Source organism: Sphaeramia orbicularis, chromosome 3 (assembly GCF_902148855.1).
Source record: "Sphaeramia orbicularis chromosome 3, fSphaOr1.1, whole genome shotgun sequence".
NCBI classification, from domain to species: Eukaryota; Metazoa; Chordata; class Actinopteri; order Kurtiformes; family Apogonidae; genus Sphaeramia; species Sphaeramia orbicularis.
The window spans coordinates 13585602-13811751 of NC_043959.1; the positions used below are offsets into that span (position 1 = coordinate 13585602).

Here is a 226150-nt window from a genome sequence, read left to right on the forward strand (position 1 = left end):
GAGCACACTGAAAATATTTACATATTAGTAAAAAGTCCTGCAGTCTAATGTTTATTAATAAAAATGTTTTATTAGAAAAATGCACCTAAAGTATCACCTGGATTTTGGAGCTGGAGCTCAGCTTCAATTATTTACTTGTAAGAGCACAACAATATAGACTGATTGATTGATTGATTGATGGTTGATTGATGTATTTATTTCGAATATGAATGTCAAAACAGAAGAAAATGAATAAACAAAACACTTAAACATCAGACATATACATATCCAAAAAGGAGTGAGAAGAAGTATAACTTATAAAGTCCACCCCTTCTCCTTATATAATTAATAACAGTAATAACCTTCCTAGTCGGAGCAGATCTGTACTATCTACTATAATGACTGATACTTTTTATTAAATCATTTGGTTTATGGATTAACCTGAAACATTTCTTCATTAATTGATGGTTGGGCTTATTTTAATAAAAATATCAGGTGTGACCCGGTTTAAGCCCAAATCAAATAAATTACTTACTTTTATCAAAATGATTGAAATAGTTAAAGTAAAATGATCAAACCTACATTTTCAAAGCGTGAGATGTTCATACATGAAATCACATGATTATCACTGATTATGATTATATCATTATGTGAGAGCGACTGAATAATGGAGCCACTGTGCACTTTGAGTATGTGTTCATAGAAAAGCGCTGTATAAATCTAATCCATTATTATTATTATAGTAGTAGTAGTAGTATTAGTATTAGTATTAGTATTAGTATTAGTATTATTATTATCATTATCAGAATAGCTGTTTAACACTTTTTGTGATCAACTAATTGATTTATTTTAATAATTAACTACTAAACAGGTTAACTATGGTGCTCTATGTACTGGCAAGGATTTTTTTTTTTTTAAATCCTATAATGATAATAGATCTAAAGTGAACATGTACAGTTTTTATTCAAATGAAATCCAACCTCACAAGTCAAACTGAAAATACAGAAATAAACCTTTAAAATCCCAGAGGAATCCTTGCTCATCATATGTTTTTTGTAAAAAAAATTTCCATTTTCAAACAGCTAGTAACAAAGGCTGTCACACAAATGTGTGTGTGTGTATATATATATATATATATATATATATATATTATATATATATATATATATATATATATATATATATGTATATATACATACATACATACATGGTGGGGAAGCAAAATTTACAATGAACATTTAGTTGTTTTTCTCAGCAGGCACTACGTCAATTGTTTTGAAACCAAACTATATTGATGTCATAATCATACCTAACACTATTATCCATACCTTTTCAGAAACTTTTGCCCATATGAGTAATCAGGAAAGCAAACGTCGAAGAGTGTGTGATTTGCTGAATGCACTCGTCACACCAAAGGAGATTTCAAAATAGTTGGAGTGTCCATAAAGACTGTTTATAATGGAAAGAAGAGAATGACTATGAGCAAAACTATTATGAGAAAGTCTGGAAGATACTATTAAAGAAGAATGGGAGAAGTTGTCACCCGAATATTTGAGGAACACTTGCGCAAGTTTCAGGAAGTGTGTGAAGGCAGTTATTGAGAAAGAAGGAGGACACAGAATAAAAACATTTTCTATTATGTACATTTTTTGTGGCAATAAATTCTCATGACTTTCAATAAACTAATTGGTCATACACTGTCTTTCAATCCCTACCTCAAAATATTGTAAATTTTGTTTCCCCACCCTGTGTGTGTGAATATATATCTATATCTCTATCTATATCTATCTATCTATATATCATCTATCTATCTATATATATATATATTGTATAAAGTACAAGATTTGTATGGAGTGTAAAGATTAACACACAGAAAATGGACATTTTTCAGTTATTTTAAACCACGATAAAACACCAACAGATGTACTTTTGGTTTCGTATTCATTCGATGGAAAATGAATGCAATGTCATTTTTAGAATGCAAACTCCTCACCGATGGGAAGGTGAGGTCATGTGCAGATCTGAGGAAAACAGATTTGTCTGTGGGATTTACCAGTTAAGAGTGAAATACTGTAGAAGCCGATAACGTAATAACAACCTATAACGTAATAAATTTGCCATTTTAAAAATGTAATAGGCCAATAACGTAATAACTGACCAATAATGTAATAAAAGTCCTGAACCGATAATGTAATAACTTTTGGCCATAACATAATAACGTATTACATTATCAGTGGATTATTACGTTATTGGCCTGGTAAAAAAAAAATTCTTTGCAAATGTAATAACTGAGCCAATAACGTAATAATATTTTAATATCACTGTATTTAAGTTTCATTTATAAGATAAAACTGTGATAAAATCTCTTTAGCCTTTCAGACTATCTCCAAACTAAGTGGAAGCACACGTTTACAAACACAAACAATGGGATGAAATGAAATATGTCTGACATTTATGACATGGAACTCACTGTTTAAGAGTTATTTTTTTCACTGTTCAGGAGTTTTTAATTTCCATATTTGACCACTAGAGGGCACTGGTGTGACACAGACTTTCTTCAGTTGTCCAAACTTCATTTCTTCCTTTCTAGCACACGTGAAAGGTAATCAGTGATCACTTTTGAACAGTGAACAGTTCATTTTGTTGAAATTCTGCATATACCACGTACGATCTTATATATTTAGTACAAGAGGATAGAACATCATTAGTGTATTCACAGTGAACTGACTAGACCTAGCTAACCGTTGGCTAGTCATTAGCATTATTAACTCTTACAGTTTGATCATATCAGGGGTATAAACATTTTTAAAGAAAGTGTGTATTTATGTGTGTGTGTGTGTGTGTGTGTGCGTGTAAGCATCTAGTAACACTTTAACCATATTTGGTAATATGTCCAAAATGATCATTTTGGATCACATACTATAGCCTTACCACTCGGCAACCAAAGGGCCCTGAAGAATGTTGGAATAAAGGGTTGAAACACCTTGAAACATCTCAGGGAACATTTAAATGGATTTTAGAAAGCATCTAGAAAACTTTTTAACCAGATTAGGTAATATGTCCAAAATGATCATTTTTGGAGCACATACGCCGGCGTATGTTTGAATAAAGGCTCAAAACACCTTGAAGCACCTCTAGAAACACCTAGATGGGCATCTATAAAGATCTAAAGCAGTTTTAACCAGATTTGAACATGGTCTAAAATGACCCTTTTTGGAGCCTTACCATTTGAACACCAGGGGGCGCCAACGAACATTTAACCAAAGGCTCAAAACACCGTGAAACACCTCTAGAAACATGTTGATGGTCATATACACTGAACAAAAATATAAACGCACCACTTTTGTTTTTGCTCCCATTTTTCATGAGCTGAACTCAAAGATCTAAAACTTTTTCTATGTACACAAAAGGCCTATTTCTCTCAAACATTGTTCATAAATTTGTCTAAATCTGTGTTAGTGAGCACTTCTCCTTTGTCCTTTGCTGAGATAATCCATCCACCTCACAGGTGTGGCATATCAAGATGCTGATTAGACAGCAGGATTATTGCACAGGTGGACTTAGGATGGCCACAATAAAAGGCCACTCTAAAATGTGCAGTTTTATTGTATGGGTGGTCCAGGGGGGTCAGAAAACCAGTCAGTATTTGGTGTGACCACCATTTTCCTCACACAGTCTTCTTCATGAATTCTCTGAAACAGCTTTGGAGATGGCTTATGGTAGAGAAATGAACATTCAGTTCACAGGCAAAAGCTCTGGTGGAGATTCCTGAAGTCAGCATGCCAATTGCATATTCCCTCCAAACTTGTGACATCTGTGGTATTGCGCTGTGTGTAAAACTGCACATTTTGGAGTGGCCTTTTATTGTGGCCAGCCTAAGGCACACCTGTGCAAAAGTCCTGCTGTCTAATCAGCATCTTGATATGCCACACCTGTGAGGTGGATGGATTATCTCAGCAAAGAAGAATGTTCACTAACACAAATTTAGACAGATTTGTGAACAATATTGAGAGAAATAAACCTTGGTGTACACAGAAAAAGTTTTAGATCTTTGAGTTCAGCTCATGAAAAATTGGAGCAAAAAAAAAGTGGTGCGTTTATATTTTGTTCAGTGTATAATGATCTAGAGCAGTGTTTAAAAAGATTAGAACTGTTCCAAAATGACCCTTCTTGGAGCACATTCTATAGCTGTACCATTTGAACACCAGGGGGCGCTGACGAATGTTTGAATAAAGACTCAAAACACCCACTGATAAATGTTGGAATAAAGGGTTGAAACATCTCAGGAACATTTAGATGGACCTTAGTAAGCATCTAGAACACTTTTTCACCATATTGGAAATATGTCCAAAAGGATCATAAATGTTGACTTCGCAGATCCACGTGAGGATAAAAGGGGAAAATCACAGCAGCGAGAGTACATGTACACCAGAATATGTTTTATTGTGAAATTACAACTAAACCCTCACGGATGTGAACAAAGAACACAGACTGGAGGTCAGGCTGGTCCGTGGCAATGCAGCACTGATTGGACGTGTGAGAGAATGTGTGGTCGAAACCGACCTCAGTGCATCATCATCATATCATCATCATCATCATCAATATGTGGTGTGTATGTGTGCAGGGTGTGTATGTATACACAGTTTACAAAGGAAGTAGTTGGTCATTATAAGCACCATTACAAAGCCCCTCTATTCCAGGGGCGTCCTCTAGTTTACAAATGCTTCATAGATTAAAAGTGGCATTGATTATTACAGTATAAACACAATTTACATGTGGTAATAGAGGAGAGCAGAAAGGCTACGAAGCTAGCTGTTATGGTCGCACAGACTCCAACTCTTCAGAATGGCCGATGGGATTGGATTTGGTCGACTACCCAGTTGTGTGTAGTAGTACAGTGCATTCAGAAGTCTACGTGGTTTCACGCTAGCACCAGTAAATAGGAATTATTCTATTATTCTAGTCAGTAGGAAAGATGGAAAAGCGTAGTTTAAATATGCAGCAGGAGTCATTCAAGCTCAAACATGGCTACATCTCAATAGTCCATTGGAGGTTCCTTTCCTCTCCTAAACCATTCTGACCATTTTTTTTTCTGTTTACTCGCTTGAATTAAAACACAGGGAAGGAGGACGGTGTTTACTTTCATGTATCCAGGTTTTGTTCAGTCATTTAGGGAAGAAAATGAATTGATTAGACCAGGGGTGTCAAACTCATGTTAGTTCAGTTCCACATTCAGCTAAATTTGATCGGCAGTGGGACGAACTAGTAAAATAATAACGTAATAAAATATAAATAATGTCAACTCCAAAATCTTCTCTATGTTTGAGTAAAAAAAAAAGCAAAATTAAACAATGAAAATGTTTACATCTGCAAACTATCCTTTCAAACAATGTGAATAACATGAACAAACTGAAAAAATACCTGTAATTTAACACGATTCTGCCTCAGTTTATCATTTCCACATGTTCATTATAACTTACAGATAACAGTGGATCTACAAACACACAAAACATTTAATATCAGGCAGAATACTGTTAAAATTGTGCTTACTTCTCTTAAAACATTTCAGGGGGTCATATTTGTTCATGTTATTCACATTTTTTGTGGAATTATACTTTGTTTTAGTGTAAATACATGAAAATATTTACATTTACTAAGAAAAAAAATTTGGAGTTGGGAGTATTTATTGATTATGATAGTATTTTACTATTTGACCCACTTCAGATTGAATTGGTCTGAATGTAGAACCTGAACTAAAAGGATTGTTAATATCTTCAGTGTAATTTTTGCATTTCACAAATTCATCCCCAGAGCCGGACTCGACCCTTTGGCGGGCTGGGTTTGGTCCTGGGCCGCATGTTTGACGCCTCTGGGTTAGACTATTGGGGGTTCACCCTTGTCTTTCCACTGAAGCTGAAACCTCAGCCTTTAGGTCAGGGCTGTCAAACTCATGTTAGTTCAGTTCCACATTCAGCTAAATTGATTTGCAGTGGGTCGAACCAGTCAAAATAACAGCATAATAACCTATAAATACATTTTTTATATGGAAAAATAAGATTAAATTATGAAACTATCCAAACAAAAAAAGATGTGAATAACCTGAAAAAAACTGAAATTTCTGAAGAAAGATAAGAAGAAATAATAAGAAAAATATGATCAATATTCTGCCTCTACTTATGATTCATACATGTGCATTACAGATCAGATCTACCAAGACACAAAACAGGCAGAATATTGTTAAAATTGCACGTATTTTTCTTTAGACATTTCAGGTTGTTCATATTGTTATTGACGTTTTATTATTAAAGGATATCAGAGTTTGATGTTCTCTGCAATAAATCAAAGAGAAGAAATTGGAAGTTGACATTATTTATAGGCATAACGTCATTTTTTTTTTTCACATGAACCTCCTCAGACCCAGCTATGGGTTTTCTGTCCACATTTGTGGACAAGAGTTTCACAACTTCATACAAAAAGAAAAGAAAACTGTCCACCACAAAGGACATTCCATAAAAATGTTAAAAACTGCATCTGAAAAAACTGTTGCATCATGGTGTTTCCAATATAGGCAGTTATTTAATAAAAAACAAAAAAAATAACATTTCCTGGGTGTCAAGAGGTTAATTCAAGATTTTTTTTTTGCTTAATTCAACCAAAAAAATCTGCCAATGGAACAAGTGAAAATGATCTTGGTAAGATTTCTTGAAATCAGATTTTCCAGATCTATTGTCTATAAATCAGTTCTTAAATCTCACTGGAAAGTTCCTCTTTAAGTGATTCTGTTTGATTTTAAGTGTCATGAGATATAAATTCGAGATTTTTTTTTTTTTGCTTAATTCAAGATTTTATTTTGTGTAATTCAAGATTATTTATTTTTGCTTAATTCAGATTTTTTGCTTAATTCAAGATGTTTTTTTGCGTAATACAAGATATTTTTGCTTAACCTCCTCAGACCCAGCTGTGGGTTTTCTCTCCACATTTGTGGACAAGAGTTTCACAACTTTATACAAAAAAAAGAAAACTGTCCACCACAAAGGACATTCCATAAAAATTTTAAAAACTGCATCTGAAAAAACTGTTGCATCATGATGTTTCCAATATCGGCACTTATTTAATAAAAAACAAAACAAAAGCTGGTACTTTGCTGACATTTCCTGGGTCATAGGAGGCTAAAGGATATGAGAGTTTAATGTTCTTCGCAATAAATCAAAGAGAAGAAATTGGAGTTGACATTAGAGGCATACGTCATATATTTTTTTCACATTAAACCAGGAAGAACATTTGGAGTCATTATTTCTAGGTTATTTGCTGTTATTTTGGAGTTCAACACCCTGGACTGTTAATATCTTCTACACTTTGTGAAGTCATCCTGCAGGCCTGGACTGGAACCTTTGGTGGGCCGGTTTTGGCCCCCGGACCGCATGTTTGACACCTGTGCTTTAGAGCTTTCTGCAGTCCACATGCCCTTTTAAAGGGGGCACTTGATTCCATATTATACAACACTTAATCAAGCAAAAAAAACAAAAAAACAAACAAACAACAACACGATCAATAGGTGCTAGCACGGCTGAATGTGTTCATTCCGATCATGAAATTGGCTGTATTCAGCTCATGTTCCACAGAAGCCGCTGAATTGGATGTATGATATGTAATCATCTTTGGTAATGGAATGGTGCAGTCGGCCCTCCCCACCCCTACCCCTACCACCCCCCACCCATCCCCCGGTGTCTCTTTGGTGCTGAGCCCCTCCCTTCTCTCCCGTTGCCTTTCCAACCGCTGACCAGAGTCAGAGATGTTTGGCCTTTTTTTTTTTTGTTTTTTTTTGGGGTGGGGGTATTTGAGCCTGACACTGGGTTAGCAGCTGTTCTCTGTGCTGCTGCTGGTTAATGGAGGACGATCTGCACCCTCATCTTCAGTACGTCTCCCAGCTGTCCTGTGAGGTAGTCTTTATCGTGGCGCTCCTCCAGCTGCTCCAGCTCCTTCTTCCTGAACAGGGGGACGCTGCTGATCTGCAGGGAGTACGCCCCCGGGGACAGGCTCTTCTTTCTGCTCAGGTGCAGGTAGCTGACGCCCTCTCGCTGGTTGATCTTGAAGTGTCCGTCGTCGTTGCCATAGTCGATGCTGTAGCGCACGTGGTCACTGAGCGTGGACAGCGCCGGCGTGAACTCCAGGATGTGGTCGCGGTTACTGAGGTCGCTGATGTTCAGGTGGAACTGGGGGTGTCCTCAATGTCCACACTGGCCAGACTGATGGCATTATCAGACAGCTGCACAGAGAATAGAATAGAATAGAATAGAATAGAATAGAATAGAATAGAATAGAATAGGCTTTATTGTCATTACACAGGTTATTCAGTGAAATTGCAGGTGGTCTGTGCCAGCATCAGTGCAGTATACAACTAAGTACAACACAATAAAACACAGACATGTACAGACAAGGGTTTCAAACTCTGAACTCAGTTCAGTTCCACATTCAGCCAATATGATCTAAAGTGGGCGGTGACACACTGAACCTTCAGCCCAATAGAGGGAATGCACATACGTCACTTCCCCCCTGGGCCACGCCCTCTAAGTCAGACTGAGTGGCAAAAACAAACCGGCTCAACATGGCGGAGCATAGCAGTAACTAACGAGACTGGGAAAAATGTGGAATATAACATGAAATTAAAGACAACTGGACTGGACATGGATCCATACCTACCAAACAACAAGTGGTCTACGAACATTGATATGTGGACAGAAATCACGTATCCTTACATTTATATGAACCTGATTTCAACACCAGGAAAATCCCCAATGCAAAGGCTGAAGCACACAAAAGCCAAGAGTTGTTGACATCCTCGTCATCGTTAATTAGAGGATTACAGCTGGTGAGTGCTTTAATTCAACATACTATTGTTTTGGAGATTTTCTGTCAGTGCAGACGTATTTTCTTGATGGTGATTGCCAAGGTAAAGGCCCAGCAGTAGTGCTCACAGTTCACTACTGATTTACTGGAGTTGAACCCTTAGTATTGACCCAAGTGAGTGGATGATCTACTGGTACTGTGGAGATTTAAGAGAGTTACATCAAATACTTGATCCAACACAGATTCAACAGCTTTGTGCGAGTACCCCCTTATTTGGAAAACTAGGTTAGCCTCAGTTTAAGCTAGTTTACAAATTATGTAGAGCACAAGGTTCAGAATCACACAACGGAAGACAAAAACGTTTCAGGTATGAAATCTAGAACTAAATGACAGATGCTAACATTAAGAGCTTTACTAAGAAGTAACATTAGCCAAAACGATGTGTAATTTAAGGTATGATTTCACACAAGAATACAGTATAAATTAACGTTACTTGACACGAATCCAGGTTTCGTTGCCTGGATTCCAGTTATTTCTATGAATTGCAGCGATCCATCTGCTTCTTCTGTCTTTGGCTTTAGGTCACCACTAAAACGATAGCTCCGAGTGCTTTTTAAACCTATTTGTGCAATCAATGGCACAACAGCTTTTCCCCATTTTTCAGATTGTTCTAAAGTTTTCGCAGTATTCAAGCCAAAGCCGCTACTCATCTCCCTCTTTCTGCCACTCAGTGGACAGAACCGTGGTGACTTCCGCTAGCGGTGACGTCACGTGCAGACCCTCTATATCATCTAAAGCGGGCGGTGACACAAAGGTAAGGTGAGGTAAAAGTCCCAACACCATAATGTAAACCTTCCTACTTCAAGTGTTAACAGAAAAATGTAGTAAAAGTATTAGAGTAAAAGTGCTGGTTTGGTCCGTCTGACTGACTGATCTGTTATTATTTATGACTTCATTAAATTGTTATTAACGAAGCATCAGTGACTGATCAGCGTCTCACTGTTGTTTCTGTCGAAGATAGAACTGGTTTCAACTTTATATGGTTTTATTTACACCACATAAATCTCATCCATAATTAATGGGAAAGAAGAAGAAAAAAAACAAGTTCTGATACACAAGTCTGGTTTCAGTTTTTGGACTTTCTCTTAGTCTTTGATGTTCGGTGACATATTGGATGATTTTAACTTTTGAACATGTAAATGAAACCATGTGAGATAAATCAGTTTGGTGGAGCTGTTAACAACTCGTCGACATCTGAAAAGACTTTAGAGCTTTTCTAAGTTGTCAGGAGACGGAGAGGATGGAAACCACTAATTTTATCTGAAACAATGTACTGTATTTTACAGGGTGTAAGAAAATATCGGTTCTGCAATATTGCGATGTTTCATTTCACAATACTGTATCATATTAAAAAGTACTGTATGGATATTTTTAGGTATTTATTCAAATGCAGACATTGTGGAGGTTCACTTCGTTTTTGGTTTTCTGTCTTGTTTATATCTTATTATTATTTAACACTGTTTTATTAAATAATGGTCATTTGAATCATCCTAAAAGCACTTTTTACTGTCTGAGAGGCAGATGGTAGTTACTTTGGAAACTAGGAGACTTAGAAAAATGTTGTGATATAGCATTAGATCCTGTTCTGATCAAATAAAAATGTGTTTAGTATTTGTACATATTTCTGGTGTAATTTAATTCTTCTAGGAAATAATCTTAAAAAATAAATAAATAAATAGCCTTTTAACAGTATCATGATATATCGTGATATATCGTATCAGGATCCTGGTATTGAGATTTGTATCGTATCGCCAGATTCTCGCCAATACACAGCCTTACTATTTTAGAAGGTTGTTCTGTTCAAACCATCATGTGGAAAGATTTCAGATAAATGGAAGTCTGAGACGTAGTGGAATAAAACTAAATCCAATAGTTTTAGTGTGTGTTGTAAAGCATGTTGTGACGCAGTTTTCATTATTACTATTATTTAAATGGATACAGTTGAACTGCAGTTTGTCAAGTGAACACCTCTGTTTTCACCTTGAAAATGCAGATTTTTTTATGTATTTATAGTTGATTTTTACCTCCAAGTAGAACAGCGGAGGTTATGTTTTCATCGGGGATGTCTGCCTGTTAGCAAGGTAACTCAAAAAGTTATGGACAGATTTTCATGAAATTTTCAGGAAATGTTGATACTGGCACAAGGAACAAATGATAAAATGATTAAATTTTGGTGGTGACTGGGGGGCAGGGGGCTGATCTCCAAGTGCTTTTCTAGTTATGCATATATTATATGTTTACACATGATGAACTCATTTCATTTCATTTCCTAAACCATAAGCCATCAGAGCCAGAACCACCAGGCTCAGAAACAGCTGTTACCCAGACGCTAAAAGACTGTTCAGCTCAAACCACAACTGAACAATAACTCCCTCTGGTGCTGTTTATTTATGTGCAGTAGAATAACACAGTACAATATTCAGCCAGTTTTATTACAAATACAACGTGCAATAATATGTTTACATTTTCTACTCACCTTCTCCTCCATGCCCATCTACTTATTTATTATATTATTATTATTATTATTATTATTATTATTATTATTAGTATTATTATTATTATTATCATTACCTCCGTCAAGGAGGTTATGTTTCATCAGTGTTTGTCTTTTAGCAAGATAACTAAAAAATTATGGATGGATTTGATGAAATTTTTCAGGAAATCAAATCAAAATTTATTTATATAGCAAGTTACGACCAACATAAGAAGCCCAAAGTGCTTTACATCTAAAAACATGATTAACTTATAGATAGAAAACAGGTAAATGTTGATAGTGGCACAAGGAACAAATGAATAAAATTTTGGTGGTGACAGGGGGGGATCTGCCTCTGTCTGCACTCTCTGAGTGCTTTTCTAGTTATTATTATCTGAACTCTGCTTTTCTTTTTGTTTTATTTTAAACTACCAGTATTTAAATGCGTGTGGATTTGAAATATAGGATAGAATACTATTACAGGATCAAAAACAAATCAGTTTTAGCCCAAAAAAAAGTCTCTGTTTTGAATGTCTCGGGTTGACAGAAATTTGGTGACGTTGAAATGGAGTCAGGAGTAAAAAAAAGGTTGGAACCACTGGGTTATGTGTGACTTCAAGCACAGGTTACCTGAGTGTCTCCTCAGTGGAATTGGTGCTGCGGCGTTTTGCGTCCCTTCTTGGGGTAGCCATTGATCTTACATTCGTAACAGGCTTCAGGACTCCAGAGAATTATCGTCTTCTTCAGCTCCTTGGTCAGTGCTGGAGCCTCCACTGGTGAAGCCCAGACCAGAGACGCAGTGTCTGAAACAACACATCACTGTTTACTACAAATATCTACTGGGATCTTCTGCTGAACTAGGATGTAACGATTATGGTTGATAACGATAAACCGCGGTTAAATTGCAGACGGTGAGTATTACCGTTTCAATTCTAATTATCATGATAACCATGTTTGATTACCACATTTTTCCGGAGAAAAGGCTATGTAAAGATCTACTTTTATGTCAATATTTGAGTATAGTTTTAATTTATTACAATTAATTTTATATGCTAAAATTGGAACCATATTCACTTTCAAGTCTTTGAAAAGTTCATTAAGCATCTGTGTGTTATTATGTAATAAAGTATATACATTTTCAAATCACATTTTATATGTTTTGTGTGTTTTTTGTCTTTTTAGTTTTATAGTAGGTTAAAGTGAAAAAATAATAGACAGATGAGATAGATGAATTGTGCTGAAAAAACAGATCCCAAACATGGGTATAATAAACATTTGTTTATATAGTATATAAAGGCAAAATCAAAGGAATGAAAAATGGCCAAAATAGGCTCAGACCACTAAGAGTTAATATTTGAATGTTTCTGCAACAGAAGGTACATTGTGCCTATTATTTTACTTGTTTTTTTTGTTGCTGTTTTCTTTTTTTTTCAAAATACAACTTGGTTAAATTATTTCAGTGTGTTGTATAGTACTTTTTGAACATTTTGAGCACAATTTCAATAATACCGCGATAATAATGATAACTGTGATAATTTTGGTCACAATAACGTGATATGACATTTTCATACGTTACATCCTAGCCTGAACTTATCGACATCTCTAACATACCCTTGTCCGGCACGGAAGTATCCGGGGGAGGCATCCGCAGAGGTAGCCCCATCGGTGTTGGAGCAGCCGAACTTGCAGGGGTTCTGGGCGGTGGAAACACTCGTTGACGTCGCTGCAGCCTCCGTTATTCTGCTCGTAGTTTGAAGCCAGTGGACAAAGGCAGCGGTAAGCTTCCCAGGGTGTTGTGGCACGACGCCCCCCCCGCATATCTGAGTGTTCAGACACTCGTTCTCATCTGGGTCACGGAAGATGACAAGAAGCAAACAAAGCCAGGGTCATTCAGGTCAAAGGGCACAAACAACACTGAGGAAACTGTTGAGGTCACACCTGGAAGCATGTGACACATTCACAGGAAAAGGGTTTTTTTCTTTTTTTTTTTAATTCTCTTTTTATTAAAAGAATTTATATTTTTTCATACATTGAAAAAACAACAAATACACAAACTATACACATTCAGAGAGTGGGTGTAAAAAAAAAAAAAAAAAGAACAAAAACATTTACAGCAGCTCTTCATGCTCCTGGCATACAGGATCTCAAAGTAAAGAATCAATGTATAAATAAAGATAAATAAAAACACAACATATTTCCTTCAGAGGATTTTGGGTTCATATTCATGCATTCATCTCAGCAAAATCAGATCTCAAATGCTTCACATCCCATCCCTCACAGTGTCGCACAAAGAAGTAGAAGGGTTTTTAATTTAATGGTTGGATGGGAATGAATATTTTATACAGATAGAGTTATAAATATGCTTTTTTTTTTTTTTTTTTTTTTTTTTTTTTTACTGTTTTTTAATGTTTTAGTTTTCATTAATGTCTGTTTTTTCAATGATAACATCAGCCTGCCCAGGGACTACAGGTGGAAATTAGCACTAGTGCTAGAACCTGGCACACTACATCAAGGTTATTATTGTTAACGAAATGACAAAAACTAGAATTGAAAAAAACATTTTTGCTAACTGAAATAAATAAAAACTGTAATTAAAGAAAAAAAAAATAGGACCAATGGCCCTGTAGCTTATGGGCCAAATTAAAAGCTTTGGGAAATGTATCCAGATGCCATTTATTATCACCCAGTTCTGTGTATTTATTATATTACAGAAATAGCCCATGTTTTGGTCATATTCCAATCAGAGCTGTAAAAAATTCAAATTCCAACTTGATATCATGATACTGATTTATTGGATCAATCCACTTCCTATCTGTTATAATGGGAAAATTTTTCAAAGTTGCACCAAATCCAGAATCAGATCCAGATCAAAATAATTTCAATACCTTGTGTTGACATCATCATACAGAAGCTGTATACAAGTTTGAAGTCAATCAGAACTGGAGTTTCAGAGAAGAAGACGACTGAAATGTTTTCCCCATACGAGCCCATGTTAAATTTTCCGTCAGTTCCCGGATCCAGAAGAAGATCCTGATCAGCATGTGGACATTATGTTTTGGTCATCTCCCCATCAGGGCTGGACTGTAGAAATTTACACTGGATATCATTTATATTTACTGAGTTATTGCATCGATCCACTTCCTATTGCTTATAATGGGGACAATTTTTCAAAGTGGCACCAAATCCAGAATCAGATCCAGTATCCAAATAATTTCACTAACTTTGTTGACATCATCATAAAGAAGCTGTATACCAAGTTTGAAGTCAATCGGAATTGTAGTTTCGGAGAAGAAGACGATTGAAATTTTTTGTAACGGACAACAGACGACGACGACAGACGACCATAGTTTACAGCCTGTCGGCCGGTAAGCTAAAACTAACACACCAGCTCAAAAAATGAATTAAAACTGAATTACAGAAAAAAAAAAGTTAGAACTAAAAAATAACTAGAATGAAAAATCCATAACTATTGGAACCTTGCACTACATCAGTCCTTTTTAAGTTTAATGTATATGTTATGTATATTGTCCCTGTCTAAATAAATAAAATAAAATAATAAAATTCATATTATTTCTTAAACCCATGTCGAGTTTTGGACGGAATTAAAACTAAATACATGGGACTGAACATTCGACCCAACAGGATCCAGTCCAGGTCTGGGCCTATGTTTGACCCCTGTGTGTTCCCTCAGTGTGTGTGTTCTAACAGATTTCATTTTCAGTCCTTTCACTTCTACAGTTCCATCTGTTCAGTCACACATTCAGACCTTCTGTGGCTGAACGCTGGTTTTTCACACAGACCCAAATACTGTTGAATAGACAGGGTTCTGTTCAGGGTTCGACTGGAGTTTACACTGAACTGACTTTAACACATAGACTTAGCTAGAAATGGGCCAGTCGACACCCCCCCATTACAAGAGATAGGAGAGGTTTGAAGCACATGTGGATGAATAGCTCAGTAAATAATACTATGGTCTAATGCCACATTTCCTTTATCAACTCGACTCTGCCTTTATGCGTTTCCATTACATAAAAGTACCTGGAATCTGCTACCCGGTACTATTTTTTTAGTATCTGCTCGGCCGAGGTTCCAAATGGTCTGAGTCTGATGAAGGGCATCAGCCTGAAACGTCACTTGTGGTGAATAAATTCTTTGGGAGCTCACAGGTGAAACAAGGACCTTGTTTCATTTTTTCATCTATTTTTTTGGGATCCTGCACACCTTTCATTTTCTGGATGTGCGTGTCCATCACCTCTCTCCAAAATGGGGGAAGACATACTAAATGTGACATGTGAACACTGCAGACCACTGATTGGTCAGAGAGTTGTCTCTGCGTCATTGCGTCATCAATGTGTGGCCCAGCATTTTTAACAAACAGATTCAGAAGTTGACTGTAAATATACCAGTAGGTTAAATGCAGGATGACAGCACCGTGGTCAGTCGAGGAGGTTCAGACATTTCTGTCCTTGGTGGATGATGAAAAGATTCAGCAAGAGCTTGATGGGACAACACACAACAAGCGAGTTACTCAGCAACTCTCAGAGCAGCATCGCTGTGACGACCAGGTACTCTAAAGTTGGTACTATCCTGTAATGGAAACAGCCCTCAGGAATAGTACCTGGTACCCGAGTTGAGTCGAGCCGGTACCACATAGTGAAACACGGCTTAAGACGCAGGAGACTGGGGTTCGAATCCCAGCAGAAGTACTTATATCACAGGTGTCAAATATAATACCGTACTTTCCGGACTATAAGCCGCTACTTTTTTCTCGTTTTGAACCCTGCGGCTTATACTGTGATGCAGCTCCAGTATAGCTTTATACGGGCTAACGGCCACCAGGGGGCACTCTAGCACGAAGCGCAAAAGTGAGACAGGACAGGTGGAAGAGGTGATGAAGAGGAGAAGTTTTAATCTTAACTGAGCTGCAGCACGGAAGTGCCATTGAGCAACAACGGAGGAGAGACGTAGAAGGTGTGTGACGGAGCCTTTCTGAGGCTGTTAACTCCAACACTGAAGAAGAACGACTGCAGTGGTTTAATGAGCAGAAGGAAGATGAAGATACAGATCATTGACTTTTTTGGGTTTTTGAACCAGCCTGTTCCTGCCGTTTTACTGCTGTGTTACAGGCACTGTTTGGAAAAAAGCAGTTAAGGTATGGAAATAAATATTTTAATAATCTTTCTGTTTACCATCTTTCTGTGTAAAATATCTCATGTCACAACGTGGACACCTGTGGCTTATAGTCAGGTGCAATTTATATTCCGGTGCGCCTTATAGCCCGGAAAGTACGATAATAATAATAATGGATTAGATTTATATGGCGCTTTTCTATGAACACATACTCAAAGCGCACACAGTGGATCCATTATTCATTCACTCTCACATTCACCCTCTGGTGGTGTTAAACTACATCTGTATCCACAGCTGCCCTGGGGCAGACTGATGGAAGCATGGCTGCCAATGCCTACGGCCTCTCCGACCACCACCAAACATTCATACACATTCATACACCAGTGTGAATAGCAACACTGGAGGCAAGGAGGGTGAAGTGTCCTGCCCAAGGATACAACAGCACATGGACAGAGCAGGATTTGAACCGCCAGCCCTTCGTTATTGGACGACCTGCTCTACCATCTGAGCCATGGCCGCCTCATGCGGCCTGGGGGCCAAATCTGGCCCGCCAAAGGGTCCAATCCGGTCTGTGGGATGAATTTGTGAAATGCTAAAATTACACTAAAGACATTAGCAATCAATGATGTCAAAATCATTTTAATTCAGGTTCCACATACAGACACATACAGTCCAATTAGATCTGAAGTGGGTCAGAACCAGTAAAATATTATCATAATAACCTGTAAATAATGACAACCCCAAATTTTCTCTTGTTTTTTGGTGTAAAGTAAAATTACATGAAAATGTTTACATTACCAAACTATACTTTTACAAAAAATGTGAATAACCTGAACAAATATGAACAAAGGGAAATGGCTTATGAAAAGTAAATGTAATTTGACCAATATTCTGCCTGTTACTCAATGTTTTGTGCGATTGTAATGTACATGTGTAATAATAAACTGATAAAACGAGGCAGAATATTGTTAAAATTGCACTTGTTTTTCTTCAGACAATTCAAGTTTTTCATGTTATTCAGATTTGTAAGGAAACCTTTGTAGATGTAAACCCAATCAGAATAGAATATTCCTTTTCTCACTGTTATTATTTTACTGGTCCGACCCACTGGAGATCAAATTGGGCTGAATGTGGAACTGAACTAAAATGAGTTTGACAGCCCTGACTTATATTATTTTCAACGGGGGTGTGGTGTGTGTGGGGATGCAGCAGCAGTAGGTAAATCCACCATTGTTATTTCTTTTTCTAAAAATGTAGAAGTCTGTGGTGCACATGTGGATGAACAGGCCCGTTTGCTGATGACAGAACACGTGTGTGTACTCACCAACACACTGATTCCACTGGTAGTGCTGCAGGTAACCCTGTGGACAGCTGCACCGGTACCCGCCCACCAGGTTCTGACAGCCGTGCTGACACCTGTGGTTACCGTCGCACTCGTCCATATCTGTCAGGGTTACATTAAACCATAAAACTACCGTTAGACTAAATCAGGCCTTAAATCAGTGGCTGTTGTGGTCGTATCTGCTGATGTCACAACCTTCACAGCTCTGTCCACTGGGGTCCATGAGAACCCCCGTTGACAGTCGCAGTTGAAGCTGCCGGGGGTGTTCTGGCAGGCGCCGTTGGAACCACACAGGTTCGGGTCCGAGGCACATTCATTATTGTCTACGAAGAGAGGACAGAGGAGGTTCAGACAGGAGGAATAACAGCCAACACTAGCACTGGCCCGATTACATATATGAGACTTTATGTTAGTGGAAACTACAATAACGTTGGTAGTAAATATATAAATATAATAATAATATATAGTAGTATATAAAGTATATAAATATAATGTTGAACTAAATATCTATGTCTTTTTGGCTGGGGGGCGGGGTTTGCTGTTAGAATCTACAATGATTAAAAGGTCCTTTAAAAATGAAATCACTGTCATTAATTAGAATAAACATTAAAACATTCAAACATTCAAGTTTATTTTGTGTCATATTCTTATACAGTCTTTTGTTTTTGCACTAATTATTTTTTGTTGCAAAATGGATTTTCAGTGTTCCTGTGACAATAAAGATCTATTCTATTCTATTCTGTTTTATTGTATGTAATGTATTCTGTTCTGTTCTATTCTATCTATTCTATTCATTCTATTCTTTTCTATCTCGTTCTGTTCTATTCTATTCTATTCTATTCTATTCATTCTATTCTTTTCTATTTCATTCTATTCTATTCATTCTATTCTATTTCGTTCTGTTCTATTCTATTCTATTCTATTCTATTCTATTCTATTCTATTCTATTCTTAGCCTCCTTTGTCATCTCTACTCTGAACTACTTTGTCAAAACTTCACAGTTTATGTGACTCTCATTTCATGCTGTCACTAGAGCTGCTTTATGGTCTGGAAAAAACACTTGTGGTTGCCATGGTAACCTCCTGCAATGTTCCATAACAAAGCATCTGTAAGCGGCCCTGAGTCCAAGAATTAGTGTGGCCTAATAAGATCAGTGGGAGTCCATTAGCTCAGAGCGAGGGTCGGTGAAGGTTCGACAGGTGTGTGTTTTATGAGCCCGGCAAGTAGACAGAAAGAGGGGGGGGGGGGTGGGGGGGTTCTTTACCAATGCAGGCGGTGTGGTGCTGCGTGAAACCTGGAGGACATTTACAGGTGAATCCACCGATGGTGTTGACACACAAGAACTGACAGTTGTGCTGTTTAGTCGAAACACTCGTCCAAATCTGAAAGGAAAAACAAAAACACAAGGGACGTAAACGACCTGCAGAAATGTTCAACCCACACCCCTGTAGCACCGCTGACAGCCACTAGGATGAGCATGTACAGCAGGGGTCTCAAACATGTGGCCAGGGGGCCAAATGCAGCCCGCCAAAGGTTCCAATCTGGCCCCAGGGATGAATTTGCAAAGTACAAAATGAATAAATAAATAAATAAAAGATATTAGTTGTGGTTGAATGCTAAAATTTGGAAAAATGGGCACGTGGGATGAATTTGTAAAGTGCAAAAATTCCACAGTCAAGGCTGTGGAACTCATTTTAGTTCCGGTTCCACATACAGACCAATATGATCTACAGTCAAATAACAACAGCAGAATAACCGACAACAAAGAATGACTCCAGATTTTCTTCTCGGTTTGATGTGAAAAAAAAAATCTTACATTATGCCTATAAATAATGACAACTTCAAATTTTTGTCTTTGTTTTAGAGCAAAAAATCACATTAAATTCTGAAAATATTTACATTTACAAACTATCCTGTAACAATAATGTCAATAACCTGAAATGGGGGGTTTTAGTTTGTTTATTAGTCTGTTAACAAGCTAACTCAAGTGCTCAAATGCTTTTCTAGTTTTCCATTACCTTTCTGTTTTACACCAGGGGTACCACAGTGGTTTTCCCTAAAACTCTAACTTACTAGTTTTTCTGGAAAAAAACACTGAAGTCATGCTTCTGCTGCTGGTTGAATACAAGTTTATATGTTATTAATGTTGAAAAGATGTGAATATTTTCAGAACACAACTTTGGGGAAGGCCTGAACACTTATATTTAAAGATCGTATTTTTATATGTAGTATTTACCACACCAGGCAAGTAATGGAATATTGTTTTATTAAAGCTCTTACTCTGTCACTTTTATTATTATGAAATACATTCATGTCATTTACACATTGTTATATGTGAATAAAATGACAAAATATTTGACAGTGTTTGTATCTGAATGTCTGTGGTCGCAGCTTCACCAGGTTCTTGGACAGAACTGTCTAATTGATTGTAGTCATACAGTATTTGGTCTAAAATTATAAATAATTGAGTCAGCATACAAACAATTGGCTCAATTTAACATTGTTAAGGAACATTTTTCTTAGTAGATGAAAATGGTATTTTTTTAGGTGAACAAAAAAACATCGCAATATTATTGTTATCGCAATACTGTACACCCATATCACAAGTTTTGCCAATATTGTGCAGCCCTAGTTCAAATGTGTGAGGAGATTACAACCTTCCCTCCTTTATTCCTTCCTTCCTTCCTTCCTTCCCTCCTTTCTTCCTTCCCTCCTTCATTCCTTCCTTCTCTCCTTTATTCCTTCCTTCCCTCCTTCCTTTCCTTCCCTCCTTCTTTCCTTCCTTCCTTCCGTCCTTCCACATATCCAAATATTTAAAAACCAAACTAGAAGGACTCAATATAAAACCATAATTCCATCTGCTGCACTCTTAATATAACCGTATGTAGAAGTTCACTAAGATAATAATTTTAAAAAACTAAAGGCTTAATCCCAACCCAATCTACCCAGAGTTTCTGAACTCTACAAACTCCAGTCCTGTACGCAGACTGCTTTTGTCTGTGACTCAAATTCCAGTCCTTCTACAGTCACTGACCTTCAAATGAACTGCAAATGAACCAGACAGCGGAAACATGTAGGGGTACTGCGGGGGGGTGTTACTGCAGAGGGGGGAACTAAAGAACGAAAGCTGTGGTAAATAAAAATGAAAGAGAACTAACAAAGTCAACACCATCAGCGCATGTTTTAGATGCACTAACAAACCCCATTAACACAGACACAACCAGATGCGCAATGTCACACAGTCTGGGGGAGACGGTAACGAGTGTGTGTGTGTGTGTGTGAGTGTAGCTACACAGCAAGTATTATTTCAGTAAATATACATGTATGTGTGTAATTTTAATTGTGTTTTATTTATTTCAACAACTTCGAACGGTGAAAGACACCTACAAATAAAATGTATTATTATTATTATTATTATCTAAAAAGAATGCTTTCATTGAAATTTAGCCTGTTTACATCTTAAAAATCTAATTACTTGAAAATGACTTGAAAAACTATCATTATTTAATTAGCTATTATTAATCTCCATTTAACCTGATAATAGAATAATTATCTATCTATTACTCAAGAAGCAGGTGAGATGAGATCAAACGTTAACAAACATACAGCGTAATTCCTTTTAATTAAATGTGCTCTTATTTTGAAGGACAGAAGTTCTCCACAGGTAGTACATATGTCACTGTGTTCGTATCAGAAAGCTGTAAAAAAAAAAAAAAAAGCTAAAAACTCAAAGAAAAGTTACGAATTAATTACAAATTTTACAGAGAAAACTACACTTAAGTTAACCCTTTATCAGGCAAGTGACTATTTTTGGTCATTTCCACACACATTACAGGACAGTGACAGTAACAGTTCAAGTGAGGACAGTGAGTTCCCAGTCTGAGGTCTAATGTGGTCTCCAGGGTCTGTCAGGTCCAATGTGGTCTCCAGGGTCTGTCAGGTCCAATGTGGTCTCCAGGGTCTGTCAGGTCCAATGTGGTCTCCAGGGTCTGTCAGGTCCAATGTGGTCTCCAGGGTCTGTCAGGTCCAGTGTGGTCTCTAGGGTCTGTATGTTCCACCTGTACATGAAAACAGTGAGTGGACCTGCTTTGTTCGGTTCCATGAAGTACTGGAACTAATGTAAGGAATGACGTTCAAAGGGCTCATGTGGATGTGGACAGGGGTCTGGACCAGCACGCATGGGGGTCTAATGGGAACAAAGGAAGGTTCTAATGGGACCAAATACAGGTTCTAATTCAGTGGTTTCAACCTTTTTTTACTCCTGACTCCATTTTAACATCACAAATGTTAAAACAAAACAGACTTTTTTTTTTGTGTGTGTGGCTAAAATCAATGTTTTTGATCCTGTAATACTTTCTATCCTATATTTCAAATCCAGGTTAATCTTAGAGGACATTTAGTCTATATAATATATATTATGGACAGAGGCAGTAAAGCCAGGTGTAGATCACAGCACAAAGGGAGAATTGGATTTTCCTTTGTCAGGATATGTACAGTCAGTCCAGCTTGGATTTACAAGGCTGACAATTAATACTGAACAAACAAGAACTAAAACTATGAATTATGAAAGAGCTGCAGCATCTGAAACTGACCACAATGAACATTTGTCAGATAACAGAACCACAGTGCTGCAGTTTCACAACCAGTTTGTCTGATATGGATTGGGATTGGCTCTGTCAACTCAACACAGATTTTTTAGTAGTAAGTTTTTATTTTATTTTTATCAATTACTAGAAATTCCAGACGACCCCACAAGGTTGAAAAACACTGGTCTAATGGTATCAGAGTGATGTTCTAATGTTCTAAAATGCCTTTTCCTTTCCCCTTTCATGGGTTTTTCTTGTATTTATTTTTTTATACATACTTCCTGGATTTTTTTTTTCTTTTTTTGCCACTTATGGGCAAGGAACCAAATACGGTCACTTCATTAGCCTTGATTTTCTACATAACAATAACTTTTTTTTTTATTATTTCACAAAAGTAATAAAGTCTTGTTGTGTCCTCCACTAACACACCAAGGTTAAAATGTTGAATTCTAGGGTATTTCTATCGGCTAAAATTTGCTTAGAGGTCTTATTTCTGTCTTTGTGCATAAGAAATCAATACGAGTGAATCCCCAAAGGAATTTTGTGTTGGTAAATGCAAGTTATGCAAATTTACACGATTTCAGTTCTGTTGCAACATGCTGATGGTCATATGAACTATGTTTTCAGGTCAAAAATGTCCAATTTCATCACAATTAATGCTATATCAGGGATTAAAGCAAAAATTTTTCATCTGACTGAAAATTTTCTTCTGGTCAAAATCATTGGCCACTATTAAAAATGATGCAATACAATACTACTATAGCATACAAGTTTATATAGTCAAATTTGGCAATACTGTAAAACACACTGAATGGGAGAGTGTACAGGTGTAGAAGATTAGTAACATGGATAGAAAACATGTCATGAGTGGTATTGGTGGGGGGTCTGGGGGCCCTCCCCCAGAAAATTTTTAAAGCTTCAGGTCAATTTTGGTGCTCTCTGGTTAATTTTAAAGGGTATGAAAACTTTTGAAGCAAGTGAAAATAATAACTGGAAGAAAACCTTACTGCAAAAATGAGTGAGGCTGCTTCATTTTTTTGCACCATGATCTAAGTGGAGTTCCATCGTCTCCCTTCTCATCAAGCCACGCCCACCTCCATCTATTTTTCACGCCTCTCTCAATAGTTACCACTTCAGCACCTTCCTCTACAAACGTGTCCATGATGTCGTATATGCTAGCCAAAATAACATGTACGTCGTCAAACCTGCGTCCACAACCCCCCCCCCCCCTCCCTCCCGCCAATATCATGTTCTCTTTTGATTGGAAGAAATTACGTCAACTGAAACAGAAATTATATTCCGTTACAGATACTCTCTGAGGGTATTTAAAATACAGTGGCTTTGCAAATACCAATGGTGTTATTCATTCATTCAATTTTATCTTCGTACTGTACCACACAGATAGAAATAAGATGCTAAACCGGTCAAAATAAAGCACCTATGCAGTCGGGCACGTAACCGCGTAAGGCCGCGGCACGCACATCCGTACGCACGGGAAGGGCACATACACACAAACACACACACACACTAGTCATATACCGGCAAGAGGAGATAAGCTATGAACCCAAACATGAAGGTACATGTAGATCAGTTCTGTCTTCTTCCCTTTTCACTGTGGTTCTTTCATAATGAAAGCTACTTGTTAGCACTAAACTAAAGTTAGTGTCTGGAGGCTGAACTTCGGTAAAGCTGAACTTGTCCATGTGTTTCTGAGGCACAGAATGAGCAGCGTTTCCTTCCAAAGAGAAATAGTCATCAATCTCTCCTCCCGACATAAAATAAAGAAGTCATCTTATTATCATCACTGTTAAACCTGTCAGCCCCCTGTGCGTGGCGTGCCTGTGTTAAACACCTGCAGATTCAGGGCAGGATCGCGGTACTGACTGAACTCCGCGAAACACGTGGGGAAGTTACTTCAGTATGACTTTTTTCCCCCCTCAATTTTTCCATTTGACGGAAATCTGTCGTGGTGACGGAGAACTTTAATCCCTGTGCTATATTTTCATGTCACAAATGGCCAAGTTATATTTTAACTGAATTTACCTGAAAAACAAATATTCTATTATTTTAGATTCCCCAATTTTTCTTACCAGATTATATACTACATATCATGTTTTATTTTTACAGGTTGCAATATGGAGTATGGTGCTGATCCATCCTGCTTATGTTACGCCAATACATACATTAAGAATGTCACACGTCACTTTTTAAATCAACAGTTTTCTAATAATACACATTTTTATAAAGAAATAACAATTCTATATTGTTATTTACTCTTTAGTATGATGATAAACTATACAATAAATAATTCTAATCCTAGTTTTTGCACAGGGATCATTTGTGGAAACGGTGACATGGCTGCCGAGCATCAGTATGATGGGATCTGTAACAACCATGTCACATCTGCCCACTGACACATTTTGTGTTTTTAATAAACTGTTATTGTTTTAGATCCACAATACTAACATTTATGAATAAGAGGAGAATTAGCAATAATAAGTATATAAGTTTATTACTAATAAAGTACTGGTACTGACCAGATCATCATGGGTAATGTCACGTCCGTCCACCAATTATTATGCTCTTTCTACTGCTATTTTAAGAATTCTATTCTAATTTATTTTCTTCCATTCTGTGTTATTATTTTATATTCTGTGCTATATTCTGTTCTATACTGAATTTATTAATTTCAATGCCCCCCCCACCCCAGGTGTTAGGGTTATTATACCATATTAACCCTAACCCTATTATACCATATTCAAAATCCAATATTTCTGAAAATATAGCTTCCACTGTCAAATAATATCAGCAGTCTGTGCACAAATGTATTTCAACACAGTTGTATGCTTTTCTTAGAACTTTTTTTTTTTTTTTTTTTGACTAAAAATGGCCACTCATTTGACCCCCCTAAGTAAATTTTAGCTGCTATGAGTGAACTCTAAAGGGTTAAGTGCTGTTTTGTGTTGACAGGTTGTGGTTTTGCTGTGTGTGTGTGTGTGTGTGTGTGTGTGTGTGTCACCTCTGCAGCTCTTCCCATCCTCCTGCAGGATGTATCCTCTGGGGCAGGAGCACAGGTAGCCTCCCTCTGTGTTCTTACAGATGAAGTTACAGGGCTTTGGTGCTTGTATGCACTCGTCCACGTCTAAAGGGAGAGGAAAAAGAAAGAGGGAGAGACGTAAAAAAGGGTTTGAGCGCGCAGACAGAAATTCCATAAGCGGAGCTGATGAGATGGACAGATTCAGAGGAGTGTGTGGGCGGTCCACCCACGTAGCTCTGGCTTCTTTTACTAGACAGCAGGAATGAGAACAGGAGGTGGACGTGGTGGGACAGGAGTCCATAAAGACCCAGTAACTCTTACCCACACACTGAGTGCCGCTGATGTCAGTGGTGTAGCCCTGTTTGCAGGTGCAGCTGTAGGAACCTAAGGCGTTGATGCACTGGCCGTTTTTGCACAGGTTCCCCATCACACGACACTCATCAATATCTGAGAAAAAAAAAGACGAAAATTATTCCAGAATAACTGGTGGAAATATTAGGGATGCACAATAACTGTTTTTTTGTTTTTTTTTTGTTTGTTTTTTTTTACAATCAGTACCGATAACTTCCTGCTTCTTGTAACTGATACTGATAACAAACAACAGTAGTTCCCATTCTTCAAATTCTTTTATTATTTCAAGTCAGTTAGTGTGTGTCTTAAAAATCAAGTTTGGATTGTTTTATGGGCCACCACCCAAAAATAAATGCCGAAAAAGCATGTTTTATAAACTTTTATAGCAGTTCTATTTGTTTAAGTGGTGCCGCACAGCAAGCTTAGTTTACATAAAACAAAATGTGTTGACCTTATGATGTTTGACACTGTAAGAATCTGATTTGAACAAATATTTTAATGAAATAGTTTCATTACTTCTGCCAAGGAGGTTATGTTTTCATCGGGGTTGTTTGTCTGTTGGTAAGATAACTCAAAAAGTTATGGACAGATTTTGATGACATTTTCAGGAAGTGTTGATACTGGCACAAGGAACAAATGATTAAATGTTGGTGGTGATCTTGGAGGGAGGGGGCTGATCAGCCTTGGCGGAGGTCTGCGTTCTCCAAGTGCTTTTCTAGTTAAGTTGACAATTATTTTGTAGAACATAAATAGCGTCATCGAAACAGTTGTTTCTACTTGAAATTTGCAGTTGTTCTAAGAGTCTGATTTAAACCAGCTCTACATGTAAAGTATCATGAGATAACTTTTGTTATGATTTGGCGCTCTATAAATAAAATCTGATTGATTGATTCTCATTTTGAGGTTGTAACCACTTGTAATAATAATAACGGATTAGATTTATATAGCTTTTCTATGAACGCATACTCAAAGCGCGTACCATTATTCACTGACTCACACATTCACACTCAGGTGGTGTTAAACAACATCTGTATCCACAGCTGACCACACTGACGGAGGCGACCACCACCAAACATTCATACACCGGTGTGAGCAGATGTGTATATATATATATATATATATATATATATATATATATATATATATATATATATATGTATAGGCGTGTGCAATATTCATATCTCAAAGACGTGCAATCATTTCTTTTCTTTTTTTTTCATTACCTTTCTGTTTTACACACCATGGGGTACCACAGTGGTTTTCTCTACCACTGTAACATACTAGTTTTTGTGGCAGAAAACTGAAGTCATGCTACTGCTGCTGGCTGAACGTAAGTTTACATGTTATTAATGTTGAAAAGATGTGAATATTTACAGAACACAACTTTGGGCAAGGCCTGAATATGGAAGTAAATCTGTCTCATCAGATTTTGAATTATAAAAGCTATTGAATTTCTAGCACTGAATTTTTTTGCACTGAAATGAAGTATCTGAATTTTTTGTCTCTGAATTCAACTATGTTCATAAATTTAGAATAAAAAATTCAGATGCAAAAAATTCAGATCACACATCCGTGCTGACCGTCTTCCTGCATTGGTGTCACATGACCAACCTAATGTAACTTCATTGACTGGCTGTCGGTTCAACTTGAGACAGAATCAGTTGCTTATCCTTGGTGTTCTGGGTGTGTGAACTATTTTTTGCGTCTGAATTTTTTGCTTCAGAATTTTATGCATCTGAATGTTTTGCATCTGATTTTTTAAAATTCTAAATTTATAAACATAGTTGAATTCAGAGACAAAAAATTCAAATACTTAATTTCAGTGCAAAAAAATTCAGCGCAAGAAATTCAATGGCTTTTATAATTCAAAATCTGATGAGACAGATTTACTTCCATACCTCAACACTTATATTGTTGCTGTTCTTCCTGTTTATTGAGGACAGGGTTGAAATCCTGCATCATCTTCTCAGCACCTGGAGCAGATCTCCATCAGGTCCATATTTGGGGCTCCTGTGCTCCAGGACAGTACTGGATAATTCCTGCTACTGCTACATCTCCACAGATCTCACACAGATCTGCACCAGTGTTCTACACCGACACATACATTCATTTTGTACTCTAGATTAGATTGTAAGTGGACTTTATTATGGGCTGTATTTATCGGTGAAAACTTTAATTATTGGAATTATCTGAATGATATCATGTTTTTCAATATTGGACCAATAATTATCAGTGCGGATAGTTCTTGTGCATCCCTAAAATTATTTATTCCACAACTCCTAGAGAGGAATTTCCTAAAAGCAGAGACTTGATGATCAATACCAGTTCTGATGCATGACTGAACGGCCCAGAGTTATTAAAGGCTTTGGAACTTATTACCCCTGAGTGCCTCAGATTTCTTGAAAAACATGCAACTAATAAAATCCCCAAAGTGAAGAGCACCAGAGAGATTGTTCTTAAACTTTTACACCCAAACCCCACTCCACACAAACTGTTTCTTTTCCAGTAACTGTAATGTTTCAGAGATGAAAAACAAAACCAAGGTAAATACTGGGTTTTGTTTTTCACCCATAAAGAACTAAACTGTTTAATTCCTGTTGATCCATTAATCCTATCAATCCATGTCGATAATTGGTGTCAAATACAGTTCAAATTTTCATGGTCATCAGATATGATCATATTTGGACGTTCAGAGGCTCCGTAGTTACCGTGGAAACACTGTCATCTTCTACATTGATTCCCCAGTAAAACCCATGGAGTTGGATCAGTGACAGTGGATGGACACACTGGGTTTATGTTCAATTAAAGTTATACCTACCGATGTGGCATTTCTCACAGCACTTAGTAAAAATCTGAACATGAACAACCCTCCTCCCTCCAAAGCCCCGCCCGCTTCCCTCTGCCTGGGCTCTGACGCTCTCCTCCTCTCACCTGATGCATATGGTGGAAGCGGAGGTGGAGGCGGAGGTCCAGTCCAGTCCGGTCCGCTTCGGTTCTATTCTATTCTATTCTATTCTATTCTATTCTATTCTATTCTATTCTACAGCCTGTGCAGTATTTAAATAAAAGCAGTTCTGTATTAAAGCATCAGTTCAAAGTTCATCTGTAAGTGGATGAAGTGTGATAAACAGACTTGACTTAAAGCCCCGCCCCCTGAGCAGGACCCTTCCTCTGCCATAAACAGACCTGACTTAAAGCCCCGCCCCCTGAGCAGGACCCTACCTCTGCTGTAAACAGACCTGACTTAAAGCCCCGCCCCCTGAGCAGGACCCTACCTCTGCCGTAAACAGACCTGACTTAGAGCCCCGCCCCCTGATCAGGACCCTACCTCTGCTGTAAACAGACATGACTTAAAGCCCCGCCCCCTGATCAGGACCCTACCTCTGCTGTAAACAGACCTGACTTAAAGCCCCGCCCCCTGAGCAGGACCCTACCTCTGTCGTAAACAGACCTGACTTAGAGCCCCGCCCCCTGAGCCGGACCCTACCTCTGCCGCAAACAGACCTGACTTAAAGCCCCGCCCCATGAGCAGGACCCTACCTCTGCCGTAAACAGACCTGACTTAGAGCCCCGCCCCCTGAGCAGGACCCTACCTCTGCCGTAAACAGACCAGACTTAAAGCCCCGCCCCCTGAGCAGGACCCTACCTCTGCCGTCGGTGGTGTAGCCCGGTCCCAGAGGACACATCTTTTTGTAGTGGGTGGTTCCAGGCAGAGGACAGAGCTCACAGTTACTGCCCAGCCTCTGCCGCCGTCGCAGCAGCATTCCGACTTGGTCACCATGTTCCTGTTACTGGACGTCATCTGACACAGCGTGGTCAGGACCTCTGTGTAACAGAAGCCCTCCCGGTTATCTGCAAGGACGGACAGAGAGACAGATGAGACAAGACAGGACAGATGGGTCAGGACGGGTCAGGAGACGGGTCAGGTCCAGACAGGATGTATCCTGACAGCGGCAGACGTAAACAGACGTAAACAGATAACCCACACCGCTCTATCGCTGGGACTGGAACAGGAAACGAATGCACAGATTCCACAGTCTGGTGGGAGGGTTTACTCACCCTCTACTACATATCACATGTGTCCCGAGATAGAAGACATTTAGACTAACAGAGGACATTTAGACTAACAGAGGACATTTAGACTAACAGAGGACATTTAGACTAACAGAGGACATTTAGACTAGAGAAGACATTTAGACTAAGAGAAGACCTTAAAAGGATTTCTATGTCAGTATCTTAGAAGAAAAACACAAGAGCAACTACTGAGTAAAACTACTGAGTAAAAGTAAAGTAATAAAGTAATAATGAGGGACAGGGAAAGGATGTTTTGGCTGACTGTAACATCACAGCAATGGGACGCATACAAACATTATACATACTTTTCCATCTTTTTAGATCCAAAAATAAAAGGTAAATGTAGACTAGGGATGTAACAATTACCGGTATAACGATAAACTGCAAATTGCAGATGGTTAGTATTACCGTTTAAATTCTAATTATCATGATAACCTTGATTGATTACTGCACTTTTCCGGAGAAAACGCCTATGTAAAGATCTGCTTTTATGTCAAATATTTGAGTATAGGTTTAATTTATTAAAATTTTAATATTTGGAACCAATATTCACTTTTAAAGTCTTTGAAAAGGTTCGTTAAGCATCTGTGTGTTATTTATGCAATAAATTATATAAATTTTTCGAATCGGATTTTATATACAGTATTTTTTTGTGTTTTCTGGCCTTTTGTGTTTTCATAGTAGGTTAAAGTGAAAGACCCCAAACATGGGTATAGTAAACATTTGTTAATATAGTATATAAAGGCAAAATCAAAAGGACTGAAAAACGGCCAAAATAGGCTCAGACCACTAAGGGTTAATATTTGAATGTTTCTGCAACAGAAGGTACATTGTGCCAATTATTTCATTTGGTTTTTTGTTGTTTTTTATTTTTTTCAAAATACAACTTGGTTAAATTATTTCAGTGTGTATTAGTACTTTTTGAACATTTTGAGCACAATTTCAACAATACCGTGATAATAATGATAATCGTGATAATTTTGGTCACAATAACCATGATATGAAATTTTCATATCATTACATTACATTACAATGTAGACATATTTCCCCCCAGGATAGACCTAATGATGACCTCAGAGAAACGCAAAGAAAAAAAAAAGTTAGACTCTTCCTCTTATCCATCCCATAATTAATGAATTTATAATAAAATACTGGGTCCAAAAATAGGACCCAAATATGGACATTAAATCTCTCTAGGTGTCAGTGCATTAGATGTGTAAACGTGTGTAAATAGTCTTCTATAGACTCTAAATAAAGACACTGTGTTCAATGTGTTGTTTTTCTAATCCACACGTGGGTTTTTCATCAATCTCAGTCTCATTCCAGGTTTGGTGTAGAACCCATCGTGCCCACTGGTGTTACATACGGAACCTGAACATTTAAACACTAATAAATCACAAGTAGTTTTGCAATAGTGGTCATTTTTGTCAAATCGTCTGCCTTGAATATTTACTTCAATTCCCAAAATGCACCTGTGAGAGAATAAAAAGATATATATTAAAAAAAATAGTGTGTAATTTTTGTTTCCTTTTCACCATGTTACATGCAGATTTTTGTATTAAATATAATGTAAAATAATATAAAAATGTGTTTAATCTGAAAAATAGTTTGTCTTTTACCTCAGTAAATATTTATTTTTTAAAATAATCCCACAGTGCTTCCAAACCTGCTTCATAACATTAGGCTACATCTTATCTGAATTTTTAGCCCCCATGTCCTGCTTTAGGACCAGTTCATCTCAGTCTCATTCTAGGTTTGGTGTGGAACCCATTGTGTCCACTGGTGTTACATGCAGAACCTGAACATTTAAACGCAAATAAATCAACAGTGATTTTACAACAGCGGTCATTTTTGTGAAACACTCTGCCTTGAATATTTACTACGATTCCCAAAATACACCTGTGAGAGAATAAAGATATTAAAAAAAAGAGTACATAGTACATATACACATACATACAGTATATGTGTACACATACAGGGGTTGGACAAAATAATGGAAACACCTTAAAAAATCAACAAAATATAATTTAATATGGTGTAGGTCCGCCTTTTGCGGCAATTACAGCCTCAATTCTCTGAGGTACTGATTCATACAACTTGTGAATTGTTTCCAAAGGAATTTTAAGCCATTCTTCAGTTAGAATACCCTCCAACTCTTTTAGAGACGATGGCGGTGGAAATCGACGTCTTACTTGAATCTCTAAAACTGACCATAAATGCTCAATAATGTTGAGGTCTGGGGACTGTGCCGGCCATACGAGATGCTCAACTTCATTAGAATGTTCCTCATGCCATTCTTTAACAATTCTAGCTGTATGGATTGGGGCATTATCATCTTGAGGTAAAGGTGTTTCCATTATTTTGTCCAACCCCTGTACGTATACACATACATATACAGACACATACACACATACTTATGCACACGTATACACACATATACACATACTTATACACACACATATACACATATGTATACACATACTTACACACACGTATACACATACATATACACATATTTATACACACACATATATACACATACGCATACACACACATATACACACACATATACACATACATATACATACCGATACATTCCGTCTGTGTGGGGTTTGCGACAAACCCTTGGTCACATCTGCAGCGGTAACTTCCCACTGTGTTCTCACATCGGCCGTTCTTGCAGATGCCTGGTTTGGCTGCACACTCATTTAGATCTGACAGAAACACATTAACAAGAAAACTATTTTTACAACATACTGAAAATGACACACATACATATTCATTCATTACTTATTACAAATGTAATTCAAGATTCTATAAATAAGCACTAATTAAAACATGTTTAGTTTTCATACAGTAACTGACGTTCTAACCTGTTCATGTAATGGAATGGTTTCTGGATGTGAACGATCTTGTATCTTTTTCTTTTTCTTTTTTTTACCTTTTTACCTTTATTGAACCAGGACAGAAGCTCATTGAGATTAATAATCTCTTTTTCACCAGTGTCCTGGCCGAGACCGCAGCAGCAGAATTTACGCTAAATAGAAATCACGTCCATACATGCACACTCAAAGTATCCATAAAACACAGTAACAGTCCAGACATAAAACATTAAAACCCTGAACTAAGAGCAGACAAAGGTGCTGAAGGTTTACCAATGCATCCTTCTCCTCCAGGCTGTCGAGTGTATCCAGGGGAACAGATGCACATGTATGTACCGATGAGGTTTTTACAGGTCATGCCTCTGCTGGCACAGTCATCCACACCATCCTCACACTCATTCTGGTCTGGAAGACAGAAATATAACAAATATAACAGACATATATCAGAAATATAAAGAAATATAACAGACATATAACAGAAATATAAAAGAAATATAACAGACATATAACAGAAATATAAAAGAAATATAACAGACATATAACAGAAATATAACAGACATATCACAGAAATATAACAGACATATAACAGAATATAACAGACATATAACATAAACAGACATATAACAAAAATATAACAGACATATAACAGAAAATAACAAAAATATAAAAGACATATAACAGAATATAACAAAAATATAACAGACATATAACAAATATCACAGACATATAACAGAAATATAAAAGAAATATAAAAGACATATAACAGAAATATTAACAGACCTATAACAGAATATACAAAAATATAACCGAGCATATAACAGAAATATAAAGAAATATAACAGACATATAACAGAAATATAACAGACATATAACAGAAATATAACAAAAATATAACAGACATATCACAGAAATATAACATAAATATAACAAAAATATAACAGACATATAACAGAAATATAACAAAAATATAACCGACATATACACAAAATATAACAGACATATAACAAAAATATAACAGACATATAACAGAAATATAACAAAATATAACAGACATATAGCAGAAATATAACAAAAATATAACAGACATAGCAGAAATATAACAGACATATAACAGAAATATAACAAAATATAACAGACATATACAGAAATATAACAAACATATAATAAAAATATAACAGACATATGACAGTGAAAGTGAAACTCAAGACGCTTTACTAATTCCTCTATTGCCGCATTTCCGGTTCGACTCTGCCCATCTCCTGTTTTGTGCACCTCATTTCCTTTCCCCTGCTTTCGGAAACTTGTATTTGAGGGGGTATGACGTTAGTTGCCCGCACCGGAACCGGAACTGGGCCTGAATGACGGCCTGGTGTTCACTCTGCCGCTAGATTCACAAGCGCTGCTCAATCGTAAATCAAATATGTGACATTCCTGTAAATGAATCACATGCTGTGGACAAATGTTTGAGCAGATTGGAGGGATTCCACCCTTTAGAAGAAATGGAAGCTTTGACAGTGTTCCAGTGGACCTGGTGTCGTCTGTTTGGACCGTTTCTGCCTCAACGCCATGTTGGCTACGTTCTGACCAAAACAATGCAGCGTACGCGTGGCATCATCACGTATGCACAGCGAAGGCAGAATTGAGCTACTGGGATCCAGTCCTCAAAAAGAACCGGTTCTCAATTTTCATCCCTAGTGTTCAGTGTGTGTGTCTGCTGTTGGTCCTGTCTGTCTTGTTCTGTATCGTCTGAATGATGCTAACAGTTCAGAGTGTGTCCAGGGTGGGAACTGTCTTTAATAATGTTGTGCGCTTTTGTTTTGTGCATCTGTGTATGTGTATATGTGTGTGGCAGTGACGCCAGTGCTGTAACGAAGGTTATACTCGTTAACGAAAACTAACGAAATGTCAAAAACTAGAATTGAAAAAACCTTTTTTCCCTTTGCAAATGTAAACATTTTCATATCATTTTACTGTATTTACACTAAAACAAACTAACATTTCACAAATACACGAATAACCTCAACAAAAATGAACATTTTGAAATGCCTGAAGTGTAATTTTAACAATATTCTGCCTGTTATTAAATGTTTTGTGTGTTTGTTGATCCACTGTGATCTGTACGTTGTAATTTACATGTTTAAATGATAAACTGAGACATAATATTGTTAAAATTGCACTTATTTTTCTTAAGAAATTTCAACTTGATCATATTATTCACATAAAGGATAGTTGGCAGATGTAAAGATTTTCGTCGCATAATTTTACTTTTTTCGCTCTAAAACACAGAGGAAAGTTTGGAGTTGTCATTATTTATATATTATTATGTTATTATTTCACTGGTCCGGCCCACTGGAAGATCAAATTTGGCTTACTATGGCCCCTGAACTTAAATGAGTTTGACAGCCCTGTCTAACAAGAAGTAAATGCAATTTTACCAACATTCTGTTATTAAATGTTCTGTGTATTTGTAGATCCACCGTGATCTGTAAGTTGTAATGTACACGTGTAAATGATAAACAGAGGCAGAATATCTTTTAAATTGCACTTGTTTTTGTTAAGACATTTCAAAGTGTTCCTATTTTTCAGATTTTTAAGTAAACTTTGTAGATGTAAACATTATCATAATTTAATTTAGCTTTTGTCACTGTTATTATTGTACTGGTTCGGCCCAAGGTTATTATCGTTAACGAAAACTAATAAAATGACGAAAACTAAAATTGAAAAAACATTTTCGTTAACAGAAATAAATAAAAGCTATAATTAAAAGAAACAAAACAATAACTAACTGAAACTGTATTGCGTGTTTACAAAACTAACTACAGTACAACGTATAAAAATTATGGGTAAAATTCCCTTCGTTTTCGTCTTTGTCAATGTTGGATTGATACGAAATCGATTTATTTCGCTTTTCATTTTAGCTAGCAGCACCATACGGCACTTCACGGACCGTCACCTCTTGTAGTTTAGAGTCGTCTTCTCATCCCGTCTCTACCTGGAAACATATATACGACAGCGAGCAAGATGAAAGATATGAAAAAACAAACTAAACTAAAACTAAGCATTTAGAAAAATCAGAAACCTAATAAAAACTAGCAAACCTGCTCTAAAAATGAATTAAAATTAACTGAATTAGAAAAAAATACCCTCAAAACTAAATAAAACAAAACTACAATGAAAAATCCAAAACTATTAGAACCTTGGCTGTAACACACTCCCCAGTTGAGTTCATGCAGTCAGTCCAGTGGTGGTGGGTTGGGGGTGGGGGGGTACAGTGCAGTCAGAGGGCCGGTGGTCTGTTTGGAACTCGAACGTAAACACTGACCGTGTAGACACTGACAGGTTCCTCCTGTCTGGGCTGGTCCCTTCCAAACACAACCGTTGCTATGGCAACAGAGCTATCTAATAGAGCGGCGGTGTAAACAGTGACTCAATACAGAGAGTGTTTTAAGATGATCCGAGACAGAACCCTACAGTGTGTGTGTGTGTGTTATGTAACTTTATTGAAGGGCCGGCTTGTATATATGAAGTGGGAAGAGTTAATTTTCTACAAGTACTTTCCAGGAAACAGTATCAGTGAGTCATGCAGCAGAAATACCTTTACACATCCTCCTGTCCTCCCGCAGCACGTAGCCCGTCGGACATTTACATTCATACGAGCCCACCACGTTAACGCAGCGGAAGGCGCACAGCAGAGGGTTCTGGGCACACTCATTAATGTCTGCAGATGGAAACACAAGGCAAACACAGTAGTACAGCGGTGCACAGGCTGTGTAATGGACACCTGAGGATGCATATATTATGGGATATACCTTCACAGGTCATCATTGGACCAGGCTCAAATCCATCATCACAGGCACACTCGAATCCTCCAATCACATTGGTGCAGGTGCCGTTCCCACAGGGATTACCGATGTCACACTCATTTGTGTCTGTGTTGAAAGAAAACATTAAAACCATTAGTATTGTTGTATTTTTGTTGATGTAACAAGAGAAAAAGGATGTCAAAGACCTTAAAGCTGCGGGAGACTTTCAACACCAATTTTTCATCAAATCAGTCCATCCTCAGTCATATCCTCACTATCATGAATCTGTTCGTCTGTCTGTGATTACTCACCTGAATCTCTTCCCTCACAGTGAACAGTTTCTTAGTGCCATCCACCAGAAACAAACCATGTGTTTACAAACAGAGCCGGGAAGGAACCTGGGCATCTGAGGAATTTTGTCACGACGTGCACTGTGGGAAGTGAAGGCTCGTGCAGCCGCCTGTCAGCGGCAGCTGGAACAGACACGACGTGGAAACGGCAGGAGCTCCCTTCCCTCTATGCATATTCCTCCAGCCGTTTCCACATTTTAGCATCGTGTTTGTTTCATCCATATATCATATGGTTGTGCTGCCACGTGGCTACATGAACCTCCCTTTCCCACAATGCTCGTCGTGACAAAATTCCTCAGATGCCCGAGTTCCCTCCCGGCTCTGTTTGTAAACACATGGTTTGTTTCTGGTGGATGGCACTAAGAAACTCTTCACCGTGAGGAAAGAGATTCAGGTGAGTAATGACAGAAAGACTTACAGATTCATGATACTGAGGATATGACTGAGGTTTGACAGATTTGATGAAAAATTGGTCACAAAAGTCTCCTGCACCTTTAAGGACAAACACATCTTTTAGGAGAGAATGATGTAAATACAGTGTTGGTCAAACTGTGGGGTGGGCCCCCTAGGAGGGGTGTGAAGTCTTCCCAGGGGGGTCATGAGATCAGTCCTGGTTGTTTTTTTGTTCTCCAGGTTTGAACATGTATGAGGTGGAACTAATGTTTGATGGTTGGAGCACCCTGGACTCATTTTATGGACGGACACCAAACCAATCTACTGCCGTGGTGATCTGTCACTAGACTAGACAAAGAGTTTAGGTTTGGACAATTGACAAGGACTGGACTGGAAAAGACACATGGACACACAGGTTTGTGTTTTGGACCAGTTTGGACTTGAATGTTCTCAGACGTCTAATGGAAACGGACTCATGGACCCACTGATATTGGTCACATGTTCATCTGTGGAACCAACATGTGTTTGTTGGACTAAAACAAGGAACTGGACTGTCAGAGTTGTACAGTAATTGCACATTTCCTATTTTTATTTGGACAAATATTGTCTCGGAGCAGTCTGGTTGAGTTTATTTGTATGATTCAAGTAAAAATCTAAGTTATTTTTCATTTCAACAAAAAATGATTTAAGGAAAAGTAAAAAGTATTGAGGCTTCCTTCAATAAAAGTTAGAATTGCACCGCTGTTATAATGTTGTTGGGGTTGGGGGGGGGGCTGGAGATGTTTAGTCCTCCACTGGGGGGAACGACAGAAAAAGACTGAGAACCACTGGTCTAATTTAACTTCATCCTGTTTGAAGGTGATCTGAGGATGCACAGTGAGACAGACAGAGGAGGACTCAGTGAATGAACGGACCTATACATGTGACGCCACTGATGTCCAGCCGGTATCCCATTGGACATTCACAGCGGAAAGAGCCGTCTGTGTTGATGCACTGGCCATTCACGCAAGGGTCATTGAGGCACTCATCAATATCTACAAATAAACAAAGATGAATTAGATTCCACAGCTGTAGACAACATGGCATATAGAATATACAGAAATATAGAATAGAATAGAATAGAATAGAATAGAATAGAATAGAACATAATAGAACAGAACAGAATACAATACAATACAATAGAACATAACAGAGTAGAACAGAACAGAATAGAATAGAACAAAATAGAATAGAATAGAATAGAATAGAATAGAACAGAACATAACAGAATAGAACAGAACAAAATAGAATAGAATAGAACATAATAGAATAGAACAGATTAAAATAGAACAGAGTAGAACAGAACAAAATAGTAGAATTGAATAGAATAGAACAAAATAGAATAGAACAAAATAGAATAGAATAGAACAAAATAGAATAGAATAGATTAGAACAAAATAGAACAGACTAGAACATAATAGAATAGAACATAATAGAATAAAATAGAACAGAACAAAATAGAATAGAATAGCATAGAACAGAATAGAATAGAACAGAATAGAATAAAATAGAACAGAATAGAACAAAATAAAATAGAAAAGAACAAAATAGAATATAATAGAACAAAATAGAATAGAAAAGAACAAAACAGACCACAATAGAATAGAACAAAACAGAACATAAGAGAATAGAACAAAATAGAACATAACAGAATAGAACAAAATAGAATACAATAGAACAAAATAGACTAGAACAGAATAGAATAGAATAAAACAAAACAGGATAGAACAAAACAGAACAAAATTGAATAGAATAGAACAGACGTGCATGGTCCAGAGTTCCTACCTTTAGGGTGGTCATCATCGTCCCCACGCTGATATCCCTCATTGGGACACAGAAGAGTGTACCCCTCTGATGTGGAAGAACATGTGATCAGGCATTAGTACCATGGAACACTCTCATAGGTTAATGCAGTCATGTGACAGTAACAGGAAGTGTACACACCCTCTCCTTTACTGGGGCAGATCTCACAGGGGTCTCCCCAGCCTTGACCCGGCATCACGGTACAACAACATGCTTCTTTGGACGTGTTCTGAGGCTTTGGAGCCAGGCAGCGGCCGTTCTCAAACTTGGTGTAGCAGTAGTTCACACGGTTATCTGAGGTCCGGATGTGGGTGGGGACACAGAAACGGAGAGGGAAAACCAGCGTTATTACAATACTGAAATAATACATCATGTTTTAGGTTAGGCTCGGTTTATTCAGTCATCATCCAGAATACAGAAAATACAAACAATGAGCCTGATTTGAAGTCAACCCAATGAATTCTGTTGAGTCTGAACATGCTGAGGCAGAAGCTAAACACTTGTACATGCCTCCATTTGATTTTTATTTATTTATTTTTTTAATTTAACCTTTATTTACCCAGGCAAGCAATTAAGAACAGATTCTTATTTACAAATGCAGCCTGATCAAAGCGCAATGGCTCCTTGAGGGGTAGGGGGTGAGGGGGCTAAAAGTAAAAACAAGGTTAAACAATTACAGAAACAAACAGTTAATAAATAAATACATTAAAACAGTAACAGTGAGACACGTAAAAGACAAATACTCAACAGGTGCAACAGTCAACTACAGTTTGTTCCAGGTTTTGCTTAAAAACAGTGAGAGATGTGAGGACAGTGAGTTTGAGGGTGTTTTGTAGAGTGTTCCAGTCGTTAGCTGCAGCAAATCGGAAGGTGCTGTGATCGAAGACAGTGCAGGCTTTGGGAATAGTGAGTTTGATGAGATTACTGGACCTAAGATTGAGTGCAGAATGGGAGAGGTGCAGAAGGGAGGGGAGGTAAAGAGGGGTTTTTCTGAGTAAGGTCTTGCAAATGAGCTGGAACCAGTGGCGGAGCTGTCTGGTGTGGAGGGAGGTCCAGTCAAGTAGGTTAGACAGGTCACAATGGTGAGATGAGAAAGGAGCGCCTGTGGCCAAACAGAAGGCAGAATGGTGGAGAGGGTCAAGTTTGCTGAGGGTGGAATGAGAAGCCATCCTATAGATGGTGTCACCATAATCAAATATGGGCAGGACGGTCGTTTTAACAAGTGTGTGTTTGGCTGAACGGGTGAAGAAGGTCTTATTCCAGTACAGAAAGCTCAAGCAAGCTTTGACTTTGGACTGCAGGTGCTTAATGTGGGTGGTGAAGGAGAGGGACGAGTCCAACCAGAGACCCAGGTATTTATAACAGGTCACAAACTCCGATTCAGAGCCATCGGCACAGAGGATTTTAAAGGCAGTGGTGGAATCATGTTTCTGCTCAAAAATAATGCATTTGGTTTTCTTGGTGTTGAGGGAAAGATGAAGGCTATGAAAATACTGCTCGATAGAACTGAGACTGAGTTGTAGTGTGGATGCTGCCGAGTGGAGAGAGGGGCTCTCTGAGTATAAGGTGGTATCACCAGCATATACGTGGATCTTGGAATTACCGGCGTTCTTGGCTACATCGTTAATGTAGATGGAGAACAGCGTTGGACCCAGGATGGAGCCTTGGGGCACTCCTTTAGTGATCGTAAGAGGGTCAGACAAGATGTTTTCAGTCTTCACTTGCTGAACTCAGTCGTTTAGATAGCTGGCGAACCAGTTGTAGGAGTGTGATGACAGACCAATGCTGGTGAGCCTCTGCAGGAGGATGGAGTGAATGACAGAATCGAAGGCCTTAGATACATTGATGAAGGCAGCGATGCAGATCTGCTTGGAATCCAAGGAAGTAACAATATCATCCAAAACCTTCAGAGTAGCTGTGGTGCACCTGTGGCCTGGCCAGAACCCAGACTGCAGGTTGGACAGAATATTGTTTGAAGCCATGAAGTGGCTAAGCTGTCTATGAACCAGTTTTTCTAGGACCTTGGCCAGACATGGCAGAATGGAGAAAGGTCTGTAGCAGTTGGGGTCAGAGCCTGAGCCATTTTTAAAGAGTGGAAAGACCAGTGCGGAGTTCCAGTTTGTAGGAAAGACAGACAGCTCCAGACCAGCTCGCGACCCACCAGTTGAGCACCACTGCTTTAAGGAATATTAATTCACAGGAATTTCATGCAGTAACTGATGATTATGACGATGATTTGTACCTTATTAAAAAGTCTTACCTATACTTCAGGTTACAGTGAATAAAATAAATCTGTACAACTGGTTGTTTAAGCTGAAAGAACATTTAGTTTGGATCTGGAATGTTCATTTTGTGACTAAAGTGCTGGCGAATGATCTGAGGCTCAGTGGTCGGTGCTTGCCGTTTACTTTCTCTGCTTCTGAAGGTTCTTGTTCTTCTCATTTGTGTAATGAGAAGCATATGGTGGTTCTCTTCTGCTAGCACCGGCCTTCACTGGACTCAACACAAATAAGCAGTCACACACACACACACACACACACACCTGGCTCTAAGGCAACAATCACATCCATGAACACCTGGCGCTGTGCAGAGAATGTCAAAGAGTGTCATGTTACTTTCATCCATGAAACTGATTTGTCAGCCTTTCTGCAGCAGATTTACGGCGCTCTGTGCACAGCTGTTCGCCAACTGTGTCATGAGAGCAGATACATGTGTTTCTGCACATGTTTATGTGTGTTTGACGTTCTGTCACATCTATTAGACAGCAAACAGTTTGGAATTTGTGTGCATGTATTTGAAAGTGGTGACTGTTTTTATTTCAAATATCATTGCTGTGTAATGAGAGAACATATTAAAGGGGTTCTGCTGCTTTCAACGTTCCACTTTAAGATCAGTAAGTAAGTCATTTTAGATTTCTATCACCTTCATACTAGTTTAAATAAGGAGAAAAAGTGGGAGGATGCACCCAAACACCCAAAACTCTTGGGTGATGGCCAAGGTTCTAATAATTTTGGATTTTTCATTCTAGTTTAGTTTTATTTAGTTTTGACTTTTTTTTTCTCTAATTCAGTTAGTTTTAATTCGTTTTTAGAGCAGGTTTGCTAGTTTTTATTAGTTTTCATTTTTTCCTAAATGCTTCGTTTTAGTTTAGTTTTACTATTAATTTTAGTTTTGTTATATCTTTTCTCTTCTTCTCCGTCGTATTCAAATAAATCCCAGACAGGACTCTGCTGCTTTCTCCCAACTTTAGTCTCCATGTTTCCAGGTAGAGTGGGGACCAGAAGACGACTGGAAACCACAAGTGACAGACTGTGAAGTACTGTATGGTGCCGCTAGCTAAAATTGCTAGAGCGAAATAAATCGCTTTCGTATCAATCCGACATTGACAAAGACAAAAACTAAGGGAATTTTTATCCGTTTTAGTTAGTTTTGTAAGCACACAATACAGTTTCAGTTAGTTATCATTTTTTTTCTTTTAATTATAATTTTTATTTATTTCAGTTAAGGGAAATGTTTTTTCAATTCTAGTTTTCATCATTTTGTTAGTTTTTGTTAACGATAATAACCTTGGCGATGGCAGATGTTTGCTGTTGGATTTCTGATATTAAATGAAAGTAACATTAACAGAAATAAAACTGTATTTATTATTTCTGCTAGAAGGTTGTTGTTTTTTTTGTTTTTTTTTAAACAGATGCTGCGTTTCCCCACAGATACAATATACAATGCAATGGTAACTTCATAATCTGTATTTTATTCTTCTATTTTGGTTTTATTTATTCTTCTGTGCAGCACTTTGGTCCACTGCGGTTGTTTTAAAGTGCTTTACAAATAAAACTGAATTGGACTGAATAATCAATTCAGTTTTTATATTTCTCATATATGTGTGTATTTCTCAGTGTATTATGCTGTAATTAAAACACAATTATCCTATCTCACAGTGAAGTTTACTCTCTTCTCCTTTATTCTCAATCCCCCTAAAATCTGACAATACAAAATGTTCTAACACATGTTGAGTGTAAAACCACAACATGAAACCATTTAACAAATCATCCATTAAAATCTCAGCTGTGAAATACATCAATACTAAGGCAATAATTAGTCTCACAGTGGTGACAGAAAGAACAGAATAATAGTAATAAGAGCCTTATATTTTCAAACAGATCATTAATGAGCGTCTTCCTGGTCATTAGTACACATACCATGTACTGTTGTTGCAGTTGGATTCAGGTCAGAAACATCTGTTATGTGTCATCCCACTTGGTCTCCACATGTTTCCTATCTCTCCTATCGACTATCCATAAGGACTTTAATAGAAACACATCATTAAAATGATATTCTCTGTGTACTGGGGTTTTGTCTTCTTTTGTCTATGTTTGAAAGTCCTCACTAGAGTGTGTTAATGGTTCCTATATTATGACTGTATGTGTGAGGCAACGGTCCAGACCCAGTCTATGCATAATAAGCTGATGTTTGGGGGTTTTTGGAGTTTTTGTGTGTGAAAGCAGTGGTGTAGTCCAGGGTATACAGCAGTATACGAAGTATAACTACTTATTTTTCAGTCATATACCCTCTTCTAAATCCCCCTGATGCTCCATTCAGTCGTATCTGCAGCCAAACTGCCCATTTTTTACTCTCAGGTAGTGAAGCCATGACCCGCCCTCCTCTGCCTCTAGTTGGCTAGTACTCGCTGCCTCCGCTGATTAGATTGGTTTAAACTTTAGGCATGAGGACTGATGAGCCAATCAGAGGCAGGTCATGCCGAAGAAAATAATGCTAACTTAGTGCCAGAGCCACATCTCTGCTTAGCGATGACCACCTCTGGAACCTGATTGGACACCTCAGGTGTCAGTGCCACCCCAGTTGATTGACAGGTCACTAAACGTCTCGTTGAAAGATGCGCAATTATTGGAAATTCGAACATTAAAGGCCGAATAAATGTCTTTCAAGTGAGTGACACATATGGAGAGAACCTACTTTGATGGAATCCATAATTCTGAGGTCAGTTTTAAGGTGTTTTCAGAATGAGTCACTGTTTTAAATGACTGGTCACATGACTGCACATTTAGAGGAGAAGAGATGGTGTCGCCAATAGTTAAACTGTGTGAGTAGACTAACGTTATGAAAGTCTAACATTATGAAAAGCTAGCATTATGAAGGCTAACGTTATAAAGGGCTAATGTTATGAAAGGCTAATGTTATGAAAGGCTAACGGTATGAAAGGCTAACATTATGAAAGGCTAACGTTACAAAAGACTAACGTTATGAAAGGCTAACGTTATGAAAGGCAAACATTATGAAAGGCTAATGTTAAGAAAGGCTAACGTTATGAAAGGCTAACATTATTCTATGTTTTCCTCCTGTTGAATCCATTTCCATTCATACAGTATACTCGTGTGTCCAGTAAAACCTACAAACTGCTCCTGACCAAGTCATGATCATTTTATAATAGTGAAAAAACACTACTGATGGATTTTTGGGTAAACTAAATACAGTAGTCTGAAATGTCACTGTTTCTAAAACGGTATTTTTCTGGACTACTTAAAAAAAAATTAAAAAAGGGAAAAAATTGAGAGCATACCCACTTCTCCAGGGACCACTACACCACTGTGTGAAAGTATAATAGAGTGTGGATGAGAGTATAGTAGTGTAAGTGAGAGAGTATAATAGTGTGTGATAGAGTACAGTTGTGTATGAGAGTATGATGTAACTTGTGAAACTAAGTATGATTACTGCCTAAAGGACCTACCATACTATATTGCACATTCATTCCTTCATTTTCCGAAATCCTTTCAGGATGGTTGTGGGGGTGCTGGAGCCTATCCCAGATACCGATAGGTTCACCTGGACATGTCACCAGTTCATCACAGAGGATTACCACACATGTGTTTGTCTGGTCTGGACCGGCTCTGAATGCAAAGTGTCATGAGATCAGTTTTGTTATGATTTAAAATTTGATTTGATTTCCATAACACATTGAGTAATGACATTAAGTTCTTGTTTGTTAGTGGTTAGGTGAAAGGTGACTTGACCTATTTAGGGTTGTTTTTCTGTTGTATTGGGTAAAACTCATGTATGTGATTTTTTTTTTTTTATATATATAAAACTGACAATAAAAGAACAGTGAAAAGCTGAACAGTCCTCATTTTCCTTTATGTTACTTCCCTTAAACACAGACCAGACTAAACACCTACTGCTATTTGGACCAGAACCCCCTGAAAGAAGAGATCTGGTATCTCACTGAGTTCTTCCAGGCTACATAAAGCATAGTTAAATAATGTTAAATAATAATGTTAAATAAATGAATAAAAAGGCAGTGTACTAGAACAGGTGTGTCGCATTTTAACGTGCAGAGACATTTTTTTTTTCAACAGTGTTTCATCAGTGGATGAGAATAAAAAGCAAACTGCAAATTACTTACCAAGATTAAAAAAACTAGATTTAGAAGTGTTAGATAACTTTTCTTGTTTTAAGAGTTAATTTCTTATTTTAAGTGTTCATACATCTGTAGACAGGCTTATTTCTACATTTTCTACCCAATCCTGAATTCAAGAAATCTTCTCCAGTGAAATCCTCCTCCTGCTTGGACAGATATTCCAGTTGTTTCAAGGACTGTTTCCCTCAGATTTAGTTTTTCTCTAGTTTTTAGACACCCTTTTTTGCAGTGTACATTCCAGTGTATGTGTGGACTAGGTACTGGTCAGGGTCTTTCTGTATTTCAGTTTGGATTCTTGAACAAAAACAAGGCTTTTCTCACAGGGACAGGCTTTATCCTTGTTAAGAAACCTTGATCTCTTTTACAGTCCATGTTTCTCTCTCTCTCTCCACCCAGCTCCTCCATGTTGGACAGAAAAGTGAAATGCAAACTGTAAACTGCCTCAATGAACTGATGATGTCATCACTTCAGTGTTTGGATGGGGAACTCCCCGACAGAGGACTCAGCACACCCCCACCCAGCCTAAAAACACACACACACACTGAAGTAAAGAACTGGAAAAGTGATCTGATGTGAGCCACCCTTGGCCTTGGTGAGGCAGCAGCAGCAGAACCAGCTGGAACACAGTGTGCTATCATGATAGAGCAGGAAAAGCTCCCTCCCCACCCCCCCACCGCTACCGCTTCGTCTCCCCGAGCACTCAAAGACAGACTACACAAATTCACCAGTATTTACAGTTTGCTCTTGAAACTTGCTGCATAGTTTGATCCGGTCTTGGTTCTTGTCCCGCTCACGTACTTACCCAAACATCTGCGTCCGGAGGCGGAGAGCTGGAAGCCCTCAGGACACAGGCAGGTGAAGCTGCCCTCGGTGTTGGAACATGTGCCGAACAGACACATCTCAGGTGACTGGGAGCACTCGTCAATATCTGGAACACACACACAAGCACCATTAACCACCACCGAGCCATGCAACGGCAGCGTGCACAATTATATCATCACAAAAGACTGTAATTAAAAAGTCCAATGTATGTGGTGATAATTTGGATTCACTTAAACCAAAGAAACGGATGTGCAGCATAAACCATAAAAAGCATCTGGGCCTGATTAACTAAGATCGCAAATAACGGGCGCAAATGTGCTTGCTTGTGCTAAAATATGCCCGTGCTATTGATTTGCATGTCAGGGGTGATCAACTAAGATTGCCTGCGCAAATGACAACAGGCGCAAAGTCTTGGAGACCGCCCTAATTAAATGAGGATTTTGCGTGCGCTATTGGTTGTCGTCATGGAGACAGTGCACTGTATAAACTGCTGTGGGATATGCCAGCACTCATAAATATGAAGTTGCTCTTTTTCCACACAGAGGGGTGAATGGGCATTTCTCTGTTGTTGTTTATCAGTGGTGAAGTGTGTTATTAGTGAAATAAAAACCTTCTCTCTTTATGTCGCTCTGTATGGAGAATGAAAACATTTAAGTCCGGTGGCATGAGAGAAGACCCTCCACATCAGTGCTTATATAGGTGGTTCAGGAGCCAGTCACAGCACGTGGACAGCACTGTTTGTGTGTGTCTGTGTGTGTTGTGCTGCACTAGAACCGTCCCGTTTGGTCTCCCTTGCATGCACATGGTGGGAAGGAGAGGGAGGGGGGAGGGGGAGGGGGAGGGGAGGGAGGTGAGAGGAGAGCAGAGAGACAGACAGACAGACAGACATCTCTCAGGAGTCGGTCCTCGTCTAATGGTGGTGTGCCACTGCTGGAACTGGGCATGGGGGGCAAGCCCATAAAGTGGGGGGCCATATGTCTCAAATTATTATTATTTTTTTTCTTCCATCAATCCAAAAATGTTGATGTGATCAGAACAGATTGGTTCTCTGCGTTGCCTTTGGTTGTGCCTATGCCTCGTCTTCGCCACAACTACTGTAGCCAGTTTTGTGCAAAGTTAAAACCTGCCTTTCAGACACACTAAATTTAGATGCAAAATCAGCCACCGCAATCAGTTTCAGGTTTGGTAAATCACATTGCTAAATAAATATTTTCATTTACTCCTCCCAATAATTTTACGTGTTCTGGCAGAAACGCCCATATTGCATATTCATCAGGGCAAACACGCTAAATGGGTTGCGTGAGCTATTTGCCCATTTGAGAGGCGCAAATCTCGGTGCGCCCTGTTAGTAGATAAGCTTCAAAATGTTTTTGCGTGCACAGTCAAGTTTGCGCATGTTTTTACACCTTTAGTAAATCAGGCCCTTTGAGTTTAGATTAACTAGTTTGTACTTTTTAAGCAACAGCCCAGCAAATAAAGTCAAAACACAAACAACATCATAGAATTAGTGCTGTCAAACGTTTCGGCTGTTTAATCAGATTAATCACAGGGTTACAGTTCTCTCACTTCATAGGAGTTATGGTCAAAATTATGTTTTTTGGTGTCCAAACCGCCTTGACCTTTGACCTCCATAATAGAATATAGTTTGTCTTTTGGTGAATGAAAACATCCGTCTGTCTTGGCCTTGACGTTAACCGTTTGGTGACCAAGGTTTCTTCAGATCGCCTCGTATTAAGCCCTTTCACCATATTGCCTTTTAATGCAATGATGAACACGCCTTCTTTTAGAAAAGTGCGGTGAGTGCTTCTAAAAAAAAAAAAAGAGAAGGAATACAGGAATGTTTTTGCATGAGGCTCAGTATGACTTTTTCACCATATCATTCCGTCATGGGAACAAAACTATCTACAAAAGAATCCGTGTAAACAATTCAATGTAAAATGCATTCCTGATAAGTACCATCACAAATCCACCCTGCAGTGATTAATTGGCATGAAGTCTGTCTAGAGCTATTGTCATGAAGGGATGAAGTCATCCCAGTACGTCATGGTTTATCCAAATGTGATAAACCGCACTGGAATCTCAGTAATAGGTACGAGGATAAAGATGTATTATGTGGAATTCTTCCCGTCACGTGTTTGTCGATCACGACGACCAGCTGCTGCAGTTACCGACGCTGAGAATTCATGACTTTTCCTCTCACTTCCAAGAACAGAGGAATGTGTCGAAGTCTGCCGAATATCTCTTCATCAGCCCCGCTGTATAAACAATCCGAGGGTCCTGGCTCGGGCCCACTCCCACGTGTGAAACAGAGCAGAGGGCGTTAGAAATCAGCCGGCGGCCGACAACCAGGGCGAGGGCAACGAGTGCTTCATTATATCCTTGGTTCAAAGGAGTCGAGCTGGTCTGAGATGTCGTTTATATGTGTGAGCACAGTATAAGTGTGGCGTACAGAGGTTTTATTACTTTCACTGTACTGATTATTGACTGGAGTCACTGTGTAAAAAATGTATTTGTTCTACAATTATATATATACAGGGTGGGGAAGCAAAATTTACAATGAACATTTAGTTGTTTTTTCTCAGCAGGCATTACGTGAATTGTTTTGAAACCAAACATATATTGATGTCATAATCATATCTAACACTATTATCCATACCTTTTCAGAAACTTTTGCCCATTTGAGTAATCAGGTAAGCAAACGTCAAAGAGTGTGTGATTTGCTGAATGCACTCGTCACACCAAAGGAGATTTCAAAAATAGTTGGAGTGTCCATAAAGACTGTTTATAATGTAAAGAAGAGAATGACTATGAGCAAAACTATTACCAGAATGTCTGGAAGTGGAGGAAGCAACAAAAAACGTACCAAAGCTTTTATTAAAGCTCTCAAATCCAAAATCAAACCAAAACACTTGTTGTCAACAAGTGTTTTGGCGTACTTGTGTAAGATTTTAACGTCAAATCATATTTTACTGCATTTCTAACAGTCTTGTTGTCTACCTCAAGTTCAATTGCCATTTTTCTCATGGATTTGGTTGGATCCTTTAGGATTTTGGATTTGAGAGCTTTAATAAAAGCTTTGGTACGTTTTTCGTTGCTTCCTCCATATGTCCATACAGACATTCTAACTCATCAACGCCATGATCCGGTTCAATGACCAGCTATCCCAGCCGCAGCGTTGCAGTGCGGACAAACTAGCAGCCTTCAAACAAGTGTGGACAGGAGGAAAAGGGCAATTAACTGACAATTAATAACTTAATCGAGCAAATTCTTACAGACAATTAATCGTTAGTCGATTAACTGTTTACATCCCTAATGGTGACTAAAGTTGGGAGAAAGCAGCAGAGTCCTGTCTGGGATTTATTTGAATATGACGGAGAAGAAGAGAAAAGATACGACAAAACTAAAATTAATTCTAAAACAAAAGTAAAACTAAGCATTTAGAAAAAAATGAAAACGAATAAAAACTAGCAAACCTGCTCTAAAAACGTATTAAAACTAAGTGAATTTTATAAAAAAAATAATAAATAAATAAATAAATAAATAAATAAATAAATATAGGTTCTAATAGTTTTGGATTTTGCATTATAGTTTAGTTTTATTTAGTTTTGACTTTTTTTTCTCTATTTCAGTTAGTTTTAATTCTTTTTTAGAGCAGGTTTGCTAGTTTTTCATTAGTTTTATTTTTTTTGTAAATGCTTAGTTTTAGTTTAGTTTTAGTATTAATTTTATTTTGTCGTATCTTTTCTCTTCTTCTCTGTCGTATTCAAATAAATCCCAGACAGGACTCTGCTGCTTTCTCCCAACTTTAGTCTCCAGTTTTCCAGGTAGAGTGGGGACCAGAAGACGACTGGAAACCACAAGTGACGGACCGTCAAGTGTTGTATGGTGTCGCTAGCTACAATTGCTAGATCGAAATAAATCAATTTCATATCAATCCGACATTGACAAAGATGAAAACGAAGTGAATTTTATCCATAATTTTTATAAGTTTTAGTTAGTTTTGTAAGCACGCAATACAGTTTCAGTTAGTTATCGTTTTTTCTTTTAATTATACTTTTTATTTATTTCAATTAACAAAAATGTTTTTTCAATTCTAGTATTCGTCATTTCGTTAGTTTTCATTAATGTTAATAACCTTGGTGTGGTCCATACATAATGTCACTTACACTAGCATGAAAATGAAACTGAAACTTAACATACTTTCAACGTCTGACTCCTGACTTCTATGCCTCTCTTATTCAGTGGATCTTACATGAAATTTTCACAACTTCTAGCCTGTATCCACTGGACCCCCTCCTCTGCTCTATGGGCCCCCCACAAACGCTGGGTCCCACGAATTTGTCATGTTTACCCCCTCTTATCAGTGCCCCAGTGTCCAATGGAAAAGGGACTAATGCCAGTAAGAGGACTGGTTTTATGCCACCATACCTTCACAGGTTTCCTCATGGAGGAAGTAGCCCGGCGGGCAGATGCACCTGTACGAACCATCCAGATTCAGACACGTTCCTGCTCCACACGTTCCTGGATTAACGGCACATTCATTGATATCTGAGGAAAAAAATGCAAAAAAAAGTGGTTAACAAGTACTGTCCAGTGTTAAAACTGAAAACTGTCAGAACTGTCAGAGGACATGGACTGTCATCAAGGCCTCTCCTCCTCCTGTTCTAAATATTACTACAAATGATGACCTATGTCAGGGCTCTCAAACTCATTTTCTCTCAGGTTCCACATTCAGCCCGATTTGATCTGCAGTAGACCGAACCAGTAAAATAATAACAGAATAACCTATAAATAATGACAACTACAAATATTTGTCTTTGTTTTAGTGCAAAAAAACCCCATTAAATCATGAAAATACTTACTTTTATAAACTATTCAAACATAAAAGATGTGAATAACCTGAAAAACTGAAATTTCTTAAGAAAAATCAGTGCAATTTTAACAATATCCTGCCTCAACTTATCATTTTTCCATGTGCATTATGGATCAGATTACAAAGACACTAAACACTGAGGAACAGGAAGAAAATAGTTCAAATTGTGCTGAATTTCTTTAGACATTTCAGGTTGTTCATATTTGTTCAGGTTATTCACATTTTATTGTTACAGGATAGTTTGTAAATGTAAATATTTTCATCATTTAATGTTATTTTTTGCACTAAAACAAAGACAAAAATTTCAAGTTGTCATTGTTTACAGACAAAATGTAATATTATTTCTTTCACATCAAGTGAGAAGAAAATCTGGAGTCATTCTTTTTTGTCGGTTATTCTGCTGTTATTATTTGACTGTAGATCATATTGGTCTGTATGTGGAACCGGAACTAAAATGAGTTCCACAGCCTTGACTGTGGAATTTTTGCACTTTGCAAATCCATCCTGTGGGCCGCATTGGACCCTTTGGCTGGCCGGATTTGGCCCCCGGGCCGCATGTTTGACACCTGTGTTTTACATGGATATGAGAAAAAAGCTAATAGTTGATGTTGTATCATCACAGCCACACCTCCACCCACCGTCCATGATGGAAAATTATTGTCAAAAGACAATTAAAGTTTCAAATCTTTTAATCAAATAAACGTTATCTTTGTTTTTACGTGTGATACAATAATCACACAATTTCTTATTACATAAATGTATGTTTTTCTTTTGTAAAGTCTGTAATACTTGGTGCAAATGGAGTAAAACTTTAGCTCCACGTTCTTTATTTAATTAACTGAGGCTCCGCCCACAAATACACTGATGTCCATAAAGTTGGAATGATTTTGTTTTCAGACACATTCCTCTTTTTATTCCTGTTTCTACACATCAGTAATCACTTTTGGCCAGGTTTTATGATTATATACTGAATCCCAGTGGCACTTTTTCTATCAAGAATCAATCACAGCTTCACAATCATTTCATGAGAAGAGATAAAAATATTTCATTCCAACTTTATGAGCAACAAGTGTTCAGAGAACGCAAACCTCTGCCAAGCACCTCGAACGGTGTGCATGTGTGGATCGACTATTTCTTTTTAAATTAAACAGTTTCAAGGTTGTTCCATACAGCAGAAAAGTTGAACCTTGGTACCAGTCATGTGTATGTCACATTATATTCAGTGATTAAAGTGTTCCGATTTTTGCTGGAAATCCGTTTTTTCCTGAAAACTGACCACATGTTCCGGTAAATTAAATGTGTCCAGATCATTTCCGTCTGGTTTGGCAACATTTCAGCTGGAAAATTACGCATAAATCGCTCTGAAAAGTGTAAATTATGTTTATTTGGGTCCGTCTCATGGGTGCGGCCATATTGCTTTCTTCTCCATTCGTCTCGACCAATGAGATGTTTGTTTACAAGGCCAAACTTGTATCGACAGCACTGATTGGTCTGTTGATGACACCTGGTCCGTTTCAGGCCTCTGGAGACAAGATGGTGGATTTGCTTTGAGTGTTTTACCGCCAATGTATTTGGTCTAAATATTCTGTGAAATCATGTCAGAATTCATTGTCCTTCAGCGTGGGGATGAACTGAAGTGTGAGGCAGGAATCAAAAATAAGTTCAAGTGGTCCTGGCTCGAGGAAACTGATAGAAATGGCGATTTTCTGTCACAGTACGTCCGGAAGACAAGCAAACCAGGTTTGTTACTCATTGAAGTCATTCAGAAAAGTTCAGGGTTTTTTTTTCTTTCCTCACTGTATATTAAATTCCAATCAATATTTGTTGAGTTATAATGAAAAATGTGTGGTAAATGGGATTTTCAATGTTAAATTGAAATGTCCACAGAGTCCACATTCCACAGTGGACGTGGACAATTTTGTGCCAGATACAAGATATTGTTATAAGCTACGGGTGGATCAAATTGGAGGCTAATCGGAGTTGTTTTGAATTTTTTTATGAATTTTCGAAAATTGCTCAATGATGACAGATAGGCAAATTGTAGATTTTGTGACTTTGCTGTGACCTTGAACTTTGGCCTACTTGGCCCAAAATTTAATGGGTTGGTCCCAGGGCCTAGGCCTATCTGTGGGTACAATTTGGTAAAGATGGGTGGAATAGTTTTCCCCTAAAGTTGCTAACAAACAAACAAACAAACACCCAAACAAACAAACAAAAACACAAAGCAAAGTGATCACAAAACCTCCTGGCGGAGGTAACAATGTAGTTGAACAAAACAAGTAAATATCTGAAGCTTTTAAAATAACTTTTCATTTGTTTACAGCTGCCTTTAATTAGTGTGTTTTATTTTTCCATTCTAATACCTGCACTCTGATTGATTTAACATTAAATCCTTCATTTTAATCCAGACTCACCTACACACAGCCTTCCATCCAGGGAGAGTTCGTATCCGTCATGACACACGCAGAGGAAGGCGCCCACCGTGTTCACACACTGGCCGTTTCGACACAGGCCTCTTTGGGTTGAGCACTCGTCCACGTCTGAGGAACACAAACACAGCAGTGCACCACATTTCAAACACTGATTTAATATACGCAAACCTTTAGCAGATCCGGCCCTTGATGTGGTTTTTCCACAGGTTTCCGTAGGTTCATGCACACGTACCTATGCAGTCGCTGTTGTGTGAGTTCTGGAAGCCGGGGTAGCACAGACAGTTGTAGGAGCCCACGGTGTTCTTACAGGTGCCGTTACCGCAGGGTTGTCGCTCACACTCATCCGTGTCTGAAACCAGCATCACAGGATTAACCCTTTATCGGACAAGTGACTGTTTTTGGTCATTTCTGCATGCATTATAAAACAGTGACAGTGAAAGTTCCAGTCAGGACAGTGAGTCAGTAATCTGACGTCCAATGCGGTCTCCAGGGTCTGTAAGGTCCAATGTGGTCTCCAGGGTCTGTAAGGTCCAATGCGGTCTCCAGGGTCTGTAAGGTCCAATGCGGTCTCCAGGGTCTGTCAGGTCCAATGTGGTCTCCAGGGTCTGTAAGGTCCAATGCGGTCTCCAGGGTCTGTAAGGTCCAATGCGGTCTCCAGGGTCTGTCAGGTCCAATGTGGTCTCCAGGGTCTGTCAGGTCCAATGTGGTCTCCAGGGTCTGAAAGGTCCAATGTGGTCTCCAGGGTCTGTAAGGTCCAATGCGGTCTCCAGGGTCTGTAAGGTTCAATGCGGTCTCCAGGGTCTGTCAGGTCCAATGTGGTCTCCAGGGTCTGTCAGGTCCAATGTGGTCTCCAGGGTCTGTAAGGTCCAATGCGGTCTCCAGGGTCTGTAAGGTCCAATGCGGTCTCCAGGGTCTGTCAGGTCCAATGTGGTCTCCAGGGTCTGTCAGGTCCAATGTGGTCTCCAGGGTCTGAAAGGTCCAATGTGGTCTCCAGGGTCTGTAAGGTCCAATGCGGTCTCCAGGGTCTGTAAGGTCCAATGCGGTCTCCAGGGTCTGTCAGGTCCAATGTGGTCTCCAGGGTCTGTAAGGTCCAATGCGGTCTCCAGGGTCTGTAAGGTCCAATGCGGTCTCCAGGGTCTGTCAGGTCCAATGTGGTCTCCAGGGTCTAAAAGGTCTAATGTGGTCTCCAGGGTCTGAAAGGTCCACCTGTGCTTTGTTTGGTTCCATGAAGTAATGGAACTACTGTAGGGAATGATGTTACTTCTGAAAATCACTTAGAACTGAAGTGATTTTGGATTTTATCAAGAAAACATTAAAAATGGATAGATATCAGCTCAGAAATTAAACTACTATGAGCTATTTTTGTTGGTATCATTATATTTGTCCAAACAAATGGACCTTTAGTTGTACCAGGCATTAAAATGAACAAGAAATTGAAGAAAACAAGGTGCAAAAAAAAAAAAAAAAATCTTACTATGAAGACTTGAAACAAGTATTTTCTGCTTAAAATAAGAATTTTATCATTCTATAATCCTCAGATAATATTAAGTGCAATTTTCTTCCTGCACTGGCAGATAATTTTACTTGAAATAAGACATTTTTACCCAATAATGAGTTTAATTTTTTATTTATTTTTTGACAATGAGGCCTGTTTGTTTATGGATGATGTATTGATAAATCTGCTGTAATTAGTGACGAAAACTGTTGAATTGTTGAGTCTGTTTGTGTGACTGTACTGCCATGAACATTTTGTTGTGTATAATTCAGTTACTGCATTATGTATTTGTTGTGGTTCGATGCTAAAATTAGGAAAACAGTCTTGTTTGATTCTTGTATTAAGTTAGTGATAAAGGTGTAAAAGCACTGAGCGGTTGGATTAAATAAGTTTCTACTTCTTCCTACTCCTTTTCGACCATGCAATATTCAGACTTGTATGTGCTTGAAGATAGATTCTGTTCATTTAAATGTTGTTTTGTTTTGTCTTAATTTGCTTTGTTTTGTTTTATTTTGTTTCTTTGCATGTTCTAAATAAATAAATTTCTTATTTTTGTACAGGCCTTTTTTGCAGTGTGAGAGTAAGGAACCAAATACAGTAACTTCATTAAACTTGATTTTTCTACATAACATTAACTTTTTTTTTATAAATTTCACAGAAGTAATACATTCTTGTTAGGTTCTCTAATAACACAATGAGGTTGAAATTTTAATTGTCAGATTACTTCTATGAGTGACCTACCAAGAGTTAAATCAGATAAGACAATTTGATGACAATAGATGACAAGAACTGATAGAATCCAACTGAACGTACCGACACACATGGACTGGTCCCGGGTGGTTTTGAAGCCGTTGGGGCAGATGCAGCGGAAACTTCCCAACGTGTCGATGCACTGACCAGGATTACAAACGCTAGGGTTCTCTACACATTCATTACGGTCTGAAAAAGGAAAAGAAACAGCAAAAACAAAAGTCACATCAGCATCAGTTCAATGGGTTCTTTTACCTCTGATTTGCGTCTTTCATATGTTAGTCCGGTCACTTATAGTGGACCACAGGGAGAGGTTCGAAAATGAAGAATTCCATTTAAAAAAAAAAAAGCAAAATATCACTCCTTTAAAGAAGCCTTTCATAAACCAACAGAAAAACTGTAACTGTGCTGTTTGATGTTCATTATCACTGACTGACATAGTTATTCTAAAAATATGGTAAAGAGTTTAAAATTCTGTATTTCATCTTTAGTTGTAAGACAAAATGGACATTCAGAATATAATTTTTATTGAATAAAATAGACTTATTACTAGGGGCGCAAGAAAATATCAGTTCTGCAATATATCGCAATATTTCATTTAACAATACTGCATCGATATTAACAAGTACTGTATCGATATTTTTAGGTATTTATTCAAATGCAGATATTATGGAGGTTCATTTTTGTTTTTCTTTTTTGTTTATATTTTATTTATTATTATTTAACACTCTTTTGTTAGGAGGTATTGTGATTACTTTGCTTTGTGAAAGTGCGTGCGTGTTTGTTTGTTAACAAGATAACTCAAAAAGTTATGGATGGATTTTCATGAAATTTTCAGGAAATGTAGATACTGAGACAAGGAAGAAATTATTACATTTTGGTGGTGATCGGGGGGGGGTGCTTTTCTTGTTAAATAATGTTAGTTCCTTTGTTGGGATTGACCTAAAATAATGTTCTGATGTTAGTTCTGAACTAATAGAATATGAACATTTGAACGGGATCTTAAACTGTAATGTACGGTGGCCCAGAGGTGCAACAGCCCAAAAAATTGTCCACTGTAAGAAAAAAAAGAGAACAGCCCAAAAAATGATCCACTAGCCCAAAAAATTATCTAAAAAATTTTCAGCCTGTGCTTTTATTTTTTGTGGTGGCCTTAATTTTAAAGCAAGAGACCTTTCGGGTAAACAGCGCCCCCTTAATTGAAAAGGTGGATGATGTTTTTTTTTTCTTATGATGGATAATTTTTTGGGCTGTTCTGTTTTGTTATTTTTCTTTTACTGGATAATTTTTTGAGCTAGTGGATAATTTTTTGTTAGTTCCTTTGTTGGGATTGAACTAAAATAATGTTCTGATGTTAATTCTGAACTAGTACAATATGAACATTTGAACAGGATCTTAAACTGTAATGTCTGTAAAACAGAATTTCAGTTTGAACACAGGAACATTTTGTGATATAACATTAGATCCTGCTGTGATCAAATAAAAATGTGTTTAGTATTTGTACATATTTTTGGTGTAATTCAATTCTTCCAGGAAATAATCAGTTTAAAAAAAGATTCAAACAAAAAAAATGGCCTTTCTAACAGTATTGTGAATTATCGTATTGTGATCCTAGTATTGTGATTTGTATCGTATCGCCAGATTCTTGCCAATACACAGCCCTACTTATTACATATTGGACCTTGTTTTAAAAAAACTCTTCTTCACGTGCTGTAAAAATCAGACACATAAATACAGCTGTGATTAGTGTTCTGATGAACTCATATGTGAATAAATCCAGTCTGAGTTTGTTGATACGACTTGCAAGAAAGTCAGGAAGGAAAACAGGATGTTGTCTTATCAGTGCAGACGGTCCAGAATGACAGTGGCATGTTTGACTTGCACATGTTCAACAGCTCAACACATGCTCCACATTCCCTCCTCCCTAATAACAAGCCCACCCTGAAGAACTCCTCAGCTGTCATGGTGCAGCCTCTGGGGCTTTGATCTTCCATATTAACTTACACCAGTGTTTCTCAGACTGTTGGGCGGCCCCCACACCGAAAGGTTTTTTTTTCTTTTGTCAACACAATCTGAAGGTACTTCCTGTGTCAACAGACTTCAAAATAAAAACATTTCCTGAAATCGCTTAAATTAAAGGAGTGATATTCTGCTTTTTTTAAATGCTATTCTTCATTTTCCAACATTTCCCTGTGGTCTACATAAACTGTAAATGCTCTGCTTGGGTCTGAATTCTTCATTAATTCAACTCCACAGGTCCATCTTCAACCCTATTTCTGAGTAATGACCAAGGTTATTATCGTTAACGAAAACTAACGAAATGATGGAAACTAGAATTGAAAAAACATTTTCGTAAACTGAATAAATAAAAACTATAATTAAAAGAAAAAACGATAACTAACTGAAACTGTATTGTGTGTTTACAAAACTAACTAAAACGGATAAAAATTATGGATAAAATTCCCTTCGTTTTCATCTTTGTCAATGTTGGATTGATACGAAATCGATTTATTTTGCTCGAGCTATTTTAGCTAGAGGCACCATATGATATTTAACAGGCCATCACTTGTGGTTACTTGTGGTTTCCAGTTGTCTTCTGGTCCCCACGCTACCTGGAAAACTGGAGATTAAAGTTGGGAGAAAGCAGCAGAGTCCTGTCTGGGATTTGTTTGAATACGACGAAGAAAAAAAGATACGACAAAACTAAAATTAATACTAAAACTAAGCATTTAGAAAATAACGAAAACTAATAAAAACTAGCAAACCTGCTCTAAAAACTAATTAAAACTAACTGAATTAGAGAAAAAAAGTCAAAACTAAATAAAACTAAACTACAATGAAAAATACCAAACTATTAGAACCTTGATCAGATCGTTATCTGGTATTGACAGATAACCAAGGCCCCAGCATTGGTATTGGCATCAGAACTGAAATAGTCTGACTGCTGACTGTTTTTGGCTTTAGGGTACAAACCACATAGACATCAGTCCTAAAACCTACCCAGACACTGTCCAGTGGGTGTGAAGCGATATCCGGACTTGCACTCGCAGCGGTAACTTCCCGGCATGTTCAGACAGGCTGCATTCTGCTGACACACCGGCCCATTCTGGCATTCATCAATATCTGCAGAAGACGAAAACATTCCCTTGTTAAAACCTGTTATCGGGCAAGTGACTGTTTTTGGTCATTTCCACATGCATTACAAGACAGTGAAAGCAGAAGTTCCAGTGAGGACAGTGAGTCAAAACTCTCAGGTCCAATGTGGTCTCCAGGGTCTGTAAGGTCCACTTCTTGTACTAATGGTACTGATGTAAGGACTGATGTTCAAAGGGTTCATGTGGACGTGGAAGGGGTCTGGACCAGCACGCACGGGGGACTAATGTTCTAAAATACATGCTCCTCTCACCTTACATGTTAATTAACCTTGACTTTCTACATAACAGTAAAACATTTTGAATTTTTTTTTTTTCTATTTCTTTCCTCCAATAACTCACTAAGGTTGGAATTTAGAATTTCAGAGTATTTCTGTGAGTGAACTCTAAAGGGTTTAACTGGTTTAAAGTGGTTTAGTTCATAAAATGACAAGGCCTCACATTATCGGTGGTGGAGTTGACGTCTTACCTTCACATATCAGTAGTTTGTCGTTGTAGATGAAGCCGATGGGACACTCACACCTGAAGCTGCCGATCATGTTGATACACACTCCGTTCTCACACACTCCTGGGATTTCCCTGCACTCATCAATATCTAGAAGAAGAGCAGCACAAAAGCTGAGGACGAGGACAATACAATCCTCTCTGATCACATCAAACCTGAAGTGTTCATGGGTAAATCTTACCAATCACTCGTCCAGTGGTGATATCGATGTAATACCCTGGTCTCTCACTGCCACACAGGATGGCAAATTCATCTGAACGGGTGGAACACAGAAAAAACTCATTCTGTCAGTCACACTCAGAGGTAGGAAGTAATGGAGTATAAGTACTTCATTACTATACTTAAGTAGATTTTTTAGGTATTTGTACTTTACCTGAGTATTTATTTTTCTGGCAACTTTTTAGTTTTACTCCCTACATTGCTGCATAAATATCTGTACTTTATACTCCTTACATTCTCAGAATAGGCTCGTTACTTTTTCTACAGTTACTTCTTGTTGTGACCACTGATTAATTAGGCACATCTGAATTAATCATCATCATTAAATGTCCTGCAAATTATTTTCATCCATGAATCTTCTTCTATTTTTTCACTTCCTTGCCCTCTACCCGCCTGCATTTTGTTTAATTTTATCCATGCCCATACCCATGAAAATTCTTATATTTATTTTATTTATTTATTTATTACCCGTCCCCACATGTTTTTGCAGGTTACCTGTCGGATACCAGACCCGGTGCAGTACCATTCACTGTGGAATTAGAAAACGGAAACTTTTTTGATTTTGTCTGGTTAAATAAGTATTATTTCATTCGTGGCAAAAAAATGCATTTTTTTTTTTTTTTTTACTTTTGTATTTTATTACAATTGAGAAGCTGTACTTTTTTACTTTTACTTAAGTAAAGGAGTTGAATCAGTACTTCTACTTTTACAAGAGTATTTTTTCACTTGAGTAGCTGTACTTGTACTTAAGTACAGAATGTGAGTACTTTTACCACCTAGAGGGTGGGCCCTCTAGGGGTGTGTGTGAAGTCTTCCCAGGGGGGTCATGGATCAGTCCTGGGTCTTTTTTTGTTCTTCAGGTTTGAACATGTATGAGGTGGAACTAATGTTTGATGGTTGGAGCATCCTAGACTCATTTTGTGGACGGACACCAAACCAATCTGTTACCATGGTGATCCATCACTAGACTAGACAAAGAGTTTAGGTTTGGACAATGGACAAGGACTAGACTGGAAAAGACACATAGAGGACACACAGGTTTGTGTTTTGGACCAGTTTGGACTTGAATGTTCTCAGATGTCCAATGGAAACGGGCTCATGGACCCACTGACATTGGTCACATGTTCATCTGTGGAACCAACATGTGTTGGACTAAAAAAAGGAACTGCATTGTCTTACACTGGAAAAAATCTAAATCTTACCAAGTGTATTTGTCTCATTTCTAGTCCAAATATCTCATCACACTTAAAATCAGACAGAATCACCTAAAGAGGAACTTTTCAGTGAGATATAAGAACTGATTTATAGACAATAGATCAGGAAAATCTGATTTCAACAAATCTGACCAAGATAATTTTCACTTGTTCCACTAACAGAATTTTTTTGCTTGAATTAAGCAAAAAAAATCTTGAATTGAGCATAAAAATCTGCCAATGGAACAAGTGAAAATTATCTTGGTAAGATTTTGATTTTTGCAGTGCAGTTGTAAGATAATTTTTTTTGCCATTTAAGTTTTTACTGATTTTATCATATTTTCAGACATTTACAAAGAGGAAAAAAACAAAGACAAAAAAAAGGAAAGACAAAAAGAAAAACAAAAAACAAAACAACCCACAACTTAAAAAGGCAGCTGCAAAAAGTTGTAAGATAATTGCACATTTCCTATTTTTATTTGGACAAATATTGCAGTCTGGTTAAGTTTATTTGGATTATTCAAACAAAAATCTAAGTTATTTTTATTTGAACAAAAATTATTCAAGGAAAAGCAAAAAATATTGTTAGGATATTGATATTTCTTTCAATAAAAGTTCTAATTGCACCACTGTTATAATGTTGTTGGGGTTGAGAGGGGCCTGGAGGTTTTTTGTCCTCCAAAGGGGTGGGGGTGGGGAGGCACTGTCTTACTGTGTTGTGTTTGTACGTGTTCTCACCGGTACTGGGCACAGGACACTGTTCACAGGGTTTGTTCCACGCACGGCCGATGTTGTAGGAGCAGCAGCACATCTTCTTGGTCATGTTAAAGGTGAGTTCTCCATCGCACGTCCTGTTGTCGGAGTAGAAGTTCCTGTAGCAGTAGCTCTTCCTCATGTCTGTGTGAAACAAAGAGGCCGTTCAATAGAAAACGCCGCTGTGAGACGGTCCTGTTAGCGCAGCAGCGTGCAGACCTACCCATGCAGTTGTTCCCTCCGTTGACCTGCATGTAGTCCACCGGACAGATACAGGTGTAGTTCCCGATGGTGTTGTAGCACTGGCCTGGGCCGCAGATTCCAGGACGCTCACATTCATTGATATCTGACAACAGAAACAAGAACGGATAGAAAGGATTTAAAACGTCTTATACAAATGAGGATGGAATGGAGGGGGTAGGGGGTGGGGTAGAAAGAAACACATCGAAGGAAAATAAAACCCACTGCATTCTCTCAAATGCCTCAAATCCAGTGTATTCAACCCTTTATCGGGTAAGCGACTATTTGTGGTCATTTCCGCAAACATTAAATATGGGGCCAATCCTTTGCCTCAGTCGTCACTTTTCCATTGACCCTCAAATTGTATGAATTTAACTTGTGCATAAAAATCCGCCTAATGGAAAAATGACAATTTCGTCAAAACTCTTGTTTTCGATGAAAAGTTTTTGTGCTTGTAAGAGGTGGTTTTTCAGGTGTAGTGAAATTGGCAAAACTGCAATGGTGTGTGCAAACTGGCTTCAAAGTCCTTAGACTATTGCTAATGTGTTGATGGTGGGTGGGGCTAATCGGTGCAGTATTTCACCGTGCGTAAACCCCAAAAGTTCTACATTATCTCATAAATGATTATATTATTTCTGCCTGTTTTCAAATTACGATGTTATTCTCATAATATTATGTCTTTATCCTCAAAATATGACGACATTATTCTCATAATACTACGATTTCATTCTTGTAAAATTATGACTCTGTTTTCGACTTCATTCTCATAAAATTACAGGTTTTATCTTGATATTTTACAACTTTATTCTCATAGTGACAGTGTTATTACTTTGTTATGTGGCCTTAATACGCTGTCATAGATCTGGACTAAACAGAGAAGACAGCAGCGTTTGTCCTCCTGGCCAACAAACACAATAATTAATTAAACTGCTAATTAAAATGCTGCCAGCCACATGTCACTGTCTAACCCTCACCCTTCCTCCCTTCTCCGTTCCCTGTTTTGCCTTGCTAAACACCTTTTTCATTCGTCTCCAGTTCCCCTATCTTCTTCGTTTCTCTGTTCCTCTTTCCTTCTGTCATCTGTGTTCTGTCCAAGGCTGACCACATCACAGCCTCCTTCCTCTGGACTCAGTTTTCTCATCGTCTGAACCGGGCTTTTTCCGGGCTATTCTGGGTCACTAGCGATACATAAACCCAATTTGATATAAATTCAACCAATAGTTTTGCTGAGACAAACATGTGAAATTTCACCCATTATAAGTAAATGGAGAAAAAAAAAGATGTAAAAAAATTCATAAAAAGTTTGAACTTTGACCTAATTTTCCCAAAATGTAATCACATCTATTCTGGGTCACTGGTGATATATAAACCAAATTTGGTATGAAATCAACCAACAGTTTTGCTGCTACAAACATTTGAAATTTCGCTCATTCAAAGTAACAGGGAAAAAAAAAAAGATTTGAAAAATTCAAAAAAATTTTAACTTTGACATACTGTTCCCAAAATATAATGAAATCTATTCTGGGTCACTGGTGATATATAAACCCAATTTGGTATGAATTCAATCAATAGTTTTGGTGCTAGAGTGTTAATAATCAAACAAAGAAACAAACAAATTGAACCATAAACAATACCCTTGACTCCTCTTTGGGGGATGGAGTAAAAAAAAAAAAAAAAAAATTTCATTCATTTTAATGTTTTTGACAAACCCACATGGAGCCACTGGAAAAGGACCCAAGAGCCAAATGTGGCCCTGGAGCCACAGGTTTCCCACCCCTGAACTAGAATGATCTGCAGGTTCATCTACAGGGACCAAACAGTCCACATATTTGTTGGATTTTTCCTCTTATTGGTTTTTCCTGGTGCAAGTGTCTGCACTGAACACAATCCTCATTATAAAATACCCCGGGGCAATAGAAAAAGGGGAGTGGGTGACCTGTCTGTTAACGTGCATGTGTGATGGGGGCAGACTGTGCAGTTACCTTCGCAGACTCTGGTCTCTATGTTGAGTGCATAACCTCGGGGACATTCACACTGGAAACTCCCAAAGGTGTTAATGCACTGGCCTCCTTGACACAAGCCTGGCAGCTCCTGGCATTCATTAATGTCTGACAGGAAAAGAAAACGGCAGTTAGCGATGGGTGGATGTGTGTTCGCTGTTCAGTGGTGGGAGAAGTACGCAGATAGGGCAAGTGGCTATTTTTGGTCATTTCCACATGCATTACAAGACAGTGACAAGAAGGGTTCAAAGAAAGGAGGGTAGATTTATATATAAAAATAATGATCATCTGTGGTGAGTAGGATGTGATTTTTTTTTTTTTTTACTTTATTTTTATTGTTTATTTTATGTACATTACAGAACAAGACAAACATAGGGGACATTTGGGATACACTGACTACAATAAACCTTGTGACTAACAATTGTTTTTAGTCATATGACGCTGAAATGAAGATTGTCCATTTCTTCCATTTATCATGACTCAGTTCTTCTTCAGTTTCAGTCTAAGGGTCAGAATCTTAAATATTCCATTCATAGTTTGTATCCTGTTGTTAGTTGTAGGTGGTTCTAATGTGCACCATTTTTTTTGGTAATAGCCTTTTTACAGGCTGATAATAGTATTTTAAACAAATATCTATCATTTTTTTCTTTCATTATTACCCATAATACATCCAAAATACATCAGCAAACATGTTTTGGAGATTGTCTAACCCAGTATCTGAACAACTGTTGAATAAACATGATCCCAGAATGGTGCAAGTTTAGGACAAAACCAAAAGACATGAGTATGATTTACATGGATATCTCTACATTCTCTCCAACAAGGTTGAAGGATGTGATGGTTTTGATGTAAATGTTGTGTGTTTTTGTCTGTTATTGGATAAATACTGGTGCTGAACTGGTCCAGATGATGGACCTGGTCCAGCTGTGGTTGGAGTTGAACTGGGTTTACAGGTTCCACATTCAGCCCAATATGATCCCAAATGGGCAAAAACAGCGAAATAATAACAGTCAAAACAGTATAACTACAGGATGAAAATGTTTACATCTACAACATTTCCTTAAAAAATCTGAATAACATGAACAACCTGAAATGTCTTAAGAGACATAAGTGCAATTTTAACAATATTCTGCCTCAGTTTATCATTTACACATGTGTATTACAACTTATATTACAATTACAAATAGGGGTGTAAGAAAATATCGATTCTACAATATATTGCGATATTTCATTTCACAATACTGTATCGATATTTTTAGGTATTTGCTCAAATGCAGATATTGCAGCAGTTCATTTTTGTTTTTTTGTTTTTCTTTTTTGTTTATATTTTATTTACTATTATTTAACACTTTTTTATTAAATAATGTTCGTTCCTTTGTTGGGATTGAACTAAAATACTGTTCTGATGTTAGTTCTGAACTAATAGAATATAAACATTTGAACAGGATCTTAAACTGTAATGTCTGTAAAACAGAATTTCAGTTTGAACACAGGAACATTTTGTGATATAGCATTAGATCCTGTTGGGATCAAATAAAAATGTGTTTAGTATTTTTGCAGATTTCTAGTGTAATTCAATATTTCCAAGAAATAATCTTTTAAGAAAAGAAACAAAACCAATAAAAAATTGCCTTTTTAACAGTATCATGATATATCATGATATATCGTATCGTGATCCTAGTATTTTGATTTGTGTCGTATCGGCAGATTCTTGCCAATGCACAGCCCTAATTACAAATATACAAAACATTTAGTAACAGGCAGAATATTAGTACAATTGCACTCACTTCTCTTAAGACATTTCATTTTTTTCAAATTTGTTCAGATTATTCACATTTTTTATAAAAGGATTTTCATCTAATTTTACTTTTTTACACTAAAATAAAGAAAAAAAATTGACAGTTCTCATTATTTCTGGGTTATTATGATAGTATTTTACTGGTCCGACCCATTTGAAATCATATTGGTCTGAATGTGGAACCTGAACTAAAATGATTTGAACATCCTTGATTCTTAATATCTTCAACATCATTTTTGCATTTGACAAATTCATCCCACAGGCCAAATTGGACCCTTTGGCGGGCTGGTTTTTCCCATGGGCCAAATGTTTGACACCTGTGATCTATATGCTGATCTGATGTTAATTTCTTCACTATGCAGGAAATACATTATATTATTATATATGAAAGTATTAGATTATGGAGAGAGCAGTGTGTGACTGATGGTTGTGCTGGTAGTAAATCTTGCATTAGTTTAAATCCAGTTTTTCAAACAGAAACAGTAAATATATCTCAGGCTCAGTTTTTGAACTTTTTCTCTATTCTTACACTTGTCAATGAAATAAAGACAAACGAGAAGTTTAGAATCTAATCAGGTTAGAAATACTGTTTTAAAAAAAAACACTCAAACAGGAACTACTCAAGAAAATACAGGAATCCAAATGATTGTTGTGACTCTTTCAATCCAAGTTACTGTAAAGTAAAGGTTTAAATGTTTTAAGGTTTATGTGTTGAGATGAAATGTTCAGCTTGCTGATAACAATGAACTGTAAACTTGTTTTTCTTTATGTATGTATTTTGTAACTGTATTTCTATTTTTACAGACTCCAGGAAGAGTAGCAACCACTATGGCTAACTATGGAAACCGGATCGGTACCCCGCATGCAAGATGCTCAGAGAAACACGTCTACATCCTGTCCCGTGTTTTGTTTTTCATGCGCTATACACGAAAGTTTGACATTATTTAAATTTTAGAAGCGTAAATCAGCATTGTTTAAGCAAAAAGATCAATTTATTATTGAGAACATTTTCGTCTCTGTTACTTTTCCAATATCTTCAGAAGTGGATCCTGGTTGTCCATGAAACTTAATTTAGCTGTCCTGCTGGTTTGCCTGCTTAAAACTAAGTGTTTAAAAGAAGTTTGAACAATTTTTTAGTATATCGTCTTGCAAAGAAATCACACACAACTTCTCAATATTGATCAAAAATGAGATATTGGGGTCCAGCCCACCACCTAGAAGAGGAGAAGACTGTAGCCTGAGTTTTTCCGACAGAACCTACAGAAACCGCCGTGAATTTAATGCAATGTATATATTATTGTTATATTAGCAGTTTGGGTTTTTTTTCCTATTAAATCTATATTTGTTAAAGTAACAGTTTCGCAGAATCAGCCATAAACGACAACGGTGAATGATGGATGTGACATAATTTCGTGCATGCAAGGTACCAATCCAGTTTCTGGGTATGGATTGGGTAGCCACACCCTTATGGTGGCAGCTAATAGGGATCCATTTAAACAATAAACAATGTTCAACAGTGTGTTGAATTTTATACATTTGTTCCACTAACCACTGTGCAAAATCTAAATTAAAAAAAGTAAGAAGTAACCGGTGTATGAAGTAACTGTACTTGAGTACAAAGTACAAAAATGCCCTCTGAAGTTGAGTGCAGTGTACAGTGTGTATAGTCTATGAAGTACAGATGAGTATAAAACAGGACTGAGAAAGGGGCTGTGAGTTAGACGACCAGGGTAGTCACATGACTGACCTTCTAAGATGACGGTGATGGGGTTGGGTCTGAAGCCTTCTCCTCCAGGACACAGCGTCTTGTACTCCGCTGTAACCCAAAACACACCACCACATCATTATAAATAACAACCATGACAAAAACAGACAAACCAATAAAAGCTGCTTTGTTGCCAGGAACAACAAATGATGGGTTCTAGTCACATGACCAGTTAGCCCGGAGGTGTTGGCATCGTTCAGTCTGATCAGTCATCCCAGATGACACCACTATCAAAGCAGTCCAGTAGACCGGACATGACTGCAGATACTCAAGGAAACCGTTTAGTTCTGGTCAGAGAAGCAACCTTTTTTCTTAAACAGAAAAAGGGGATGAGTCATTCTCTCTAGTGTCTGGAAGCATCTGCTGGTAATTACCAAGTACGTTGCACAAAGCTGGTTCATTCTTACCAGCAACAAAAACAGCAAAAACACATTGATCGCATGACAAGAACAGGCTGCATGTGGTCAGTGTGTTGGTAGAGCGGCACATAAAGTCTACTATCTGTATTAGAAAAGGGGAGTGGACTCTGTGTGTGTGTGTGTGTGTGTATGTGTGTGTGTGTGTGTGTGTGTGTGTGTCGGGCATCACACTAACTCTATACAGAGGTGACTGCTGCAGTTTGTCATACTCATGTATTTTTGGTCAATGAACAGACTAGTGAAAACAGTAAGTTGATCGGACCAATGTTTTAGGAGATATCAGTAATGTTAGAATACAATAGCCTTACAATCCCGTTGCTATGTCCAGAACTATGTGAACGCTTTGGCGGTGACTGCTGGACAAAAGTGGTACAGCATGTGTGAATATACAACAAATATCCGTGCAGGGGAACTGGGATGTTGCCTCTCAGGGTCGGGATGTGGATTTTAGAAATTTTGTTGAAAACAATATCAGTGTTTTCACGGGGATTCAAAACCCAGTCTCCAGACTGGGGATTTAGGGCTATGTTTACATGTAGATGGGTATTTTGGAAAACAAATATTTCCCCCTCTCCATTAAAAAAAAAAAAAACCCTCAACAGCAACTCCCAAAAGGTTCAGTTACTCTTTTGTCATCACTCCAGAGCATCTGTATCTCCTGCACTGACACAATGAGACTTCTGGTTTAGGGTTGGAACCCCGACACAAAAAGAACGACAAACTGGACTGCTTTACGGCATACATCACACCCCCCCACACACACACCTTCAAAAGATGAGGCAGGTCGACAAAGTTACCAGTGAAGGAAAGCTACAAATAGGCTAACATTACTTGAAATCAGTGTTAATAAGTCTAAAAGTTTCCAACAAACTTTCCAAAATTTTAACTTCAGTGTAGCTTAAGCACTTTGGGGGGGGGACTAGTAGTAGTAGTAGTTTATTTTACCAGGCTAAATAAATTGAGAACAGCTTCTTACTTACGATGACCTGGCAAGAGGCCCCAGTGTTACGGAAATTCTGCATTTCCATAACATGCTGCTTGAAATTGACACTTATCCAGACTAACGCCCCCATTTTGGTCTCAGCGCCCCCACCCCCTCAGCTTTCTCACTCCAAATGCCCCCTGACAGTGCTCCATACCGCCCCTGTTGAGAAACACTGATACAGATAATATATGTACAAAGTTTGAGCCCATTGAACATAAAACATGTAACCATGTCACCGTTCGACCCGCCCCTTTTACACCATCTACAGAAATGGAATGAAAGTATTCATTTAATGTCACATCTGTGTAGGTTAGGTGGATGTCATTCATTCGATGTGTTGCATTCTTCTCATTCAACTACAGATACATTAACGTTGAGCATGTGTAAAGTCAGCTGGGTTACAGCGTCCAACCACACATCCAGATGTAGAGCTTCCGTACGGCGGTCAGAACCTGTTGGTCCAACTCAAAACCCCATTTGAACTGATTTACAGATTCAATGATCCAACAGAAACATGAACAGAAACATGAGGACAGAAGTGGGCTGTCCTGACTTACTGGAGTTGACGGAGGGGCAGGATTCACAGGGGTTTCCCCAGCCCTGACCCAATGAGCAGCAGCAGGACGCCTTGGAAACACCCACGCCGATCTCATTGGAGCAGTCAAGGCTCTCAGACGCGTCTCCTCTGGATCGGACGTCCAGATAGCAGCTTCCAGAACGAGTATCTACAGGAATAAGACGCAGACGCAGACAGATGGATGGATGCAGGGTGTGTCTTATACTTCAGGTCAGTATCAGTGGACACAGATGGACAGAGTGAACCTGGTGACCCTCACCCACACAGCCCACCCGGGTGGGGTTGAGTTCGAAGTCTCGGGGGCAGTTACAGTGATAGCTTCCAGGGATGTTCACACACACTCCGTTAATACAGATGGTTGGGTCCGCACACTCGTTGATATCTGAGGCACAAAAAGCAAGAAGGCAGCAAAAAGTTAGTTTTACTTAGAGACTGAAGACCCTTCACACTGTGTTCAATCTACTGGGACAGAAACAGACAGCGGTAATCTGGCACTGTAGGATTTAGGAATTATTCATTATTAGGTTTTAATGTTATTATCAGGTTCTATTGTTATTATTTTAATATAGGATTCATTTTATAGGACTTTTACTTTGTATATTGCTGGTCCTGAGGGCTGATTTGGTTTCATGTATATACGACATGTAATGACAATAAAGTGAACCGTGAACCTGGAACCTTGGTTTGGGGAAAACAGTGAGAACAAGTACATGCACAATATACATATATATATATATATACACATACATATACATATATATATATATGTTATATACGGGTAATAAAGGATATATACAGATAATATAGGATATATACAGGTAATAAAGGATATATACAGATAATATAGAATATAAACAGGTAATAAAGGATATACACAGGCAATACAGGATATATACGGGTAATGTAGGATATATACGAGTAATATAGGATATATACAAGTAATATGGGATATATACGGTAATATAGGATATATACAAGTAATATGGGATATATACCCAATGCATATATGCGTACCCAGTGCACGTAAATGTACCCAGTGCTTGTAAACGTATCCAGTACTTTCTCTAGTCTTACCTGTACAGTTTCCTCCGCTTCTGTCAAGTTCATAACCGATGTTGCATTCACATCTGAAAAGGCCTGGAATATTCCGGCAATGTCCGTTGACACAGATACCAGCGAAGGTACATTCATCAATGTCTGCAGAAGAGGCAAAAAGAAAGTTAGAATGGAACGATGGGGGGGGGCAGCTGTGAGGGATTAGTGGATCATGGGATCATGGTGGAAAATTGGCAGCCAGCAGTAGGAAGTGAAGGCTGCTCACCTCGGCAGACACATCCAGACAGACAGACAGACAAACAGACACTATCAGAGGCAGCCAAGGGGTCGGAAACTGGGCTCTTCCACATCATTAACCTCTGCACAAATCATTACTATCCAGTGGTGCTTGGGCTGACACAGGGAGGACTGGACACACTGTTAAAGATGTGGGACACATCAGCACCGTGGGGTCAGTCTGCTCATTCGACTGGATCCAACAGGTGATGTCTTTATCAGGAAGAATGACTCCCACTCTGCTTCCAGTCACAAAGGTGGTCATGTGTCCACTACAGGTCAGCTCAGGTCACACTGGTCATTACGGGTGTTTTTTTTAACTTAGTTTTTATTAGATTTACCTTTTTTTTTTTTATCAGTACAATACAATGGATGTATTTAAATCAGGGGTCTCATTTAACCTGAACCTGAACAAATACGAAGAACCTGAAATGTTTAAAGAAAATTCAGCAGAATTTCAACTATTTTCTGCCTGTTACTCAGTGTTTAGTGTCTTTGTAGATCTGATCCATTATGCACATGTAGAAATGATAAATTGAGGCAGAATATTGTTAAAATTGCACTTATTTTTCTTAAGAAATTTCAGTTTTTTCAGGTTATTCACATCTTTTTTTTGGATAGTTTATAAAAGCCTGTATTTTCATCATATAATGTTTTTTTTTTTTGCACTAAAACACAGACAAAAATCTCGAGTTGTCATTATTTATATGTTATTCTGTTATTATTTTACTGGTTCGGCCCACTGAAGATCAAATCGGGCTGAATGTGGAACCTGAAAGAAAATGAGTTTGAGACCCCTGATTTAAATACAGGGGTTGGACAAAATAATGGAAACACCTTCACCTCAAGATGATAATGCCCCAATCCATACAGCTAGAATTGTTAAAGAATGGCATGAGGAACATTCTAATGAAGTTGAGCATCTCGTATGGCCGGCACAGTCCCCAGACCTCAACATTATTGAGCATTTATGGTCAGTTTTAGAGATTCAAGTAAGACGTCGATTTCCACCGCCATCGCCTCTAAAAGAGTTGGAGGGTATTCTAACTGAAGAATGGCTTAAAATTCCTTTGGAAACAATTCACAAGTTGTATGAATCAATACCTCGGAGAATTGAGGCTGTAATTGCCGCAAAAGGCGGACCTACACCATATTAAATTATATTTTGTTGATTTTTTAAGGTGTTTCCATTATTTTGTCCAACCCCTGTACATTTCAATAAGTTTATTTCCCTTTTTCTCAGCTGTATGTGGGTCTGTCCATGAAACTGGGTTAATTTTAGTATCTGACACTTTTCCATCTTTTTAGACCAAATAATAAAAGGTAAATGTAGACATATTTCCCCCCAGGATGGACCTAATGATGACCTCAGATACATGCAAAAAAATTTATAACTGTTACTCTGATCCATCCCATAATTAATGAATTTATAATAAAATACTGGGTCCAAAAATAGGACCCAAATATGGACATTAAATCTCCCTGGGTGTCAGTGCATTAGATGTGTAAATGTGTGTAAATAGTCTTCTATAGACTCTAAATAAAGACACTGTGTTCAATGTGTTGATCCTAGTGGTTTTTCTAATCCACACATGTGGGTTTTTCATCAATCTCAGTCTCATTCCAGGTTTGGTGTGGAACCCATCGTGTCCACTGGTGTTACATACGGAACCTGAACATTTAAACACTAATAAATCACGAGTAGTTTTGCAATAGTGGTCATTTTTGTCAAATCGTCTGCCTTGAATATTTACTTCAATTCCCAAAATGCACCTGTGACGGAATAAAAACATATTCAAAAAAATAGTAGCGTGGAATTTCCGTGTCCTTTTTATCGTGTTAAATGCAGATTTTTGTATGCGGGTGTCAAATAAAAATGTGTTTTATCTGAAAAATTGTTTGTCTTTTATCTCAGTAAATATTTATTTGTGCCTTATCTCACTGTAACAAACTGTAGATGTTTTTTTAAACACCATAAATATCCTGTAAAAGCTTCTGTTAATTAAAAACAAATCTTTAAAAAATATATAAATATATATTATTATTATTGCAGTGATAAAGGTGGCAGAGGTTCCATCTGTTAGTAAAGGTGGTTCTCTGAACCCTTAGTGAGAATGGGATCTGCTCCATTTGATAAATATCCTAAACTTTTAGAATCCGTGTATTGTACACTGTAAAAAAAAAATCTGTAATTTAACAGAATTTTCACTGTTTATTTTATAGATTTTTCCTGTATTTTTAAGATACAAGGAAAATATCAATGAAATGACAAAATATCAATGAAATGACAAAAATAGGCTGTGATTTTACATGTCAGATGTAAAATAACACAAAAAAACTGTAACTGTGAATAACGATAAAATTTCCATTTTTTAAAAGAGATTTTTTCTTTTTTCACAGAAAAATATAGTTAAAATACATTTGCAAATGTATCATAATTTCACAAATATTTATTTTTTATTTATGAGATTAAACTGTTAATTTAAAGTTCAATACTATAAAAAAATAATGAAATGAGATAAAATTACTGACAATTAACCATAAAAGAAGTATTTGTTCTGTAAGTTTAACAAGACTTGTTTGTTAATTGACAAATATCTTGTGTAATTATGGGAGGTTTCACAACAAAAATGTTGAATAAATGTATTTTTGTGAATATATAACATGTATAAGCACTGATAAATTGTCCAAATACAGTATTTATCAGTGGATTGTACAACTTAGTCTCATTGAAAATTATATATATATATATATATATATATATATATATATATATATATATATATATTATATATATTTTTTTTTTTATATATATGTAATTTGATTATTTTAATACATGTAAATATTCTTTATTAAACATTAAAAAGTAAAAAAAAAAAAGCAAAATCTCATGTAAAGTTAGGGCACAAAAACTATATTTTAATTATGGAAAATTACTGTATTTTTATGAGATGGTTATTTTCCATTATTTTACAGTATTTTTTTGGCACCCCTGCTTCCGGAATATTACCCTTTTTTTTTCTACTTTTTTTTTTTTTTACAGTGTATGAGGAAGGTTCTGGTTTCTTCCATCTGATGGTTCTAGACTTTAAGGCAAAAGTGAATTATATATTTAACAAGTATTTATCTGCCCTTCTATCCAGACCTGCAGGTATTACCCCCAGTATTGCCACAACTTGGTTCTTTTAACTGAAAATATGATTTCAACTTAATTTCATTTTTTTAAACCCTTTATCAGGCAAGTGACTATTTTTGGCCATTTCCTTAAACATTACATATGGGGCCAATCCCGTGCCTCAGTGACGTCCAGAAGCATGTTGATTGTTTTCAGAGATTTTACATACATTTTGAAGCTGTAAATAGTGAATATGAGTGTTTTTTGTCCATTTATGACCTTATAACAGTTGTTTTATAGTATGTGTTTACTTTTTAGGAAGTGCTGCTTTTTAGCCTATTACATTTTAAAAATGGCAAATTTATTACATTATCGGCCATTATCACATTATTGGTTGTTATTACATTATTGGCTTCTACGGGGACCAATAAATTTGCCTCTTATTGAATTCAGAGACGGGCAGATGAGAAATCTAAACCTATTTTATTCAAATACCACTGAAAAAACTTTGCCATCAATAAGAAACCCATGCAGACAGCATATAAACGACATGAAGTTAAATCCTTGTTGTTGTTTTTTTTTTTTTTTTCATGTAAAAGGAGAACATAAAACTCTGTTGATATGATAAAACCATATCCTGTGTTACATAGGAGTTTTGTTGTGTAAGTTTTAGTCAATGTGATAAAACACACACACTTGGAACTGATACAACCAGATGGTCAACGCTAGAATCCTACAAATTTACATATGACACATAGAAAACACTCCGCCACTGAAACGCTCCCATCAGTTAATCCTATGTTTTCCTGTAGAAGGAAATCGAATTTGATACAGCTATCAAACAGCTATTACATGTGTAAAATCTGCCAAAAAAGACCAGGGGTTATTTCAGTCAGTTTTCTTCAGTGCTGCTGCAGACTGAAACTGTCTGGATTGATGACGTCACTGAGGGGGTTTATATGTCCAACTATGAGCAGGAGTTTTCTGACATGGAAAGGACAACTTATTAGACATTTGTTAGGATAATATGATGAATATATTATATTGAGAAGTATTTTACATTATAATTACACACAACTGTAATTTACACACTTATGTATATTTCTTTAATTATCCTATTGATAATATATTTTCTAGTACATATTGTACACATTGTACAAATGTGTTCCTGCGCCTTTGGACTCATTTTTTACAATCATAAATGCTGAAGTGAGAGTTGGAGGTACTTGGATAAAAAAGTCTATTTCAGGGGGTACTCCAATGTAAAAAGTCCATTTCAGGGTGTACTTCACTGTTAAAAAGTATATTTCAGGGTGTACTCCACTGTAAAAAGTCTATTTCAGGGTGTACTTTACTGTAAAGAGTATATTTCAGGGTGTACTCCACTGAAAAAAGTCTATTTCACAGTGTACTTTACTGTAAAGTATATTTCAGAGTGTACTCCACTGTAAAAAGTCTATTTCAGGGGGTACTCCACTGTAAAAAGTCTATTTCAGGGTGTACTTCACTGTAAAAAAGTATATTTCAGGGTTTACTCCACTTTAAAAAGTCTATTTCAGGGTGTACTTTACTGTAAAGTATATTTCAGGGTGTACTCCACTGTAAAAAGTCTATTTCAGGGTGTACTTTACTGTAAAGAGTATATTTCAAGGTGTACTCCACTGAAAAAAGTCTATTTCAGGGTGTACTTTACTGTAAAGAGTATATTTCAGGGTGTACTCCACTGTAAAAAGTCTATTTCAGGGTGTACTTTACTGTAAAGTATATTTCAGGGTGTACTCCACTGTAAAAAGTCTATTTCAGGGTGTACTTTACTGTAAAGTATATTTCAAGGTGTACTCCACTGTAAGAAGTGTATTTCAGGGGGTACTCCACTGTAAAAAGTCTATTTCAGGGTGTACTTCACTGTAAAAAAGTATATTTCAGGGTTTACTCCACTGTAAAAAGTCTATTTCAGGGTGTACTTTACTGTAAAGAATATATTTCAGGGTGTACTCCACTGTAAAAAGTCTATTTCAGGGTGTACTTTACTGTAAAGAGTATATTTCAGGGTGTACTACACTGTAAAAAGTCTATTTCAGGGTGTACTTTACTGTAAAAAGTATATTTCAGGGTGTACTCCACTGTAAAAAGTCTATTTCAGGGTGTACTTTACTGTAAAGTATATTTCAGGGTGTACTCCACTGTAAAAAGTCTATTTCAGGGTGTACTTCATTGTAAAAAGTCTACTTTAGGGGGTACTCCACTGTAAAAAGTCTATTTCAGGGTGTACTTCATTGTAAAAAGTCTACTTTAGGGGGTACTCCACTGTAAAAAGTATATTTCAGGGTGTATTCCACTGTAAAAAGTATATTTCAGGGGGTACTCCACTGTAAAAAGTATATTTCAGGGGGTACTCCACTGTAAAAAGGTGGAGAACCACTGATTTACCCTGAAAAAACATGAAATACAGAGAATAATATTATCATAAATGTTGATAAATCGCTCAAGAATGATTAAATTGATAGAAAAGTGACTTTGGGAACTGGCTCAGCAAAAGCACTGGGTCTTTGTGGGTTAAACAGATCTGTAGTTGACCGTCTATTACCAAATTTGTGTCAGTTGAATCCATGTGGATGCTGAACATGTGTGCTTCACTTCTCCTAAACCAAAACAGTGGTTGTTTTTCTGATTTCCAAAAAACAAACTGTCCTTCACCAGAACAACATCTATTAGAATAAAACTACTGTAGGATGTGGAGGCCGTTCAGAAGGTTCTGGATTATCAGGAACACATACAGTATGTGGTGGTGTCTTACCCTCACAGGCCTTTCCATCAGCAGTAGGAATGAAACCCATGTCACATTCACAGCGAAAACCGCCCGGCATGTTCAGACAGTGACCACTCTCACACAGATTAGTGTTCTCTGCACACTCGTCACTGTCTGTAGAGAGAGAGAGAGTGGGGAGAGAGGGGGTGGGGTGGGGGATAGATAGATAGATAGATAGATAGATAGAGAGAGAGAGAGAGAGAGAGAGAGAGAGAGAGAGAGAGAGAGAGAGAGAAGAGAGAGAGAAGAGAGGGAGAGGGGGGAGGAAGAGAGAGAGAGAGGAGAGGGAGAGAGAGAGGAGAGAGGAGAGAGGAGAAGAGAGAGGAGAGAGAGAAGAGAGAGAGAGGAGAGGAGAGAGAAAGAGAGAGAGAGGGGGGATAGATAGATAGATAGATAGATAGATAGATAGATAGATAGATAGATAGATAGATAGATAGATAGATAGATAGATAGAGAGAGAGAGAGAGGAGAGAGAGAGAGGAGAGAGAGAGAAAGAGAGAGAGAGAGAGGAGAGAGGGAGAGGGGGAGGAGAGAGAGAGAGAGGAGAGGAGAGAGAGAAAGAGAGAGTAGAGAGAGGAGAGAGAGAGAGGGAGAGGAGAGAGAGAGAGGAGAGGAGAGAGAGAGGGAGAGGGAGAGGGAGAGGAGAGGAGAGGGAGAGGGAGAGGGAGAGGAGAGGGAGAGGAGAGGAGAGGAGAGGGAGAGGGAGAGGGAGAGGAGAGGAGAGAGAGAGAAGACAGGGACAGGGGGAGGAAGAGAGAGAGAGGAGAGGAGAAAGAGTGGAGAGAGGAGAGAGAGAGAAAGAGAAAGAGATAGATAGATAGATAGATAGATAGATAGATAGATAGATAGATAGATAGATAGATAGATAGATAGATAGATAGATAGATAGATAGATAGATAGATAGATAGATAGATAGAATATAAGATTAACAATAGAATACAAGAGCAAACACATGATACATAATAAATTAGAAGAATAAACTTTTTTCACGCTAAAACTAAGTGAAAAATGTGGATTCTTAGGTATGTAAAAGTTCTTATGTCTACTATTGGACCGGTTCAGCCCACTTCAGCTCACATTGGGCTGAATGTGGAACCTGAACTAAAATGAGTGTGAGGTCCATGGTGTAGGATCTGAGTGCCAGTGTGTGAGGCGTTCAATGACCTGAGCAGTAGAATCCGTCTCCAGAGAAGCCGTCCTTGCATGCGCAGCGGTACGAGCCCATGGTGTTCAGACAGTCTGCGTTGTTGCTGCACATGTGCGTTCCGTTGGAACACTCGTCCAGGTCTGAAACACATACAAATAAAACAAGTTCACAACAGGCTGGAGGAGGTTTCAACCGAACACAACGGAAATGTGAAAATCTGATTAAAATCTAATTCACACTGAAAAAAATAGATACACACTGGGATTTATTTAACTGTTTCACATACAAACATTCACGACTAAATTACAGCTGTTGAAGTTGGATGCAAGGCTCTAATAGTTTTGGATTTTTCATTATAGTTTAGTTTTATTTAGTTTTGACTTTTTTTCTCTAATTCAGTCAGTTTTAATTCGTTTTTAGAGCAGGTTTGCTAGTTTTTATTAGTTTTCATTATTTTCTAAATGTTTAGTTTTAGTTTAGTTTTAGTATTAATTTTAGTTTAGTCGTATCTTTTCTCTTCTTCTCCGTCGTATTCAAACAAATCCCAGACAGGACTCTGCTGCTTTCTCCCAACTTTAGCCTCCAGTTTTCCAGGTAGAGTGGGGACCAGAAGACGACTGGAAACCACAAGTGACGGACCGTTAAATATCATATGGTGCTGCTAGGTAAAATAGCTCGAGCAAAATAAATTGATTTCGTATCAATCCAACATTGACAAAGATGAAAACGAAGGAAATTTTATCCATAACTTTTATCCGTTTTAGTTAGTTTTATAAACACACAAAGTTTCAGTTAGTTATTGTTTTTTTTTCTTTTAATTATAGTTTTTATTTATTTCAGTTGACGAAAATGTTTTTTCAATTCTAGTTTTCGTCATTTCGTTAGTTTTTGTTAACGTTAATAACCTTGGTTGGATGTGATGTAACATGTCATTTATCTGTTAGTGCGTACACAGACTTGATTCAGCTCAGAAAAGTGTCCTCCCTTCACTCGATAATTGCTGTGGAACATCTTTGGGTCAGGTCTACCAAGTTTGTTCAAAGAATTAGGAAATATTGATTTTTGAATTTTTCCAAATCCCCATTGGTTTATAATGGGACACATTTTAAAGTGCTGTAACTTGAAAACAGTTGAATATATGGATATAATTACTATTGGCAATAGATAGGAAGTCACATATGGGCTTTCATTTGGTGTCATGACCTTTGACCTTGAGCAACTTTGAAAGGTCAAACGAATGGCAATTAATGTCTTTAAATATGCCATCGGACTAGAGCTGCACAATGTATCGTTTGAGCATCGTCATCGCAATGTACGTGTGCGCAGTAGTCACATTGCAGATCTAATGTGCAATGTAGGAGGTAAATGAACTCAACGTGTTCTCATCTAATATGGAGTGAGTCGGAGAGAGATCGGGCCCAATCGGGCCCAATCGGGCCCAATCGGGCCGAAACCTGTCACGGAGATGTGACAGCTGATTGGTACGGTCCTGTGCAGTGGTTGTAATGCGGTCGACCAGATCTGGGACGGTCGTTGGAGGAGCTGGTGGTGTGGTAATGCTCAGCAAGGTGTACAACAGTAGAGTGGTGGACTCCAAACACCCTGGCTACGGCCCGTCTGCTCCGTCCAGCTGAAACATGCCAATGGCCCCATCTGTCTCCGGTTGCAGTAGTAGTGACATTGTGGACAAATGTGTTTTTGCTCCATTTTGGTGTCTTTTTATAGGGAATGGTTGTGCACAATTGAGCAGAGGTCCAATTCATCTGTGAGTTTCACTCATGAGCAGACATGGGTGAGGAATACCAAAATACAGTTCTTATTGCTAATCAAAATCAACCAACCGGAACCGGGAAAACAATCATTTCATTCTGACTCAGAGTAGTACTGAACTCATTGTAGTTTTCAATTTTGCAATAACTGTCATATTTCTGAAAAAATCGAGAAAATGAAAATGGTGCGTTTCTTTTTTCCTTGAGTGTATTTGTTCTCCAACGCACAAACCCCCTCCCCATTCCGCCACTTTTCTTCTTTTTTTTTTCAACTGATAACTTGTAAATACAAGTTAAGTCAACTTGCACCTAGATGAAAAAACTTTCAATAAGTCAAGACAATGAACTAATGAACATTTAACTTTTGAAAACCTGAACAGTTGAGTTAAAACTCCAAAACTAGTCGGAGCTCTTTGAGTTGAAGAGCAAAAATAAGTGGACAGAACTAAATGGGGCTGTCATGTTTTGCAGTGTGGAGTCTTACCTGTGCACTTGAGTCCGTTGCCAATCCATCCTGGAGCGCAGTTGCATTTAAAGCTGCCGGCCGTGTTGGTGCAGGTGGCGTGTCGGTCACAGTTATGGGCTCCGATCTCACACTCATTGATATCTGTCACAGATGAAGCAAACAAGAGGTTTAGTAAAGAAAAAAGGCCCACAGTGCTCTGATGGTCTGCTGACTGGGGTCTGCCTTTTCATTCCACTGGGGTTCATGGCAACAAGGCAACACTTGATGCTTGGTCTGAGTTGAATAAAGACGGCAGCAGGAGACGACGGAGCTCAACCTTTTTGGCACAGTATCTTTATCTATGGAGGGCTGTATTTCAGAGTCAAAGGCAGCAAGACGTTCTGTGATGTCTGATACTAATAGCTTTCCTGCAGAGGTTTAATGAGCACGCTCAGTCCCTGGATTTGGACCGTATGAGTGTGTCCAGACAGCTGCAAACGAGGCCAGAAAGGAGAGCGATACGTTAACGCAGAGGCCTGGTTCTGTCTGAAGCAGCATTTCTGAGGTTTTCAGTTCTTTGGGCAAATGTTTCCCTGTTCAGCCACAAACCCTGAACCTTTTTACATGAGGCTTTTGTAAAAGCACTCGATGATGCTCAACTATGAGTTTCTCACCACTACAGATGTTCAGTTTGGAAATGTAATCGTTTCCAAATATCATTTCAATAAAAATGTAATGGAACGCTGTGCAAAGTCTACAAATAAACATTCCTTCATGGCAAAACTGTTGTAATTGTACCTGCTCCGTGCCAACAGATGAAATATTTGGACGTTTAGCAGGAATACCTTTGTGTTTGCATCAACCTGCTGTAATACGGCCCTCCGCTCAATAATAAATGAGAACAATGAAATGGAACAAATAAATGAGCTTCTATTAAAATCGGCCCTGCCTGTTGTTTCCATTCTTCAGAGCTGACGTTCCCAGAGTTAGAGTGGGAATGAAAGTGGGTCACAGAGCTGGTACCCAATGATCACCCACGACAGAGGAGGAGTTTACAGGGGTGACCGCAACAACGCCATGAAAAATGTAGATGGAACAGGATTAAATGACGTCAAAGGTGTAATAAGATCAAAATTCTACCTCTCGTTCTGCCAACAGTTTTTTTCCCAGTGCTGTGTGTAGCCTTAACAACTCCATATCACATATTTAACAATGTATGGTGTATGCCAGGGGTGTCAAACTCATTTTAGTTCAGTTCCACATTCAGCCAAATATGACCTCCAGTGGGCCAGACCAGTAAAATAATAACAGTGAAAAAAATAAAATTATATTATGATCAGGCTTACATCTACAAAGTTTCCTGAAAAATCTGAATAACATGAACAACTTGAATCGTCTTAAGAAAAACAAGTGTAATTTTAACAATATTCTGCCTCGGTTTACCAGTTTATCATTTACACATGTGCATTATAATCGCACAAAACATTTAGTAACAGGCAGAATATTGAAAAAATTGCATTTACTTTTCTTAAAAGTAAGTTGTTCATATTTGTTCAGGTTATTCACATTTTTTGTAACAGTATAGTTTGGTAATGTAAACATTTTCATGTAATTTTACTTACTTTTACTTACTACTTACTTTTATACCAAAAAAACAAAGAGAAAATTTAAGGTTGTCATTATTATTTATAGGTTATTATGATAATATTTTACTGGTTCTGACCCACTTGAAATCTAATTGGTCTGTATGTGTCTGTATGTGGAACCTGAATTAAAATGATTCTGACACCACTGATTGTTAATATCTTCAGTGTAATTTTTTGCATTTCACAAATGTATCCCACAGGCCAGATTGGACCCTTTGGTGAGTTGGATTTGGCCCCCAGGCCACATGTTTGACACCTGTGGTGTATGTTTTATTTTTGTATTTGTGTATAAATAACACACTTTATATTTATGCACTCTGTCCATGAGTGTCAGTTGATCTACGGGGGCACCTGTCTTTTTATTACTCAGATTCTTGTAATTTTTCATTGTTTTTTTCCTTGTTACTGTCTTTTATGTATTGTTATTCTGAGCTCTTGCAGCTCATTTTCCAATGCAGTTTTTCTGCATATGGCAAAAAAACTGATTCTGATTCTGACAATGTAGAGACCAAAAATGGTGTGAAAGATGCAACAAGATGAGCCAAGAGCTGACTAAAAGATGTAATACCTAAGCAGACACAATATTTACACACTCTGCTCTAGGTCCAGGTTTCTCAACTGGTGGAACATGACCCAAAAGTGGGTCGCAGGGCGGCACGATTAATCGATTTTAACCTCCTAAGACCCAGGAAATGTCAGCAAAGTACCAGCTTTTTTTGTTTTTTATTAAATAAGTGCCCATATTTGGAAACATCATGATGCAACAGTTTTTTTCAGATGCAGTTTTTAACATTTTTATGGAATGTCCTTTGTGGTGGACAGTTTTCTTTTTTTTTGTATGAAGTTGTGAAACTCTTGTCCACAAATGTGGACAGAAAACCCATAGCTGGGTCTGAGGACGTTAAATCAATATCAGATTTTTTAATTCAGACGATTTTTAAGAAAGGGAAATCGTCAAATCGATTTAATCTCTTGTGTCTCGGAGCCACGTGCCTTCGGGCTACCGTAGGCTCCTCCTCCTAACTGTGAGAGCGTCTTTTACAGACGTTTGTGTAATGACCACGGACCTTAAATCTGTGATAAGCCTGCTGTAGTGATACCAATGTAAGCTGTGGTCCACGCACGGATCCCCCAATTCAAATACAAATGCATGGGGATCACTCATCTTACACAGTCCATGCACACATGCCTGATGCCTGTCACTGACTTCCACTGCCATAACGTCTGTGGGCCCATCACGGAATTTTCAGGGATTCAGTGATACCGTCACAGATTTGAGGTAGGGAGCAGTGGCTTGTAGGGGTGTTAGAAAATATCGGTTCTGCAATATATCACGATAATTCATTTCACAATACTGTATCAATATTAAAAAGTACTGTATTGATATTTTTAGGTATTTATTCAAATGCAGATATAGTGAAGGTTCATTTTTGTTTTTTATTTTTCTTCATTGTTTAGATCTTATTTATTATTATTTATCACTCTTTTATTAAATCATAGTAGTTCCTTTGATGCAGTCACACAAAAATAATGTTCTGATGTTAGTTCTGAACTAATAGAATATGAACATTTGAACAGGGCCTTAAACTGTAATGTCTGTAAAACAGAATTTCAGTTTGAACACAGGAACATTTTGTGATATAGCATTAGATCTTGTGATCAAATAAAAATGTGTTTAGTATTTGTGCATATTTCTTGTGCAAATCAATTCTTCCAGGAAATAATCATTTTTTAAAAAGAAACAAACAAAAAATTGCCTTTTTAACAGTATCATGATATATCGTGATATATCGTATTGTGATCCCAGTATCGTGATTTGTATCGTATCGCCAGATTCTTGCCAATAAACAGCACTAGTGCCTTGCTTTGCAGGCTGCTCACAAAAGCGACATGCCAACTTCTGTTGTCTTTTGTAGTTTTACCCGAAAATCAAAATTGAAAATCGAGTTTTCTGAGGAAAAAAATTGGAATTTTATTTTTGCCCAAAATCGTGCAGCCCTAGTGGGTCGCTAAGGTTTTTAACCCTTCATTGGGCAAGTGACTATTTTTAGTAATTTCCGCATACATTACAAGACAGTGACCTCAACAGTTCCAGAGAGGACAGTGAGTCAACTTTCTCAGGTCCAATGTGTTCTACACAACACTGGATCCAGAAGACTTTGAATCTATCTTCCTGGATTTGGGGAATCTTGTTTCAGGGTGTCTAGAAGCCAAGAATGTAAAAACAACTGATAATGTAATAACGGCTGATAATGCAATAAATTTGCCATTTATTAAATGTAATAGGCCAATAACGTAATATCTGGCCAATAACGTAATAAAAGTCCTGAACCGATAACGTAATAGTTTTTGGCCAATAACATTATAACTTATTACGTTTTTGGCTCAGTTATTACATTTGCAAAGAAGTTTTTTTTTTTTTACCAGGCCAATAATATAATAAATAACCAGCCAATAAGTTATAACGTTATTGACCAAAAGTTATTACGTTATGGGTTCAGGACTTTTATTACGTTGTTGGCCAGATATTACGTTATTGACTTACTACATTTTAAAAATGGCAAATTTATTACATTATCGGCTGTTATTACATTATCAGCTGTTATTACATTATTGGCTTCTACAGGGTGTAACCAAAAAGAATCTGTGTGATACACTGCTGTAGATGGAAGGTCTTCTTTAGTATGGTAAGTTAAAGGGCACAATGGAAAAAGCCTGCATTTGGAACAAACAACTGCTAAACTGAGCCAAAAACGAACCCATGAAGCACAGACCTACACACTGTGTGTGTGTGTGTGTGTGTGTGTGCGTGCGCATGTATGTGTGCGCGTATGTATGTCTGTATATGTGTGTGTGCATGTGTGTGTTTGTGTGTATGTGTGTGCGTGCATGTACAGTATGTGTGTGTATGAATGTGCGCATGTATGTCTGTGTGTATGTGTACGTGTGTGTGCGCATGTGTGTGTGTATGCGTCTGTAGTTGTATGTATGTGTATGTGTGTATGTATGTGTATGTGTGTATGTGTGTGTGCATGCATGTATGTGTGTGCGTCTGTGTGTATGTGTGTGTGTGTGTGTGCGTGTGCGTGTGTACATGTGTGTCTGCACATGAAGGAAAGCCACACTATGACCTCAATCAAGATGTTGGGATTTATCAGCCAATCAGACCCCCCCTCCCTCCCTGTGTGTGTCTGTCTTTGTGAGGGTAGTAATTCCAAACACTGTCAATTAGAGCTTAGTGCTGCTGGTTTATAGTCTTCCTGAGCAGAGGGTACGGTATATTTACACTACATTTGATGATGGGGTTAATATGAGGGCTGGGAGCAAACGAATCAGACAGAATTAAAGATCATTTCCACCGAGACTTTGATGACAGAGAACACACGACACACACACACACGACACACACACACACACACACACAAACACTCAAGTGGAAACGTAAAATGCAAACTGAGTGGTTGCACGCGAGAAGTGTGTCAGCAGTTACAGCTGGTGTCAAAGAAAAGATCTCATTTAACTGACAGATGAAGGACAAAACAGATAAAACAGTATATTGTTATTATTATCATTATTATTATTATTATCGTTTTATTTTCTGACTTCCCTTTTAATCGTATTTATTGTTCCCTGCCTGTAGCACTTTGAGGTTTTTAGATAAAAATGTAAAGTGCATTACAAATAAAATGTATTATTATTATAATTATTATTATATCAGAGAATCCCATATGTGCTGCAGTTTCTTCACTGAATGCCTGTTCATCGACTCCACTCCATTTTCTTGTGGCAGAAAGTAGACAAGCATATTAATGTCAGTATTTATTTACTGCATAGACTGAGACAAGACTGTCGAACTAATACTTTGGGCCTCTATTCTTATTTCTGTTGTACTGGTGATTTGTTAATATTGTTGCACTGACTGGAGTAAAACAATGACAATAAAGACGATTCTATTCTATTCTATTCTGATGTTTTTTTTCTTTACTTATAAATGGTTCTGTTTACAGTTTGAAACATGTTTTAGTGTATGACATTAACGTACATTATTCTCAGTCTATTTTTTTTTAAATTATATTTCACATTAGAACAGTTGAACTGTCTGGTCCCTGTATTTATATGATGTGAAGGTTTGCACTGACAGTCAGTAAACAGAAAGTCAGACTTTCTAATCATACACTTTAACAACACTTCAGAGTCTGTATGTCTTCACTCTTACTCCAGTAACACGGTCTCTTTTTACACTCGTATGTTTCCTTGTACTTGAGTTGCAGAGCGTGTGTAGTTCTGCCACCTCTGATGAACTCAACATGTTCGACCGTCACCCTTACTTAAAGCTAAAACCCTCCCTGGCTTGTAAACTCCTGGCTCCACATCTCCAGTGCATCTCCACCCATGTCCTAAGTTTCCAGCACACACACACACAGACATAAAAGCACTAACGTGTGCGTTCAGAGACTCACGCCCTGCCCTGGAGTGTTGTGGAATAAAAAAAAAAAAAAAAGAAAAGAGAAGGAATCATTATGGGAGCTTCATCCCATCTTCAACAGCTGGATCAGATCTAGGCTTGTGGAGAAGCACTCGCTCATCAACACCCAAATGCACGCAAGAAGATTTAGCACATACATACCAACGGGATCGCATAAGGCCGCTTTCACAGTGACAAGTGATTTCTTATGCCTGAATATATTGGAGGGAGAACTGTTCCAAAAAGAGTAGCAGGTTTTGTTTCCCTTGTCCATAACAGGACATCCTGCCTGCCTGAGAGGAATTACTGTCTTAGGCCTGATTCCCTGGTATTCTGGAGCTGAAATTCCAAACTGGTGAATCAGAACGGGCAGTTTTACTGCCACCTCGGCTTTCTCAAAACAAGGATAATACTGTATGCAAAGTTTAAGGGAATTAGAATGAGCATGAGTGTGTGTGAGGGGGCATGAAGACGACATGAGACAGACCTGTTTACTGGGGTCTGAGGGAGGACACGCTGCTGCTGCTGCTGCTGCTGCTGACAGGGCGTCTGACTCAAAATAAAGCCAGATTAGACCTCTAAACTCTCAGATTGCACAAACAGCTCAACATTATGGAAGTAAATCTGTCTCATCAGATTTTGAATAATAAAAGCTACTGAATTTCTAGTACTTTTTTTTTTTTTTTTTTTGCAGTGAAATTAAGTATCTGAATTAGTTTTTGCAGTGAAATTAAGTATCTGAATTTTTTGTCTTGGAATTCAACTACATTCACAAATTTAGAATAAAAAAAATTCAGATGCAAAAAATTCAGATGCAAAACATTCAAAAGCAAAAAATTCAGATACAAAACATTCAAAAGCAAAAAATTCAAAAGCAAAAAATTCAGATGCAAAACTATCAAAAGTAAAAAATTCAGATGCAAAAATTTCAAAAGCAAAAAATTCAGATGCAAAACATTCAAAAGCAAAAAATTCAGATGCAAAATATTCAAAAGCAAAAACTTCAGATGCAAAAAATTCAAAGGCAAAAAATTCAGATGCAAAAAATTCAAAAGCAAAAAATTAAAAAAATTCAGATGAAAAAAATTCAAAAGCAAAAAATTCAGATGCAAAACATTCAAAAGGAAAAAATTCAGATGTAAAAAATTGAAAAGGAAAAAATTCAGATGCAAAAAATTCTGATCACACTTTCCAACCACACTGACCGTCTTCCTGCATCGGCGTCACTTGCCCAACTTAACATAACTCGATTGGCTGGCTGTCAATTCGACTTGAGATAGAATCAATTGCTTATCCTTGGTGTCCCGGATGTTTGATCTGAATTTTTTGCGTCTGAAGTTTTTGCTTCAGAAATTTTTTAATCTGAATTTTTTTTATTCTAAATATATAAACATAGTTGAATTCAAAGACAAAAAAATCAGATACTTAATTTCAGTGCAAAAAAATTCAGCGCTAGAAATTCAAGGGCTTTTATGATTCAAAATCTGATGAGACAGATTTACTTCCATACAACGTTCACCATCCTCAGTCCCCAACCTTTAAGTATAAATCCGCCTTAACTTTGACTAGACGAGCACACCGGGTCCAAATTAGCAGTGAACTCTAGCAGCAGTTTGGACCTTGTATTTGTGTATTCTGGAGCTGGTGCAGGTGATTACGCACTATGTAACTCTTCCAACCATCACGCAATGTTTAACTGACTTTAATGAAAGAGCAACAAAGGAATAAACAAAGGTGCCATGTGATGCATGTGTCAGACGGTAAATAGTGACCTCACTGTCCCTGCTGCTGTGTGGAGTGTGCTTCTCATCACCTCAGACAGGAGCCTTTGAACAAGGGTGAGTAATACTTAACCCTTTATCGGGCAAGTGACTATTTTTGGTAATTTTCACGTACATTACAAGACAGTAACAGTAACAGTAACAGAGAGGACAGTGAGTCCCCAATCTGAGGTCCAACGTGGTCTGCAGCACAGGTGTCAAACATGTGGACAAATCTGATGATGATCAAGGTGTGAAAACCATTTTAATTCAGGTTCCACATACAGACCAATTCAGTGGTGGTGCTAAAGTGCCCTCATGGGAGTCAAAACATGTGCTAAAGTGCCCTCATGGGAGACAAAACATGTGCGGAAGTGCCTTCATGGGAGTCAAAACATGTGCTAAAGTGCCCTCATGGGAGTCAAAACGTGTGCTGAAGTGCCTTCATGGGAGACAAAACATGCTAAAGTGCCCCCATGGGAGTCAAAACATATGCTAAAGTGCCCTTATGGGAGTCAAAATGTGTGCTGAAGTGCCTTCATGGGAGACAAAACGTGCTAAAGTGCCCCCATGGGAGTCAAAACATATGCCAAATTGCCCTCATGGGAGTCAAAACATGTGCTGAAGTGCCCTCATGGGAGTCAAAACATGTGCTAAAGTGCCCTCATGGGAGTCAAAATGTGTGCTGGAGTGCCCTCATGGCAGTCAAAACGTGTGCTAAAGTGCCCTCATGGGAGTCAAAACATATGCTAAAGTGCCCTCATGGGAGTCAAAACGTTTGCTAAGTGCCCTCATGGGAGTCAAAACATGTGCTAAAGTCCCCTCATGGGAGTCAAAACGTGTGCTAAAGTGCCCTCATGGGAGTCAAAACATATGCTAAAGTGCCCTCATGGGAGTCAAAATGTGTGCTAAAGTGCCCTCATGGGAGTCAAAACGTGTGCTAAAGTGCCCTCATGGGAGTCAAAATGCGCTAAAGTGCCCTCATGGGAGTCAAAACGTGTGCTAAAGTGCCCTCATGGGAGTCAAAACATACGCTTAAGTGCCCTCATGGGAGTCAAAATGTGTGCTAAATGGGAGTCAAAACGTGTGTTTAAGTGCCCTCATGGGAGTCAAAACATGTGCTTAAGTGCCCTCATGGGAGTCAAAACATACGCTTAAGTGCCCTTTTGGGAGCCAAAATGTGTGCTAAAGTGCCCTTTTGACAGATAAAATGTGTGCTAAAGTGCCCTTTTGACAGACAAAATGTGTGCTAAAGTGCCCTCATGGGAGTCAAAACGTGTGCTAAAGAGCCTTCATGGGAGTCGAAATGTGTGCTAAAGTGCCCTCATGGGAGTCAAAACGTGTGCTAAAGAGCCTTCATGGGAGTCAAAATGTGTCCTAAAGTGCCCTCATGGGAGTCAAAATGTGTGCTCACGTGCCCTCTTCAGTGGTGAGAACGCACTGTATGTGCCCTGTTCACAAAGAGAGCCGGGAGGGAAGTCAGGCATCTTCTGAATTTTGTCGTGATGTGCATTGTGGGAAGCGAAGGCTCGTGCCACTGCCTGGCAGCAGCAGCAGCAGCAGCGCAACCATATGATATTATATGGATGAGACAAACACGATGCGGAAACAGCTGAAATGCGGAAACGGCTGGAGCTCCGCTTCCTTTCAGCTGTTTCCGCATTGTGTTCGCTTCCCACAATGCACGTCACGACAAAATTCCGAAGATGCCCAAGTTCCCTCTGGGCATACCCCACATGGTTTGTTCCTGGTGGATGGCACTGAGAAACTGTTCACCACGAGGGAAAAGATTCAGGTGAGTAATCACTGACTAACAGATTCGTGATACTGAGGATATGACTGAGGTTGGATCTGATGAAAAATTGGTGACGAAAGTCTCCCACAGCTTTAATAAGGAAAAGTAATAGAAAACTCCAGCTAAGTCACAAGTAGTCTACTCATGATCAACTTTTATTTCCTGTTTTCCAAGTGCTCAGTGTGTCCACCACCTGCAGCACAGACAACATCAATGTGATAAGAGAATTCCTCTCAGATCCGTATCAGTATATCACCATCCACTGAGTTGATTGCTGTTGTTATTCGATGTTGAAGGTCATCGAGGTTAGTGGGTAGCAGCGGAACAAACTTAGAAAACTCCTCTTTCAAATGGTCACTGACTCATTCCATGACGACGCTTCACAAATGAAGGAATGCATCATTAAAGGCGCTGGTCATTAACCTTGATTTTCTACGTAGCAATAAAACATTTTGAAAAATTTCACAAAAGTAAAAAAGTCTTCGTTCTGTCATATAACACACTAAGGTTGAAATGTGGAACTTCAGAGTATTTCTAGGAGTGTCCTACAAAGGGTTAATCTGCTTCTGCTTCATCTGGATATCCTTCCATTTCTCACCTCTTTTCTCCGCATGCATTTGTTTCCCGTCCTTTCACCCAAACCACCCTTACAAACACGCCTTTCCTTCACCACATAATGAGCAGGACCGTCTCCTGGATGACTCCTACTTTGACTCCCGTACCCTGTGCTGGTTTTCCTTGGTGTCGGACTCACCTGTGCAGCCCGTGGTTCCTTTGCGGACAGAGTATCCCAGGTCACAGTGGCAGATGAAGGAGCCTTTGGTGTTCTCACAGTTCCCACTCAGACAGATGTTTGGGTTCAGCTCACACTCATCCACATCTACAACAGAGAGCAGAAGCAGAAGAGTCAAACCAAGAGACGGCAAGACTGTTCATGTGCATAACACTACGAAAACAGAAAAGACGCTGACAGTAAATACAACCGGATTGTCCTGTGTTTACCCTTTCTGCCAAAAATGTTATGATGAGCTCTAATATATGGAAGTGAGTCACAAGGTTCCAATAGTTTCAGATTTTTCATTATAGTTTAGTTTTATTTAGTTTTGATGTTTTTTCCCTCTAATTAAGTTAGTTTTAAATAGTTTTTAGAGCAGGTTTGCTAGTTTTTATTAGTTTTCATTATTTTCTAAATGCTTAGTTTTAGTTTCTTTATATCTTTTCTCTTCTTCTCCGTATTCAAATAAATCCCAGACAGGACTGCTGCTTTCTCCCAACTTTAGTCTCCATGTTTCCAGGTAGAGTGGGGACCAGAAGACGACTGGAAACCACAAGTGACGGACCGTCAAGTGTTGTATGGCGCCGCTAGCTAAAATTGCTCAAGTGAAATAAATCGCTTTCATATCAATTCAACAATGACAAAGATGAAAACAAAGGGAATTTTAGCCATAATTTTTATACATTTTAGTTAGTTTTGTGAGCACACAATACAGTTTCAGTTAGTTATCGTTTTTTCTTTTAATTACAGTTTTTATTTATTTCAGTTCACAAAAATGTTTTTACAGTTCTAGTTTTCATCATTTCGTTAGTTTTCATTAATGACAAATAACCTTTGTGAGTCACAGAACTGACTATGAACTGTAGTAAGGCTTAAAATGGATTTACTTTTTAATAAGTACTGCCGTAAAAGTCATGTTTTTGCTTGTTGCAAGGTTATTAACGTTAGCGAAAACTAACGAAATGATGAAAACTAGAATTGAAAAAACATTTTCGTTAACTGAAATAAATAAAAACTATAATTAAAAGAAAAAACAATAACTAACTGAAAATTTTTGTGTGCTTACAAAACTAACTAAAACAGATAAAAATTATGGCTAAAATTCCCTTTGTTTTCATCTTTGTCAATATCAGATTGATACGAAATCGATTTATTTCGCTCGAGCAGTTTTAGCTAGCGGCACCATACGACACTTGACGGTCCGTCACTTGTGGTCACTTGTGGTCACTTGTGGTTTCCAGTCCTCTTCTGGTCCCCACTGTACCTGGAAACATGGAGACTAAAGTTGGGAGAAAGCAGCAGAGTCCTGTCTGGGATTTATTTGAATACGACGGAGAAGACAAACAATACAACAAAACTAAAATTACTACTAAAACTAAACTAAACATTTAGAAAAAAATGAAAACTAATAAAAACTAGTAAACCTGCTCTGAAAACTAATTAAAACTAACTGAATTAGAGGAAAAAAAAAGTCAAAACTAAATAAAACTAAACTATAATGAAAAATCCAAAACTATTATAACCTTGGTTTGTTGACTGAATGGGAACAGACGTCTGAATGTCATCCGACGCTCCCTGTTCAACCCAAACTACCACAATGTTCAACGTCCTATAAATCAACAACAACAACATTGTGCTCTGTTCTCTCTCATTAACATTCACAGATCTGAATCATCAAGTTGTGTTCTCATGACTCATATCTTGGAGAACCTCTAACAGGATCATTATGTCGTTTCAGTAAATCTCTGAACCCCCTGGATCTAATAAGCTCTAAGTAGAGCAGGCTTTAGCTGCAGTGTTTGATTTCAGGCTGAAAAAAGCCCAAATATTCTTCCTGCGTTTACCCAGACAGGTCTTCATATCCTCAGACGACATGAAGCCGTCGAAGCACAGACACTGGAAGGTCCCAGGAGTGTTGGTGCACTGGCCTCCGTCGCAGATGTCTGGACTCTCCTCACACTCATCGATGTCTGGAAACCACAGGACAAAGTCAACTCAGAGAACAGAGGGAGAAAAAAAAATAAACAGGTTTTATCAAACGTCACATCAGTTTTCAGAAACCTCAAGTAAAACTGTGTTTGAGAGAACAACCAAATAGAACTCCACAGTCATGTATAGTGTGTTTGTTCTGATGTTCTGTTTTCTTATTCTTATGCTATATTTTCTATTCTGTCAAATGCTGTTGGTGCACTGCAATTATTCAGATTCAGACCAATAAAGTCAGTCAGTCTGTCTGTCTCTGTCTGTCTGTGTCTGTTTATCTGTCTGTCTGTGTCAATCTGTCTGTGTCTGTCTGTCTGTCTGTCTATCTATCTAGCTATCTGTCTGTCTATCTGTGTGTCTGTCTGTGTGTCTGTCTGTTTCTGTCTGCGTCTGTCTTTCCTGTCTGTCTTTTCTGTCTGTGTGTGTCTGTCTGTTTCTGTCCGTGTCAATCTGTCTGTCTGTCTGTCTATCTGTCTGTCTACATCTGTCTGTGTCTGTCTGTCTGTCTGTGTCAATCTGTCTGTCTGTATCTGTCTGTCTGTTTCTGTCTGTGTCTGTCTGTCTGTGTCTCTGTGTCTGTTTGTGTCTGTCTGTCTGTGTCTTTCTGTCTGTCTATCTGTCTGTCTGTCTGTTTCTGTCTGTCTTTTCTGTCTGTCTGTCTGTCTGTCTGTCTGTCTCTGTTTGTGTCTCAGTGTCTGTCTGTTTGTGTCTGTCCGTCTGTCTGTCTGTCGGTCTATCTGTCTGTGTCTGTCTGTCTGTGTCAATCTGTCTGTCTGTCTGTCTGTTTATCTGTCTGTCTACATCTGTCTGTGTCTGTCTGTCTGTCTGTGTCAATCTGTCTGTCTGTATCTGTCTGTCTGTTTCTGTCTGTGTCTGTCTGTCTGTCTGTGTCTCTGTGTCTGTTTGTGTCTGTCTGTCTGTGTCTTTCTGTCTGTCTGTCTATCTGTCTGTCTGTCTGTTTCTGTCTGTCTTTTCTGTCTGTCTGTCTGTCTGTCTGTCTGTTTCTGTTTGTGTCTCAGTGTCTGTCTGTTTGTGTCTGTCTGTCTGTCTGTCTGTCTGTCTGTCGGTCTATCTGTCTGTGTCTGTCTGTCTGTCTTTCTGTCTGTGTCTGTCTCTCTGTAGATAAGAATGGTTACAGTCACTCAGGTCAGTTAAGGTCACATGACACACCCAGAGAAAGGAACTCAGTTTCCTGTTAGTTCGCTGTAAAAAAAGGAAGGAATATGAAACAAAGCACTGTAATGGAACAAATGCACATTTTGAAGATGCTCATGGAAATGCTAGCATTTGAAATGAATTTAATTTTAATTCTAATTCTAATTCTATAACTATATAAATATTCATATAAATACCAAATTCCTTATTTTTCCTCTTATATTTCTTACATCATTATATTATTTCTTATTCTTATATTAAGAGATTTTTCATCTCAATGAGCTTTTTTCCTGGTTAAATAAAGGTTATATATATATTTCATTTTTCACTTGTTTGTTTTTTTCTACCTGTCTTTTTTTCTTCTCTTGCTTGTTTATTGTTGCTGCTGTTAACTGTGAAATGTCCCCACAGTGGGATAAATGAAGTCTTATCTTATCAATCAATCAATCAGTCAGTCAGTTAGTCAGTCAGTCAGTCAGTCAATCAATCAATCAATCAGATTTTATTTATATGGCGCCAAATCATGACAAAAGTTATTTCATGACACTTTACATATAGAACTGGTCAAAACCAGACTCTCAAGCCAATTTACAGAAACCAACACAATTTTATCTTATTTTATTTTATTTCATTTTACTTTACCTTATCTGATCTTATCTTATCTTAAAAAATGTCCTCAGTTTGGTTTAAAAAAAAGTGATTGCTTGAGGTCGAAACAGCTTTTTCAGATAAATTCTGACTGTAAATATTTTATTGTCATCTGATGGATCTTCCCAGATGTAAGTGCAAAAGTAACTCTGATAGTATTAGTTCAATTCTGTTGATTCATCAGTTACACATTAGATCCTTTTTAGATATAAAACAGCAGTCGAATGCTTTCCTCCTACTATTATTATTCCAGACATGTGTGTAAAAGCTCATGTCAGGGCTGTCAAATTCACGTTAGTTCAGTTCCACATTCAGCTAAATTTGATCTGCAGTGGACCGAACCAGTAAAATAATAACATAATAATATATAAATAATGTCGACTCCAAAATTTTCTCCATGTTTTACAGTGAAAAAAGTAAAATTAAACAATGAAAATGTTTACGTCTACAAACTATCCTTTCTAACAATGTGAATAATATAAACAAACTGAAAAAAATTTATAATTTTAACACTATTCTGCCTCTGCTTATCATTTCCACATGTTCATTATAACTTACAGATCACAGTGCTATGTACAAACACACAAAACATTTAATATCAGGCAGAATATTGTTAAAATTGTATTTACTTCTCTTAAAACATTTCAGGGTGTTCATATTTGTTCAGGTTATTCACATTTTTTGTGAAATTATACTTTGTTTTAGTGTAAATACATGGAAATATTTACTTTTACAAAGAGAAAAAAATTTGGAGTTGGGAGTATTTATAGATAATTATGATAGTATTTTACTGGTTTGACCCACTTGAGATTGAATTGGTCTGAATGTGGAACCTGAACTAAAATGTAAAATAATAAAAGAACAATATATAAATAATGTCAACTCCAAACTTTTCTCTGTGTCTTAGGGTAAAAAAAAGTTAAATTAAAAAATGAAAATGTTTACATCTTCAAACTATCCTTTCAAACAATGTGAATAACATGAACAAACTGAAAGAAATGTGTAATTTTAACAATATTATGCGTCAGTTTATCATTTCCACATGTTCATTATAACTTACAGATCACAATGGATCTAAAAATACACAAAATATTCAATAACAGGCAGAATATTGTTAAAATTGTACTTACTTCTCTTAAAATATTTCAGGTTATTCACATTTTTTGTGAAATTATACTTTGTTTTAGTGTAAATACATGAAAATATTTACATTTACTAAGAAAAAAAAATTGGAGTTGTCATTATTTATATGTTTTTATGATAGTATTTTACTGGTTTGACCCACTGGAGGTTGAATTGGTCTGAATGTAGAACCTGAACTAAAAGGATTGTTAATATCTTCAGTGTAATTTTTGCATTTCACAAATTCATCCCAAGGGCCGGATTGGGCCCTTAGGCGGGCCGGATTTGGGCCCCGGGCCGCATGTTTGACACCTGTGGTTGATGGTGTAACTTTGTGACTGGTTTGTTCAATTCAGACCAGTTCAGAGGAAAACCTGTAAAGCACCTTTGACACTTTTCCAAACCTTCAGATTCAGACTGGTGTGTGTCAGTACTGACCAGTGCAGCTCCTCAGATCGGGCATCAGGGCGTATCCACTGTGGCAGCTGCACTCGTAGCTGCCCTCGGAGTTGGTGCAAAACGTCTCACAGCCGCCGTTTTCAATGGTACACTCATCGATGTCTGAGGAGCACAAAAGCAAATACCAGCTTTAATGACAAACCAACACAACCAACGGCTCATCTTCATCTGTCAGACATGTGGGACGTACCAACACACTCCAGTCTGTTTTCAGTTGACTTGTATCCGGTGTCGCAGGCGCACTGGTAACGTCCAATCATGTTGACACACTGACCGTTCCTGCACAGCCTGTCACTCAGTTCACACTCATTAATATCTGTGAAAAGAAGAAAAAGAAAGGGTTAAAGTCTCTGCACAGAAACATCTATAAAACCGAGTTTAGTGAAAAAGTGTCCGAGCAGGAAGGATTGTTGTCATTTTAATGTTTGGAAAACCTTTAACCCTTTAACCTCTGGTGCTCTGATCACAAACATAAATAAATAAAAGGTGCTGATGAAATAGACCTTTTTCTTACCATATTCATCTAGAAAAAATTAGATATACCATTAGGGGTTCCATCAGAAAATTCTATGCCATTTGGCAACCATTTATCAGCTTTGTAGAAGGTATGGAAGCTACTAACATATCTGTGTAACTTAAATATTTGTGTGCCTTTTTGCTTTGTCATATTTATTTATTTTTAATCGTCTTTCCCCTTATTTATTCATTTAAGTGTATGTGAGCTTATGTATGTGCATATGTGTATATATATATATATATATATATATATATATATATATATATATATATATATATATATATATATATGTATGTATGTATATGTGTGTATATATGTGTCTCTACATGTATGTGTTTGAAGGGGGTTTGTATATTTCTATATGTAGGTGTATTATGTCTAGCTGTAGATAAATTTATCCAAGGTCCAGTATTTGGGGTGGGGTGGGGTGGGGTGGGAGGGCAGGTGGATGGGAACTGAATACAACAATTTCATGTTTAAGCTGTATGTTTCTTTTTGTTGACTTGAAAAATGAAAATGAAAAAGACCTTGATCAAAAAAAAAAAAAAAAAAAAAAAAAAAAGAAAAAATAGACCTTTTGTCTTTCCATAGACAGCTAAGCCCCCCAAACCCCCCACCCCCTGCGTAGAATGGGGGGTAAAACAGAGCAGTGAGTGAGACAGACTCACTATAAAAACAGATGGTTTGGGCTTTTTTTTTTTTTTTTTTTTTTTTTTTTTTTTACATTTTCCTAGTGGTTTTTTGTTTTTCCTGTTGTTTCTGGTGTTGTGGTGATTTTCCTTTATTTTATTATTTTTTTACCATGTTTTTACTGAGTTTTGTCTGTAGAACTGCTGTATGGCGTTAAACAGGTGTGAAAAAGCGGCTGGACTGATTTAGAAAAAAGAACCAAAACTAAAACTACTGGGACCAAATTCAAATCCTTGTTCCTTATTTTATTTTATTTATAATTACTATTTTTTTTTTTTCTTTACTTCATTTTAGTTAATTTTTGCATTTTTTATGTTATTTATTATTTTGTAAATATTTTGTTTTTGTTAATTTAATTCCTTTCATTTTTCTACATTTTTTTTTTTTTTTTTTTAACTTTTATTTATTTTTTCTTTAATTTTGTTCAGTTTGTGGCTTATTTTGTTTATGTTACTTACTATTTGGTTGTTTTATTATTCATGTTTATTCATTTAATTGATCACTTTGGCTGTATTTGTTCATTTTTCATTTTCATTTCTTGACCGTCAGGGCTCAGGGGTAAAAGGGTTAATATGTGAACCTTTACCTGTAATCAATGCTTAATTCAAGAATTTTTTTTTTGCTTAATTCAAGATTTTTTTATTTTTTTTGCTTAATTCAAGATTTTTCTGTTTAATTCAAGATTTTTTTGTCTTAATTCAAGAATTTTTTTTTTTTGCTTAATTCAAGATTTTTTTTTTGCTTAATTCAAGATTTTTTTGGTTAATTCAAGATTTTTTTGCTTAATTCAAGATTTTTTTCTGCTTAATTCAAGATTTTTCTGCTTAATTCAAGAATTTTTTTGCTTAATTCAAGAATGTTTTATGCTTAATTCAATATTTTTTTTTTGGCTTAATTCAAGATTTTTTTTTATTTTTATTTTTTTTTGCTTACTTTGTTTTTTTGCTTAATTCAAGTTTTTTCTTTGCTTAATTTAAGATTTTTTTTTTGCTTAATTCAAGATTTTTTTGCTTAATTCAAATCAAATTTAATCAGGGCTCAGGGGTTAAAGGGTTAATAATAGTCTGAAGTGAATCCCTCCCGTGTCAGTCCCCACCCCCCCACCCTTATTTGCTCCATTAGAGCTGTGTGCACATCAACAGTTTGTGTCGGTGAACACCCACAGGAACCAGCAGATTCCACTGGAGACCACTAAAGGCTGTTGGATTACAAACTGGGACAGATGTTTCATAATGGATTCACACCCTAATGACGATAAACACAATAACTCTGATACCATAAAATATGACTGACAGCACACACGTATGTGTGTATGTGTGTGGGACATTAAACTGATTAGTATTAGTATTATTATTATTATTATTTCTCCAACCTGTTACTTCACCAGAGTTAATAAATGCTGTTTCTTTGCTTTTATAATTTTGACTCGTCATAAAGAAAATATATGAGCTGCAGTGATTAAGTATTAAATCACAGCCAGTAACCACGGAAATGATGCAGACTGTCAGTATTACAGAGCAAACATTTACGCACTAAAACAACAGAAGGTACTGGAACTGTGCTGTCACTGTGGAGAAAATGTTCCTGTTCTGTGTATTGGCAAGAATCTGATGATACGATACAAATCACAATACTAGGATCACAATACAATATATCACAATATATCATGATACTGTTAAAAAGGTGATTTTTTGTTGGTTTCTCTTTTATTTATAATTATTTCTGTGAAGAATTGAATTACACCAGAAATATATACAAATACTAAACACATTTTTATTTGATCACAACAGGATCTGATGTTATGTCACAAAATTTTCCTGTGTTCAGACTGAAATTCTGTTTTACAGACATTACAGTTTAAGATCCTGTTCAAATGTTCATATTCTATTAGTTCAGAACTAACATCAGAACAGTATTTTAGTTCAATCCCAACAAAGGAACGAACATTATTTAATAAGAGTGTTATATAATAATAAATAAAATATAAACAAAAAAGAAACACAAAAAAACAAAAATGAACCTCCACAATATCTGCATTTGAATAAATACCTAAAAATATCGATACAGTACTTTTTAATATCGATACAGTATTGTGAAATGAAATATCGCGATATATTGCAGAATCGATATTTTCTTACACCCCTAATATTTATAGGTTTTCAACAAAAAAGGCTTCAAAATAATGGAATACTGTGCATCACTATCTAGTGAAAAACATTACAGTAAATGGAATCCCACACTGTTCAGGTCTGACGTGTGTGTGGTTCATAAACTGCTTTTGGACCTCAAAAAACCCTGCATGTGTTCAGTGAATGTGCAGTTCTTCCATGAGCTCCAGTGTTTTCTGTGGCTGACATCGTGTTCGTTCACTCACCTAGACAGGCGGAACCATCAGGTGCGATCTCATGACCCTCGGGGCAGACGCACTGGAAGCTGCCCTCGCTGTTCACACACTCGCCTCCTCGGCACAGCAGAGGGTTCCTCTCACACTCATCGATGTCTGACAAATGACACAACACACACACACGTTCAACTTAGATACAAACACAGGCATTTCATGCTGGACATAAGTCACACTTTGGCTGTTGTCATCCAGTAGCTCAGTGTTTTTCAACCTTGGGGTCGGGACCCCATGTGGGGTCACCTGGAATTCAAATGGGGTCACCTGAAATTTCTAGTAATTAGTCCCATGTACATTGACCCTCAAACTGCGCAAATATAACTTGCGCATATTAATTTACCCAATGGAAAAATGAATTTCACCTAAAAGAATTTCACCTAAAGTCAAATTTTTTGATAAAAAAATTTTGGGGCTGGCAAGAGGTGGTTTTTTGGGCGTAGCGCAAATGGTACATCACGCAAAACTGCAATGGAAAGACCTTTTTTTGCCACTATAGTCATATATCTGTAAATCAACACCATATTTACATTCATCACAATGTTTATGGAATGAGTTCTCGTGTAATCTCACGATAATAAAACAAATCATCGCATTTGTGATTTAACGGAAAAACCGACATTACGCCCTTCTGTTTTTTAGACATTTAGTAAATATCGGTAAAGTTTTGTGCAGATGTCCAATGGAAAAGCAACTGTTGATAAAAATAAAAAAACTTAAAAATATATGGTGAGTTGACAGAGCCAATCCCAATCCATATCAGACAAACTGTGGTTGTGAAACTGCAGCACTGTGATTCTGTTTATCTGTCAAATGTTCATTGTGGTCAGTTTCAGATGCTGCAGCTCTTTCATAATTCATAGTTTGAGTTCTTGTTTGTTCAGTATTAATTATCAGCCTTATAAAGCCAAGCTGGACTGACTGTACGTATCCTGACCAAGGAAAATCCAATTCTCACTTTTTTAATCTACACCTGGCTTTACTGCCTCTGTCCATAATAATATACATTATATAGACTAAATGTTGTCTGAAATTAATGTTTATTTGCAACATAGTATAGCAAACTATTACATGATCAAAAACAAATTAATTTTAGCAACAAAAAAAAAAAAAGTCTCTGTTTTGAATGTCTAGGGTCACCAGAAATTTGTGATGTTAAAATGGGGTCACGAGCCAAAAAAGGTTGGAAACCACTGCCGTAGCTGTTTTAACGTCTAATTTATGTTTGACTGAGCAGTTCTGTATTTTTCTGAACTTCAATTAGATTTTTTTTTTCAGACGCTCATGTTTTATCCATGTTTCCAACATCTCACATAGATGAACAAACAAAAGACAAACTGAGAACATAACATAATTTTGGTCAACAAATAATTAGTGGCGCATAATTAAGGAATGTGATGGAATCATAAAGTAGACAGTGGGCTGCGACACCAGATTCAGCTCCAGTGTTTGATGGACAAACAAAAAAACCAATAATGAACCTCAACAATAGCTGCATTTGAATAAATACCTAAAATATCAATACGGTGCTTTATAATATCGATACAGTATTGTGAAATGAAATATCGCGATATATTTCAGAACTGGTATTTTCTTACAGCCTTACGCCTACGGTGGAGTATCAGCAGTCGAAGCAGGTCTAGAGCTGACTGTAACAACAGGGTCCAACAGTTGCAAATATAGGTACTGAAAAAAAAAACAGCTTTCTAAATATTTTCACTTGTGCTTTGGTTCGACTGCTAATCCAGTCAGCACCAGCCACTTATGATTACAACCCTGCCCAGTTTATTTCCGTAATTTTGGTCCGATGTTGGTTTTAGGAGAGTTAAAAAAATCGGGACTCTCCATTTTATGCATGTAGTTCCTCATAAGAATTTAATCATGTCGTCAAAGGCAGAGCCAAACAGAAATAGCCCCTTTTTAAAGTATTTTCACAGATGGTAGAACATAGGTCTGTGAGCTGGACAGTCAAATGTGTGTCCCCTTTATGCACAAAAGTGTCATAAACCCAAATTATCTTTCAGATTTTTATGGAGGCGTTTAGCGAACTGATTGTGGCGACACTTGGGCTGTACGGTCTAGACCCTTTGAAAACACAGGAGGGGTCTAAGTAAAGGACGGCAACATTCTCCTGCTTTCACACACACACACACACACACACACACACACACACACACACACACACACACACACACACACACACACACACACACACACACACACACACAGTGAATTTCACATGACATCAGACATCTAGTGAATTCCAGATCTGGCATGTCAGCCGAGGCACCTCATCCATGTCTTACAACCCAAGAGGGAGGGGGACTGGAGGAGGACTTGGGGGGGAGGGGGGGGACGAGAGGACAACTGGAGAGGGACTGGAGGAGAACTGGAGGGGGACGGGAGGAGGACAGGAGGGGGACTGGAGGGGGACTGGAGGGGGACGGGAGGAGGACAGGAGAGGGACTGGAGGAGGACTGGAGGAGGACGGGAGGGGGACTGGAGGGGGACTGGAGGAGGACGGGATGGGGACTGGAGGGGGACTAGAGGGGGACAGGAGAGGGACTGGAGGAGGACGGGAGGAGGATTGGAGGAGGACTGGAGGGAAGGGGGGGGGCTGGAGGAGGACTGGAGGAGGACTGGAGGGGGACTGGAGGCGGACTGGATCTAATCTAATCTAATTTGATTTAATCTAATCTAATCTATACAGCACTGTTCAAAAGTCTTAGGGAACCTTTATCTTTTTGTTTTTGCAGGGCTGTGATGTGCATGTGTCTTTATGTCTAACAACAAATATGCAGGAAACGTGCACAGTATTGAAACACACACACACACACACACACACATATCAAATTATGAAATTATTTAGATATACATTTATTCTAGAATACAGATGTATATTTTGGCATGACTAACCCCTGCTCGTCCAGTCACTGTCAGATCTGCTTCAACTGCTGATATTCTCTAACAGTTACAGGAAGGAGCTCCGCCCACCAATTAGTGTATAATTTACACAGGTCAGTGTAGGGTTGGGTAATGAAAGCACACGACACTAAAACTAAACAAACATTCACCTCAAACTATTTAATATCTCAAAAAAAAAAAAAAAAAACAGAACTAGTTATGGACTGGTAAAACCAACACAAACTGTAGTCAAAAACCAAACATTAACACACATAAAAGCTCTGTGGTGACTCACCCATGCAGTTCTTCATCATCATGAAGCCGCTTTCGTATCCTTCAAAACACTCGCACTCGAAGTCTCCTGGTGTGTTTATACACCTGCCCTGTCCACACAGGTCGGGAGAAATCCGACACTCGTCGATATCTACAGGGAGGAAAGAAACAATATTCAGCAATACCGACCTGCTCTGTAAAACTGCTCTTAAAAAAACACAAGAATAAAATATAAATGCCTTGGAATCAAATGATAAACAGAAGACAAAAAGGGTTATTGCATGAAGAAAGATGATGATTCTAATTTAGACTCAGACTCAGTTTTATTGTCATTCGATCAATGGTACATGATAGAATGAAATATAGTTACCCAGGTGTCGGTTTTGTAGCATGAAAAAGATAAAAGTATAAAATATAAAATAAAACATACAAAAGGTAAATAGGGTAGAATAAAAACTACCACAAAATATGCAACAAAAATAAATAAATAATAATAATAAAATATATTCTTATTATGTACTAGGGATGTAACAATATGAAAATTTAACATCATGGTTATTGTGACCAAAATTATCACAGTTATCATTATTATCACGGTATTGTTGAAATGTACTTAAAATGTTCAGAAATTACTAATACACTCACTAAAATAATTTAACAAAGTTGTATTTTGAAAAACAAAACAAACAAACAAACAAACAAAAACAAATAAAATAATTGGCACAATGTACCTTCTGTTGCAGAAACATTCAAATATTAACCCTTAGTGGTCTGAGCCTATTTTGTCCGTTTTTCAGTCCTTTTGATTTTGCCTTTATATACTACATAAACAAATGTTTACTATACCCATGTTTGGGATCTGTTTTTTCAGCACAACTTCATCTATATCATCTGTCTATTATTTTTTCACTTTAACCTACTATATCAACATAAAAGGCCAGAAAACACACACAAAAATATAAAATCCGATTTGTAAAATGTATATACTTTATTGCATAAATAATGCAAAGAAGCTTAACGAACCTTTTCAAAGACTTTAAAAGTGAATATTGGTTCCAAATATTAGGTATAGAAAATCAAAATTGTAATAAACTAAAACTATACTCAAATATTTGACATAAAAGCAGATTTTACATAGGGTTTTTTCCCCTAAAAGTGCGGTAATCAAACATGGCTATCATGATAATTAGAATTTAAATGGTAATACTAACCATCTGCAATTTTACAGCAGTTTACCGTTATACCGGTAATCATTACATCCTTACTGTGTACTAAATTACACGGTACGCAGAAACAGTAGATTTAAAGTGATATTAAAGTGAGTTAGAGTTCAGTTTAATAATCTCACTGACTTGGGGTCAAAAGGTCTCAGATATTACTTGCATAATTGCACACATATAATTTATTGCAGATCCAGCACTGGCATTTCAAGATAAATTAATGTGTGCAAATTTCGACACAGCAATAATGCAGCGAACCAGACAACAGGGACGAGCTCCAACAAGCCCGAAGCAGCCAGACTCCAATTAGAGTGAAGGGGCTGAATGTAGGCAGTGGCTTTTCACCACTTTACTGTAATTACTGTTGGCAGAGACGTTCAGAAGACGGAACTGGTGAAGAATGGAGATGGGATATTATTAGAGCTGATATTCACAAGGAATTACAGTCAAAAGCTGCAGAAGCTGGTTGACTGTTGTGTTAAACTTCTGTGCACCGTTGATCACAGTTTCCCAGAAATAAAAATGAGACCTTCAGAAACAGAGGAGTTTCTTGAGTACATTAGTGAAAAATACTGAAGGAAACAATGAAAACAAACAGCACGACTGACAGCACTGATAGACCACAAAATAACATAAGTCATCATTTCAACACAAATAAAATGACACAGCGGTGAATGTTTTTGAGGAAAAATATGGAATGGTTTTCTGTTTGTGCTTCAGCTCCCACATCAGACATTCAGAATTCTTGTTTACAGAAAAAAATGTACACAAAGAACATCTTTAGAGGATCCTGTCGTGAAGTTTGCTGGTTCTTTATTACAATAACTGGTGGAAGTTTCCAGTTTAGGCAGCTGGGGCTCAGATCACCAGGGCCTTCGTACCTGGCTGACACCCCATCCACAATGCACCTGACCCTTCTGCAGGTGGTGGGCCTACAGGAGGATGGACCCATGTCACTCCTTTGGGCAGTGTCCAGCTGGACCCCATGGGTCACCAGGCGCTCACTGAGGAAGCCCTCCCGCAGGCCTAGCTCCAGGGTGGGGTCCCAGTAACCCTGCTCTGGACGGGGGAAACGTGGATCCTTGTTCTGGCATCCCTATAGGTCAAGAATCGCACTTCGTCTGACTAATCACCTACAACTGGTTTGCACTTGGGAGACGCTAGACGCCCCCCAACAACATTGCTCCTTGGGTCATTCAGGCACTCATACCCCTCCACCACCTTATGGCGGTGATACAAGGAGGGGTCAGGTGACTCAGGGGGGGCAGGGCTCAACAAACACTGTTTACAGTGGTGACAGAGTTCTGATGACCTCAACTGGGGATATTGTCAGGTGGTGGAAGGACTACTCTGAGGATCTCCTAAACCCTGCCTTCACATCTTCTGTGGCAGAAGCAGAGCCATGGGACTCTGGGGTGGGCTCACCCATCACCTGGGCTGAGGTCTCTTAGGTAGTTGGACAACTCCTTGGTGGCCCAGCCTCAGGGGAGGATGAAATCCATCCTGAGTTCCTTGAAGCTCTGGATGTTGTGGGGCTGTCTTGGTTGACACGTGTCTTCAGTATTGCATGGAGGACAGGGACAGTACGTCTGGATTGGCAGACTGGGGTGGTGGTTCCCCTTTTCAAGAAGGGGGACTGGAGGGTGTGTTACAACTATAGGGGGATCACACCCCTCAGCCTTCCTGGGAAGGACTATGCCAGGGTACTAGAGAGGAGAGTTCAATAGTCAAACACTAAATTCAGGAAGAACAGTAAGGTTTCTGAACCTGATCGTGGAACACTGGACCTGCTCTTTGACCCTCTTCAGACTCCTGTTGGGTTCATGGGAGTTTGCCCATCCAATCCCCATGTGTTTTGTGGATCTGGAGGAGGCATTCAAACATGTCCCTCAGGATATTCTGTGTGAGGTGCTGCAGGAGTATGGGGTCCATACTCCTCTGCTGCTATGGGCCATTAGGTCCTTGTACAACTGGAGCCAGAATTTGGTCCTCTTTTTCCGGTAGTAAGACAGATTCATTCCTGGTGCGGGTTGGACTCTGCCAGGGCTGCCCTATGTCACCGATTCTGTTCATAATTTTATAGGACAGGATTTCCAGGTAGAGCCAGGGGGAGGAAGGGGGCTTGTTTGGGGGCTTCAGGGTCACATCTCTGCTTTTTGCAGATGATGTGGTCTTTTCGGCTTCATCAAACTGTGACCACCAGTTTGCACTGGGATGGTTTGCAGCCAAGTGTAAAGCATCCAGGTTGAAGATCAGCACCTCCAAGTTCAAGGCCCTGGTCCTCAGTCGATAAAGGATGGAGTATCCTCTCAGGTAAATGCCCCAAGTGGAGGAGTTTATATATCTCAAGGTTTTGTTAACGAGTGAGGGTAGAATGGAATAAGAGGTCAATAGGCAGATCGGTGCAGCATCAGCAGTATTGCAGATGCTGTACTGGTCTGTTAGCGCTAAAGAAGGAGCTGAGCCAAAGGCAAAGCTCTCAATTTACAAGTCGATCTACATTCCTACCCTCACCTACGGTCACGAGCTGTGGGTAGTGACCAAAAGAACAAGATTGCGAATACAAGCGGTGGAATTGAGTTTTCTTTGCAGGGTAGCTGGACCCTTAGAGATATGGTTAGGAGTTCGGCCATCTGGTAGAGGCTCAGAGTAGAGCCACTCCTTCACCATCTGGTCAAGATGACTCCTGGACCCTCCGTGGTGAGGTGTTCCGGGCATATCCAACCTGAAGGAGACCCCAGGGCAGACCCAGGACACACTAGAGGGATTATATTTCTTGGGTGGCCTGGGAACACCTTGGAATCCCAACGGCGGGACTAGAGGAGGTGGAGGGGAGAGGGAAATCTGGGCTTCTCTACTCAAGCTGATGCCCCTGAGACCCAGACCCAGATAAGCGGGGATGGATGGATGGATGGTGTAAGTTCGCTGCATTAAGTGATGTTAACATTGCTACATAATTGTCTGCTCATTAGCTCCAGTGGCCATAATTACTGTAGTTATACATTTCATGACTTTGACATTACTGTTATCAAACACAATATGTGAAAACATGTACTAAGAAGTTGGCGTGACTTGACGATACGTAAAAAAGAAACTGTTAGCGGATGTGGTCAGTGTGTTCAGTCTATTTCCATTTCACTTCTTGCTCTTATTTCCATTCAACCAACTTGGCAACAGTAATGTAACACATATCAATGCTTAAAAATTGCAGTTCCTTAAACATTGGATTTTGTCATGTAGGGTTTGTCCACAATTTGCATATGGTCAAAGGACTAACAGGATAATTAGTATATCTTAGTGTCATGTGTTTTTCTGAGCAAATCACTTTGTGAAATTTAGAGGGAAAATGCATGCATTTTAGTTTTTGAGTCACTTATCAAAAGTTGCCAAAAAGTTTCCAAACAAATACTAATAGTAGCTAAATTTGTTGCCAAGTGCTTTTTGAAAAAAAAAAAAAAGTTGCTGGGGTACTCTGAATCTAGCAACAGAAGTGCTAAGTTGGAATCAATGCTCATACGGTAGCAAGAGGAAACCCCTCCCCGGGGACAAAATGCCATATCTGCAAAAGGCTAGAATGAATGAATGTTTTAAAGAAATACTGACTTTTTTGATCCTACTAGAGTTTTGTTCTCTTTAGATCTACCATATTTGTTTCAGCTTCACTTACCAGTACAGTTCCTCTCATCCGAATCCAGGGCATAGCCATTATCACATCGACAACGGAAGCTGCCAATAGTGTTTCTGCACCTTCCATTCGAGCACAAGGTGTTGATCATTCTGCATTCATTAATATCTAACAGGAAGAGACAGACAGGTTAAGGTGAGGGAGAGGACTTGGACTCCATAGTTGTGGATCATGTCAGACACTTCCATACCTTTCAAAAAGGGCCTGCCATTGATGAAGTCCCCCCTGTGAGAGAAGCCGGGGCCTCGTGGACAGAGCTGTGCATATTCAGGAGTGCCCTTTTCCGGACACTCGTCACATTCAGGGCCCCAGGCCACGCCCACTGAGCAGCAACAGGCATCTACTCTGTGCTTCCCTGAGATAGGAGCCCCACAGCGCTCGTCCTCGTGGGTTAGGTAGCACTGCTCCGTACGCAGGTCTGGAGGTTCATGCAAATACGTTGTTACATAACATTTATATTTAGTGTTCAGGAAAACCAAGTGTACCAATATTTTACCACCCACCGATGCACATCCTGCCGCTGACATCGACAGTCATTCCTGGAGGGCACTGGCAGAAGAAGGAACCTGGTGTGTTGATGCACTTGCCGTTGATGCACACTCCGGGAAACACTTGACACTCATCCACATCTGACAGCAGCAGAGAAAGAAAAGGTCGAGTCAGCCACAGAACTGGAAAGAAATGCAGATATATAATGGAGAAGACCTTACCTTCACAGACATTCCCTCTGACTCGAGCAAAGCCCTTAGTGCAGATTGGATCTGAAAGAAGAACAACAAGGTCAAAAACAGGACAACAACCTTAAAAAGTTTTTGTTTATCTATTTCTGTTGTCAAGTTATGGAACAATCGAAGTGAGGAACTCAAGCAAAGTCCAAATTTTAACCAGTTTAAGAAAATATACAAAAATATTTTGGTTAGCAGTTATAATTGATAATTATCATTACTGACAATTATCCTTTACTCATTGATATGGCATAGGGATTAGAGGCAGAGAAGCCTATGTGAAAGTATATGTGTATGTATGTAACAGTGTATATATGTATTTGTACATGTATATGTAAGTGTATGTGCATGGGTATGTATATGTGTGTATATGCATGTATGTGTATGTATGTATATGTAGGTGTATGTATATATATGTATATGATGTATATGTGGATGTATATATGTATGCATGTGTACATTCATGTATGTATATGTAGACAGACAGACAGACAGACAGACAGACAGATAGATAGATAGATAGATGTGTATGTATATGGGTGTATATATGTATGTATATGTGTGTATGTATGGGTATATGTATATGCGTATATATGTACATATTGTTGGTTTAGACAAAGGGGTAAGAGCTAACATAAGCAATGCTTCTTCTCCATTTCGAATATGACTTTTCTTTTTCTTTTACTTTTTTGTGTGTATCATTATTTTATCCTTCCTTGACTTTTCATTTCTATATAATGTCGTGCAAAGAAGTCAATTAGTAGTAATCAGGAAGCTTGTATCATTTCCATAATCGAAATAAATCAATAAAAAAAATTGTTTAAGTGGTCAAATATCAGCGTATACCACAGGTTGACCGCTTTGACAGCCAGCTCACCTTTTTCACATTTGGCACATGGGCTGTTCCAGGCCTCTCCTAATGTTGCACAGCAGTGGGATTTAAGTGTAGCCCCGTTAATGTTGACCTCACAGCGACCATTGACTATCTTCAGCCAGCAGGTGCTCTTGGTCGTCTCTGTTTCGTTAAGAAAGTGAAAGTTACTGTGGGTCATGTGATATGACAGTGATATGTTTATGAATGCAATGAATTTCGCTGCAAATTTAAAGCAAAAAGCAACATCTTAGACGTCAGGTGGGACATTAATTCATTTAACTCAAGTACTATCATGTGTATACATTCTTACATCATTTTCTAACCCAAGAGCAAAGTAGATTACTTTTACTCCAAAACTGTAACAACAGAGGAAATGTAGGTATAATTGATTCTTCTGAAAACTGGTGCTATGCACAAAATGAATGTGATCACCTATGTACAGCAAAACAGTTTCTATCAATTATTATTATTATCAATTTATCATTTACACATGTGCATTACAACTTACATTACAATTACAAATACACAAAACATTAAGTAACAGGCAGAATATTGGTAAAATTGTATTCACATAAGACCTTTCAGGATGTTTATATTCAGGTTATTCACATTTTTTGTAAAAGGATAGTTAGTTAATATAAACATTTTCATGTGATTTTACTTTTTTACACAAAACAAAGAGAAAATGTGCAGCTGTCTTTATTTAAAGGTTATTATGATAATATTTTACTGGTCTGATCCAATTGACATCTTATTAGTCTATATGTGGAATCTGAATTAAAATGACTTTTACATCATTGATTGATAATTTCTTCAGTGTAATTTTTGCATTTCACAAATTCATCCTACGGGCCAGATTGGACCCTTTGGCAGGCCAGATTTGGCCGCCGGGCCGCATGTTTGACACCTGTGCATTACATGCACCAATATGACATTTGAAAAACTTGTAGTATCTATTGGTCTTAGACTCATTAGAGGAATTTCAATAACAGTATTTTTATTTATGTAAAATAATTCAATACCCTTATATGACATATCATAAATTGTGGTGGAACAACACAAATGTTTGTGATGCTGATCAATACAGATGTTTGACTTTGCTTTGTTACTGTGTCTTTGAATGTAGAACAAATACATGCCTCTTTAATTAGGACAGATTATTGCTTAAAATAAGTTGAAAACGTTGGTTGCATATGTGGTAATGCACTGGTTGCTGGTGTTGGACATCATTAGAGCTCCACTGTAGATAAACACTTACCTATGCACTCTAGTTTAGTGCTGTCCAATGAACTGCCCATTGAACACAAACACAAAAAGGAGCCTGGGCTGTTCTTACAGTCTCCGTTGATACAAGGGCTGGACTCACACTCGTCCACGTCTGTAGAAGGCAGATCAAATGTTTAAGATGTCAGTGATAACAACAGTCGATGGTATGACAGACACAATGAGAGGCTGGGACCTTCGCAGACGTCCGTCTCCGGGTTAAAGCGGTATCCTTTAGGACACTGACAGGTGAAGCTGCCCGGTGTGTTCCTGCACAGACCGTTGTCACACAACAGCCGGTTCATCAGACACTCATCGATATCTGAGGGAAGAAAAAAATAAAGGATGGACATTCAGAGTGAGACTTCCAACACCATGTGTGCATCCTTCAGTGTAAAAGCCAGTGCAGTCATCCACCTACCGATGCAGTTTTTGCCTGTCAGGTCGATCTCAAAGCCTTCATTGCATGTGCATTTGTATGTCCTTAACATGTTTTCACACACTCCATTCTGGCAGATGTCTGGATCGAGTGCACACTCATTTATATCTGAGAAGGTAAAAAGAACCTGTTCGTCATTAGAGCAGGTGAAAACCCTGTAGGAGAGGAACCAGTGTCGTGAATGTCTTGTTTCAGTCGAGTCTCAGATGCATTACCTCTGCCATCACCCGTTATGCCAACACCATTTGGACACAGAGCCAGGAATTCAGCTGCGAAAACACAAACAAACAGGACAATCTGGATGAGAAAACAGTGTTTAAGAGAACGTCGCATTTACCAAAATCCAAGAAGTTGCAAGACGTTTAAATGCATGTTATAATCCCCTTTGATGTCTTCTCGTTGAGCTTAATTGCATATACAACAGACTCCATAATGTGGTGCAGATTAAGGTTATAAGAGTTTTGGATTTTTAATTGTAGTTTAGTTTTATTTAGTTTTGATTTTTTTTTCTCTAATTACCTCCGCCAAGGAGGTTATGTTTTTGCCAGGGTTTGTTTGTTTGTTTGTCTGTCTGTCTGTCTGTCTGTCTGTCTGTTTGTTTGTCTGTCCGTTAGTGTGCAACATAACTCAAAAAGTTATGGACAAATTTGGATGAAATTTTCAGGGTTTGTTGGAAATGGGATAAGGAAGAAATGATTAAATTTTGGTGGTGATCGGGGGTGGGGGGGCCCACGGGGGGGGGCCACTGATCAGCCTTGGCGGAGGTGTGCGCTCTCTGAGTGCTTCTAGTTCAGTTAGTTTTAATTCGTTTTTAGAGCAGGTTTGCTAGTTGTTATTAGTTTTCATTTTTTTCTAAATGCTTAGTTTTAGTTTTGTCATATCTTTTCTCTTCTTCTCTGTCATATTCTAATAAATCCCAGACAGGACCCTGCTGCGCACAAAAGTGTAGGAAGTGTCGGAGCCACCGCTCATAGACAAGACACAGTACACAGTACCCCGTTACAACGTCCATTTCACTAGCTCACTCGCCCATACCGCATTCATCTCCGTTCCATTCTCCCGCTGGTTCATCCCATCCACTCATTCGTCTGCATCAGAAGCCGGTCATCTCATCATACCAGTACTCCAGCAGCCAAAACCCGGACCGGATTTCGTACTGACTGGACTGGACTGACTGATTGACCAACGGACTGACTGACAGAGAAGTGAAAACGGGGCGTGAGTAAAATCTTTTTTTTTGTATTCTCTAAAGCCCTGAATTTGAACTGTGCACTTGTTTTTTATTATATTTAGTGGACGAACTGAATCAGGGTTTTTTTATACCGAGAAACTGTGGAAAACCCGGAGTGAATTTTTTGTTAAAGCAAACTGAACTGTTTTTTTTCTTTTTCTTCTAAAAAACAGAACCAAAGCCCAAATTGGAGATTTTGTTTTTGATTTTGTTTGGTTGGTGGATTTTTTTTTTTTTTTTTTTGGGGGGGGGGGGGGGGGGGCAACTGTGTGTTTGAATTTGCATGTTTTTTTGCAATCATTGTTTAATACATGATTTTGAATTTTAAATGGTTTAAATGTGTGATTTGTTTTTCTGTCATTTAATGTGTAGGGTGTTTGTTTAATTTACACTTGCATCCTTTGTGTGGTTTGAGATACGACAAATATACAAAAGACTGAATTAAAACGACTGACTTAACATCTTAAATGTCAGACTAATGACAACCTATGGATCTGTCCATTGTCAAATAGTTGAAAAGAAGTCAATTATCTGAGATCTCTAAGTTTAAATTAGTAATCAGTCCATGTACATTCTAGTCTGGGCAGGAGTACTTTCTAGTCCAAATAAAATAATTTCAGGAGTCCATATCTGTCCATATTTAATTACCAAATGACTTTATGATAAATCATGTCTCGCTGGTAAATTTATTTTATATTGAATCTCATATTGAATCTCATGAACATCAGTGGTCAGAATAATTGTATTTATAAGTCTATCATTTATTGTTTTGTTATACATTAGATTAGAAATAAAAATAGTTTAAATGAAAATGTTGACTTAAGTTAATTTTTTATGATTTTTTTTTTGTATGAAACTGAAGCCAGATTGAACATATTTTTAAACTCAAAATGCACCAGAATGCAGGAAAAAGACTTCATTTTTCCCCAAATTTCCCGGGGGAGCTATGCTCGTCGCCGCGGTCCGCTATGCGCCCCGCTGCAGGGACCCAGACCAGACCCAGACTGGACCCAGACTGGACCCAGACTGGCTGTGGCTTTTTGTGGCTACACTCATTTCTACTAATGTAGCCACAGTGGCTGTAACTTTCATTTTCCTAGCTCAAGCACAGCATAGAAGTCATGTACACAATGTAAAATACTAAAATAATCCTGACTGAAAAAATAATAATAAAAAAAGATAATTACAAAAAAAAAAACCTAACTGAATTAGAGCAAAAAAAAAAAAGTCAAAACTAAATAAAACTAAACTATAATGAAAAATCCAAAACTATTAGAACCTTGGACCAAGAAGCTTTTAATGGGAGCGTCCTGACTTTGGCAGGTGTGTTTTGAATTAAACACAAGCTGTGTGTGTCTGTGTGTGTGTGTGTGTGTGTGTGTTTCAGACAACAGGAGGGTGGGGTGGTTTGAACGTCCGTACCAGAGCTTTGTGGTGGGCAGGGTTGGCAGGGCTCTCCGTAGGCGTACTCGGTACTGGCACAGCAGCACTCCGATTTGGTCACAGCTCCAAATAAAGGCCTCACACACTGGCCCCGCTTGTATCCGCCGTAGCATGAACTGCGCATATGTGTGTCTGTTTTCAGAAGGTCAGAAACATGAGTGTGTCAGAAACAGAGATGAGGCAAGAGGTAACGGAGCAAAAGAAAACAGAAGGGGGCGGGGGGGGGGGAGAGTCCACCGATCTGATAAACAACAACACTGGCAAACAAACGGTTGTTCTCTCTTGTTAATATCCTGGGACTGGAGGCATTCTCCTGCACTGATATCATCCCATCCAGACTTAACAACAGCATTTCAACACTTCCCACACAATACACAAAGAAATGTCATTCGGGGTGATGAAGGAATGTTGAAAATACAGGCATAAACAGTTCTTCTCCCTCTGAGTGCCAGTCAAGAACAATGGAGCAGAAGTCAACACGAAAAAAAAAAACAAAACACAAAACATAAGAAGCAAGGGTGAAGAACATCAAACTGTCAAAACTGCATGAAGATCAGGATGAAGAGTTAAAATGAACACTGAATCTGTATGAAGATACGAGCAATATATAGAATAGAATAGAATAGAATATATATATATATATATATATATATATATATATATATATATATATATATATATATACACACACACACACACACACACACACACAGGTAATATAGCATATATACAGGTAATATAGGATATATACGGGTTATATAGGATATATACAGGTCATACAGGATATATACATACAGGTAGTATAGCATATATACAGGTAATATAGGATATATACGGGTAATATAGGATATATACAGGTCATACAGGATATATACATACAGGTAATATAGCATATATACAGGTAATATAGGATATATACAGGTAATACAGGATATATATAGGTAATATAGGATATATACAGGCCATACAGGATATATACATACAGGTAATATAGCATATATACAGGTAATATAGGATATATACGGGTAATATAGGATATATACGGGTAATATAGGATATATACAGGTCATATAGGATATGTACATACAGGTAATATAGCATATATACAGGTAATATAGGATATATATGGGTAATATAGGATATATACAGATCATACAGGATATATACAGGTAAAATTAGGTGTTATGGTGTCAGATATAAACTCACCCACACAGACACGCCCATCCAAGCCCACCGCCATCCCAGCCATACACTCACAGCGGAAGGAGCCCTCGGTGTTGACACAGTGGCCGTTCATGCACATACCTGGAGTCTCACACTCATCAATGTCTAGAAACACACACAGGACAGGACATAGTTAGAGGAGGTTCTGGTACCGTCTGCACCTGCCCAGAGGATGTACAGTTTAAGTCAAAGACAGTTCACTACTGATTCCGTCATATTTTTGTCATGGGTCGTTATCAGCTGATTAGTTCTACCTTTAAAATGACCTTTATAAACAGCCACCGTTAGTCAAACTCCAGCCACTTTCAGGTTTATTATTTATTCTTCTTCTCTTTATAATGCTTCGATTATTATTAGAGCTGTATTATTTCATGAGGAAGTCATACTGCCATTATTTTTAACAATACTGCAATCAAGGAAATGCATAGATAATTACTCTTGAAACGTGTTTTTTCAAACTCTAACATAAATTTAAATTACCATAAGAATACAAAAGCCTTCATTTGTATGTTTCACATCTCTGTTCAGTGTAATTCACTTCAAAATATTACCAAGCACCACAGATTGTATTTTAATTTGTTTGTACATTTCTGTATTTAGATCACATTTAACTTTAAAATCGCTGCCTTCTGCCAATACAACAGAATTTGAATGTATTGATTTGATTGATGAATAATCTAATCAACTGTGCAGTGAAGTGTAAACAATGACACGTATATTTTGGTGTGTTGGTCATTGTTATTGTTTTCTGATAAGAGTCATTTAATTTCCTTTAGACAAAACATTTCATTAATGACTGCACTTCACCTACACCCCCCCTCCCATTTCTGTATTTTGCAGTGAGTTAACCTGGTCAGTTAGTCTGAGATCAAACGTTGGTTTCCACAAACACATGGAGCAAAATACAGCAAGTTACACCCTGAGAAGACTTTTACAATCTTCAGTCGGGCAAGTGACTAATTTTGGTAATTTCTGCACACATTAAATACTGGGTCCATCGCGTGCCTCAGTGAGGTCAAAAAGCAGGTGGTCTTCACCCAGCCAATCAGCAAAGATCACCCTACATCACAGAATACATCATTGTGGAATTAGACCAATCAGCATGGACCTGGAACACGTCCCAACTTCCTGTTTTCTCTGAAGTCAGAAAAAGACGCTTGCACGGCTCAGCTAACTTTACATTTTCGATCAAAACATCAAAACTCACACATTTTTTTGTTGATTAGTTGTGCTAAGTGACAACATATGTGTTGTTTGTGAAGGACTTAGTGAAATGAGTCAAATTATGGCATGGAAAAATGGAAAATGTGGGTACCATATTTGATCATACGCCCAGTTTCATTAAAAATTTGGTATGATCATTTTTGAACTTATGCCTGATGCATCTAACAAGCCATACTTGGTGCATTTTCTGTAAAAATGAGGGAGTAAAACTGAGGATATTATGGTTTAATGTTGTCAAAGGTTTTTATTATTAGTTTTATTAGTTTTAGTTTTATTTATTATTTTTTATTATGCAGTAATTCAGAGAGAATTTTAACTATTTATAGGAATTTTTAAGTTACGAATAATGAATATGAGTGATTTTTGTGATTTAACAGTTGGTTTATTGTGTGTTTTTTCATTTTTAGCCTGATTGGGTGTTTTATGGCAAGAGGAGGGAGACTGTTGTCATGCCATCAGTAATGATGATGAGGATGAAGATGACGGTGTGGCAGACCAAGGTTCTAATAGTTTTGGATTTTTAATTGTAGTTTAGTTTTATTTAGTTTTGACTTTTTTCTCTCTAATTCAGTTAGTTTTAATTCATTTTTAGAGCAGGTTTGCTAGTTTTTATTAGTTTTCTTTTTTTTCTAAAGGCTTAGTTTTAGTTTAGTTTTAGCATTAATTTTAGTTTTGTCGTATCTTTTCTCTTCTTCTCCGTCGTATTCAAATAAATCCCAGACAGGACTCTGCTGCTTTCTCCCAACTTTAGTCCCCATGTTTCCAGGTAGAGTGGGGACCAGAAGACGACTGGAAACCACAAGTGACAGACCGTCAAGTGCCGTATGGTGCCAGCAGCTAAAATTGCTAGAGCGAAATAAATCGCTTTCGTATCAATCCGACAGTGACAAAAATGAAAACGAACGGAATTTTATCCATAATTTTTATATGTTTTAGTTTTGTAAACACACAATACAGTTTTAGTTATAGTTTTTTCTTTTGATAATAGTTTTTTTTTTAAATTTCATTTAAGGAAAATGTTTTTTCACTTCTAGTTTTCATCATTTTGTTAGTTTTCATTAACGATTATAACTTTGTGGAAGACTCTTTGTCCCACCCACCAACAAGTAGGACATTCCAGACCCAGTAACATGAACCCTTCTGTTGAGAGGAAGTGCACGCAGCCTGAAGTGGAGGTGGTCCACGACAGTGACAGTAACAGTTCCAGTGAGGACAGTGAGGTACCAATCTGAGGTCCAATGTGGTCTCCAGGGTCTGTAAGGTCCAATGTGGTCTTCAGGGTCTGTAAGGTCCAATGTGGTCTCCAGGGTCTGTAAGGTCCAATGTGGTCTCCAGGGTCTGTCAGGTCCAATGTGGTCTCCAGGGTCTGTAAGGTCCAATGTGGTCTCCAGGGTCTGTAAGGTCTAATGTGGTCTCCAGGGTCTGTTAGGCCCAATGTGGTCTCCAGGGTCTGTAAGGTCCAATGTGGTCTTCAGCGTCTGTTAGGTCCAATGTGGTCTCCAGGGTCTGTAAGGTCCAATGTTGTCTCCAGGGTCTGTAAGGTCCAATGTGGTCTCCAGGGTCTGTCAGGTCCAATGCGGTCTCCAGGGTCTGTAAGGTCTAATGTGGTCTCCAGGGTCTGTTAGGTGCAATGCGGTCTCCAGGGTCTGTAAGGTCCAATGTGGTCTCCAGGGTCTGTAAGGTCCACCTGTGCACGAACAGTGAGTGTACCTGCTTTGTTTGGTTCCATGACGTAATGGAACTAATGTAAGGAATGATGTTCAAAGGGGTCATGTGGATTTGGACAGGGGTCTGGGGACCAGCACGCACGTCTAACGTTCAAAAAGTCATGTTTTTCTTGTATTTTTATATATTTATTTATATATTTAGATTTTATTTATATTTATATATTTCTTGGATTTTTTTTTTTACCACTTACGGACAAGGAACCAAATATGGTAACTTCAAAGACCTTGATTTTCAACATCTTGAAAAATGCTACTTAAATAATAAAGTCTTGTTCTGTCCTCCAATAACACACTAAAGTTGACATTTTAAAATTTTCAGTATTTCAATGAGCCCTATAAAGCAGTGTTTTTCAACCTTGGGGTCGGGACCCCACGTAGGGTCTAGGGATGTAACGATTACTGATATAACAATAAACCATGGTAAAATTGCCAACAGTTAACATTACCGTTTAAATTCTAATTATCATGATGATTGTGTTTGATTACCGCACTTTTAGGGGAAAAAACCCCATGTATAGATCTGTTTTTATGTCAAATATTTGAGTATAGTTTTAAGTTATTACAATTTTAATTTTCTATACCTAATATTTGGAACCAATATTCACTTTTAAAGTCTTTGAAAAGGTTTGTTAAGCATCTGTGTGTTATTTATGTAATAAATTATACACATTTTTCAAATTGGATTTTATATATTTTTTTGAGTTTTCTGGCCTTTTATGTTGATATAGTAGGTTAAAGTGAAAAAAAAATAATAGGCAGATGATATAGATGAAGTTGGGCTGAAAAAAAAGATACCAAACATGGATATAGTAAATATTTGTTTATATAGTATATAAAGGCAAAATCAAAAGGACTGAAAAATGGACAAAATAGGCTCACACCACTAAGGGTTAATATTTGAATGTTTCTGCAACAGAAGGTACATTGTACCAATTATTTTATTTGTTTTTTTGTTGTTGTTGTTGTTTTTTTTATACAACTTGGTTAAATTATTCAGTGTGTGTATAACAAGCACTTTCTGAACATTTTGAGCACAATTTCAACAATACCGTGATAATAATGATAACCGTGATAATTTTGGTCACAATAACTGTGATATGAAATTTTCATATCGTTACATCCCTAGTGGGGTCGCATGGAATTCATATGGGGTCGCCTGAAATTTCTAGTAATTGATAAAAAAAAATAAAATTAAATCAATTACTAATAAAAAATATTTTTTAATGATTCACTATATATTTCATTATAATTAAAACACCACACATTTTTCCTAATAAAAATCAAGTTCAAATGAAATGCAGGATGTATTATCTGAGAGGACCAAACAGATATTGGAAAGGTTTCTTCACCCGCCTGGCCCCGGTAAGACATCTCCAAGAGAAAAATGTCTCCGTTTTGAATGTCTGGGGTCGCCAGAAATTTGTGATGTTAAAATGGAGTCATGAGCCAAACAAGGTTGGAAGCCACTGCTATAAAGGGTTCAGGAAGGTTGGGACTCTCACAATGGGTGGGCCCTAGCGACTCACATCCATATGGTTTCCCAGGATGCTGAGGGGTTTTGGGGGGATTTTTGCTGTGTGTGCTAAGGCGTACATACAGTACAGGCCAGAGAAGGAGTCACCGATGTGGCTGAACTTCATGAACTTCAAACTGTAGATAGTGTATGTGCAGATGTGCGTGGCTGAGCGCCCACTGACAAACACACCTACACACATGCGTCCACTGGTGTCAAGCAGGTATCCAGGTTTACAGATACATTTGAAGCTTCCATCTTCGTTGATGCACAATCCATTGAGACACATGTTCCTGATAAGACATTCATCCTGATCTGTGAAGGAATAAAAACAAGAACAGAAATACATATAATGAAAATGGAGCTAAACCAAATACGTTTTCAGTGCTCATGTTGGTTTTGCATGATTAACAAGAAAAAACTACACCACTGATGGCACATTACACATCATAAACACAGACAGCGGGAAATTTTTAACGTGACGTTTAACCTCCTAAGACCCAGGAAATGTCAGCAAAGTACAAGCTTTTTTTGTTTTTTATTAAATAAGTGCATATATTGGAAACATCATGATGCAACAGTTTTTAAAAGATGCAGTTTTTTAATTTTTTATGGAATGTCCTTTGTGGTGGACAGTTTTCTTTTCTTTTTTTTGTATAAATTTGTTGAACCTCTTGTCCACAAATGTGGACAGAAAACCCATAGCTGGGTCTGAGGAGGTTAAATATAGCAGGATGTGGATATTATCAAATAGAAAGTTTCTTAAATCAGACACTTTTACAAGTGAAGTATGTAAAGGACAAAATGGAACAACATTAAATGTATGAAAGACTTGGGAAAAGTTCATACAAATACAAAAAGTAGACATTTTCTGGTTAATAAGCAATGACCAAAACATCCCCATCGTCTTTCAAATGTAAGCGTACACTCTGTGATCAGAGAAAACATGTCTGTAAACTGCAAATATAAATATCAGTTTGTGACAGACCTTGGCAGTTTTTGCCATCGGCTGAGATTTCAAATCCAGCGTTGCACACACAGTGGAAACTACCTTCAGTGTTAACGCAGCGGCCGTTGTTGCAGATACGACCGTTTGCCACACACTCATCCAGATCTAGTAGAAACAAACAGTTCAGTAAAGATTCAAAGATTCAGAGCGTTTTATTGTCATGGTTACAGAACAGAAACAGGTTTGCCTGTACACTGAAAATCTGACTTTACCGTCCACACTGAATGCAAACAGAACACTGGTCTAATAGTCAAATGATTCCAACATATATATATATATATATATATATATATATATATATATATATATATACATATACACACACACACACACACACATATATATATATATATATATATATATATATATATATATATATATATATATATATATATATATATATATACACACATATATATACACTGAACCCGCTTTATCCTCACTAGGTCACTTGGAGCCTATCCCAGCTACTTACAGGCGAAGGCGGGTTACACACTGGACATTTCGCCAGTTCATCTCAGGGCTGAGATGAACTGGACACAAACAATCACTCTCACATTCACACCTATGGGCAATTTAGATTAACCAATTAACCTATGAGTGCATGTCTTTGGATGGTGGGAGGAGCCAGAGTACCCAGAGAGAACCCACGCAGACACGGGGAGAACATGCAAACTCCACACAGAAAGGTCCCACCCCCGTTGACTGGTGTTGCTGTGAGGCACGAGTGCTAACCACTGCACCACCATACTGGGGGGAGAAACGGTTCATTCAAATTCACTCATTCATATATCTATATCTATCTATATCTATATCTATCTATCTATCTATCTATCTATATATATATATATATATATATATATATATATATATATATAGGGTGGGGAAGCAAAATTTACAATGAATATTTAGTTGTTTTTTCTCAGCAGTCACTACGTCAATTGTTTTGAAACCAAACATATATTGATGTCATAATCATACCTAACACTATTATCCATAACTTTTCAGAAACTTTTGCCCATATGAGTAATCAGCAAAGCAAACATCAAAGAGTGTGTGATTTGCTGAATGCACTCGTCACACCAAAGGAGATTTCAAAAATAGTTGGAGTGTCCATAAAGACTGTTTATAATGGAAAGAAGAGAATGACTATGAGCAAAACTATTACAAGAAAGTCTGGAAGATACTATTAAAGAAGAATGGGAGAAGTTGTCACCCGAATATTTGAGGAATACTTGCGCAAGTTTCAGGAAGTGTGTGAAGGCAGTTATTGAGAAAGAAGGAGGACACATAGAATAAAACCTTTTCTATGATGTAAATTTTCTTGTGGCAAATAAATTCTCATGACTTTCAATAAACTAATTGGTCATACACTGTCTTTCAATCCCTGCCTCAAAATATTGTAAATTTTGCTTCCCCACCCTGTATATATATTCAGAAATTCAAAAGCAAAAACTTCAGATCGAACATCTGGAACACCAAAGATAAACAATTACTGTAGTTCTATCTCCTCAACGTGAACTGACAGCAAGCCAATCAAGTTACGTTAGGTTTATCATGTGACGCTGATGTAGGAAGACGGTCAGACTGGCCCCAGTTTAGTCCAGCTCAAAGTTGTTGCCTGCCTGGAATCTGTTTGGAACTACTTTGGAACCAGTTTGGAACCGGTTTGGAACCACTTTCGAATCAGTTTGGAACCACATTGGAACCAGTTTGGAACCACTTTGAAATCAGTTTGGAACCACATTGGAACCAGTTTGGAACCACTTTGAAATCAGTTTAGAACCACATTGGAACCAGTTTGGAACCGGTTTGGAACCAGTTTGGAACTGATTTGGCCGGTGCTTAGGCGGTGGAAAAACAAAGAACCAGTGCTAAGTCAGCCAATCAAGTTACCTTAGGTTGGTCATGTGACACCAATGCAGGAAGACGGTCAGACTGGAGGGTCCGCTACCCCAGACATATACATACACCCCTTTTTCACCAAACTGGTTCCAGGGCTGGTTCGGAGCCAGTACCTGACTTAGTACTTTGTTTTTCTACTGCCTAAGCACCAGCCAAACTGGTTCCAAACAGGCTCCAGGTAAGCACCAACTTCGAGCTGGGCTAAACAGGGGCCAGTCTGACCATCTTCCTGCATCGGCGTCACATGACCAACCTAACTTGATCGGTTGGCTTTCAGTTCCACTTGAGATAGAATCGATTGCTTATCCTTGGTGTCCTGGATGTTTGATCTGAATTTTTTGCAACTGAAATTTTTTTTATTCTAAATTTATGAACATAGTTAAATTCAGAGACAAAAAATTCAGATACTTAATTTCAGTGCAAAAAAATTCAGTGCTAGAAATTCAGTGGCTTTTAGAATTCAAAATCTGATGACAGATTTACTTGCATATGTGTGTGTGTGTGTGTGTGTGTGTGCGTGTGTGTAACCTCTGCACTCTGTCCTTGTAGCCGTGGACTGGAATCCTGCAGGACACTGACAGATGTATGAGCCTGGGTTGTTAATACATTCTCCATGAGCGCATGGGTTTCTGTCACATTCATCATCGTCTAAAACACAAATATAAAGTCCATTCAAATATAAAGTCCATTCAAATTCCTCAGCTTGTCCAGTTGTAATTGTTCAGATTCTCAGCAGTACGTACCGATGCACTCTCCCCTGCCGTCCACCTTGAAGCCCATGTTGCACTCGCAGCGGTATCCGATGCCAGGCATAGGGATGCACCTGCCGTTCAGGCACAGGTTCCGATAGGCCTGGCACATGTTGGTGATGTTCTGAGTCTGGATGACTACAAATGATCCACAGAAACACAGTTTTAGTACCACTGTATTGGTTCAATATAATAAAAAAAATATTAGATGCATTTCTGATAGTTTATAGCATCAAAATATGGACCATTATAAGCAAAGGCACATGTTTAATATTTCAAAAGTTGATCGAAAATTCGAAAATCAAAATTTCTCAAAACTGTGGATAAGCTTTGTAGACATTGTCCCAAGGAAGTTACATACAGTGCTCAGACTTGTTTTACATTTGAAAAAGACATGAAAACTGTATTTGTTATAATATGTCCCATTTCAAATCAGGAAGGGAAACACTGGTCCACATGTGCATTAACCTTCCAAACACAGAAGCCAAAAAACGCTTTGAGCAACTTTTGCCTAGAAAGACAGCCGCCATTTTGGGTCCAGTTCTTCTAGCATGTCCATGATGAAGTCCTGCTTTCCCAGAGCCGTCTACACACACGTTGGTACTACACATCCACTGCCTTCATACTGGACGTAAAAACTGCTCGGAGTTGTTTGACTTTCTTAGGAGAGGCTGAGATTGGGCCAGGATTCAGTGCAAAATAGTTCCAAAAGAAATGTTATTGTGAAAGACTGCACTTATTTTAAAATCCTGATATTACTGGTTGGTAAATATATGAGGGTGTTTCCTTTTGCTGCATATGTTTTGAAAATGTGCCAGATAAATTCAACAGCCCTGCTCTGACTGCATAGTTTGGTCTGAAGCCTTTTATTAAACTTTGTACCGTCACATTCTGCCACATTAGAATAAAAGTTATGTGATGACACTTTACATCTAGAGCCGATCTAAACCAGACTCAACATTATAAAGGAGTGAAACCAGCATGTGAATGACCCCCCCGCCCAAAGATGCATGTCTCACCTGGTGGAGGTAAAGGTAGTCCTGGATATTGTGGAATTTGACTTGGGATATGAACTGGGACTTGAATGGGAATTTGACCATTAACAGGACCAGGACCAGGACCAGGACCAGGAGCAGGGCCTGGATATGGGACAGGGTAGATATGTGGCAGCTCTGGGGTCCCTGGGACACGTCCTGGTATGGGTATCCCACCGTTCCCATCAGGTAACTGGATGCACAGTTTCTGATACTCCTCTGAAAAGAGCAAGTGAATGAGTCATGTAGAATATCTGATTAAATACACAATAATATATATGTGTTTATTTAGAGGCAAATATCCAATGAAATACATCAACTTGGTTGTGACTAGGGCTGTGTATCAGCAAGAATCTGTCGATGCGATACAAATCACAATACTAGGATCACAATACGATATATCACGATATGTCATGATACTGTTAAAAAGGCAAATTTTTGGTTGGTTTCTTTTTTTTTTAAATGATTATTTCCTTGAAGAATTGAATTACGCCAGAAATATGCACAAATACTAAACACATTTTTATTTGATCCCAACAGGATCTAATGTTAATATCACAAAATGTTCCTGTGTTCAAACTGAAATTCTGTTTTACAGACATTACAGTTTAAGATCCTGTTCAAATGTTCATATTCTATTAGTTCAAAACTAACATCAAAATATTACTTTAGTTCAATCCCAACAAATTAATTAACATTGTTAAACATTGTTTAACAGTGTTAAATAATAATAAATAAATATAAACAAAAAAGAAAAAACAAAAAACAAAAATGAACCTCCACAATATCTGCATTTGAATAAATGCCTAAAAATATAGATACAGTACTTTTTAATATCGATATAGTATTGTGAAATGAAATATCAAGATATATTGCAGGAACCGATATTTCTAACACCCCTAGTTGTGATGCTCCATCTCTCTTTTTGTTGTACAACTGAGCAATATGGGCAAAATGACATCATCATAATTATTAAATATGATGTCTCACTCACAGCATGATCTGACTGGACAACATTTATGACAGCTGTTACACCATTACAGTTTTTAATGAGATTAATCACAGGGTCGCTGCGGATTAATTTCGTTGAATCACAATTAAATATCATTCATTTTCAATCTATATTTCTTTTCATTTCCTCTTTTCTTATATGCCTTTCAACAGGTGTCAAACATGCGGCCTGGGGGCCAAATCCGGCCCGCCAAAGGGTCCAGTCCAGTCCTTGGGATGAATTTGTGAAATGCTAAAAGCACACTAAGATATTAATAATCCTTTTAGTTCAGGTTCCACATTCAAACCAATTCAATCTACAGTGGGTCAAACCAGTAAAATACTACCCAATAACATAAATACTCACAACTCCAAAGTTTTCTCTTTGTAAATGTAAATATTTTCATGTATTTACACTAAAACAAAGTATAATTTCACAAAAAAATGTGAACAACCTGAAATGTCTTAAGATTATGGTACTTTTATACCAATATTCCACATGTTAATACATGTTTTGTGTGTTTGTAGACCTGCTGTGATCTGTAAGTTGTATATAATGTACATGTGTAAATGATAAACTGAGGCAGAATATTGTTAAACTTACACTTATTGTTTCAGTTTTTTTATGTTATTCACATCTTTTGAAAGGATAGTTTGTAGATGTAAACATTTTCATAATGTAATTTTACTTTTTCCTCTCTAACACATAGAGAAAAGTTTAGAGTTGCCATTATTTATATATTATTATGTTATTACTGTATTTTACTGGTTCGGTCCACTGCAGGTCAAATTTAGCTGAATGTGGAATTGAACTGAAATGAGTTTGACACCCCTAATATAATGTATATGTAAAATGTCTTGATGTACTGTCTGTATCCCTTCAAACCAGGGGTGTCAAACTCATTTTAGTTCAGTTCCACATTCAGCTAAATTTGATCTGAAGTGGGCCAAACCAGTAAAATAATAACATAATATATACAGAATGTCAACTCCAAAATTTTCTCTATATTTTAGAGTGAAAAAGTAAAATTAAACAATAAAAATGTTTACATCTACAAACTATCCTTTCAAACAACGTGAATAACATGAACAAACTGAAAAAATAAATGTAATTTTGACACTATTCTGCCTCAGTTTATCATTTCCACATGTTCATTATAACTTACAGATCACAGTGGATCTACAAATGCACAAAAACATTTAATATCAGGCAGAATGTTGTTAAAATTGTACTTACTTCTCTTAAAACATTTCAGGGTGTTCATACTTGTTCAGGTTATTCACATTTTTTGTGAAATTATGCTTTGTTTTAGTGTAAATTCATGAAAATATTTACATTTACAAAAAGAAAAAACTTGGAGTTGTGAGTATTTATATGATAGTATTTGACTGGTCTGACCCACTTGAGGTTAAATTGGTCTGAATGTGGAACCTGAACTAAAAGGATTGTTAATATCTTCAGTGTAATTTTTGCATTTCACAAATTCATCCCAAGGGCCGGACTGGATTCTTTGGTGGGCCAGATTTGGCCCCTGGGGAAGTGCAAAAGTGAGACGGGCTGGTTGACCTCACCTGTTCCACGGATGGGGCACATTTCAGGGGTGGATCCGTCCGACCAGCAGCGCCCACTGTCGCAGCAGCACTGCACTTTGGTCAACAGCTGTGAGTTCTGGTTGGCGCAGCGCCCGTTCAGAACACTGGCGTAGCAGTACCCACCGCGAGCGTCTGTAGGAATCAATACAGCGTGACATGTGTTAAATGAACTGTGGTGTATGAAATGTGGCGTGTGTTGTCTGCAGGTGGAGCAAACTGGCATGAGTACAGTGAACAGGCCGCCTCCACCGCTTCACATTTTCCATCATTTGGAAATTGGAAGCCACTTTCAATAGTCATCACTTCCTGTTTTATGAGAACCTCTCTGACATCCTGCCGTTTCTGGCACTTGGCATCGGTGTGACTAACATTCACATTCCGTATTAACATAAATATATCACGTCTTGTTTCACACCCAGCCCATCCAGCATATTCGCACAGTGACATAGACAGGCTCCGCTCGTAATTGTTCGACAAGATGTCAGTTAAGCATAGGTTCGGTTTAAAGGAAAACAGGCCGGCCCTTTGGGGGGACGGGGTGGATGTGTTGCTACATGGGAAACAGACCAACAAGTTTGGCGCAATAGTTTTTTCTGGAGCAAAAGGCTCAGACATTCCTTCCTCACAAACATCCCCTCCTGGGGGGGTAATGTGAGCGTGTCGGTGTATGCGTACACATGCGAATATGTGGGTGGATATCCAATGGTCTGTTCTGACCCAAATTCCTCACTAGTCTGTTTTGGGTCAAACTGAGCCGAACTAGCGGGCTTCACGAGGTTTTCTGGTGACTTCAGTATTTGGGTGTGTGTGTATGACTAATGTACTCATCTGTTTGTACAGTCACATTATTATTATTATTATTCTGCTGCTTTTACAGGACAAAGTACTACACACATCATAAATGAAGGTTAGGTTCTGTTTAAAGGGTACAGTTAGGATGGAGTTTATGAGTAGGGATTATGTTTGTTGTGTTTAAACTTATAATAAAAATCTGAAAAATATCCCTTTCAACCTTTATCAGGCAAGTGACTATTTTTGGTCATTTCTGCAAAAATTAAATATGGGTCAATCTTATACCTCAGATAGATCAAGAAGCATGTTGGTTTTTAAAACACTATTCAGAGAGATTTTGGGCCACATCAAGCATCACTTTCCCCTGTCATTTCTCAAATAGGCTCATTTTTTAGCTTAAGAACTATTTTATGGAACTGGTTTCAAAATTTCAGTATCTCTTGTAGAAAAAAAAGGATATAATCAATATAAAATGAGACCTAAAAAGGAGCAAAATATGTAAATGCACAATTAACTTTAATAATAATATTTGTTCATGTCCAGATTTCGTACAAACCCGTCATTCATAAGAATCTTTGTGACCTCGTTGGCATTAGCACTCTGACAACATCCGGCCTAAGACAATGAAAAAAATCTGCCATTTTTGGTCTGTTTTTCCATTTCTGTAAAGTAATAACTTTATTTTTTGTTATTAGAAAGAGAAAACGAAAATCAATCAGTTTTTTTTTTTAATTTGGTTTATCTGTTTTGACACTGAAAAAGAAAAACACCTTGAAATTCAATTTTAATTTGTCTATTTTAAAACGAAAACCAATTAACCAATTAAATCCAAATACCAACAGATACACTGACCCTTTATACAGTACATACACTGACCCTTTAAACAGTACATACACTGACCCTTTAAACAGTACCTTTGGTGCCTTGGTTGTACTTCACTGACTTCTTCACTCGTGAACTTTGCGTTCTTTAAAGTAGGTTTTTTTGTCTACAAAGCCTCCGTTATCTGTTTGGTTGTTTGTAAGTAGAAGTCATTTGTACAGCAGAGTTGATGTTGCATTAATCCATATTGTAATGTGTAATTAAAGTTATCACATGGAAACAGGACTAGGGGTTTGTGACTGAATGTGGACTAAACACACACGCTCACATTTGATTGACAGTCCAAACATGGACTGAATGACCTGTGCACCAACACATGCACTTAGTCACTTCAGGGTTCTTCTGTCATTTCCTCCTCATTTTGGACTGAAGAGGATAAAAGTCATTGTTGTGGAAGTAGAAACAAGCAGATGACTACTGACCTACATTCTAACAGCTGGAACATTGGACAGGTTTCAGTTTTTCTGCTCTCAGTGCCAGACGTAGGGAGGGAAGAACCAAAATGAGGTGGAAAGTGGGAAGAGAGTGAGGCAGCAATAGCTTTTTTTTTTTTTTTGCTTCCCCACTTTGTATATGTGTTTAAAAATGACCTGATGCAAACTTAGACAACAGAGTGGTACTCACCAATACACCTGGAGCCGTCCACCGAGGTGTAATAGCCCTGAGGACACTTACAGAAGTAACTGCCCACCGTGTTGGAACATTCACCAATACCACACAGGCCTGGGATGTTTACACACTCATCCAGATCTGAAGAGGAGGAGAGAGGAGAGGAGAGGAGGGGAGAGGAGAGGAGGAGGAGAGGGGAAGGAAAGAGGAGAGGACGAGGAGAGAGGAGGAGGATGAGGAGGAGGACGAGGAGGAGGAGAGGAGAGGAGAGGAGAGGAGAGGAGAGGAGAGGAGAGGAGAGGAGAGGAGAGGAGAGGAGAGGAGAGGAGAGGAGAGGAGAGGAGAGGAGAGGAGAGGAGTCACTCCTCTGTACATGTTGCTGTTTAATTCTCTTTCATTCTAAACTGTACATGTCAGTGGTCACTTTTCCATTGAACATTTGTGCAAATGTTACGTTTTTACATTCGGAAAATTTTAATGGACAAATTATATTCGCAAAATTTGAGGATTGATAGAAAAGCGACTGGTGAAAGGGACTAAACCAACAGAAATAAGGCCTATAGTCACAGGAAAGTGACTCCAGGTCTGCTCTGAACACTGAACCCACAGCATCAGCAGACACAAACTGGATCAAAGTTGGGTCTGAAAGGCCTTCTACACAGTCCAGACGTTTTCCACACAATTACATGGGGGCATTCAATAGCATATATTTGACTGTGTAAATGAATGCCACAAATGCCCTGGTCTGTGGGCGTCACTAGATCCAAGCCCAGCATTAAACTGCTCTGGAAACTGTCACATTCAGGTTTCTCAGGTATTTTTCCATTTCACTGCAGCACTCTATTTATGGAAGAGCAGAAATGATGTGAAAATAACGAAACATTTTGAAACCAGAAGGAAGATATTAAAAATGTACTAAAAAGATGACTATGGAAGTAAATCTGTCTCATCAGATTTTGAATTATAAAAGCCATTGAATTTCTAGCACTGAATTTGTTTCTGCACTGAAATTAAGTATCTGATTTTTTTTTTTTTGCACTGAAATTAAGTATCTGAATTTTTTTTTGCACTGAAATTAAATATCTGAATTTTTTTTTGCAATGAAATTGAGTATCTGATTTTTTTTTTTTTGCACTGAAATTAAGTATCTGAATTTTTTTTGCAATTAAATTGAGTATCTGATTTTTTTTTTTTTTTTTTTTTTGCACTGAAATTAAGTATCTGAATTTTTTTTCTCTTTATTTTACTATGTTCCTAAATTTAGAATAAAAAAATTCAGAAGCAAAAAAATTAAGATGCAAAAAATTCAGAAAAATTCAGAAGCAAGAAATTCCGATCACACATCCGGGACACCAAGAATAAGCAATGATTCTATCTCAAGTTGAACTGACAGCCAACCGATCGAGTTACGTTAGGTTGGTCATGTGACGCTGAAAAAATTCAGATACTTAATTTCAGTGCAAAAAAATTCAGTGCTAGAAATTCAGTGGCTTTTATAATTCAAAATCTGACGCAACAGATTTACTTCCATAGATGACAAACGTGTTGCACCAGGATGGTCCTTTTAAAGCTGTATGTGATTCAGTCATTTCCACTGGAATACGAGGCTAAGGCTCTACTTACACATGATTCCCTTCCAGTTTAGAGCTAAGATTAGTTTCAGTCAAATTACTGAGAGAAAGCCGAGTGCTGTTATCTAACGCTGGTAAAAACGGTTCAAATAAATGTCATTAAACTGATTCCAAGGGAAGAGCAAAGAGGCGTTTGTGTGGTCTTGTGCGTCACAGTAATAATCAGAATACCACTGACTGTGGCGGTGTTAACCACAACCGACGGATGTGGCTGCGACTCTACGTTCACATTGTTAATTAAGGAACGTTCAGAGCGAACCATGTTCAGGCCACCCTATCGTTCATGTGCACACTTCATGTAAAGTCTGTTGCAGTTCAGAGGTTGAACTCTTACCTTCACATTTCTGTGAGATCTCATTGAACTTGTGCCCAGCAGGACATTTACATTCAAAAGATCCCACTGTGTTGATACAGTTTCCTCCTTGGCAGATACCGGGGATGGCCTGGCACTCGTCCACATCTGTTCACAGAAAGCATACAGTTCTATCAGTTTAATGTCACAGATAACACAGGTCATTACAGAGTCAATAAACCCAACAAACACACTAACATGAACACACAAACGTACGTGCGCCTTGATGTGCAGGGATTGAAATGAGTTTGGTATCAACAGAGTGACAAGAGGAAAGAGCCAGAGAAAGGAATGTCTCCTGCTGGAGAATTAGAAACCCAGGTCAAGTCAACCAAGACGAAGGGAAAGAAGGAGGACCGGTCTGCGCTCAGATAGGGGGTGGGGTGGGGGGGACATGCAGAAGTTTGTCTGTCCATCAATCATCAAAGGAATTTTTGGAAATCTGTTTAAAATACGACTTTTTCAGTTACATTCGTGATTAAATTCAATGGACTGAATGAATTAGACAGATGAAAATGTAAGTCCGAGGCTGTAAAGCTCCAGGAGGCTGTGACCTGATGCCATCTGTGAGGACTCCATGTTCCTCTGGGTTCTGGCTCAGGTCCGTCTCCCCTGCAGAGGAGGTGCTGGTGTTGTTGGGTCTGGAGCAGAAATGAGCTCTCCCACGTGGCACCGTCACTGACCCGTGTTACTGACTCTGACAGTCCCGCCACAGAGGGCTGTCCGTGGGCATTCCATACACATGTGGGAGGCACTGCCACCTACCCACCCCAATTTAACCCAATTAGAACTAATCCTCTGGTGAGGGGATGGTGGGCAGAGACCAGGGGAGACCATGAGGGAGAAGGAGTTAAAATAGCAAAACAGGAGACAGATTTTATTGGAAGACCACGGGAGGGAGTATGACTAGGGCTGGAGGTACGATGTAAATCACAATACGAGGACCACAATAGGATATATGGCGATATATCACAATACTGTTGAGGCAATATTTTTTGTTTGTTTTGTTTCTTCTTCTGAGAGAATATTTCCTGGAAAAATGTGATTATACAAGAAATATGTACAAATGCTAAACAATTTTTATTTGATCAGAACAGGATTTAATACTGTATCACAAAACTTTCCATTGTAAAAATGATTTTTTTTAATATTTAAAAAATAACAATAATAATAATGATAATAAATAAATAAATAAATAGGCTGAACATTTTTAAGGCATTCAGGTGTTTTTTATTATAGTGGATAATTTTTCTAGCTTTTCTCTTTTTGTCTTATAGTTTATAATTTTTTAGGCTGTTCTCTTTTTTTTCATATGGTGGATAATTTTTCCAGCTGTTCTCTTTTTTTCTTACAGTTTATAATTTTTTGGGCTGTTCTGTGTTTTTTCCTATAGTGGATAATTTTTCTAGCTGTTCTCTTTTTTTCTTATAGTTGATCATTTTTTGGGCTGTTCTCTTTTTTTCTTATAGTGGATAATTTTTTGGGCTGTTCTCTTTTTTTCTTATAGTGGATAATTTTTTGGGCTGTTCTCTTTTTTTCTTATAGTGGATAATTTTTCTAGCTGTTCTCCTTTTTTCTTATATTTTATAATTTTTTGGGCTGTTCTCTTTTTTTCTTTTAGTAGATAATTTTTTGGGCTGTTCTCTTTTTTTCTTATAGTGGATAATTTTTTGGGCTGTTCTCTTTTTTTTCTTACAGTGGATAATTTTTTGGGCTGTTGCACCTCTGGGCCACCATACAGAACCGATATTTTCTTACACCGCTAAGTATGACAGAGGAAAAAAACAGAGACAAAAACAGAAACAGAGCCAGAGCCAGAGCCAGTGGGGGACAGACTTTACCTTGGCACGCCCCGGTGCGGTGGTTTGGGATGAACCCTCTTCTGCAGGGGTGGGGCTGGGCTGGGCACATCTCACACGGGTGACCCCAGGCCCGTCCCACGGTGGCACAGCACAGGGTCTTAGTGCAGACGATGCCCGTGAGCTGGCCCTGACACATCTGGTTGTTGACGGAGGCGAAGCACGGCCCGGTGCGATAGTCTGCAGACACAAAGCAGGCCTGGGGTTTGTCTTCAAACCGACGTCTCATAAATCCATTTATTGTCCAAATTCCACAGGAGAATGTTGAGTCAGAGAGCAATTTTTCACATATCTACTAGTGAACGTGTCTTTAAAATATGCATAAAAGGCACATTTGACATTCCAACCAATGCTGTGATAAAGAAAACTAAATCCAACACTGAAACATAACGTGCTGTGCACTTTTAATACTGTTCAGGATCAGAATCAGAAAAGCTTTATTGTCTTAGACGTCGCTCATACAACAAACACCACGGAAACACACCATTCCTAAAAACCTAGTGAGAAAAAAGATACTGAAAAAGAAATAATTTATACAGAGTTCATGTAAAACTCTAAAATGCGTAACGAGGTAAAGTGCATGTGCTGCAGATCATTTCTGAGCAGTGTTAGTTTAAAATGTTGTAAGTTGAAAGTTCCTGCCCTATAATTTAGATTACATTGTCTTTGTGTAAAACTTATTACATACATACTTATATTTGAAAGTACTCAGATATTAGAATTAGGAATGTTCCCATTAGGGATGTAACGATTACCGGTATAACGATAACATGGTAAAATTTTCGATGGTTAGTATTACCGTTTAAATTCTAATTATCATGATAACTGTGTTTGATTACCGCACTTTGAAAAGTCACAGTACTGCTCATCGTGAAAATTTTGGTCACAATAACCGTGATATGAAATTGTCATATAGTTAAATCTCTATCAATCATCAATCAATCAATGAAACTTTATTTGTATAGCACTTTTCATACATGGTACATGTAGCACAAAGTGCTTCACATCAAACCCCCCACTGTCCCGCAGTTGCAACTAAAAATAAAAGCAACAAAGTAAAGTAAAATTTACAGTAAAAGTTTAATGAAAAGCTAGACTAAAAAGATAAGTTTTGAGTTTACTTTTAAAAAATATGAACACTTGCAGTGGACCTCAGGTCCTCAGGTAGACAGTTCCATAGTCTGGGGCCATAAAAGCTGAATGAGGCCTCACCATGAGTTTTGGAGTGGACTCTGGGAACAGTTAAGAGATTACTACCTGAGGACCTGAGGGTCCGAGAGGGCTCATATGTTAGAAGCAAATCAGATAAATAAATAGGGCTAAGACCATTAAGAGTTTAAAAACCAATAAAAGCACTTTAAAATCAATCCTGAAGCTCACAGGGAGCCAGTGCAGAGACCTGAGCACTGGTGTCATATGCTCTCTCTTTCTGGTCCTCATCAGCAGTCAGGCTGCAGAGTTCTGGAGCAGCTGCAGCGGTGCAATGGTCTTAGGAAGACCAGAAAAGAGAGTGTTACAATAATCAATTCGACTTGTGACAAATGCATGTATCAAAGTCTCTGCACTGGCTCGAGAGAGAAAGGGTCGTACTCTGGCAATATTTTTAAATGATAAAAACCTGTTTAGGTGACAGACCTTATGTGCGGTTCAAAGCTAAGCTCACAATCCAGTACAATACCCAGACTTTAACCCTCTCAGAAGGGTAGAGTGACCCTTGTCTCAATTCGATCTAAAGATCGGTATTGGCTGCCGATCTGGCTTTTTTTAGAAGACTGGATCGGATCAGATTCAGTCACAAGATTGGGTCAATACGGGGGGGGGTTAACAAACATCCACCCTCAAATTAAAGTTTCCGAAAATAGGGAAAAGGAAAATGAGCTGCACAAGAGTGGAAGGGTTAAAGGAATTAGAGAATTGTCTGTTAGTTTCACTTTCACTTCTGTGCGTACTCATTATGAGGTACATACGGTAGTGATGTGCGAGTTGGGGTTTTTCTCAACCATGGGGCTTTTGTGGAATTGTTTGACCCAACCTAACCCACCCTGCAAATTAACTGACATTCTTTTGACCCATGAGTAACCTGCTGATCCACCCATCACTAATGTACGGCGCAGAACACACCCTCACATACTACCTGGACGGACCTGTCCATAGACAGGCTACAGCAGTGGTATAAACATACGACCCGCGGGCCAAAACCGGCCCACCAAAGGTTCTAATCTGTCCCACAGTATGAATTTGGAAAGTACAAAAATTAAACTAAAGTTATTAAGAGTCAAAGGTGTCATAGTTGTTTTAGTTCAGGTTCCACATTCAGACCAAGTGTAATCTACAGTAAAATAATAGAATAAAAACATATAAATAATGACTCCAAATTTAAATCAAAATTTCATTTTAAAAAGTCGGTATTGGATCGGTATCAGCAAAACTAATCCTAAGAAAAAATTAGATTGGAAGGAAAAAAGTCCAGATTGGGATATCACTAGTTATAACTGCACAAGGCCATCAGACTTTGAAAAAGTAGGTCAAGGTCACCTATGTTCAGTATACTTCTGCTCCATGACAAGATGCATCAGCAGGATAAATGTGGTGCAGATATGTCAGTGCATTCTTCAGATAATGCGATTATATCGTTGAATGGACAGACAGACGGATGGACGACAAAACCATTACAATACCCCTTTGGCCTGAAGTTGGCCTAAACTTGACTCTGATAAAGCATCAGTATATGAACTATAACAATGATCAAGCAGAAAGTGATTATACATGACATCTACAAAGCACATTATATGTAATGGAAGTGCTGCATAGCCGATAAGACACTCTATATAAAGAATGCATTGTCTGTTTTGGTATTTAAATCTATGTGGTTTCAGGTGAGAATGTGTTGTGTAGGGCTGTGTGTTGGCAAGAATTTGGTGATATGATACAAATCACAATACTAGGATCACGATACGATATATCACGATATATCATGATACTGTTAAAAAAGCAATTTTTTGTTTATTTCTTTTTTTTCAAAATGATTATTTCCTGGAAGAATTAAAATTACACCAGAAATATGTACAAACACTAAACACATTTTTATTTGATCACAACAGGATCTAATGCTATATCACAAAATGTTCCTGTGTCAAAACTTAAATTCTGTTTTACAGACATTACAGTTTAAGATCCTGTTCAAATGTTCATATTCTATTAGTTCAGAACTAACATCAGAACATTATTTTTTAATTTAAATTAATTCATATAAACTCAAAACAGATAGTAATTGATCCAAATACATTATTACAAATATTAAATTATTTAACTCACTGTTGTATTGTGACTGCCTCCGCCGCTACCGCCACCTCAATAATACTAGCAAATTAGGCTACTGGTATTATTATTACATATTTTTGTATTATTACAACAATTATTTTCCCCTTCACTCCCCCCCTCTTTTACTCTCTTTCATTCACACCCCCCTCTTCCCCTTTTCCCTACCACCCCTAACCAAGCTACGTTTAGTTGCTATTTACATTTATGATCTTTTTCATTGTAATATGATGTTGTCATTGTTGTTGGTCAATACTCTGTCGTTGTTGTTGTTGTTTTTCTGTCCACATAATCTTGTTAACTATAACATCTCCTGTCCTGACTTTTTCAGTGTTTTCTATATTGTTATTTGTTGTTTAATTATTGTTTTCTTATGTTTGTACATTCTATTTTTTATTTATAGTAGATGATGGGAGTGGAACTCTGTACAAGCCCTCTGGGCTTCGTTCCCTCCCTGCACTGTTTTTATTGTGCTAAATAATTGAATACAAATACAAATACACACTATCACTAATAAAAAAAAGAACATTATTTTTGTGCAGTCCCAACAAAGGAACTACCATTATTTAATAAAAGAATGTTAAATAATAATAAATAAGATATAAACAAAAAACAAAAACAAAAAACAAAAATGAACCTCCACAATATCTGCACTTGAATAAATACCTAAAAAATATCGATACAGTACTTTTTAATATCGATACAGGATTGTGAAATGAAATATCGTGATATATTGCAGAACTGATATTTTCTTACACCCCTAGTTTTGTGTGTCCAGTGTCTGTGAGAGAGAAAAGGAGAGACAGGCATGGAGTCTGGAAAAGCCTTTAAAGTGGTGTGGGGGCCGCTCGCAGACCAGTGGAAGCAGTGATACCTAGACTATGAAAACTCAGTCTGGTGTGTGTATTATATGAGTATTAGCTTTTTCAGTTGTGTGGGCTGTTTTTATGGTGAAACGGCAGCGTTTCCCATGTACTCTACAGCTTATTTGACTTTTTTAACCGTACATAATCTAGGCAATAGGTCATCATCCCCAAAGCCGACCGGTGCTGACTGACAGGGTGTGTCTACGAAACACAGTAGGTGATTTCCATCCTTGCAAACGCAGGACAGAACTTAAAGCAAAAAAGCAATAAATGTGCACACACGAGTGTAAAGAAAGTGTCTCCACTGAGACTCTTCATCTGTCCTGGCCTTCAGACTCGTTTCAGCCATATTCCCCCGGTCCCAGCGCATGCATGCATCTATCCCCTCGCTTCATCAACTCTCCAAACACCACTCCTTTAACTCCCCTCAGACTTTACAAAATCATAGAATCTTATCAGGTGAAGGATTGGAAGATGGTGAAACAGAGATAAGAGACCAAGAGAAAAAGAAGAGGGGGAAAAAATGCATCCCTCCCAAAAGAATCTGGACACAATCCAACCAGCAAAAATCATTTCCACATTTCACAGCAGACAACAGACAGCGAGAGGAAAGAGGCAGAGCGGTTCCAACAGCGCAGTCGTTTCAAACAAACGAGACATTGTGCGTTTCCCGTGTGGACCCGGGCCCGGCCCAGACCCGTCACGTGCACCGCAGCCTCCACGGCTTCTACTGCCTCTGGCACCGGCGCTGTGTGAAACAGAACTGGGTCATCTCTCCTTCTCTTTTTTCACTCCCTCCTTCTCAGGCTCTACTGGAGATTGAATGTTTTTGATTACCGCCTGCTTTCAACCGAAGACTGGAAGTAACCGAGTACATTTAGGCTACGTTCAGACTGAAGGGAAATGTGGACCAGAACCGACTTTTTTCACCCATATGTGACCTGGATCTGATCTGTTAAGGACAGTTTGAACAGCACTAATCTGACCCAGGACACTTTCATATGTGGTCCTAAATCTGACCCAGGACACTTTCATATGTGGTCCTAAATCTGACGAAGACCACTTTCATATGTGGTCCTAAATCTGACCCAGACCACTTTCATATGGGGTCCTAAATCTGATCCAGGACACTTTCATATGTGGTCCTAAATCTGACCCAGGACACTTTCATTTGTGGTCCTAAATCTGACCCAGACCACTTTCCCGTGTGGTCCTAAATCTGACCCAGACCACTTTCATATGCGGTCCTGAATTTGACCCAGACCACTTTCACATGTGGTCCTAAATCTGACCCAGGACACTTTCATATGTGGTCCTAAATATGACCCAGACCACTTTCATGTGTGGTCCTAAATCTGACCCAGACCGCTTTCATGTGTGGTCCTAAATCTGACCCAGACCGCTTTCATAAGTGGTCCTAAATTTGACCCGGACCACTTTCAATATGTGGTCCTAAATCTGACCCAGACCACTTTCATGTGTGGTCCTAAATCTGACCCAGACCACTTTCATATGTGGTCCTGAATATGACCCGGACCACTTTCATATGTGGTCCTAAATCTGACCCAGGACACTTTGATATGTGGTCCTAAATCTGACCCAGACCACTTTCATGTGTGGTCCTAAATCTGACCCAGACCACTTTCATATGTGGTCCTATATCTGGCCCGGACCACTTTGATATGTGGTCCTAAATCTGACCCGGACCACTTTCATATGTGGTCCTAAATCTGACCCAGGACACTTTCATATGTGGTCCTAAATATGACCCAGACCACTTTCATATGTGGTCCTAAATCTGACCCAGACCACTTTCATATGTGGTCCTAAATCTGACCCAGGACCACTTTCATATGTGGTCTTAAATCTGACCCAGGACACTTTCATATGTGGTCCTAAATCTGACCCAGGACACTTTCATATGTGGTCTTAAATCTGACCCAGGACACTTTCATATGTGGTCTTAAATCTGACCCAGGACACTTTCATATGTGGTCTTAAATCTGACCCAGGACACTTTCATATGTGGTTAGGGATGGGAATTGATAAGAATTTAACAATTCCGATTCCACTATCGATTTTGCTTATCGATCCGATTCTCTCCCCAGTCCTGTTGGACCACCTTTGTCCTGTGTCTGTGTCCCTCAGGTCCAGTCAGTGTCCTGGTTCTGTCCTCTGTAGACTGGTACCCTGTCCCCCTGCTGACACAGTACTGTGGACAGAACCATCACACATGGGTCTATCCAGGTCCAGGACCAGGACAGGGGACCAGTTAGGGGAGGTTGATTTGTGCGCATTACATACACACACACACACACACACACACACACACACACAAAGCGATGGCCACTAGTCAGTTCTATAATAGAGTTGTTTCCATAAAACATATTTCAACTTGTTTATTCTTCCTCCGTGTCCAAAATTAGGTTATCCACCCATATTTTCACAAAATCTTAAATATATTATCTGGTGAAATTAATAAACCTCTGGTGCCAAATTCTGACCCATTGTACCAGACACTTAAAAGAACCAAGACCATAAGGGTTTCTGTTGTGGTGGACCTTAAATGACTGGATTCCACATTAGAAATAATAATACAGTCTTTGGCGAGAAATTAATTAAAACATTATTGAATAAACAGATAAAAAAAAACACATAAAGTGATAAAATCATTACACATTAGGTATTATTTACTGCACTTTACACACAATGCAAATATGATAATTACTGTACAGTTGTTGAAAATACTGACTTTATCTTTATCACAAATATGGTAAAGGTAGTGGTCCAAAATAACTTCTAAAATCTAATAATCTATAATCCTTACATAATGATTTCATTTAAATATAACAGAATGGCTAAGGAAATCCCTGTAAATTTCCATGTAAAAATATGTACAGTCATCAATAATTAATAGGGCTGTGTATTGGTAAGAATCTGGCAATGCAATATAAATCACAATACTGGGATCATGATACGATATATCGCGATATATCACGATACTGTTAAAAAAAAAGCGAGGTTTTTTTTGTTTGTTTCTTTTTTTTAAGATTTCCTGGAAGAATTGAATTATACCAGAAATATGCACAAATACTAAACACATTTTTATTTGATCACAACAGGATCCAATGTTATATCACAAATGAATCCTCTGTTCAAACTTAAATTCTGTTTTACAGACATTACAGTTTAAGATCCTCTTCAAATGTTCATATTCTACTAGTTCAGAACTAACATCAGAACATTATTTTTGTGCAATCCCAACAAAGAAACAAACATCTTCCACTCTCAGACAGTAAAAAGTGCTTTTGGGATGCTTCAAATAACCATTATTTAATAAAACAGTGTTAAATAATAATAAATAAAATGTAAACAATAAAGAAAACCAAAAAACAAAAATGAACCTTTGCTATATCTGCATTTGAATAAATACCTAAAAATGCCGATACAGTACTTTTTAATATCAATACAGTATTGTGAAATGAAATATTGCGATATATTGCAGAACGATATTTTCTTACAACGCTAATATTTAACCTGTTTTCAGTATACAGTTAATAGTGTAACAGTTACCATATGAGATTATTCAGCCACTTCTTTGTTCTCTAATGTTTCTGCATGGCCTTCATCACTGCGTATAACAATAAAAGCAGGAATCTACCAGGTCTATTTAAAGCCTATGTGATACGCTTAACCTACCAAACAAAAGAATACTATACATAGGCAAAGAGGAAAAGCAAGTACAGCTGTTATGGAAACTTTTGTACACGGTGCCCATATAAAGTGGGCAGGGCAGACCGTAAAGAGGCTTCTCTTTTTATCAGCTTAAGGTTTAGGTGTTATTACCAAGGTTCTAATAGTTTGGGATTTTTCATTACAGTTTAGATTTATTTAGTTTGGACTTTTTTTTTTTCTCTGATTCAGTTAGTTTTAATTCGTTTTTAGAGCAGGGTTGCTAGTTTTATTCATTTTCATTTTTTTCTAAATGCTTAGTTTTAGTTTAGTTTTAGTTTTTTTCATATCTTTTCTCTTCTTCTCCGTCGTATTCAAATAAATCCCAGACAGGACTCTGCTGCTTTCTCCCAACTTTAGTGTCCATGTTTCCAGGTAGAGTGGGGACCAGAAGACGACTGGAAACCACAAGTGACCACGAGTGACGGACCATTAACTATCATATGGTGCCAGCAGATAAAATTGCTAGAGCGAAATAAATCAATTTCGTATCAATCTGACATTGACAAAGATGAAAACGAAGGGAATTTTAGCCATAATTTTTATCCGTTTTAATTAGTTTTGTAAACACACAATACAGTTTCAATTAGTCATTGTTTTTTTTCTTTTAATTATAGTTTTTATTTATTTCAGTTAATGAAAATGTTTTTTCAATTCTAGTTTTCGTCATTTCCTTAGTTTTCGTTAACGATAATAACCTTGAAACAGACATCATAAATGAAGGTTAGGGCCTGTTTAAAGGGTAAAGTTAGGATAGAGTTTATGAGTTGGGATTATGTTTGTTGTGATTAAATTTACAATAAAAATCTGAAAAAAAAATCCCTTTCAACCTTTATCGGGCAAGTGACTATTTTTGGTCATCTCTGCAAAAATTAAATATGGATCAATCTCGTGCCTCAGTGAGATCAAGAAGCATGTTGGTTTTTATAAAACAACGGGGATTCAGAGAGATTTTGGGCCAGATCGAGCATCACTTTCACCTATCATTTCTCAAATCAGCTCATTTTTTAGCTTAAGAAGAAAATATCAATTTTGCAATATATCGCGATATTTCATTTCACAATACTGTATCGATATTAAAAAGTACTGTATCGATATTTTTAGGTATTTATTCAAATGCAGATTTTGTGGAGGTTCATTTATGTTTTTTGGTTTTTCTTTTTAGTTTATATTTGATTATTGTTTAATACTATTTTATAAAATAATGGTTATTTGAAGCATCCTAAAAGCACTTTTTACTGTATGAGAGGCAGATGGTAGTTCCTTTGTTGGGATTGCACAAAAATAATGTTATGACATTAGTTCTGAACTAATAGAATATGAACATTTGAACAGGATCTTAAACTGTAATGTCTGTAAAGTATAATTTAAGGTTTAACAGAGGAACATTTTGTGATATAGCATTAGATCAGTGTTTTTCAACCTTGGGGTCGGGACCCCATGTGGGGTCGCCTGGAATTCAAATGGGGTCACCTGAAATTTTTTGTAATTGATAAAAAAAAAAAAAAAAAAAGACACAAAAAAAACCTACTAATAAAAATATATGGTGAGTTGAGAGAGACATAAAAGACATGACAAAGTCTGAGGCTGAAACTGAAGCACTGAATTGATTTAAAAAAATCAAAAAAGTCAAAGTTACTAATAAAAATTTGCATTATATAGCATAAATGTCATCTAAAATTAATGTTTATTTGCAACATATTATAGCAAACTATTACATGATCAAAAACAAATTGATTTTAGCAAAAAAAAAAGTCTCAGTTTTGAATTTCTGGGGTCACCAGAAATTTGTGATGTTAAAATGGGGTTACGAGCCAAAAAAGATCAGGAACTGCTGCATTAGATCCTGTTGTGATCAAATAAAAATGTGTTTAGTATTTGTGCATATATCTGGTGTAATTCAATTCTTCAAGGAAATAACAATTTAAAAAAGAAAAAAACTAAAAAAAATTGCCTTTTTAACAGTATCATGATATATCGTATTGTCATCCTAGTATTGTAATTTGTATCGTATTGCCAGATTATAGCCGATACACATACATACTCATTACAGCTGTTAGTGAAAGATAGCAACGAGGAAAAAACACAAAGATCTGAGCATGAAATAAAGCAAATCCAATTCCAAGGCCCGGTCTTAAACAGTCAGCTGAGGTAAACAGGGAGAGGTTGACAGCTGTAGGGTGAAAGTGGTGTCATTTCATTCGTCATCCTACTGTCTCTATGAAGTGCATACAGCTGGGGGATCCACCCATGTCCTGTACATCTGGGAGCAATCGCATATGTTCACACACACACACACACACACACACACACACACACACACACACAACCCAACTCTCAGCCAACGTCCCAACCCCTCATCCACAGTCTAGCCAGAGATGATCTCAAAACAGACCAAAACTCACAAAAATGTTTCTGCAGCCTTTTTTGTTTTGCTGCTCTACTTTCGGGAAAGATATTTGAACATCATCACAGTCATCTCAATAAACAAGGACTTTAATGTGGGAGCGGATCGTTTGGTTTTAATTCTCATTAGCGCATGGTTTCATGTGTGCAGAACAAGGTTATTATCGTTAATGAAAACTAACGAAATGATGAAAACTAGAATTAAAAAAACATTTTCATTAACTGAAATAAATAAAAACTATAATTAAAAGAAAAAAATGATAACTAACTGAAACTGTATTGTGTGCTTATAAAACTACCTTAAAACGGATAAAAATTTATGGATAAAATTCTTTTCGTTTTCGTCTTTGTCAATGTTGGACTGATACAAAAACAATTTATTTCGCTCTAGCAGTTTTAGCTAGCGGCACCATACGACACTTTACAGTCCGTCACTTGTGGTTTCCAGTCGTCTTCTGGTCCCCACTCTACCTGGAAACATGGAAACTAAAGTTGGGAGAAAGCAGCAGAGTCCTGTCTGGGATTTATTTGAATACGACGAACAAGAAGAGAAAAGATACGACAAAACTAAAATTAATACTAAAACTAAACTAAAACTAAGCATTTAGAAAAAAAATTAAAACTAATAAAAACTAGCAAACCTGCTCTAAAAATGAATTAAAACTAACTGAATTAGATGAAAAAAGGCAAAACTAAATAAAACTAAACTAGAATGAAAAATCCAAAACTATTAGAATCGTGGAGTGGATCGTTTGGTTTTAATTCTCATTAGCACATGGTTTTGTGTGGGCAGAACTCTCAGTACATCATAGAAACACAGGCTTCCTTAAAGACCACGGAGTTTAATTGTAACAACAACGTCGGCGTGAACAGGAGGGAAGGTCGCCAAAAAGTGGGTCAAGAGAGTTTCCTGGATTAACTCCAAAATGTTTGTACACACACACACACACACACACACACAAATCTGTCCACCTTTTCCAAATCCACCCTTCCTCAGTCTTCCTGTTCTTTCAGACTCTGCTCACAGACTCATTACCTTAACATATGTGTGACTTTGTGCTTTACTGGTTGTGTTTCTTGATGCACTACAGCAGGGGTGTCAAACATGCGGCCCAGGGGCCAAATGCGTCCCGCCAAAGGTTCCAATCCGGCCCACAGGATGAATTTGCGAAGTGCAATAATTCCACAGTCAAGGCTGTGGAACTCATTTTAGTTCAGGTTCCACATACAGACCAATATGATCTACAGTCAAATAATAACAACAGAATAACCGACAAAAAATAATGACTGCAGATTTTCTTCTTGGTTTGATGTGAAAATAATATTGCATTATCCCTATAAATAATGACAACTTCAAATTTTTGTCTTTGTTTTAGTGCAAAAAATAACATTAAATTATGAAAATATTTACATTTACAAACTATCCTGTAACAGTAAAATGTGAATAACCTGAACAAATATGAACAACCTGAAATGTCTCAAGAAAATTAAGCACAATTTTAACTATTTTCTACCTGTTCCTCAGTGTTTAGTGTCTTTGCAGATCTGATCCATAATGCACATGGAGAAATGGTAAGTTGAGGCAGAATATTGTTAAATTTGCACTTGTTTTTCTTAAGAAATTTCAGTTTTTTCAGGTTCTTCATGTCTTTTTTGTTTGTATAGTTTATAAAAGTATTTTCATAATTTAATGGGATTTTTTTGCACTAAAACACAGACAAAAATTTGGAGTTGTCGTTATTTATAGGTTATTCTATTATTTTACGGGTTCGGTCCACTGGAGATCAAATCCGGCTGAACGTGGAACCTGAAAGAAAATGAGTTTGAGAGCCCTCCTGCACTATAGCTTCTCACATCTGGGTGGTGTCTTCCCTAATGACCCATCGGCTGATTTCTCCATCCTCACAGGATTAATGAACAGTGGGGTAGTCCAGGGTCTACTGCAGTATACGGAGTATTCCTACCTATTTTTCGGTCATCATTGTGTATACCCTCTTCTAAATCCCCCTAATGCTCCATTCAGTCATATCTGCAGCCAAATTGTCCATCTTTTCTCCTCGGATGGTGAAGCCATGACCCTCCCTACTCTGCCTCGAATTGGCTAGTACTCGCTGCCTTCACTGATTAGACTGGTTAACTTTAGGCATGAGGACTGATGAGCCAATCAGAGGCAGAGTAGGGCAGGTCATGCCCAGGAAAATATTGCTAATTGCGCTGGCCACCTCTGGAACCTGATTGGACACCTCCTCAGGTGCCAGTTCCACCCCAGTTGATTCACAGGTCTCTGCACGTCTCGTTCAAAGATGCGGGATTATTGGAAATGCGAACAAGAAAGGCAGAATAAACGTCTTTCAAATGAGTGACACATATGGAGAAAATCTACTTTCATGGAATCCATAATTCTGAGGTAAGTTTTAAGGTGGTTTCAGAATGAGTCACTGTTTTAAACATTTAGAGGAGAAGAGATTTTGTTGCCAATAGTTAAACTGTGTGGGTAGGCTAACGTTATGAAAGGCTAACATTATGAAAGGCTAACGTTATGAATGGCTAATATTTTGACAGGCTCACATTGTGAAAGGCTAACATTATGAAAGGCTAACGTTATGAATGTCTAATGTTTTGACAGGCTCACGTTATGAAAGGCCAACATTATGAAAGGCTAATGTTTTGAAAAGCTAATGTTATGAAAGGCTAACGCTCCATTCAACCAATAGCAGGACACTTAACCATCACTAGTACTGCCAAGATAAGTAATTAAGGTAAACATCTTGCATAGTTCCCCTTTAAGAGACAAGAGAGCCCCTTAACTGACCAAGAACTAACTAATTAAACTGACCAACTACCCCTTCATATTCTGATTTCAGAGTTACTGACTGTATGTCACATGCTGCCACATTTCTAGCCCATCTTCCACCACCACCCCTGGTGAACAAAATGGCGTCACACTGAAGACTTGACTTTATTGCTTCACAGCTGAACTGGACTGCAGCAGGAGTTAAGAGCCCTGCATCCAATGAGCAGCAGCGTGGCTGGATGTCACCACATTCCAACCCAAATCACATTTGTAGCCAAACAAAGAACAGGTTCATGTACCAGAGTGCCTTCTCAGTGCTGTCAGCTGTGCCTGGTGGTGGGACCACCGGTCAGCAGATCCATAGTTACTGTTTGGCAGCGTTCTGCAGAAACTCACACAGATTCGTACACATTCAAGAAAATGTCCAAGTTCCAAGCACACGTGTTTGAAGAAAACCTCGTGTTCCTGCTAATATGATAAGATCAAACCATATTAAGGCACAGTTCTGTAAATGACATTGAAAACAGTCAGAGGCTGTACAAGTGTCCATGGCAAGGTTCTAATAGTTTTGGATTTTTCATTATAGTTTAGTTTTATTTAGTTTTGACTTTTTTTTCTCTAATTCAGTTAGTTTTAATTTGTTTTTAGGGCAGGTTTGCTAGTTTTTATTAGTTTTCATTTTTTTTCTAAATGCTTAGTTTTAGTATTAAGTTTAGTTTTGTCGTATCTTTTCTCTTCTTCTCTGTCGTATTCAAATAAATCACAGACAGGACTCTGCTGCTTTCTCCCAACTTTAGTCTCCATGTTTCCAGGTAGAGTGGGGACCAGAAGACGACTAAACGACAAGTGACGAGAAGTGACGGACCATGAAGAGTGTTAAATAGAGAGTGTTAAACAATAATAAATACAACATAAACAATAAGAAAAGCTAAAAAACAAAAATGAACCTCCACAATATCTGCATTTGAATAAATACCTAAAAATATCAATACTTTATAGTACCGATATAATATTGTGAAATGAAATATCGCAATATAGTAAATATTAATAGTAAAATATTAAGTAGTTGTTATAGATGCACAACTCCCCAAGTTCATACTGTATCTGTCCATACACACAAAAACATTTACCAATAATATGAAAAATAGGACAAAGGGTCCTGTAGTCCAATGACATTAATTGACATTTGTTTGACATTTCAAGGTCACTTAAGGTCAAAGGTCATGGCACCAAATGAAAGCCCTTATGTGACTTCTTATCTATTGCCAATAGTAATCATATCAATATCTTCAACTGTTTTGAAGTTATAGCACTTTGAAATGTGTCCCATTATAAACGAATGGGGATTTTTAACATTTCAAAAATTCATAAAAAATTCTAAAGTCAATATTTCCCAATTCTTTTAGCAACCTTGGCAGACCTTACCCCAACAAACCTCTGCTATTAATTTCAATTGATTCTGAACACTGGTTTTGGAGAAGAAGTTTCTAGAAATCTGGACATGGATGACCTTGGGTTTGACCTTTCAAGGTCAGTCAAGGTCAAAGGTCATGGCACCAAATGAAAGCCCATATGTGACTTCGTATCTATTACCAATAGTATTTATATTGATATCTTTAACTGTTTTGAAATTATAGCACTTTGAAATGTGTCCCATTATAAACCAATGGGGATTTTTTAACATTTCAAAAATTCATAAAAAATTCTAAAATCAATATTTCCCAATTCTTTGCACAAACTTGATAGACCTTACCCCAGAGATGTTCCACAATAAATAACAAGTCATTGTCACCGACGGTTTCAGAGAAGAACATTCTTGAAAAATTGTTTACGTACGATGGACAGATGACAGAAGGACGGACAACTGACACCAATAGTCCATCAGACCCTCAGGTCATTGAACCAAAAAACAGCACATGCTGAAACCATGTTTGAGACACTGAAATCCAAACAATGCATCAATCATAAAATAAATATTTAAACCACGGTTCATCATTTCATGTCAGAACCTCATTAGTAATCAACTTTAAGTACAAAGAGGTCTTTTCCTTGGTACAAATGAACAAACAGTTCTAAAAATGAGCACATTTTACAACAAACAGTTAACTGAATAACTAAAGATGAAAGTCATTCTTTAAGCAGCTGGTCCCAGACATTTGAGAGAAAACAAAAAAACAAAAAACACTCAAACAACAATATGTGTGTTACCCTCACAGAAAAGAGACACAACACTGTATCAAACCACAAACTACCATCCATAAAGCACCAGTAACTCCCTTAAAGGATGTTTGTTCCATTAGTATTATAGTGCGTTTTGGTTCTACATTTGCATACTCAGGCTTTACTGTGAAATTTTCATAAAGACACAACTTTGGTGGTTTTTCTCCTTCTCGTCACTTGCACTCCCAACCGCAGATATGAAGTGCTGAAAAGCGTCTTAAAAATTGAATTCCTCAACAATCTCACAAATATTTTATCTAAGCCTCTACAGGAAAAAGTGGAAACCAAAGTCCCAACATGCATTTGAGCATTTGAGCGGATAAGACCTGGCACTGGAACATCAGGCATCCAGATACTGAAGCACCAAAGAAAACCCAGGCACAAATACTCAGAGCCACATCCAATATCCGGCAGTTCTCTGACTCCTGGTCCTGTTAAGACGGATGCTGCTAATGAAGGGCTCTGCTGCCAATCCAAACAGAGGCTTTGACCTTTGACCTCCACAGCTCATCCCTACCACAGACTCCCAGCATCCCCAAACCGCTGCATACACAGACCACTTAGTCAGAAACACCACACCAGGCCACGGTTGGTTTTGCATATGCTTGCATTAGGGATGTAACGATTACTGCCAAACAAAAAAGTCAACTATTATTTTTTGAATGCTAAACATTGAATGTGGTCAAATTGACCCCAAGGATATTTCAAGGGTTAATCTTCTTTACACGTTTCATGTCGATCATATTTGTTCAGGTTATTCACATTTTATTGTTAAAGGATAGTTTGTAAATGTAAAAAATGTCACAATTTAATGAGTTTTTTTGCACAAAAAACAGAGAAAAAATTGTATTTGTCATTATTTATAGGTTATTATGCTGCTATTTTACTTCAGATTATATTGATGTGGCCCCTGAACTAAAATGAGTTGGACACCATTTATTTGTTCATATCTTCAGTGTAATTTTTGCACTTTGTAAATTCATCCCACAGCCCGGATTGGAACCTTAGGTGGGCCGGTTTTGGCCCGCAGGCCATATGTTTGACACCCGCGCTTTAGAGCAGGGGTGTCAAACTCATTTTCTTCCGGGGGCCACATTCAGCCCAATTTAATCTGAAGTGGGCCGGACCAGTAAAATAATAACATGATAGCCAATAAATAATGACAACTCCAAATTGTTTTAGTGCAAAAAATGACATTCAATTATGCCAATATTTACGTTTACAAACTATCCAAACCAAAAAGGATGTGAATAACCTGAAAAAAATGAAATTTGTTCAGAAATATAAGTACAATTTCATCAATATTACGCCTTGACTTATCATTTATACATATGCATCACAGATCAGATCTACAAAGGCACAAAACATTTAGTAACAGGCAAAATATTTTTAAAATTGCACTTAATTTTCTTTAGACATTTCAGGTCGTTCATATTTGTTCAGGTTATTCACATTTTATTGTTAAAGGATAGTTTGTTAACATAAACATTTTCATAATTTAATGTTTTTTGCACTAAATCAAAGAGAAAAAAAACTGGTGTTGTCATTATTTATAGGTTATTATGATATTATTTTTGAGTTTGATGCCTCAACTTGCACTTTGTAAATTCATCCCATGGTCCAGATTGGAACCTTAGGTGGGCCGGTTTTGGCCCACAGGCCGCATGTTTGACACCCACGCTTTAGAGCCTTTGCTCTGGTGTGCCAAACAGAAACCACAGGAGGTTGGGAGGTCTTCAGTGAACAAACAGTGCACATTTAGAAAGACATTACATTCCCCAGAGCATCGTTTGAGAGCAGATGTGGAAAATAATGGTCATTTCTGCACTCAAGCTCAACATGCAAATGTTCCACAACAAACCGCATTCCTAGAGCTGGTGGCACTGACTAAACAGGAACTGTCAGAAAGTCAGAGGGAAAAGACTACAAGCACTAGTCAACATCTTGTTAGTCTTTTTTTTTTCTCTATCTTTTAATGAAAGCAGCACATGTAGGACCACAGTTGTAGTGAGTACAGAGACACTGAGCAGCTGTGACCTCACCTCTCTCACACTGAGCGCCGGTGAAGCCATAAGTGCAAACGCAGCGATTAGGAGCCACGCACCGTCCTCCGTTCAGACAGCCATTCTCACAGACAGCTGCAAGACAAAAGAGACAAAAGACAAGTCAACACTAAATAGAGGACTAGGGATGTAACGATTACTGATATAACAATAAACCGCGGTAAAATTGCAGATGGTTAGTATTACCAATCAAATTCTAATTATCACGATAACCGTGTTTGATTAACGCACTTTTAGGGGAGAAAACACCTATGTAAAGATCTGCTTTTATGTCAAATATTTGAGTGTAGTTTTAATTTATTACAATTTTAATTTTATATACCTAACATTTGGAACCAATATTCACTTTTAAAGTCTTTGAAAAGGTTCATTAAGCATCTTTGTCTTATTTATGCAATAAATTATACACATTTTTCAAATCGGATTTTATATATTTTTTTGTGTGTTTTCTGGCCTTTTATGTTGATATAGTAGGTTAAAGTGATAAAAATAATAGACAGATGAGATAGAAAAAAAGATCCCAAACATGGGTATAGTAAACATTTGTTTATATAGTATATAAAGGCAAAATCAAAAGGACTGAAAAATGGACAAAACAGGCTCAGACCACTAAGGGTTAATATTTAAATGTTTCTGCAATAGAAAGTGCATTGTGCCTACTGTTTTGTTTGTTTTTTGTTTTTGATTTTTTTTAATACAACTTTGTTAAATTACTTAAATGTGTCTCTAAGCATTTTTTGAACATTTTGAGCACAATTTCAATAATACCATGATAATAATGATAATCATGATAATTTTGGTCACAATAACCGTGATATGAAATTTTCATATCGTTACATCCCTAATGAGGACACAAGTCCTCATTAGGGATTAACCCCATCAAGGTTATTATTGTTAACAAAAACTAACGAAATGACGAAAACTAGAATTGAAAAAACATTTTCGTAAACTGAAATAAATAAAAACTAGAGTTAAAAGAAAGAACGATAACTAACTGAAACTGTATTGTGTGCTTACAAAACTAACTAAAATGGATAAAAATTACAGATAAAATTCCCTTCGTTTTTGTCTTTGTCAACGTCGCATTGATATGAAATCAATTTATTTCACTCGAGTAATTTTAGCTAGCGGCACCATCGGCACTTCACGGTCCGTCACTTCTCGTCACATCCTGAGTCGTCTTGTCATTCCCACTGTACCTGGAATATGAAGACTAAAGTTGGGAGAAATCAGCAGAGTCCTGTCTGGGATTTATTTGCATACAAGATATGAAAAACTAAACTAAAACTAAGCATTTAGAAAAAAAAAAGACAACTAATAAAAACTAGTAAACCTGCTCTAAATACGAATGAAAACTAACTACATTAGAGAAAAAAAAGTCAAAACTAAATAAAACTAAACTATAATGAAAAATCCGAAACTATTAGAACCTTGGTCCCCATGACCCCCCCCCCCAATTAGTTTGAGTCATTTTTAAGAAAAAAGGTTCCAAATTCTCTGATTCCATTTCCATTCTTAAATGTGAATATTTTGTGGTTCCTTTGCTGTTCTGTGACTGTAACTGGATATGTTTGAGTGGCGGTTAAAAAAAACATTTGGGAATGTAATCTTGGGCATTTGGAGTTACTTTTCAAATCATCATTTTGTCATATTTATGAGGAAAAAATGATGATGAGAAAACAACAAACACATTAAAACTGCCGTGTTTGATGGTTTTCTAATCGTCATATTCTGTCAGATGCAAAGTAAAAGTGACTTTATTCAGCGTTGTGGTTTCTTTTCTCATGCAACGACATCAGGTTCAGCTTTATTTATATTTATATTTAGTCTTTGGATTTGGACAGTGAGGAGAGGGCTGCAGAAGGAAAGCATGCATTTCCAGGTTCTGTCAGTCGGGAAATTTCTCGCAACGTGCATTGTGGGAATTGGAGCTACACGCAGCCACAGTAGCAATAAACACGGAAACGGCTTCATTGCCTCTTGCTACTGGGGCTGCATGTAGCTCCAATTCCCACAATGCACGTCACGACAAATTTCCAAAAATACCGATATACCGACTCTGTTTGTAAACAAATAGACTGTTTATGGTGGAGTACACTTTGAAATTGTTCACCGTCAGGGAAGAGATTCAGGTGAGTAATCGTGGAAAGGCTTACAGATTCGTGATACTTAGGCTAGGACTGAGGTTTTACAGATTTGATGAAAAACTGGTGACGAAAGTCATACGCCGCTTTAACATCTGCCATAAAATGAAGATTGAAGTAATCTGATGGTAGATATAGATGACTCATTGTAAGGCAATGAAAACCCAATAGTTCTTACACTACTGAATACATAATTTACAAATTTTATGCAAATAGATCCTCCTAAAATGCACTTCACTGGTGTATGAATGTGTGTGTGAATGGGTGACTGTGAGGACTTATAAAGTGCTTTGGGCACCATGAAGGTGTAGAAAATGTGTTATACAAGTTCAGTACATTTTTACCATTTAAAATAGCCTACATCAGGGGTCTCAAACATGCATCGCAGGGGCCAAATGCAGCCCACCAAAGGTTCCAATCTGGCCAGTGGGATGAATTTGCCAAATGCAAAAATTCCACAGATTGATTTTAGTTCAGGTTCCACATACAGACCAATATGATCTCCAGTAAAATATCCTACAAAAAAATGACTCCATATTTTCTTCTGGGTTTGATGTGGAAAAAAATATTACATTATGTCTATAAATAATGACAACTTCAAATTTTTGTCTTTGTTTTAGTGCAAAATATAACATTAAATTATGAAAATATTTACATTTACAAACCATCCTGTAACAATAAAATGTGAATAACCTGAACAAATATGAACAACCTGAAATGTCTAAAGAAAATTAAGCACAATTTGAACTATTTTCTGCCTGTTCCTCGGTGTTTAGTGCCTTTGTAGATCTGATCCATAATGCACATGGAGAAATGATAAGATGAGACAGAATATTTTTAATATTAAACTTATTTTTCTAAAGAAATTTCAGTTCTTTCAGGTTATTCATATCGTTTTTGTTTGGATAGTTTATAAATGTAAATATTTTCATAATTTAATGGGGTTTTTTTGCACTAAAACAAAGACAAACATTTGGAGTTGTCATTATTTATAGGTTATTCTGTTATTATTTTACTGGTCTGGCCCACTGGAGATCAAATCGGGCTGAATGTGGAACCTGAAAGAAGATGAGTTTGAGAGCCCTTGCACTACATCTTACACACTGGACCAGTAAACCGGCATCTGACATCAAACTGATATGTTTTAATCTGCCTTGTGAACTTTGGATTTAATTTAACACCTTCATTAACAAATCTCTGAAGATCTCTGCTCATTTTGTGTTCACTGTGTAGATATTATTACTAGGAATAAAACTAACTACTGAATAAAGCATGATTGTAGTCTAATACTGTACTAACAAGAAAAAAATCTGATAGTGTCGACTGTCAAACGAACCTAAATGAATGATGTTAAAATAGACTAAAGCAGGGGGGGTCAAATTCATTTTAGTTCAGTTCCACATTCAGCCCAATTTGATCTCTAGTGGGTCGGACCTGTAAAATAATAACAGTGAAAAATGGAAAATTCTATTATGATCAGGATTACATCTACAAAGTTTCCTTAAAAATCTGAATAACATGAACAACTTGAATCGTCTTAAGAAAAACAAGTGTAATTTTAACAATATTCTGCCTCGGTTTATCAGTTTATCATTTACACATGTGTGTTACAATCGCACAAAACATTTAGTAATAGGCAAAATATGGGTAAAATTGTATTTACTTTTCTTAAGACATTTCCTTTTGTTCATATTTGTTCAGGTTATTCACATTTTTTGTAAAAGTATAGTTTGGTAATGTAAGCATTTTCATGTAATATTACTTTTTTTTTTTTACGCCAAAAAAACAAAGAGAAAATGTGGGGTTGCCATTATTTATAGGTTATTATGATAATATTTTGCTGGTCTGACCCACTTGAAATCTAATTGGACTGTATATGGAATAGGGATGGGAATCGATGAGAATTTAGCGATTCTAATTCCATTATCGATTTTGCTTATTGACCCGATTCCTTATTGATTTTCATTGGGTGAAGAAATAAAAGAGCATAAACGGGTGTGTTTGCATTAACTGTCTTTTATATTTCCATCTCTGCACAGAAAATATAACATATACAGTATGCACAAACAATAAGAACAGATGACGCCAGGCCCGGTTCAGGGGGGTGGGGGCGTACAGTGAAAGTAAAACTAAAAACGCTTTACTAATTCCTCTATTACTGCATTGCTATTGGAACCAGTTCAACTCAGCTTGAATCGTCTCTCGTTGTTGTGCACCTAATTTCCTTTACCCTACCTTCGGAAACTTGTATTTGAGGGGGTACGACGTTTGTTGCCTGCACTGGGACAGGAACTGGGCCCGGATGACGGCCTGGTGTTCACTCTGCCACTAGATTCACAAGCATCGCTAAGTAGCGAATCAAATACGTGACATTCCTGTAAATGAACCACATGCTGTGGACAAATGTTTAAGCAGATTGGAGGGATTCCACCCTTTAGAAAAAATGGAAGCTTTGACAGTGTTCCAGTGGACCTGGTGTCATCTGTATAGACCGTTTCTGCCTCAACGCCATGTTGGCTACGTTCTGACCAAAACAATGCGGCGTACGCGTGACGTCATCGCGCATGTGCAACGAAGGCAGAATCAACAAGCAGAATCGTTAAGCAGGCAGGCAAACAATTCCAAAGAACTGAGCTACTGGGATCCGGTTCTCAAAAAGAACTGGTTCTCGAGTCCCATCCCTAATATGGAACTTGAATTAAAATGATTTTGACACCATTGATTGTTAATATCTTCAGTGTAATTTTTGCACTTCACAAATTCATCCCGCGGGCTGGATTGGACCCTTTGGTGGACCAGATTTGGCCCCCAGGCTGCGTGTTTGACACCTGTGCACTAAAGTATGTTGTGGTGTTTGCAGGATCATCCTTACGTTGACCACAGTGGTTTCCCACGTAGCCTTTCTGACACAGACAGTTGTCTTCTGCACACGTTCCCCCGTTCATACAGCGAATGTTGCAGTGTTGGACTGTGGGTAGAACACACACATATACATACACACACACACACACACACAGAGTGATGTAGAAGTTCAGTGTCAGATTCTAAACAGTCTCTGCATATTAGGCTACAACATAAACAACACCCACTCCAAACCATGTTTATTAAAAGTCATGCTTAGATATAATTTCCTAGAAATTTATGGCACATAAACAGATGAGCACATCAGGCTGAAGCACTGAGAGTGAACATGGAGGAGATGTTGTCTATGGACTTCAGCCAAAGCACACACACACCCATTGGCTTCACACACTTGTATGTGCACCAACCCACAAGACTGACCGCTATTTGCAAGAACATGATTGCAACATACATCAATTGCTGAAATTTTGGGGCAGATTCAAGGAGTATTTTCAGGAGGTTTTTTTGGCTCAGTATCAGATGTTTTCACGCTCATTACTCATAATGAGGAGCAGAAAACCAAAGAAAAAAGGATGCAAAAGGGACTGAGACAATCACAGTTTCTTTAATTTGTGGGAAAAATAGAACAGGATGTGATGTTTTCTCTCATCCATCATGTCACTGTCGGTTCTTGGCGATTAAATATTTTTCTAGAGATTACAGCTTCTTTACTTAAATAATATAGTGACAGGGGTGTGCTCCAGGCTGTTCTTTCCAAGATTTTCAACATATACTCCTTTTGACATAAATCATGCTATTAAAGTGTTTATCTATTGGCCATGAAAAGTCACCCACCCAGCTATGCAAGCTATATGATTAACCCATTAGAGAGCCTCAGAACAGTTCACTGGGCCTCATCGGAGAAGAGGATTTGCTCTTAAACCACCTGATTTGGATCCACAGGACGGGGCGATCTGACCGTTGGGGCAGGTGCACATGTTTGGTCTGGAGCAGAAACCATCTCCACATGAACTCCGGCAGATCGCTGTAAAGAGGAACACAACATCAAGTCAATCTAGGGCTGGGCTGTGCACCAAAAATGACCAAAATGTTCCTGTCAGTTCATATCCATGATTAGAATGATAATTGTCAAGCCAGTACTCCATTATTTCCATTTTTGTACTCTTCTTCATATATTCCTTTATGTTGTTTAATCTTATTATCACATTTATGTTTCTCGTGGCTTTGTTAAGCTCAGTTTTTATACATTTGTCCTCTATCTTAAACAGGAAAATGTTTTCTCACATCACATTAATCTGTTGTATTTTACACTGACAGTTGGCAATGCACTAAAAATGTTTTGTGACTATTTTTGACCCAAACCCTCTGTTTGGGACAGATTGAAGGTACTAAACGGGTACATAATTAATAGGGGTGTAAATCACCAGCTTCATCAAGATATGATACGATGCCGATATGTTCGGATTACAACACGACGTTTGCCGATATCACAAAGTCTGTCACGATACGATTTCGATTCGATTCGATTCACAAGCCTGCGATTGATATGATGCGATATCATATGTCCATCTCAAGCGATCATTTACATTTATATCAACTCACAAAAAACAACGGAAATATGATTTGACTATTTTATTTCTAAGGTCTTTCAGGTAACAGGCATTAAATAAACAGTGCAAACAGTATTCATCTTAAGTAAAAAATAAATAAATAAATAAAAATAGACCACTTGTTCACTACAGTCTCACATTTTTCATGTTTAAATGCTTTTTCTTTATTTTTTTTTTATCAGTTAACTTAAAGAGCCCTTGAGGACCTTTCAATCATACAGAACAATTCACATCCTATACACAAAACTCAAAGAACTTCAAGTCCTTTATATCAAACTAGGATTTTTGTGTAAACCTTCACTCTTTTTTTCTTTAGTGTCTCAAACAAAACACTTTTAACAGAACTTAACCCAGGTCACTCCTTAATCTATCCTTCTAAATGCAGTTCAGACATCCTGCATCATAGCTACTATATCCAGTATCCACTACTTCTTGGGATAAACATTTTTCTAAGCCAAAACAAAATAAGAAATTTCAGCTGGAAAACCAGTTGGAACAAAACAAATGTAAACAATTCCACATATTCTTAGGACATTATGTTTTAGTTAAATACTTGAACAAAGTCCGTGTTTGAAGAACATAATTCTTCAATTGCCAGTTGTTGTCAATATGATGATAGGTCACAGTTACATACACTGAGAAAAAAAAAAAAAAGAAAAAAAAGAAAAAACTGTAATATTCCAGCAGCTGGGGCACCAAAAAAATACTGCTAAATAACAGAAAATAACCATCTCATAAAAATACAGTAATTTTCCATAATTAAAATACAGTTTTTTGCCCTAACTTTACATGAGATTAGATTTTGCATATTTTTTTTTTACTTTTAATGTTTAATAAAGAATATTTACATGTATTACAACAATCAAATTACCTATAAATATAAAAATAAATAATTTTCAATGAGACTAAGTTGTACAATCAACTGATAAAAACTGTATTTGGACAGTTTATCAGTGCTTATACATGTTATACATTCACAAAAATACATTTATTCAACATTTTTGTTGTGACACCCCCCGTAACTACACATGATATTTGTCAATTAACAAACAAGTCTTGTTAAACTTACAGAACAAATACTTCTTTAACAGTTGTCAGTAATTTTATCTCGTTTTATTTTTTTTTTACAGTATTAAACTTTAAATTTACAGTTCAATCTCATAAACAGAAAAGAAATATTGCAAATACATTTGCAAATGTAGTTTAACTGTATTTTTCTGTGAAAAAAGAACAAATTTCTTTTAAAAACGGAAATTTTATGGTTATTCACAGTTACAGTTTTTCCATGTTATTTTATATTTGACATGTAAAATCAGTCTATTTTTGTCATTTAATTGATATTTTCCTGTATCTTTAAAATACAGGAAAAATCTGTATATTATTTTTTTTTACAGTATTAAACTTTAAATCAACAGTTCAATCTCATAAACAGAAAAGAAATATTTGTGAAATTATGATACATTTGCAAATGTAGTTTAACTGTATTTTTCTGTGAAAAAAGAACAAATTTCTTTTAAAAAACAGAAATTTTATGGTTATTCACAGATACAGTTTTTTCATGTTATTTTATATTTGACATGTGAAATCAGTCTATTTTTGTCATTTCATTGATATTTTCCTGTATCTTAAAAATACAGGAAAAATCTGTAAAATAAACAGTGAAAATTCTGTTAAACTACAGATTTTTATTTTATTTTATTTTTACAGTGTAGGCCTCTGTTGTACAGGACGTCCATCCGTCTGTAGTGATAGTGACTCTGTCTGCAATAACTCACGTTTCACTTCATCTTTAACTTCATTGTACAGTCTCGGTATGCAAGTTTCGCTGAAGTGCTGCCTCGAGGGTATTCTATATTTCGGCTCCAGAGTATGTAGTAGTTCACGAAAGCCATCGTTCTCGACAACACTGTAAGGTCTCATATCTTTACAAATGAAATATGAAACGGCACCTGTCATACTCGTCAGTTTTCCAGTTGTTGCTCAGCGTTTGTGGAAAGAAACGGGTCAAAGCTAGCTTAACATCTGACACGGTTAAGGCGGAGCTAGCATGGGGGGGCGGGGTCAAGGCCGTTTGTGCTGCTTCTTCTTTAGGTGCCCGGCCAAGTTCGTTGTGTTTCCCGAGTATTTTAACTCGCACTGGCACTGTTTGCATATGCCGTGAGTTTTGTCTGTTGAGCCGTCTTTCCGTTGGAGTCCCAAATATTTCCACACCGCCGATTTATTTCCAAGAGGTGAGCGTATGTCGTCATCCTTTTCTTGGCTGCTCGCGCTAACCATGACGCCACTGCGCGAACTCTAACGCTGTGAAAACTAAAGCCTTAGGTAACGAATTTAAGTTGTAATTTTTTTCCCCTCTTACTTTTATATAGTTATTTATTTCTTTAATTTACTTACCTATCATTGTATTTAGATTTAATTTCTTCCTGCCTCACCACGAGCATTATGTTTTCCATGATATGTTTATTACTAGTGATGTTATGGGATGTGCCGAGGCTTCGAAGCGCGTGTCGAGTAATGGAGGGGGCGTTTCCGCGAAGCGCGTATCGAGGCTTGCTTCATTTAGGGGCGGAGCTGAAAATGATGACGTCCGAAGCCTTGCTGTCCTGCTGTACCACGTGACTGCTTCAGGAAGTGGTTCAGAGGTGGTTCTATCTGATTCAGGTTTGACAGCAGTACAAACCCCTCAGGCTCTGTTCCAAATGTGGGTTTTTGATTGAGGATTACGGTCAGTGCAGAGTTTGAACAGAGTTTGGATAATTTGGAAACTAGAGTTTGGATAGCGTTTATGTAGTTTGGAGATAGTTTGAAGAGTTTAGAGAGAGAGATCATTTGAAGATTAAGGAGAGTGAGAAGAGAAGGATGAGTAAGAGGATGGAGCCAGGTAAGAAGAGGAGGATTTCCCCTGTGTGGAAACATTTTAGTTTGATAACTCCCAATAAGGTAAACTAAATCTAACATTATTTCAGACACATAAGGTTTGCTTATCTGGAGTACTGGGAGAGACAAAAAATTACTGTACCCCAATTTATATAATGTTGCCCTTGTGTTTTTGTGCATGCCAACATCTTCTGTACCATGTGACAGGGTGTTTTCAAACACCAGAGAGGTTGTGTCAAAAAAAAAAAAAAAATCACTTCAAACCAAAAACTGCTGAGAAACTGTTATTTCTGAATAAAAATAAATAAAATCTCCCCTGTTCTGTACATCATTGTCCAAGTTACACTAGCATGTTCAGTGCCCTCTTCCTAGTTCCACAAGCACTTTCACTGTCCTCTGCCTGTTTAAGTCATGACATTATTGTAAAGTGACAAAAAAAAAAAAAAACATTACACAACCTCCCACATATGATACCACCACCATTTGGGGGAAATTTACACACAGAGAATACATTCAAAATATTTTATTATACACATATGTGATAATTTATGTAGAGAAATTATTTGGTCAAACATTTTTTGTTATTCATAGTCATTCCCAAGAGCCATAACAGACGCAAAAATTCAATGCATCACACATTCTGTGGTTCAGATCTAACTGCCTGTGATTCTACACATGGCCAGTAGGTGGTTTCGTGTGCACATGAAGCTTCGAGAAATGAACCCTTTCTCGAACCAATTGGCTCAAGTGGTTCGATGCCTCATGAGGCTTCATCTCACTATCACTATTTATTACTGTTGACTGCTGTTGACCTATTTTGTATATGGCACTATGTAAATAAAGTTTTTTGGGAAAAACAAAAAGGACTCCAACTAATCTAATGAGTAAAATGAGGAAACCAGCAATCTAATGCATGGCAAGGCTGAGACACCTCTGTAAAAAGAAAATAAACAATGTAAAAATAAAATTAAATAAATAAATAAAAGCCATGACGCCGCCGTGGTTAGCCCTTTCGTATATGGCCGTTATGTTCCAGATCTCATCTACGCATGCATATTGTAATCTGTCAGAATCTGTCTCATCTACGCATGTGCATTGCATATCTGTTAGAATATGTCACAATGGCGGCTAGTACGAAGCAGAAGAAACAAGTGATGGGTTTTTTGTCTCTTTGAAGGGAGCCGTTCAATCAGGAGCCGTTCACTGAAAAGAGCCGTTCAAAAGACTGGCACTTTTATGTTTTTTGCATTCTTTTGAAACACCGATGTTTTAATGACTAAATAGGCTACATGTGATGATTGACATTACATTTTAAAGGTGTTTAATTGGTGCGGCAGTAAATATTATCTTACCATAAAAAAGAATAGTTAGTTCAAATGTGTGGGCTAAATACATGACATGAGAGGTGACATTAGGCAAATGATGGAATTTGACAAAAAACATCACGGTACATTATGTGGGCTAGTCTGTAGCCTAAAAATGAAGAAGAAAATAAAACATTTTCTTATGAAATAACATTTTATTCTCCTCTAAATAAGAACAATAAATGTGTGTAAACATACGGAAAAAATTGCACAAAACACAACAGTGATTAATCACTGCAATTACTTAAATACCTGAACTGTAGTGCAATTCTCAAGTTGCATGCTCATCTTTTCTTTCTGAAAAGTGCATCCAAATACTACTCTTTTTTTCTTTGGCTCATTACTCACAGGTGGTCACTCACTCACTATCAAACTTTTCTATGCTCACCTCATGCTTCTAACTGTTGTTTTTTTGCTAACTTCTTGCTGTGAGACATGCGCAGTGCACTCTTTTTTTTTTTCTGCTCGAACATTCTCCTCCTGCCCAATGCCTCCCCAGTGACACTAAATTGACAGGCAATCGAACACTCCCTCCTTAAAAAAAAAAAAAATTAACGGCTCTGTACAAAGACTTGGTTCCCATCGTTCATTTCAAAGAGCCATTCAAAAGATTCGATTCATTCGTGAACGTCACATCACTAGAAGAAACGAACAAGCAGGAATATATTCATGCGAACAGTAGCGATAAGTGCACATTTATTGTATTCTTTTACATTATAACTTTTAATAATTAAAATATTTTGAAGCAAGCAACCATACAGCCTGTCATATAAGCATTCAGCGCAAGTCGGGGGCGGGGCAACTGTCAGTCAGGGAATTCCGGACCTTTAACTCTGCAGCACGGGATTGGTGAAACAGGTCATTTAGCATTGATTAACAAATATTCCAGAACGTCTACTATGCATGGCTTCCTTTAACAGAAGAACTATGTTTGTAAAAAATACATTTAAAGTTTCATTTAGCCTAGTGGGTGAAAAAATACACAATATATTTGCAAATGGATTGTTGATAAAAACTTGATTCCTAAGCAAAGACTGTATTAAAGCAAGACATTCACTGATCCTTTCTGTAGAATATATGTGATTTCTGGCTTACCCTCAGTACATTTTAATGAATGTAAAGTAAATGACCTGTTTCACCAATCCCGTGCTGCAGAGTTACAGGTCCGGAATTCCCTGACTGACAAGTGCCCCGCCCCTGACTTGCGCTGAATGCTTATATGACAGGCTGTATGGTTGTTTGCTTCAAAATATTTTAATTATTAAAAGTTATAATGTAAAAGAATACAATGAATGTGCACTTATCGCGACTGTTCGCATGAATATATTCCTGCCTGTTCGTTTCTTCCACTTCATACTAGTTGCCATTGTGACATATTCTGATAGATTACAATGTGCATGCGTAGATGAGATCTGGAACATGACGACCGTATACGAAAGGGCCAACCGCAGCGGTGGGGGTGCGAAGGAAATGGTGACACAGACGTACAGATGTGCTATGTGAATTTCAAATAAAGGCGTATCTTAAAGATGACGATGTGGATCAATGTTGTCATTGTGTATTGATGTACTTGGATCATTAATTAATTAATCGATGTATTGATGTGGATCGATGTATTGTTACACCCCTAATAAATGCATTTGATTGCATGGAAGTTCTGTGTCTGTTGCTTGTTAGTTTGTACCCTGCAGGTTTTGAATTTCACATAAGTCACACCATGATCCAAACTCACCAAACTGTCATCTACAACATTTAAAATGAAAAAGTTCAAATTCAGCCAAATCTCCTCTTTAACTCTAATCATGGTTCAGTCATTGAAGCCCACTTGGCCTCAGAACTGAACTATGTTCCTCTTTCTGTTTTGTTGTGGTTTTTAGCTGGTCCTGGCTGTTTCCTTTTTTTTCTTTTTTTTTTTTTTTTTTCGCTCGATTGCTCCGTTTCCCACAGTCTGTTGCTGGCATGGTCCCCTGCCCCTTGCTCCCATCAGGTAGAGTCCAGCCGCTGACCCCTACGCCTTGAACCCTACTGTTTAACAATGTCATTAGAGCTGCAACAGGCGTCTGGCCAGCCAACCAACCAGACTGCAATCAAACAAGACCACGGCCTCTCAGACCCTCCTTTAACTCTGGGAAAGGGAGAGAGAGAGAGGAGGTGGAGAGGGAGGGAGGGCAAGGAAAGGGAAATATAATATAAATGTCTTCATGAATGGATGCTTTTAATCTAAAAACAAAGAAATAAACATTTGATTCCTATGAACTACTCATGTCAATAAAATAAATGGGCAGATACACATTTCACAGCAAGTGTGTTCACATTTGAGTTTGGATTAAGTTAAGGGATTGTCTTGGAGGGTCGCAGTGGTTCAATGCAGTGACCATGGACTGAGCGTCACTGGTTCCACTCCAGGACCGGAGGCTCTTTGTCATTTCCCATCTCTGCCTTTGTTTCCTGTCTCATGTTCATTGTCCACTTCTCAGTGAAAGCAGAAAATATGAAACACAAGAACCATAAGTAGGGATGCACCGATACCACTTTTTTCCAGACCGACTACAAGTACAAGTACCTACATTTGAGTACTTGCTGATACCGAGTACCGATACTTGTCCTTAATAGTCTCATTCCAGTTGTTAGTTCCTTTTGTAAATGTGCTTTATTGTCGTTGTCATTAGTCTGACTGGAACAAAGTGCTGCTACTGACATTTAATGTGTTGGAATGAGCGTTTCTGAATTATTCCACCAGGGGGCGCCGCTCTGAATTAACCATACAGGACAAATACCACGAAGAAGAGGAACGTTTAATGAGAAGAAGAAGAAAGTCAGCAATAATAAACATGGAGACGACAGAGGTAACACTAATGTGATACTAATGCTGCAGCGTTTTCTCTGGTAAGGTTTAAAAGCTTAGCTTCAGCAGGAAGAGAAAAGAGAAATGAGCCAGAAGTTTGGTTTTCACTTCCGCTGGCGGCAGTCCGCACCGCTCCGTACCTCCATAGTATTATCAGTAGGATGGAAACCGGCCAGGTCCTGGGTAGTTGTCCTAAATGTGTCAGTAGTTTTTCTCTAACTCACACAGTGGCTCTTTGAACAGATCCTCTACCTCCACGGTTCCGCTGGTAATCTCTGTCTGGGTACGCATCCTCCAGCGCCTGGAAAACAGATGGAATGTACGCAGAGGACGGACAGAACGCTGCATCCATATCCATCTGTGTCTATAACGTTTCTTGCAATCAGCGTTACTTTTATCACTGTCATTTATTTGGTTAAATCTCCACACTCTTCACACTCCCCACACATTATTCCTCCTCCTCGTACCTGCTGCACTGAACTGGGAATGTCACACAGCCGTAAGTGGTATCGTTGTATCGGATTACTTTTATGAGTACGAGTACAAGTACACACACTGAGTATCAGAGCCGATGCTCGATACTGGTATCAGATCGGTGCATCCCTAACCATAAGTCCAGTCATCTATCCTTGCACCGTAATCTTTTCATTCACTTTTCTCAGTTAGTAGCAGCTATGTGTACATTATCTTCTATGAGGTCAAAGTAACCTTGACCTTTGGCCTCTGGACACCAAAATTATTTTATCTCCTCACTGCACCCAAAGAACATTTGTACCAACATTTTGTCTGTCTGTTCTTGGTAGATCACCAACAGACACAACTTCTACAGATACATGAACATGACAGCAGATTCTGACTTACATGAACTTGTAATTGTATCAAAAACAATAAAATACAGATGTAACAGGGTCAATTATTTTGCAGCTATGTGGGTGTGTAGAGGATACTGTGTATTGTTATAATTACACTAAATCTGTTCATTTTATTTTCATTTGTTTGGAGTCAGTATGTAGAACTTTTAATTTGAGTCTGTTCCCCAGCAAGTAATTTACAGTGTGACACTGCCTGCTGTAACTAGAGTTTTGGCGCCTTTACCTCTCCCCTTTTGCTCCGGATCTCTATGGGAGAGGTAAGCAGCCGTGCAGTCGCAGAAAATTTTTAGTTTAGCCTCTGCTAATTTAATTTTTAAATGAACTGGCTAGTTCATACTGTATGAGGTGCTTATGATGTGCTGAAACACATTTCTGTATCATTTGGTTTGTGTAGGAGCATGTTTAAAGGGGTCGCTGACCGGAGGTTTTTGTGTCTTATGCCACTTTTGTCAGGAGCCGAAAAACAATAAACAGAGACTGCCTCCAAAGTCATACGTGCGGGTCTCATCCTTTAAAAAAAAGCACATCGCAGAGTCCGACACCACTGGTTACACATAGAATGTAACAGAAGTACACAAATATAATAACACATTTTCAAAAGAATAAAAGACATAAAACACAGTGCAAAACAGGGCACAATGACACACTTATGTCAAAGGTCGTGGAAAATACGTCTGTTTTTAAACTCAGAGAGTGAAGAGGCCTGTTCAGTGTGTTCCAGAGTTTCGGATGTACAGCTGTGAAAGCCTGATCCCCTCTGAACATAAGCCCAGCTGATCAGCCCATTTTAGAGACAGAACCAGACTACAGCGGGACAGTGGAGCAGGACCATTAATTCAATTACACAACTGACTTTAAAATCACTTCTGTAGTGCACCTGAAGTCCACGAAGAGAAGCCAAAACAGGTGAAATATGCTTATGTTTGTGTCCTACTGCTAATAAATGAGCAGCAGTGTTCAGGACCAGCTGAAAACAATGCAGGGAAGCCTGACCAGCCCCAACATAAAGAGCATTACAATAGTCCAAATGGGTCGGAAGAAAAACATGTATTGTTTTGTCAAACTCTTTATCTTTTCATCATTTTCACACTCAGGTTAGTTCAAGTTGTTTAACAGAAAGGAATCCAGATCAACAGACGAGGTGTCCAGAGTACCACTGGCCAAAACAATAGAAGTCTAATTTTTATATTATCCTATATTATAAAAGGGAAGTGGACAGTGTCTGTGTGTCTCAGGCATCACACAAAATCCATACAGAGCTGACTGCTGCAGTTTGTCATCCTTAGATATTTTTGGTGAAAGAACAGACTAGCAAAAACGGCAAGTTGATAGGACCAATATTTAGGGAGATATTAGTAATTTTGGAATACAATAGCCTCCCAATGGCCAATCATGTTGCTATGCCCAGAATCATAGAATCATCATTGAAGTGGGTTACCTAGCAACAGATAAACAATAGGGCCACATTGCCATGGTGTCAGATTTCATGTGCAGAAACAGACATGTCAGCTGAGAGGTTGTTCAACTGAAAATACCACCTGCATTCCTAGAGAATTCCACTAGAGGACATGTGACCAAACTCCACCTCCATCCACACTATGTGTTATCACTTAAAAACAATGGTTTAAACTGGGATGCACCATAATTGTTTTTTACAACCAATAACCGATAACTTCCTGCTTCTTGTAACCGACACCGATACCAAACCCCGATAGTTCCCACTGTTCCGGCTGTTTTCTTCTTCTTTCCAGTCAGTGTTAAACTCCGTTAATAGTCTGATAAAGACTTCTACAGAACCTGAAGCCTCTGTCTGCTTCAAACGGACAAGAGTCCAAGGGTTTTCAGTTCGATTTATGTCACAGACAGAATTTGGTGATGATCGACTGTCGCTGTTTTCACACATTCAGCTCCTTTCAGCTTTGTCTCTATGATGTGTCCCTATCAAGGTTCTAATAGTTTTGGATTTTTCATTATAGTTTAGTTTTATTTAGTTTTGACTTTTTTTCTCTAATTCAGTTACTTTTAATTAGTTTTTAGAGCAGGTTTGCTAGTTTTTATTAGTTTTCTTTTTTTTCTAAAAGCTTAGTTTTAGTTTAGTTTTAGTATTAATTTTAGTTTTTTCTTATCTTTTCTCTTCTTCTCCGTCGTATTCAAATAAATCCCAGACAGGACTCTGCTGCTTTAGTGTCCATGTTTCCAGGTAGAGTGGGGACCAAAAGACGACTCTAAACCACAAGTGACCACAAGTGACGATGAAGTGTCGTATGGTGCCGCTAGCTAAATTTGCTAGAGTGAAATATATCACTTTCATATCAATTTGACAAAGACGTTGACAAAGACGAAAACGAAGGGGATTTTATCCATGATTTTTATCCGTTTTAGTTAGTTTTGTAAACACACAATACAGTTTCAGTTAGTTATCATTTTTTTCGTTCAATTATAGTTTTTATTTATTTCAGTTAACGAAAATGTTTTTTTCAATTCTAGTTTTCGTCATTTTGTTAGTTTTCATTAATGATAATAACCTTGGTCCCTATGGAGAGGAAAAGGCTGAACGTGGACAACAGCCATTAAACTGGGGTTGGGATTTTTGCAGAGGTGAAAGTAGGCGTGGCTACAGATGTCCACACTAAGGTTACCGACCGCCCCTTCAAAAACTTAATTGTCCCATATTTAGAAACAAAAGTACGTGTCACATATTGAGCGGAAAGGGGACTCACTTTGTCCCGTATTTCCATGAAAATCTAAAATAGTCTGTAAAATGTCAACGGAATTAATGAAAGACAGGCCGCTTTAAATACAAATGTACGGTAAAATTATTCCCACCCCTCTCCTGCTCTGTGACCAATGAGCTGACAGCACATACACACATACACAGAATCAGGCTAATCTCTTTGGTCGAGGTACTGTTCCTTGCGAGGAAGATATCGGAAGACCAGAGCTGACGACAAGCCAGCATGGGTGACACGGACCACACCCATTTTCAGGTCTTGGAGTCGGACACTGTCGAGTGAAACTTTGGTGCTGGTTGATCACTGTTCTGGGAATTAAGATACGTTCAGCTTTATTTACCTTCAGTGTTTTCAAATGTCCCTATTCTTCTGCTGCTGTCGCACCAAAACAGACAAAACAACAGCTGGATCTTCCTCTGGGTCTTAAAGCTGTACCAGAGAGTAAGGACCTGAAAAGCCTTGGACTGACAAACAATGGTCTGATCCAGATCTCTTCTTCTTCTTCTTCTTCTTCTTCTTCTTCTTCTTCTTCTTCTTCTTCTTCTTCTTCTTCTTCTTCTTCTTCTTCTTCTTCTTCTTCTTCTTCTTCTTCTTCTTCTTCTTCTTCTTCTTCTTCTTCTTCCTCATTCTCCTCCTCCTCCTTCTTCTTCTCCTTCTTCTTCTTCTCCTTCTTCTTCTTCTCCTCCTCCTCCTCCTCCTTCTTCTCCTTCTCTTCCTCCTTCTCCTCCTCCTTCTTCTTCTTCTCCTCCTTCTTCTTCTCCTTCTCCTCCTTCTTCTCCTTTTCCTTCTTCTTCTTCTTCTTCTCCTCCTTCTCCTCCTCCTCCTTCTTCTCCTCTCCTCCTTCTTCTTCTTCTCCTTCTCCTTCTTCTTCTCTTTCTCCTTATCTTCCTCCTTCTCCTCCTCCTTCTTCTTCTCCTCCTTCTCCTCCTCCTCCTTCTTCTTCTTCTCCTTCTCCTTCTCCTCCTCCTCCTTCTTCTTCTCCTTCTTCTTCTTCTCCTCCTTCTTCTTCTCCATCTCCTTCTTCTCCTCCTCCTTCTCCTCCTCCTCCTCCTCCTTCTTCTTCTTCTTCTTCTTGGGGCACAGCAACAACATGCACTGTGTACTGGTGAAATGTACCAGATCTAAGCCACTTAGATTCATTATTATGAGCTCTATTTATTGGTGATAACTTTAATTAGCAGAATTATCTGAATGACATCATTTTTTTCAATATCTGACCCATATTTATCGGTGCCGATAGTTATTGTGCATCCCTAATTTAAGCATTAGTGGACAAATAGATGGGTTCTTATTCTGTGCTGCCTTTTGAAGACAGTAGTTTGTGATTTGGATGTCGTCATCTTGGCTTTTTTGCAACCAGAAGGGACTAGGGGTGTGTATTGGCAAGAATCTGGCGATATGGTACAAATCGCAATACTAGGATCGCGATACGATATATCACGATATATATCAAAAAGGGAATTTTTTTATTGGATTTGTTTCTTTTTTAAATGATTATTTCCTGGAAGAATTGAATTACACCAAAAATATGCACAAATACTAAACACATTTTTATTTGATCACAACAGGATCTAATGCTATATCACAAAATGTTCCTTTTTTAAAACTTAAATTATGTTTTACAGACATTACAGTTTAAGATTCTGTTCATATTTTATTAGTTCAGAACTTACATCATAACATTATTTTTGTGCAATCCCAACAAAGGAACTACCATCTGCCTCTCAGTAAAAAGTCCTATTGGGATGATTGAAATAACCATTATTTAATAAAACAGTGTTAAATAATAATAAATAAAATATAAACAATAAAGAAAACCAAAAAACTAAAATGAACCTCTGCCATATCTGCATTTGAATAAATATCTAAAAAATACCGATCCAGTACTTTTTCATATCGATACAGTATTGTGAAATGAAATATCGCGATATATTGCAGAACCGATATTTTCTTACACCCCTAGAAGGGACCATATTTGGATAAAAGAGGCGGAGCTATGGGTGCTACAAATGCTTAACGGTGAACTTCATAAAGCCAAAGACATGTTCTGAAGTCTTGTAGGTGGAACCCTTTATAAAGATAACTACAGATGAGCTGTGGTTTTATTTATTAAATAGCAGCTCTGACAGTCCAGTTCATATCGATGTTCGTACGAATTCTTCTCTTGAACATCTTCTGTGAGCTTTTTAAATGATATTGGGTTTTCTGGATCACTATTGCTCTCTGACAAATAAAAGTAGCTTTCCTATTCACAATAAAAGTGACTTTCCTCAACTCCATTTATATTACTTTTCTTCCCATCAAGATACTGTCAGTGACTGAGTGGTTCCAATAAACAGCAGCAGGATAATGGGAGTTTAAAAAAAAACAAACTACAAAACACTGCTGGTGATGAACAGCCGTTCTATGTGAACTTGACTTTATCATTCACTGATTGTATTGCTGTGATAAATGAAGAAGGGCGCTACTCACGAACAATGCACTGGTTTCCTCCAGTCAGAGTCTTCCAGCCTGGGCAGCAGTAGGCGTTGTTCCGTGAGCCACAAACATTAGGTCTGCAGAAGAAAAAAAAAAAAAAACAGACTGGACTTTAAACCACAATCAAGTCAAGTTGAGTCGTCTGAAAACCACTTCTGTGAAAGCTTAGTAATAATAATAATAATAATAATAATAATAATAATAATAATAATAATAATAATAACAACAACAATATCATAGTCCAATTTAGTTATCATCGTCCCAATACAATTTTGTTTTTGGTTTGTTTTTTTTTGTTTGTTTGTTTGTTTTTTGTTTTTTGTTTTTTTTTTTTTTACAAATTTCTGTCTTTTTTAGATCCACTCAACTTTGGAATGAATTGCCTAAAAAGCTGTACAACTTATCAACTTCATGGACTTTCATAAAAGCTATGAAATCCCATTTTAACTTAACTTAATATTTTGTAGATGTAAAGTCAAATGAACTATATGGCCCTTTTTAAATTCTTTATGTAAACTTTCTGTATGAAATCCAATCTGTAATTGGATGTTTTTTGTTTTTTATATGTAATGTATTTGAATTTTAGTCTTTTCATTCTGGACCCCAGGAAGACTAGCAAACACCACAGTGGAGCTAATGGGGATTAAATAAATAAACAAATGTTAAAGAGCAATTCTGTAAAGTCTGAAGGCTCAACAATCATACAGTGAGTATTTTGGGTTCCTTAGAAAACTCCCATAAACTTGTATAAGCTAAATAATCTAAAATATAAAAGAAATCTTTGCAAACTGAGACAAAGACCATTTACTCAGTTTGGTCCATAAGTATCGGTATTGGCACAAATTGGCTGCAATCGTGGCCAATAAATAATTTCAAGCTTTTTAAGTGGAATTACTGAATTTCAGGGAAAATAAAAATTTAAAAAAAAACTTCCATCTGGAATTGTTTAGACTTTTTGAACATGTTCATTTCCAGACTATTATTGATTGAGGAATTTATGACTTTGACTTGGACATTCAGTTCAATAATTTCACATTCTAGTGAGGTTTAAAAAAAAAAAAAAAAAAAAAAAAAACATAAGAGTTTTTCACCATTTCTGGTAGAAAACAAATGTAGTTTGCCTCTGTCTTTCCAAACCTTGGGTCATGGAGTCCAGAAGAGTCCAATTCAAACCAATGATGTTACACCAGTTCGTTTTCTTAATTAAAGAAGAGCATTCTTTTATTTGGTGCCCTACTGGATACTGAAATATAAAAGGAGTTTAGAAATACTGGGTTCACCAAAGACATTAGAAAATTCTGTCAGTATCGAACCAAGACAATTTTTTTTTTTGGAGCAAAGTTTTCACATCAGTAACACCAACCCTTGTGCTTCTGCGTGTTAGCATTTGGTTTTTTTGGTGACTGCTGTGGTGTTAACAATACTGTGCGGCAGGTTTAAGTGTAATTTCCAACGTGATCTCTTATATTAATATTCTATATTATAAAAGGGAAGTGGACTGTGTGTGTGTGTGTGTGTGTGTGTGTGTGTGTGTGTGTGTGTGTGTCTGGGTCATCACACTAACTCCATACACAGCTGACTGCTGCAGTTCGTCATACTTATGTATTTTTGGTCAATGAACAGACTAGTGAAAACGGCAAGTTGATAGAATTAATATTTTGGCAGATATTAGTAATTTTAGAATACAATAGCCTCCCAGTGGCCAATCACATTGCTATGCACAGAATCACAGAATCGTCATTGAAGTGGGTTACCTAGCAACAGATAAACAATAGGACCACGTTGCCATGGTGTCAGACTTCCTGTGCAGAAACAGACATGTCAGCTGAGAGGTTATTCAACTGAAAACGACTGAGGAATTTACCAAGAAAGTAAAGAATGAACTGGATCAGAGGATCTAGAACCCAGGTTCCCCACGGGTCCAAGGTTCTAATAGTTTTAGAGTTTTCATTAAAGTTTAGTTTTATTGAGTTTTGATTTTTTTCCTCTAATTCAGTTAGTTTTAATTCATTTTTAGAGCAGGTTAGCTCATTTGAATTAGTTTCTGTTTTTTCTAAATACTTAGTTTTAGTTTAGTTTTGTCGTATCTTTTCTCTTCTTCTCCGTCGTATTCAAAAAATCCCAGACAGGACTCTGCTGCTTTCTCCCAACTTTAGTCTCCATGTTTCCAGGTAGAGTGGGGTCCAGAAGACGACTGGAAACCACAAGTGACGGACTGTTAAATATCATACGGTGCCAGCAGCTTAAAATTGCTTGAGGGAAATAAATTGATTTTATATCAATCTGACATTGACAAAGATGAAAACAAAGGGAATATCATCTATAATTTTTATCCGTTTTAGTTAGTTTCATAAACACACAATACAGTTTCAGTTAGTTATCGTTTTTTTTCTTTTCATTATAGTTTTTATTTATTTCAGTTAACAAAAATCTTCTTTCAATTCTAGTTTTCATCATTTCGTTAGTTTTCGTTAACGATAATAACCTTGGTCCAGAGGCCAAAGGTCAAGGTCACTATGACCCCATAGAAGATAACGTACACATAGCTGCTACTGACTGAGAAAAGTGAATAAAAAGATTATGGTGCAAGGATAGATGAGTGGACTTATGGTTCTTGTGTTTCATATTTTCTGCCTTCATTGAGAAGTGGACAATGAACATGAGACAGGAAACAAAGGCAGAGATGGGAAATGACAAAGAGCCTCCGGTCCTGGAGTGGAACCAGTGACACTCAGTTCATGGTCTACATCTCAGTACTTTTAATTCAAATGTGCAATAACTTGTGTCTAGTGTCGTATGGTGCTGCTAGCTAAAATTGCTCAAGCAAAATAAATCGAAATAAATCTATTTCAATCCAACATTGACAAAGACGAAAATGAAGAGAATTTTATCCATAATTTTTATTTGTTTTAGTTAGTTTTATAAGCACACAATACAGTTTCAGTTAGTTATCGTTTTTTTCTTTTAATTATACTTTCTATGTATTTCAGTTAACGAAACTGTTTTTTCAATTCTAGTTTTCGTCATTTCGTTAGTTTTCATTAACGATAATAACCTTGCACGGGTCAATGCGATAGTTCTCTTATATTATATTGTGATCCTTTGTTTGTGTCGGCAGAAATCTAACGCAGCTTAAAGTGCAACAGCCGGTACTTTCCAGGATCCTGCTGAAAATGACGGTTATAAAGACGTAAACAGTATCCTTTGGTCTCACACTCCCACCACAAAACACTTGTAAGGAGCTGCATGGGGTATTTAAAAAAATCTGATCAACCAAAAAGGATTTCATATGAGACTGAGTTGAAAGCGTGTGCGATCCTTCCACCTGTAGCTCTGTGTCCAATGGACACGTGCAGAAGTCTAATCACATGACATCGCTGATACTGTCCAGTGTGGTTTCAAACAGATCCATGAGGTGAAGGAACACTGCAGACCGGTGGACGTCTGGCCCAGTCTGAGCCTGACACACTTCTGCAGCCTGTATTTATGTCCCGCCCCTGAACCCACATGTTCTGATAAATGAAGTTAAAGCATGTCAAATAAAAACGTCTGTGCACAACGCTCATTCAGCTGTCTACTGTGGGACCGTCATCAGCTGTTGGCTGCATACTGACGCTCTGCTCTGTCCAACTTTTTTCACTTTTCTTGTATTCTCTCTCTCCCCTCTCTCTCTCTCGCTCTCTCTCTCTCTCTCTTTCTCTCACATGAACCACCTCTCTAGCAGTGACCCACTGTGTACAGCTGCAGATGTGATTTATCCACAACTGGGGTGTGGTGTTTTTGGCCAGAAAAAGGATTAGGCTGTTTGTCTCTCTCTCTCTCTCTCTCTCTCTCTCTCTCTCTCTCTCTCTCTCAATTTTCAATTCAATTTAAAAAGGCTTTATTGGCTTTACAAACAAACACTTCCATTACCAAAGCAAACTGTACATTTCAAGGTGAAACGTGCTAATAATAAAAATTTAAGAAGAGTATTAATATTAAAATAAAGATAAACTCACTCTCTCTCTCTCTCTCTCTCTCTCTCTCTCTCTCTCTCTCTCTCTCTCTCTCTCTCTCTTTCTCTCTCTCAGCCATACATGACCAATGGCCTTCTTTGTTTAGATGTAATTTCTTATTGCGGTCAGCAGGAATGTCATATTCTTGCCAGTACTTAATGACTTAACTTTGCTCCAAATTTCCCATCAACGGACAACGTCGCTCATGGCTCTCACTCTGCATTATTACAAAAAATATACTCAAACAATTTTCTGACCTTCAGCTGAGTTAAAGGGTAAGAGGAATCATGAGAAGAACAGACACCTGTTCCAAAACCAAACTTAAACACACACCAACAGATGCTCATTTAATCTAAACCCTTAAAGACCAAAACGTCCACCTTTAACCCTTAAAGACCCAAACGTCCACCTTTAACCTTTAAAGACCCAAACGTCCACCTTTAACCCTTAAAGACCCAAATGTCCACCTTTAACCCTTACAGACCCAAACGTCCACCTTTAACCCTTAAAGGCCCAAACATACACCTTTAACCCTTAAAGACCCAAACATCCACCTTTAACCCTTAAAGGCCCAAACATACACCTTTAACCCTTAAAGACCCAAACATCCACCTTTAACCCTTAAAGACCCAAACGTTCACCTTTAACCCTTAAAGGCCCAAACGTCCACCTTTAACCCTTAAAGACCCAAGCGTCCTCCTTTAACGCTTACAGACCCAAACGTCTACCTTTAACCCTTAAAGGCCCAAACATACACCTTTAACCCTTAAAGACCCAAACATCCACCTTTAACCCTTAAAGGCCCAAACGTCCACCTTTAACCCTTAAAGACCCAAACGTCCACCTTTAAGCCTTTACAATCCAATGTCCACCTTTAAGCCTTTACAATCCAAACGTCCACCTTTAACCCTTAAAGACCCAAACGCCCCCCTTTAACTTAAACCATCTACTGATCTAAACTGTTTAATTCCTGTTGATTAACTAATCCTATCAATCCATGTCAATAATTGGTGTCAAATACAGTTCTTCATTTTTTCATGGTCATCAGATATGACCATATTTGGACGTTCAGAGGCTTCATAGTTACCGTGGAAACACCGTCGTCTTCTCCAACATTGATTCCCCAGTCAAACCCATGGAGCTGGATCAATGACAGTGGATGGACACACTGGGTTTATGTTCAGTTAATGGGCAGTGGTGGAAGTAGAGCGGGTCATCCAATAAGGGGATGGGTTGGCAGTTCCAATCCTGCTCTGTCTTAGTCATGTCATGTCCTTGGGCAAGACACTTCACCCATCTTGCTTCCAGTGAATGAATAATGGATCAATAATGTAAAGCTATAGAAATCTAATCCATTGTTATTATATTTTATTGGAAAAAGTCATTTTTTCTTCAGTTTTCTCTGTTTCTCTAATAATAACCCTCAACTTTACGGTGAACTTTAATGAACATCTACTTGATCAGTGAATTAAATATAGGAAATTACATGATTTTCACTGAAGAAGCACGAAGTAAAGAGGATAAGATTACAATAAATGGTGATAAATCACTTAAGAAAGGTTAACCCTTTCATGCATAGTGGTCACTCCAGTGGTCAGCTAATCTACAGCTGTTCTCTTGTATATTCATGGGTTTGTTGTTTTACTTCCATATCAACCAACACAGTGGACACTTATGCATCATCCCATACACTACGATTCATACCATTACTGTAACTTTCCTGATCTGCAGTAACATATTTGAGTGTAAATCAATTAGACTGTAATGAACAGTTTCTTTTAAAGCAAAAAGTTTTGGTTTGGTTTGTTGTTGTTTTTGTTTTTTTGCATATTATCTGAGTGAGTAATGGCTAGTATTAAAGTATGCTAAAATGTGAGAAAACATCAGATTAGGAGCATTAAAAAAAAAAAAAAAAAATCATAGTTTTCACACAGTATGACAGTAAATACATGTTTCTGAGCCCCTAAAATTAAACGAATGGTGTCCAGCTGAGTGGATATTTTTGTAACTCCATGAAAAATACGTTCATAAAAATATTTCAGTCACTTTTTTCCATGCCTAAAGAGGAATAAAAACACTCAGGGAAAAAAAAAAGAATCTTGATTAAGGTTCTCATAATTAATGCATGAAAGGGTTAAAGTTCCTTTGGGAGCTGACACAAAAGCAGCTCTGGGTCTTTATGGGTTAAAGGTGGAAAACAGATAAAGGAATGAAAAGACAGCCCTTACCCTCTGAGGACATCCGTGCCTCCTCTCCTCTTGGATCTGCTGGCTCTGGACTCGGACTGCTTGGCCAACAGGTCTCCGTCCCCGGTGTCCACCAGCTCGGTTCCGTCTCCGAGCGCGTTGCAGACGGACAGTAAAGCCACCAGAGCCGCGGCCAACTGCAGCAGCCGCCCTCCGCTCCTTCTGCCCGGCATATCCGCTCTCAACTTTCACAACTCCAGTGCCCGCAGAAAATCTGAGTGTCCTCCTTTAGTTTGGATGATCCTCTGCAGTCTGGAGTCCAAGCTGCAAACACACACACACACACACACACACACACACACACACACACACACACACACACACACACACACACACACAAAAAGGACACACGCATGAACGCATATGCGTAAAAAGACGCAAAGGCGCACGGGAGATGCGCACAAAAGAAAAAACAACTGCCCAGTGTCGTGCAGCTGCTGTGACATGACACTAAACATTAAGTTGGAAAATGGTTCATCTCACATGCGCAAAAGCCTGTACAGCACCAGTGCGTCTGAACTCTACCTTGTCTCCGGAGCAGGAGATCCGCCTCAGACCCGACAGAGGTCGAACTTCTCCTCTGACTTGCAGGTATTGCTGAATAAACGTTTATAGGGCAAAACTGCGCAGATGAAAAAAAAAAAAAAAAAAAAAAAAGTCCGTCAAGTCTTTTCGGTTGCTATAAATAGATGTGCATCGTAAGTTTTTCGAGTCTATCTGCGCGCATCCAGTTGTGTTGACTTTGCACAGAGAAGTTCGAGGAGCTGCTGCATTCCAGAGGATGAGAATGGACAAACTCTGGAAGTCTGGAAGTCTGTCTGTCTCTCTCTCTCTCTCTCTCTCTCTCTCTCTCTCTCTCTCTCTCTCTCTTTCCTCATCCCCTGCTCTGCTTCACTTTCCCCCAAACTTTTTTCTTTTCTATCCTCTGTTCTCGCGATACAAAAACTTGAGTGGAAAAAAAATGCAGGAGTTCAGATGTGGAGTTTCAGAACCGTTCCAAAGAACAGAACTGTCCACCTCTACTGAGCCCATACACACCCACAGCTGCTCTGGGCTCACTTTACAAAGGAGATTTCACTCTATTTAACCTTTCTGAGGTGATTTATTAACATTTATTATAATATTATTCTTTGTATTTTATGTTTTTTTCAGTGTAAATCATGTAATTCCAATATTTTATTCAGTGATCATGGAGATCACAGGTGTCAAACATGTGGCCCGGGGGCCAAATCCGGCCCGCCAAAGGGTCCAGTCTGGCCCCTGGGATGAATTTGTGAAATGCAAAAATTACACTGAAGATATTAACGATCCAAGGTGTTAAAATCATTTTAGTTCATTTCAGTCTAAAGTGGATCAGACCAGTGAAATACTATCATAATAACCAATAAATAATGAAAACTGCAATTTTTTGTCTTTGTTTTAGTGTAAAAAACAGTAAAATTACACAAAAATGTTTACATTTACAGACTAGCCTTTTACAAAAAAATATGAATATCTGAAATGTCTTAATAGAAGTATGTGGAATTTTAATAATATTCTGTCTGTTATTTAATGTTTTGTGTATTTGTAGATCCACTGTGATCTCTAAGTTGTGATTCACATGTATAAATGATAAACTAAGGCGTAATATTGTTAACATTGCACTTACTTTACTTAAGAATTTTCAGGTTGTTCATATTTGTTCATGTTATGTTCAAGTACACTTCGTAGATTCAAACATTTTCTTTACGGAATTTTACTTTTTTCACTCAAAACTTCTTATCCTATTATTTGTATTATTGCACTGGTCCGGCCCACTTTAGATCATATTAGGCTGAATGTGGAACTGAACTAAAATGAGTTTGACAGCCCTGATCTAGATCACAGGTGTCAAACATGCGTCCCAGGGGCCAAATCCAGCCCGCCAAAGGGTCCAGTCGGGCCCATGGAGTGAATTTGTGAAATTACACTGAAGATATTAACAATCACTTTAGTTCAGGTTCCACATTCAGACCAATTCAATCTCGTAATCTATAAATACTCAAAACTCCAAATTTTTATTTTTGTAAATGTAAAGGTTTTCATGTATTTACACTATGACGAAGCATAATTTTGCAAAAAAAATCTGAACAAATACGAACAACCTGAAACATCTTAGGAGAAGTAAGTGCAATTTTAATAATATTCCACCTGTTACTAAATATTTTGTGTATTTGTAGATCCACTGTGAGCTGTAAGTTACACTAAATTGCCAAAAGTATTGGCTCACCCATCCAAATAATCAGAATCAGGTGTTCCAGTCACTTCCATGGCCACAGGTGTATAAAATCATCACCTAGGCATGCAGACTGCTTTTACAAACATTTGTGACAGAATGGGTCGCTCTCAGGAGCTCAGTGAATTCCAGCGTAGAACTGTGATAGGATGCCACCTGTGCAACAAATCCAGTCGTGAAATTTCCTGGCTCCTAAATATTCCACAGTCAACTGTCAGCTGTTTTATAAGAAAGAGGAAGTGTTTTGGAACGACAGCAACTCAGCCACGAAGTGGTAGGCCACGTAAACTGATGGAGCGGGGTCAGCGGATGCTGAGGCGCATAGTGTGAAGATGTTAGGACCAGAGACACAAGACTTGGACCCAAATGCACAACCCACAGACAGGAATACAGTTAATGAGTGTTTATTAAACACGGACAGGAAAAACAGTTCACAAAAAGGCTTTTTGAATGAATCCTCGCTGGTTAGTCTGTATGGATTCGTCACGACGTCCGAATCCAGTAAAGGGAGCTCTCTGCCCGGGTCGGGAGCACACGAGGGGAACCCGACTAGAAACAAGCAGAGGAGTGTCAGGGGGCAGACCAGGTCATACACGGGAAGTCCAAAAAACAGGCAACGGTACATGGGGGAAAAGCAAAAGCACTAACCGTGAGTCCAGGCAAAAGGTCGAATACCAGTGTGGCAGAAACAGGCAGAAGTACCGATGAGGGGATCAGGCAGGCTCAGAACAACGAGGAACAATCCGGGTCAGGAACGAACAGACAGGCAGACGAACAGGTTCAGAGAAACGCTGGTAAGTAGACACAACACAAGGAAGGAATACGAACTAGCACAGGACAGGGGAAAACACAGGGCTTATATACACAGAAGGGAGGGAAGACAATGAGACACAGGTGGAACAAATCAGGGCGGAGACAGGTAATCAACACAGGTGAAACAATCAGGGAGAGGAAGCAAAGACACCAGACATGACACAAGAGGAGGATTAACAAAATAAAACAGGAAATGACACACAAGACAGACAAAACATACAAGAGTCCAAGTACTGATATGACAGAAGAGGTCGCCAACTTTCTGCAGAGTCAATGGCTACAGACCTCCAAACTTCATGTGGCCTTCAGATTAGCTCCAGAACAGTGCGCAGAGAGCTTCATGGAATGGGTTTCCATGGCCGAGCAGCTGCATCCAAGCCATACATCACCAAGTGCAATGCAAAGCGCCGGATGTAGTGGCGTAAAGCACGCCGCCACTGGACTGTAGAGCAGTGGAGGCACCTTCTCTGGAGTGACCAATCGCGTTTCTCCATCTGGCAATCTGATGGACGGGTCTGGGTTTGGAGGTCGCCAGGAGAACGATACTTGTCGGACCGCATTGTGCCAAGTGTAAAGTTTGGTGGAGGGGGGATTATGGTGTGGGGTTGTTTTTCAGGAGCTGGGCTTGGCCCCTTAGTTCCAGTGAAAGGAACTGGGAATGCTTCAGCAGACCAAGACATTTTGGACAATTCCATGCTCCCAACTTTGTGGGAACAGTTTGGAGCTGGCCCCTTCCTCTTCCAACATGACTGTGCACCAGTGCACAAAGCAAGGTCCATAAAGACATGGATGACAGAGTCTGGTGTGGATGAACTGGACTGGCCTGCACAGAGTCCTGACCTCAACCCCATAGAACACCTTTGGGATGAATTAGAGCGGAGACTGAGAGCCAGGCCTTCTGTCCAACATCAGTGTGTGACCTCACAAATGCACTTCTGGAAGAATGGTCAAAAATTCCCATGAACACACTCCTAAACCTTGTGGACAGCCTTCCCAGAAGAGTTGAAGCTGTTATAGCTGCAAAGGGCGGACCCACGTCATATTGAACCCCATAGACCAGGAATGGGATGGCACTGAAATTCATATGAGAGTCAAGGCAGGTGAGCAAATACTTTTGGCAATATAGTGTATAATGTACATGTGGAAATGATAAACTGAAGCAGAATATTGTTAAAATTACTTTTTTTTTTTCAGTTTGTTCATGTTATTCACATTATTTAAAAGGATAGTTTGTAGATGTAAACATTTTCATCGCGTAATTTTACTTTTTACACTGTAAAACATAGAGAAAAGTTTGGAGTTGACATTATTTATATATTATTATGTTATTATTTTACTGGTCCGGCCCACTGCAGATCAAATTTTAGCTGAATGTGGAACTGAACTATAATGAGTTTGACAGCCCTGCTCTTTATGTTCATAAAAGCACAAATTAAAGTTGGAGGTTATTATATCAGAAACAGAGAAAACTGAAGGAAAAAGTGACTTTTTCACCAAATAGATTAATAACACTACGTTCACACAGCAGGTCTTAATGCACAATTCGGATTTTTGGTGAAACCCAATTTTTTTTTGTGTGTTGGTTCATATTCCACATTAAATGTGACTTCTGTCAGTTTTGAGTCTGAACTGAATGTGCCCCTGAAGTGACCCACATGCACTAAAGAGGTCCTGATGGAATATGTGACCACATATCATGTCAGGATATACGTTGGACATTTCTCAACATGCTTTCTTGTCTGTCCTTCTGTTCTCGCGATCTTGTGAAACGTCATCAGTCGCGACCCTAATACTGTTCAAATTGAAAGTTTGCATAAACCAAGAAGGCATGGAATACTCAGATGTTGTTCTTGTCTGCTAGCTTAAACTAAGGATGCACTGGTTGGTGACTTGTGTAGACGCAGTAGATGCAGTTCGATGCGGCCCAGCTGTGAGCCCGCCGCCACAACCAGGAGTCAATCAGCTGTGCGTGGCTGAACCGACGAAATGTAGCACAGTTTAGAAAAATATACCAATTATATAAATGACATGTAAATATTAGGCCTGTAATGGTACACAAAATTTTTGGTTTTGTACGTTTTTGGTTTTCAAAGCCACGTTTCTTTTTTTTTTTTTTTTTTTTTGGTTCGGTACGGGAAGAAAGAAAACCCCTCAAAATGTCTTTAATACATTTATGAATTTTTGAAAAATTTTCCCCCAATTTTTGGGCACAATAGAATATAGAAAAACAGGGATATAATTCTGCTGCTATAAATCAAATAGAAAATAAAATAAATTATTAATATTACTACATGTATTTTAAACATTAGTATTGCACTTTTCCCTGACAGGTAGTTTCGAACAAACAAGAAAAATCAAATCACAGTTCTGTCAGTTCACATTCTGCATAAAAATACCAAAAAAATTCCACATGACGTGCAACATTAACAAGAGGACAAACTGGTATTCTGTTTAAACAAACTGAAGAGCAACTTTTACAACAAAAAATTAACCAAATTATTAATTTTAGGACAGAGAACAAACTGTTTAGGCCACTTTGTGTATGTGTGCGGTACACAAATCGCAGGGTGCGATTTGTTGGGGGGATGTTTTTGGGGGTTTTTTTGGTCAGAGCCAGGGGGGTGGGGGGGTCCATAACTAACGTAACTAACTCTGGCGTGAAACGAAAGTGAAACTTTATATACTTTAAACGTCCAACTCCGGGTTCTATTCCTCTGTTATACAGCATGTGTGTGTGTGTGTGTGTGTGTGTGTGTGTGTGTGCGTGTGAGAGAAAGACAGAGCTAGTGTCAGTGTTTTAGAACTACCGTAGTTCATAGGCGGTAAACAACGTCCGTCTTATCACCGTCTCCTTCCCCGTTGTTGTCTTTCACCGGGACCTGAACTGATCCCAAACAGGACTGTAATGATGGTGGAGGGTCTTCAGTCTCTTCCTTCCAGGTTCACATCATATCTGTTGTTGTTGTTGTTTTTTTTAACCTTATATCATCTGCTATTTCGTAATTCGGGTCAATGTGTCCTTCAGTAATCCTTCAATATGTCCATGTGGAACTTGCGTGGATTTAAAGTTCTACATCAAACAACGTCTTTCGTTCCTTTTTCTTTTCCTCATCATACTGTGCCGTTTCGGTACAGTTGTGTACCGAACCGAACAGGTGTGTACCAAAACGGTTCGGTTTGGTACGTGTACCGTTACAGGCCTACTAAATACTAGTACAAATGTATTGAAATCAAATCAGTACATTGTGGTGATTTGAGGGAAATACTTTACAGAGCAGATGGAGTAAATACAGCAAAGACAGGGTTAAAGTTCACAAATGCACAGCCATTCAATTACAGACAGACTTGCGTTCTTGGAAAGTCCGATCTCTGGGACTGTTCTGACCACGACTGTACTCTGCGTTCTTGGTATTGAGAAATGACCTGTATTTACAGAAGTATGGCCGTTTCTCAGTACACGTTTTTGTCTGTTGTTCCGTTCTCATGAACTTGTGAAACGTCATCAGTCGAGGTCTCGGTACTGTTCTAATGGAAAATTTGCATAAACAAAGAACACATAGAATACCCGGATATTGCTCTGGTCTGCTAGCTTAAACCAAGGATGCACTGGTTGGTGACTCGCGTAGACTTGGCTGGGCAATAATTCCCAAGATGCAGTTCATGCTACTCTTGAATGCTACGGTGGCTTCTGTGAAAACTGAATTCATAAATTTTTTTTGATTAGATGAACATAATGAGATGATGTGATAGAATGTTAGAACACGAGTGAGAGGCACAATAGTGAGAAATACATCGTTATTATCGTATGGGATTCAACCAAATTTGTTCCAGTTTTGAAAAATACACAAAATGTATAAAAAAAAATACAAACAACAAATAAATAGTTGTACAAATGTATTGAAATCAAATCAGTGTCATTGTGGTGATTTGAGGAAAATACGTTATGGAGCCGATGATGGAAATTCAGCAGACAGGGTTAGGGTTAAAGGTCACAAGTACAGCTGTTCAAATACAGACAGACTGGTGTTCTTAGGAAGTCCGATCTCTGGGACCGTTCTTACAAAGACCGTACTCACCAAGTTCGCAAGACCGTACTCTGCGAACTTGCTATAAATATGTTTTTCCTCTGCTCCTCCTCCTGGGACGCAGAATTGTAACGTTTGCCGCAATTCAATGATGTAAAGGTCGGATAAATGCGACCTAGCCGTTCAGACTGAAGTCGTATTGAAAAATATCAGATACGTATCGGATTTAGGACCACATATGAAAGTGGTCTGGGTTGGATTTGAAAAAATCGGATTAGTGCTGTTCAAACTGTCTTTAATAGTTCATATACACGTCACATATGGGCAAAAAAAATGGATTTGGGACACATTTCACTGCAGTCTGCACGGAGCCTAACTGAACATAAACCCAGTGTGTCCATCCACTGGCATTGATCCAACCTCATGGGTTTGACTGGGGAATCACTGTTGGAGAAGATGACGGTGTTTCCATGGTAACTACAGAGCCTCTGAACGTCCAAATATGGTCATATCTGATGACCATGAAAAGATGAAGAACTGTATTTGACACCAATTATTGACATGGATTGATAGGATTAGTGGATCAACAGGAATTAAACAGTTTAGATCAGTAGATGGTTTAGGTTAAAGGTGGACGCTTGGGTCTTTAAGGGTTAAAGGTATACGTTTGGGTCTTCATGCGTTAAAGGCAGACGTTTGGGTCTTTAAGGGCTAAAGGTGTACGTTTGGGTCTTTATGTGTTAAAGGTGGATGTTTGGGTCTTTAAGGGTTGAAAGCAGACATTTAGGTCTTTAAGGGTTAAAGGTGGACGTTTGGGTCTTTAAGGGTTGAAAGCAGACATTTAGGTCTTTATGTGTTAAAGGCGGACGTTTGAGTCTTTAGGGGTTAAAGGTGGACATTTGGGTCTTTCAGGGTTAAAGGTGGACGTTTGGGTCTTTAAAGGTTAAAGGTGGACGTTTGGGTCTTTAAAGGTTAAATGTTTGACTTTTTTGGGATTTATAAACAACATTGGACCAGTTGCAAGTTATATTTCCCATTAAAATATGTTTGATAAATGTTTTTTATGAGAATCAGACAAAGAAAACAGCTGCAACACAACTCACTAATTCTCTTATTGACTTCTCTAAAGGCTAAAAGGTCAAAAAAAAAAAATTGATAACAAACATTTATTAACTCAAAACCCATTCTTTGATTTTGACCCATCATTTAATGTGAAAGTATCAGGGTGAGTAAAATGCAGAGACTGGATTTTCCTATGAGCACAATAAAGAAGCATTATATTATGAGAATTTATATAACCTTGAAAATGGTCCCTTTTTTTAATGCACCATGATGTGTTACTTTAGTCCTTTCTAGACACTTTTTTTTAGCCTCATCCAGAGTTTTCCTCAGTGTATAAAATATCATTTCAGTTTGAATTATATCCTGCAAATATTTACACTGTGCGTGCAGTATGTTTTGAGGAATTTTGTCCAATGCAGTGATAGTTTTCACACACACTTCTTCATGCTGCCACACCCAGAGTCAGTCAGGCTCCTCTTTCCACTGTTGTATCACTCTGAAACTCTGAGAAACTTCTATATTCCACTGTACTGACTTCCACTAACAGCTTTCCCCCCACACCTTTTCAGTTTTTGTCCAGTTGGATACTCTTCTCCCAAACAAACACATGGTCAGGCTGTAAATAATAGTTGTGCATTGATTTTGAATGTTAGATTTTATTGTTTTAAGCAGGAAAATAATGAATGAAATATGAATGGAATCAACTAGAAACTCCAGCCAAAACTGTTTTTTTTTTTTTTTTTTTTTGTATTTTTTTCATTTCTTAACCATCAGATCATTTCCATTCATGCAACAAACACATTTCTGAGATGTTCTCTGAAAAAACAAAACAAAAAAAAAAAAACAGCAAATACTCTGACGTGTCTTTCCATAAGCAGTATTTCATCAGTGGTACAGGCCATGGTTCTAATAGTTTTGGATTTTTCATTATAGTTTAGTTTTGATTTTTTTGTCTCTAATTCATTTAGTTTTAATTCATTTTTAGAACAGGTTTGCTAGTTTTTTTTAGGTTTGATTTTTTTTCTAAATGCTTAGTTTTAGTTTAGTTTTAGTATTAATTTTAGTTTAGTCGTCTCTTTTCTCTTCTTCTCCGTCGTATTCAAATAAATCCCAGACAGGACTCTGCTGCTTTCTCCCAACTTTAGTCTCCATGTTTCCAGGTAGAGTGGGGACCAGAAGACGACTGGAAACCACAAGTGACGGACTGTCAAGTGTCGTATGGTGCCGCTAGCTAAAATTGCTAGAGCGAAATAAATTGATTTCATATCAGTCTGACGTTGACAAAAACACAAATGAAGGGAATTTTATCCATAATTTTTATCCATTTTAGTTAGTTTTGTAAGCACACAATACAGTTTCACTTAGTTACCGTTTTTTTCTTTTAATTACAGTTTTTATTTATTTCAGTTAACGAAAATGTTTTTTCAATTCCAGTTTTGGTCATTTTGTTCATTTTCATTAATGATAATACCCTTGGTACAGGCTGCATGCATCAGTATGTGAACTCCAGCTCTTCTTCTCTGTGTGCTCATGCTCAGGTTGAGGCATGCATCTCCACTAACCCTGCTGACATCTCCAGTTGGATGTCTGCCCACCACCTCAAACTTAGTCTCAACAATACCACGCTGCTTTCTTTCCCCTGGAAAGTCCTGCCCCGTGCAAAAAGCCTCTCCATCACCGCTGACAAGACCACGTTTACTCCTGAGCAGACTGCCAAGAGCCTTAGTCTGCCTCCACACCTTCAACGCTCAGGCAGAACCTGAGGCATAAACCTGGCGGCTGGTGTCCTCTGACCCACCCTGGATCACAGGCACATCAGCTTTGTACTCAGCTTTTAGAGGAAGCTTACAAGATTTTTAAGTTGTACTAACTTAATATACGTCTTTGTTAAGTTAAAGGCAGAATTGTCTGTTCAAAATCGATATGTCATTAAGTTAAGACTGTTTTCCTTGTTTTTCATTTAGACCAACTTAATAAATAACTGATTTAAATGCGTACATATAACAAACTTAATTTTTTAAGCAGAAAAAGCTCTTGATTTTAAGCTTAACTTACTAACCCCATGAATCATTTTTTACAGTGCAACCTCTCCTCTTTTGGGTGTAATAATAATAATAATGGATTGGATTTTATATAGCGCTTTTCTAGACACCCAAAGCGCTTTACATTATTAATCCATTATTCATTTGCTCTCACATTCCATACACCAGTGTGAGTGACACTGGAGGCAAGGTGAAGTGTCCTGCCCAAGGACACAATGGACTGGGATTTGAACTGCCAACCCATTGGTTATTGGATGACCTGCTCTACCACCTGAGCCACGGCCGCCCCCCCACTACTGTACCAGTAGTTCTCAGCCTTTGTTGAACAAACACCCCTTTCCATCATCCAAGGTTATTATCGTTAACGAAAACTAACAAAATGACGAAAACTAGAAATGAAAAAATATTTTCGTTAACTGAAATAAATAAAAACTATAATTAAAAGAAAAAACGATAACTAACTGAAACTGTATTGTGTGCTTATAAAACTAACTAAAACGGATAAAATTATGGATAAAATTCCCTTTGTTTTCGTCTTTGTCAATGTCGGATTGATACGAAATGGATTTATTTCACTCTAGCAATTTTAGTTAGCGGCACCATACGACACTTAACGGTCCGTCACTTGTGGTTTCCAGTCGTCTTCTGGTCCCCACTCTACCTGGAAACATGGAGACTAAAGTTGGGAGAAAGCAGCAGAGTCCTGTCTGGGATTTATTTGTAGAGAAGAAGAGAAAAGATATATATAAAAAAAAACAACAACCCTAAAATTAATACTAAAACTAAACTAAAACTAAGCATTTAGAAAAAAATGAAAACTAATAAAAACTAGCAAACCTGCTCTAAAAATGAATTAAAATGGATTGAATTAGAGAAAAAAAGCTCAAAACTAAATAAAACTAAACTAAAAAATCCAAAACTATTAGAACCTTGATGTCATCATGAGCCTCCTGGCCCCCCCCAAAAAAGTGTGTGTGTGTGTGTGTGTGTGTGGGGGGGCACATTCATTCATTCATTATCTGAACCCGCTTTATCCTCACTAGGGTCACAGGGGTCGCTTGGAGCCTATCCCAGCTACATAGGGGCGAAGGCCGGGTACACCCTGTCGCCAGTTCATCTCAGGGCTGAACATATAGAGACAAACAATCACTCTCACATTCACACCTATGGGCAATTTAGATTAACCAATTAGTGCATGTCTTTGGATGGTGGGAGGAGCCAGAGTACCCGGAGAGAACCCACGCAGACACGGGGAGAACGTGCAAACTCCACACAGAAAGGTCCCACCCCCTTCGACTGGTGTTGGAATTGAACCCAGGACCTTCTTGCTGTGAGGCACCAGTGCTAACCACTGCACCACTGTGTCGCCTAAAAAAAAAAACAAGAAAAAACACAACAGTTTAGAGCCAACCCAGACTGTAGAAAAAGCGTGAGGGGGGAAAAGGTAGGGGGCACAATGGACGTTGTCACTGAAGATGGGAGGGGGTACCTCAATAAGTGCAGCAATGTACCTTATCACGTAATTACTAGAGAATTATCTCAACAATTCAGAAAAACAGACCCGATTTTTTTTTTCCATGTGAATGCAATACGCTTCTGTAGAATCCTGTTATTTTTATGTTACATAAATAACATGTTTGTATTGTGCCCCATTAACTTACAAATATAAGCCTTTTATCATTTAAAAAAAAAAAAAATTTTGAATATGGAAATGATACAAGCTTCCTGATTAATACTAATTGACTTCTTTGCACGACATAATATAGAAATGAAGATTCAAGGAAGCATAAAATAATGATACACACAAAAAGAAAAAGAAAAAAGTCATATTCGAAAAGGGGTGAGAAGAAGCATAGCTCATTAGCTCTCACCCCTTTGTCTACCCATTTATCCAGGGTTTTGAAAAACTTTGCCATGTTTCCACCAAAATTGCCCCAGGAAAAAAAAACTTTCCCTCAACTTCAAACTTTCCCTGAAAAAAGCACTTTTCACATTCCCCGCACTTCTTTAGGGGCGGAGCTATGTGTTGAAGACCGGTAATTGGTGGAACACACCTGCACATGCGTCTTTTTTGTGCAGGTCACATGGTTTTATTTGCATAAGGAACAACAGAACCAACTGAGCGCCCTCCATCCTGGGGCTCGTCAGTCACCGTTTCTGTCTTCATCGGGCTTGTTGGCTTTAAGCGTCTTCTTACTAGGGGTGTAAGAAAATATCGGTTCTGCAATGTATCGCGATATTTCATTTCACAATACTGTATCACTATCAAAAAGTACTGTATCAATATTTTTAGGTATTTATTCAAATGCAGATATTGTGGAGGTTCATTTTTGTTTTTATTTTTTGTTTACATTTTATTTATTATTATTATTTAACACTCTTTTATTAAATAATGTTAGTTCCTTTGTTGGGATTGAACTAAAATACTGTTCTGATGTTAGTTCTGAACAAATAGAATATGAACATTTGAACAGGATCTTCAACTGTAATGTCTGTAAAACAGAATTTCAGTTTGAACACAGGAACATTTTGTGATATAGCATTAGATCCTGTTCTGATCAAATAAAAATGTGTTTAGTATTTGTGCAGATTTCTGGTGTAATTCAATTTTTCAAGGAAATAATCATTTAAAAAAAGAAGCAAATAAAAAATGGCCTTTTTAACAGTATTGCGATACATCGTATCATGATCCTAGTATTGTGATTTGTATCACAGATTCTTGCTGGTACACAGCCCTACTTCCTACCACCACAGACTGGACTGGAGGTGTAGTGTTGTTTCATTGACCACACCCCCATGTATCATCAAGCTCATTTAAACCAATTTTCAGAAACTTTGAGGTGCAGAGGAAATGCAAACCAAACAGATTACCAGGAATACTTCTACCCTGGTAAATACATGTCTGGAAATAAAAGTTCCTGAAAATGTTGGTGGAAAAGGGGGGGCTATATATTCAGAATACAGATGTGAAAGAAGATTCCTTATCCTCAGTGGTCCTGCCAAATTATGGAATACTGTGGTGTAAGAGTTTGAATTATCTCGCTCCAGAACATTAAGTGTAAATAGTGTGTGTGAGCCATGAGGGATGTAGGAGGAGGAGACAGAGGTCATGAGGAGAAGGACGAAGGTCTGCAGTAAAGGAATGAGTGAGCCTGGGGAGACACTGACACAAGTGGCCCCTGCTGATCCCAGTGGGTTGTTTTGACAAGAAGACAGACTTTCCCTGGTCGTCCTGGAGTCTCCAGTGGAACTGACACAAAAGGAAGGCATCAAACCCAAATGTATACAATCTCAGCTCTTTAATATATGTATGTGTGTGACAAGGTTTTAATAGTTTTGGATTTTTCATTATAGTTTAGTTTTATTTTGTTTTGACTTTTTTTTCTCTAATTCAGTTAGTTTTAATTCGTTTTTACAGCAGGTTTGCTAGTTTTTATTAGTTTTAATTTGTTGTTTAATTTGTTTAATTGTTTAATTTTTTTAATTGTTTAATTTGTTGTTTAATTTGTTGGAAAAGGTTAGTTTAAGTTTAGATTTAGTATTAATTTTAGTTTTGTCGTATCTTTTATCTTCTTTGCCATCGTATTCAAATAAATCCCATACAGGCCTTTGAATTCGCTAAACATTAGTCTCCATGTTTCCCGGTAGGGTGGGGACGAGAAGACGACTAAACCACAAGTGACAAGAGGTGACGGACTGTAAAGTGTCATATGGTGCCGGTAGCTAAAATTGCTAGAGCGAAAGAAATCGATTTTGTATCAATCAGACAAAGACGAAAACGAAGGGAATTTTATCCACAATTTTTATACGTTTTAGTTAGTGTTGTAAGCACACAATACAGTTTCAGTTATCATTTTTTCTTTTAATTATAATTTTTATTTATTTCAGTTAACGGAAATGTTTTTTCAATTCTAGTTTTCGTCATTTCGTTAGTTTTCGTCAACAATAATAACCTTGGTGTGTAATATATGTCGAACATATACAGTTTGATAAGATTAATGTCAAAGTTATGGAAAGTATAGATGTTAAATTTAGCAGGATAGCTGACCATAAAATGTAATACGAATTAATGCTAACATTAGCTAATGTAGCTAAGTCGCTCCACTTATTGTAAATACGTTGCGGTAAACTTCATAATAACATTTTCTGGCAACACTTGTTTACAGAATAAACCCAAATGTCACTCGGGCCTTTTCGGAAATTTTGTCGCCAAGTGCATTGTGGGACTGTGAGTTCCCTGCAGCATCAGTTTGTCTGTCTGTTGGTGAGTGTTGAACTCAAATGTGTCCTTTACCTCCATCCACCGACTGGACTCATTCTGGAAAACAACCCTGATGGACTGGAGGAGTTTATGATGGAGCGAACTGGACCGTTTTCTACCTGAATCTGTGAGAAACCACTTTCGATTGATTGCAAATCACAGATGTTTGTCCAAATGTGTCCAACTCCAGTCAGATCCTAATTCTCTCTAATCCATTTGTCTGTCTGTGCTTCTGCACCTGAATCACTTCCCTCACACTGAACACCTTCGAAAGTGAACAAACCGAAACATCACTCAGGCCTTTTTGGAAATTTTGTCATGAAGTGCATTGTGGGAAGCAAAAGCGGTTTCTCACAGATTCAGGTAGAAAACGGTCCAGTTCGCTCCATCATAAACTCCTCCAGTAGGGATGGGAATTGTTAAGAATTTAACAATTCCGATTCCATTATCGATATTGCTTTATCGATCCGATTCTCTTATCGATTCTCATTGGGTGAGGGAATAAAAGAGTACAAACGGGTGTGTTTGCATTAACTGTCTTTTATATTTCCATCTCTGCACAGAAAATACAACATATACAACATACACAGTATGTACAAATAATAATAACAGATGATGCCGGGCCCGGTCCGCGGGGGGGGGGGGGGGGGGGGGGGGTACAGTGAAAGTGAAACTAAAGACTCTTTACTAATTCCTCTCTTGCTGCATTTCTACTACGTCGAACCGGTTCGACTCGGCTCAGCTTGTCTCCCATTGTTGTGCACCTTATTTCCTTTCCCTTCTTACCTTCGGAAACTTGTATTTGAGGAGTTACGACGTTTGTTGCCTGCATCGGAACCGGCCCGGTGTTCACTCTGCTGCTACATTCACAAGCGCCGCTAAGTAGTGTATCAAATATGTGACATTCCTGTAAATGATTCACATGCTGTGAACAAATGTTTGAGGATATTGGAGGGATTCCACCCTTCTGAAGACATGGAAGCTTTGACAGTGTTACCATTAAGTGGACCTGGTGTCATCTGTTTAGACCGTTTCTGCCTCAACGCCATGTTGGCCACGTTCTGACCAAAACAATGCAGCGTACGTGTGACGTCATTGCACATGCGCAACGAAGGCAGACTCGATAAGCAGAATCGTTTAAGCAGGCAGGCAAACGATTCCAAGGAATCAAGCTACTAGGAACCAGTTCTCAAAAAGAACCGGTTCTTGATTTCCATCCCAATCCTCCAGTCCACCAGGGCTGTTTTCCAGAATGAGTCCAGTTGGTGGATGGAGGTAAAAGACACATTTGGGTTCAACACTCACCAACAGACAGACAAACTGATGCTGCAGGGAACTCACATTTACACTGTGCACTTAGCGACAAAATTTCTGAAAAGGCCCGAGTGACGTTTAGGTTTGTTCTGTAAATAAGTGGACTGTGTTTCTGATGGAGTCATCTACGAAGGTGTTCAGTGTGAGGGAAGTGATTCAGGTGCAGAAGCACAGACAGACGAATGGATTAGAGAGAATTCAGATCTGACTGGAGTTGGACACATTCGAACAAACATCTGGGACCAAAGGCAGACACTACTTTAAATACGATTACATGCCCATAAGGGAGAAAAATAAGTTTCAAGAGTTTCAAATGTCCGACTGGACAGTCCAGCTAATGCTAGCTCTAACTCACAGCCACAGACAGACTCACCTGTCAATCACACTGGCCACGCCCTTTAGTTATGCCAGATTTTTAGGCCTTAATATAATGTAAATCAGTGAGTAAATAAAAATTCACCTTTGATACAGTTGTCACAGAGGAAACTATAAATACTAAAATTATTGTTTGTTGCACAGTTTTAAACACTTTATGTTTTAAATACTTTAACACGGTGGACCTACAGCAAATGACTCACTTTTATAACCAGCACCCAGTGGATATCAAACAGCTGAAGAATTGTTTTTTTTTTTTTTGTTTGTTTGTTTTTGTTGACATTTTCACGTGACTTTTCAGCCTCAAAGGATGACTCATTCTCAACCCTTCTGACCACGCCCATTTAGGAGACAGGAAGTCAGCTATTACAAACCGTTCATACTGTTTGGTAGACCTACTCCACTACATCTTAGAGGTACTTTTCTTTCTTTGCCATTTCAGGATGTTATTCTAAAACATAAATGACTGACTCACATTCACTATTTCCAACCATTTGTTGTGAAGTAGCATGTTTTACAATTCTGAGGATTCATTACATACAGCAGAAACACACATGAATGTGCCAACACTAAACACACACTCCACTTTATAAGAGTGATAACCATTATGTCAGAGCTCAGCGTTGAACCTCAGGGTCGTTTCAGTGTCATGCTTCTCATCAACAACACACAGTGTGGGAGAAAACAGAATAATGCCAAACAGTGCAGGGTTGGCCTTTGCTCTTCCTCCACACAGAGGAGGTATCATTTACAGTAAAACACCCCATCACTGTGCTCCATCTCTGTCTGACTTTATCTCCTTACTGTTAGAAACAGAGCACAGGTTTCATTTCAGCCAGTGTTTAACCCTGTAAAGCCTCAACCATTAAGTCACTGACAGAAAATTCCAGTTCTTTGAAACTGGAGCCTTTGTTGGTCCTTCTAAACAACCCCAATTGTTTTTTTTGTTTTTTTGTTTTTTTTCCAAATATCAATTTCCATGTATGAGTTTCAGTTTTGTATCATATTTGATACATCAGGTCTCAATGCTCAAATATTATTATTTTTGAACAAACACAAACATAATAGAACACAAACATGTTTAACAAAATTGGTAATTCTTTTTCAAAATGGTCACAGTTCTTCCTCCTTACTCATTAATGACAGTCTTGTAGGCCCACTCCCAGTTCACCCCTTAGCCCCTCCCCCTTGGCCCTTGCACTTGGCACTACCCCTTTAAACAGAGCTGAAAGGGTTAGCGGTGTAAACATTCTCCTATGAAATGGTCCAACCCTTCCAGATCTGTTACGTCATCATCAGTCATCGATGCCGCTATAAATAGATGCGAAAACTTTAAAGCAGGGCTCTCAAACTCATTTTCTTTCAGGTCCCACATTCAGTCTGATTTGATCTGCAGTGGGCCGGACCAGTAAAATAATAACAGAATAACCTATAAATAATGACAACTCCAAATTTTTGTTTTTGTGCAAAAAAACCCTATTAAATTATGAAAATACTTACTTTTATAAACTATCCAAACAAAAAAGATGTGAATAACCTGAAAAAAATTTAATTTCTTAAGAAAAATAAGGACAATTTTAACAATATTCTGCCTCAACTTATCATTTCTACATGTGCATTATGGATCAGATCTACAAAGACACTAAACAGAGGAACAGGAAGAAAATACTTAAAATGTGCTGAATTTTCTTTAGACATTTCAGGTTGTTCATATTTGTTCAGGTTATTCACATTTTATTGTTACAGGATAGTTTGTAAATGTAAATATTTCCATAATTTAATCTTATTTTTTGCACTAAAACAAAGACAAAAGAAAATTGAAATTGTCAATATTTATAGGCATAATATAATTTTTTTTTTTTTTTTCCACATCAAACTGAGAAGAAAATCTGGAGTCATTCTTTTTTGTCGGTTATTCTGCTGTTATTATTTGACTGTAGATCATATTTGTCTGTGTGTGGAACCTGAACTAAAATGAGTTCCACAGCCTTGACTGTGGAATTTTTGCACTTTGCAAATTCCTCCCATAGGGCGGATTGGAACCTTTGGCGGGACACATTTGGCCCCCGGGACGCATGTTTGAGACCCCTGCTTTAAAGTATTCTCCATGTCGTCAGCAGCTGGAACTGTCTCTGGCTTTGGTCATCTTTTTTACGGCTATCAACTATAAACTGCAGAAATGCGTGCGATCTATAACACACTGAAACTGCTTTAAATGGACGATCAAATGATTAAGTTGTTAATGAAGAAAATACGTACATTTGTGTGTTTCTTTCGTCACTGCTGCACTGTTTTATCTGTGTTTACCTTCATCTTGCCAATGATTCAAACAGAATTATGGGAAATTTCTCCTACGCCTCCATTCATAGTGTGGTCCTGAAAAATCTCTGTTTCGAGGCCTATACAGTCCTCCGCCTTAGCCCCTCCCCTCCGTAGAATGAAGAATCTGGACAACACTACCCCTTCACGTGTACGGGCAAAACATAGGGGGAGGGGTAAGAGGGAGGGGCCAAGGGGTGAATTAGGATTCAGCCATAGTGGCACTGGAAAGGCCTCCAGTGAATGAACTCCTCCCCCTGGTGGATTATCTGTGTATTACATGTATCTAATTGTATACATTAGGTTTTTTGAGGATTAAAAAAAATCACACTGATCATGTAGAGCAGGGGTATCAAACTCATTCTAGTTCAGGGGCCACACTGAGCTAAATTTGATCTGTAGTGGGCCGAACCAGTAAAATAATAACATGATAATATATAAATAATGTCAACTCCAAATTTTCCTGTATGTTTTAGTGTGAAAAAAGTAAGATTACATTATGGAAATATTTACATCTACAAACTATTCTTCAAAAACCATGTGAATAACATGAACAAACTGAATAAATAGGCGCAATCTTAACAGTATTATCCTTTAGTTTATCATTTACAGACATAATATTGTTAAAATTGCACTTACTTATCTTAAAACATTGCAGGTGGTTCATATTTGTTCAGGTTATTCACAGTTTTTTGCAAAATTATACTTTGTTTTAGTGTAAATACATGAACATATTTGGAGTGGTGAGTATTTATAGATTGTTACCATAGTATTTTACTGGTCTGACCCACTTTAGATCATACTGGTCTGAATGTGGAAACTGAACTAAAATGATTGTTAATATCTTAGTGTAATTTTTGCATTTCACAAATTCATCCAAAGGGCCGGACTAAACCCTTTGGTGGGCCAGGCCGCATGTTTGACACCTGTGATATACAGGGCTTCAAAACTCATGGATCAAATATGATAGGTTTGGTGTTATAGGGTTAATCCTCTGGCCTGGAATGGCCAAATAAAAAGTCTGAAATAGCTCCATGTTTGTCTAACATTTTAACGCACAGGTGTCAAACATGTGGCCCAGGGACCAAAACCAGCCCGCCAAAGGGTCCAGTCTGGCCCCTGGGATGAATTTGTGAAATGCAAAAATTACACTGAAGATACTAAGGATGTTCAAATCATTTTAGGTCAATTCAATCTAAAGTGGGTCAGACCAATAAAATATCTAAGAACACCTAATAATAACCTCTAAACAATGAAAACCACAAAATTTCTTCTTTGTTTTAGTGTAAAAAAAGTAAAATGACATAAAAATGTTTACATTTATTAACAAAAAATGTGAATAACCTGAAATGTCTTAACAGAAGTATGTGGAATTGTACCAATATTCTGCCTGTTACTATTTGTAGATCCACTGTAATCTGTAAATTGTGATGTATATGTATACATGATGAACTAAGATGTAATATTGTTAAAATTACACTTATTTCTTTTGTTAGTTTTTTTTTTTTTTTTTTTTTTAGGTTATTTACATCTTTTTTGTTTGGATAGTTTATAAATGTACATATATTCATAATTTAATGTTTTTTCATTGCAATAAAACAAAAGGAAAAACTTGGAGTTGTCATTATTTACAGGTTACTGTGTATAAATGATAAACTAAGGTGGAATATTGTTAAAATTGCACTTATTTTTCGTAAGAATTTTCAGGTTGTTCATATTTGTTCATGTTGTGTTCAAGTACAGTTCATAGATGTAAAGATTTTCACTATGGAATTGTACTTTTTTCACTCAAAAATAGAGATAAAACTTTAGAGTTGATATTATCTATAAGTTCTTATTTTATTATATATATTATTTTACTGGTCTGGCCCACTGTAGATTATATTAGGCTGAATGTGGAACTGAACTAAAATGGGTTTGACAGCCCTGTTTTAACGTGAGCTCAGACTGTAAACTCGTTTCTACAAAACACTCACACTCGTGTTTGTCGTCTAATAACACCACTATATACTTTCTGTTACTATTTCTTTCTCCATTGACTGAAGTGTCTTCTTTCCATATTTCTAGGTCACACATATTTCTTTTTTTTTTTTTTGAGGTCATTTTCTTCCTGTGTGTTTCATATATTCCAAGTTTTTTAATAGCTTCGATTCAGATTGTCTCTCACTGTGCTGCGAGCTGTAACTGTAGCAAGACTTTCTCACACTGTGTGTTGTCTTTGGCTCCGGCAGCCGCTGTTCATTTCCTTTTGTCTTTTTGCAGCGCAACTGCTGCCAACATTCATGTGAAATATTTCAAGAAAATGAGCTGCAGTAGAAATAAGTCGGCGTCCCGCTCCCTTTCCCTGGGTCTCTCACGCAGTATATCTGTATACTGTATGTACGGACACACCCTTCTGCAGTCTGTGGATCTAAATATGCTTTATGGGTCTTCAGGGGAGTTTGGTCACCATTGCTTCTTTTGTCATGAGAAAACACAGAGCAGGGTTTGGATCAGCTGTTTGGCCTTTGGTGTCTGTTATCACACACGTGTACAGTACCCTCCTGCAACACGAAATCAAACAGAACCACAAAAGAACTCAAAGGAAATAGGGCACTGTGTGAACTCATGTCCCCTGGAGACATTTTCCTGAAAGAACAGCATAATTTTACGGCTCATCAAAGGCTATAATTGACGACTTCCCACCTTCTTTTCAAGGCAACGATGCTTCTTCTAAATCAAGGCTCTCAAACTCATGTTCTTTTAGGTTCCACATTCAGCCCGATTTGATCTGCAGTGGGCCAAACCAGTAAAATAATACCAGAATAATAATGACAACTCCAATTTTTTGTTTTTGTTTTAGTGCAAAAAAACCCATTAAATTATGAAAATACTTACTTTTATCAACTATCCAAACAAAAAAGATGTGAATAATCTGAAAAAACTGAAATTTCTTAAGAAAAATCAGTGCAATTTTAACAGTATTCTGCCTCAACTTGTCATTTCTACATGTGCATTATGGATCAGATCTACAAAGACACTAAACCAGGGGTGTCAAACATGCGGCCCAGGGGCCAAATGCGTCCCGCCAAAGGTTCCAATGCAGCCCGTGGGATGAATTTGTAAAGTGCAAAAATTCCACAGTCAAGGCTGTGGAACTCATTTTAATTCAGGTTCCACATACAGAACAATATGATCTACAGTCAAATAATAACAGCAGAATAACCGACAAAAAAAGAATGACTCCAGATTTTCTTCTCAGTGTGATGTGAAAATAATCTTACATTTTGCCTATAAATAATGACAACTTCAAATTTTTGTCTTTGTTTTAGTGCAAAAAATAACATTAAATGATGAAAATATTTACATTTACAAACTATCCTGTAACAATAAAATGTGAATAACCTGAACAAATATGAACAACCTGAAATGTCTAAAGAAAATTCAGCACAATTTGAACTATTTTCTGCCTGTTCCTCAGTGTTTAGTGTCTTTGTAGATCTGATCCATTATGCACATGGAGAAATGAAAAGGTTGAGGCAGAATATTGTTAAAATTGCACTGAATTTCACTTCCGGTTATGGCGGCCACGTAGGAAGACGCATCTCGCGCTGCTCTTTCCTGGGTGCTACAATTTCTACAAAAAAGATGTCATTTTTGCTATGAGGCTTCATAACATAGTGCTAGTGTGGTTGCTGTAATGCCGAAGGTTGGAAAGTTGAGCAAAGATAAGAACAAAGCATCAAAGCAGCCGAAGCTAACTGACTACCAAGTTCGTGGTGAAACACAGAAAGCTAATGACGATATGGCAGAACAGGGGGCTAATGGAGTCGGAGAACTTGTCGATGCCAAAATGGATACTGTATTGGCTGCAATAAACTCAATGAAAACGGAATTTTCGACCAAATTTGATGGGATTATGGCGGCGATAAATGCTATGGGAAAGGAAATAAACGACTGCTCTGAGCGAGTGTCACAAGCTGAGATACGTATATCCAGTGCCGAAGACGAGGTAGCTAACCTGCAAGCTAAAGTAAACAAGCTGGAGTCAAAAAACAAAACTCTGGAAGAGAAGCTTCTGGACTTGGAAACCAGATCTCGTTTGAACAACCTGAGACTTGTAGGACTACCAGAGGGAGCTGAGGGCCAGGACACATGCTCTTTTTTGGAGAAATTGATTCTAGAGCTGCTGGATTCTGTAACTCTACGAACCCCAGTGGTAATTGAAAGGGCACACCGAATCGGACCGATGAGGGACAGCAAAGCGCCGCCGAGAACACTAATAATGAAGTTTCTCAACTACAAGGATAGGATGTCAGTATTGACCGCTGCACGGGCTAAAAAGGAGATCCGGTACAAAGACCAGCAAGTCAGGTTCTACTCAGACTTGGCTACGGGAATACACCAACTGAGGAAAAAGTTCGACTCGGTCCGGCAGGAGCTGCGCAATCTAGGGATCCGACATGGAGTGATTCACCCTGCCAACCTTTTGGTAACTTATAAAGGACAAACTCGCACTTTTAAGACCCCAGACGAAGCACAAACGTTCATAAAGAAGATCCGGGAAGATGCCGCGGACAGTTAAATGACGAGGAACAATAACGGTAATGCAAGTACATGAGACTGTGGCAATGTGCTGTATTTGAAGGATGGTGCTATAACAGACTAAACGATCCAACCTCACTGTCTGATACAATAATTAGCAGATAGGACGAGCTTTTCACATAACCATGCACATGTAAAAAAATATATGGACTAGAATTTATATTTCATATTAAAGTTCCATCTATCCCAATCTTAAAACATACATTATAATAATTTGGTATATTTTATAAGGGGAATAAAATCTGTAACTGTTATGAGGTGTAAACTTAAGACAAGATAAGTTAAGTAATGATTCAATAGGAACAGCAGCAGCAGAGATTTGTTAGGTTAGGGGAAATAGGAAGTGGATTGACTGATCCTCACTAAGTGTGGAACTGTCGCTAGCGATAACGGGAGACAAGAGATTTTTTGGGGGGGCTCCCACAACTGTGGGCACGAGGGAAATGTTCAAGTTCACAATGTTGGATGTAGTTCTAACATCCAGATATGTTATGCTTCTCAATAAGTTTATTTCTTTATGGCAAGGTAATCTACTATTTTCCATTTGGAATGTCTCAAGGAGTAAATCTTAAGTTTGTTTCTTGGAACTGTAGAGGTCTGCAGCAACTTAGAAAAGTCAAACAAGTCATGAATAAATTAAAAGATATAGACGCTAAAATTGTATTTCTACAAGAAACTCATCTATTAGAAGAGGATAATAAAAAGATTAGGAGGAGGTGGCAGGGTAGTGTATTTACAGCGCCATTCTCATCCCAGGCCAGGGGAGTTATGACCCTTATTCATAAAACCGTACCATTTCAAGTAAAAGATGTAATCAAAGATAAAAGGGGAAGATACTTAATAGTCCAAGGTTCCCTGATCTCAGAAAATTTAAATTTAGTGAACTTGTATGGTCCTAACATAGATGATTCAAAATTTTTCATAGATTTGTTCCTTATGCTATCAACACTAGCGGGACAACATGTAATAGCCGGGGATTTTAATTGTACGTTAAACCCCAACATGGATAGATCCACAGGAGCAGATCAATCACACAACAGGTGTAGAACAGTAATTAACCGCTTCATTAAGAAAATGAATCTGTTGGATATATGGAGAGAATTGAAACCAAATGCCAAAGCTTACTCCTGTTTTTCAAATAGGTTTCAGACTTATTCCAGAATAGATTATTTCTTAATTTCCTCAGAACTACGATCAAAAACTCCAAAATGTTTTTATGATAATATTGTGATCTCAGATCATGCACCATGTTGTTTGATGTACATAGATAAAAAATTGACAAAAGACCCGCCTAGATGGCATTTTCAGCATAAATGGTTACAAGATGAAGAATTTGTAAAATATATAGGAAAACAGATAGATGAGTTTTTTGAAATTAATACTACACAAACATCTGCGGGAACAAAATGGGAAGCATTTAAAGCCTTTCTCAGAGGACATATTATTAGTTATACTGGGTCAAAATCAAAGAAGGCTCGTGAGGAAAGACTGCAGCTGGAACAGAAAATAAGGATTCTCCAAGAAAAAGTTAATGAGAATAGTAACCCACAGTTGGAAAATGATTTACTAATTTTGAGAGCTGAATATGACAAAATTTCTGCCTCTAGAGCAGCTTCTAGTCTTTTAAGACTAAGGCAAACATTCTATGAGCAAGGCGATAAATCAGGTAAAGTATTAGCATGGCAGATTAAACAATTAGAAACCAAAACATCAATCACAACCATTTTGTCCAATGGCCAAATTATAGTGGATCCTCAAGAAATTAATGATGCTTTTAGAGATTATTATGAGGGATTATATGATACCAATAATGAAACAGACTTACCAAACCTGAATAGATTTCTAGAGGAACTATCTATACCCAATATCCCAAATGAAATAAAAAAAGATCTAGAGCTAGAAGTTACTAAAGACGAAATAGAACATGCTATCGATAATATGAAGTCAGGGAAAAGGGCTGGACCAGATGGTCTCCCAATAGATCTGTATAAAACATTTAAAGATAAATTGCTAACACCGCTTTTGGAAATGTTTTTAGAGGCATTTTACAATGGCAGTCTCCCAACTTCTATCAATAATGCCTTAATTATTTTACTTCCAAAACCAGGTAAACCCTCTAACAAATGTGAAAACATGAGACCCATTAGTTTGTTAAATTCTGATCTTAAGATAATATGTAAGCTCTTAGCAAAACGCTTACAAAAGCTATTGCCAAGCATTATTGATAGAGACCAAAATGGTTTTATAATGGGAAGACAAGGTTTTCACAATGTGAGAAGGATATTGAATATTATTCATGCAAATAAAGAAATGCCTGACACAGCACTTCTATCATTAGATGCCGAAAAGGCCTTCGATAGGGTTAAATGGCCTTATCTTTTCAGGGTTTTAGAAAAATTTGGGTGTGGAAATAACTTCATAAAATGGGTTCAGGTGATATATAAACACTCTACAGCTGAAATTATAACAAATAGAAATGTTTCAAAACCAATAAAAATTAGTAAAGGATGTCGGCAAGGCTGCCCTCTGTCGCCCCTACTGTTTACACTGGCAATGGAACCTTTTGCAATAGCAGTGCGATCACATTCTCAGTTTAGTGGAATAACAGTGGGGCCGACGGAGCACAGAATAGCTTTGTATGCTGATGACGTAATTTTAATGATGACAAAATTAAATAAAACAATTCCAACCTTGTCACAGCTAATAGATGCATTTGGTGTTGTTTCAGGGTATAAAGTAAATAATACCAAATCCTCTATACTACTACTTAATGCAACTGAAAGAAAGAACCCAATCACTGAGGTAATTCAATTTAATGTTGTAGAACAATTTAAATATCTGGGAGTACAGATTTTACCAAGGCTAGAACATGTTGTCAGTGCTAACTACGAACCTTTGATGATAGAAACGAATGAATCTATTGATAAATGGATGTCATTACCAGTATCTACAATTGGGAGAATTAATATTTTAAAAATGAACATTCTACCTAAATTTCTTTACTTATTTCAAAACATTCCTCTGCCACCACCTTCAGACTTGTTTTCTAAAGTTAAAAAAATATTTCTTGGATTTATATGGAACAATAAGAGGGCACGACTTCGTTTGTCCCTACTGTATTTACCGTTTGACCGAGGAGGGTTAAAATGTCCAAATTTGATGTGGTACTACTGGGCTGCACAGCTGAGGTCTATTATGTTCTATTTTTCAAAAAATGATTCTCCTCACTGGACTGAAATGGAATCTTATGGTCTAAAATTACCTCTTCCCTTATATATACATTCAGACACAGAAAAAAGATTGCGGAAACAAGCTAAAAATCCAATTGTAAAACACGTGGTAAAGATATGGTATGATATAAAAAAATACTTAAAAGAAACATACTCCATTTCACAGTATAGTCCAATATGGGGTAATCACTTCTTCGTACCAGGTAGAGCAGATGCAACATTTAAATTATGGCACCTTAAGGGACTTAGAATGATCCAGGATCTATATAAGGTAGACTCAGATATAATGATGTCCTTTGATGAACTGAGGTCTAAATTCAAGCTAAGTAGAAAACATTTCTTCAAATATCTCCAGCTTAGAAGCTTTATTAAAGTGAATCAAGACAATACATTCACCAGACCTCCACGATCTCCGCTGGAAGAAATGCTGATAAAAGACAGTTTGAGAAAGGGTATCATATCAGAGTTTTATAATTTGCTGACATCTGGCTCATCTGAAAGCTCACAATCTAAGTTATTTGCCTGGAAAGAGGACTTGCAAAGTGAAATTTCAGATGAAGACTGGAAAAAAGCCTGTGCTGATGCCCAATCCAAAAGTATTAATACACGCCTAAAACTAATACAATATAAATGGTTAATGCGGACATATGTGACACCGGTGGAACTAAATCGATACAGAGAAAATATACTAGACACATGCACAAAATGTTTGGAACATAGAGGGACATTGTTTCACTGTATTTGGCAATGTACAAAGATTCAAAAGTTTTGGGAAGAGGTAAGAGCTATAATTGAGAAGATAATTTCAAAACAGATTTCGCTGGACCCTAAGCTTTTTCTGCTGGGCTTATATTCAGAGACACAGAATTATAGTAAAAATGAACGAACCTTTATAGACCTCAGCTTACTGTATGCCAAAAAATGTATTGCACAGTTATGGAAAAATGTTCACAGACCAAATACAGCTCATTGGATGAGACAAATGCTATCAGACCTTCCATTAGAAAGGATCACTTACATATTGAAGGCTAAACAGCACAGATTTGAGAATATATGGAGACCTTTTATTAATTATGCCAAGAATCTTGATTTAACAGATGTTCAAGTTGACTGATTGCTGTAGGCAGTACAGTTCCTACATTTTTACAAGTTTTACTTTTTTCTGAAGTATGCACTACATTTTGTATTTACTATAATTTAAAATCCACTTAGTATAGATTACCATTCAGTAATATCAGAGAAGCAAATTGTTGTTGAGTCTGTGTTCATTTGTTGGTTTTTTGTTTGTTTTTGTTGCTTTTAGAGCTAAAACAGTTTTTGGATAGGCTGTTAACTGTCGAATTGATAGTTACTGTTTTTTTTTTTTTTTTTATGATCAATTGATCAGTTTGAATACTGTCCTTCAAAAAGATCAGTGCTGGATCTTGGTTGTGAACAGAGGGAGACAACTGAGGGCGCCATTTTGGACCTTGGTATACTCTGAAAACTTTTCAGTGTTTTCTGACATCTAATGGACGGTTCACCTGACTGGGGATTAGGAAGATAATCAGCAGGATTATTGGACAATATTTGGACTTAGGTTGCAGCCGTCTCTATTTATTTAATTTTGTATTTGTTGTTTTTGAGTTTAATGAAGCAAACTGACAGCATATATTGATTGTAAATGCCTGATTTTATGCTGTTAAAAAGTTAATAAAAATATTGTGGAAAAAAAAAAAATTGCACTGAATTTCTTAAGAAATTAAATTTGTTTCAGGTTTTTTTTTATTTTTTTAATTGATTTATTTTGGATATGGATACGATACAAGCTTCCTGATTACTACTATTTGACTTCTTTGCACAACATAATATAGAAATGAAAATTCAAGGAAGCATAAAATAATGATACACGTAAAAGAAAAGAAAGAAAAAAAAAAGTCATATTCGAAAAGGAGTGAGAGGTTATTCACGTCTTTTTTGTCTGGATAGTTTATAAAAGTAAGTATTTTCATAATTTAATGGGGGTTTTTTGCACTAAAACAACTACAAAATTTGGAGTTGTCATTATTTATAGGTTATTCTGTTATTATTTTACTGGTCCGGCCCACTGCAGATCAAATCAGGCTGAATGTGGAACCTGAAAGAAAATGAGTTTGAGAGCCCTGCACTAAATACTGAGGAACAGGCAGAAAATAGTTCAAATTGTGCTTAATTTTCTTGAGACATTTCAGGTTGTTCATATTTGTTCAGGTTATTCACATTTTATTGTTACAGGATAGTTTGTACATGTACATATTTTCATCATTTAATGTTATTTTTTGCACTAAAACAAAGACAAAAATTTGAAGTTGTCATTATTTATAGGCATAATGTAACATTTATGTTTTCACATCAAACTGAGAAGAAAATCTGGAGTCATTCTTTTTTGTCGGTTATTCTGCTGTTATTATTTGACTGTAGATCATATTGGTCTGTATGTGGAACCGCAACTAAAATGAGTTCCACAGCCTTGACTGTGGAATTTTTGCACTTTTCAAATTCATCTCTCGGGTCGCATTGGAACCTTTGGCGGGACGCATTTGACTCCCGGGCTGCATGTTTGAGACCCCTGATCTAAGTGATGATGATGATGATGACTGATGATGATGATGATGATGTGAGGAACTTTGGGGCAAGGATGGAGAGACACTAAATAACCTATATTTGCACCAAAGAGCTTCCATCAGGGGTGTCGAACTCATTACCTCAGGGGCCTCCATCAGTCAAATTTAATCTGAAGTGGGCCAGACCAGTAAAATAATAACATAAAACAATGTCAACTCCAAACTTTCCTCTATGTTTTACAGTAAAAAAAAGTTAAATGACATTATGAAAATGTTTACATCTACAAACTGTCCTTTAAAACGGGGTCAAACTCGTTCCTTCCAGGGGCCGGATTTAGCATTTATCTCAAATGGTTCTGGATCAGTAAAGTAATATCATCATAACCTATAATATGATAATAATATAATATAGTAATGACAACATTTTCTCTTTGTTTTAGTGCAATAAAAACACTAAATTATGAAAATATTAACATTTATAAACTGTACTTTACATGATGGATAGATAGATAGATAGATAGATAGATAGATAGATAGATAGATAGATAGATAGATAGATAGATAGATAGATAGATAGATAGATAGATTTCACTCTAGCTATTTTATCTGTTGGCACCATACGACACTTGACGGTCCGTCACTTGTGGTTTCCAGTCGTCTTCTGGTCCCCACTCTACCTGGAAACATGGAGACTAAAGTTGGGAGAAAGCAGCAGAGTCCTGTCTGGGATTTATTTGAATATGACGGAGAAGAAGAGAAAAGATACGACAAAACTGAAATTAATACTAAAACTAAGCTAAAACTAAGCATTTAGGAAAAAAATGAAAACTAATAAAAACTAGCAAACCTGCTCTAAAAACAAATTAAAACTAACTGAATTAGAGAAAAAAAGTCAAAACTAAATAAAACTAAACTAGAATGAAAAATCCAAAACTATTAGAACCTTGGTGTTTTCCCATAAAAAGTCACTGACCAGAGACCAAATAATACACACACGATGAAAATATTTAAAATAGGCCCATTTACTTTTAAATATTTTAACATAGAAATGTGACATGTGACTCCTTTAATATTAGTATTTTCAGCTGCGTTGTGTGTAGGGATGTAGCGATATGAAAACTTCATATCACAGTTATTGTGACCCAAATTATCACAGTTATCATTATTATTGTAGTATTATTGAAATTGTGCTCAAAATGTTCAAAAAGTACTAATACACATGCTGAAATAATTTAACGAAGTTGTATTAAAAAAAACAAAAAAAAAGTGTTCAGAAAACGCAAACCTCCGCCAAGCACCCCGAACAGTGTGCACGTGTGGATCGACTATTTCTTTTTAAATTCAACAGTTTCCAGGTTGTTCCATACAGCAGAAAAAGTTGAAGCTTGGTACCAGTCATGTGTATGTCATTTCATATTCAATTCCAATCAATATTTGTTGAGTTCTAATGAAAAATATGTGGTAAATGGGATTTTCAATGTTAAATTAAAATGTCCACAGAGTCCACATTCCACAGTGGATGTGGACAATTTTGTGCCAGATACAAGATATTGTTCTAAGCTACAGGTGGATCAAATTGGAGGCTAATCGGAGTCGTTTTGATTTTTTTTATGAATTTTTGAAAATTGCTCAATGATGACAGATAGGAAAATTGTAGATTTTGTGACCTTGCTGTGACCTTGAACTTTGGCCTACTTGGCCCAGAATTTAATGGGTTGGTCCCAGAGCCTAGGCCTATCTGTGGGGAAGATTTGGTAAAGATGGTTGGAATAGTTTTCCCCTAAAGTTGCTAACAAACAAACAAACAAACAAATAAACAAACAAACAACCACACAAACAAACAAAGCAAAGTGATCACAGTACCTCCTGGCAGAGATGATAATTGGTACAATGTACCTTCTGTTGCAGAAACATTCAAATATTAACCTTTAGGGGTCTGAGCTTATTTTGTCTGTTTTTCAGTCCTTTTGATTTTACCTTTATATACTATATAAACAAATGTTTACTATACCATGTTTGGGATCTTTTTTTTCAGCACAACTTCATCTATCTCATCTGTCTATTATTTTTTCACTTTAACCTACTATATCAACATAAAAGGACAAAAAACACAAAAACATAAATAAAATCTGATTTGAAAAATGTAAATAATTTATTGCATAAATAACACACAGATGCTTAACAAATCTTTTCAAAGACTTTAAAAGTGAATACTAGTTCCAAATATTAGGCATAGAAAATTAAAATTGTAATAAATTAAAACTATACTCAAATATTTGACATAAAAGGAGATCTTTACATAGGCGTTTTTTCTCCTAAAAGTGTGGTAATCAAACACAGTTATCATGATAATTAGAATTTAAACGGTAATACTAACCGTCTGCAGTTTTACAGTGTTTATACTGGTAATCGTTACATCCCTGGTTGTGTGATAGTGTTACATCAGTGGGTCTTTGTGTTGTTCGTTCCATGCCCTGTATCTGCATCCATACAGATTTATTCAGGGTCAATCCCCTGCAGGTCACAGTGCATAATATTTTTGGCTTCAACCATCCATCCAGCCTGGTCTCTCTACCCACTTATCTCCCCTCCACATGTGATTTACGCAGTTAATGCCCCCCCCACACAAATCTGACCATCTTAGGGATGGAAAACATTCCCTGTTGAGTTTTCCTGCCACCACCGTCTGTAAGAGACACCGAGCACAGACGCAGAGACTCTAACATATGACTGACACACTTTACAACACCAGCTGGATTAGTTTAACCCACAGCATTCACTGACATGTAGATACACACTGTTTTATCCATCAGAGGCAGTGATAAAGATGGAAGGGAACGGGTTTGTCAGGAAAAATACAGTAGATAAGGAAAAGAGGATTCAGACCTTCAGCATTTCACTTCATCATTTGTTATTAACACTAAATAATATTAGATAATAAATAATCAGGTTGAAGAGGACACATGCAGATGACTAAAACCACTGGTACTGAAGTGGATGTAAAGAAATGTGCACAAGTATTTTACCACAAAGTCTTTCACAGATGAACATAAACACATGTTACAAAAGCTTCAGATTTAATTAACAATTAAGTTCAAATAAAATCCAAATAAATGTTTTTAGAGGGGGTGCTGCTGTAAAAACCCCCCAAAAAAATCACCCATCCATTTTCTGAACAGCTTCATGTTCATGAGGGTTGTGTGTGTGACAGAGTGGGGTGGGTCGGAGGGTGGGTGGGGGGAGTGTTGCACTCTGAATGTTTACATCACAGAGCCCACATTTATAGAGGAACAACCATTCACTGTCACATTCACACCTTTTTATTGGAGATTCTCACTGAAGGCATTAAAACTATGAATGAACACATATGGAACTAGAAGCACTCGGAAAGCGCAGACCTCCGCCAAGGCTGATCAGTGCCCCCCCACGCCAAGGAGGTTATGTTTTTGCCAGGGTTTGTTTGTTTGTCTGTCTGTCTGTCTGTTTGTCTGTCCGTTAGTGTGCAACATAACTCAAAAAGTTATGGACAGATTTTGATGAAATTTTCAGGGTTTGTTGGAAATGGGCCCCCCCGTGGGCCCCCCCACCCCCGATCACCACCAAAATTTAATCATTTCTTCCTTATCCCATTTCCAACAAACCCTGAAAATTTCATCAAATATATATATATATATATTTATATATTTATTTATTTATTTATATATATTTATATATGTGTATATGGGTCAAAACACAATATTTGAAATCTCTCTGACGGGACATTTTAGAGACAATATGACAGTTTAGTGTTGCTAAATGACCCGCATTTTTACTTTTAAATTCATTTTTGCTTTAGTTGGACCATAAGGGATTATCCAAAACAAGGAGCTACTTTATATTGAAATAAATGTTGGAATGGCAATCAATTAAAGTTCGCTCTCTCACGGAACATTACTGTGTTTTGACCCATATATATATATATATATATATATATATATATATATATATATATATATATATATATATATATATATATATATATATATATGATGTAACTGTTGCTATGATTTGGTGCTATATGAATAAAATATAAAATTTGATTCAGTTTAATTTGATTGGATCCACAACAGCCTGTGGATGTGGGGACAGACAGACCAGTCTATGGACACATTATAGCAGGGGTGTCAAACATGTGGCCTGTGGGCCAAAACCAGCCCACCAAAGGTTCCAGTCTGGCCCACAGTATGAACTGAATACCACAAACCGACCATGGGATCTCAAGTAAAATAACAGCATTGTAACCTATAAATAATGACTCTAAATAATCTTCTTGGTTTAATATCAAAAATAAAAATATTTACACTGTACATTATACCTATAAACAATACAAAAAAACATTAAATTATGAAAACATTTACATTAAAAAAATATCTTTTAACAATTAAATGCGAAGAATCTGAACAAATATGAACCTGAAATGTCTAAAGAAAATGAAATGTAATTTTAATAATATTCTGTTTGTTACTAAATGTTTTGTGCCTTTGTAGATCTGATCCATAATGCACATGTAGAAATGATAAGTTTCCTTATTCAGTTAAAACAGATCAGTGCATCCCAATGTTATTTTACTGCGGGAGCCTGAATATAAAAAATAAGGCATTATTTTCTCAGGTGTGCCACAAGTTCAAAAATCATCTTCAATTGAAATTCTCATAAAACTGCTGAAACCCATTTAGTCTCAAACAATGGAACATGTTTTCTGAGCTTGTAAAGACAGCTCAGTTTCTTTAGTAGGGGTGTAAGAAAATATCAGTTCTGCAATATATCGTGATATTTCATTTCACAACTCTGTATTGATATTAAAAAGTATTGTATCAATATTTTTAGGCATTTATTCAAATGCAGACATTGTGGAGGTTCATTTTGTTTTTTGTTTTGGTTTATATTTTATTTATTATTATTTAACACTCTTTTTTTAAATGATGTTAGTTCCTTTGTTGGGATTTCAGAAAAATAATGTTCTGATGTTAGTTCTGAACAAATAGAATATGAGCATTTGAACAGGATCTGTAACTGTAATGTGTGTAAAACAGAATTTCAGTTTGAACACAGGAACATTTGGTGATATAGCATTAGATCCTGTTGGGATCAAATAAAAATGTGTTTAGTATTTGTGCAGATTTCTGGTGTAATTCAATTCTTCCAGGAAATAATTTTAGAAAATAAATAAATAAACAAACAAACAAATTGCTTTTTTTAACAGTATCATGATACATTGTGATATATCGTATTGTGGTCCTCGTATTGTGATTTGTACTGTATCGCCACATTCTTCCCGATACACAGTCCTATTCTTTAGGAGCTGAAACAGAAAGTCCAGCATGACACAGATCCACTGACTCATCCCTCCTGGTGTTTGCTGCCATCCAAGTTTTGATCTCAGCCTCGGTTTGAAATCCAACAGAGGAGCATTCGTCTGCAGCCAAACATGAGGGAACAGCCGAGGAATGGAGGACCAACGCTGGAGAAGTGGCCTTTTGAAGTTGGCCAACACAAAGTTTTTTGATCGAGTCTCCGACATCTGTCTGCTGCCTCGTGCAAGAATCCAGGAATCCCCCACCCCCTCAACATCACCATGTCACACACACACACACACACACACACAAATCCAGACTCGGTTCCAATCTACCGGCACTGAGCATGAAAACAAACATTTTCAAGGAAGTTCTTAAGCCAAGTGGCAGATAAGCCTGGTTTGGAACTAAACATGGGTCGACACTCGTGCACACACAGTGTAAATGCACTGGGAGTAAAAGTTAATGGGTTGAACTGACACTGACCTACAACATGCCCTGGAAAAAAGGGGGCGCAGATAAAGAGAGAGTGGAAAGATGAAGATTTGGAGGAGGTTAAGGAACTGCCGGGCATGTTGAACTGAGGACAAAGTACACTGTTTCTGTGTGTGTGTGTGTGTGTGTGTGTGTGTATGTATGTGTCAAGGTTCTAATAGTTTTGGATTTTTCATTCTAGTTTAGTTTTATTTAGTTTTGACTTTTTTTTCTCTAATTCATTTAGTTTTAATTCATTTTTAAAAGCAGGTTTGCTAGTTTTTATTAGTGTTCATTTTTTTCTAAATGCTAAGTTTTAGTTTAGTTTTAGTATTAATTTTAGGTTTGTCGTATCTTTTCTCTTCTCAGTCATAGTTAAATAAATCCCAGACAGGACTCTGCTGCTTTCTCCCAACTTTAGTCTCCATGTTTCCAGGTAGAGTGGGGACCAGAAGATGACTGGAAACCACAAGTGACGGACCATCAAGTGTCGTACGGTACCGCTAGCTAAAACTGCTAGAGCGAAATAAATCTATTTTGTATCAATCTGACATTGACAAAGACGAAAACTAAGGGAATTTTATCCATAATTTTTATCCGTTTTAGTTAGTTTTTTAAGCACACAATACAGTGTCAGTTAGTTATTGTTTTTTCGTTTAATTATAGTTTTTATTTATTTCAGTTAACGAAAATGTTTTTTCAGTTTTAGTTTTCATCATTTCATTAGTTTTCGTTAACATAATAACCTTGGTGTGTGTGTGTGTGTGTGCAGTAGAAGATGTACTCAGATCCTTTTCTTTTAAGCACATAAAGCAAACTGCAAAAATACTCACCAAACTCAAACTTCCAAACCTAACCTAAGTCTGCAAGTACTAGGGCTGTATATCGGCAAGAATCTGGCAATACGATACAAATCAGAATACTAGGATCACGATACGATATATCACAATATATCATGATACTGTTAAAAAGGCTATTTTTTGTTTGTTTCTTTTTAAAAAATGATTATTTCCTTGAAAAATTGAATTACACCAGAAATCTGCACAAACACAAAACACATTTTTATTTGATCAGAACAGGATCTAATGTTATATCACAAAATGTTCCTGTGTTCAAACTGAAATTATGTTTTACAGACATTACAGTTTAAGATCCTGTGCAAATGTTCATATTCTATTAGTTCAGAATTAACATCCTAACATTATTTTTGTGCAATTCCAACAAAGGAACTACGATTATTTAATAATAGAATGTTAAATAATAATAAAGAAAATATAAAGAAAAACAAAAATGAACCTCCACAAAATCTGTATTTGAATAAATACCTAAAAATATAGGTACAGTACTTTTTAATATTGATACAGTATTGTGAAATGAAATATTGGGATTATATTGCAGAACCGATATTTTCTTACACCCCTAGGAAGTACCACAAAATAATTTTAAAAAAGTCAAAGTCAAAGTGTTCACTGTTCAGAAAAACAGAGTCAGTATTACTTCTGTCTTGGATTCATTTCACATGCTTAGAGGGAGGAACTAGATTTGACCTGTTTTTGTATCATTTTTCTCCATAGAGCGCCTTTACAGTTTGGAAGTAATCATTTGCTGTGGTAAAACCCACCCCTAACCCCGCCCCCTCTGACCATGTGCATTTGTTTTCAATGAAGCTAATCCTTCTAGACATGGGTCATATCATGAACTACAAACATCTGACAAAAACTAGATTCAACTGATTCAATTCTGTGTCTAGTTGTAAAAACCCACTCCTGAGGCAGACAAAGGGTGACCTAGTAAACAAAACAAACACACACCTACGGCACACAAACAGCTGGGATTACTGGTGAGTATACTAACATCTGCACTAGCTAGCAAGCAACCGGGCATTGTACATAAAATGAGTTCATTAACCAGTAAACACTGTTACAACTAATATCATCATCCAGAGCCAAATGCACTGAAATCCATGGAGTCTAGAAGATTTATCTGAACCAGACTGACAAGAACAACAGAAACCACACCAAGTCTACATCCATTTAGGTCACAGGTGTCAAACATGTGGCCCGGGGGCCAAATCCGGCCCGCCAAAGGGTCCAATTTGGCCCGCAGGATGAATGTGTGAAATGCAAAAATTACACTGAAGATATTAACAATCAATGGTGTCAAAATCATTTTAATTCAGGTTCCACATACAGACACATACAGTCCCATTAGATTTCAAGTGGGTCAGAACCAGTAAAATATTATCAGAATAACCTATAAATAATGACAACCCCAAATTCTTTCTTTGTTTTTTTGGTGTAAAAAAGTAAACTTACATGAAAATGTTCACATTACCAAACTATACCTTTAAGAAAAATAGGACCAATGGCCTTGTAGCTTACCGGCCAAATTAAAAGCCGGTCTCTTCACCAGTCCCGGACCAGCAGTCTGTTCACCAGGGCCAGGAGAAGAGACCGCAGCCCGGCTCCCTGGGACCGGGTGCAGAGACCGCCGGTCTGGGACCGGGTGCAGAGACAGCGGTCCCGGCTCTCAGTGGTTCTTAGCGGTGGTCAGACTAAGGCAGAGCCGGCGTCGGTCTTCAGATCCTTCTTCTCTTTCATACCTCTCCATGTTTCTAAATCATCTTCTATACTCGTCCTTGTTTTGTTTCTCACTTTGTCACTTTGACGTATTTGGAATAATCAGAGTCCTTTTAGGTTTATTAACGTCAGACATTTGTGATCAGAAATGTTCCAGCTGCAGCTCAGTGGAACTGCCAACCTGGATGAACAAAGGCTACTGACTCTGTGATTGGACGACAGGTGATGGGCGGAGCCTCAGACCAAAACACACAATGACAACATACACCTCGTTTGGGGGCTGACACTGAGCTTTACAAATGCAAATATTCTGTGTGGACGACTACTGTCAGTGAGATCAGGATTTGAAATGAACAGGATTCCTTCAGGTCTGGTGACAGTCAAGGCCATTTTAGAATGACTGAGAACAGAACTCGTACAGACTGCACCTTTAATCATCACTAGTACGGTGAAGCTGTTTAAAGCAGCATCTGCCTTTGGTCCCAGATGTTTGTTCGAATGTGTCCAACTCCAGTCAGATCCTAATTCTCTCTAATCCATTCGTCTGTCTGTGCTTCTGCGCCTGAATCACTTCCCTCACACTGAACACCTTCGTAGATGACTCCATCAGAAACACAGTCCACTTGTTTACAGAACAAACCTAAATGTCACTCGGGCCTTTCTGGAAATTTTGTCGCCAAGTGCATTGTGGGAATGTGAGTTCCCTGCAGCATCAGTTTGTCTGTGTGTTGGTGAGTGTTGAACCCAAATGTGTCCTTTACCTCCACCCACCGACTGGACTCATTCTATAAAACAGCCCTGGTGGACTGGAGGAGTTTATGATGGAGCGAACTGGACCGTTTTCTACCTGAATCTGTGAGAAACCGCTTTCGCTTCCCACAATGCACTTCATGACAAAATTTCCAAAAAGGCCTGAGTGATGTTTCAGTTTGTTCACTTTCGAAGGTGTTCAGTGTGAGGGAAGTGATTCAGGTGCAGAAGCACAGACAGACGAACGGATTAGAGAGAATTCGGATCTGACTGGAGTTGGACACATTTGGACAAACATCTGGGACCAAAGTCAGACGCTGCTTTAAGAAACTACTCCGCTTCATTTTATATGGATCTGAGCCCCGTCCACTCACACTCCCCAACAGTAGGGGGCGGTAATGCACTGTAAGGATAATTAACACCAGACATTTCCCAGAATAAAAGAAGAACCAAAAGTTTCTCTTCATTTCATGTTTAAACTCAGGTCTGACAACGACTCCATCAGATCTGGTTTTTCATCCACTGGACTAAAACAGTGGTTCCAATCTGTTTTTTTACTCCTGACCCCATTTTAACATCACAAATTTCTGGCGACCCCGGACATTCAAAACTGAGACTTTTTTTTTTTTTTTTGATCATGTAATAGTTTTCTATACAATGTTGCAAATAAGCGTTAACATTAGATGACATTTAGTCTATATACTGTATATTATTGTGGACGGAGGCAGAAAACCCAAGTGTAGATTACTGCACAAAGGGAGAATTGGATTTTCCTTGGTCAGGATATGTACAGTCAGTCCAGCTGTGATTTACAAGGAGGAAAATTAATACTGAACAAACAAGAACTCAAACTATGAATTATGAAAGAGCTGCAGCATCTGAAACTGACCACAATGAACATTTGACACATAAACAGAACCACAGTGCTGCAGTTTCACAACCACAGTTTGTCATGTCCTTAATGTATTGTGTCTCTCTCAACTCACCATATATTTTTTATTAGTAAGTTTTTATTTATTTTTTTATCAATTAATAGAAATTTCAGATGACCCCATTTGAATTCCAGGCGACCCCATGTGGGGTCCCGACCCCAAGGTTGAAAAACACTGGACTAAAGCCTTAGTGGGTTGAATTCTTCAATAAGTGACTGAATGAACTTTGAATTTTTAACCGAGTTCGCTTTTTAGTTTGGGTTCAAATGGACCTAATTCAGTTTTCAAGGGAATATTTCCACATTTATGGTCTCCACCTGCTGGTCAGTTTAGTTTATCATTAAACTGGTCTGTGTTTTCTGGATTATCTCAGGTTCAAAACACAGCATCTGTTAATTAAAAACATTTGAGGAGTTTAACTGTGATCAGTTTGGGTCTGGTCTGGTCACTGAGGGGTGATAGTGGGTCCAGAACCTGGACCAGTTCAGAACCACTGGTGTACAGAGATAAAGATGCTTACAACTGGAAATACAGCACAAATACCTCCGACTTCTTCGACAATACTTTAGTAAATGTTATTAGTTACATTCCAACAGTGTGTGTGTGTGTGTGTGCGTGTGTGTGTGTGTGTGTGTGTGTGTGTGTGTTTCCACCCACAGACGTCTGCCAACAGCTGACAGTCCACACACCCATCAGAGCTGCAGAGACACGGCGTCATACTAAGCCGAGGTAGAAGACTGAGGCCTGAGAGAGAACAGTGAACAGAAAAGCTCACTGTAGAGGAGTGAGCCCACACACACACACACACACACACACACGCACACACACACACAAACACACACACGCACGCACACACACAAACACACACACGCACGCACACACACACACACACAAACACACACACGCACGCACACACACACACAAACACACACACGCACGCACACACACACACACACACACACACAAACACACACACGCACGCACACACACACACACACACACACACACACACACACCTGGTATAATCTGCACTGACTGCAGCTGCACTACACCGTCCACTCTTTTACCACACACTCTCAGCTGGCTCCTCTCCACCAAGGTTATTATCATTAACGAAAACTAAGGAAATGACGAAAACTAGAATTGTAAAAACATTTTCATTAACTGAAATAAATAAAAACTATAATTAAAAGAAAAAAATGATAACTAACTGAAACTGTATTGTGTGTTTACAAAACTAACTAAAATAGATACAAATTATGGATAAAATTTACTTCATTTTCATCTTTGTCAATGTCGGATTGATACAAAAGCGATTTATTTCCCCCAAGCAATTTTAGCTAGCGCCACCGTACGACACTTCACAGTCCGTCACTTGTGGTTTCCAGTCGTCTTCTGGTCCCCACTCTACCTGGAAACATGCAGACTAAAGTTGGGAGAAAGCAGCAGAGTCCTGTCTGGGATTTATTTGAATACGACGGAGAAGAAGAGAAAAGATACGACAAAACTAAAATTAATACTAAAACTAAACTAAAACTGTGCATTCAGAAAAAGATGAAAACTAATAAAAACTAGCAAACCTGCTCTAAAAACGAATTAAAACTAACTGAATTAGGGATTAAATCAAAACTAAACAAAACTAAACTATAATGAGTAATCCAAAACTATGAGAACCTGGACCTAGAGAAAAAAAGAAAAACAAAAAAAAAATGGAAAAAAAGAAGAAAAAGAGGGGGAAAAAAGGGGGGAAAAAAAGAAAATAAAAACTAGCTAACCTGCTCTAAAAACTAATTAAAGTAACTGAATTAGAGAGAAAAAAAAGTCAAAATTAAATAAAACTAAACTGTAATGAAAAATCCAAAACTATTAGAACCTTGACCTGGACCCAGAAAAAAAAAAAAAAAAAAAAGGAAAAAAAAAGAAAATAATGAAAACTAATATAAACTTGACCCAGAGAAAAAAAGGGGAAAAAAAGGAAAAAAAAAAAAAAAAGGGGGGGGGGGGGGAGGAAAAAAAAAAAAAAAAAATAATGAAAACTAATATAAACTTGACCCAGAGAAAAAAAGGGAAAAAAAAGGAAAAAAAGGGGGGAAAAAAAGGGAAAAAAAAAAGAAGAAAATAACAAAAACTAATGTAAACTAGCAAACCTGGTCTAAAAATGAATTCAAACGAACTGAATTAGAGAAACAAGTCCAAACTAAATCCAACTAAACTAGAAGGACAGATCCAGAACTGGTAGAACCTTGCTCTCCTCTGCATGTCCTCACTGGTTCCACTCAGACCCTTCACTCTTTCTTTTGGTTGTTTTGGGCTCATTTGTTTGCAAACCTCACATGACTCTGGTCTCCTCCTCTATCCTGCCTCTGGAGGAACATACATGTAGATTTTGGCGTGTCGCTAACGGCTGCAGCGCGGCCCCCGTCAGCGGCCAAGTCTTGTTTTGTTTCCTCCCAGATCTGAACTCTGTGTGACTCTGATAACATTGAAACGAGGAACAATTTCATGCTCTGGTACTCTGGGCGCTTTTTATGACTTTAATTGTTCCATTAAGGCGCTTCGGGGTCTGGGAATGCTTCGTCATATGCACAGTGTGTGTGTGTGTGTGTGTGTGTGTGTGTGTGTGTGTGTGTGTGTGTGTGTGTGTGTGTGTGTGTGTGTGAGTTTAAAGCTAATGCCCTCGGGCTCATCAGCACTGAAGTTTATTCTATGAAAAAATTCAAAGAGTCCATGTTTTTTTTTTTTAAGTTCTGGATCTGAACCACAGCCACAGAACTTGCAGATTATACTGAATGATTATCATTTCCTGTCTCAGAGGCTGTCATGTCACTGACTGGGCTGCAGGAATGCACATGCATGCACTAACAAATGCAGATTCACAGATTAAGGTGAGATGTTTACAGGAGTTTCAGCTCCAGTCTTTTGATTCCTAAGGGTTTAATCATCAGCACGTTGACCCTGAAAACCTAAAGCCTTTGTATGTATCAGTACTGCACATGCTCATGTGTGGGATTCCTAAGACAGGCTTTGAACTATTTAGTTTTAGAAATGTTTTCAAAGTTTTCAGATGTCCTTGTGACCTACTTATGGTTAGTAGGGCTGTGTATCAGCAAGAATCTGGCGATGCGATACAAATCACAATACTAGGATCATGATACAATATATCACGATATATGATGATACTGTTAAAAAGGCTTTTTTTTTTTTTTTTTTTTTACATCTGCCAGGAGGTATTGTGATCACTTTGCTTTGTTTGTTTGTTTGTTAGCAACTTTAGGGAAAAACTATTCCAACCATCTTTACCACATTGTCCCCACAGATAGGCCTAGGCCCTGGGACCAACCCATTAAATTTTGGGCCAAGTAGGCCAAAGTTCAAGGTCACAGCAAGGTCACAAAATCTACAATTTTCCTTTCTCTCATAATTGAGCAATTTTCGAAAATTCATAAAAAATTCAAAACGACTCCGATTAGCCTCTGATTTGATCCACCCGTAGCTTATAACAATCTTATATCTGACACAAAATTATCCACATCCACTGTGGAATGTGGACTCTGTGGACATTTACATTTAACAGTGAAAATCCCATTTACCACACATTTTTCATTAGAACTCAACAAATATTGATTGGAATTGAACATAATTTGACATACACATGACTGGTACCAAGCTTCAGCTTTGTACAAAATATCATTCCACTCCATTTCTCTTCTGTTACACTCCGTTGACTTTTATTTTTTATGCACCATTTTCAAAAAAATCATTAAAAATGCAATTCGTGAAATATCGTTATGAAATTTGTTTTGCACATCCATAGTTTAAAAAGAAACAGTCGATCCACACATGCACACTGTTCGGGGTGCTTGACAGAGGTCTGTGTTCTCTGAACACTTGTTTGTTTCTCTTTTTCAAATGATTATTTCCTTGAAGAATTGAATTACAGCAGAAATCTGCACAAATACTAAACACATTTTTATTTGATCCCAACAGGATCTAATGTTATATCACAAAATGTTCCTGTGTTCAAACTGAAATTCTGTTTTACAGACATTACAGTTTCAGATCCTGTTCAAATGTTCATAATCTATTAGTTCAGAACTAACATCAGAACATTATTTTAGTTCAGTCCCAACAAAGGAACGAACATTATTTAATAAAAGAGTGATAAATAGTAATAAATAAAATACAAAAAAAAAGAAGAAAAACAAAAAAACAAAAATGAATCTCCACAATATCTGCATTTGAATAAATACCTAAAACCATCGATACAGTACTTTTTTTAATATCGATACAGTATTGAGAAATGAAATATCATGATATATTGCCGAACTGATATTTTCTTACAGCCCTAATGGTTAGGAAAGGCAGGTTTATTTCTACAGCACATTTCATGTACAAGATAATTCAAAATGCTTTACATAAAACATTAAAAGCATTACAGCAGAACCAATAAAAAGTATAGGCATGAGAAAAACAAACCAAAAAATCAGATAAATAGATAAAACAGATAAAACAGATAAAAACTTGAAACTTAAAAGAACACAAACTCTACTCAAACACAGCTGAGAACAGGTGGGCCTTGAACCTGGATTAACCTGGATAAAGGTTAAATGGAGTGTTTCAGCTGATCTGAGGTCAGCGTTTACTGTAGGAACAGAACCATTTACAGTGATCACATCTGTTACACCCACATAAAACATCTATCCAACTCACAGAACATTTATAAGAAAACTGTTATTTAATTTGCACTAAGCAACATGGACAACAGTTTAAGCATTTTAACCCGTAAAGACCCAAACATCCACCTTTAACCCTTAAAGACCCAAACGTCCACCTTAAAGCCTTAAAGACCCAAACATCCACCTTTAACCCTTAAAGACCCAAATGTCCACCTTTAACTCTTAAAGACCCAAACATCCACCTTTAACCCTTAAAGACCCAAACATCCACCTTTAACCCTTACAGACCCAAACATCCACCTTTAACCCTTAAAGACCCAAACATCCACCTTTAACCCTTAAAGACCCAAACGTCCACCTTTAACCCTTAAAGACCCAAACGTCCACCTTAAAGCCTTAAAGACCCAAACATCCACCTTTAACCCTTAAAGACCCAAACGTCCACCTTTAACCCTTAAAGACCCAAACATCCACCTTTAACCCTTAAAGACCCAAACATCCACCTTTAACCCTTACAGACCCAAACATCCACCTTTAACCCTTAAAGACCCAAACATCCACCTTTAACCCTTAAAGACCCAAATGTCCACCTTTAACTCTTAAAAGACCCAAACATCCACCTTTAACCCTTAAAGACCCAAACGTCCACCTTAAAGCCTTAAAGACCCAAACATCCACCTTTAACCCTTAAAGACCCAAACGTCCACCTTTAACCCTTAAAGACCCAAACGTCCACCTTAAAGCCTTAAAGACCCAAACATCCACCTTTAACCCTTAAAGACCCAAACGTCCACCTTTAACCCTTAAAGACCCAAACATCCACCTTTAACCCTTACAGACCCAAACATCCACCTTTAACCCTTAAAGACCCAAACATCCACCTTTAACCCTTAAAGACCTAAACGTCCACCTTTAACTCTTAAAAGACCCAAACATCCACCTTTAACCCTTACAGACCCAAACATTCACCTTTAACCCTTAAAGACCCAAACGTCCACCTTAAAGCCTTAAAGACCCAAACATCCACCTTTAACCCTTAAAGACCCAAACATCCACCTTTAACCCTTACAGACCCAAACGTCCACCTTTAAACCTTAAAAACCCAAACGCCCACCTTTAACTCTTAAAACACCCAAACATCCACCTTTAACCCTTACAGACCCAAACGTCCACCTTTAACCCTTAAAGACCCAAACATCCACCTTTAACCCTTAAAGACCCAAACGTCCACCTTTAACTCTTAAAAGAGCCAAACATCCACCTTTAACCCTTACAGACCCAAACATCCACCTTTAACCCTTAAAGACCCAAATGTCCACCTTAAAGCCTTAAAGACCCAAACGTCCACCTTTAACCCTTAAAGACCCAAACATCCACTTTTAACCCTTACAGACCCAAACGTCCACCTTTAAACCTTAAAAACCCAAACGCCCACCTTTAACCCTTAAAGACCCAAACATCCACCTTTAAATCTTAAAGACCCAAACGTCCACCTTTAACCCTTAAAGACCCAAATGCCCACCTTTAACCCCTAAAGACCCAAACATCCACCTTTAAACCTTAAAGAACTAAACATACACCTTTAACCCTTACAGACCCAAATGTCCACCTTTAAACTTTAAAGACCCAAACGCCCACCTTTAACCCTTAAAGACCCAAACATCCACCTTTAACCCTTAAAGACCCAAACTCCCACCTTTAACCCTTAAAGACCCAAATATCCACCTTTAAACCTTAAAGACCCAAACTCCCACCTTTAAACCTTAAAGACCCAAACGCCCACCTTTAACCCTTAAAGACCCAAACGTCCACCTTTAAACCTTAAAGACCCAAACGCCCACCTTTAACCCCTAAAGACCCAAACATCCACCTTTAAACCTTAAAGAACTAAACATACACCTTTAACCCTTAAAGACCCAAATGTCCACCTTAAAGCCTTAAAGACCCAAACATCCACCTTTAACCCTTAAAGACCCAAACGTCCACCTTTAACCCTTAAAGACCCAAATGTCCACCTTTAACTCTTAAAGACCCAAACATCCACCTTTAACCCTTAAAGACCCAAACGTCCACCTTAAAGCCTTAAAGACCCAAACATCCACCTTTAACCCTTAAAGACCCAAACGTCCACCTTTAACCCTTAAAGACCCAAACGTCCACCTTAAAGCCTTAAAGACCCAAACATCCACCTTTAACCCTTAAAGACCCAAATGTCCACCTTTAACTCTTAAAAGACCCAAACATCCACCTTTAACCCTTAAAGACCCAAACGTCCACCTTAAAGCCTTAAAGACCCAAACATCCACCTTTAACCCTTAAAGACCCAAACGTCCACCTTTAACCCTTAAAGACCCAAACGTCCACCTTAAAGCCTTAAAGACCCAAACATCCACCTTTAACCCTTAAAGACCCAAACGTCCACCTTTAACCCTTAAAGACCCAAACATCCACCTTTAACCCTTAAAGACCCAAACATCCACCTTTAACCCTTACAGACCCAAACATCCACCTTTAACCCTTAAAGACCCAAACATCCACCTTTAACCCTTAAAGACCCAAATGTCCACCTTTAACTCTTAAAAGACCCAAACATCCACCTTTAACCCTTAAAGACCCAAACGTCCACCTTAAAGCCTTAAAGACCCAAACATCCACCTTTAACCCTTAAAGACCCAAACGTCCACCTTTAACCCTTAAAGACCCAAACGTCCACCTTAAACCCTTAAAGACCCAAACATCCACCTTTAACCCTTAAAGACCCAAACGTCCACCTTTAACCCTTAAAGACCCAAACATCCACCTTTAACCCTTAAAGACCCAAACATCCACCTTTAACCCTTACAGACCCAAACATCCACCTTTAACCCTTAAAGACCCAAACATCCACCTTTAACCCTTAAAGACCTAAACGTCCACCTTTAACTCTTAAAAGACCCAAACATCCACCTTTAACCCTTACAGACCCAAACATTCACCTTTAACCCTTAAAGACCCAAACGTCCACCTTAAAGCCTTAAAGACCCAAACATCCACCTTTAACCCTTAAAGACCCAAACATCCACCTTTAACCCTTACAGACCCAAACGTCCACCTTTAAACCTTAAAAACCCAAACGCCCACCTTTAACTCTTAAAACACCCAAACATCCACCTTTAACCCTTACAGACCCAAACGTCCACCTTTAACCCTTAAAGACCCAAACATCCACCTTTAACCCTTAAAGACCCAAACGTCCACCTTTAACTCTTAAAAGAGCCAAACATCCACCTTTAACCCTTACAGACCCAAACATCCACCTTTAACCCTTAAAGACCCAAATGTCCACCTTAAAGCCTTAAAGACCCAAACGTCCACCTTTAACCCTTAAAGACCCAAACATCCACTTTTAACCCTTACAGACCCAAACGTCCACCTTTAAACCTTAAAAACCCAAACGCCCACCTTTAACCCTTAAAGACCCAAACATCCACCTTTAAATCTTAAAGACCCAAACGTCCACCTTTAACCCTTAAAGACCCAAATGCCCACCTTTAACCCCTAAAGACCCAAACATCCACCTTTAAACCTTAAAGAACTAAACATACACCTTTAACCCTTACAGACCCAAATGTCCACCTTTAAACTTTAAAGACCCAAACACCCACCTTTAACCCTTAAAGACCCAAACATCCACCTTTAAACCTTAAAGACCCAAACTCCCACCTTTAACCCTTAAAGACCCAAATATCCACCTTTAAACCTTAAAGACCCAAACTCCCACCTTTAAACCTTAAAGACCCAAACGCCCACCTTTAACCCTTAAAGACCCAAACGTCCACCTTTAAACCTTAAAGACCCAAACGCCCACCTTTAACCCCTAAAGACCCAAACATCCACCTTTAAACCTTAAAGAACTAAACATACACCTTTAACCCTTACAGACCCAAATGTCCACCTTTAAACTTTAAAGACCCAAATGCCCACCTTTAACCCTTAAAGACCCAAACATCCACCTTTAAACCTTAAAGACCCAAACTCCCACCTTTAACCCTTAAAGACCCAAATATCCACCTTTAAACCTTAAAGACCCAAACGTCCACCTTTAACCCTTAAAGACCCAAACGTTCACCTTTAACCCTTAAAGACCCAAACTCCCACCTTTAACCCTTAAAGACCCAAACGTTCACCTTTCACCCTTAAAGACCCAAACTCCCACCTTTAAACCTTAAAGACCCAAACGTCCACCTTTAACACTTAAAGACCCAAACGTTCACCTTTAACCCTTAAAGACCCAAACGTTCACCTTTAACCCTTAAAGACCCAAACTCCCACCTTTAACCCTTAAAGACCCAAACGTCCACCTTTAACCCTTAACTCGGTGTCTTATCTGTACACAGTTCATGATATCAAATCAGTAAAAACCAAAACGACCTAGAAAATAGAGTTGGAAGGCTGAAAACTCCAGAGTGTTATTTTAAAGTGTCAGAAGTAAAGGTAGGGCCTCCTCATTCAGTAGAACAGCTCTGTTTGTGTTCTACTACATGTTATTATCACTACTTTTATGGTGAACATGTAGATTTAAATGCTTGTTCCTTCGACTGCTTCCACATTGGCTGGGAGTCTGAAGTCGAACGGTGACCTCACAGGTCCGACACCATGAGACCATCAGCAGGCCTGGACGAAGAATGGCATCACACACTAAGTCATTGTTGTTCTTGGTGAGTTGCTTTGGGTGAGGCCGCTGTGACTCAGAGAAGAAAATCCAGAGGGATGCTAATAAAAGCAGAAAAATATGTCGACGAAAAAAAAAATTAAATGTGCACATATGACAGCGTTCATGTTGATACTGGGAAATGTTCTGCGATTTGGACCATGAAGACATGACACTGTGAGCCTTTGTTTAAGAATGCATCTGCATGAAGGACAAACTACATTTAACCCTTTATCAGGCAAGTGACTATTTTTGGTCATTTCTGCATACATTACAAAACAGTGACAGTAACAGTTCCAGTATAGACGATGAGTCCACAATCTGAGGTCCAATGTGGTTTCCAGGGTCTGTAAGGTCCAATGTGGTCTCCAGGGTCTGTAAGGTCCAATGTGGTCTCCAGGGTCTGTTAGGTCCAGTGTGGTCTTCAGGGTCTGTAAGGTCCCATGTGGTCTCCAGGGTCAGTAAGGTCCAATGTGGTCTCAGAGGGGTCTGTAAGGTCCATTGTGGTCTCCAGGGTCTGTAAGGTCCAATGTGGTCTCCAGGGTCTGTTAGGTCCAGTGTGGTCTCCAGGGTCTGTCAGGTCCAATGTGGTCTCCAGGGTCTGTTAGGTCCAGTGTGGTCTCCAGGGTCTGTCAGGTCCAGTGTGGTCTTCAGGGTCTGTAAGGTCCCATGTGGTCTCCAGGGTCTGTAAGGTCCAATGTGGTCTCCAGGGTCTGTAGGGTCTGATGTTTGTCTCCAAGGTCTGTAAGGTCCAATGTGGTCTCCAGGGTCTGTAAGGTCCAATGTGGTCTCCAGGGTCTGTAAGGTCCAGTGTGGTCTCCAGGGTCTGTCAGGTCCAATGTGGTCTCCAGGGTCTGTCAGGTCCAGTGTGGTCTTCAGGGTCTGTAAGGTCCCATGTGGTCTCCAGGGTCTGTAAGGTCCAATGTGGTCTCCAGGGTCTGTAGGGTCTGATGTTTGTCTCCAAGGTCTGTTAGGTCCAATGCGGTCTCCAGGGTCTGTCAGGTCCAATGTGGTCTCCAGGGTCTGTCAGGTCCAGTGTGGTCTTCAGGGTCTGTAAGGTCCCATGTGGTCTCCAGGGTCTGTAAGGTCCAATGTGGTCTCCAGGGTCTGTAGGGTCTGATGTTTGTCTCCAAGGTCTGTTAGGTCCAATGTGGTCTCCAGGGTCTGTAAGGTCCAATGTGGTCTCCAGGGTCTGTAAGGTCCAGTGTGGTCTCCAGGGTCTGTCAGGTCCAGTGTGGTCTCCAGGGTCTGTAAGGTCCAATGTGGTCTCCAGGGTCTGTAAGGTCCAGTGTGGTCTCCAGGGTCTGTAAGGTCCAATGTGGTCTCCAGGGTCTGTAAGGTCCAGTGTGGTCTCCAGGGTCTGTCAGGTCCAGTGTGGTCTCCAGGGTCTGTAGGGTCTGATGTTTGTCTCCAAGGTCTGTTAGGTCCAGTGTGGTCTCCAGGGTCTGTCAGGTCCAATGTGGTCTCCAGGGTCTGTCAGGTCCACCTGTGCTTTGTTCGGTTCCATGAAGTACTGGAACTAATATAAGGAATGATGTTCAAAGGGGTCATGTGGAAGTGGACAGGGGTCTGGACCAGCACACATGGGGGTCTACTGGGACCAAGTACATGTTCCTTTCACCTTAAATGTGTTTTTCCTGTATTTTTTAAATGTATTGCTTGGATTTCTTTTTTTCTTTTCTTTTCTTTT

At 37.9% G+C, this 226150-nt stretch overlaps 1 protein-coding gene across 1 annotated transcript; it reads right to left on the reverse strand.

The window, feature by feature from the left end:
• Positions 1-7805: 7805 nt before the first annotated feature.
• On the reverse strand, positions 7806-176980 carry LOC115417119 (fibrillin-1-like). The gene is given in 74 exon segments (XM_030131109.1): positions 7806-8197; positions 8200-8245; positions 11990-12082; positions 12084-12162; positions 12971-13065; positions 13067-13138; positions 13140-13172; positions 13174-13205; positions 17814-17933; positions 18027-18053; positions 18056-18154; positions 19096-19198; positions 19200-19213; positions 25437-25559; positions 25776-25901; positions 29452-29541; positions 29544-29657; positions 32468-32593; positions 33035-33166; positions 36357-36479; positions 36571-36690; positions 38222-38341; positions 39132-39197; positions 39291-39443; positions 46385-46510; positions 50833-50952; positions 53692-53817; positions 53942-54058; positions 56018-56143; positions 58955-59077; positions 59576-59701; positions 59793-59864; positions 61762-61920; positions 62000-62122; positions 63999-64124; positions 67562-67630; positions 69541-69708; positions 69820-69942; positions 70635-70757; positions 76805-76930; positions 77982-78104; positions 80218-80340; positions 90599-90724; positions 92464-92589; positions 95966-96088; positions 96177-96302; positions 99568-99693; positions 102791-102919; positions 107656-107781; positions 107864-108091; positions 108177-108302; positions 108384-108434; positions 109276-109413; positions 110531-110650; positions 110732-110857; positions 110957-111082; positions 111190-111243; positions 113628-113780; positions 114855-114977; positions 119529-119651; positions 120325-120450; positions 122779-122898; positions 122994-123137; positions 124019-124252; positions 126596-126748; positions 128915-129040; positions 130865-130990; positions 132724-132921; positions 150120-150215; positions 155157-155252; positions 156072-156170; positions 169919-170001; positions 176148-176429; positions 176691-176980. Coding segments are annotated over 73 exon segments (8682 nt in total). The 5' UTR covers positions 176339-176429; positions 176691-176980; the 3' UTR covers positions 7806-7862.
• Positions 176981-226150: the final 49170 nt, after the last annotated feature.